The 243,793-nt window shown below is 46.4% G+C and overlaps 7 protein-coding genes and 2 long non-coding RNA genes across 17 annotated transcripts; 7 read left to right on the top strand and 2 right to left on the bottom strand.

Moving 5' to 3' along the window:
* Positions 1-1,418: 1,418 nt before the first annotated feature.
* On the top strand, positions 1,419-5,176 carry LOC114586211 (uncharacterized). The gene is made up of 3 exons (XR_013390989.1): positions 1,419-1,607; positions 2,618-2,722; positions 4,202-5,176. It is a non-coding gene; the product is annotated as an uncharacterized LOC114586211 (long non-coding RNA).
* A 2,214-nt stretch (positions 5,177-7,390) lies between these two features.
* TMEM120B (transmembrane protein 120B) lies at positions 7,391-37,728 on the top strand. 2 transcript variants are annotated; one of them, XM_028709297.2, is made up of 12 exons: positions 7,393-7,786; positions 21,924-22,042; positions 23,694-23,810; positions 25,339-25,398; positions 26,873-26,968; positions 29,563-29,652; positions 30,914-30,979; positions 31,560-31,621; positions 32,845-32,937; positions 33,591-33,655; positions 36,049-36,117; positions 37,265-37,728. In XM_028709297.2, the coding sequence occupies exons 1-12, from the start codon at positions 7,718-7,720 to the stop codon at positions 37,370-37,372; spliced, it is 1,014 nt and encodes a 337-aa protein (XP_028565130.2). In that variant the 5' UTR covers positions 7,393-7,717; the 3' UTR covers positions 37,373-37,728. The 2 variants fall into 2 exon arrangements, with proteins under 2 accessions (XP_077776962.1, XP_028565130.2); XM_077920836.1 differs by lacking the exon at positions 36,049-36,117 and having other exon boundaries at positions 7,391-7,786.
* Positions 37,729-40,227: 2,499 nt separating this feature from the next.
* RHOF (ras homolog family member F, filopodia associated) lies at positions 40,228-75,611 on the bottom strand. Of its 2 annotated transcripts, none has more exons than XM_077920837.1 (5): positions 75,044-75,611; positions 73,282-73,386; positions 48,380-48,467; positions 41,545-41,679; positions 40,228-41,186 (listed from the first exon to the last, which is right to left on the bottom strand). In XM_077920837.1, exons 1-5 carry the CDS (start codon positions 75,163-75,165, stop codon positions 41,022-41,024), a joined length of 615 nt encoding a protein of 204 aa, XP_077776963.1. In that variant the 5' UTR covers positions 75,166-75,611; the 3' UTR covers positions 40,228-41,021. The 2 variants fall into 2 exon arrangements, with proteins under 2 accessions (XP_077776963.1, XP_028565134.1); XM_028709301.2 differs by lacking the exons at positions 73,282-73,386; positions 75,044-75,611 and adding exons at positions 43,134-43,243; positions 53,514-53,838.
* Positions 75,612-75,633: 22 nt separating this feature from the next.
* On the top strand, positions 75,634-127,999 carry SETD1B (SET domain containing 1B, histone lysine methyltransferase). Of its 6 annotated transcripts, none has more exons than XM_077920833.1 (18): positions 75,634-77,334; positions 77,617-77,771; positions 78,192-78,290; positions 78,652-78,922; positions 83,746-83,858; positions 87,082-88,257; positions 102,215-102,982; positions 103,997-104,170; positions 104,918-105,005; positions 106,850-107,067; positions 108,596-108,719; positions 109,401-109,874; positions 112,185-113,747; positions 117,100-117,266; positions 118,275-118,406; positions 120,367-120,486; positions 121,539-121,676; positions 123,345-127,999. In XM_077920833.1, exons 1-18 carry the CDS (start codon positions 77,262-77,264, stop codon positions 123,516-123,518), a joined length of 6,027 nt encoding a protein of 2,008 aa, XP_077776959.1. In that variant the 5' UTR covers positions 75,634-77,261; the 3' UTR covers positions 123,519-127,999. The 6 variants fall into 6 exon arrangements, with proteins under 6 accessions (XP_077776959.1, XP_028565121.2, XP_028565120.2 ...); XM_028709288.2 differs by having other exon boundaries at positions 108,590-108,719; XM_028709287.2 differs by having other exon boundaries at positions 108,590-108,719; positions 109,398-109,874.
* Positions 128,000-130,994: 2,995 nt separating this feature from the next.
* HPD (4-hydroxyphenylpyruvate dioxygenase) lies at positions 130,995-150,762 on the bottom strand. Its single transcript, XM_028710544.2, has 14 exons — positions 150,641-150,762; positions 150,170-150,196; positions 148,831-148,893; positions 146,308-146,412; positions 145,076-145,118; positions 142,735-142,817; positions 142,545-142,634; positions 140,622-140,725; positions 139,109-139,186; positions 137,468-137,630; positions 135,203-135,274; positions 134,987-135,109; positions 132,980-133,096; positions 130,995-132,032 (listed from the first exon to the last, which is right to left on the bottom strand). Exons 1-14 carry the CDS (start codon positions 150,755-150,757, stop codon positions 131,922-131,924), a joined length of 1,296 nt encoding a protein of 431 aa, XP_028566377.2. The 5' UTR covers positions 150,758-150,762; the 3' UTR covers positions 130,995-131,921.
* On the top strand, positions 148,842-159,992 carry LOC114586757 (uncharacterized). 2 transcript variants are annotated; one of them, XR_003704179.2, is made up of 4 exons: positions 148,842-148,925; positions 157,082-157,164; positions 158,099-158,203; positions 159,642-159,992. It is a non-coding gene; the product is annotated as an uncharacterized LOC114586757 (long non-coding RNA). The 2 variants fall into 2 exon arrangements; XR_013391076.1 differs by lacking the exon at positions 159,642-159,992 and having other exon boundaries at positions 158,099-159,630.
* A 1,856-nt stretch (positions 159,993-161,848) lies between these two features.
* On the top strand, positions 161,849-169,317 carry PSMD9 (proteasome 26S subunit, non-ATPase 9). Its single transcript, XM_028710470.2, has 6 exons — positions 161,849-162,021; positions 163,151-163,253; positions 165,454-165,647; positions 166,267-166,368; positions 167,554-167,642; positions 168,956-169,317. Exons 1-6 carry the CDS (start codon positions 161,899-161,901, stop codon positions 168,981-168,983), a joined length of 639 nt encoding a protein of 212 aa, XP_028566303.2. The 5' UTR covers positions 161,849-161,898; the 3' UTR covers positions 168,984-169,317.
* A 3,320-nt stretch (positions 169,318-172,637) lies between these two features.
* Positions 172,638-210,844, top strand: CFAP251 (cilia and flagella associated protein 251). Its single transcript, XM_028710353.2, has 22 exons — positions 172,638-172,860; positions 173,805-174,142; positions 175,514-176,056; positions 177,871-178,011; positions 179,126-179,235; positions 179,453-179,561; positions 180,155-180,235; positions 181,667-181,744; positions 182,279-182,323; positions 185,584-185,801; positions 188,335-188,526; positions 189,296-189,543; positions 190,767-190,918; positions 191,731-191,904; positions 193,626-193,810; positions 194,868-194,982; positions 197,055-197,218; positions 201,553-201,643; positions 206,318-206,461; positions 209,484-209,712; positions 209,803-209,904; positions 210,598-210,844. The coding sequence occupies exons 2-22, from the start codon at positions 173,861-173,863 to the stop codon at positions 210,765-210,767; spliced, it is 3,573 nt and encodes a 1,190-aa protein (XP_028566186.2). The 5' UTR covers positions 172,638-172,860; positions 173,805-173,860; the 3' UTR covers positions 210,768-210,844.
* A 1,864-nt stretch (positions 210,845-212,708) lies between these two features.
* On the top strand, positions 212,709-241,601 carry BCL7A (BAF chromatin remodeling complex subunit BCL7A). Its single transcript, XM_028710132.2, has 6 exons — positions 212,709-212,954; positions 221,395-221,476; positions 226,817-226,913; positions 232,396-232,563; positions 236,619-236,740; positions 237,715-241,601. The coding sequence occupies exons 1-6, from the start codon at positions 212,863-212,865 to the stop codon at positions 237,787-237,789; spliced, it is 636 nt and encodes a 211-aa protein (XP_028565965.1). The 5' UTR covers positions 212,709-212,862; the 3' UTR covers positions 237,790-241,601.
* Positions 241,602-243,793: the final 2,192 nt, after the last annotated feature.

Raw genomic sequence — 243,793 nt, 5'->3', positions numbered from 1 at the left:
TGTTCCGAACACAGGTATGTTCAAGTTCTGAGCCCCTCCGAGCCAAAGGTAGAAAGCCCAACCAGCAGCCAAACGAAGCCTCAAGCGGTGGTTTCCACAGCGCAGCAACCCGGCAAAGGGGATGCAGCAAGGAAAACCACCGTCACCTCTTCACTGGGAAGCGCTGAGCAAAGGTGAGTCCCCAGGCAACGCAGCCGATTTGATCAGCACAAGGCATGCAAGCTCCACCCCCCAGTCATTCTTAGACTCCTTATTGGGTGAGCAATGCAGCCAAGCAACACAGTTGGAGCCTCCCTCCTCCCTGGCAGGCAGGGAGGGAGGGAGAGGATCTGCTTCCTTTGAAACCCAGGAAATTTAAGGGACATCATCAATAAGGGACAGCAGCGGGACATGGCACTAGGATAAGGGACTGCCCTGCCAAATAAGGGACGCTTGACAGCTATGGTAAGAAATCAGTTTTTGTGTGTGACAGCATCCACACTTCGGAACTCCCTGCCTATTGACATCAGAGATGCCTTCACTGTACTCTTTTTAGTGCCTGCTGAAAACAGTTTTGTTTAGGTTAGGCAAGCCCATCAGGACGTGTAGAATGTTGACATGTGCTTTAATCTGGGTTTTAGTTTGGGATTGATTTTAATTATGTTTTGAATGTTTTAAACAGTTGATTTCACAGCTTTCTACTGATTCTTATGCTTTTTGTAAACCACTTTAAGGTTTTATTACAATCAAGCAGTATCTAAATCTTGTGAAATAAAAAAATAAATCCACATAGAACCAAAATTAAGTTTTAAAGAACTTCCTATCCCCACACTGTTGTTGGGGGGGTGGGGATATCCCAACTGATGTTGCAAAATCTGCTGTTGAAACTATAAGAGAGGCTGGGCAGCCCTTGCTGGCAATTGTAATTCTTGCATTTTATTATAATGTAAGCTCCCCTGGAATCCTTGGAAGAAAGACAGGTTAGAAATTCTCTCATAAAGAAAAATTGCGGCTGGAGACTTAAAAAGCATTAGTTAGCAACCTGGGAGCAGACGTTGTCTGCCCAAGGAAGTTGCTTGTTTGTGTGCAGGTGTCATTCGGAATAAATAACAAGATAAGTTCTCTTTCAAGTGTATTTCTAAAATTCTTCTGCAATAAGACAGCTACTTTAAGATCTTGTATAGAATGCAATTAGAAGCTCATTTTGGTCATCTATCCCTTTAAGAATCCCTTGCCCTTCCCTGTGGAACCAACTGCCATTACATTCCTCAACAGTTATAAGGCTGAAGTATCTGACGAAGTGTGTATTACACACGAAAGCTCATACCTAGAAAACTTATATTGAGTTGATCTTTAAGGTGCCACTGGAATTATTAAAAAATATCTTTTCATCTTGTTATTTATTATGACTATGACAGATCAACATGGCCTTCCACCTGAATCTGGTGTCATTCGTAGTTGACCTCTCCCACGCACAATGTCTTAGGCAACTTATTCCGGTTTTCAACTTCGGCTTTTGATCTCAAAACGTTCTGTTTATCACAGCTGATTCCTCTGTTCATCTTGATTGGAATCGGAGGGACCGGCCTGTGCACCATGTGCCTTGCTCTTCGCAACCCTGATGTCAGGTAAGTGCCACCCCTCAGGGCAGGATCAGCCCTTGGCATGGTGCTGACAACTGCCATCCCTGCAAAACCACGTCACGTGCTCCCTGCCTCCCAGTGGCCCCTGGGTGTCCTTCACTGATGGATGTGAGGCAGCGCTTTTGAATGGGACCTCAGCTGGACTCCCATCCGTGGCAGCTGCCCACTACTTTACGCAACTCAGAATTAATCCGTGGCCTGAGAGGATGGGAGTGAGCTTGGCTTCTTTTCAGCAGCGACACTGCCACTGAAGAGCGTCTGGGGACTCAGTGGCAGGGACTGGTGGCCTGGCTGGGCCAGGCTGATAAGCACCCTTCCAAGCTCCTTGGGGGCAGAGCTTTTGCCACTTCTTTAAGTGTTGCATCTTAAAGTGCCACCTGAATAAAATATGACCTGTTGTGCTCCAGAGGTAGAATAATAATAATAATAATAATAATAATAATAATAATAGTAGTAGTAGTAGTAGTTATAAAACAAATTATAAAACTACTGTAAAACATTAGCATCAGCTTCTTAGCTTTAGAGTAAGAAAACCAACCATATAAGGATTGCCATTCCTCAGCCGAGTTGTATCCAAGGCATTGCAATGAGCGGTACAGCATAGCTAAAAGGGTATTTGGGAAGAGAGTAAAGCCAATGAACTGTCTGGGCAGAAAGCACAAAGTCTATCAGGAACCTGTCATGGAGAAAGTGTAGGATTGGGTTGCCAGCATCGAGTTCTGTCCAGCACTGCCTCACAAACTTGCCGCTGTCTCTGGTGCAAGGCAGTGAGAAGCTGCCCTTGCATTTAGGTAACTGTGTGTTAACTGGCTTTAAAGGGCTTTTACAAATACTTGGGGTACGGTGGCCTTTTTTTACATCCCACATTATAAAAGAAGTGTGCTCTTCTGGTGGCACTGAGGAGGCCATGATTGTTAAATTTGGTGGGAACCATGTGCCAAGAGTTGGGCAGAGCGTTACGCTTTATGCTGTATGTTTTTCTTCTTATTCCAAAGATCTACTCCTTGCTGCCTGCCTCTTGTCACGTTTCTCTGCCTGGCTGGGACAAAAAGAGCAACCCAGAGCCTTGGAACAAGCTGTGACCCAACGACCAGTACAAGGTATGGTAGGAAATACTTAACTAGGGTTATGATGCTGGTTATCGTATAGGCCAGGGATGGGGAGCCTGGTGTCCAGCAGAGATTGTTGGGACTCCAACTCCCATCAGCCCCATCCCTGAAATCTACGGAAGATGGGCTAATAATAATAATAATAATAATAATAATAATAATAACCATTTGGTGGGAAGAAGAATAAGCTTCAGCTTTGGAAGGCCTGGTGTGTGTGATCACAGCATTTGGGGTTGGACTAGATGACCCTTGGGTTCCTTCTATGATTCTTCATTCTCCTCTCCAGTTCAATCTTCTAAACTCTGACTGAATAAGCAGGATAGATCCCTGAGTTCCTGCCATTGACTTGTGGTTCTTCCTGCAAAATTGCTTTTAAGCCCATTAAAGTTGAATGATTAGAGATCCTTTCCTGCCACTTCCGAGTCACCTTCAATGGTAGCCCCACGTAGAGCGCGTGGTAGTAGTCCAAGCTGGAGATAACGCTTAACCGTCCTGCCCTCTTTCAGTTCTGTGCGGTGAATGCAGACTATGACAAGCTGAAAAAAGGAGCGCCCAGATATCTGAAGAGCAAATGAATCTGGGCGCTATAGTTTGTGTCTTTGGGTTTGATGCTTTTGTAACTGGATCTGTAACGGCTTTTAGTCAAATACAATAAATAAATAAATGATTGATTGATTGATTGACTGACTGATTGGTGAAAAAATGCTTTTTTACTGAGATGCTAACTTTCTCTCTGCATGCCATTCCTTGAACGGCAAAGATAAGGCTTGCTTTCATTGCTCTGTTCATTGGTGCATTTGACTAGTGTTATGTGGAGGGAAATGCAGCCCCTGGGCTGAAAAATGTCCCCCTCCTGCCCCCTTGGGTGTCCGGTGTGGCCTTCAAGGATATAGACACAACATGGGGGAGGGTGTTTTGGCTGCTGAGCCATTGTGAGGGCTGAGGGTGTGATGGTGATGCCTCCCTAGCTGCTGCCATTGTCTGTGGGTTGACTGTGATGCCACAAACACATTTGGCAGCTAAATGTGGGCCAAGGCGCAAGCCTCGGCAGTTGCTCTTCACAGAGAGAAATGGACAGCTCAGTGGCACTCAGCCCTGGTGGTCTCCTGCCCCGTGGCAGCAAGCTGACAAGCAGAAGGAGGCAATCGCCTGGTGCTGGGATGCTGTGGAGCAAGGAGAAGGCAAGTACAAAGTTTACTTGCTGGTGGGATCGCTACCTGAAGGCGACGAATATTCAGCTCTGAAGCTGGTTGATGTCTGGCAATGGACCTGGCGAGGCTGCAGCCGGTGGGTGGTTGTTGGAAGAGTTTGCGTTCAGGCTAGTGGATGCCGTGAGGCTACTCTGGCAGAGATGGATGCAAAGTGGTTTGGAAGCCTTGTTTGTGAACAGGCAGCCAAACCGAGGAGGAGTCTGGGGGGACACTGTTGGATGGGGGCCATCCCACTCACCTCTTTGCCTTTGCCTTACAGGGATGTCCGGAGCCGGTGAGGTTTTCCCCAAGTCCAGCCTTCAAAGTCATGAAGAGAACCGCAGGACATCCCTATTTACATCGGAGAAATGAACGTGAAATACTGGCAGTGAGCAATGGACAAGGCCGTACCTGAGAGAAGGAGCTTTGAAGGAAGACTGCAGGCGGACATCTGCTGCATTGCAAGTGATGGGGCAGTGGGGAGAGAGAAGAAAATGAGAGAGGAAACATTAGGCCACATTAGTCCATTGGAAGTGCTATGAAGACGCTTTGAACAGGAATGGCTTCCCCTCAGGGATTCTGGGAACTGTAGGTGGTTAAGGGGACAGAGAGTTGTTAGGCGGGTTAGGCTTTGGCTTAGGGTTAGGAGTAGGGTAGGGGTAGGGTTGAGTTGGGGTAGTGTTAGGGTTAGGGTTCCCTTATTGTCCGGGAACTCTGGGAATTGTAGCTCTAGTTAAGGGTTAAGGTTAGCGTTAGGGTTAGAGTTAGCGTCAGAGGTAGGGGTAGGGTTCCCTTCTTTTCAGGGAACTCTGGGAATTGTAGCTCTAGTTAAGGGTTAGGGGTTAGAGTTAGGATTAGCATCAGGGGTAGGGGTAGGGGTAGAGTTCCCTTTTTTGCCAGGGAACTCTGGGAACTGTAGCTCTTGGAGGGGAACAGGGGGTCTCCTAACAACTCTCTGCACCCTTTTCAAACTAAAGCTCCCAGATTCTTTGGGGGAAGAAGCCATGAGTGTTTAAAGCGGCTTCATAGCACATGAAATGGTGTGGATGTGGCCCTGGCCTCCCTCACCCCACTGCCCCTTATTCTTCAGGAATCGAAAAGATTTCCCCATGCAAATCTCTCGGAAACAATGTATTTCATCTGGAAAACTATTTAATAAAGATTACTTTTTATTAAAACCTTTGAATGTGTTTGAATGCCTCTTAAAATGCCTGTGCAGACCACTTTCTCAGGCAGGTTTGTCAGCAGCGCTGTGTTTCTGTCAGCACCTCCTTAATTTTGCTAGCCCCCGCTGCCAAAAGAGACCCAGCAAAGAGGCTTGTAGCAGCCGTCCCCAACTTGGTGCCTTCCAGATGTTGTTGGACCAACTCCCATCATCTCTGGCCGCTGGCTATGCCGATGGGAGTTGGATTCCAACAGCATCTGCATTGCTATCCTGTGCAAACGAACCTGTTTGCCTGGGATTTTTGGGTGGGCTGGAAGGTGAAGGGAATTTTGTTGCTGCTGCTGCAGCAGATGAAAGTCCAGGTGGTTCATGGAGCGTGCTCTGCTTTTATCTGTTTTGTATGAGCAATGTTGGATCGGTTTTATTATGGTATATTATGCACATAATTAACCAGTGCAGCAACCTGAAAGCACACATTATACTCTGTATGAACATCCTAGGTTGGTCTTAATAAATTATGTTTCTTTCTGGCCTTGTGAGTTTTGTTCTCATGGGCTGAAACATGCAGTTCTTTCCCTGAGTTGCAAATCAGGAAAATCCAAGTTTGCATCTTGCCTCTGCTCTGCCACGTGGACTAAACTTCTCCATCTGCAAAATGAATATTTTAATACTGACACCTCTGTAAACATTGCAACAGATTGTGTATGTGAAACCCTTTGAGCAGTTAAAAAATGCTATGTAAATATTAGAAGTTTTTATAGTTTTGGTCTGAAAAAAGAATCCTGGAGAACTTGAAAGCTTGTTTGCTATTTTGCCAGATTTTCATAGGTCCTCAGCTCCTGGAGGCAGGGAACTTTCCTCTTATGCTCTACACAGGACTAGGCACACAGAAGCTGCTTAATATATAATAGAGATCATTCTACCGTGGCTTCCTGTTTTCACTAGAATGGCAAGATAAAAATTATCTAACAATAATAATAAATCCATATACAGTAAATACAGCCATGCTAATTTTGCAAGTTGCTTTGCTTCCCCTGCCATTTATAAATATTTTTATTTGATCTATTGAGATTAAAAAGAAATAACAAGCAAAAGGGTTATCCAGAGGAAAGAAAATGGTAATATTTCTTACATCACATCACAATACGTTATTCTTGCGTTTCTAATTTAGCGTAATATTCATTTTCGTTTTGTTAATTTTCATCAATATTATAAAAAGGTAAAGGTACCCCTGCCCGTACGGGCCAGTCTTGACAGACTCTGGGGTTGTGCGCCCATCTCACTCAAGAGGCTGGGGGCCAGCGCTGTCCGCAGACACTTCCGGGTCACGTGGCCAGCGTAACAAAGCTGCTCTGGCGAGCCAGCGCAGCACACTGAACGCCGTTTACCTTCCCGCCAGTAAGCGGTCCCTATTTATCTACTTGCACCCGGGGGTGCTTTCGAACTGCTAGGTTGGCAGGCGCTGGGACCGAGCAGCGGGAGCGCACCCCGCCGCAGGGATTCGAACCACCAACCTTTCGATCGGCAAGTCCTAGTCGCTGAGGCTTTAACCCACAGCGCCACCCGCGTCCCTCCACAGCGCGTTATATTCTCTTATAATTATCCATCATACCACAGAAGTCATTCAAGGCCTGCCACTGACGTCATGTACAAAAAATACCTTAAGGATTATTGTAATAACATGACGTCTCTGCCATTTATAAATAAATGTGTGTGTATATATAATTTACATGATTTACATTTTACCCTTCCAGAGGGAATTCAGGATGGAAGACATGGCAAAGAGAGGGTATTAACAACAGTTCAAGACATTCTCCACCAGCGACCTCAAGTTTGCCAGGAACGATGCTTCCTCCTTTCTGCCACCAAAATCCTGAGTAAACAGGAATGTTTCAAAATTCCTCCTGAAAGTCAGCAGCCAGGAAGGCATTGTGCAAACAACCCCTCATGGCAGCGCCAGGCGGTGCCACCACCACCAAGGCCTCGCCGGCTGTCTGCGGAGTCTGAGAGGGGGTGGCCCAAACCGGCAGGCAGGCAGGCAGGCAGGCAGGCAGGCAGGCAGGCAGGCAGGCAGGCAGGCAGGCTGCCTCGGGAGGCGTCCCGATCCCGCCACAGCCCGCCAGGGGCTGCTGCGCTCCTCAGGCATTTCTGGGTCGGGCGCAGCCGGGCAAGAACGGGTTAACTGAAAGCGCAGCTGGGCGGGGGAGGGCGAGATTTGGGGGGGGCGGAGCCTGCGAAGAGGCCAGGCTCGGCTTCGTCCAATGGGAGGCGAGGAGGCGATGGCCAGAGCAGGCAGGGCGCGCGCGCAACCGGCGGGGATCGATGCGCTCCCGTCTGCGGCGCCTGCAAATGGCCCGGGAGGGGGGCCGCCGCCGCCGCCTCTGCCCGGTCGGATCTCCGCCCGAGGCGCCGCCGTAGCTGCCGGCTTCCCGCGGGGGCGCCTGCCCAGCGCCGAGGCTCCTCGGGAGAAAGCGCATCGGGGGTGACGCCGGAGGCGGATTCCGGCCCCGGTGACGTCAGGCGCGCACGTGGGACCGGGACCCGAGGGGGGGGGGGCGGATCTCGCTCGCTCGCCCGGGCGGCAGCAGCAGCAGCAGCAGCAGCGGGAGGAGCGCGCTGGGCCCGGGCGCCATGGCGCAGCCCCTGCAGAAGTGCCGCGCCGAGTGGCAAACCCTGGAGGAGGAATTCCAGCAGCTCCAGGTAAGGCGGGCGCGCTTGGGGCCGTTCCTCCCGCTGCTCTTTCGCGGGGGCGATCTCCGCTGCTGCGTAATCCGGACGGGGCGGAATCCCCGGGGAAGCCTTCTCCGGTGCGGCGGCAGAAGGGGCGCCGCCTCCGCCCCTGCGTAACTGGGCGCCATCGGGGCCGGGCGAGGGCTTCCCGGGGGGCCGCAAAGGCAAGCCAGTGCCGGGCGGCGGGAGGGAGCCGGGTTCGGCGCGCCTGCCGTGCTGTCATTCAAATAGGCTCCTTCTTCTGCGCGGTCTGGGCGCAGAGGTCTTTCGTAGGATGTTCTGGCTGCGCGAGGGATGCGCTTCTTTCGCCTGCTCGGGGAGCCCGCGGGGTTCCGGGGTTCCCCCTGGGAAGGGCGCCCTTTGCAGTGCCAGCCCCCCCTCCCGGCGGGGTTCTCGGGGCCAGATCGGCGGGGAGGGGGCGCTGGTGGCTGCGGGGAAGCGAGCGGTGCTTCCGGGTTGCGCGCTTTAAGCACAGCAAACTGGCGGAGGAGCATGAGGTTAGCGGGCCCGGGGTGGTGCTGGTGGCCTCGAGCAGCTACCGCGCGCTGCGGTCGGAAAGGGGCCTTCGCGTCCCAGAATCCTTTCCAATGTCGTGGCTTTGCGGGGAACCCCAGGGTGGTCGCCCCAGCACCTCCGGGGACCTTGCAAAGGATGCATCTCAGGGCTCCTTTCATAAACTGCAATCCTTCCTTTCTGGCGGCACCGCCTTGCTCTTCTGCGATGCTCTGTTTCGTTTCGTTTTTTTTCCTTGGGGAGCTGCAAGAGAAAGAGAGTGGCATTTTTGCACGGGGGAGAGGAGGAAGCCTTTCCACTGCCATTCCTCCCCCCCCCCCCCCGGAGATTTTACACATCATTGTTACAGCCACCACTTCCAAGTCAAGGGAAGAAGTAATATTCCCCCCTAGGAAAATGGGCCATAGTGATAGACCATCTTCCCTGCATGCAGAAGGCCCCAATTTCAGCCCATTGTTGGGAATGTCCCCTGCCTGAGTCCCTGGAGAGTTGCTGCCAGTCAGTGTTGGTGCAACTGAAGGCAACTTCTGATGTACTTGGGTTCTTGTTACCTGGACCAGGTTCAGAGGAGAGCAGCAAAGATGGTCATTGACCTGGAAAGCAGCTGCTGTGAGGGCAGGTAAACGTAAAGGGACCCCTGACCATTAAGTCCACTCGCGAACGACTCTGGGGTGGCAGCGCTCATCTCGCTTTACTGGCCAAGGGAGCGGCGTTTGTCCGTAGACAGTTTTTCCAGGTCATGTGGCCAGCATGACTAAGCCACTTCTGGCAAACCAGAGCAGCACATGGAAACACCATTTACCTTCCCGCCGGAGTGGTACCTATTTATCTACTTGCACTTTGACGTGCTTTCGAACTGCTAGGTTGGCAGGAGCTGGGACCAAGCAATGGGAGCTCACCCCGTCGTGGGGATTCGAGCCGCCGACCTTCCTCAGTGCCACCCGCATCCTGTGAGGGCAGGTAGAAGCAGCCAAAGGTGTTTAGCCCAGAGAAGAGATGACTGAAGGGCGGAGGAGGGGCTGTCAGATCCACAAACAAGAAGGCAAAGTCTCATTCTCTGTTGCTCCAGAGGACAGGATTGGATCTAATAGGCAGAAGTTACAAGAGGGAAGATTTTGTTTGAACATTGTGAGAAACATCTTGAGAGTGAGAGCAGTTCATCAAGGACATGGGTAGGCAACCTAAGGCCCAGGGGCCGGATCTGGCCCATTTGCCTTCTAAATCCGGCCCACGGACGGCCTGGGAATCAGCGTGTGTTTTTACATGAGTAGAATGTGTCCTTTTATTTAAAAACGCATCTCTGGGTTATTTGTGGGCCATAGGAATTCATTCATTTTCCCCCTCAAAATATAGTCTGGCCCCCCACCAGGTCTGAGGGAGAGTGGACCGGCCCCCCTGCTGAAAACGTTTGCTGGCCCCTCATCAAGGAGGCATTGTTCCTTAGAGGAGGGTGGGGCTCCCTGGGGCTGAAGGGTCTCCAGGCAGAGGCTGGCCAGGCTCCAGTTGGAGACACTTCAGCTGCAGATTGCCTGCATTGGGCAGGAGGTGGAGGGTCACAGCGGTTATGCTCTTGAGCAGCAACAGAGACAGATTTAAACAGCCATTATTCATGGCGACTGTTTCTGGAACTGTCATTGGTATGTGATGCTTCGCCATCTAATTTTATTCTGCACAATTTTTTTCTTTGCAAATCGCTTAGAGGACTTAAATCGAGTAAGGTATATAATATTTGTTGGGTAGATAAATAAAATACAAAGAAGGGGCTGCTCCAAGGTTTTTGCAGTCCAAAATTCAAGTGCAGGGAGCAGAGGCTGAAGAGTAAATGGGGAAAAGATTCTTTATTTCAGAGGTCTGTATTTATGCTTAGTTTCAAGAAGGCTCTTTCCCTGTGTCTGCCTGTCTCTCCAAGGAGGTGGAGATGGGGCAGATCCATCCTCCTAAGGACAAGGAACTGGCTTGTATCTGAGGGAGAAAGAGGAGCCAGCCCATATCCTCCTCCTGTGTCCTTTCTGCAAGGCTTCCTTTAGGTCAGTGGTGGGGGACTGATGTTATTGGACTTTGACTCCCATCTTCCCTTGCCACTGGCCATGCTGGTTGGGACTGGTGGGAATTGGAGGGTGCCAGAGTTGTGAAGGTTGTTTTAGCCAATGCTTTGGGCGGTGAGAGAGGGAGGGGCTTGGCAATGGGGGCCGGAGGAGAGGCTGGTTTGCTGCGAGGCTGCAGTTGCCAGTGCCAACAGCAGATTATGCACCTGCTCTCCTACGTGGGTGATGGTGAAACAGCCCACAATTGCTCTCCCTCTTTTCTTTCTCTGCAGTCTGAGTCTATCTCATAGCATAGGAAAGATTCAATTGGTCTACAAATGTCTTAAAGCTTTTCTATTGGTATAGAAAGCCCTTTCAGGACCCATGACTGGGTTACTTCCTGACCTCTAGAGCATCTCGCCAGTGCTTTCATTGTACACCAAAGGGGCTTAAAAATTTAGAAGTAATACCCATAACGTATGTTTGGGTTAAACCGGGATCTGAAATAGTGGTCAAACGAGTCCCAACAGGTATATTCCAGGGCTGTGTAACTATCTGGTGACGGAACCCACAAAACAGTATGTTCCAAAACTGTTCCCCAAGGCAGCTGCGAGCGAAAGAATAATAGCAGTGAACCCTGTACAGTGGACGCTCAGGTTGCGAACGTGATCCGTGAGGGATGCACGTTTGCAACCCGCAGCGGCGCGTCTGCACACGCGCGGGTTGCGATTTAGTGCTTCTGCGCATGCGCGACCGCCAAAACCTGGAAGTAACCCGTTCCGGTACTTCTGGGTTTTGGTGGGTGCGTAACCCGAAAAAACGCAACCTGAAGCGGCTGTAACCTGAGGTATGACTGTACTGCACAAGGACATGCTGGAAAACGATAGACAGTAAAACCCAGCTGGTGGTTTGATTCAGCAGGTGCTGAGAAACTGCCTTGAAAACCATGTAAACATCTGGGAGAAGAAAAAGAGCTGGCACCAAAAGTGAAGCCGAGTGGGTGCCAGGCAGGTCCCCTGGGAAGGGAGCAGGTGCCACCACAGAAAAGGCTTATTGCGTTTGCCTGCTTTGCTTCACTTGGCAGGGATGCCCTAGGGGGGGGGGGAGCCTGCCTTATAACAACTCTGTCTCGCTCAATATTCCTCTTTAATAATAATAATAATAATAATTTTTTATTTATACCCCGTCCTCCCCAGCCAAGGCTGGGCTCAGAGCGGCTTACAAGCAATAATAAAAACAAGTTGAATGATGTAATATTCCTCTTTACCAGGTTTGGAGAATATTGCTTACAGTTATACCTCATGTTACGTTTGCTTCATGTTACGTTTTTTCAGGTTGCGTCCTGCGGCGACCCAGAAGTACCAGAAAGGGTTACTTCTGGGTTTTGCTGCTTGCGTATGCTCAGAAGTAACTAAATCGCACATGCGCACAAGCACTAAATCGCGCTTTGCACATGCGCACAAGCAACAAATCTTGCCGCACACCTGCGCAGGTATGGCACTTCAGGTTGTGGGCTTTTTATGTTACGAACGGGCCTCCGGAATGGATCCCATTCACAACCAGAGGTAGCACTGTATTGCAATAGCAACAAGCCTTTTTGGGCAGCCTTGGGCCAGAGGCAAACGTGAGTGGAGCAACAAATGTAAATGTTACCTTTATATATATAACCTCTGCTACCTTGTGGGATGCCTTTGGGAGAAGCCAAGGCGAAGGAGTAAACCCTACACAAATCTGGATGGCGCTCCTTCCAGCAACCCCTGCATCCCAGGTGGTGCCAAATATATTACTCTGCTATTCTTTGGACCACATCAGCAAGGCTGAGGAGGGGGGCTTGTTGTCTAGAAAGCCTGTCCAGGCTTGTGGCCTGGAGAAGTTACTATCACAACAGTTTGGCTTCACCCCTGGAGACGCACTTCATTTCCTCTTGAGACAAACAGATGCCAACAACAGCGTCATAGATTTAGTGGCAATTCCAGTCAGGCAAGAGCATTTGAGGAGGCTGGGAAGAAGGGCTGTACCTTGCAGAGAGTCCCACAGGCAAAGGAGAGGAACCTGGAGGACCTCACTGACGTGTTGAGGGTGGCCCAGTTGAGCTCCCACTGAAGATGTGATTGGCACAGGGTGAGGTGTTCCAGTAACAGATTTCCTTACTTATTAACATTTGCAAGATAACCATTTGCAGGATGTTGGAAGAGTAGGCCAAGACCCTCAAGAATGGAGCTGTTGGTGGAACCTGAGAGGGCGTTCTGTTTGTCAAAGCTAACAGCCTATCAGATACCCAGTGTTAAGTGCAAATAAATAAATTACAGACGTTTGGGAAACCTGTAGTGGTTGGCATGACAAACACCACTATAACATCCCTGTCCAGATTTTGAATGCTTTGGTTTGGTTGTGAGCCAATTGTAGACCTATCAGCTCCCCTTTCCCCTGACCTGCAGTTTCAAACCAGCCTGAGCGTTACTTACTCCAGGTTAGCAAGGCTGTCATAGGGACTGCAGGGCAGGGGTGGCCAAGGTGGTGCCCTCTGTATGCTTTTGACCTCTCATCTCCCATCAGCACAGTCAATAGACAGGACCCAGGGGTGATGGAGGTCCAGGAACCTCCAGAAGGCTACAAGCCCATCATTCTTGGCTTGTGTGGTTTGAAGCACATAATCATAAGGACTAGGAACGCAAGAAGAGCCTGCTGGGTCAGGCCGATGACTCATCTGGCCCAGCTTCCTTACCGCACAGTGGCCAACCAGCAAGGAGGACCAGTGGGAAACCAGCAAGGAGGACCAGAGTGGAACAGCAGCTCTGCCCCCGCTTGTGATCCAGCAGTTGGTGCTGAGAGCTGTACTGCCTGTGATGGTGTAGCTAGAACATAGCCATTGCGGCAAGTACCTGTTGATAGGCCTATCCTCTATAAATGTGTCTAGTCTGCTTTTAAAGCCACCCAAGTTGGTGGCCAGGGACGTGGGTGGCACTGTGGGTTAAACCACAGAGCCTAGGACTTGCCGATGAGAAGGTCGGCGGTTCAAATCCCTGCCATGGGATGAGCTCCCGTTGCTCGGTCCCTGCTCCTGCCAACCTAGCAGTTTGAAAGCACGTCAAAGTGCAAGTAGATAAATAGGTACCGCTCCGGCGGGAAGGTAAACGGCGTTTCCGTGCGCTGCTCTGGTTCTCCAGAAGCGGCTTAGTCATGCTGGCCACATGACCTGGAAGCTGTAACGCAGGCTCCCTCGGCCAGTAAAGCGAGATGAGAGCCGCAACCCCAGAGTCAGCCACGACTGGACCTAATGGTCAGGGGTTCCTTTACCTTTAAGTTGGTGGCCATCCCTGCCTTTTGTGGAAGCGAATTCCATCATTTCACTAAGCACCACATTATGAAGTCCTTTCTTTCCTCTGTCCCTGCATCTTGGGTGTCCCAGATAAGAACTGGTCGGATTCTATGGCTTTACACCCTTCTGCAAAATCGCAGCACATGCGCTCATGCCTATTATGGTTCCAAGCAGGGCACATGATGTATCCCATGACTCTTAGCTACACTGGAGCTGTTTTGCCTCTGCCTGCATCGGAACATGCTTGTTTTTCAAAACAGCTCCGGGACCCAGGAGAGCAGAGCCACGCAGTTAGGCACCTTAAACATTAGCAGGCTCCTGGCAAAGCTGCTCAGCTGCTGTTGCCCTTTGCCTTTGCCAGTTATTTCTCTTGTGGATCAATTTCGGCCTTGTGCCCCACCTCCATCTGACAGGGAACTTTCTTTTGAGGCCGCCGATCACGTTTCTTCTGCCTCTGCCTTCCCTGCCAAGGTTTTGTGCTTGTGAAGTGAAACCCACTCAGGTGATTTTGTGTGTGAGTCACAGGGTGCCCCTCTTTGCGTGTGTGTGTGTGTTGTTGTTGAGCTCTGCGCCCCTCACCCTGCAGTAAGTAGAAGCAACATAAATTGTTGAAAAATCAAAGCAAATCCATGTCATTGTGTTTTATACAAGTTGTAACATCCTTGTGATAGTGGGCTTTGAGTTATGCTGACGCAGGATTTTTACTTGTACCTTGTAAGTAGAATGTATTTATAACCCTGCCCTTGAAACAGAACTTAACCAGGGTGGCTTATATAGCAGACTAAAGGGAGAGATACAGTCAGAAGGCGCATGAGGCTGCTGCCTTGCTGGAGCTAATCAGGTCTGGATCTGGTCAGTTCCTGGATGGGAGACCATCTGAGAAGCACATGGATCCACTGGGTTCTGTGCAGGAAGAAAGGACTGAAATGTAGGAAAGTAAATAAAAGCACTACAGATACAAAGCAGCAGATCAAAATATCAGGATAAAACTAGTCATGATTGGACTGAAATTTGCAATCAAGACTCTGAGAAAATAAAAAGGGCTTTGCTAGGTGTCTAAAGGATATCAATATAAGCCTCCCTGGAGGACAGTGTTTCATAAACAGGGGGGCCACCACTGAGCAGGACTTGTTTCCAGTTTCCTCTCATTGCACTTTGAGTGACCTTGGTGGCTAACCAACAAAGGCTTGGTTTCTTTTCTGGCTTCTCTTGCTGTGTGTCTCTGTTGTTGGCGAGCATCTAAATTGCGGGTGGGCAATGAAACCATGGCAAAGCAAGACTGTTGGGTTCTGCCACAATGCCAAACCATAGTTAAGGCAAGCTGTGGTTTGTAAGCCAACACCTAACCATGGTTTCACGTAACGGTTTGTTGGCAGAAATCAAGCCATGGTTGGTTCACTGGCCTGGGTGTACCTGTTTGAACAAACCATATTGAGGCTAAACAAACCATGGCTTAGCATTTGGTGTGGACAGGCTCATGCAGAGATAGATGGCCCTACTCTGCCAAGGGTTTTAAAGATAACTGCTTTGGACTTAACTTGTGCAAACAGTCCCTTGCCTGGTGGACAATAGGAGAACAAGCTTAGTTCTTTAGGTTCACCAGCCCCGTGATTTTCCCTGGCGCTCTGAATATGTGCTTTTATTTGTTGAAATTGTATCCTGCCTTTCCTCTTGAAGGAGCCCAGGGTAGTTATGTAAGACAGGTGGTGGATGTGGGCATATGAGTGCCCTGTAGGTGTGGCAAAAAATGATTGCACTGATTGGCTTGCGCACGGAACTCTTTTGACGCTCAATGATGTGGGCATCAAAAATACCTAATTACTTTCAGATACAAACTGACAACCTTTCTCCCCTATGTTTCCCTTTTTCCTGGCTCTTGAATTTTATCGTCCTCTTTACCTTCCTGTCTATCTGATTGAAAACAGGATTTTTAATCATTTCCCAGAGTTCTAAAACCATTAACAGGGATTTAATTTAGTTAAAGATTCTAAACCAGGAAGATTCTTCCTGTTAGCCCTGTAGTACCAAAAAGAATGGGATGCGGGTGGCGCTGTGGTCTGAACCACAGAACCTAGGGCTTGCTAATCGGAAGGTCAGAGGTTTCAATCCCCGCGACGGGGTGAGCTCCCGTTGCTCGGTTCCTGCTCCTGCCAACCTAGCAGTTCGAAAGCACGTCAAAGTGCAAGTAGATAAATAGGTACCACTCCGGCGGGAAGGTAAACAGTGTTTCCGTGCGCTGCTCTGGTTCTCCAGAAGCGGCTTAGTCATGCTGGCCACATGACCTCTGGCTGTACGCTGCCTCCCTTGGCCAGTAAAGTGAGATGAGCGCCACAACCCCAGAGTCATCCACAACCAGGGGTCCTTTACTGAAAAGAATGAGACACTCTATTTTTGAAAATGTCATGTTTTTGTTTTAATTTCAACATTTCCCTTCATTTCTGTTTTTTAAAAAGAATATTTATGGACTCTTTCAGTAAAAAAAAATATGCTTATGGCCACATATAGTTCTATTTTTATTTCTATAGATAATGAAGTGTTTTAAATTATTAATATGGGGAGGGGTGGTACTTCTGCAACATACTTTGGCCTGCTAATGTCCTGGCTTCCAAATAATGTATTATTATCATCATTATTATTATTATTATTGTGAATATAAATAAGTAAAGCAGCACTTAGAAGAGAATTTTGAGCTGCTGTATGGAGTCTTTCTCTGGATATTTAAGAACATATGTTGGGGGTCACAAACCCTTTTCAACCAGTGGGCACATCTCAAATTTTGGCAGAGTGCTGTGGGCGCCAGTCACAACATGGCTTCCATGGGAGGCTGTGGCATAAAACAAATATCCCATCTGGGAAATTTTCTAGAATTTCCATGCTAGGGAAGACTTTCCCTATTTTTGTTTTTATTTTATTATCACAGCTTGTAACAAACCTATGTAACAACAAATAAACATAAACTGTAAACCAAAACAAAAGCAGCTGATAGATCCTTCTGTCAAGAGAATTGCAATAGATCGCCTGGTATCTTCATAGACCTGTGAAAGACAGACAGTGATAATTTGAGTCCTTATTCCAGTAGATCTCTCCACAAGTTTCCATGCGTTTGAGCTGGCCTTTTCGTTTGGTCTTTGTGGCACATAAGGGAAATAAGTGGTAGCCATACTGCATAAAAAGACAAAGTGTTTGATTTGCCTCTGGCTGTGACAAATTAACTTTTCAGCCAGGGCAACAGACCAGACTTGTGTATGCTAAGAGTGCAGCAATAGTCCTATACACGGGGCCAGTACAGTGGTAAAGGTAAAGGTACCCCTGCCCGTACGGGCCAGTCTTGCCAGACTCTAGGGTTGTGCGCTCATCTCACTCTATAGGCCGGGAGCCAGCGCTGTCCGCAGACACTTCCGGGTCACGTGGCCAGCGTGACAAGCTGCATCTGGCGAGCCAGCGCAGCACACGGAACACTGTTTACCTTCCCGCTGGAAAGCGGTCCCTATTTATCTGCTTGCACCCAAGGGTGCTTTCGAACTGCTAGGTTGGCAGGCGCTGCGACCGAACGACGGGAGCGCACCCCGCTGCGGGGATTCGAACTGCCGACATTTCGATCGGCAAGTCCTAGGCGCTGAGGCTTTAACCCACAGCGCCACCCGCAGACCCAGTACAGTGGTACCTTGGGTTAATAACTTAATTCGTTCCGGAGGTCCATTCTTAACCTGAAACTGTTCTTAACCTGAGGTACCGCTTTGGCTAATGGGGCCTCCCACTGCTGCTGCCGTGAGATTTCTGTTCTCACCCTGAAGCAAAGTTCTTAACTCTAGGTACCCTTTCTGGGTTAGCAGAGTCTGTAATCTGAAGTGTCTGTAACCCGAGGTACCACTGTATTCAGCAATTTCTAGCCAAGGTATTTCCGCATCACAGGGCTGAAAACTAGTACAATGAGACAGAATTCTAGGAGGGAGTTGATGCTGAGCAGACAGGAGTATAACCAGAGGTTGGCAACCTAAGGCCTATGGGCCGGAAGCGGCTGCGGAGGGTCGTTTAACTGGCCCCTGAACCACCCGCCCGCTCAGCAAGTCCCCACACCGTGCTGCGCCGCTTAAGCGGCTCCAGAAATCGCTTCTGCAAATGCCGGAAATCACACCTGCGCATGTCCGCGGTGCCGGAAATCATGTCTAGCGCATGCCGAGACACTGAAAATTGCTTCTGCGCAGGCGCGATTTCCGGCACTGCGGACATGCACAGACGCAATTTCTGGCGCCACGCTGCACCGGCCCGGCCCACTGAGAATATCCGTGGGAGTGATCCGGCCCATGCCTGGTAAGCCTTGCCGACCCCTGAGTATAACTCTCAACGCAATACATGCCACAAATGCTGGTCTTCTCTTGTCACTCGCTCAGCTTTACTCGGGAGCAGGGCTGGCACCAGCAGCCAACTGCAGACACCCTCAGTGGATGCCCAGTGATGAGTCCCCCCACAGCTTGTGCCCGGCTGTGTGCACCACCCCCCATTTTGAAATGTCCCTCCTTGTGCCAGAGCCCAACTTTGCACTGCTGGAGTTTTGGGATGGTGGGCAGGGGCCCCCAATATTGGCAAGGCCCCCCCTAAGCCCTGGTCCTGGCAGTGCCTTTTTCTGTGCCTCCAAATCTGCTGCGTAAGCAAGGGCGCCCGTCTTTGGCATGCAGAGTTACAGCGTCTGCAGGAAATTCCACGTTGCCTTGCAGCTAAACCCTTGGAATGAGCCTGCCCTTTGGAAGATGACGCCTTCCCCAGCGTCGCCCCCAGTCATTTATCCACCTCAATGAGAACAGTCGCTCTTGAGTGCTTGACCTTTCAATAACATGTAAATAAAACTTTGCAATCAGACCTTCATTTTGTTTCGTTTCAAGGGGTGCTAGTGCGGATTTGATCTGTTCAACTGATCCACTTTGTGTGGTGAAGGAGTTCAGTCTTGGTTAAGCAGCTGAACTGGATCTGTGCACAGCTTACTTGAAATGGTCTCTCCACCCCCCCCCCCTTTTTATCAGCAAGTTGGTTTTATTGCAACTGCAAGCATCAAAAGTGCTGTCTGCAAAAGTAAAAGGAGAAAGGGTTTTAGTTAATGTTTAATAGGCCTTTTATTAAGTAACTGGCTTGTGCCTTCCTAATTTCATTTCCTGTTCTGTTGAACTGAATGGGTACTGGGAAAGGGGGCATGCTCTTCTTTATTACGCCCCTCTGGTTGTTTTTAGTGGGATTTTGCTGAGAGGTAGGGCCCGTTTTGAGGAAATAAGAGTCAGGCTCATCATTGGCCCATTTAGCCCAGTGTTGCGTGCACTGACTGGCAGCAGTGACACTGCACACTTTTAGGCAGGATATTCCCAACCCCACCAGGAGGTTCTGGCGATTGGGCTTGAGACCTTCTGCACCCACAGCAGGTGCTTTGCCTCTTGACTAGCCCCTTCATTGGGGTCCTGTCTGTGTTGGAAGTGCTTAACGACCCTGACCACTCCTTTCCCAGGGAGTGATAAGAGGGAGATCTGCAGAGTTTTCGATTGTCTTTCGTTCGGAAGGCCCCAGGTTCAGTTCTCCAGGTAGGACTGGGAATGTCCCCAGTGTGGAATTCTGGGGAGCTGCTGCCAGTCTGTGTAGGCAGCACTGAGTTAAATGAGCAAATGATCTGACTCTGTATAACAAGGCGGCTTTCTACATTCCTCTCCATCTAGCTCAGTGTTTCCCAAGCTTGGGACTCCAGCTCTTTTCGGACTACATGCCGAAGAAGGCAGACGGAGCCTGTCAGGCTCCATCGCAGGGCACCCTCCACCTTGGGGAGTCGTGGGCTCGCTTAGCTGGGTGGGGGGAGGAGCCTTCCTAACCCCCAGCTGAGCAGCGGGCCAGGGCCAACTGCATTGGCCTTGGCCTGCGAGGCACAGGGGCGAAAGCTTCACCTGGCACCTTACAGGCTGGGGCCAATGCAACTTGTTTTAACATTGTGGTATATTGCCAAACCACAATGTTGGGCTGGCGATACACTGCAATCTTGAAAGCCCATTCACGGCCAAGTGGGGATTCAATTCCTGGCCTCCCATGTCCTGGTCCAGCCCTCCAACTGCCACACTGCCTCCTTGCATGAGGTGTATTGGGGATGATGGTGTAACGGGATGGCACAGTTCCCTTTGCTTGCACACCCACCTCCCAAAGATCTAAGGTACCTTTGAAGCAGAGATGGGGAGCCTGAGGCCCTCTGGATATTGCTGGACTCCAGCTCCCACTGACTGAGGCTGATGGGAGTTGGGAATCCAAGAACATCTGGGCAGCCACATGTTCCCCATCCCTCCTTCACGTGGAGAAACTCTTTCAATGAGCATTGAATAGGGGTCTTTTTTTAAAAAAGTCTCCTAAAGTCATTGGACACGTCTTCCTATTCATTTAGCTATTTATTCATTTATTCATGTGGTCATGGCCTCTCTGGGAGCGAAGTTGTCCTGGAGGGGCTGCTTCACCAGCTGCTCCAAAGGAACAGATGGTGGGTGCCGTGTGGGATTAGGGCTAAGTTGGAATGGGGTCAGAGGTGCTGGCCGAGGAAAGGGGGAAAGCGGCTTAGAGTGGATCCACGGGGGCTTTCTGGGGATTTTTGAGGGGTGGCGGGTGAGGAGGACATTTGTGTCCTATTTGGCGTTTCGGAAAAGCGTGGCCGTCTTCCATAATCCATATTCATCTACAGTAGCCGCTCAAAATCCACTTTGATGGAGGAACGGGCTCAAGGCTTGCCCTGGCCTTTGTGTTGGCCGTTGCCATCAAACTACAGCTGTAGCTACAAACAATTACGAAGGGCAGCGTCTGTGGGGGTAGTTGGCGCATGAACGCAGCTGATGATGCTGAATTATTTTTAATTAAATTTGTATAGGATCCTCCATCTGAAGATCACAGGGCAGTTCACAACATCCCCCAATATCTGAAAGGCCACCCTCTTTCAGTCCCACTCAGGTGTTCAGATCGATGGCAGGAGACCCTCTTGGTTGCTCCACCTCTCTCTGAATCGGGGGCGGTCAGGAGAGGGCCTTTTCTGTGGTGGCCCCTAAGCTGTGGCTCTCCCCACAGAGGTGCACCTCATATCTTCATTATAGAGCGTTTAGTGAGGAATGAAGACACACCTCTTTACTGTGGCTTTTGTCACCTGAGCTGTATATTTCCAGTACCCATCTTATTTTTGTGATTGCAGGTTGTTTTAACCTGCTTTTGACGTTGCATTTTAACTGGCATCTGAGGGTGTAGGGTGAGTAATTAATAATAATGATAGCTGTCATTCAGACGCTGCCCTCCCATCACAGAGCTGACATGGGCCCAGGCTTTCCAATGGAGCGGCGGCCTGGGCAGCAGCTTTCAGGTGAGGCAGCCCAGATCCCACCCCTCCATTAGGTGAGTTCTGCCTCGTCCTATGAGCTCCTCTGGGGAGCTTTCCAGCTGCACAAAAATAGAGACAGAATTCCTCTTTGTGTGTGGCTTTCCCCAGGTTGGCTGACCTGGATGACATTTTGACCTTATTTTCCCAGATGCTTTAAATGCGAAATTTTAATCTTCAACTTTGTGCTTCTGTCCTGCCACTGCTGCTGCTTTTTAATCTGCTGATTTTGGATTTGATTGTGCTGCTGCATTGTTTGTGAGTTGTCCTGGGACAGCTTTTTGGGCGCAGGAGAGGGAGAAGGCAGGATGTAAACACTTTAAATGAACTCTACAGTGCCCCTCCCCTCCGCCATTAAGCTGCTTTAGGGTTCTTTGCGGCTGGCTCTGTTTCTAAATTTATTGCTTTTTTAAAAAGTGGGGTGCACTGTTTTGTCTTTGTTTTTAACACTGCTTTAACACTTTAATTCATAATGCTTCTTAATGATGCTTGGTCCTAAATGGCAGGTTAATATTAAATAAATAAGATGCGTTAAGCGACGTTACCCACCGAAATATGCATGTGGTCAGCGCTATAGTTAGCTCTGTGTGGTGTTGCATGCCTGGGAGGGTCATCATTCACAGGTAAAGCACTGCTTTGCAAGCAGAAAGTCACAGGTTCAGTAAGCCAATAATGTCAGTGTAGGGACAATACACTCAATGGTCTTAGCGCATGGCACCTTCCAAGGCCTTTCCAGGCGATTTAATGTGGAACTTTCCCCTTCCTGTGGAAGAAACTACATAACCTGCACTTTCAGCTGCACGTGGATGTTCTGTTTGCGTATTGTCCCATGTTTAATTTCCTGCCACTTAATGCATCCTTTTTGCTTATCTGTTGTAGGAAACTCACAAAGTCTACAAACAGAAGCTAGAGGAACTGAACAACTTGCAGGCCACCTGCAGCAGCTCCATACAGAAGCAGAAGCGGGGGCTGAAAGACTTGCAGAACAGCTTCCAAAGGTAATGGCAAAGCACAGTACTTGGTCACCTGTACGATTCTCTGCTTGGACTAGGATCTGCCTGACCTGCCTGCTCTCCCCTCTAACCAAAGTGGGATGAGGTTGCTGGAAGGGCGTAAGATTATTCTGTCACCAAACCACAGTCGCCTTGCCAGGTGGACACAAGAATCCACCCATCCCTTGGCCAGTGTTACTGTGATGTCAGGCAACTGCTGCTGCTGTTTTGCTTTATTAGCGCCCCCCCCCCCCGCCCCGGTCCCAGGCCAAGTTGCAACCATTTTTAATACAACATGAAAAACAATTAAAAATCAATTACAGTGGGACCTCAGGTTACAGACTCCGCTAACCCGAAAATCAGGTTAAGAACTTTGCTTCAGGATGAGAACAGAAATTGTGTGACTGTAGTGCAGTGGCAGCGGGAGGCCCCATTAGCTAAAGTGGTACCTCAGGTTAAGAACAGTTTCAGGTTAAGAACGGACCTCCAGAATGAATTAAGTTCTTAACCCGAGGTACCACTGCACAATCTCAAAACTAGGGTTGGGCCCTAAAAATATTCATCCCAGATGTCCAGGGCCAGTGTAGTGTAATGTTTAGAGCACACTTTTTCAATGTTGCATCCCCAGATGTTGTCGAACTACTACTCCCACCATCTCTCTAGCTAGCAGGGCCTAGTGCTCAGGGACGATGGGAGCTGTAGTCCCACAACACCCAGGGAACCCAAGGTTGAGGAAGGCTGGGTTAGAGTGCCGGATTAGGGCCTGGGAGACCCGAACTCCAGTTCCCGCTCAGACACGAAGCTGCCAGTAACCTTGGGCCAGTCACCAACCCTCAACCTAACCTACCTCACAGGGTTGTTGTGGGGCTCGATTGAGGTGGGGGAGAGTTGTGTACACTGCCTTGAGCTCCTTGGAGGAAAGGTGGAATATAAATGCATTAAAAATTAACAACAACAACAACAACAATTTATTTATACCCTGCCCATCTGGCTGGGCTTCTCCAGCCACTCTGGGGGGCTTCCAAAAAAATATTAAAATACAGTAATGCATCAAACATTAAAAGCTTCCCTAAGCAGGGCTGCCTTCAGATGTCTTCTAAAAGTCTGGTAGTTGTTGTTCTCTTTGACATCTGGTGGGAGGGCATTCCACAGGGCAGGTGCCACTACCAAGAAGGCCCTCTGCCTGGTTCCCTGTAACTTGGCTTCTCTCAGCGAGGGAACCGCCAGAAAGCCCTTGGTACTAGACCTCAGTGTTCAGGCAGAACGATGGAGGTGGAGATGCTCCTTCAGATATACTGGACCGAGGCCGTTTAGGGCTTTAAAGGTCAGCACCAACACTTTGAATGGCCAGGGTTAAGGGGTGCATCTTCAGAGTCCTACGAAACCTGCATAGTGAGGCTTCCTTGGGGTGCTGGGCGTAATGCACTGCTGTGTGGAGGGTGCTCCACAATTTAGGGGCTGACACAGAGAATGCCATCCATAGCATTCCTTCCCCCCCCGAGCCCCCTGAGGGCAGTGGGGCTACCGGGAGGCCCCCTCTGCTGCTCTTCACACCCAAGAGGGGAAGGGGCCAGTTTTTCAGCTATCTGGCTCCTGGGTCATCTGTTTTCAACTATCTGCCTTTGTGTTCCTCTTCTCTGTCCCTGCCACTTTGCAGGTGCAAGCGTGACTGCAGCCTGGAAGAAGCGGAGCTCATACAACAAATCGGTAGCCAGATCAAAGAGCGGCAAAATGTTTTCTTCGACATGGAAGCCTATTTGCCAAAGAAGAACGGGTAGGTGCTTCTGTAAAACCGACATGCCCTCTTGTGTGAAGCCTGGTCTCTTAAGGACACGAAGGGACATGCTTTTCTTAAAGAGAGGGAAGCATGTGACTCCTCTTGTTGGAATCCACTCTGCACGCTCTCAGAGGCCGACCTGCCGGCCTCTTGGCACAGAGTGAAACGTTTGCCTGGGAATGCCTGGCTCAGAAGCTGAATGCAGACCGCGTGTCACACTCACGCACATAGTTTCCAGCTTTAATCTTGGTGAGGTGATACCTCTGGAGAACAATCCTGGGAATCTATTATTAGCAGAGGAGGAGAAAGGTCCAGTGACAGAGAGGAGGGGGAGCCTTTTATTCCCCCCGCCCTGAGCAGACGAGAAATTTAAATCTGGGCCAGGACTGCAGAGATTTGTCTGTTTTAGTTATTAAATTTATATACTGCCTTTTGCCAAAAGGGCCACAGGGCCACTCACAGCATGCAAAACGAATGCCACTGCGTAACATGATATCTGTGCAACATGAATTGTAATCCGGCCACATCTGAATGGCTGCAGGTTAGCCACCTCTAAGAAAGATAAAACAAAATTCAACGGGAATGAAATCATAAGGCCAGCACATCAGCCCTAGCAGAAGCAGCAGTAAAACAGGTGTAATTGAGGTCAAGAGCTGCTTACCGTATTTTTCGCCCCATAGGACGCACCAAGGTTTTTTTTGGGGGGGGGGGAATAAAGGAAAAAAAATTATTTCCCCCCCCCAGGCACTTGTGGGGCCAGCAGCGGGGAGAAGCGCTCTTCTCCCCACCGCCAGCCTTCAGACCAGGTCCGGGGACAGCGGGAAGACGCGCTGCGCCTCCCAGCTGTCCCCGGAGCTTGCGGGGCCGGCAGCGGGGAGAAGCACGCATCTCCCTGCCGTCAGCCTCCAAACCACATCGGGAGACAGCGGGATGGCGGCGTTCCGCCTCCCCGCTGTCCCCCGACCTTGTGGGGCTGGCGCTGGGGCTCTCCTGAAGCCTGGAGCCTTCAGCGAAAGCCTGCATTCACCCCATAGGACGCACACACATTTCCCCTTCATTTTTGGAGGGGAAAAAGTGCGTCCTATAGGGCGGAAAATATGGTACCTGCTATTTACACAAAGGACCCCCAGAAGTGACAGAATTTTGAATCAGGATTGCAAAGTTAAGTCTGTTAGGTTAACAGATGGACAGTGACATTTATAAACGTCTACTTGGGAGTAAGCCCCGTTGAGTTCAGTGGGGCTTACCTCCAGGTAAGTGTATAGGGTTGCTGCTGAGCTTGTGCTGACTACAGTTTGAGAAGGTCGCATGAAGAGGGATTTGTGACCTCTGCACGTTGTGGCAAAAGCAGAGGAAGCTGTCATCTGAACATCTGGCGATAAGATTCTGGCGGAGTCTTTCATTCAGCTCGTGCCTTGCTACGAATGCAGCTGAAATGGGTGATCTGGGGCTGAAACGACAACCAACAAATGAAAAAAGAGTTACCCCTGTGATGGCCTGATGTGTTTTGCCCTTTTCCTTGCAGTTTGTACTTAAATCTCGTGCTGGGGAACGTGAATGTCACTCTTCTAAGCAATCAGGCCAAGTAAGTTGTTTGTCTTCTGTGACTCTCTGAGCTGCTTTGTGTGACACGGAGAGACAAATTATGGGCTCCTCCAGACTGGGTTTCTATTTTGTTTTGCCGCTTTATTCTGCCACGTGTCACACCACGCAGTGATAGTGTTTGAGTGGTGCGTTTATACTGGGCCATCCACCTACCATTCTGCAGTCTTTCCCCAGTGCTCCTGCATTATTGCTCTCTTGCTGGGCTGGGGGGCTCTTGTGCTATAGTGCAACAACAACAAAATCCTCAGAACATTTGTGGTGTAAAAAGTTAGAGGATTTCAACAGGACATGCGCTGGGTGGAAACGAAGCAGTAAATCTGCCTCAAAGCCTTTGCAGGTGCAAAGAGTATTGAACGCATAACTGGCCCAATGCCATCAGGAGCATCACAAGTGCATAACAAAGAATGTTGCCCTCTGGCTCAGCAAGACCCTGTAAATGCGTTTGGGCTCCCAGATAGGAGCTCACAACTGCTTTGCTCCTCCTGGTCGGGGAGCTCTGGCCTGCAGGCCTGACTAGACCAATCATCCATTTGGGGCAAGCCACCCCCATCTTTCCTGTATCTGATGTTGTGTGATGTTGCTTGTGGAAAATTTCAAGTTGCAGCTTCAAAGGGAGAACCAGCAGCATGCTCTCGATTCTTCCTTTGCAGCCAAAATTCAGCACACATTGAATCTAGCCCCTGACTAGTGACAGAAAATGGTGCCCCCCACCAAAGATTCAAGCCCTGGTTTGGTTTGTTTAAGCCCTAGTTTGGCGAAGCCATAAGTTGTCCCACAGTTGATCAGACAAACCATGGTTTCCCCTCAGCTGCTGTTGCCTCCTGCGTTTGTAAACTGGTGAGAATCTGGTGTCATGGTTAAGAAGGGGAGAAGAGTTCTCATGCAGTGCTCAGCCCAATTTAAAGCAAACCAAGATTTGTAAGCCAACAACAAACTGTAGCACTAAATTGTGGCTTGTTAGCAACCACAGTTAAATTGCTGGGTAGAGTTTGAATATAATGTTAAGCCGTGCTATAAGAAAACATCACTTCATAATCCACGGTTTGGCATTATGTGTGAACCAGATCAATGGCCTTGGCCCAGTATACATGAAGGAGCGTCTCCACCCCCATTGTTCAACCCGGATACTGAGGTCCAGATCTGAGGGCCTTCTGGCATTTTCCTCACTGTGAGAAGTGAAGTTACAGGGAACCAGGCAGAGGGCCTTCTCGACAGTGGCACCCGCCCGCCCTGTGGAATGCCTTCAGATGTCAAGGAGATAAGTAGCTGTACAACTTTCAGAAGAAATCTGCAAGCAGTCCTGCATTAGGAAGTTTTTAGTGCTTGATGTTTTACTATGTTTTTATATGTGTTGGAAGCTGCCCAGAATGGCTGGGGAAGCAGGCCAGACAGGTGGGGTATAAATAATAAAATTATTACTATTATTATTCCCTGATTTAATCCTTTTGTTCCAGGTTTGCCTACAAAGACGAGTATGAAAAATTCAAACTGTACTTGACAATAATCTTATTCCTTGGAGCAGTAGCTTGTCGATTCGTTCTTCATTACCGGTAAGACTTCATCTTTGTTTGCTGAGCAACATTATCCGTTTTTACCATGGAGTGGATTTGAAGTGGCTCTGCTTGCAAGCAAATCTGGACTCCACTTAATGTGAACAAAAAGCATCATTTGTTGACTGCTGCTTCCGCAAGTTAATCCAGTCTTGGGGCAGATTTCCCCCCCAATGACATACACAAAAGTTCTCTGTTGCTGGAGAGACATTTCCCCCTATAATACGTTGCAAATGTTCTAGGTGCACACTAGGTTCATATGTGACACTGGCCGGGCTTGTGAGATCTAGGAGCTGCCCGCTGCTCGTAAGGGGGACAGCCAGAGCTCCGTGATAGAGCCTGTGGAAGGTCACAGGTTCAATCCCTGACAGCTTCTCCAGTTAAAAGGATCAGAGAAAGGTGTTTGCTTGGGAGCTTAGAGAACTGTTTTCCAGCAAGAGTAGATAGAAACCAGGGAAACGTTGTGCTGAGACCTGCAACAGAACATCACAGTGTAGAGTACTTCTGTGGAGAGCTTGTAAGCCTACAGTTCTGCACCCTTTTAACTTGAGTATGATCCCCATTGAACTCGCTGGGACTTAAGTTCTGAGCAGACATGCCTAGGATTGCCCAGTCAGCCTGCTGTGTCCTCCAGGACTCTCCCTTTCCCATTCTGTCTGGTTTCCCACTGTTTCCCCCCTCCCCTTGTCATTCAGTGTGTTGTGGCTGCTGACCATGCTTGGCTCTCATTGGGTTGTCTTCGTGGTTTCTACCTTAGAATTGTTCTACCTCTTCTTCTAAAGCATTTCTGTAGTTGTTCTTACTTGGGGTTCCCCTGAGTCTACAAATATCTCCCTCTTGTGCACAGGAGGTGCTGCTTTAATGTCACTCTCCCTCTGTTTCCAGTCTTCAGGGGGAATGAGCGGGCTAAAATAGTTCTTTAAAATTAGCTGCCAAGTGGGTAAATGGATGTGTTATCAAGCATCTTCCTCCTTTAACGTCAAGATTGGTGGTGTCAAAATGCCTTTTCCTGCAAGGCTGCTTTGCCCACCCGTTCTACCAGAAATCCTGGCAAAATGTTGAGGGTCCCCATATTCCCAGAAAGCCATTTGAAATTGATTGCCCCACAGTAAGGTTGTCAAAAGTTTGTATTTGCCTGTCTCGTCATGCAAACTTGGCCATTGTTGTGATGCTTTCCGCTGACTTCGAGGCTCAACGCCACCAGTATGGCTTTTCCAGTTGATTGGATTTATCGAGATCTAATGGAATCCTTTCGCTGAATTAGTCCTGAGGCGCCTCTGCAAATTGGATCATGTGCATCTCCTCTGGCCCAAAGGCCTTTCCCTCGGATGGAATTAGCGCTGCATTTGCAAACTTGTCTGCCTTCGTGGGAGCTTTGTGTCAGCGAGTTCCTAAGTGGAGTCCCTTAAGCTACGTGGCTCTGCCTTGCCCTCTTCCTTCAAACCTTGGTGAGGGAGGTGTGTGCCAAAAGTGTGCCTCACACTCCTGGGAAGACCCTTAACACAGCGGGACAATTTTAGAGAGCAGATTTGGTTCAGCCATACTGGAAAACAGCACTGTGATGTCTCTTTGCTTGGGTATTGTTTACAGTGGGGATTCTCTTCGTTTGTGAAATTGGGCCCTTTCTGCTCTGTAAATTCAAAGCAGCACCCTACACTTTAAACAGGCATGGCGTTGTCTGGGAATCCTGGGAGTTAGTTTAGGTTGCTGAGACTTGTTAGGAGACCCCATTCCCCTTGCAGAGCTTCTTAGAGTGGTTTAACTTTAACAGACCAGCTCTCTTCCTGAGGAACATTGGGAATTGTAGCTCTGTGAGGAGAACAGGGGTCTCATAGCAACTCTCAGCACCCTTAGCAAACTACAGTTCCCAGGATCCTTGGACGGAAACCATAACTGCTTAAAGTGGTATGATACTGCTTTAAATATATAGTGCAGGAGCCATGACAAAAACAGTAGCTATATAAAGCTTTTCAAATTAACCACAATGCCTTAGTCTGGGCTTCTTGTAGACTGAGGTTTTCCAAGTATGAAAATTGGAGTTGACGAGAGTGCACCTTTGTTGGTATCTCTCCACATAACCTTAAAGGTAAAGGGACCCCTGACCGTTAAGTCCAGTCACAGACGACTCTGGGGTTGCGGTGCTCATCTCGCTTTACTGGCCGAGGGAGCCGGCGTATAGCTTCGGGGTCATGTGGCCAGCATGACTAAGCCGCTTCTGGCGAATCACAGCAGCGCACGGAACCGCTGTTTACCGTCCCGCCAGAGCGGTACCTATTTATCTACTTGCACTTTGATGTGCTTTCAAACTGCTAGGTTGGCAGGAGCAGGGACCGAACAACGGGAGCTCACCCCGTCGCGGGGATTTGAACCGCCGACGTTCTGATCGGCAAGTCCTAGGCTCTGTGGTTTAACCCACTGCGCCACCCGCATCCCTCCACATAAGCTTAGAAAGCAGCTGATTATTTACAAGATCAGAACCTCAGTATTAGTTACCTAAAATTACTCTTTACCTTCCTCTTAGTTAATGAGTTTTGAAGTGTGTGTACTTGATCAATGAAGTTGGAAACTCTTACCATTTTTTATTATTCTTGCAGGGTGACGGATGAAGTGTTCAACTTCCTCTTAGTTTGGTATTACTGCACACTGACAATAAGGGAGAGCATCCTCATCAGCAATGGCTCAAGGTAGGCCGAGGGGATATATCCATAAATTGCCTAGGGCAGACTGCGATGATAGCTTCACTCAGGGGTATATCGTAGGTGAAACTGCCGCCTCCTGAGCCCCTCTGCTACAAGCGTCCAGCGCGCCAAAGAAGAAACAAGCTTCAGCCATTGCTGGAGGCAGAGGTGCTCAGGAACGGCGGCAGCTTCACCAGCGATATCCTGCTGGGTGAAACCACCATCTCTGTCTGCCGCTCATACCGGCAGAAGAAGAACAGGCACTGATACAGCTTGTTCCTCCCTCTGCTTCTTTAAACTGCCCAGTTGAGGAGTACGCCACTGCCCTCGCCTCAGCCAAGCAGTTTTATGGAGCCCCCACCTGCCACCGGCGCACATGTGCCGGGGGGGGGGGGGGGGGCTCTGTGAAATTGCTTCGATGAGGGGTGCACGGTTGCGGCTGCCCTCAGCCGAGCAGTTAACGGAGCCCTGTTTATCAGTACAAAATGGTAGGATAGACAGTCTGAATCGATAGCTTAATTACATTTGTGCGCTCTTAATTATGCCCACTAGTTACAAACTTCCTATGTTTATTTTTCTGAGTACATCAGAAAAAGGAAAGAACAGAGAGGAGGAGTTAACTGCATATAGACTCCAAATTGTGTAATTAATAAAACCATACCAAACAGCATGAAAAATGTCAGGGAACAGATATTTTGTATACGTTATGCATTAGATTTAGGCGTCCACAAAATGTCTTGCTTTACCCCCGACTTTGGCCCTCTTCAGGCGTTCCAGCTTCATGCTAAAACTTAACATGCAAGGGGAGGGGACTAGGCTCAAGCGCCCTGGCTGGGCTGTGCAAAACCCTCTGGCTTCTGTTTCCATTTTCCTCCGCAAGTTGGAGGGCGAATGTCTGACACAGGGAGACTTCTGTGCCCATAGGGCCTTCCTGCGTGATTTAGAACCTTGCTTTTCCCGGGTCCCACACTCTGCAGGGAACTTCCATGGCTGCAGGAGAGTCTCCAGTTCCTGGAAGGCGGTCAGAATGGGGACGGGGGTTTGGCGCTAGCTCTCATTCCCACATTTCCCCATTGTGAGTGAAGTTGATGCTAAGCTAGTACGCCTCAGGAGGGCTTGTAAGTTCATATGCAACAAATTGGTTTGCTAGCCTGTGTCCCATATAGGCATCAATGGGAAGCTGTGATCTGCCAGCCACTCCCTTCTGGGTTTGCCTCGGTTTAATGTGTGAAAGTGCACACATTAAAGGTGTTCTTTTTCTTCCCAGGATTAAGGGCTGGTGGGTATCTCATCATTACGTTTCTACGTTTCTGTCTGGTGTGATGTTAACGTGGTAAGTTTCTCCATTTCTCCATAGCTTAAATGTGTGAAATCAGCAGAGTGCTATAGTTTGAATATAGTTAGATGCACAATATATAATAGGGCTGTAGGATAAATGAGTCCCCGTATTAAAAACGTGCGTTTAGACTTCCGAATGTCATGCAGTTCAGCCTTTCCTGGACCACTGCACTTCACAGGTTGCAGGGAGGGATCATGTCTGATCCTCCCATGTGAAGTAACTCTGTAATGAGTAAGTTAATGAGCCAGGATGCTGGGGTGGGTTAGCCCTCTTATGCTAACTTTCCATGTATTCTGTCCCCCCCCCCCCAAAGACATGGGATGCAGGTGACCTCTGACACCTGCAGCCTGCTTCAGTCCAGTCCAGGGTAAACTGTGCTATAGGATACCTTCTGCCTTTGTGGAAATGAATGAAGGAAATTCCACCCTGCATTGGGCTGGCTTGGATGCGTTTGTTTAATTTCCTATATTGGGGTACAGAAGGGCACTGTGTGTGTGTGTGTGTGTGTGTGTGTGTGTGTTGAAAACATCACTTCTGTTTTCTTTTGTCTTCCTCCCCCTCCCTACTCACACAGGCCAGATGGTCTCATGTACCAAATGTTCCGCAATCAGTTTTTAGCATTTTCAATTTTTCAGAGTAAGTATGCTTTCAGTATCTGTATTAAAACACAGCGTTTTCTTGTCTCCGTCCTATCTGGAGTAATGCTTTGAATGCTGCAGATTTCAGTGCGGGGAGAGCAGTGCGCATTTTACTGTAACCGGGACGGGTCACAAACTGGCCGCCTTAGGCAAGTTCCCACCAGTAAGCACTGACAGTGTCCCAGGAAAGGGAAGTTACATTTTAGGGATTTTATTGGCTTTGTAAGCCAGTGTATGGCTCGGATAGAGCCTTTAGGACAAGGGCAAACTAAGGCCCGCGGGCCGGATCAGGCCCAATTGCCTTCTGGATCCGGCCTGCGGACGGTCCAGGAATCACTGCGTGGATCACCAGTGTGTGCGTTCTTTCCCTCTCCCTCACACGGCAGCAGCAGCGGCGCCTCCTCCCTCCCTCCCTCCCTCCCTCCCTCCCTCCCTCCCTCCCTCCTCCTGGCTTCTCCCTGCCCTGCCTAGAGGAGGAAGGGGGTTGGGCTTTGTTGGTGCCAGCAGCAGCAGCGCTTGAGTGGCTGCCATTTTAAGCAGCCCCTCTCCGGAGCCCTTTTGCATGCGCTCATCGTCCCTCTGCCACTGCCAGCCCCTGCTGCTCGCAAGACACAGGTAAGCAGCCACCAGGGCTCGTCCGGTGCTGTGGAGAAGGGAGGGGAGAGTTGGGGGAGTGACTTATAGTCCGCCCCCCCCCCAAGGTCTGAGGGACAGTGGAGCAGCCGCCTGAAAAAGTTTGCTGACCCCTGCTTTAGGACAAGCTCAAATTAAATGCAAAGTAAAGAAGGTGCTCCTCCCTCCCTCCTCCTGGCTTCTCCCTGCCCTGCCTAGAGGAGGAAGGGGGCTGTGCTTTATTGGTGCTGAACAAAGGATTTGCTGGAGCAATGTGGTTTTCTTAGGGGGTGTACAAATTGTAGAGTGGCAAATTTGGAACATGCAGGAAGAGAGCATTTAAAAGGGGACGGGCCATAGCTCACAGGTAGAGCATCTGCTCTGCATGCAGACAGTCCCCGGTTCAGTTCCTGGCATCTCCAGCTGGATCTGGGAGAGACCCCTGTCTGAAACCCTGGGGAGCTGCTGCCAGTCAAAGAAGACAGTATGGAGCTGGATGGAACAAGGATGCGAGATGGTATAAGGCAGCTCCCTGTGTTCCTGAGCATGCCACACTTCACAGGTACCTGCAACCCTGCCAAGTAAAGCAACTCCTTTTATTTCTTCCAGGTTGCGTCCAGTTTCTACAATACTACTATCAAAGTGGCTGCCTTTACAGACTCCGTGCATTAGGGGAAAGAAACCACTTAGATCTCACAGTGGGTGAGTCATGTCTCTTGTTCGTCACATCAGTTTATTTGAAGGTGCAGTGTGTTGCTAGCACCTGCTGGCACCTGTTAGCCTGCCCCCCCCCACCTGCCAGCCCCGGAGAAATTAACTGCAATTAATTTAACATGACATGAGGATGAACCCAATGTTGCTCTTTATGCCTGGATAGTGATTTTGGATTCACTTTCATTGAGGAAATAAGCAAAAAGGCTTTTAACTTGGAAATAATGTTTTCAAAGTGGATTTATGTCTCTCTCTGCTGAAAAGATCTAAGAGGGAGATACAAGATTCCCCCTTAAATAATCTGTCTTCTGATAAATCTGTACTATGTGTTTGCAGTTCCAGAGTGATGCTAGCCTTTCGTTTTCATGAACGGAAGCAGCAATTTCAGCTTCCTTAGGTCAGGCTACCTCTTCAAAGTACTTAAGAAACTTTATTTTAAAATTGGCCTTCACCAACCCCAACCCCCCCAGATTACAACTCGGCCCCCGGCAGCATCACAGCCATGTTGTAGTCCAAACACCTGGAAAACATCAGGACGGTGACAGCTTATTTAAACACCAATATTCGTAGGTACTTTATGCAAGAGACATTGGTGTATAATGTCTTCGCTGCGTAACTTGACTGCGCTTTTTCCTTCTTCCCAGAGGGATTTCAGTCTTGGATGTGGCGAGGGCTGACCTTTCTGCTCCCCTTCTTGTTCTTTGGGCATGTAAGTTGGACACCAGAGCTTTGTTCACCAGTGCATTGCCAGAAGATAAGGAGAAACCAAAGAGAGCGGTACCGTATTTTTCGCTCTATAAGACGCACCAGACCACAAGACGCACCTAGTTTTTGGAGGAGGAAAACAAGAAAAAAAATATTCTGAATCTCAGAAGCCAGAACAGCAAGAGGGATTGCTGCACAGTGAAAGCAGTGATCCCTCTTGCTGTTCTGGCTTCTGGGATAGCTGCGCAGCCTGCATTCGCTCCATAAGACGCACACACGTTTCCCCTTACTTTTTAGGAGGGAAAAGTGAGTCTTATAGAGCAAAAAATACGATAGTTTGCTGTTCATTGTAACGCGTGTAGGCAAGGTTGTCTGTTCAGCTTCATTCATTCTACGAAGCTGCATTCCCCAGATGCCCACTTGACCACTTCGATCTGCTGAAATGGCTCCACTACAACTGCTTATGCAATACCTGTTCTGCATTTGTTTTTTTAAAAATAGATATTTAGTGTAGCAACAGCCACAGTTTGGAACTCCCTGCTTATTTAATGTACACCAGGCAAGCACTTTCACTGCACTCATTTTCATTTAGGTTTTTTGGAAAAAAAAATGTTTAAATTTTTTTTTTTTACCAACCACCAAAACACAAACAGTGAAACCCCCCAGGCGGCTGATACATTGGGTATACAATATTCAATAATATTCATTATTCAATAATATTCAATATTCAATAATAACATATTCAAATCAACCTTATGTACACTTTTCATTTAGGTAAGCCTACCCAGATATATGGTGTGCTGACAGGTCTTTTTATCTGGCTTTTAGCTCATCTTTGATTTTATTTAGTTTCTAATGTTTAATATAGTTTTTATTGATAATTTCATTTTTTAAATTATTTTTGTAATGGGTTACGTTTTTTAGAATCAAGCAGTATATCAATTTTATAAAATAAAAATAACATAAAACATAAGTACAGGCAGCGACCCAAAAACATGTCACTAAAAGGACATAACAGGGGCAGCGGTGTGCGCTTATACAGTGGTGCCTCGCAAGACGAAATTAATTCGTTCCACAAGTTTTTTCTTCTTGCGAGGAATGCATTGAAAATCAATCAATGCGTCCCCCGACCTCTTCTGAAGGCTGGGGGGGGGGGGGGGACAAGGGCTTTTCTTCCCACCGCCAGCCTTCAGAAGGCTGTTCTGAAGGCTGGCGGTGGGAAGAAAAGCCCTTCTCCCCACCTCCCGCCCCGCAAGCTCCGGGGACAGGAGGGCTTTGCTGCCGACCGCCAGCATTTTAAAAGTCCCCGGGACAGCGGAGACTTCTCCGCTGTCCCGGGGCGATTTTAAAATGCTGGTGGGCGTCTCCGCTGTCCCAGGAAGGCAGGCGGGGGGGAGCAAAGACTTTTGCCCCCCGCCGGCCTTCAGAAGAGGTCCAGGACCTCTTCTGAAGGCCGGCGGTGGGCGAAAGTCTTTGCTCCCGACGGCCAGCATTTTAAAAGCGGTCCGGGATAGTGGGAAAGCGCAGCGCAATTCCCTGCTATCCCGGACCGCTTTTAAAATGCTGGCGGTGGGGAGCAAAGCCTTTTGGCCCCCGCCGGCCTTCCTGGACCTCTTCTGAAGGCCGGAGGGGGGGCGAAAGGCTTTGCTCCCCACCGCCAGCATTTAAAAGAGGTCCCCGGAGATTTCCCTATGGGCTTGCTTCTTGCGAAGCAAGCCCATAGGGAAATTCGTCTTGCGGAACGACTCAAAAACGGAAAACTCTTTCGTCTTGCGAGTTTTTTGTTTTGCGAGGCGTTCGTCTTGTGAGCCACCACTGTACGCACTCTGCCAAAACATATGGAGCCTGGGAACAGAACTCCACGCGAAGTGGTCTTTGACTGTCCTCCACTGCAAGTACCTCCCCCTTGCACTGGGCCTATCCAATCAGACATCCGTCTACTCTGATTGACATTCACACCAGAGTCTCCTGAACAGAAAGCCTTTCCCATCAGCTGATCCTTCTTCCTCAGCCTTTGCCAACCTTCAGACATTTTGCACTTCAACTACCTCCCACCAGCCCCAGCCAGAAACCTCTGAAGGGCCCCCGTTTGGCAAAGGCTGTTCTAAGTGGAGCTGCCACAAATTGAGTCCAGAACCTTTTCTAAGCAAAGCTGTTGCTCTGCTACAGAGCTCTCCATGGTTCTTCATTCTGACCAGTGTAAGAGGAAACTAACATGAACATGATCCTCAGGCCCTTTGTTTGCTTTGGTGTCCTCTAGCAGATGCCAATTTAGGCCTCTATGAGGTCTAAAATTAGTGCTTCTGGATCTTCACTAAGAATAACTGCTTAGCTTTCTGCAAAGTTAGCAGATTCTTTTTCAAGTCTTCCTTTCTTCTTTCCCTCCCTTTCCTTAAGTTTTGGCAGCTCTACAATGCTATCACACTTTTTGAACTGTCAAGACATAAGAAATGTAAAGAATGGCAAGTAAGTGGTTTTCCCCCTCAAGTACCAATCAAAATCTCGGCAAACAGGGAGGGGGGCATTGATTGAATCCCCTTATATCAGCTGGGAAAAGGTAGCAGATGGAGAAGATGAGAAAGTAGCTATCCACATTTTATTACCCATGGATATCTTGTGTTAGACGCGGGTGGCACTGTGGGTTAAACCACAGAGCCTCGGACTTGCCGATCAGAAGGTCGGTGGTTCGAATCCCCGTGACGGGATGAGCTCCCATTGCTCGGTCCCTGCTCCTGCCAACCTAGCAGTTCGAAAGCACGTCAAAGTGCAAGTGGATAAATAGGTACCGCTCCGGCGGGAAGATAAACGGTGTTTCCATGCGCTGCTCTGGTTCGCCAGAAGCGGCTTAGTCATGCTGGCCACATGACCCGGAAGCTGTACACCGGCTCCCTCGGCCAATAAAGCGAGATGAGCACCGCAACCCCAGAGTCAGCCACGACTGGACCTAATGGTCAGGGGTCCCTTTACCTTTACCTTATCTTGTGTTACTGTGAAAGGTGCAAAGCCAACAGCCACCATGGCTCTGTTCTGCCTTCGCAGGTGGAGGCAGGAAGTGCCTATTCTGAATACTAGCTGCTGGAAGACACGGTGGAAGGGGGGTACTCTGATGTCTTGCATGTGAGGGATTCCCACAGGAATCTGGCTGACCGCTGAGAGAACAGGATACTGGACTAGATGGGCAGTTGGCCTGATCCAGCAGGTTCTTCTTAAGTTCTTATGTACTCATACAAGTGATCTTACAGTAGAGAAAGGAAGCTGTATGTGCCATTCTAGTAATGGCTGGTTCTCAATACACTTAGCTGCTTTAGCTGGCAGCTAATTCTTAATAGGGTTAACCTATTTAAGGGGTAGCCAACCTGGTGCCCTCCGGGTATTTTGGACTACAACTCCCATCATACCCAGCCAGCATGGCCCAGTGGTCAGGGATGATGGGAGTTTTAGTCCATAACCTCTGGAAGGCACCAGGTTGTCTACCCCTGGCCTATTTCACCGTATCCTTATTGAGACAGCCTTAAAGGTTTTCCAGTGGGCTGCAATAATGTCCTCATATAACGTCTGCCAAGTGCATAGGTTTGAGTTTGATTTTTTCCCTTCTTTTCCTGGTCCCATCTAGGTTTTTGTGCTTGCACTCACATTTCTGGTGCTCTTCCTTGGAAACTTCCTCACAACCCTGAAAGTTGTGCACGCTAAATTTCAAAAGAACAAAATGAAGAAATTGTGAAGACAGAAAGTCGTGCATGCCGGATGCTAGAACTTGAGGTCTGGTTTCATTTTTTCCTCTGCTGTGATTAGACTCATGTTCCAGACAGTCCTCCCGCTTCACCAGTGGCCCTGCAATAAGGGAACCACGGAGGAAATTCCACCTGCGTTATACTGTGAAGTCTTCCTCATCAGACTTGCGAGTGCTTGCGCTCTCCAGCTGGTAACCGGACTATTTATATTTAATTTAATCCAAAGCCCCTCTGGCCTTTGCTGGGATATAGCCATGAGGTTGATCCATTCTAGGAAGAAGATGGATTCTCAGGAGAGAACAAAAAAGAGATGAACTATTCGGGAATAAAGCAAACTTTGATTAAATACTCTCTTTAAAGTTCCTGGTCTTGGATCATGAAGGTTGTCTCTCATAGGGCCAAGTGCCGAGTACTGCTTTTTTCCAGAGCCCATCTTGGAAGCTGATAAGGCAGCCTGGTTACCCCCCCCCCCAATGTTTTGGACCACACTTCCCACTATCCCTGACCTTTGGTCAGTCTGGCTGTGGTTGATGGGAGTTGTAGTCCAACAACAGCTAGAGGGCATCAGGTTGGTAAAGGCTGGAGGGCAGGGGGAGCCAATCTGTTGCTAGACCCCCCACCTGTTCTTCACTTGCAACCAACTGGAAATGTTTTCAGTGGGCACATCCCACTGGATGTGGGCAGTGTGTGTGTGTTTGGGGGTACTCTTCACTGTAACCTATTCCAGCTAGACTAGACACAGGAAGAAAACTTGATTGAAATCCAGTGGATGATACCCTAATTTTTCATTAGCGTTGTTGATATGAAGGTTGAATGAATGTTTCAGCATTCAGATCTCTTGAGAAAGGGGGAGGAAGAAGAAAAGGTGGCAAATAAAGAGGAGCTGCCTCAATTCTTTCCCCTGTCTCAGTTTGTGATACGTGATCAAACTATATACATGCAGTGCTGGCTCTGCCATGAGGCAGAGTGAGGCAGCTGCCTCAGGTGGCCAATGCTGGAGTCCTTTCGGCTTCTATATGTGGGATGGGGAAGGGGGCGCCGTCTTATCATTGAGCAGCAAGGGCTGGCTCTGTAGACATCCTTAGTTTAAAATGCATTTTAACGCTGGCTCTGGGTGTTGCGAAAGGGTTGCGAGGTGAACACTGACAGCGTGGCTCCTTGGTCATTTTGCAAAAGTGCCCAAACCATTGAGAACAGACAACTTGGAAGGTCATCTCATTAAGAAAGCAAGTCACAAGGGGGAAAGACCAAAGGAGCTGCTGGCATGCATTTAGGGGCTTGTGGATAGGTTGGTAGGGGCAAAGTGTACCCTCGGTGGACGGGATGAGAAGCCACTGGTTAAATAATAGGCAGGTAGATGGAGGTGGGGGAGAGGAGGAAGGTCAATACAAAGCTGAAGGCTTCGTCCTCCAGGACGTTTTCTCAGGATTCTTTTTTTCAGTGTTGCTGTTGTTGTTGACAGCCAGTTTTTAATGGGAGACATCTTTTGAACCATGAGCCAGCAATATTGGCTTGGTTCAGTCCCACATAGGCAGAGGCACTGACCAGGTTTGTGAACTCTCTCCGTGGGTTTACAGAGGCCCTTGCACCCAATCTACTCTCCCCCATATGGCTGTTTCATGGCTGCCATTATGGGAGTGGCTGTTTGAAGGCAGGAGTGGCAAAACTATGACCCTCTCTGCCTATTACTGCTTCCATCAGACCTGACCACTGATCATGCTGGCTGGGGCTTAGGGGAGCTGGAGCCCACAACTTCTGGAGGCCCCCTCCACATCCCAAGGGAATCAACTCTACCAAAGAGCCGCTCTTTTTCCAGGTGGGTGGCTTAAGGAGCCCGTCACCTGTGTCTGGTGTATAGTAGTTGGAGAGGGGAGAATATTGACAGAACGGTCTGATAGGAAATATTTAGGGGCTTGAGCACATGTAGGGAACTTGGCCTAATTTCGGAAGCTCATGGCAAGCAGTCAGTTTACCTGCTCCACATATAGACCCATCTACTCTGCTAGGTCAACCCCTGGTATCTCCAGATAGGGATGGGAAAAACCTTGCCTGGAACCTGGAGAGCTGCTGCCAGTCAGTGTCAACAGTACTGGGCTCAGATGGCTCCAGGGCCTGCCTTGGTTGGAGGCAGCTTCCGGTGTTCCTGCCCCTTCCAATTCTTTTGGTTTTCAAGGAGCTCTCTATTAATGATGTTCACGCGTGGAGTGGGAGATCTGCCATGGCCACAGGAGTGTTTGAGGGTACCGTGAAAACAAAATAGGATGCAGTGGCAAAAGTATTTCACTTAGTTAGGGGTTGGCATTCTGGAAATGACAGGTGAAAGCAGCATCAGAGACAAAATCCTGGAAACCCCTTCAACCAACAGGCTGGTTCAGGAAAATATTTTCCTGTGCCTTTTGCTGAGAAGCTTCTGATAACTCTTTGCTCCAAAAGCAACATTGTCCATTGCAAGAAGCCCAAATACTCCCTGTTCTTTCATGCCTGCTAGACATAATTAGCTGAATTCTGCTGACTGAAATCTTTTAACGAACTCTTCCCTGTACACGGTATAAACGGAGGCCGACTTTTCCCCTCTGGCACAATAATCTCATCCAGGATATCAACTAACGCACCTGCTACAGCTTTACTCATTTCTTCTCCCTACCACCACCAACCTTTCAGATTAATACAACTGTTTGTTGGTACATTGTATAAAACCCCATTTCATATTCCAGTTAAAAGTTTTTGAAAAAGAAGGAAACCAAGGGAGAGTGAAGAATCTGAATTGGCTTTCAACTTAAGGCAGCGCTGCATATTTAGAAGGGCAAATTTTGAGGTAGATAGTACAAAGTGAAATAAACAAAAGCAATTTCAAAAATCGGTATTTATGGTTTACAGAAGGTGGATTGCAAGAGTATCCTATGGGATGAGCCACGGGATCCCCATACCTGTCCTAGTGCATTCATTGGACCTGAGTAATCTGTTACTTAGCCACATAGGTTCTTTGATAGCTGGAATCTTGCTACAGCTTCTTCTGAAGGGTTTCCAATATGCCACAAGGTAAGGTTGTGGCCGCTGAAAAAACCACAGTGCCTCTAATGTTGCCACCACAAAAAGGGTAGAAACAGAACTGTTTTCTTCTGCAAATGTTACAGCTGTTTTATCAGAGCAGAGACTGAGTTGTAGCCAATGTTAGTCCTGCTCAGAGTAGCTCTATTGAAGTTAATTGACATGACTAAGTTTCAGTAGGTCTGTGCAGAGTAGAACTTTTATGGTTACAACCCATTATTTCTAGTTTGTTTTTGTTTGGTTGCTTTTTTTTTTTAAAGCAAGCAAGAACTTGTGTATTTAAAAATGGCAAGAAGTTGGACCTACATACCTTACCTTAATTGCTCCTCAACAAGTACATTTGAAACACCCCGGAAATTTCTTCCAGAATCTATATACAGAAGAGCTCATTCCACAGTTAGCTAAAAGCTCAACCTTCAGAAAAGAAGGTGTAACAAGAAGGAGAACTTACAGCATGAAAACAAGTTGATTTTCTCATTAATTTCCAAGTAAAGAGACAGGAGCAGTCAATTTAAAAAGTGAGGGGGGAAGGGTTTAAAATACTGAAGAAACAGTCTTTTGTGTTCTGTTGTCTGAAAATACCAGAAATCATCATAATATGGCACATGGCCTCGATTTTGTCTGACGCTTTGCCTTTTTGATAGCATTCAGTGCAATGTTAGCTGTTTCTCTAAAAACATCCTCAACATTTTCACGAAACTTGGCAGAGCACTCGAGGTAAATGTCTGCGTTCATCCGGCGACAAGCTTCTTCACCCTGAAAGGTAATAGTAACAAAAGGATTTCAGGAAGGAGTCAGGCCGAAGGTAAGCAACCAGAATAAGAAATATGCATTATTTTAACTGAGTTTTATGTTAATAACAAACAGGGAGCTTGTGTGCCTGCTTATTGCATATTTGCCTAGTTGTAGAACTGTTTTTGTTTGGTGCTTGCCGGCTGCAAATGTTACATTTTCTACTGCTGTAAACACCAAGGAGATAACTCTCTCTCTCTCTCTCTCTCTCTCTCTCTCTCTCTCTCTCTCTCTCTCACACACACACACACACACACACACACACACACACACACACACAGAGCCAAGAGGTTTGGAATCTAGTTTACAGAGCTGTATTTACCTGAATATAAGTGATTGGCTCCTGCTGAGCTGAGCGGAGTTTCCGTAGATGTTCTTTGTCCTTCCGAAGGTCTGTTTTGCAGCCCACAAGTACTATGGGGATTCCACGGCAGAAATGGTTCACCTCATGGGACCACTGGCAGAGAGAGATCAAAGTGTTTAAACAGCTAGATGTGACAAACAAAACTGTAAATAGAGATGGAAACATTTCTGATACTGAGATATGAGACACAGAGAATTCTCAAGGAGAATTTGGAAGGAACAAATATAAAGGTAAAGGTACCCCTGCCCGTACGGGCCAGTCTTGACAGACTCTGGGGTTGTGCGCTCATCTCACTCTATAGGCTGGGAGCCAGCGCTGTCCGCAGACACTTCCGGGTCACGTGGCCAGCGTGACAAACTGCATCTGGCGAGCCAGCGCAGCACACGGAATGGCATTTACCTTCCCGCTGGTAAGCGGTCCCTATTTATCTACTTGCACCCAGGGGTGCTTTCGAACTGCTAGGTTGGCAGGCGCTGGGACCGAACAACGGGAGCGCACCCCGCCGCGGGGATTCGAACCGCCGACCTTTCGATCGGCAAGCCCTAGGCGCTGAGGCTTTTACCCACAGCGCCACCCGCGTCCCTCAAGGAACAAATATACAACCTGGTAAAAAAGCCATCAAAATAATAGTAAAATAAGACAGCAGATTTTTTGTTCGCATTCATCCGTCTCAAGAGACAATGGAGTGTGTGTCTGGGGGTGAAGTCAAACCACTGCACTAGCAGCCCTGAAGTGACCTCTCCAGGTTGCAAGCCTGGGCAGTGTGTATGGAGGTCCTGGGCTGCCCAGATGTCAAGACCCCCCCTCTTGGCCTCACTGATGTGTTCCAAAGGAAAGTAGAGCAATATATTTGACACCAGCTTGGCTGCAGGAAAGAGTCATACAAGATGTCATCCAACCACCTTAGGGACTCCAGATTTGTGTAGGGTTTACTCCTTAGCCTTTTCTTCTCCTGAAGCTGTCCCACAAGGCAGCAGAGGATCAGTGTTTTGCTTCTAGATGGGCTACCTTCCCAGGTTGAGGAGCCCCATCTGCCCAGACCAATGGCTTCAAGAAAGGAGATTCTGACTGAACATCAGCATGAACCTTCTAATGATAAGAGCTGTTTGACAGTGAAATGCGCTCTCATAAAGTTGGTGCTCTAAATCCACCCCAATCTCACACACACACAAATTCACTACAGCCACCCTAGGCCACTCCCAACCTCTCTCGCCACCAAGGAAATATAACAAGCAAATAGTAAAAGAACCCACACAAATGATGCTGACGCAAAACCCCACACATACACTAAATATAAGAATAGAAGCACTGCCACCCGACCCCACCCCACTCACCCTTGTCCCCTCCCCCTCTTTCCCCCCTCGTCTTCCTAATGTAACACTAATGTCTCTCAACAAATGAAACTGATCTGTAGAAACCGCAACTGGAAAAAAGAGACATTGCACATACTTTTGTAAACTAAGAAATCTTTAATATTTTATTTTTTTAAAAAAAAGCAAGTAGCCAAATAACTAACTGCAGAACCATCTACAACAAAGGTCTCTTACCTTAATTAATACATTATCAAAGCTAGTAGGGTTCATGACATCATAGCATATTAAAACCACATTGGTACTCTGGTATGAAAGTGGTCGTAGGCGATCATAATCCTCCTGCCCTGAAAGAGAGGGGAAGTAAATAGCTCTTTTTTTAACTTTCTCTAAGGGATATTAAGAAATACCATAAAGCAGGAAGCGGCATCTATAATTAATCCTCCCTGTGGCTTTTGCCACTGATCTTCACCTACTCAACTGGCACCACCTATTTTTATTTTATTTTCTTCCTGCAGGCATTTTAATTGTGGTTTGATTATATAGTTTTAACCAATTTTTGTTTTTGTATTGTACCTTTGCGAACCATTTAGAGACTATTGCAGTTAAGCTGTATAAAAAACTGTTTAAATAAAATAGATAAACCTGAAAATGAGCAATTGGGTGGTACAAATGCATGGCAGGTAAGGCAATCAATATCTGCTAGTCACAGTGGCTGCGTACTACCTCTAGTACTGGAGGTGGCTGGAGAGCCCTGTTGTTCTCGTGTCCCACTTGCGGGCTTCCCAGAGGCATCAGATTGGCCAGGATGCTGGACTGGATGGGCCATTGGCCTGACCCAGCAGGGCTTCTCTTGTGTTCCTAAACCAGATTAACTGACTCAAGTATAACCTGGGAATATTGTTTGTAGGGAATGGGTGGAGTGTTACAGAGCTGTAAGATAATGTAATCTTCAGAAAACTACAGTACCCTGGGTTCCCTAGGGCAGTGTTTCCCAAACGTTTTTGGGCAACGGCACACCTGTTTACCGGAAAAAAATCTCGCGGCACACCACCATTAAAGCCCCGCCCCGTGACGTCAGCGCGCAGCGTCACGCCGGGAGGGACGCACAAAAGTGAAAGTTTTTTCCCTTCCCCTTGCCGGGGTGGGAGGAGGCAGCAGAGCGAGGGACTGAGGGACGGCGGCAGCTGAGGCGGCGGCGATAGCGGGCGGAGGAGGAGCCGTCGCCGGGAGTTGCTGCTGCTGCTGTTGCTGCTGCTGCCCGGACATGCCGGCCTCCTCCTCCTCCGCTGTCTCGCAAGCAACCCACCCTCCCCCCGCTTCCCCAGACCGTCTCCCCCCCCCACCGCCGTGTCCCCTACCTGTGCTGCAGCCCCACTAGCCCCAGCGTGATCACATGGGGCACGTCCAGCTCCGTGGGCCACAGGCCGGAGGCGATGCACCCGAACACGCCGCACTCCTCCCGAATCCCCAGCTCCTCGAATTCCATGGTGCCCGAGCGAACACGTGTTGTTGTCAGCGCAGCTGCTTCTGTTATTGCCGCTGCTGCCTCCTGCCGCCGCCGCCGCCTGGGTTTGAGGGGGGGGGCGGAGGAGGAGGAGAAGGAGGCGGCGGCCTCAGAGGCGCGAGTTCCTCTCCGCGCCCACCCCTTGCGCCCGCCTCATTTACATGCATACATTACGAAGGGGCGAAATTCCCCGCCTCGGGGCTGCTCCGCGTGGTGGAGTTGGTTTCCCCACCCCAGAGGAGCAGAGCAAGAGAGGTCGCCTTCGGGGCGGGGGGGGCTACTTTGTATCTGCCTTTGGACACAAGTTAGCTCCCGCTCGCTCTTTCTCTCTCCCCACAAGTTAACTTTGTTTCCCTCTCTCTTTCTCTCTGCGCGCGCGCGCTTCTGAGAGCGAGTTTTGCCCAGTGGCTCCGAGAGTGTAAACGGCTGGCTGAAGTGCTGAGGAGACCGCGAAGGGCGGAGGGAGCTGGGCTTCGCGCGCGACGGAAGGGGTTATTCCCCCCCCCCCCCCCTTATGGAAACGGGGTTTGAGGGAATAAGGGGTAGGGAGGAGACTTCGGTTTTTGCGCGACTGAGCAGGGGAAGGGGGCGTCGGCGGGCGCTCGCCTCAGATTGGAGAAACGCTACCAAAGGGTTGTGAGCGGGGGGGTGTGTTAAAAACATCCCTCCCTCCGTGGGTGGAGGAAAGGGGGCTGGGAGGCAGGATGTGGCCCCGGCGGAGAGTTTTAGGTGGCCCAACCCCTTCCCTTTCCCAATGAGGTGGAAGCATTGGCGGGTTTCTGCAACCGCGCCCCGCCCCCTTCCGCCGTCCGTGCCCCCCCCCCTCCCTTCGTACGCAGCCCCAAAAGTGCCTCCGGACTCCGAACGCGCTTCTTTTTCGGGTCGCTTCCCTCTCGCGCGCTGCTCACTTGGTTTTGTTCTCTCCTAGGCGCCCGACTCGCCCGCCTCCCTCCCACGGCACACCAGCCGGTGTCTCACGGCACACTAGTGTGCCGCGGAACACCGGTTGGGAAACACTGCCCTAGGGGTATCAATGACTAAGGTGGATGTAGCCTTCACAAAACTTGAATGAGTAAAAGGAAACTCTTCTCTCTTGAATGGAGTCAAAATACAAATAAATTGTATTCTTTACTTAAAGTAAAGGTAAAGGTACCCCTGCCCGTACGGGCCAGTCTTGCCAGACTCTAGGGTTGTGCGCCCATCTCACTCAAGAGGCCGGGGGCCAGCGCTGTCCGGAGACACTTCCGGGTCACGTGGCCAGCGTGACAAAGCTGCATCTGGCGAGCCAGCGCAGCACACGGAAACGCCGTTTACCTTCCCGCTAGTAAGCGGTCCCTATTTATCTACTTGCACCCGGGGGTGCTTTCGAACTGCTAGGTTGGCAGGCGCTGGGACCGAACAACGGGAGCGCACCCCGCCGCGGGGATTCGAACCGCCAACCTTTTGATCGGCAAGCCCTAGGCGCTGAGGCTTTTACCCACAGCGCCACCCGCGTCCCCAAGCTCCCCCTTATGGTAGCCTAAAAATGCTGCCCAAAGAGTCCCTAGATCAGGCGTAGGCAACCTAAGGCCCAGGGGCCGGATGTGGCCCAGTTGCCTTCTCAATCCAGCCCGTGGACGGTCTGGGAATCAGCATGTTTTTTACATGAGTAGAATGTGTCCTTTTATTCAAAATGCATCTCTGGGTTATTTGTGGGGCCTAGGAATTTGTTCATTTTCCCCTCAAAATATAGTCCGGCCCACCACATGGTCTGAGGGACAGTGGAGCGGCCCACGGCTGGAAAAGGTTGCTGACCCATGCCCTAGATTGTAGGGGAAACTAGGAGGTAACTGCCTCATGTAATTATTCCTCAGCTGCCCTAAATGATTTAACATGTGATGTCAAACACAGAAGACAACTTCTGTTGGCCAACCACTGACAGTGGCAAATTACTGTAGAAATTGAAGCTGTGTGTGTTGTGTTGGATCAGTTGAGGCTATCCTAAGATTTCCAGACAGTGAAATCTTAAAGCAATTAAAGGAGGGGAGGGGAAAAACATTCACCAGGTATGTTATTTCCTTTGTGTTCCTATGAAGCTCTGAAAGTTGCAATTCCACAGGCCGGGGGTGCGTCCACTGCTGAGTCTTTCCGCGGAACAACAGTATGCACAAAATACAGGCAAAATTGCATCGGTGCCCATGTACACTTGTGTTAGTCCTTTGGGGATTTAAGATGAGGGATGGGGAAGCTTCAGCTTCCAGATGAGATAAGACTACAAGTCCCATCATCCCCAAAGATAAGAAATGGTGGAAGCTGGAGTACAGCATCCCCTGAAAGGCCATATGTTCCACATCCTCTGATTAGAACCAGCTTTTCTGAAGTTCCCTTTGCCTGGTTGCCTGAAGGTAGTTCTCACCCTCCGAAGGTGAGCAGGTGAGTAGCTTTCTCCACAAGACCCACAAATTGCCCTGCAGAGTCAACCAAGAGACAAGCCAATTCTACAGAAAGCATAAATGGGTCCCTCGTGCCTCTTTTCTTGTCCTCCCCATTCCAGACTTTTGCATAATAATTGAGGTGGGTATGGGGAATTCCAGCAACATAAATCAAGCAAAGCAAAGCACTTGCTTGCTTGCTCTCCCCCACTCCTGTGACTAATACTTTGCCTTCCTTGATTTTCAGATATGCACATAGCACAGAGCTTTTATTTCCACCTTGATTAAGCCCCAAGTTACGCCTGGCATGCCATGCTGTATTAGCTTAGTCAGCAGGAAAGCAAAGGTCAGACGATATAAACATGTAATCTGTGAAAATTGCACAACTCTGAATTATCACACTGTTATAGTAGGAGGTAAATAGCTTAGCACAGCCTTTCCCAACCTGGTGTCCTCCACTGTTTTGGTCTACAAGCCCAATCCGCCACAGCCAGTGGACACCAAGTGGGAGAAGGCTCACATTTCGGGAGAAAGGAGATTAGTCAGGACCTTCCTTCCAGCTATTGGCAAACACTGCGAAAGCTGCCCTAAGGGTGTCATTTGTTAGGTGTTACTAAAAATGCTTCTGTCCGCCTTTCTATGCATGCAGTCTGCAGCAGAAGTTCCTTTTGTGGAGCGCATTGGGGTGGCCTTTGGTAAGCCACTGCTTCTCTGCCTCAGTTCTCTCATTTGCAAGTATGAAAATACTTGGCAGGGCTGTTGAAAGGTTTATTGAGAAAAAGAAAAACTCTGAGCACTCAGAACAGAGCTGTACAAAATGCCAGTGTTAGCAGTGAGAGGCTGAGAGCTCATGGGGTTTTACCTTGATGGGGTCTGTGTGACTGTCTGCTTGTTTTTAGAGGCTATGCATGGGCACCCCAGGCTGCACCAAGCTCCACCCAGGTATTCGGCCCAGTAGATCAGGGTATAAGTTGAGTAGAAGCAGACTCTGTGTGCAGCAGCAACTCCCACTCCACCACTTTAGGTCATTGGCCTCACAGCAGCAAGAGGTGCAAAGATGATGGTGAGGAGAGATAAAGCTTGACACATAGGCCAGAGATCTTGGTGCACAGAGTTGTCTGTGACAGTCCTAGATTATTAGCACACATATGCACCACTCGTTCATTCTCGCTTTCTGTGGGGTCTGGGTAAAAGCTGGATCCAGAAGAATTAAAACAGAGCTCATGGACTTGCATTATATTACACAAGGTCTTGCCAGAACCCATAAAGTTCAAGTTTGTACACTGCACAGTAAAAATTGCAGATCCAGTGCATGCCAGCACCACACAAACATTAAGGTGTGGAGCTTCATGATTTTGACATAGGATGACCACTGGAACGTGGGCAGCCTCAGAGGCTTTGCACCAAGGAAATCCTCAGTGGTGCCGCCGTGACTGTGAGAACCCTGTTGGTTTCCCCAGCCATTCATAATCTCCCACCAGCCCTCTCTTGATCTCTTTTCAGCCACAGCAGGAAATAATTGATGTTGTGCTGATACATGCTTTGGGGGGGGGGGGTGAGATTACCTGCAGTGTCGTATAAGTGTAGGAGCACTTCTTTTTTGCCCAGAGTGATGCTGGTGGTGTATTTCTCAAATACTGAAGGAGCGTATTGCTGTCAATGAAAGGGAAGCACAGTGCTGTTGGTAAATATTGTGATGTTCCACACAAACCTGTCCCTGCTTAGCTTAATGAGCAATGTATTTTAAAGTCCATATTTTCCTTCTTTTTTTGCAAAAGTTAATAATAATAATAATAATAATAATAATAATAATAATAATAATAATAATATTTTTATTTATACCCCGCCCTCCCTGGCCAAAACCGGGCTCAGAGCAGTTAACATCAAATGTATAAAATCAGGCAATCAATTAAAATACTGTACATCTTAAAATCAGATCAGGATCAGAATAAAATCCAATCAGATGGCAACCCACAGATTAGGGTTGGGGACCTTAAATACTCACCAGGCCCAACTGTTTGTGCTAAACTTATATGGACCTGTGAGGGGAAAAAATCTCATCCAGATTTTTAAACCATAGTAACTGAGTTTCTGATGATAATAATAATAATAATAATAATAATAATAATAATAATAATAATAATAATTTATTATTTGTACCCCGCCCATCTGGCTGGGTTTCCCCAGCCACTCTGGGCGGCTTCCATAGAAACCAAAAATACACTAAAATATCATACATTAAAAACTTCCCTGAACAGGGCTGCCTTAAGATGTCTTCTGAATGTCAGGTAGTTATTTATCACTTTGACATCTGATGGGAGGGCGTTCCACAGGGCGGGCGCCACTACCGAGAAGGCCCTCTGCCTGGTTCCCTGTAGTTTTGCTTCTCGCAATGAGGGAACCGCCAGAAGGCCCTCGGCACTGGACCTCGGCGTCCGGGCAGAACGATGGGGGTGGAGACGCTCCTTCAGGTATACTGGGCTGAGGCCGTTTAGGGCTTTAAAGGTAAGCACCAACACTTTGAATTGTGCTCGGAAACGTCCTGGGAGCCAATGTGCTGCATGTGTCTGTTTTTTCTCAACAGATCCTCAGCATCACTCTTGAGGATATAACTTGGGTGTTTAGGTTTAGGAATCACATGTCCATGGCACTGAAATGGAGCAGATTTCTAGACCAAAGTACCCTTCCTGCCCAGATAAACAGTAGCTTTCTCCGGTTGGCCTGCAGGGAGAACAAGAAGTTGGGCAGAGGAGCACGCCCTCAAAGGGGAGATGGAGGTGGCTGCTTCCTCTGGACTAAAATAGAGCCACACATGCACAGGGGCTAAGCGAGTTTGCATCCCGCATGGCGTTCCTCTTCCTTTATTTGGCATAAGCCTTGGCTGCAGGCCATAGCATGGTACACTGGTTCTGCCTCTTCAATCTCAGCCTTTATATACCTTATTGATCACTGTTCTGCAGATACCGTCTTATCAAGAGGTCAGTTCCACACAATGCAGAATTGAGCCTTTAGTGTTGTGGCACCTGCCCTTTGGAATTCCCTCCCCTTGAACGCCAGACACACACAGTCTCAGTTGTTTCAGCACCAACTGAAGAATTTCCTGTTTCAATAAGACTTTTAAGTTAAGATCTTTCTCAGTCTGCCTCTGCACTGGAATTGTTTTTAATGTTTTTGTCCTATCGCTTATTGTTTGCTACCCTGGGCTCCTTTAGAAGGAAAGGTGGGGGTATACGTTTAATAAATAAATACCGTATTTTTTGCTCTATAAGATTCACTTTTTCCCTCCTAAAATGTAAGGGGAAATGTGTGGGCGTCTTATGGAGCGAATGCAGGCTGCACAGCTATCCCAGAAGCCAGAACAGCAAGACGGATTGCTGCTTTCACTGGGCAGCAATCCCTCTTGCTGTTCTGGCTTCTGGGATTCAGAATATTTTTCCCCCTTGTTTTCCTCCTCCAAAAACTAGGTGCGTCTTGTGGTCTGGTGCGTCTTATAGAGCGAAAAATACGTTAAGCTGGGAATTCAGCATAACCTCCTTCACACACTTTACGGCCTCCAGGATCTTTATCCTCATTCACCTATTGTTCCCATCGGGTCTTTTTAACACACTGACATTTGCCAAAATATCTGGAGGGGATTGGGTTGGAAAAGGTTGCTAAGCAGATTTACTTGTGACTAAATTTCATTGGGTTCAGTAGGCCTGAGAAGTTTTTCTATTGGGTTGCAGCCTTCATTGCATTTTGTGAAAGACACATAGCAAGACCTTCTGGGTATTTGCTGATGGAGTGAATTTTGAACTTGAAATTACTATTCTATTACTATCACAACCTCCTTCAACCCACCAAATTGTGCAATAGTGACATTTATTGCAAAAACCATTATTTATGTAGCTTGCAAACTGGCACAGTATGTCCTTAGGGTGGGGAAGCAGTGCTGGGAAGGGTTTTGTGACATCTGAAAATTACTGTAACGCCTGTACGCAACTCTAACCTTCAAATGTGCTAACAGCTAAAGCTATGACAGGAAGGACGTCATCTGCACATCCTGCCACTATGTGGTTTAGATATGAGTTGAAGAGCTTCTTGTGACCAACTCTAGCGGAAAACCCCCAACTTATGCCATCCTATGCAATAGCCTTTGCCAGCCTGGTACTCTCTAGTTGTTTTTCATGGGGCGGATAGCACTTGTAGTCCAAAGCAGCTGCAGAACAACAGGTTGGCAAAGGCTGATATACTAGACTAACTGCCCTAACACAAGCTATTTAACTGCTCTGTTTAAGGGATTTTCCCATCTGAAACAAGCCTTCAAAAGCCAAGCCAACAAATATGGGTGATGGAAAGGTTACATTTGGGGCTTTTAGTTTTTTAAAATGAATGTTATGAACATTCTTTCTGTTTTATATACGTTATAAAATGAGATAAAAAATATATTTACAAAAAAAGATTAAGAGCACCTCAGAGATTGAAGCAGAGTGTAAGATGAAGGTAGGTAACGCAGCCACAAAGCCATAAAGATGGGAAGGCAACCAGTTGATCAAAACCCAGGACAGGGAGAAAATACAACCTGGGGAAGTGACCTGGTGGAAGTAACATCTACTCCAGGAAACATTAGAAGCAGTTGCTGCACATGTAAAAGGCCCACTCTTTCAGAGTGAATACACAGGATGTGGAAATGTTTGTAATATTAGAAGGAATTGCCCAGCTAAAGAAACTCAGTGCAGGAAGTGTTTTTTTAAAAATAGAGCATTTTACTAGCAGGTGGGAGATTCTTTTCGGTATTTGCCATTTACAATTTTAAGTGCTGTTGTGATTGTTCAAAGAAAGGTGACACGTCTCAGAGATGCAAAAGGTGTCGTCGTAAATGGATGACATCCATGGCACTTTATGCAGTAGACCATGACAAAACACTGGCCGCCATCTTTCAGACTCAAGCTAAAAAAGTATAAAAAGAATCCACCACGTCCTTATTTGGGGGACCAGAACAAGAAAGGTCATTATTTCCACTGGCTCAATCTCAAGAGTATAATGAGGCTGACAAACCCACAATGGTTGGTGCTGATGTATCTGTAGCCATGAACAAGGTGGAGTGCAATGACAACTACATGGTTCACAATGGATGTCTGTTGAATTGTGCAACTTAATTTTTCCTTAATAGAGGAGACCTTCCCATGAAGCTCCGCAACGGCCACTGACACTTGTGAGTGAAAAGGAGTAAAGATGTACTCACTCGCATTCCTGCTGTGCAGACTTCTCTGCCAACAGCTGAAAATATGCTGTGACCTTCCATCTATGGATGATGGGTTGTATACAAATTTAATAAACAATAAAATAAAAATAAAAAACAGGCTTCACCAGATCCATGGAGATCCAGGCCTTCAAGAAGTCTTGCTTACGTTAGAATATATCAGGATGTCGTAAACACCTCTGAAATACTTAAGAGATGACTAGAAAACACTTTGCAGGCTATGGAGCTCTGTGTCGTTGTGCCACAATCTCTAATAGCATCAGGGTCTAACCAGATGCCATAAGCAAGCCAAGCTGACGAAGTATGGTGGGCTGGCACTGGAAAGGACATAAAGAACTCTAATCTTGTGGGCATGAGGGATCTACTTATATGCTTGTTCCAATCTACCTGAATTGTGTTGGGATGGAGGGACTAGTGAAGAGGGAGTTTACAGTGGTACCTTGGGTTAAGAACTTAATTTGTTCCGGAGTTCCATACTTAACCTGAAACTGTTCTTAACCTGAAGCGCCACTTTAGCTAATGGGGCCACCTGCTGCCGCCGTGCCGCCAGAGCACGATTTCTGTTCTCATCCTGAAGCAAAGTTCTTAACCTGATGTACTATTTCTGGGTTAGTGGAGTCTAACCTGAAGCGTCTGAAACCCGAGGTACCACTGTATTTGTTGCTAACCCTGAAGAATGATTCCCATAGAAGACTGACTTTGGGCAGGTGTCTAGGATGTGAGATTTTAGGTTGAGGGGTACATCTTAGTGCTACACAGCTTTTGGGGGAAAGGGACCCTCTTTTTCCACAGGTGTTTGGGCTGGCGAATTGTGGATATTCTCAACTTTTGATCAGTCTCCTAATCTCTTTTATTCTCTCCCCTCTTCCTCCTCTTTTGGTGGCCTGGGTTTATTATTTTTTGGTAACCCTCTTTGAGGGTGAAATGTATTGATTGCAATATAAATATTGGATATACGTGTTTACTTTTTTATTAAACTCAATATTTTTGGTTGGTGAAGTGTGTGTGTGGGGGGGGGAGAGAAGAGATGTGTGTGGAATTTAATGCTTCCTTTTTCTTATTTTGTCATACATTCTGCTCTTCGTCACCCACTTCTCAGGGCAGCTTTTTCACTTTGCTAAATGACAAAAGCTGGGTTTGGGTTTTTTAAAGTTTTTCTAATACATGCCCTGTCTCCCTTGCCCGCCCGCCCAACGGCGAACTTGCACCCCATCCATCCTGGCCTTTGGGCAGCTGGGTAAGGTAGCCCCCCCCCCCCCCCGTCGCCAGACCCTAATGGAAGGTCCCACCTCTCACTTTTCCTGCTATTGGCCCCGTGGGCGAGACCTGCCTGGTCCAAAAGGTTCTCTCGCGGGGGGGAGGGGGGTTCTGGCGGAAAGTTCTGGAACCCGAGAGGGAGAAAAGGCGGGAAGGGCGAGCGGGCTGCGATTGGCTGAGGGAGGAGGCCCCCTACTCACCTCAGGGAAGGCGCCTTCAGCGAAGACCAGGAGCAGCGATGTTTTCCCGCAGCCCCCGTCGCCCACCACCACCACCTTCAGCTCTTTCTTCTTCTTCTTCTTCCTCCCACCCTCCGCAGGCGGGCGCTCGCCTTCCTCCGAGTCCCCGCCTGGCACCGAGCCGTTACCTTCGGCCATGGGGCGGCTTCTCCCGCCGCACCCCTTGGAGGCGCGGGAGGGAAGGGGCGCCTCTCTGAGGGAAAGGCAGCCCGGCGGAGCCCCTCCGTCCGTCCCTCGCTCCCTCCCTCAGCCCGGCAATGACAGAAGCCAGCTCCGCCGTCCTTCCTGCCGGCTCAGAAGACAGAGGAAGAGGCGAAGGATGCGGTCAGGCGGCCTCTCCCTCAGCGCAGCTCTTGCCTCAACCGCTAAAAAACACATTAGCAGCAACCCCAAACACACACACACACACATGGAAAAAGTTTTATTGTTGGCGGTGTGACATTGCGGTTCAAAATGCGCACAGGAAAAAACGCCAGCAAGGCAAAAGTCTCCGCTCCCGAGGAGCTTACAGTGTAAATGCGACTTTGGAGAGATGGAGGTGAGCGGTAAGCGGCATTTCACTTTAAAATGTATGCCCACATACCTGGAAGCCCATTAAATGTGTGGAATTTGTTTTTAGCTAGCGGCAGCACTTTTAACATGCTCGGAGTAATTAACGTGGAATTTTTAAAAAAATTTCCAAAAGTAAAATACAATTACTGTAGTCAAACATTTTCCAATATACGTTTCCTCAGTAATCGACTTCCCTTCCATGCTTTCCTCAAAATTATCTATTGCTGCCAGTGGCGTAGCGTGGGTTGTCAGCACCCGGGGCAAGGCAAGTAATTTGCGCCCCCTAACCCGTGGATTTGCGCCCCCTAACCCGTGGATTTGCCCTAACCCCAGATGTTGCGGCCGGCCCCCCCCCTGCACCCCCCACGCTATGCCACTGATTGCTGCTGCATATTATAATTAAGCTATACCTCCCCCCCTCCAATTTATTCTCAGAATAACAATAACTGCTGAGCTTACACCAAACCTACTAGAGTTTTAACATCTTTACATTAATATTTTTAATAACCTACAAACATTACCCAATCCTCCTTGAAGGCTGTCTCATCTTGTCTCATCTTAATTTTACTAGTTAAGTTTACTAATTCAGCATATTCCATAAATTTCAACTGCCACCCCTCTTTTATAGGTACTGCACCCTCCCACCATTTGGGGGCATATAGCACTCTTCACTGCAGTAGTCGCATGCAGAAATAACAACAACAAATGTTTATTCGGCTATTACGCATTATTCGGCTATTACGCATTTTCGCATGCAGAAATAGTCTTTGGTACATCTGGTCCAGTTATCCCTAGGAGAAAAGCTGGGGGGGGGTTGGGGGGGAGTCCTCTTAAATATATTTTTTTATCTCATTAAGTTATCATCTCCCAAATCCCTTAGCTATTCTGCAAGTCCACTGCATACGAGATATGATAAAGAAACCTTTTGTTTCTTTACATTTCCAACACGTACCTGATTCTGACTATACATCTTTGCTAGTTTACTTGGTGTAAAGTACCATCTATAAATCATTTTAATTTGTGGAACTGCTTGACCACAGTATGTAATGATGACAACTAGCACAGTTAGCTTTCAATAAGGATTAAGATAAATTTCATTGAGGTCTATCTGTGACTGTTAGATGTTTATCTAAACTAAGGTAACTGGTGACTCCACCTTGCTTGATCTGATCTGCATGAGAGACCACTTGAAAACCCCATGTGTGCCACCTTGAGCTCCATAGAAAGGTGGGCTATAAATGTATGAACTCAAGTAAATTCATTGTTTAGTATAGCAAGAGAGTGGATCTGGAATTAAAACAGGATGGGCCTCTCTTTGTGCTTATTTGTGAGAACCACTCACCAGGCTTGCTCTGCTTTGAAAACAGGTTCATAGTTGGGGAGGTGATATACAAGGGACTTAGTATCCCCATATGTGTTTCTCTGTAAAATTAACTTTACCCCTTTGGAAGACTTCCTCACAAATCCAAATATTCTGAATCTCTAACTGTTCAAGATAATAATCAATCAATCAAATCCGTTTATTGTGAGGACCATGCCTGTGCACAAACATCAACACTACAATAGTTAAAAATATTAAAATTCATTACATACTATGCCAACAAAACCTTCTTCCCACAAACTAGAAAAGGAGGGAAAACGAGCAACGAATTAAACAGACGATGAAGGGGTCTTTACATTGTCGTCCATAAATCTTTCCCTGGCTTTCATGGCCTTCATCACAAAAACCACTACCACATGGGTAATGCGTGGGTTTGCATCAACTAACAAAAATTTTACTCTATCTTCAGGACTGGTTATAGAGTTGGGTATAATTTGCAGCAATGCGTCTCTAAAGCCCGAGTAAATGGGGCAATAGAGGAGGTTTATTTATAATAATATAAATAGGGGAAGTCGTTAACACTGAAATATTATGTAATGGCTACAGAAAAAATAGACCCTAGTTCTGAAAACACAAATTGCAGATTTCAGAAACATTGGTTGGCAGCTACCTTTGGAAGCTGTCCAGACTTGTACTCTTGAAATAATAGGCAGGCGGGTGGGGTGGGGGGTAATAGGAATCACACTTCTTATGAAGCTGCACCACCCAACAGAGTGTAAAAATAATCGTGCACATTTACATTCTCCATGTGTGTTAGCCACTTTTTGTTCACACCTTTAAAATACCAATGTGTCAATATATTTTTTATTTCTTCAGCAACAGAAGGTAACATAACTTTGACAAAGCACCAACCATTCTGTAGTTACTCAAACTTCCACAGGGGGTCACTTAGGAACCTATTCAGCTATGTGGTGGATAGTTGGGATCATAAACAGTAGTGATCCAAACCAGCGCTACTGAAAACCCAGGTGTATGTTGTCTCATTTCTCAGTATAGGAATTTCTAACATGCTGTTTCTGCAATATAAGCAGTGTTTGAGGCAATTTAATTTTATTAAACCACCTAATAATTGGTAAGTTCCAGGATGCAGTTGGTCAGAATGCATGAGGTTTTTTCCTACTCAAGAAGGCTAGTACCCAATATGAAGGCATTCAAAACTCACCTGTTCTAGCAGGCTTTAGACCTAATTGGAACACATTTAATTGTATACATTCCCTTGCTTTCTTGAAATTTTTGTTAGTGCTTGCATTTTAGTATTTAAAGGTTGACTTTATTGTTAACTTTCTTTGATGTTCCTATTGATACAGAAAGCTAGGATATAAATATTTTAATAACATAAAAATAATTAAGGTTTTGCGTTAAAGGATTACTCACTAGGCAGAATTGGAGCTGCAACCTTTTTATCGATTTTAAAACTGCTTAATTTATTAAAAAAGCACCCCAGGTGAATTGAGGAACTTAAAAAGTCTATGTTTTTCATATAACTATTTATGAAAACTGTTGAAAGTCAACTGCTGAGAATGCATTTAATCACTTGTCTAAAGAAAGCTTGGTTGATAGGATGGCACCATAGAAACATGCCCTCCCTTCAATTCTCACACCAGGGAAGGGGTCTTCTGCAATGGCATCTATCAAATATGTCTTCTTAAACAGATGAATTAAGTGAATTCTGAGCTGCAAAGACTCACTTTAGCCACCCAGTTTGCTGTGCTGGAGGCAGTCTGGATGGGGCAGAGGTGTCCCTTCACCCAGCCCTGCCTGGCTTCATATACGTGTATTGTACTTGATTTACTCTGCATCACTGGCAGCTCTATGTATGAACAGACTCCACTGATAAGATACTGCATTTCATGGGGACAGCAGATTAACATTTTGATCACTGGTGCTGAAAGTGCTGAATTAATCATGTTATTAACTTCATGCTGTAGTCACAATCTGATGAAGATACATTGTGAATAAGCGCATATGTGTTCTCTGAATAACAACAATTTAACAGCAAAGGTGGTAAATGCAAGCAGCAAGGTATTTTAGCCACAATCCAGAGTCTTATGTGTTGCTTGTACAGTTGCAAGTGACATTTTTCAACCCCAATTACAAATCTGGTTTGTTATCAAAATTTACAGACTTTCAGCTGTTTGCAATGAGCAAATCAAACAAAAGCAATTGAAATAGCTCAACACAACGGATGCTTCAAGTGGTTTCCCCAAATTCAGCTGAAAATGCAACTTATAGTGGCTTCTCCACTCCCACTATTATTCAACCCCCTGAATAGAATCCTTCAGAACAGCATAAATATAACAGTTGTCTCAAGCACACCTGATTCAACTAATCAAGGGCTTAATTAGTTGCACCAGGTGTGCGTGAGCTGTAACACATGAAATACACAAGTTGGCTAGGGGTTTGCAGAGTGTCAAATTTGGCTGCCTGCTAGAAATATGGCTAAGTAAAGACAATGGTCCAAGAAGGTAAGAGAAGAGAAGATAGCCAGTGTAGTGTAGTGGTTAAGAGCGGTAGTCTCGTAATCTGGGGAACCGGGTTCACGTCTCTGCTCCTCCACATGCAGCTGCTGGGTGACCTTGGACCAGTCACACTTCTTTGAAGTCTCTCAGCCCCACTCACCTCACAGAGTGTTTGTTGTGGGGGAGGAAGGGAAAGGAGAATGTTAGCCGCTTTGAGACTCCTTAAAGGGAGTGAAAGGCGGGATATCAAATCCAAACTCTTCTTCTTCATCACCCTTCACAAACAAGCAGCAGGATACAAAAAGATAGTGAAGGCACTCCATGTTCATATAGACCAGGGGTAGGCAGCCTAAGGCCCATGGGCCACAAGCGGCCCACGGGGTCATTTAACCGGCCCATGAGCTGCCCCCAAACCAAGCTGCCCACTCAGCGAGTCCCTGCGCGCTGCACTAAACCGGCGCACCACAGGGACTTGCTTTCACGGTGCCGAAAATCATGTCTGAGCAATGCCGGAAATTGCGTCTGCGCAGACACCAGAAATCACAGGCGTGCACACTCATGTGCATGCGCAGTCTGGCCCAGAGAGGGATCTCCGCTGGAGTGAACCGGCCCAGGCGAGGTAAACCTTGCCGACCCCTGCTATAGACACCGTTGGACGCATAGTTCACAAGTTTAAAGTTAAAGGAACAATGGTTACACTACCTGAATGGGGCAAAAAAAAGGAAGCAATCTGCGGCAGCAACCAGATTTCTGAGAAGGCAGGCTGGGAAAAATCCTCGAGTGGCTGCAAAAGAGCCGTAGCAAAAGTTGGTTGCAGCAGGCACTGAAGTTTCAGTGAGCACAGTAAGGCACATACTAAATGCAGGAGGTTTCCATGCCAGAACTCCAAGACGTTCACCACTGCTGACCAAAAGCACAAGAAAAGTTGGTTCCAATATGCTCAAAATCATATAAATAGTAGTTTTGAAGCTCTGTTCTGTGAAGCGATGAAACAAAATTGGAACTTTTCGGCCCCATGGATCAGCCCTATGTCGAGGAAGAATAAAGCATTTGTTGAAAAGAACATTGCCTACAATGAAGCATGATGGTGACTTGGTGATGCTCTAGGGCTACTTTGCATCCTCTGGCACTGAAAATTTGCAGTGTGTGGAAGGCAGGATAGATTCATTGAAGTTTCAGGAAATCCTAGGAGGAAACATCACGCTGTCTGTGAGAAAGTTGAAGCTTGGGCATCAGTGGACCTTCCAACAGGACAATGATCCCAAGCATACCTCAAATTCCACCAAGGCTTGGTTGCAGAAGAAGTCCTGGAAGGTTCTACAGTGGCCATTACAGTCACCTGACTTGAACCCCATAGTAAATGTCTGGTGAGATTTGAGGAAGGCAGCTGCAGCATGCAAACCCAAGAATATTACTGAACTGGAGGCCAATGCTCATGAGGAATGGGCTCAGACACCTCATGAGCGCTGCCAGAAGCTGCTGTCTGCTATGCATCTCGTTTGCAGCAGCAAAAGGCTGCTCTACTAAGTAATAAAGATGCTTGTCATGAAGGGGTTGAATAATAGTGAGACTAGATAAATCAGTGTAAAGTTGCAATTTCAGCTTAATTTGGGGAAACCATTTGAAGCGTCCATTGTGTTGAGCTATTTCAATTGCTTTTGTTTGATTTGCTCATTGCAAACAGCTGAAAGTCTGTAAATTTTGATAATAAACCAAATTTGCAATGAGGTTGAATAATTTCAGTTGCAACTATATGCATATAAGGTCGTATACCTACACACACATTCAAAAAGATTTGTTAATTACTCCAGTGCTATTTTTCTAGAAAAAGAGGTGCCAGAACTCACCGTGAACACCACCCTTGTTCTCTTACAATGACAATGGTGCCCACCTGAGAGGTGCTGGAACTGAGTTCCAGTGAGTTTTGGCTGGTAAAAAAGCCCGGCCTATTACTAATAAAATCCTGCCTAATATGAAATAACACAGCACTTCTCTCCTTAACAGATAAAAGATTAGGAGTTTGCATGTTCCGCTTCTACATGCAATCTGCCATTCTTTAAAACCCTGACATTTTATCTCTCATTTTAAAAGTTTAGACTTGCATGGTTTTCTAGTATATAATTTATACTTCTCTCTGCTTTATTGTGCCACTAGATGGCCTTCTAGATCTGAACAAAAACACCCAAACTCATATACAGGTAGCTGTAGTCTATTTTGACAGGTAAATCAATACAAAAAGAAAGGTAGTACCTGGGCAAAGGAGCATGTTAATTGTCCAGAAAGAGCAAAGGGCCAGAATCCAAAGTACTATGTACTTTTCCAATGGGGCTTTAGACCTGTTTTTCTTGAAGAACTGCTCCACAAGCAGCATGCAAATCAGTTGATTTTTTTGCTGGGGGCAGGGGGTTCCAAAACTAGCTTATAGTATTTGTCAAAAATCTATTTGGCACACATACGTATGCCGTTTGGATTCCAGTAACAGCAAAGAGATAGAAAGCAAAATGAGTAACACTTCTCTCTTTTTTTGCCTCACCAATTGGAGTTTTTATAGAGAAATATTTAGTAGTACAGGCATAAGCAATTTTTTTCCAGTACAGTATTACTATCATGTATCATTCATTTCTTATAAACTAAAGAGGGTCAACTGCTATAGGGGTGGTGGGCTGCAATTTGCTAAGGACCCAAGATAAGTAAAGGGCCCCTTTTCCTACCAGAACCACCATTCGTTTTGCAGACAGCATGTAGAAATGAATGAAAGTGTTCAGCTAGGACCAGGAGACCCGAGTTCAAATCTCAATGCATCTGTGAAGCTCAGTACGTGATCTTCGCCAAGTCACTCTCAGTCTTAGCTTCCGCACCAGGTTATGAAGATAAAAGAGGTGGTAGGCTCTGTGTTACACTTTTAAGACCCTGGGAGAAAAAGTGTAAGACAGAGCCTACCACCCCTTTGATCCTCATAACCCTGTATGGAAGCTTAGGCAGAGAGTGACTGGGTTTGAACTCAGGTCTCCCAGTCCTAGTTAAACACTTTGATCCGTATCACGTTACATGCAAAGTGTTGTGGTGCTAGTAGGGCAATGGGCCATTTACTCATGTTGGGTCCTCAGCAAATACAGCCCACCACCATTATAGCAGCTGATCTCATTTTATTTATATATAAGGAAATTTGCAAACTTCAGCTGGTGAATCTGCTGCACTTTTTATTCAGTATTGGTAATATGGAGACCAAATTCATGATGTTCACTTACCCTTATTTCTGAGAAGCATTTTTTTAAAGACTGATATTTTGAAATACTCAGGAGGTTACAGTCATATGTACACTTAAGTGTGAACTCAGTAGCATCACTTCCAGAACAAACAGAGACATCAGCCTGCACAGATGCAACCTTCAGAAATATTTTTTGTACTTGGGTATGAAATAAAGAAATGCAAGATTCCTAATATCTGCCTTAAAATATTTGGTCATTGTTTTTTCAAGCCCTAAAGCATGAAGCTATAATGTTGAATTTTTGAAACAGAACAAGTTCTTAGAATTGGAATTTAGAGCCCCCAAATCTATTTTTATAGATAGGCTTTTAGTTACAAAACCTAAAATGCTCCAATTTTGAGTTCTGCATAGGGGCTAGAATCCTACAGGTACTATCTATGTAGTATGTAGTAGTTGGTTTCAGAGGAAAATACTTGTCTTCAAAACCGGCAAAATAAAAGTTTAAATGTTTTATTTGCTCTTCATAATAAATAAAACCTATCAGTATATTCCAGATCTCATTCAAAATAGAGGGGGAGGGACTTCCCTTAGTGTCAATCTAGAATAAATTTACAAATTATGATATTGCACATATAATCATGCGAACTAATAGAAACCTAGCCTTCAATAACAACATATTTATAACCTTCATCCCTCCTTTACTCTTACAGTACTTTCGAAACAGGACATTTGGGCACAAGTCGACTTACAGGCAGCGTAAGTACATAAGGCCTTCTGATTTGTAAAAAAACAAAACAAAAACTCCAAAGCTTATCTCTAGTTATTCAACTTGTATTGCTCCACTGTTGTGTTACATGTAACCAAAATATATTGGAGGTTTATTATACTGTACACGTATGAAGGACATAACTGACACAGGCAGCAGGTCTATTCTAAATAATAGTTCACGAGAGACTAGTTTCTATGTGATTTTGTTCCATTGTTCTTCTAACATTGCAGCTTTAGGACAGTCGTGAGTCCACTGCTGAAAGTCTAGTCCTTTTCACCATCTCCATAGGGTTAGTGGAAAGGCACCAAAGTTAATACAACTTGAGACTAACCATAGAGTCAACTTTAACAAAGTCTGTGAGGCAATTCAAGAGTAAAATATTTTTATTAGAAAAATGGGGGAAGAATACAAGAAGCTGTAGAAATCCCATTTGGTTATGTTGCTACAACTATTTTCATTCAGAGTCAGGATAGGCAGCACCCGGCTTACACAGAGGTTGTGTTCCAAGGCACCACACGTGTCAATGAAATCACACATAATTGAAACCAATTGAAAATGCCTGCAAACATCTGTCTTTATGACATTTCTGGATCACTTCTAGGTTCGGTGTGATGCATGGTAGGGCTGGGTGATATCTGGTCTTCAACACTGCAATATATCACCAGCTGAACATCACAATATATATCACAATGCCTCAAATAAGGGTGGAGTTATGTAGAGGCACTGGCTGGCTTCACTGTTTTTTATGCATCATGATTTTTGCAGGTGCCTGCTCTTGTGATTCACTGGCCCCTTCATGAGGCAGGGGAGAGCTGAGCTGGCAAGAGTTAACAGGGGCTGCAGGAATCAAGAGAAGCATTGGCTGGCTTTAAAGTTTTTCCCACGTTGTGATTTTTGTATCACATACACACACATCATGATTTGCAATATACTGCCAGGTCAAAAATCATGAAACGGATATCATATGGACTTCAAACCAGTTTTGGACAATATATTGATATATCACTCAGCCCTAATACATGGTTGTACACATACTGAATGCGTGTAAATGGGGGCTGCCTGTATCATGTCACACTTGCTTCCATTCCGTTAAAGTAACACCATTCAATCATTAACCCATATTAGGAAAATTCAAATGTTGCACAAATCATACCAATAGTACAAGTAGTATGATTTTTCTTCTTCCATACCAGCAGGTTCCTTCAGCTGAATTTCCCACATCTTTTCTATTGGATACACAAAGTTGGGTCGCTATTAGAATCAGCTTCCAATGATTCCAATAGTAGAAGAAATGGTCCTAACAATTAAGATAGTCAGGCCCTAAAATCATAGTATTAATACATACAGGTATTATAATATGCTACTTCCAATGATAACTAAACAACATGAGATACATTTGTTTCAGGGTAGTGCTAATAGAGCACACAGGAAATGAGCTGTGGCCTCTATCATAAAGCATGTAAGAGCAGGGCCCCAAGTTTCCTGTGTTACATTAAGCAATCTGGATCACACTACTTCCTCATTTATTGCATACATGTCACAAGATGACATTCTTCTAAAGCAAGTGTGTGTGATTTTACCACTCAGTATTTTCAGTCTTACACAGGTTTTTCCAACCTACAAATACACAGGTGTTTATGCAAAGAAGTTTCCTAACACTGATTTTAAAAGGGAAGGGAGGACTTGCTCACAAAGAAGCAAGTAATTATCCAAGGGTAGGGTGGCCCAAATGGTGACTGTATTCTCCACTTATTTCAGAAAATGTAGCGCCAACTAAAAAGATGATTGAAAGCAGATAAAGAGTCAAAATCTAAATATTTACATAATTTTTGAGCGGAATGATGTAAAATTCTGCTCCTCCCACCCCCAAGTTTTTGTTGTCAAGCTACTGTGCTACAGTGATAAAAGCCATACTTGTAAGAGTTCCCTTGTAAGGCACTAGGCCTTCCTCACAGTGTAATCTCAGCCCTATTTGCAACTCATTAAGAACAGGTGGTCTTCTGTACCAGAATAAGGTCTACCTCCTTCTCACAGGCTAACCAGATGCATGAAGGAAGCCTAGGAAGGCCTAGCATCATGATCACTGGCTTCCAATCAATCTTGTTTGCATTTACTGACATATTTAGTGTTGCTTACACTGTAACACTTTGCTTGGAGGTATGTATGGTGATTGTATAGGCAGTTGTGTATGGTCCCAGGAAGGAATAGAATATATTAAGGCTGCCCAGTGTAGTTGGTGCAGCCCGGTCAGATGGGTGTGGTATTATTATTATTATTAATTATTATTAGCTATCCCTCTTTAGGATCTGCTATGCAGCTAGATGCATGCCAGCCATCCTAGTCTGGTGTTGGTGTTACCATATGCCAGGTCTGTACAGTATAAGCCAACAACTATCCATGATTTGATTGTGGATAAGTAGGCCAACCTGGAATCATTATTGAGTCTTAGGTAGACAAACAGGGATCCAGTATTGACATAGCTTTGTCCCTTCAAGTACTTGTTGCAGCACGTGTCCACTCCCCTCTCCCCACTGTGATGCTGGGTGAATGACACCCCCAAACTTACAGAATCTGAAGGATAGTTGAATACTCATGGGGATTTTCTGGTTGACATGGCACTCATATTAACACTGGTATTGCTTTGGTCAGATTCATCAATAAAATTGCTGAGTGTCCTTGCCAACTGCAGAGCCCATAGGGCTTCCTTGTATTCCAGTGAACTATGGGCAGTGAAGCAGGAAGATCAATAGCTGATAAGCAGATGTTTAGCATAAGAGTTTGGAGGGAACATCCAGTAAACTAATAGGACAGTAATTGGGAGGGGGGGAGTTTTATCCCCTTTCTTGTGAATTGGCACAATTTCTAGCACTCAGTTTCTAGCCTGCTGGAATTTGGGCTGTATTATTTATGCGTGTGAAAAGCCTAGCCAAGATGGGTTGCCACCAGTCCATATGTGCCTTAAAGAGCTCCGGCGGCATCATATCCTCACCTGGCCCTTTATTTAATTTCAGGCTTCTATGAGTGATTTTATTTCTGCAGGGAATACTACTTGCCATTCCAGTAGTTTTGACCAATCAATGGTCACAACAGCAGTCGTTGGTTGCCCTGTCTGCTCTCCAACTAGTTCTGCGTAGTAGTCCATCCAATGTTGTGCCGATATGGTGGCATCTAGGTCAATAGCTGGTACACAAGTGATGTAAATAAATCCTTGTATGAATGTGATTGGGCACATTATTTTGCTTACGATGTGGTTGTACAGAAGATTTACCTTAAGTCCAGCAGAGCTTTTCTGACTGGTGAATTGACTAGTATCTTCTGTCCAAAGGAGGTGGTGGTCTGCAGTGAAAAATGTACACCACATTTTGTGGATAAAATTGCTCAAATTAGCATGGAACTGGATGTGACAGTTAGAACTAGCCTTGAGGAAGTGTCCAGTCAAGTTACTTTGGATCAGTTTCAGTTCTTGCAGTCCAAGGATGTGAACAGCCATATTTCCTCTTGATTCTTGCCCACTATAGTTTATAAAAAAGAGTCAAAGGGGTGTAGCTGGGTGGGTTCAGGGAGTGGTGAATGCCTCATTGTGGGAAAGGGGGAGATACTGTTGGCCCTAAAGAAAGTGGTGGTTTATAGGTGGTATATAACACCTACCAAAATATCCAAAATCTATAAAACAAAATCTAAAATGTATTAGAGGTGTGATCAGTCAGAGGGGACGCTACTTTATATGTGGAAGACCTGTAAGAAAATGAAGAGTTTCTGGGAAATGGTATATGAGGAGTTGAAAAAAACATTTAAACAAACTTTTGTTTAAAAAAAACCAACCACCAACAGAAGCATTTCTATTGAGCATAGTAGATTTAGACATCGCAAATGAAAATAAGAGAGTATTTCTTTATGCAACATCTGCAGCAAGAATACTAATTGCAAAAAACTGGAAAAGTGAAATAGTACCAACAAAAAAGAGTGGCAAGAGAGAGTATTTGTTACCTTGAATTGGCAAAAATGACGAATGCAATTAGGGGACAGTCTAAACAAAAATTTCAAAAGTGGGGAAAGTACAGAGATTATTTTAAAAAAACAGTGCCCTCAAATTAAAACCTGGACTTGCTTCAAATAATTTTTGCAAAACAAAATATAGTTTACAAATACAATATATGGAGAAGGGTAGAAAAGATGAAATGAGAAAGAAACAGTTTATCAAGTTTAAATCAGACCCACGTTGAGGAGGAAGGAAGTCTATTAGAATAGAATAAGAACTAAAGATTGGATAACACAAGTCCGTGTGCAGATTGTGGATTTATGGATATATGTTTATCATTTATGTGGTGTTTTCTTTTGTAGTTTGTTTTCTAAGTGTTTTGTGTATGTGCTATAATAATAAGTTAATAAAAAGCATTTGCAAAAAAAGAAAGAAAAGAAAGTAGTGGTGTATTCCCCACTCAAGAGGACTACCCTGAACCCAGAATTATTGAACAACTAGTGCCCGTAGCGACAATGGCCTTTTGGGGCAAGATGCTGAAGAGGCTGGTGGCAACCCAACTGTAAATATGTTCAAAGGAAACAAATAATCTAGACATATTTCAATCCAGCTTCACAGCAGGATATGGCACTGAAATTGCCTTGGTCAGTGACCTATAAGTGAAAGGGACAGAGGGAGCACAAGCTTGTTAGTTCTCTTTAACCTCTCAGCAGCTTTTGATACTGTTGACCATGGTATCCTCCTGGAACAGCTTTGGGAATCAGGAGCGCTGTGCTGCAGTATTCTTCTCCCAAGAGAGCATAGCCACAAGAGACTATTCTTTAGTGCCTTGGACTTAAGCCTGTGAGGTCCCTCAGGGGTCAATTTTGTCTTTCAAGCTTGTTAACATTTAAATGAAGCTGTTGGAGGATGTCATCAGTGGATCTGGAGAAAGGTGTCATCTAATTCCCTTGGTTGAAGAGGAAAAGCCCTACATACCAAGGAAAAGCACTCAAACCCCTTTGACTTGAAGCTGTGAAAGATTCCAGCCACAGCATATTGATGACACCTAGCACTATATTTTCATACCATCAGAATTAGGAACTGTTCACATGCTTAACCACTGGGTGGAGCTGGTAATGGACTGCAGATAGAGATACCATGTGTTGCAGGTTCTCAAATCCAGGAAATATGGAAACAGCCTGTTCTGGATAGGTTGCACTCCCCTTGAAGGGACAGATGTGTAGCTTAGAAGTACTCCTTGATCCATTTATGGCACTTGAGGCCAAGGTGGCTAGGACTACCTACTTCCAGCTCTTGCCCTTCCTGTACAGAGATAGCCTGGCCACAGTGATCCATGCTTTGATGACTTCCAAGCTGAACTACAGTGGTACCCCGCAAGACGAACGCCTCGCAAGACGGAAAACCCGCTAGACGAAAGGGTTTTCCGTTTTGGAGGCGCTTCGCAAAACGAATTTCCCTATGGGCTTGCTTCGCAAGACGACAGCCCATAGGGAAATCTCCCGGACAGCGGGGAAGCGCGACTTCCCCACTGTCCTTGGACCTCCTCCCGCAGCCCGGCTTCGGAACGATGCTCCGAAGCAGGGCGGGGGGGCGGGAACTCCTCCTCCCTCCGCGTGGCTTTGGAGCATCGCACCGAAGCCGGGCGGGGGGACAGGAACGCTGCCTCCCTCCACGCGGCTTTGGAGCATCGCACCGAAGCCGGGCGGGGGGACGGGAACGCTGCCTCCCTCCGCGCGGCTTTGGAGCATCGCTCCGAAGCCGGGCGGGGGGCGGGAACTCCTCCTCCCTCCGCGCGGCTTTGGAGCATCGCACCGAAGCCGGGCGGGGGGCGGGAACGCTGCCTCCCTCCGCGCGGCTTTGGAGCATCGCACCGAAGCCGGGCGGGGGGGCGGGAACGCTGCCTCCCTCCGCGCGGCTTTGGAGCATCGCTCCGAAGCCGGGCGGGGGGCGGGAACTCCTCCTCCCTCCGCGCGGCTTTGGAGCATCGCACCGAAGCCGGGCGGGGGGGCGGGAATGCTGCCTCCCTCCGCGCGGCTTTGGAGCATCGCACCGAAGCCGGGCGGGGGGACGGGAACGCTGCCTCCCTCCGCGCGGCTTTGGAGCATCGCTCCGAAGCCGGGCGGGGGGCGGGAACTCCTCCTCCCTCCGCGCGGCTTTGGAGCATCGCACCGAAGCCGGGCGGGGGGGCGGGAACGCTGCCTCCCTCCGCGCGGCTTTGGAGTATCGCACCGAAGCCGGGCGGGGGGACGGGAACGCTGCCTCCCTCCACGCGGCTTTGGAGCATCGCACCGAAGCCGGGCGGGGGGACGGGAACGCTGCCTCCCTCCGCGCGGCTTTGGAGCATCGCTCCGAAGCCGGGCGGGGGGCGGGAACTCCTCCTCCCTCCGCGCGGCTTTGGAGCATCGCACCGAAGCCGGGCGGGGGGGCGGGAATGCTGCCTCCCTCCGCGCGGCTTTGGAGCATCGCACCGAAGCCGGGCGGGGGGGCGGGAACGCTGCCTCCCTCCGCGCGGCTTTGGAGCATCGCACCGAAGCCGGGCGGGGGGCGGGAACGGCGCCTCTCGCCGCGCGGCTTTGGAACGATGATCCGAAGCCGGGTGGCAGGCGGGGACACCTTCTCCCGCCGCCCGAGACTTGGGGTGGGAGGAGGGTTTCCCTTCCCACCGCCAACATTCAGAATGCTGTTCTGAATGTTGGCGGTGGGGAGGAAAAACCCTCCTCCCACGCAAGCCCCGGGAACAGAGGGAAAGCGCTGCGCGCCTTCCCCTCTGTTCCCGTACCTGTCCTGAAGGCTTGCGGTGGGGAGAAAAGCCCTTCTCCGCACCGCCAGCCTGGCAAGCTGTTTCCCTAGGAACGCATTAATTGATTTTCAATGCATTCCTATGGGAAACCGTGCTTCGCAAGACGAAAAACTCGCAAGAAGAAAAAACTTGCGGAACGAATTAATTTCGTCTTGCGAGGCACCACTGTATTGCAATACACTTGGGGTCAACAAACTTTTTCAGCAGGGGGCCGGTCCACTGTCCCTCAGACCTTGTGGGGGGCCGGACTATATTTTTTGGGGGGGAATGAATGAATTCCTATGCCCCACAAATAACCCAGGGATGCCTTTTAAATAAAAGGACACATTCTACTCATGTAAAAACACGAAGATTCCCAGACTGTCCACAGGCCGGATTTAGAAGGTGATTGGGCCGGATCTGGCCCCTGAGCCTTAGTTTGCCTACCTATGCTACAGGGCTGCCCTTAAGGACTGTTCAGAAGCTGCACCTAGTGCAGAACACAGCAATGAGACTGCCAGTGGATGTTTCTGGTCAGACACACATCATACCAGTCAGTCTTCTGCAATGATTGCCAATTGACTGTCGAGTCCAATTTAAGTTGTTGACATCGACACACAATGATTTGGGCCCCAATTATGTGATGGAAAGCCTTCTCCCATAAGGAGAAGAAGATTTCTTACCTGCCCTTCACAATAAGATCCCAGGGTGGATTACAATAATAGAAATGAACAATGATAAAAACAGCTAAACCATTACAATGATAAAGCCTAAAACCATTCCAAATGGAACAGAACTGTATAAGTTGAACAAAAGAGGTGAGTCCCACAAAACTAAAAACTGTGCAACTACCACTGTGGAGAGTTCCACAATTTAGGGGCTACCACAGAGAAAGCCCTCTTCTGGAGGTGCTAGAACTACCAGGAGAGCCCACTCCGCAGATCTTAACACCAAAGAACATCAGTAGGAATGGAGACAGTCTTTCAGATATTTGGGGCTCAAATATTTTAGAGCTTTACACACCAACTGAGTACCTCAAATTGGGCCAAGATAGGAGTTTGCAAGTTCTGAAGTCTGGGTTGTGGGGAGACAGCCTGTTTTGGACGGAGTTGCACTCCCAAGAAGGAGCAGATTCCTATATTGGGGATGTTCCTTAACCCAACACTGACTCTAGAGGCTTAGTTAGCCTGAGAGGCTAGGGGTGCCTATTTCTGGCTATGACTGGTTTGCCAGCTGAAATTATTTGGACACTGTAGTCCACTCTAGTAACCTCAAGATGGAACTACGGTACTTTAGTGATTTGGAAACTTCAACTGGTCCAAAATGCAATACGAAGAGAGCAGTATCATGCATTTTGGATCATTTGAAATTTCCAAATCATATTCAAGTGCAGCCTTATGAAGAAAACATTACAATAGTCCTGTCCTTATGAGCTCCAGGTTTCTGTAACTATCTTGTATCCTGGGTCCTTTTCCCAATTCTCAGCCATCTCCCATATAAGAAAACCATCCCAGCTGAACTGACAGCTTTCCCTTTCCTCACAAGAAGCTCATTTGCAAATCACTTGGTCTTCTGAAAAACTGACCATTAAGCCATTGAGTATGGGCACAAAGCACTAAACAATATTTCGTGAGCTGAATACAGGCAATCAAAACCCACATGAATTTAGTGCAGCCTTACAGTCTCCTTGCATGTTATTACAAGGGCAAAAACAAAACCCAGCATTTTACACAATGGTAGTCATTATTTAAAAGTAATTTAGAAAAGGCCCTTTTCACATATAGAATACAAGGAATGCATCTCAGTCCTTCTCACTGGAAAATTAGCAGTGTGGTGATGGGTATGCTCACAGAAAAATACCCTAAGAGGAAAAATTGTGATCTCCTTTACCTTCAGAAATTTATGATCTCAAGAGCAAATAATTCTTGAAACTTTAATCTAGACCCATCTTGTAACATTTTAATGACTCAGAAAATGTAAAGATTTAAGAAAACCATGTCTCTTTTAAATCTTCAGATTAACAAATGTAGGAGTGAGAAGAGAGGACTCCCCAAACTATTGTTAACCCACAGCATTCAAGTATTATTTTAACACATTTCTATACCAACCATCAATTCAAAATTGCAATTAGTCAAGGTCCAGACTGAATTTGATAAGCTCAGTTTTTACCTGCAGCTTAAAGTATTTTGTTTTTCAGAACAAGCATGATTTCAGGAAAGCATGATTACAGTTCATAAAAAGAAAACCACTGCATGTTTTCAACCCAGGAAGAGAAGGCAAGAATGGGGAAGAAGTTAGTTATCTTAAGTTAGTTGGATAGTGCTAGATGTTCTACACACATAGACTGACCCACAAAATGTTTAATTTAAAGCAGTGAGGAAGAGTGAGTGGCTTTTGTTTGCAATTTTTGCATAACATAACAGAAAGCTGAATTTAAAATCTGAATGAAGTGAAACACACTTGATATTTTGAACTATCTGCTACAGGCAAATAGCCAGCCACATTAAAGGGTTAAATTACTGTAATCCAGGGACAAGAGGAGCACTAATGCTTTTTAACATTCTGTCAAATCAGCAAGTTTCCTCCTGAAGATTCCCGCCAAAAGCTGCAAGATATTCAAAGCAATTCAAGCATTCCATTCAGTTATGCATTGTTTCTTTAAAATATGCCAAGAAACAAACTATCGGGCTAAATATATGGAGCTAACCCCAAAAGTCCATTTTCATAAGCTGAGGATCATTTGCCACAGTGAGAATATACCAAGAGACTAAACAAATTATATAGCTTCTTCCACCTGAAGCTATGACAAAACAAAAGATTTTTAGCAGTTCAGTGGTTCCTATTTGAAGCAAATCTATAGGGAAGTCCAAACACAATGGGTTGCAGCCAATGATAGTCCTACACATAGTAGACCTATTGAAATTAATGGACCTAAGTCATGTCTATTAACTTAAATGGGTCTATGTTTGAGCAAAACAGGATACAAGCCTGTAGCACAAGTCTGCGTAGCACAGTGGTTCACTGCAAGCTAGGAAATCCACAGTTCATATCTAAGCTCAGTCTTGAAGTCACCGTGGCTGTATACAACCCACTATCTCTCAACCTAGGCCCCAACATCTGCAATATGGGTATAATACTAGCCTACCTGTATAGGGCTGTAATAAGGATTACCGAGCATGTACATTAAGTGATACAAAATTTCAAAAGTACAGTAGATAATGTTCCGTATCCTTCAAAAGGGATGCAAATCCAGCTAGTAAAGGAAAAAGATTCTCCCAGCCAGAAACACAAGGAGGATATGCATGGTGACCTACATTATATTGACTGTAATGGTAATGGAGAAAGGAGGCAGGATGTGCACACAGGATTTGGCTTTGGGAAGGATGTCGAGAGCAAGCCTGATCTCTCTAGCAACCGCTTGTGCCTCCTTTGTACTCATTTGAAAGGCATTTAAGAAGCCAACCACTTCAATTGTAGAACACAATTGCAGCAGGAATCTCAGGGATACAGACGCCCACAATTGGCAGACTTAACCTTACTCCTGTTGCCACATCAGCTATTTAACAAGGTATATATAAGGACATTTTTCACTAAGTCACCTACTGAGAGGAAAATGTAAGTAGCCAGGGAGTTTAAGATGTCTTAGGAAGTACATTCACCAAGTCTGTATTCCAATACTTATTTGCAATTCAACAGAGTTGACGTATTTAGTTCAGAACACACAGAAAAAGCCATTTCCCATCACCACCTTAAAAGAACAAAGAACACATATGCAAGAGTGTTTACTCTGAAGTAATATCACAAATCAGTAGCATTTACTTCATAGGAGGGATACTTAGGATTGTTTCCCTAGTCTGCCAGCAAATGGCAAGGCACTTCACTTAGGCAATCTCTTTATGCTCTTTCCTCCCACAAAGACCAGAAGCATGACATTGTTCAGTGTTTAACAGGCAGTCCGCTCCTCCAATTTGTTCCTGAAAAACAGGTTTTACTGCTGGAGCAAATCTTGGTACATGGTGGTGGAATGGAATGTCTTCACTCTCCACAGAGACTGAAAAGACAACACCCGCCTCCTGCTGCTGAATATTTTACAATAAGACAGCAAACAGGAGACTCTTATAATAAGCCAAATATTTTAACCACCTATTATGGGTTATTGCTATGGTGGGGAAGAGGAATGTCACAAATTGGGATTTCACCTTTATATATTTCCACTAAAAGTAGAAGACACCCACCCCTTAAATCAAGGCATCCAGATAATACATCTTTTAGAAAGAGCTGTAATTTTTTGGTTAGCCTTTTTAATAATGCTGCACTAAAGTTTCCCAGAAAGGAACTCAAGGCTTTGCCAGTTTGTTTTCTTAAAATTTCGAGTAACAATGCAGCAAGGAAACTACTAGCAACCTAACGTCCTCAGTATCTCCTGTCTGGGCTGTCGGCTCATTTCTTCAAGGAGAGCCTCCAAAACTGGCTGTCTGAAAAAAGCAACACGCAACCCCACTCTGTTTGGAGGGGGTGGTGGTGCTGCAGTGTTAAGGAAAATCCTTTAAGCAAAGCAAAGCCATTTAAACGGAAATATGCCTGGCAAACCCTACCTACTGTAAACAAGCAGAGATGCCATCAGAAAGCCCACTCTCGTCTGACAACAGACCACGCATTCCCTTGTCAGCTCCTCCTCCTCGATCATCGTCGAGCTCACCCTTTCTAGGGTTCATGGGGGGGGGGCGAGGAAAAGAAGAAAAGATTAGCAATGCCGGGAGACCTGTTTTGAGACACGTGGTAAGGAGTTAGAGACCTGTTCAAGAGATCAGTCCCAGGACGGCTTCTCCAGCCACTAAGCCAGCCAGCAACGCCATGCCTGAGAAAACAGTCTCACTGCACTGCAGAAAGCCGCTCTTTGCATTTACCAACTGATTTAGAGCCTTTATCGAGCTGCTTGGGTTATGCAGCAGCTGCCTGCCCACCACAGTCTTCATTATTCGCATGCAAAAGAGGAGGGGAAAGCCCGTTTTCAGGTTTCTAGACACAAAGGACCAAGGCCGCCTTTGTCTTCTGCTAAACCACAGGAGCGCCCTGTGTCTTTAAGAGCCGGGCTGCTCGCCTGCCCCTGGCCTTCCCCCCCCCCCCGCCGTCTTCCCCCTCCCTCCCTCCCCCACCCCCGGGAGTGCCGAGCAGAGCAGCAGGCAGGAGCTGGAGCCGCGCCAGGATCTCCTCTTACACGCAGCCTCGCGCTCGCTCCTACGTTTCTTCTCGCTGCTGCAAAAGCACTTGCACGAAATGGCAACCGTCCTCTCTCTCTCTTCCCCACCCCCACCAGTATTAACAAGGGGGAAGCAGACAGAAGAAAACCGACCCTCTCACTCCTGCTTTACTTTTTACAAACCTCACACACGTTTTTAAAAAGGGGGGGCGGGAGAGAGGAGAGAGAAAGGGCTCTGTCCTGCATTGCCCGATAAAAACAGCCTTGGCGAAATCAAGCGTTGGTGCTGCCCCAAAAGCAACAGCCGCAGCACAGAGAAGACAGCCGCCATTACGAAACCCGGCTTGCTCGCCCTCAATATGGAGCAGGAACTGCGAAGGCTGCCTTGAAAACGAGCCTCTTTTCACGGCACCAAAGCCAGAGGGTGACTTGGGTGCAAGAGGCAGTGGCTATTTCTGCAAATTAAATCTCTCTCAAAGCCAGCTGGAAGTTTTGTTGTAGCTGCAGCTCTGGAAAAATCTGCTGCTGTGAAATAGCAAGCGCGTCACAAGCTTTCCCAACAAAACCAGTACAAGGCTGCCAAGCGACTCTTCTTGTGCAGGGAAAAAGAAACCTCCATTTTGGATTTTGTTTTTCAAACCAGGAGCCTCTCAAGATAAAAGAAAACTCGTTTACAGTACATATTAGCAAACCAGGGTCTCCCTTTACTGCTCAAATTGCTGTTGTCCCCGAAACGCCTCTGTTGTAAAATGAAAAGGAAAAAAAAGCCTGCAGTAACTAGAGGGAGAAAGACTTCAAACTAGTTCTCTATCACTTGCGTTTATTTGTTGGTTTGCCTTAAAAAAATATCCCACCTCTGCCTGCAGATTGACATTAGGGGAACAGTTTAGCATATATGTAATGCCATTATGGATTTGCAGAGAGAAGCTCTTGAAATCAACAAGGATGCAGCCAAGCAAAGCACTTTGTTACAGGAGGCTAAAGAAAGGAAGTAGCTTTTGGAAATAGATATAAAAAATAGATTCTGAATATGTACTTTCAAACAAGAACGTTAGCTACCTTTCCCCCCCTCCGAAAGTAACTCGGATATCCGCCTTGGACGAAAACATTTGCTGCATAGGCCTGCTCTGTTTCACTGCAAGGGCAAAAGGCTTTACTTACCCGCACACCATAGTTGAATGCAGTTCTGAAGGTGAAGTTGTGGGAGTCTGGGGTTGGGATTTTTTGGGGGGAGGGGGGATAAATAAATTTCTAAATACTGTATACGTTAAGTTCTGTATCATCACTTCTATTTTATAACCTTGCAAGTTATTCGATCTCGTTCAGATTTTTGTATGGCTTTTGATTAAAAATAAGTTAATACATTTACTTATTTCGACTAATAACATAGTTAACTTTTTAAAAAGACTCCGGACTTCAATCGGTAAATTCCTCTGACAGATTTACTCTGCACATAAGGACGCTGCATGTCTTTCCTTCCCCTCTCCCACTCACATTTTTAACATGATCTCAAACATAAATCGCTACATGTTAGTGTGAATACACCTGGTTAATAGTTACTGTATGTAAACATTTTAAGCATCTCTAGCTAAATATTTTTTATTCTTAAAAAGTATCTCAGAAGCAATTGGTTTAGATAAACAAGACAAAAAATGACATGCAGATGAAGGCTGGAAAAATAAATTAAAGGAGAACTCCAGTAACATTTAACATGAAAAACTACACTTAGCAAGAAGGACAGAATGGATTGGGTACTTACAATGTAAAAGGAAAAAAACTTTTCCTAATGATTTTTTTTGCAAGAATTCACGTTTCCTACATCTATATTTAAAACATTACCTTGTTAGCACGAAAGGATTTAACTTAAAAGATGGCCAGGTATTTAGTGTTTAATACAGGAAGCTACATCTAGAGATGTATTTGCTCAGGCAAAGAAAAGCTTTCAAAAACAAACACCAAAAATACATATGTATTTACTTTTTTGGTAACTCAAAATTGTTACTGCTGACATAAGGGCGTGCCATGACCTAGTTATATACAAGACAAAGATGGGTTCCAAATCAAAGGGAAAAATCCAGATCTTTTTATAAAATCTTCCTTCTTCCTTTTAGTCCTCTAAATGTTGTCAGACATTAACACAGACACTGAGAAGTCCTGAAATGGATGGTTGTGGATTCATTCAAATCAAGTATCCCCTTTTGGAACAAAGGAAAACCCAGTTGGCCATTTAATTCCATTGCAGAAAAATGGCTGCCTGATCTGTTGGCCTCTCCTTAGCTGTCTGCTGAAGGATGTTTTTAGATCAGCGTCTAATAACTCAAGCCCAATGGAAGCTGCGCGCTGATTGGCTGCGCCCGCCTGGTGCCTTTAACCAGCCAATTACCTAAGCACGGCCAAATTACAAACCAAAAGCACAAGTCGAGCTAAAACAACACGAAGCCCCAACAAGGCGACCCCGGGAGGAAAGGAAGGCGAAAGAGGGAGAAGGGAAGGGAAAAGAAGGGGGGGGGAGATCCAAGGGAGCCTCTAGCTGAAACAAAATGGAAGGTCCGACCTGATTGGCTGCGCAGGACCTTTAATAAGCAAAGCTGCTACTCTCCTTCCTCCCTCCTCCGAAATTGACAAATTGTAACAAAACGGGGGCGCCCCCCGCTTCTCCCCATTCATCGGAGGTGGAAACATTGCCGCGGCTTCTTGCAAAAGTATCCCTGCCAAGCTCGCTGCCCCGGTTAGCTCCCTGGGATGTAACTTGCAAAAGAAAAAAGGGAAAAAGAAAGAAAAGAAAGGGGGAGGGGAGGAGGGAAAAAAAAAAAAAGCTTGAGCCTTTTGGAGCGCCGGGTGTCTTGTGGGGAGGGGGTTTCTTTTATTTCCCTCCCCATCCCCGTCCAAAAAAGAAAAGAGGAAAAAAAGGCGGTGGGGGGGCCCTTGTCCCACCTATGTCCATCTTGTTTAGGAACAGTTTGGCGCTTAGGTAAATGTAGCCAGCAGATTCCAAGGGGATTTGGCCCCGCCGCTAACTGGGAGGAAAAGCCACGGCGGGGCCGCATCCTGCTGGGAAAAATGCATGGCCCTTTATTTGGGGCGGGGAGGCGCGGCCGGGCGGCCGGGCTGGGGGCTTTGCAGCGCGATGCAGCTGCTGTGAATGTGCATTCGGTTGAGGGCGGTTAGCCATTAGCCGAGCTCCATAGCGGTGAATTGTGGGATGCCTGAGAAGCAAGCAGAAAGCACACACACAATATGTGTTGGCTCGCAAAAAAAAAAAAAAGAGCGAGCGAGCGAGGAGGCAGGAGGCTTTCAAAACCCATGTAATGTAGCCAGCCCAATGTGAGCAGAGGAGCTCGCCTTTCGCGGCCAGGAGACGGTCGGGCACCGAACAGCGATGTCTTTCAAAGAGATCAAGGCAGGAGAAAAAGCCAAGCACCCCGAAGACCATGGCAAAAAGCAGAGTTCAAGTGAGATGGGTATTTTCTCTCTCTCTCTCTCTCTCTCCTCCTCTTCCTCCTCCTCCTTTCTCCCTCGCTCTCTTTCTGGTCTCGCTGCCTGCACCCGGGAGGGGGGACACGGGGGGACACCCCGGCTCGGCGTCTGGATGTGCGGTCTTTTCCCTTCCCTTCCCCCCACCCAGCTTGACGGTATTGCGAGGGGGGGAAGGAAGCAGTTCAGAAACGGGAATCTTTCATATATGTCTTTTTTTTTTTAACTTCGTTGGTTGCCCCCGCTTGCTTTCTCCTCAGGTTGGATCAACGGAATGGAGAGCAGCTCCCAAGCAAGCACCTCTGCCGAGAAAAAAAACCACCATTGGAAAAGTTACAAGTTGATTATTGACCCAGCTCTGAAAAAAGGACAGCACAAACTCTATCGTTACGATGGGCAGCATTTTAGCATTCCTGTAAGCGGTCGCTATTTTTTACAAATGAAATGTATTGTGATATTCTCTTCCCCCAACCCTGGTTTGTTTTATTCTAGTACCTCGCCGCCCTTCTGAAGGGTGGGTGGGAAGGAGGAATTCTTAATGACCTGAAAAAATGAAGATTGCTACAAAATGTTCAGGAAACATATTAAAGTTACACCCCCTGACAATGTAGTCTGTCAGAATCAGAAGATAAAACCTGCATCTTCCTTTTCCTGTGATTCCCTGCAGAATTGCTATTTGACATGTGTGTGTCTGCCCTGCCTGGAGAACATTCTCCTCAGTTTTAAAGGCTGTGGAGTAAACTTCCAAATTTCATGGGGTTTTTGGTTTTTTGTTGCCTCCGTGGGTCGTGTCTTTTTTCAAGCTTCATTCAATTTACTCCCCTCTCCTCCTCAGAACCCGGGTCTTGCCCCAGTGGATTGTGTCAGAGATCCAAGGATAGGGCGAATATGGACCAAAACGAAAGAGCTGGAACTCTCTGTCCCTAAATTTAAGGTACATGCATTGAGAACTGTGGCGTCCTTGATATAAATCTAATTGCATCTTTATTTATATTGTTGAATAATTAGTTCACCGGTGTTATAAAGTTGCAAAATACAATTGAGCTTTCTGCCTGTCAAAAGTGTGTTTTCTTAATAACTCAATGGAGTTATTTAAAACAAATTTTTAAAAGTTATTGCTGAGGCAAAAGTTTAGTATTTGTCTGTAAATTGCAGTGGAAGGGAAATACCTTGAAAGTTCAGTAGTTGCTTCTTAACCCTCTCTGCTCCAGGTGATGTGATTGCTTACAGTCCTTAACTTTGCTCTCTCTGGCTTTTAATTTCCTACTGCACTGTGTGCAAAAACAAACCTACAGATTGATGAGTTTTACGTGGGGCCGGTTCCTCCCAAACAAGTCACTTTTGCCAAGTTGAATGACAACATCCGTGAAAACTTCCTGGTTGACATGTGCAAAAAATACGGTGAAGTGGAAGAAGTGGAGATCCTCTACAACCCTAAAAACAAGAAGCACCTGGGAATTGCCAAAGTGATCTTTGCCACAGTCAAAGGAGCCCGGGATGCAGTGCAGCATCTACACAACACATCGGTCATGGGCAACATCATCCACGTGGAGCTGGATACGAAAGGTGGGGAGCTGGTTCTGAGCATCTTCTTCCTTCTGTTTGCTGCTCTTCCCCGCCTCTCTCCTGTCCCGTAGTGAGATGCATTTGCAGATTGGATGGGGAGGGCTAGTAATTAATTTAAGGGTGGTGGTGGAAGCTATTAAATGACTGTCACTGCATTTCCCCCTCAATCTCTCTGCTTTTCTCTGGGCCTTTGCTAGTCACGTGGAGCTGAATGTGTTGTCTGTTGCTAGGAGACAGTCCTGTAATTTACAAAATGCTGCCATCCTCTCCATTTCACTCAGTCACTCATGCTGACACTTGGCTTGCCAAATGGTCCCCCTTTGCCCCTTTGCCAAAAGTACCTTTTGCACTTAGCTGATAACACACCCACCCACACCTATAGATATAGAAAAATGAGGCTAAAAATCATTTTAGAAAATGCCTGAAATGTATCCTAAAATAATACTCTAAATTAGATTCCAGCAATGTTCTTGCTTTTATTTAATCATCCCATTGCGGGCATTTACATATGTACAAGAGGCGCTGTAAAAGTGTATTTTTTTTCTTCCATTGTCTCTTAAAGGGACAGTAACACTCCAGATATTGAAAGTAACTGGTCTGTAGTGCTAATACCTTCAGACAGAAGCAGTGTAGCTATGAACTCAGCTTTTATTTATAAGTTCCTCAAACCATACTGAGGCTGCAGTCCTAACCCCAGTTACCTGGGAGTAAGCTCCACTGAATTCAGCACAACTGACTTCTAAGAAGGCATGGTTAGGTTTGCTTCAACATTTAAATTTTTTTGGTGTTTTTTTGCTGTATTTTTCTTTTTTGCTAAAGCAGTGAAGCATATATGACCAGCATGTGACTTTTAGCATATAAGTGCTAATTTGTCCCCCACCTCTGCCATAAGACACCTTTCAGTTTTGCAGCTTAATTATAAAAAAACCCTAAAACTATTTTAACCCTTTAAAGGAACATTTTGGAAAGTATGAATAATTAACATGTTATGCACAATGGGACAGTTTCTAGTCCCTTATCTTTAAAAGTGCTTATGCTAAAATTTTAAAACTGCAAGTGTTCTGAACTCCAAAACACATTTGACTACGTCTTGTATTTTTAGTTGGTGCACTGCTGAATCTCCAGCTGCAGTTAAATGTTCCTCTGCATGGTTTCTCATGTTGTGAAATGAGGATTCATCTATGCATGTTAGATAAAGTTATTAATAAAATGATAAGAGAAAATTGTTAGAACAGGTCAGTTATCATCCAGTCTTTTATCAACATTTATTCTGAGTTACTACCACATCAGGACATGAGAACCACAGCTTAACTATCTGTAAAGTGGTATAATCCTAAATTTTATTGGAAATATATTTGACTGAACTAAGTCAGGCTTACAGCCAAGTTGAGAATCAGGAATATTTAACGTAACTGCTTTATAGTTTGAGCTGCAGCTGTGTTAAAACCTGTGTTGATTTTTAAATGTATTTTTAACAAGTTTTCTGTAAGCTTCCAGTGCTAGCCTTTGAAATCCTTATGATCACATCCTTCTTGATTTCTGACATTTCCACTATTTGTGACTTAACTAGTTTCCAGACTATCATTGTTTACATGTAATACTAGATATAAAAAAGCAGAGGAACAGCTGTTTGGCCCACTCTAGCCAACTCTTTTATAAAGTTCATTTTTTAAAAAGAAAACCTGATGTTAAAGGGAGTACATGGTATCTAAACGACTGTTTTAACTGTGATTTGATGAACTCAGAAGACTAAATTCTAGAGAACATAAATTCTGTTCACAGGCTTTAGAATAAAGCTCTGTAGCTTTAAGTGAGTCATGTGAGGTGAAATTTAGACCTTGGTCTAAGAGCTTTGCTGCTGCTGCTGTTGCTGCTTTTTGTGTGAGATAAGGACTCTCTTGTGTTGTACCTTAGTTTTTGTAACTGGGGTAGTAATTGCCAATTACAACTAAAACACAGGATCAAATAATTTAACTGTGTTAGGAGCTAGTGTAGGCGGAGGGACCAAGCAACAAACAAGGAAATCTCCACTTAAATTAATTCAATCATGCAGACACCTCCCCCACCCTCTCCCCAAGCCTCAGTCCTTGTAGCTGCAAGATGGGGAGAAGATTGCTGGCCAAAGGATAACTAAGATAATGTATGTGAAGCCCGTGGAGCACTTGCAATATAAATAAGTTTATTTACTGCATGTCTGTACCAACCAATAAACGAAGTTATCTGGGTGATTTGCAGTAAGGGCTAAAAGAATACAACAAAACAATACCTAAAATCTAAAACAGAGGTTACTAACAGGTTCTTACACTGCAAACCACTGCAGGGGGCTGCTTTACTACTAGCTTGTTCAGCACTTGCACCCTGGGGCACTGGATGCTCCTGTTTTATTACTGCAACAACACACCAGTGGATGCATACAAACCGCCCTGTTAACTCACATCTGAGGCCCCCTAGTGCCGCTGTGTCCAGCCAGGTGCCTTTGAGGCTCCCAGGCAGTGCGTGGTGGCGGTAGCCTTCTTGCACTGTTGTTCCTGAATGGCTGGGATTCAGAGGTATGCTGATTCTGACCCTGGAGGTAAGACGTGGACAGCCTTATCCTCCATCAATTTGTCTGATCCATTTTTAAAGCTGTCTTAAGTTAATGGACATCACCACACTATGTGGAAGTGAATTCCACAGTTCAGTTATGCATTTTGGGAAGAAGTACTTCTTATTGTCTGCCATGACTCTCCCAGCATTCAGCTTCATTTGATGATCCCATTGGGTTCTAGAAGTATGAGAGAGCGACAAAAACTTAACTCTCTTATAAACCTTTATCGTGTCCTACTTTACACAAGGGACGCGGGTGGCGCTGTGGGTAAAACCTCAGCACCTAGGACTTGCCGATCGTATGGTCGGCGGTTCGAATCCCCGCGGCGGGGTGCGCTCCCGTCGTTCGGTCCCAGCGCCTGCCAACCTAGCAGTTCAAAAGCACCCCCGGGTGCAAGTAGATAAATAGGGACCGCTTACCAGCGGGAAGGTAAACGGCGTTCCGTGTGCTGCACTGGCTCGCCAGATGCAGCTTGTCACGCTGGCCACGTGACCCGGAAGTGTCTGCGGACAGCGCTGGCTCCCGGCCTATAGAGTGAGATGAGCGCACAACCCTAGAGTCTGGCAAGACTGGCCCGTACGGGCAGGGGTACCTTTACCTTACTTACTTTACACACCTTTTTTCTAAACTAAGAAGCCTCAACTCTTGTAATCTTTCCTCATAGCGAAGGTGCTCTGTCCTCTTCATCATTATTGCAAGCCGCTTTGAAGTTTTATTACAGTCAAATGTTAGATAAGTATTGTGAAATAAATAAGTAATAAATAATTGTCGCTGCCCTTTCCTGCACCTTTCCCCAGCTCTACAAGTATTCTTTTTGAGAAGTGGCAAAGAGAACTGTCCACAGTACTCCCAAGTGTGGCTACACCATAAATTTGAATAAATGCACTTCAATATTGACAGTTTTATTTCTTGCTGACATGAATAGAACTGTGCTTAGTTATGGCGTGTGTACCCTCATCCCCCGCACGGCTCGGCTGCTTGAATGGCATTGTTCCGGTTGCACTGGGTTGAGTTATTGTCTGTATAACACCATAACTTTGGAGAAGGAACTGGTTCCTGCTCTGTTTTCTCTTTGCACAGCCGACCCTGGGATTGAGCTGCTAGTGTCTTGGACCCTAAAATTCTGGCAATAGTTTGCTGGCTGCACAACAAGGCTAGCTGTTTAGCTGTGCAGACTGACTTTATTCATGTTCTTTATGCAGAAGTAAGTCATGCTGATTTCAGCAGGGCTTGTTCCCAGGTTAGTGTGCATAGGATTGCAGATTTCATTTTAATAAATAAAGAAAGAGATATCTTTTGTCAACACTGCTACAAGGGAAGAGGACAACGTAAAATAAACAACTGAATTTATAGATGAACATCAAAACCATCAATAAGCTCATCAAAATACATACGTATTTACTTAGTTGGCACTGTCAGGGGAAGCAGGTGCCTTTTTAAAAAAAGACAAATATTATAACATTTTTACTGATCACATACAATGTGCCTTTTACAGAAAAACTGATCTGATGTCCAATTTCTAGTGAGCTGGGCTTGCAGAATTTGAAGATTTATCACATTTTACCATTGAATGCAGACACATTTTTGCTATAAAATGGTTTTATCCCTACAGCTGTTAAACTATTTCTCCTCCCTTGAGAACATATTGAGGAGAGGGAGGCCGGTTCTGTGAAGAAGCAGTCCTGAGTTGAAGACACATGCTCTCCTTGATAAAATGCACCAACATGGCAATAAAAGAGGGGGCAACTTTGTCTTGTCTAACCTTTTTCCTTCACTGCTTTGTGTTCTGTTACCCCTCCCCACTCTTGAAGCAGGCGATCTGTTATTGGATCATCTGCCTTTGGAATTAGGGAGCCAGAGTGGTGTAGTGATTAGAGACTTAAGGCTAGGACTGGGGAGACCCAGGTTCAAATTCACGCTCAGCCATAAAGTTCACTGGATCACCTTGGGCTATTCACTCTACCTGGAAGGGTTGTTGTGAGGATATAACGAGAAAAGGACATTGTTCCAAGTCTGGTCCAAGATAAAACTCAATCAATGAAGCACTCTTGTGCTTTTGTGTATCACAAAGAGGCATTTTTTGCTTCACTTGGCCTAACAAGCTGATAGTGAATATTTCAAGAGAGTCAGAACTGGCGCCTGTTCAGGCTTGGTTTGCAGAGAGACTTGGTAAAATGTGGATTCTAGATGGAATTGTGGTGTGTTCTTTTCAATAAAGTTGTTGCTGTTTGTCCAGGTGAAAAACGCATGCATTTCTATCAACTTCTTGTGAATGGACTCTACACTCCTCAGACTCTACCTGTGGAGAATGAGCCGGACGTATCGCCCACCGTGAATGAAACTGTGCAGGTACCTTTTCACTTACTTGTGATTAAATGGCACGCACTGTGTCTCTTGGGGAATTCTGAGATGATATTCATTTACAACAAATGGTAGTTTGCCTGCTGTTGTCCGTCTCCTCAAGAAATTCATTCTTGACATTCCTGTCCAGACATCTGTCATCTCCAGCCTTCCTTTTCAGGGGGCTCTTGAATGGAGGGCAAGTCCTTGTGAAGTTCCAGATACCGCTAGACTTTTTACTAGATCCATGGAACTGTTCCAAGCTGGAGTCTGATTCTGGACATGACAGTTGTGTGTAGGTGCTATGTATGGAGACCGGCAGTCTGGATTGTTTCCTGTTTGTCCTTATTAGGACTTCATGTTTTATTAAAATATTTTGAGTCAGATGAGTTTATGTAACAGGAAATGAAAAATAAGATATTAACAATGACCCAAGTAATAATAATTTTGATTATCAAATTTGTAAGCTTTACATTTAACCTTCATAGAACTGTAGAGTTGGAAGGGACCTCGAGGGTCATCTAGTCCAACCCCCTGCAATGCAGGAATCATGTCCATCCAACTTCTGCTTAAAATCCTCCAAGGAAGGAGAGTCCACAACCTTCCCCTGTGGGAAGGAAGCAGCGAGGGTGGGAGGCACGCAGAGACAATATTGAGGCCTGCTCCAGTTGGACTGTGTTTTAGTAGTTTAAAATTGTAAAGCACCTTAGGTGCATTGGCAGAAAGGTGCTATATAAAAATTAAGAAATAAATAATAAAACTAGAGATCCTGTTCTGGCTTCTTTCTGTTGTTGGGCATTTGAGCTCATGAGACTTGAAATAGGTGTGTAGGAACCAGCTGTAAAGGCTGCCTCCTTCCCAATGTCCTATTTGCTCCCTTAAGATCAAGTTGTTTGTGTGGAGGGGATTTCTCAATGATATTTAAGTAGTAGTTAATAATTGAAATTTTATGCTGCGGATTCAGTTTTTGGCACAGAATGCCAACAAAGGCAGATGCTAAAACTTCTTGTTGAGTAATTTCTGCCATGTTCCAAAAAAAAAATCTCTACTAATGGAACAAACAGAATATGATTTTGTGACATGGGGAGTTCTAGGTGCAAAAGTGGCTGAGTTTGAATTTAATCCATGTGGCTGCTTGTCTGGCCTGCTTGCGTAGACTATTTTGCAGTACCGGAAAGCCCCATTCAGTGCAGCCAAGCAAGCTGATGCAGGTGTAAATTCAAGTAAGTTTTGTGGGATGTGCTCCCTCGTAAACGTTTGTAGCACTGTGCCCTTTATAAGTGTTTAAACATTTTCTGTTGAGGCATATGACGAGTACCTTGAAATATCCATTCATTTCTGGTTACTTTTATTTAGGAACCTGCTTCCTAGTTCAGTAAAGTGTATTTTGCCCAAAATTGTAAGTGCTTCTCTGCTGACATTTTCTGTCATTTGCTCAGTCTGTTTACTCTGAATACTTAAATTTCATAACCTTTATTTTCATCAGGCAAATGTAAAATAAAAGAAATCTGCTTGCTTTTGGTTTCTTCATTTTCATTATCACTTTTGTTTCCCTTAACATTTCTTTTGGATGTTTGAATAAGAAAGCTGTAATGATTGCACCATCATAGATCTCCAGCTTGTGGCACTGAGCTCCCTCTGTTGAGCAAGGTTCTGCCTTTCATTGAAATCCATCAAGTGAATTTAGGGAATGTTCACGTTTGTTTGTTTCTTGACATGGGAATGGCATTTCTTCTGCAGTCCTGAGTAATGTCACAAATTAAAGGCTGCATTCAGACAATCCTCTGATCAATATTCCTTTCCCCCTTTCTCTCGCGTAGGGATCATAATTCATTACTTTGTCCATTGTTCACCATTACATCCAAACCCACAAACTTGAGTGAGCCCTCCAAACTACAGGATTGTTAACAGTCCTTTAATACTAGTTGTTTTTGTTTTGGACATAATGACAAATCCTGGCATTATTAAATCAAGTGGTACCAAAATTAAGCCCTACCTGTGAGGGTACAGGAGAAGTGTGTTGGGCACAGTGCTCATTCCTGATCCTACAAATTATGACTTGGAAGGTTTTCTGAATGGGCTGCTAGGACACCCTTCTTGACCCTGGCACCACTGCCTGCGTGCATTCTTTGAGCCCTGTCTACGCAGCAGGAAGGGGAAGGCAGCTGGAGGCTGCGCTGTGAGCCTTGGCAGGTGCCCTGTGATGCCGATCAGCCGGCCATGTGCCAGCCTGTCGCTGTTTACATTGTGGGCAGCTGATCCTTCAGCCATGCCGCACTCCCTCACTTTGTGTTCTTCCCTTATCAGTCGCTAGTGTTCATTTCTCTTTACTCCCCCTCAGATTTATCTGCATCAGCCACCACACACTGGGTTTATTTACACAGGGATTGCAGGGAGTTCTCGCCATCCACCGCTTGCAACAACCACTTAAGCAGATGGTCTAATCATAGGCATTTGTTTCTTCTTCTGAGAATAACAGTGGGCTAACAATGTCAAGTCCTTTCTGCTGAGTCCCACGGTTACTTGATGTCCTGATTGCTTTTTAGTGTTTGATCTTATTGGCTATGGATTTACTGTTGCCATGTTAGCTTCAAGATCAATTCCATGGCCATTCATGAAAGATGGGGATAGAATCATTTATTTTTTACAGTTAGTGCCTGGTCGAATATGTATTAGGTTTACTATCGTCATAGTTCACGAACCTTTCATTTTATTTTTCTCTGAACTTCAGAACTTGGAAATGGTCTATTTACAATAATTGAAGAGGACTTCAAAGTAACTATTAATTGACAGTGATCAGTTGGTTGTGCATGTGGTTCTTAAAAAATCAATAGCTGGAAAAATTCCAGCTGCCCCGGTATGTTTTTGTTCAAAGATTCTGGGGTTGTTGTTTTTTGTTGTTGTTTTTTTATAACTCAGCCAAATTCTCTTATAGATGGTACATTTCATTAACCCCACCCCACCCCACACAAACATGCACTAGAGGTTAGAAAACAACAACTGGTAGATTAGATGAAAGGATGGTTTCAGGAACCTTTGTCCAGTGTAGGGCTAGTACTGATGCCTGCCACTCTTGATCATCTTGCAGCAGCAGTGTTTATATGTATGCTTGTCAAGTGGCTCCTTAAGTGTTCCTTGGATGTGTGCATACCTAGGCCCCCTGCTCTAGTCCTAATGTTTCCAATGGCACTTCAGAAATGTATGCATATTTTTCTGTTTTCCTTTTTTGCAGCTGGCTGAAACTCTGAAACAATTAAAAGACAACAGTGCTTCTTCTGTGGGATCATCAGCTACCCCAAACAGTGGTACCCCATTTTCCCATGATACCGCCTTTTCCAGTTGTCGGCAAGATACCCCAAACTCTTACAGCCAATTCACTCCTCAGTCCCAAGGAACCCCTCTTACCCCACGCCTGGGGACTCCATTTTCCCAAGATTCTGCGTACTCTAGTCGTCAGACAACACCTGCGTACCACTTTAGTCAGGACTCTGGGTATAAACCCAGAAGACATGAAACAAAATTTACAGATGCTTATAACAGACGCCCAGGCCACCATTATGTTCATAATTCAGCTGGTGTTTTCCGAGGGTCAGAACATCAGTTCAGTGCATTCAAATCCCACCCTCAAGAGGCTGTGCAATTTTCCCACACTCCTCCTTTGAGCCACACAGGTTCTTCGACTTTCAAGTCCGCTTTCTCCCCCTACCAGGCACCCACAACGTTTCCCCAACCTGAAGAGCCGCAGTTTCCCCAAACTTCTAGGGATGCTGAGTACCGTCGGCCGCCACCAACACCAACGGAGATGGCAGTTGAAAGTAGCGCCGCTGCCACTGTTGACTTTGTTCCTGTGAAGGACAAACCTGAGGAGCCCCCAGCCCCACCTGAGCCCAACAGTCTCAATGAACCACCTGTGGTACCCTTCACACAGACTCCAGAAAGGAGCGAGACCCCAGGCACCCCAACCACAGAATCTGAAATTCAGCACAACAGTTTGGACTCAAGAATTGAGATGCTCTTAAAAGAGCAGAGAACAAAGCTATATTTTCTCAATGAGCATGACTCGGACAATGAGATTAGAATGGAAGGTAGCCCCATCTCCTCCTCCTCCTCCCAGCTTTCTCCAATTGCAACATTTGGTTCCAACTCTCAGCCCAACTACAGAGCACAAACCCCTTCCTCGCGTCCTTCCAGCACAGGCTTGGAGGACATTAGTCCAACACCATTGCCGGATTCTGATGACGAGGAGCCAATTCTTGGAATAACTTCTCTCTCTCAGAATTCGAAAGGAATGCCTGATGCTAGCCTGACTCCCCTCGACCAGCTGAGTAGGACTTCCAAAACAGAGTCCTCTGAACCTAAAGAAATGTTGCCTGATAACGATAGTCCGATTCCAGAAAAAATGGAAGAGGTAAGTGGTCCAGATAAGCTTTACTTATATATGTGTAAGCGGTGTGGAGAGCTTTGCATTTGAGAATTGCATTGCTGATTTTAAACAGGTGCAACCTCCAATTCTCAGCCCAAGAATTGTGTGTAGTATGTGTACAGGCTCTGACCCACTTGTGCACGATGGGCACACATGTGCCGCTTTCCACGCTGCGCAGGGGCTGGGCAGACTTCTGCATGTCCTGCATGCACGGTGCACAGTGGCCAGGAGTTGCCTGTATTCATCTGTGGTGAACATCCATGAGCTATAAAGTGTTTAACTCATAAAACAAGATGTGCTTAATTTGTAAGATGGGAGACTTAGCCCTGCATGGATGTGATTCCTTTGTATTGGAATTGGTTAGGAGTATGCCAGAGAAGGTGTGGTGCATGATCTGAGGCCTTGTGTTAAAAATTCCTTCTCCACATCAGCTGGGTTGACTGCTGGGACGAGAAGGGACCTGCTGCAGTCTCTTTTCCGTGCTGCTGTTAAACCTCCCATGGGAAACAATTTTTAGCCAGGTTGTGCTATTGTCACTTGGAAGCCACCACCTGTCAAGTTGTAAATGTTTTTAGGCTCCCTGGAGTTGTAATATTGTCTGTTATTTGCTAACCTTGTGCAATATTAAAGTAGTTTCCTTCCAAGCTGTCATGCATAGGATTCAGTTGTGCATCTGCTTCAGAGTTGGATCTCATGAAATGCACTCTTCCTCACTGCAGTATCTTTTCAAACATGTTGCTGTTTGTGCCTTTTCCTTGAGTCGCTCAGCCATTCTATAGGGGCTTATGACATTTCCTGCTCCATAATTAAATATAAACAATTGGTCTTTTAAAAAATTTGTTTTAAAATGTGTATAAAACTGAGAACAATTATAACAGATAAAAATTAAAAGATGACAAAACTATAAAATAGGCACATAGAATGAGTACAGTTGCACATGAGTTAAAAGAACACTCATAGTGTTTTCTTGAACTTTGTTATCAGATTGTCAAGTATAGTTCCAAATTTGCCAGCTTGTAATGAGGTTTGTCTTGAGAATGATGCTGTCTATGTAATACAAGAATGCAAAATCATATAAAAAGTGAAATAAAAATAGATAGTGAGCTCTCCCTTTTTAAGTGATTGCAGATTCCAGCTTAATAGTTTGCTTTTTGTTGTTGTCATCTCCCCTCCCCTTTCTGGTGGGACTGAATCTGAAATAATGATGTATTACCCCTGTAGAAATGTGAGCTGTTGCTTTTCCAGCTTGCAAATGAGATGGAGAGGAGTGCCAGGCTTTAGCCTATGAAGAGGCTGGGAAAGCAGAGGTTCATGTTTCAGCCTATTGTGAGGCTGTTGTTCATAGCCAGGCTTTCAGAGAATTCCTCAGCAAGAGGGAAGCAGGGATAGAGGATGTCTCGGAAAGAGGATAGGCACGTTCAGTCTCCACCTTTCCATCCAAAAGGAGATTTCTTTCTCCTGTTTTTTAAAAGGAGATTCCACAATCTTCATTGTCTTCTTCATAATTCACAGAAAAGAGGAAATGTATGCTGCAGTTTTTCTGTGGATAGCAGTTTGTGTAGCTGTGAGTGTGTTGGCTGTGACGTCTAGGATATGTTATTCTAAAATGAAGTAGCAGCATTGGGTTGCAATTTTTATTGTCTTGTTGAAGTTATATCCCCACTCTTCATTGCATAGCAACCCCAGGGTGGGGTACTGTAATTCTCTTTCCTATGTATGACCCATCCCATGCCTTTTCAGAGCTTTGTTTCTGAACAGGAACATTGCCACAAGAAGCATCCTGCAGCCGGATTGGGCCAATGACCCTTCTAGTCCTGCATCCCAGTTCACAGTGGCCAGCCAGATAGGAACTTCTGGTCATGTTCCCCCAACAACTGGCATTCACAGGCATATTCTGAATGGGGAGGGGCTGCAGCCCAATGGCCAGGCATTTGCTGTGCATTCAGAAGGTCCCAGGTTCAATCCCTGGTATCTGCAGATCGGACTGGGAATGCCCCTTGCCTGATGGTTTGGGCAATATTAAGCAAAATGGACCAAATGTGTGATTTGGTGTAAGGCACCTTCCTGTGTGCTGCCTCCAAGACCTCCCTGGAGTGAAGGGTGGGAAGATAAATCAAAGTCACCAGGTTTTCTTCTCAGTGCCTGCATTCTATTATTAATTTCGTTTATCCTTGCAACAAGAGGCTGAGGTTGCTCTGTCTGACAGGCAGAGAGGGTGTCATTCTTTGGGCCACTCAATGAGATTTGCTGCCAATAGGTGATCAGAATATATACTTACCGTATCTAGGGCCAATGGCCTGTTCCACACCAATCACACACGCACACACATTTTCCATAAGCTATGTATTGTTTCCAGGGCCGGCCCACACATGAGGCAAGGTGAGGTGGCAGCCTCAGTCAGCAGAATCCACAGGGGCACCATATCCCAATGCAGATGTTTATTTTCCCCCTTCTTCTTGATGTAGATTTTCAATCACCCCTTCTTCCCTGGTGGGGAGCGGGGTACGATCTTGTGGTTCGCTTCAGGTGTCAAAATGCCCTGGGTTGGCCCTGATTGTTACAGCAGTTAAGCAGACTGTTGTGCTTGACGTCAAGGGGCTTTCCCACAACTGACCACCTGGTTTATTTTTTTAAGAGTTGGATTCTAACCTGGCTCCCAAGAAGGCAAAGAGGTCCTACATTCAGCTCTGGAAGTAGACAACGCAGTGTACTTTCTTTATTATCCTTTCTTTGGATGCATCTCAAAATTCCTGTTATTGATCCCTGAAATAGCATCACTGGAGGCTCCAGTCCAGTACATACTTACCTGGCAGTAAGTTCAATCAAACTCATTGAGACTTGCCTCTGAATACAGTGGTGCCTCGCAAGACAAAATTAATTCTTTCCGTGAGTTTTGTCGTCTTGCGATTTTTTTCGTCTTGCGAAGCACGGTGTCGGGAAAGTTTTGGAAAAGCTTCAAAAATCACCAAAGTCTTTAAAAACCTCAAAAAAGGCTACCACACCGCGTTCTATGAGTTGCTCCTCGAAGTCAAGTCGCAACTGTATTAACGGTGTTAAGAAAAAAGAAACAAACTTGCAAGATGTTTCCGTCTTGCGAAGCAAGCCCATAAGCCCATAGGGAAAATCGTCTTGCGAAGCAACTCAAAAAATAAAAAACCCTTTCGTCTAGCGAGTTTTTTGTCTTGCGAGGCATTCGTCTTGCGAGGTACCACTGTAAACATGCACTGGACCAGGCCACAAGTGTCTTTTGGTCAAATGGATGCTGTGGTAACCAAGGTTAAGAGAGGGAGCATCTGTGTTTAAGGAAGCACAGAGATTCAGTATGTAGGAAAATAATAATAATAATAATAAAGTTTTATTTATATCCCGCCCTCCCCAGCCGAAGCCGGGCTCAGAGCGGCTAACAACAGTAAAAGAATACAACATTCTAAAATCATTTCATTATAACATCAGTTCAAATCAAATTAATGGCAACCCTTGGGCTAGAGTTCTGTGAGGATAGCCAAAGGAGGGGGTCACAACAACCAAAGGAACCAACAACAAAGGAAGGAAAAGTGGGAATACATGAAAGTGGGAGCATGTTTTATTCTGTGTTAGTAAATCCATTCACAATGGCAAATGTGTTAAAATTGCCACTTGTGGAGTCCATTGTAACTGTCCTTTTTATGTAGAGCTATGTGGTCACATATTGAGATAGAACTAAGCTGTGTTAAGCCATCTTGAATATGCACATTAGGAGAAATAACAATTCTGAAAGGAATGATTAACTAAATAACCCTAAAATGCTAGGCTGGACAATAAATGATCCATTCTGCACTATTGCAGCTTACTAATTCTGTTTAAAATGGTGACCATTACATAGGAGGTTATTCTAGGCTCCCTTTATGGCAGGGGTTCAATATCCTCAGGTTTCCCCTTGTGCTGTCCTGGAGGACCTGCTCCAACACAGTTTGGTTTGCCCAAAGAATTGCCCAGTTCTTGTTGCCTCCAGGCAGGAAGCTGGCTAAAGTATGTGGCGTGATCTGTTGAACAGATCATAAAAGTGGGTATGACCCTTTAAAAAAAGCCAGGATTCCATCAGAGGTGACTCCTTCCTTGTTTATCTGTTTTTACATGGTAGTGCTTGGCACTAGTTGCTCTGTGAACTGCATGAGATCTGTACTTCAGAAACTCTCCTGGAATATTACCTTGCTTTGAATTTTGGCAGTGATGATTATTTTTGCAAGGAATTAGGAAATTAATATGATAGGATATGGGTGGCCAGCCCTTATGCTGGACTGGTGTGGTCCTGTCTCCCTGGTTCAGTTGACCAGAGACAAATGCCCCAAAGTGTGGAAGCCCTTTTGGTCTAAACCAAGTGGCAGGCAGCATGGTGAGAGTTCAGTACACCACCTCCTGGATCAGTCAATGTCAAAGCCATTTGAGCTCCTGTTGGTTTCTTTAGCTGTGAACTGTTAGAGTTTTGCTAGCTCCATAGCCCCGCCTCTTGTCTGCAGGAGCCAATGTACTTTTTATTGGAGTTGCTTATAATGTTGCTTATTATTTGAATGTTTCAGATGTTGCTTATTATTTGAATGTTTCAGATAGCTGTTTTTAACTGTGCTGTTTTTATTGTTTTATTCTTTTTTAAAACAATGTTTTTTTTTAACGATCAAGGAATATATAATTGTATGAAATAAATAGTTTTGGAAAAACAGAGTTCAGATAAATAAAAATAATGCAAAATGATTGGTATTATAACGATTGATATAAAGAATAGCAGACCTTTGTTGTATACAGTAATGCCCTCTATTTATATTCAGACCGTGGGTGCCGTTACTTATGTAGCCAAAATGGCACTAGTGACACACAAGAATGATGAATCGGCAAATTTGGGGGATCACAAGGTGTGCAGAAATACAACAGATTTTTTTGCGGGGGATGGACCCTAAAAGTTAGGGCTGAGCCTGCTCGGTGGCTCAGAACAGTTTGTTGTGGCAAGAAAATGGAGAATGGAATGGCATATCGTGTTGGAGGGCATGGCTGGCTTAGTGGAGCAGGAACATATGGGACTGCAACATTTTGTTGTAAGGTCCACTTTTTTCTATCAGCATCGTAACTGTTGTACACATTCAGTATAGGTGCCCTCCTGCCTTACTGGTTAAATACAATTCCTGGTTCTGTAGCAGTTAACAAATCAGGTTGAATTCCATATCACCATTTTTATTCCCGCTCTTCCTTTCAAACATTATACTAATTCACTTTGCAGGTTCGTATGCATTCTTTCATCCACTTATATCTCTCACTTTGCTTAAAATTATTATTGCCATATATTTGTGTGGATGGACGTTGCCACAGTCTATGGGAAAAGTCTTCCACATTGTGTGAACTTGCTTCACACATTTTGATGTACTTGAAAGTGCTTCCCATTAAGTTGCATCTATTATTGGAAGGAATTGGTGTAGCTATATTGGATGAAGCTCCCTCTGTGTTCTGCCTCCCTGCTATCCCTTTTCAGTTCCAAATGCATGTGATATTCTCTCTTTGCCTCCTGTTGTTTAGTGTTGTGTCATTACATGCTGTTTAACAGCTGCTGCAATTCTGCTCTGAAATCGGTTGTTTCAGTTCTTTGGTAATAGATTCCTCTTTCTGCATAGACTATCTTTATCTATTAAAGCTTCATGTGTGCTTTTTGAAGTGCCCTTCTCATACAAACTTAATTTCCACAGTGGGATTCTTGCCCACCCCTCCCCCAGTGAAAATTTTACAGGATTGGCTTCAGGCAGTGGGTTGTCTTACGTCCATTCTATTAGCAAGAAGAAGCAAGGCAAGAACATACAAGAATTTGGTGATTAGGAGAGAGATGGGGAGTGTGACCCTGTTCTCCTTGATCTCTTGACTCCTTTTGATACCAGGGTGTCCTTCTGGAGTGACCATGAAAGTTGATGGAGGGATGTTGTTCAGCCTTGTGGAGACATCGTTGTAGGGTTTCACTTTTATACTCCGCAGTGTTTAACATCAGCATAAAACTGGTCAGGATCTTCTGTAGATTTGGAGTCATCAGTATGCCAATAAACTGAAGCTTAATCCAGATAAGACTTGAGGCACCATTAATGGATGCTTCCCTGTTCTGGATGGGGTTGCACTTCTCATGAAGGAACAGATGTGCACATTTGGGGTACGTTTGGATTCATGACAGTCCCTGGAGGCCTCTGTGGCTCGGAGTGGCTCACATCAGTTTTGGCTGGTGGTCCAGCTGTGGTTCTGTCTGAAGGGGTCCAGCTTCTGTTGTCTATGGTCTGGTAACCTCTCGGTTGAGACTGTTCGGAAACTGCAACTGGTGCAGAATTCAGGAGCCTGTTTGCTCACTTGGGCAAGACAGCTTGAGCCTATAACACTAGTGCTGGCTAGACTGGATTGGTTACCATTGGGTTTCCAGGCTTTGCTCCAAGTTTGAGCTTTATGCAGCTTCAGGCTCCAATACCTTAAGGACAAGCGCTTCCCATACGAATGCACCCAGACCGTACAGTTATCTTTATTAGTTCTGTGTTCCCTCTGACTATTGCTTAGAACAATCTGTGATCCTCCTTCAGCCCCATGCAGCATGGCCAGCGGCTGTAGTCCAGCAACATCAAGGGTGGGGTCAAATATTCCTCTCCCTGGCTTAAAATGTAGCAGCCTGTAACACCTTAGGATTCAGTAAGGAGGTATTGTCATAAAATTAAATGATTCAGCTGCTATTTTGCAATAAATGGACCATTGCCCTGCAGGCTCTGGCTGTACCCACTTCTGGATCTCACCCTGGACACTGCTTGCCCACAGTCCCTGGTGGATTACTCTCAGGCAGCAAGTAATTCATCAGTGTGGTAAGGTAAAGATGGCCAAAATAACTGCAAGGTCAGCCTTTCTTTCCAGCTGGGGGCCACTCTGAGCCCTGAAATGGGTCCCTCGTGTGAGGTGTGCCTCTGTCCCGTTGACTTGGCCAAGGATGTCCAATTAATGTGTGAAGATAGATTTGAACCCTGGCCTTCCAAGGCTACATCTGCCACAATAGTAATTGCAACACGCTGATCCTTCACTCCTCTGCTACAATGTAGAGTCATGTTCAGCTTCATCCTCAGTGGATCTCCCATTAGACAGATTAGAGCTGTTCACCCATTGTAAGAGGCCATGTGAGATTGAGAGATTTGCATAGCCAAATGCCTTTCCTCTTTCATCTAATTTCTTATGCACTTCCCTAAATTTGACAAATTGCATGCCACACTGATAAAAATCCATGTGAGACATTATGCAGCTTTTGGCTATTAAATGATAGATCTCTACCTGGGACTTAGAATCAGGAGCAAAATCCTAGACATGTCTACTCAGAAGTAAGACCAATTGAATGCAGTGGAACTTGCTCTCATCTTAACTGTGTATGGGATCTTAGTCTACAGCTATCTGAAAACAGGCTGCCTGTAGGTTGATCATGCAGTGCTTGTTCATTGCTTCTACAGGATTGGAAAGTGGGAAGAACTTGCTCAGCAATGAAGCTGACAGGAGGATGGCTCTCTTCTATCATATTAACTGTAGAAAGTTTAGAAAACCAGTTGTGGTTGTAGGCAGGAGTACCTCTTTCGCTCTCAGGTGCCAGATTAGACTTTGAGGCTTTCAAAGTTTGCATATTACACAAAGTCTTCTCACTGTACTTTCTTAGAAAGCAGCAGTGTTGGCTACATATCATTTCTGCCTTTTCTAGGAATTTTTATTCTAAGTAAGCTTGAGGGTAGTGATCCCTGGAATTGTTCTTGCTGTGATTTTTTTGTTCATTTGGTTAAATTAGTTGTTTTGGATGTATGTATTCATTTTATAAATAATATTAAGCATATGCTGAGAAATGTAATTTGTCACAAACACATTGACCATCCTATTCATCTACTTTCAGCCCAGATTATTATGAATCCAGATAGCAGAGCTTTTGAATGTGATCTCAAGGTCACCCCTGGAGTACAAGTTCCATTGAAATCAATAAAACTTGCTTCCATGTACAAGTGTCAAGGAATCTTATTTTGCTGGGTGTGGGGGCTCAGTTTCCAACAAGCGAAGGTCTGACACCACCGTGGCTCACACCTCATTGGAAACTGCATCCTCTGACCTTGACATCCTTATATCTGGTGCATGATGGGCTACAATGTGATAGTGAGAGAACCACACTCTGTACATGTTTAGGAGCATACTTGTTTTTATTATGACATAATTCTGAGTCTGCGCCTTGTAACGCAGAATAGGTTCCAAACCTAAAGGCTGTTTGGATTTTTTGCAAACCTAGTAAGAGGAAACTGGTTTTATGGCTAAACGGAGTGTTCTTTTATACGATCTGCAGAGAAACCAGAGTATTTGAAGCGGAGTGTTCTTTTCACTTGAGTACCCATGGCTTAAAATGTAGCAACAATGAAGGAATAGTTATTATTATTATCATTGTGGTGGGGATTTTTTTAGCGGGGGCAAATATTACCAAGGCTCCACTCCTCCAGCATCTGAACAGGGATATGGCATTAAAGTTGCAGGCTTCCTCTGTTCCAGTCACCCGGTTCCAAATTAGGAAAACATGGGGTGGCAGGAGACCAAATGCTAAATATTGCCTTGCCCCATTCTATGTTAATGGCATGGCAGTTTTTTTGCAGAGAAGCGCAGTTATTGCCCAGCTCTCATGGCTCAATGGTTGAGAATTTGAGATACTTCTTCGTCTGAAGGGGGTTCATCCTAAGTGTCTTGTTATCGTGGTGTTGCAGACTTCACAATCTGAGTCGCAAATCATCTTGCAAATGTGCAAGCCTTCATCGCTGGTCTTCTTGCTATCCTTTTCCAGAACTTAATGAAATGCTGTCTGCTTTTCCTGACACCCGCAAAGTTGCTGAGCTTTTTCAAGGAAACCACCAGAATTGTTCGTTGCCATACACCCAGGTTTTCCATGACATTTTGCCACATTCCCCCCCCCCCCCATTTTTACACCTGAAAACCAGAACACGTCGGGAATTTTCCTGATGAATGGCAAGCCTATGTCTGGTGGAAGTTGTTCTGCAAATGAGATGGCTCATTTTAAAATTCTGCCCTTTTGACTTGGAGCCTGTTGGATCCCTTTCAGAAGCAATGGGAGGGTCTGTGTATGCTTTGTCTCAGTTTCTTAAAAAGAAATATTGCAACCCTTAGAAAGTTTTTAAAAATCAAAAACAGATTTGAGGAAGAGCAAAATCCGACAGAGGTGCTGAGTACCTCTGAAGACCAGTTGCTGAGAAACAAGCAGCTGGGGGGGGGGGGTTGCCTTCCTTCCCCGAAGTTGGGGGGGCAGGAATGTGACAGAGCCATCTTTGTTAAACAAGGTCTGCCCCAGCAAGGCAATTCTGGTGCTTTTGCATTTCCTTTGGTTAGCTGCTCTGAATGCCCCATTCGTGCTCTCTGGTCTTTATGTGCAGTCCCTGGGTATCCACGTAGCATTGTCAAGGTGCCAGTTAATTCTCTTACGTTAGAGCAAAGGAGGATGGCCCATGGCCAAAATTAGAGCACCTCCCTCTTCTTTATCCCTCAAGAAGGGCTTTGTCATCCCCAGGAGTGTGGATATCTCCTCTCCAGAACAACAGGTGTAAGAAGGGCATGGACCACAAACCAGAGTCTTAAAAGTCTGTCTCTTGCTCGAGCCTCTGGTGCAAAACAAAGTTGTTGTTTACGAACAAGGGGCATTTTGCATCCCTTGGAAATTCCCTCTTTAGAGAGAGGTGAGTGGCTTTGCTCTCTCTGCAAGTTCCCCGCTGTGATCAACTGGTTCTCTCCCTGCTCCCCGCCCCACCGGCCCCATTTTCTCACTTGCCCCTTTTACCAATTTCTCTTGGTAAGAGGCGATAACTAATTAGGAAGCTGCACCTGAGCCTGCCGCATTGTGCGGCACAAACACCAGCACGGTGGCATTTCTTTACAAGCCAGTAGTCTTGGGAGTGTGTGGCAGTTTTCAGGGGAATATCTCCCTCCACCCCTCTGCGTCTGGAAAGCTCAGTTTAAATTTCCTCTCGTGAGAGTTTAATAAAGCACTGTAAACGAGGCCTTTTGTTGTTCAGTTTTCTTTCCTTCCAGCAAGGTGTAGTATTGTATTTTAACAAGCATTTGGACTGGGGTGAGCAGTAGCAGCCCAGCCCTGTAGGTAGATGGCAGGTGGCAGTTGCAATCCATGTGCTTTGGCTCAAGTGGGCCGGTGTGCTTCAGAGCACTGGTGAAAACAACCCTAGACAGAGGGGACACGCTGTCTGGCTGCTTCTTGGAGAATAAACAGCAGATATTCGATGCAACATCTACTCTGGAAGGAGCTGCTGGTCTTCTTTGTTTTCTTGCTGCATGGTTCAAATTGGTGGTGGTTGTTTTTTAGTTGTTTAGTCGTGTCCGACTCTTCGTGACCCCCTGGACCAGAGCACGCCAGGCCCTCCTGTCTTCCACTGCCTCCCGCAGTTTAGTCAAACTCATGTTGGTAGCTTCTTTAACACTGTCCAACCATCTCGTCCTCTATCGTCCCCTTCTCCTTATGCCCTCAATCTTTCTCAGCATCAGGTCTTTTCCAGGGAGTCTTCTCTTCTCATGAGGTGGCCAAAGTATTGGAGCCTCAGCTTCAGGATCTGTCCTTCAGTGAGCACTCAGGGCTGATTTCCTTCAGAATGGATAGGTTTGATCTTCTTGCAGTCCTTGGGACTCTCAAGCGTCTCCTCCAGCACCATAATTCACCAATAGGTACTATGCCAAAATATATTTGATATCTGGATAATGTAATGCAGGCTTCCCCAACCTGGCACCCTCCACATGTTTGGGACTAAAACTCTCATGAGGCTCGGGCAGCATGGCCCAGTGGGCAGGGATGGTGGGATCTGTGGTGTAACTGGAAGGCATCAGCTTGGGCAAGCTGCAGAGAGACTTGTTGGACTTTGAGGGAGGCCTGCATTCTGGCCTCCCACCTTGTACTGAAGCTCACTGGACGCCTGTGGACCAGGATTGATGGATAGCATTTATAGCCACCTTTTCCCCAAGGAGCTCAATGTGGTGCACATGGTTCTCCCCCTCCTCTTTTAATCCCCACAACAATCCTGTGGGGTAAATTAGGATGAGAGGCAGGGACTGGCCAGAGGCCACCCAGTGAGTTATGGCTGAGTGGGGATCTGAACCCTGGTCTCCCAGGTCCTAGTCCAACACTCTATTACATGCTCTACTACAGGGGCCTTTCTGCAGGGGCAAAACTAGGCACATACACTATGTAAAATAATGAAAAATTTACTGTCCCCCCTTCTCTCTTCCCCACCTCTCTTTCCCCTCTAACCCCATGCTCTCATTAACATTAGTGTCTCACATTGAATGTAACATCCATTAAAAGGACTTGATGAACTGAAAGTTTAATCTTCAGTTAAAACAATTTTAAAAAGCTAAGCCATAGCATTTTTCTTCTACATTCACTCTCTGCCTAGACCCTGTTTTTCTTCCTCCCTGGCTACACCCTGCTTTCTGCATTTGTTCTTTCTTACTCTCCATGATTTCTCTTGTCTTGAACAAGCTTTTTATCCTTCTGAATTTTATTTTAATTGAACTCTGCTTAATTGACAGCCTCCTCCTTCCAGCTGGCTTTCTTTTGATTTTGGGTATATTTCCCCACTCCTTTTTCCTCTCCCATTTCCCCATCATATTTCTAATGTATTGCTTAAAATAAATTTTGGATTGCAAAACTTGTCCCCTCTATGCATGCAGGTCAGTTGCCAGCCATGAAGCTATTGGAGCCACACGGGGCTTTTGCAATGTTGCCTCTGCATAAAGTTCATAAGGTTTTGGTGGTAGCTTTTAATTCACCCAACTTGCCTTCAACCCATCTGTGATTCCTATTTCCTATTTCAGAATACAAATGGCAAATATGCCCATATATTTAAATATTGGTTAAAATATTTCCTGTGCACTTCCCATGCCCCAAGGTACTCTGAGCTGCCCACAGAGGTGGGGTGGACTTTGGCTGCCATGTGTTATATGGGAAGGGTTGCATTCTCATAGACCGAGGCCAGCAGTTTTGCACTGGGCTTCACCTGGTACATTATGATCTTGCCAAAAAAAGACACAACTTTTTGTGAGGGAGAGAGAGAGGCAAAGATGAACCAATCTAGAGTATAGCATAAGTAAAATAAGTCAGGAAGGTGTGCCTTTTGCCTGTTTATTGACCCACACTCCATGTATCAGAGCATGTTATCCAGGCTTTTTCTTTTCCTATATTCAAGTTATCCTCAAGTTCCACTTTCCAGCAGAGATGGACGGAGCCTTTCTTCCCACCCAGGGCCATCCCTGGAGGGGGCAAATAGGAATGATTGCTCCAGCCCTATATTCACAGAATCATAGAGTTGGAAGGGATGCTGACAGTCATTTAGCCCAACCCGCTGGAATTCAGGAATCTCGGCTGAAGCATCTATGACAGGTGGCCACCCAACCTCTGCTTAAAAACTCCAAGGAAGGAGAGTCCACCACCTCCCAAAGGAGACTGTTCCACTGTCAAACAGCACTTACTGTTAGAAAGTTCTTCCTGATGTTGAGTTGGGATCTCCTTTCCTGTAACTTGAAGCCGTTGGTTTGGGTCCTACCATCCCACTCTCTCCTGGCACTGAGAGCCATGACTGGTGGCCCTGCCGTTTTCTGTTCACCCAAGAGACTTTCCACCTCCTCTCTTTCTAGAGCAAGGCAGGGAGGGTGGAAGCAGAGGAACTCACCGGTTGAAATGTGTGAGAGAGACTGTTGCTGCTAAATTTGTGGCAGAAAGTAAGCCAAGAAGGAGGGGGTGGCACTACTATCATTGCCATGAAAAGGAAGAGAGGCAGTGGGGCTCTGTGCGCCATGTGCTTGCTCCAGGGACAGGCCCATTCTAGTAGTGTTTGCAGCATGTTCACTAAAGGGCTTGTTGAACTGAGCAACAAACACGCGCAACCCACCTGTTTTGCAAATGTGCCTTTTCTCCTCTCTTACTGCTATTTTATCATTTTAATCTTCAAGCTGATATGCCAACTTCATTGCACTTTGCTCTGACATGATAGACCAGGCATGGCCAAACTTGGCCCTCCAGATGTTTTGGGACTACAGTTCCCATCATCTCTGACCACTGGTCCTGTTAGCTAGGAAGGATGGGAGTTGTAGTTCCAAAACATCTGGAGGGCCAAGTCTGGCCATGACTGTGATAGACTACTGGTGCAAGAAACAGCAAAAGGTGGTTTCTCCATTTTTGCGGGGGACAAACTGAAGTTGAGTGAGAGCATCTCTTAACCTGAACTTGTTAGGTAGCCTTGGGCAAAATATTGGGACTTCTCCATCCAAGATGAAACTTCCATTGACAGCTCTGTGTGGCTTCTTTCCATATTCAGTTTTATATTCTCTCACCTTCCTACGACTCCTGAGTTGTTCCTAAGCAGAATCAAGAATAGGTAAGGGTTACAGGAGAGTTTCTTGTGATTATATGTTGTCCTTTGCTGATTTAAATCCATGTTCTTTTTCATTTAGCCACAGGCTGGTAAAGAGCACATTTCTTTCTGTAAACTTTGCTTTTTGGAAGCAACTGCCCTCTGGTGGTAGTAAATTGATCAGCGGATACTTGATGAAAACCAGATTAGATTTCTGGATTGCTTTTAGTGCTACATTTTGAACTGGGGGTGTTCATAGTTAGGGGGAAAGGTCCAAATAGTATTAAGATGGCCTTGTGGTAAAGTTCTTCAGGTTTTAATATACAAAAAGCCCTGACAGTTTGAGCACGTCATAGGATGTGATTTTACATGTTTTGTTGAACTGAATGTCTCCCAAGAAAATACTAAGTTGTCTTGGATGCACATGACTTGAGGAGACAAAGTTACTCCCCCTCCCCGATTTTTATTTACTTGTCGTGCTAATGGGACTGTAATCCTAAACTAGGCAGAATATGTTTCTCTTTTCCTCACAGTGTCATCAGTCTTCAGGGGAAGACATGGAGATCTCCGATGATGAAATGAACCAATCTCCAAGCACAGAATGTGCCAAAAACATTGTGGTGAATACTTCTGTTGGCAACTCAGCTGTGATGGCTCCCTCAATTCCTATGCCTCCCCATGGTTTTCCTCCCCTGCCTCCCCCACCCCCACCCCAGCCAGTCTTCCCAATGCCCCCTCCTCCGCCTCTCCCTCCCCCGCCTCCCCCAACTCACCCCGCAGTCACCGTCCCGCCTCCCCCTCTCCCAGCGCCTCCTGGGGTTCCTCCCCCTCATATCTTGCCTCCACTTCCTCCGTTCCATCCTGGGATGTTTCCCCTCATGCAAGTAGATATGATCAGTGTCTTGGGCAACCAATGGGGAGGCATGTCAATGTCTTTTCAAATGCAAACCCAAATGCTGAGCCGCTTGATGCAAGGGCAGAACACTTACCAGTACCCCCCGTTCATGGGGAACCGGATGCAGTTTGTCAACCTTCCTCCCTACCGACACTTTTCCATGGGAGCAGCTATCAACCGTGGACAGCAGTGGCCCCCTTTGCCCAAGTTTGACCCCTCGGTTCCTCCTCCGGGTTACCAGCCCAAGAAGGAAGATCCGCATAAGGCCACTGTGGATGGTGTCCTCTTGGTGATTGTGAAGGAACTTAAAGCAATAATGAAGAGGGATTTAAACCGGAAGATGGTGGAGGTGGTGGCCTTCAGGGCATTTGATGACTGGTGGGACAAGAAAGAGCGTCTGGCAAAGGTAACCATCAAATCTCACCCCTCTTTTCCAGTGGCTTTGCAATGACAGACAGTTTGCACCACCTGCCTCTTTGCATCTTTCTATGTTTCCCCCAGTTCAGGCTTGGACATACATAAAACAAGTAACATGACAGGTGGATGGCAAGGCAATCACCTGTCATAATAAAGCTTAGTGCATGCATGCATGTATAAGAGCACAGGTCTGATTCCTTATAACTCAAGGTTATTGCTGTTGTTGTTTTAAAGGGATCTCTAGTGTAGGGGGGGGTGAAAGTCTTTTATCTGAAACCCTAGACTAGAGAGTCAGCTGTGTTTGGAGTAGGCAGTATGGCGCTAGATGCATGACTCCATTTGAGGCAGCTCTCTGTGTATGTTTGTGTGTGATTTCTGTGTGACGTCAGACATGGCTTAGAGCAGGCATAGGCAATCTCGGCCCTCCAGATGTTTTGAGACTACAATTCCCACTGGTCCTGTTAGCTAGGGATGATGGGAGCTGCAGTCCCAAAACATCTGGAGGGCCGAGTTTGCCTGTGCCTGGCTTAGAGTATGTCCATGTCTTTACAAATGGCAAAAGTGTACTTAGCACTGCCTGACCTTCGCAAATTCCTAAAACCCATAGTGGATATTAGGCTACAGCCTACATGAGAAAACCTACATGGTTTTTGCACCACAAAAGGATCATGCCAAATTAAGGTTGTTTTCTGCCAGGCAAGGTGGAGAGTTTGCAGTTTAATCGATGGACACTCTGCAGTAGGGAAAGTAGGCACATCCTTCAGATGTTTTTGACGTTTGCCTCCTCCCTAGAATTTGTTCAGGCTGAACTTTTCCAATGGAAGTCAAGCAGAGATGTTCCATAAGTGCTATTGATGGATTTGAGCACCTTAAGTCTGTACTTGTTCAGGGAAATTAGAGCTTTCGTATGAGTAGATGCTGCTGCTTTGTTCAAGCACCCAATTTTTAGCGTCTGCACCAGTGTGTTAGTGTCCTCTTTTTTAATCCTACTTGTCTTGCATAGGCATCACTTACTCCAGTAAAATCTGGAGAACATAAAGATGAGGAGAAGCCAAAACCAAAGGACCGCATCACATCTTGTCTTCTGGAGAACTGGAACAAAGGAGAAGGGCTGGGTTACGAGGGGATTGGCTTGGGCATTGGGTTACGCGGGGCCATCCGGTTGCCATCTTTCAAGGTAAGAGCAGCCTTCAGTATCATAATATGAACCCTGCTTTCCTATAGAACTGTAAATAATGTTAAAATTGAGTCACAGTTTTAATGTCTCAGCTGTTGCACACTTTTTGCCCAATAAACTGCCTGGACTTTTAGCTCTCTAACCTTACAGAAATGATTAATAACCCAGTATTGGCTCTTCACACCACCACCAGTTCTATTACTGGCTGATTTATGATGGTGCAGAAGGATTAACAGTTGCCTCTATCCCCATGTGGGTTTTAGAGAGCACACTGGAAGACTTGAGGGATGGGGAAAAGTTAGGGGGGAGAGTGTTGTTTAGAGAAAGCATGCAGACATGGAAAGTGGTTGGAGATCTGTAAGGAAGAACATCACCTTTATCAGAAATCTTTTAACAGATTGAATAAAAGAGGTGATAAGACTTTAAGGTTTCTGTCTTATTCCAACTTTCCTAATTCACATGTTTGCACTTCTGTGTATTTAGATGTTTGAACTGGCTTCAATGGCAATTTTGATGTTCACACAATTTCAGTATTGATGTTCACACTGGTCTAATTGTTCTGTTGCCTTTTAAATTACAAACTGAAGTAAAAATGTGTTCACAAACATAAAAAGGAAAGCAAACATTGGCACTCCCATGTAGTCATTTTTTGGGAGTAAGGTTCTTGTATGCTGTGAAGTGGGGAGTACTTGTAAATCTAAAAACAAGTACATCTCCCAAAATTGGTTAATTCTGTCCTTTCTGCAGGTGAAGAGAAAGGAGCCACCTGAAGCTGCCTCAGCTGGAGACCAGAAGAGAATCCGTCCCTCTACTTCGGTAGATGATGAAGATGAAGGTTTGTGAAGCCATATTTTCCTCCAAAACACAGTAAGGGTTTCACACTGCTGAATCCTCTAATCTTCACGCTGGTGATTTGTCTCTCAATCTGGACACTCTATGCAAAACTAAGAGTTCCAAATTCTCTTTGTCCTAATTTTTGCAATTTAATGTCATATTTGGGACCAATCTGTAACACAGATAAGACTCCGTGTTCAGTGTTGCAGTTAAGATGGGCACTGTTCCATTAAGTAAATCACGGTAAAAATATTTTTGCATCATGGAAAGAACAGGCTGTTCAGTGTTATAACTGGTTTAATGCTATTTCAGTATGAAATGAAAGACACACACCCCACAGTTCTTGTTAATTATCATTAAATGCTTTGTCCTCCCAGAGCTCCTTGGAGAAGGCTAATAATAATAATAATAATAATAATAATAATAATAATAATATTGATTAGTGTACTATAATAATTACTATAATTATAATAATTAGTAATAGTATTACTATAATAATTATATGACTAATATAATTAATTAAGTAGTAGTCATCTTGACATAGTGCACTTCATTAATCTGAGCACCCACAGTTTTTTGTCTTTGTTTTCTTGTTGTTTTTTTCTGAGCACCCACAGTTGTTCAGTATTCAAGCACCAATTTCTTACCAGCTTTGGAAGGACATAGCCTGACTGGAGTTCAGTAACCTAACTAGGAAGAGAAACTGGGAGTTCCTTCCTTTGCTGTGCATTTAAGCCCTATTGACCGGGATAAAGTTTTGGTGTACTTAACTCTTCCTAGATTGCATACCATCTTCTTGAAAGATTTAAGGAAGCCAGATTGCAGCTAACAAGCAAGGCCCACGCTCAACCTCTTTTTCCTAAACTCATAGGGTGCAACCAGCCAAGTTAAGCTTTGCAGGCCTATGGACCTTGGTGGCAGCAATAAGCACAGGCTTATTTGCCCCTAAATGTAATCAGTGGTTAATTTTTAGCATGGACTGGATTGTGCCACTAATGCACTGAAAACATTTCATCATATTGAATGTATTGGATTAAAAGCTCTGAGGTTCCCAAACATTCAGCTACTGAGGGATGGAGATTTCTTCCCCTATTTCTTAATGTGTCAGAAATGGTGTCTTGAACAATAAATCCTTGCATAGGGTGCATGTCCAGAGATGCAGATCCCATGTGCACAGAAGAACCAAATGTTTCCATCCGCCACAGGCATCCTCTTCCTTCAGATCCATCCCTCAAAAACCACCCTTTCTGTGAAGCCTTTGGAGTGAGTCCCTTTATCCTCCTTCGCGAGATTTAACCGGACCCTAAGACTCCTAAGAAAAGCCAAAATGCTAGACTTGAGGACACTGCTGCAGTGATAGCAAAGCTTCCTTCCATGGTTGCCTTCTTTCTTCTAGAGAGAGAACTCGGATGTGGGGTACAATGTGGCATTCAGCTGCCCCTTTCCCACCTAAACCCAGGGCCCATCATAATGACTCCCACTTCTCTGGTGTGTTATATACATGGGAGATAGAATAACGCCAAGTATGTAGTTTATTGTTGTTAGCTGCCCTGAGCCCGGCTTCGGCTGGGGAGGGCGGGATATAAATAAAATTTATTATTATTATTATTATTCTCCTAACACGTAACATATTTTCAAGGTGACACAAGTATCAAGAGCATTTCATTAGCTGTATTTTCTTTCTCCTTAAAATCTATTTATTTAACAAATGAGCAAGCGAAAGAAAACACTTTTTTAAAAACCCACCTACTTTCAGTTTTCTAAGGCAGGAATCCATTTTTGTCACTTTGGGAATGTCATAGCTGGCTGCTGCTTCAACTGTTTCGTGCATTTTCACACTCCCAGAATCAGAACGAGATCGAGACCTGCCGGATGCAGCCTCAGACCTCTCCAAGAAAGATGGCGAAGTGGTCGGCCTCAGGAGGAGACCCGGAAGGCCGCTGGAACTAGACAGTGAAGGAGAAGAGGAGGATTCAGGCAAGGAGGAGGAAACATCTTCTGAAAAGGAGGCCGAGCAGGAGGAAGAGGAAGGGGAAGGGGTGATGAAATCTGTTTCTGACAAGGTAGGTCCCACAACCAACCTGGGCTTTTTTCTCTTGGCTGTGTATGTGTGAGTGAAAGCCAGCACCTCCCTCTTGTAGTAATAATAATAATAATAATATAATAATAATAATTTATTATTTATACCCCGCCCATCTGGCTGGGCTTCTCCAGCCACTCTGGGCAGCTTCCAAAAAAATATTAAAATACAGTAATGCATCAAACATTAAAAGCTTCCCTAAACAGGGCTGCCTTCAGATGTCTTCTAAAAGTCTGGTAGTTGTTCTCTTCGACATCTGTTGGGAGGGTGTTCCACAGGGTGGGCGCCACTACTGATAAGGCCCTCTGCCTGGTTCCTTGTAACTTGGCTTCTCGCAGTGAGGGAACCACCAGAAGGCCCTCGGAGTTGGATCTCAGTGTCTGGGCAGAACAATGAGGGTGGAGACGCTCCTTCAGATATACTGGACCGAGGCTGTTTAGGGCTTTAAAGGTCAGCACCAACACTTTGAATTGTGCTCAGAAACGTACTGGGAGCCAATGTAGGTCTTTTATGTGGTCTCGGCAGCCGCTCCCAGTCACCAGTCTAGCTGCCACATTCTGGATTAGTTGTAGTTTCCAGGTCACCTTCAAAGGTAGCCCCACTGGGGCTAAGTTGCTAAGTCAAAGGGAAAGATGAGTTTTGTGGCAGGCTGTCCCCCCCCTAGCCACAAAGTTTTCTTTCTTCCTTGCTTACATTCTAGATATTGCTTGGAATCAGGGCTGAGTCAAGACCTTTAGAGGCCCTAAGCACTTAAAAGTTTCTGGTGCCCCCATACATATCTAATTCAAAATATAAAAAATAATAAAAGGTAAAATAAATTTTTATTTTTCAGAATGGAACAAAACCTGCATTAAGATGGAAAAGAATGTTTATTTTTGTATACTTTCACTTTATATTTGAAACATTTTTTCCTGCTTTTACTAATGTCAAAGTCTTTGATCAGATCCTAAAAACTAATCTTATGTAACACATCTGCTTCTATACTTAGTAAAGATAAGGCATCCAGCCTGTCTTGTTGCATAGTTGTTCCGTTGGGATTTTTAATACACTTCAGTTGAGAAAATTGATGCTCAGCAGAGCAGTTTGTGACCATTAATGTTAAAAATCTGGCAGTGGAAAATGCCTGTGGTGCCCCCTTCCCTTGATGCCCTAAGCATGTACTTATTTCACTTAATGGTTAATCCAGCCTTGTTTGGGATATCCCTTTGTGTAGCTACAATTGATTAGATATGTTCATATGTGTTGCTTTTCTGAGTTTTGAAATATTTCTGTAGCTTATTTCCCCCTTAAAAAAACTTTAAATGTGTCTTCCATTCTATAAAGAAGTGTCATATTGCATGTCCTGAGTCCACCAGCCTATCATTTTATCTAGACATTATACCAGATGTGCCACAATGGCACTGGACCTCTTTCTTATGTAATAATATAAGCCCTCGGTCAACGTGCTCCCCCACCTGCAAAAAAACAAGTGTTTGTTGCACTTTTAAAATGCCTTCTCTCTCAAGGAACAGGAGGAAGACCTCAATGAAGAGGAAGGGGAGGAAGAAGATGAAGATGATGATGACGAAGACGATGAAGAAGAAGAAGTTGAAGCAGAAACAAGTGGAAAGGAAGAGGAACAAGATTCTGAAGAAGGTATGGTTTCTTGTTAGCTCTAAGTAAATGAGATCTTGATGTTTTGACTAGCTGACTAGATGAAGCATTGTCCAAATCTCCAGGTAATATTTAACCTCCTGCAATGTGTGAGGCAAGCTCAGTTTCATGAGCTATCCTGAAAGGGATTGAAGATAAAGCAGCAAGTATTGTCATATAATAGTATAATTTAACAGGCACTCAAGTTTACAATGCCATATGCACTTCTAGGTGTCCCACCTAAAAGTAAGAATGAAATGCAGAACATGAAATACTTAAAGCAACTGAAATTAAAAGTGGGGAGGTTAACATTGTCTTACGAAGAGATGTACAAGAATTTAGGGCTGTTAATATGAGATAAAAAATTACCAAGGGCAGGTAAAATTCTGTACGGTGAGAAGACAGCTTCTCTTCTTTTACTCCTACATTTTTTAAAAAACCCTTGAACCTTCTACTGTCCAGGTAAACTATGGTACATTCAGGATAAAAAGTGTTTTCACACAGTGCATTGCTTTGGGCCATTTCAATGGCTACTAGAACGGATGGTTTTATAAAGATTTAGGGAGCTCTCTAGCATGGATATGTGACAGGGAGGGAGAGAAAAAACAAGCAAATGGAAATCTTATGCTTCTAATTAATTTCTCTTGCCTGTCCTGACCAAATTTGTTTTTTGTGTTCCAGCAGAAGATGTAGGAAGTCCTGCTTCCTCTGGAGCAGAGATTGAGTCATCTGATGAAAGTGAGGAATCCTCAGAATTTGGGACGAGCTCTGATTCTGATGAAGACGAGGAGGAGGAGGAGGAAGAGGAAGAGGAAGAGGACTATGAGGAGCAGGTGGAAGATGAAGAAAGAGTGTCTCTGCAGCAAGAAACAGAAGCCCTGCCTACCCAGCTGGCCCCTGAGTCTCTCACTCAAGAGGCTGAAGACGATGATCAGAAGGAGACCATCCTGGAATTGTTTCCAGTGGACGATTACATTGAAGGGACTCCTCTAGTTCTTCCGGAGTCTTTGATGCCAGAAGGAGAGGAGCAGAAGGAAGAAGTCAAGCATGCAGAGGAGGAAAGCGGGGAACTCCTCCCGCAGTCTGTGGCTGAAGTGCTGGTGGTGATTGAGAGAGCCCAGGAGGAGAAGCTGCAGTTGTCACCAGTGGGCGTGCCAGGTGAGGGGCAATTTTGACCGTTTTGCAAACTCTCTTCTCCCAGTATCTGGTGAGTAAGGGCTCTGAAAGCCTGTCTCTGCTCCTGCCTTTCCTCCTGGAGTAGGAGTCCCTACCTTTGGAGGGGAAAGCTGATAAAATATTTGCAGGTAGGCCTTGCATGAGTGCAGAACCTGTCATGAAAAAATGCCCCTGGCTCCAGAAAGACCTGTGAATCACAGAGCAGCTGAACGTGTAGCTCATTCTGAAATAAAGTTTGGGCACACGTGCTGATGTGGGAGTGGCTTGTGGGATTTAAGGCTGAACAGGATCACATCAGAAGCAGCCTTAATGTGTCTTGTGCTGGTTTTAAATTCTGTCTAGTTCAACAGCATCTTGATTTAAAGGCCTCTCTTAGCCCTACTCTTAGGATTTCTTGTTCAAGTTCCTGATCTGAATACAGTGGCTGCTTTTCAATCTCCACGTTTAGTTTTAAGCAAGGCTGGGCAATATCCGGTTTTCAGCATTGTGATATATCAGCAACTAAATACTGTGATATGCTGATATCTCATGATGTCTGACTCTGGAATGTATCTCAGCTACTTCTTCCTACCCACCTTACGGGAAGTAGAAGCAGCTGAGATACATTGCCCAGCCCTACCAAACCCTGATACTGCTCTGGTTTGCATGAGCTGGGGGGAGCAGGAAGCCTCCCGCCCCTCAGCTGAGTGAGCCCTGATGCTGCTCTGATTTGTGTGAGCTGGAGGGGCAGTGCAGGGGCTTCCTCAAAGGCACGCGCAGGCAGGCAGACGGAGTCCGATAAGGTGCTCTGCCTGTCTGCCTGCACCTTTGCTGTCTGCAGGCAATTTGAGCTGGTGCAATGTATTGTCAGCTCAAATTGTTTGGAAGCAGTATAGTGGTGCCCCGCAAGACGAATGCCTCGCAAGACGAAAAACTCGCTAGACGAAAGGGTTTTCCGTTTTTTGAGTCGTTCCGCAAGACGAATTTCCCTATGGGCTTGCTTCGCAAGATGAAATGTCTTGCGAGTTCTTGCGAGTTTGTTTCCTTTTTCTTAAAGCCGCTAAGCCGTTAATAGCCGTGCTTCGCAAGACGAAAAAACCGCAAGACGAAGAGACTCGCAGAACGGATTAATTTCGTCTTGCGAGGCACCACTGTATTGTGATCTGAACACCAAACCAGTTTCAGACAATTTATCTATATAGCACCCAGCTCTAGTTCTAAGACCAAACAAAGTAATTGATAGCGCTGTGATGTTCCAGTGACATGTCAATTAATTCATAATAGTTGTTCCAGCTTCTTTTTTAAACATGAACTCAGTTCAGATGTAGCAATGTGGCTTGGCATTTATGCAAATGAGTTTCAGCCTGGTTTCTGCTGTAGAACCATGGTTTCCAGTTATGTGGTTTGCACATAAACAATGGTTTGCTAGTTCAAATGTAATGGTAACTCACAATTTGTTGTGAAAGAGGAAGGGGATAAGCACATGGGTAGGAGAGGGGAGAGGACACACAAGTCTGATCATATGGTGGCTCATTTACCAGAAGTAATGTATTTAGCATTAACTCTGGAAGTCTATTACTCTAATCTGACCAAACTAAGCATCAAGCAACCATAGCTGTTAGAGAGCCGTAAAAATTTGTGTCCTGGGCTTTTAAGACTCATCTACCCATGTATTATCTGAAACCCAAGGGGTGCATTGGTTGTCAGATGTGAAACTTATTGGCATTATTTTCAGCTCTCCTACCCTACCACATGGTTCTACGTGCTCTATGAGAAAGCACTCCAGGTTTCATCCTCAAAGCGCCCTCTCAAACAGCCCTGTTCACAAGTCCTCCGATCAGCTAAATAGAACTGCTGCTGGCTGCTAACTCCTCCCCCAACTCACTTCCTCGTTCAGCTTGGCTTCTCTGTCCACTGGGTTTGTCACTATGTGGTGGCAAAGATGATGTAGAAAAACCGCTTAAAATTAGGATTGTGTGCACTTTGTGCTGACTGCCCAAGTAGATACCAGTGGGTATCTGGCGTGAAATTTGCTTTTTTAATGGCACAGTTCTAGCCATTGTGATTTTAGACAGGAATTTGAAAATGTGTTGAAGACTTAGTGGAGCTTTGCAGGGGTTTGCAAGTGGGTTCTTACCTCGGTGCTCCGTGAACATCCTTCAGTCTGCCGCCTGTATAGATCCTGTTTCCATTCCCAGCCCCAGATGTTTGGGGTAAATGCCCTTTGCGTCCCTTCCAGTCTTCAGGCAGTTTTGTAACCGCGGTGTGTTTCCTTAAGGTGTGTCATTTGCTCCTCTGTGTTTTCCTTTCTAGAGGAGGAGTCTGAACCCGATGTCGAGCTGGAGCCTGAGGCGCTGGTCAGCCCACAGCCAGAGAGTCAGGATGAAGAAAACCTCTGTCCACCAACGCCGGTGGGGCTTTTGGGAGACATTTTGGCCAGCAGTACCTCCTTTTTCACCAAGCCGGACAACAACATTTCTGAAGCCCCAGCAAAAAGCCGACAGTCCCGCTCAGCCGAGGAAGAGGACCGTCTCCCTTGGACTCCCGGAGGAGAGCGGCAGGCTCACTTGGAGTCTCCTGGGCTTCCGCTCAGTGCGGTGCCACCCTCTTCGCTTCCCCTCCCCTCAGCCACATCTGGTAAAGAGGAGCCATTCCTCCTTCCAGAGCAGTTCCCGGATCAGTTAAGCATGACCAAACCAGCTCTGGAAGAAGAGCTCCCTCGGACTCCTGGACGGGACATTGCAGCCAAGTGCTCTCACACTTTCTCCAAGTCCCAGAGCACAGACACTGTCCCAGCCACCCCTGGCAATGACGCTCCTCTCACAGGAAGCAGCTTGACCTTAAGTTCCCCTCAGGTCCCAGGAAGCCCCTTTTCCTACCCATCCCAGTCCCCCGGGATCAACAGTGGCGGCATTCCTCGGACTCCGGGGAGGGATTTCACTTTCACCCCGACTTTCCCAGAGCCTGGTGCTACCCTTCCTTGCCTTTCGTCAGGCAGGAAGCCCTCTGAAGACGAGCCTGATGAGAAAGTCTTTAAAGAACCTCTTGGTGCTTCCTTACTGGCTGGCATGAACAGTGTTCCCTCCCCCATTCCCTTTGCCAGTCCACCTGTCCCAGCTTTCCTTGCACGTCTCGACTTGCCCCCTAGCCAGCCAGTACCTCTTGCTGCTCTCCCCAGCTTTTCTGTGGACTCAAAGATGCCTCTAGAGGAGTACACCACAGAGGCACGGCCCCTTTTGCCCTACCCAGAAGTCTCTGTGGCTTCCCCTCCTCTCCTGCCTCAGCCTCCCTCCTCTGTCTTGCCCATCAAAAGGAAACCAGGGCGGCCGAAACGATCCTCTCCTTTGGGCCCTATGTTGGATGCCTATTCTGGCAAGCCCATTGAGCCTCCTCTTCTTCCCATCCCAGTTGTCTTGACTGAAAGTGCTGTGAGCAAAGATTTGTTGAGTAGCCACCCAGAGGCTTTCTATGCCCTGAAAGATCCGGAAGCAGTGACCCTGGATTTCCGGAATGAAGGCTTCCATGACAAGCTCCCCCCAGATGTTCTAGCTGAGAAGCTTCCCTTTAAGGAGCTGGAGAACCAGTGGAACGAGGACTTGAAAGAAGAAGAGGCCTACTTGAAATCCAAAAGACAGTGGAGGCGACAGAAAAAGAGGCCGGAGGACGTTCCAACAATTCCTTCCCCTGAGTATTCCCCTCATCAGTATCACTTCAGGCCCCGCTCTGAGTTTGAGGAGATGACCATTTTATATGACATTTGGAATGGGGGCATTGACGAAGAGGATATCCATTTCCTGTGTGTTACATACGATCACTTGTTGCAGCAAGACAATGGCATGGACTGGCTCAATGATACCCTTTGGGTATACCATCCTCATATCCTTTTTTCCCTTTTTCTTTTTTTTCTGTATTACCAGATTGGGCTTCCTTGGGAATGTATTGTTTTTGAGGAGCTGGTTTTATTGGGCATTGCTGTACTTGGTTGGTAGTTTTGTTGTAAGCCTTAACAATATTGCAGAAAAAATATGAAAATATATACACTACATATGGTAATAACAGGTCAGTTCCAGAAACTGTTTAAAAAGGGGAATAAGAAACAGAACTTAGTCTAATGCACGGTTGTCCACAAAATCCTTTCTAAGTTTAGTTGCTAAAATAGCAAACTTGACTACTTTTTAATATTTCCTATTTATTAATGTCATTCAGCAAATATGTCTCTTCAGCAATGACTGGGCCACCATCCTGGCCAAAAAAGGACCCAGTTATTCCTCTCTAGGAGCAGAAACAGTACCGTATTTTTCTCTCTATTACACGCAGATTTTTTCTCCTAAAAAGGAAGGGGAAATGTCTGTGCGTGTTATGGAGCGAATGTGGGGGGGTCCCTGGAGCCGATTAGGGGAGCGCAGGAACAAAAATCAGCAAAAATCAATCTTGCGTTGTGTCGGAGAGGGAAACCTGAAAAGAGGAAGTGGTTGCTTTCCTGCATTCTGCCTCAGGGTCTTACTGCCCACCCTCCTCTGTTTCGTTGCTGTGTTTGCTCAAACGGAACAAAGAGCAGGCAAATCCCCTCCCCTCCAGGCAAGCAGAGGGGAAAGCAGAGGTCTTTCCTTCTAATTCCTCTCCGTGCTCCTCGCAGGCAGCCAGAAAACATGCAGGAGGAGAGAGAGAGCTCGCTTCGGTTTGGGGAAACTTTTGCCTTTCTTTCCTCCCTCCAGTTAAATCCCGCTCCTGCTTTCTTAGCCAGCTGCTTCTCTGCACACCGCTCTCTTGTCCCTTCTGTGTTTTTCCTTCACTCCCCACTTAAAATGTAGTTACAAAGCATGGATCCACATGGATCCTCAGGATCTTTGCATTGGGCCACCCCAAATTCACCATCAGATCACATAGCAGCCTGCCCCCCAAAAATCACACACCCACTGTTGCCTGGGGCTGCAATGGTGCAAAAATGTGGTTAAAAAGCATGGATCCACATGGATCCTCAGGATCTTTGCATTGAGCTACCCCAAATTCACCATCAGATCACATGTCTGTGGCCACAGCATGAAGCACAAAAATGATACATCCACTGTTTCATTCAGAATTTTTCCCCTTGTTTTCCTCCTCTAAAAACGATGTGCGTGTTATGGTCAGGTGCGTGTTATAGAGCGAAAAATACGGTAACTCATGAGCAGGCTGCTCACCAGTTCCTGAACCCCCTTGACTGGGCAAAGCCCTGTTTCTAAAGGTGTCTGGCTGGACTCCTAAACGTAAGTGACAGTGCAATAACTACAGTCAAAGACAATAGCAGGAAACCACAGGAGGTCCTGCTTGCAGGTTTACTACAGAAATTTGGTTCCCCACTGTGGGCAGCATGCTGGACTAGATGGGCAATTGGTTGGCTTAATCCAGCAGGCTCTTCTTAAATTCTTATAAAGGGCCTTTTACATAAAAAGAGTTGGGCATTTCTGTAATGATTATTTGCAATCATCAGATACAGATGTATTTTTGGCCCTGAAATATTGGGCTAAATTTTACATGACTTGCAGCTTCTACAAGCGCATGAAAACCTGCTTTTGTTCTTACTACACACGTCTGCAGAATTTCAAGGTTCTTCTGTGCAACAGGCTGGGGGGCTCAAAAAGCAGTTCTGACATTAAGCCCCCAAACTTCCTAATATATCCCATTTGTTGACATCATCCTGTTGAGGTTAGTCTTCCCTTGTCCCATGGAGTGTGCTGAACTCCTGTTTCACACCACAGCGAAACTTCTTGCTCTACTTAACAATTCTGCCAATTGAGTTGACTGTTTTATACTAAAGCGAGAGTTTTTAGAGACGCCTGCTGTGGCAAAGATTTAAAACCCCTATTTAAAGTGCTGGCCTCCTTGGGAGCACTGAAACTGGACCAGACATTCAGACCTTTTCTTAGTCTACAGTCTTAGAAATGGAATGGTGCTGATGACGATGACATATAAATCATTTTTGCTAAGCATTGTTGTGGTAGCAACTGAAACAGTGGTGAATAACATAACTAATTCAAAATACAGGTGAAGATTAGTAATATGTAAGTGCAGCATCTTTTATTTTGAAAGCACTACTAATTTTTAAACATTGTAGCCATTCTGGTGGTATTATTATTATTATTATTATTATTATTATTATTATTATTATTATTATTATTATTATTAATTTTATCTATATACCACTAACATGCCAAAATGGCTTCCAAGCTTTACAAGTTTAAAATAAACTATAAAATCCAAACATAATTAAAACACCAACAAATTCAACATCCCCCCCCAAAAATATAATAATGAAAAAATAAAAGCAGAACACTTAAGTTAAAACTGTTTGCTTAGTACCATCTATTGGCATCATTTTGTTTAGTAAAAATGATATGCAACCCTAGCATTTCACAGAACTCTTTGTCAGGCACAATTCAGTTCTGCTTAATGAGTTTGCAAACTTAACAGGCTCGCATGCTCCTCTGCCAATGGTTCAGTGGAAGATTACGGTACTTTTGACATGCTTTGTGTCTGGCAGTTGTTACATAGTGATCTGCCTAACAGAGAAAATGGGAAATTCCACTCCCTTACCAAATACATATTGGAGAGATTCCTCTATCTAATGCCTGAAAAAGCACCTTCCCCTCCACTGCTAGGTAAGAGCATTAAGATCAGCAAATGGTACCCAGCTAACTTTGACATGGCTGGATGATGCTTGGCTTGCGGTAGCACAAAGGTGGGCTCTTGCTCTGGTGGCTCCAGTGTTGTGGAATGCCCTCTCTGCTGAAGAACCAGAGGCCCCATTGGGACTGGCATTCCACCAGGTATTGAAGACACCCTAGGTAGGCATTCATTTTACCTTTTCTGATTTTTAACTCGCTTGTTTGTTACATATTTTCATCATGAAAGTTTTTAATGCTTACCTAGATGGAGGTTGTGTGTGTGTGTGTGTGTGTGTGTGTGAGAGAGAGAGAGAGAGAGAGACTCCTGACTTTCTTGTGGCCAGAATATAACAGACTCCGCAAAGGTAAAAGCCACACCTATTTCTTCACCTTCTTTCCCCTCTGGCCCTGCCCACCACTGCTATTCAGCCCCAGAAAGTGGCCCAGGTGGCAAGGAGGCCCTTGAGCTAGAAAATGTTGCCCATCTCTGGCTTAGGGCCAAGGGCCCAGCAAGCTTTGCCGGCATAATTGCAGGGCTTTGCAGCCCACATCTTTCCTGGGTTTTTCCTTAACGTGGAGTCCACCAACCAGCTTTTCTACTCCAAAGAAGAAAAAACGGGACGATGGGATGCGGGAGCACGTCACAGGCTGTGCCCGCAGCGAAGGCTACTACAAGATCGACAAGAAGGACAAACTGAAATACCTCAATAACAGCCGTGCATTTGCAGAGGAGCCTCCTGCCGACACGCAGGTAAAGGGCGGGCCCCCTCTTCTTTCTCCTTGCTGTCCTGTTCTGGCTGGGAGTTCTGTAGGCACCTCCCTCCTTCCTCCCTGAAGTCCACTTGAACCCTCTTACTGTTTGGGGGCAGAAAAGACATGGCAATTGAATTGCACCCTTGAGTTGCTGACTTAATTGTAACCATCTGGAGAAGGTGGCAGGCAGGGATATGAGATGTTAGGGGGTATAAATGGGACAATGTGGCAGGCAAGTCAGCTGGGGTGCGTTCTCCCTTGCCAGAAGAGTGGAGCAGAAAAAGAGCTAGGAAAGGCGGCAGGACAAACTTGTGGGTGGGTATTCAGTTTGGGGGTTAATTTTTAATAGGATTTAATATATTTTATTAGCTCACTTAAAAGAATAGAATGTTCTCTATATAGAATAGCATCATAGAATTGTAGAGTTGGAAGAGACCATGAGGGTAATCTGGTCCATCTGCCTGCAGTGCAGGAACCTTTTGCCTAGTAAGTAACTGCCTTATGATCAAGTCAGCAAAAAACAATAATATATGAATTTACATTACACCACTTTTTGCCAGTTGGGCGTCCTGCAGTTGTTTTGGACCACTACATGGCTGTGTTGGGATGATGGGAGTTATAGCCCAAAACATCTGGAGGGCGCCAGGTTGGTGTGTGTGTGGCTGGCTTATGCTGCGTCAGGCCATTGTTCTACCTCTCCCACTACTGGCTCCTCTGACTGGCTATGGGCATCCAGCCCTGGTCTTCCTCGCCACCTTCCCTCTTCCTTCAGGCTCCAAGGATTGAGCCTGGCGCCCTCTGCTGGATAAGCATGGGCTGCACTGCCCCTTGGCTATGGGCCAGTTGGCCATCTTTGAGCAGCTCTCTGGGATCTTGAGCAAAAATATTTCTCAGCGTGCAGATGCTGTGTCACTGAGATCACCCCAGCCTTGAGGCTAAACCTGCCTGGGACCAGTTCCACTCACCTGCTTGCTAACTGCTATGCTGTCCTGTTTTTGGTTCTCAGGGAATGAGCATCCCTGCCCAGGTGCACGTTTCCACCCGGGCTGGCTCCGAGAGGAGGTCCGAGCAACGCAGGCTTCTGTCCTCCTTACCCGGCAGTTGCGACAGTGACTTGCTCAAATTCAACCAGCTCAAGGTAAGTTGTGCAGCTTCCCTCTTGGAAGCCTCCATTTACTATAACCCCTACTGGTCAGTGAACTTGTCTGCCTTCCAAGTGACAAAGTATTTGATTGAGGAATGGCAGGAAAGGGTTAAAATCATGTTGCTGTGGTCTTGGGGCAAGCTTTGCAGAAGGAATCTGCAAGTCCCTTTAAGAGAAGGCCTGAAGGGTAGCAGGAATTCTGGGATGTGACATTTCAAGAAATTCCAGATATTGAGAAAAGTAGCTGGAGAAGGAATGGTTAAAATCCCTCAGTTGGCACCATTACATTTACTTGGAATTGCATAATAAAACTTAATTGGAGATACATTTGTGGCAAGTAGAATGATGGTTGCCAAAATTTGGAGAGATTTAAAGGAGTTCCAGGGATGCGGGTGGCGCTGTGGGTTAAGCCTAGGGCTTGCCGATCAGAAGGTTGGCAGTTTGAATCCCCATGACGGGGTGAGCTCCCGTTGCTCGGTCCCTGCTCCTGCCAACCTATCAATTCGAAAGCACGTCAAAGTGCAAGTAGATAAATAGGTACCGCTCTGGCGGGGAGGTAAACAGCATTTCTGTGCGCTGCTCTGGTTCTACAGAAGCGGCTTAGTCATGCTGGCCACATGACCCGGAAGCTATACACTGGCTCCCTCAGCCAATAAAGCGAGATGAGCGCCGCAATCCCAGAGTGGGTCACGACTGGACCTAATGGTCAGGGGTCCCTTTACTTTAAAGGAGTTCCAATTCAACTTATTTGTATACTGAAGTGTGACAGGGGCCCTAAATGAAAAACTCACCCAAAATAATAGAACTGTGGAATTGCAGAGTTGGAAGGGATCCCAATGGTCATTTGCAATGCAAGAATTCCAGCTAAGCATCCCTGACAGATGGCCATCCAACCTCTGCTTCGAAACCTCCAAGGAAGGAGAGTCTACTAAGCGACTCCTTTCCACTGTCAAACAGCTCATACTGTCAGAAAGTTCTTCCTGCTGTTTAGTCAGAATCTTCTTGTCGAAGCCATTGGTTCAACTCCTTCCCTCCAGAGCTGAAGAAAACAAGCTTGCTCCCTCCTCCATATGATAGCCCTTGAGATAGTTGAAGATGGCTATCCTATCTCCTCTCAGTTTCCTCTTTTCCAAGTTAAACGTACTCAGCTCCTTCAACCATTTCTCATAAGGCCTGGTTTCCAGACCCTTGATCATCTTGGCTGCAAATCTTGAAAGGACAAAAATGTTTGAACCAACAGTTTTATCATTTACACAAGCAGGGAATAAAATGGCAATTAAATAATCCAAATGACTTTGGAAAACTCATGACTGTAGTTTTGTTCCAAATTACCATGTTGGCTTTAATGAAGTTCCTCACACCCTGGAGATGGCCTGTGAAGAACAAGTTATATCAAACAGGACTGCCTGTTCTCTTCAAGTAAATCCATATTAGTTTTTACGGACTGCCATTATTTTATATTCTACATGTCTCTCTGTTTTCTGTTACTCTGATAAAGTAGCATTAAAATGGGAAGTGTGGCAGGAAGGGGCACTGGCTGCCATGGCCCAAGCTAAGCAGCCTCTAAAACGTGGTTTCGGCTTACAGTGGTACCTCGCAAGATGAATGCCTCGCAAGACAAAAAACTCGCTAGACGAAAGGTTTTTCCGTTTTCGAGTTGCCTCGCAAGACGAATTTCCCTATGGGCTTGCTTCGCAAGACGAAAACGTCTCGCGACTTTGTTTCCTTTGTCTAAATAATAATTCGCAAGACGAAAAATTCGCTAGACGACAAAACTTGCGGAACGAATTAATTTCGTCTTGCGGGGCACCACTGTATTTAGAAATGGATCTTCTGAATGGCATGTTGCTGGGTTGTAAGCCCCGCTGTGCTCAGTCCACTCCAGCATTGTGCCGGTTTTCGAATAAATGGCTTACAGGCACCCTTTTTCTTCTCTCTCTTCCCCATCGCACAGTTCCGGAAGAAAAAGCTAAAATTCTGCAAGAGTCACATTCACGACTGGGGACTCTTTGCAATGGAGCCCATTGCTGCTGACGAGATGGTGATTGAGTATGTGGGGCAGAATATCCGGCAGGTAAGAGGAGAGGAGCCACACGGCTCTTGGCATTGGGCTGGCTCCTTGAAACCTCGGAGTTCAAACCCATAGAGTGGCATGAGCCCCATGTGGCCTTTGAGCCCCCTTGCACATGCAGCAGAGCGAGGGGGCAGAATGTGTTGCCCCAGCTCAGCCTGCAGGCGGGCAATACTGTCCCCCTTCTATCCCATTTAGTCCACTTACAGCACTCTGTTTCTGTTTGCCCCTCTGGCAATAAACAGACCACACATCATTCAGTAAGTTTAAAATGCTTTATTTACAGATTGAAGGTCTGATACATGCGTTGTTCTGTACAGCAGCAATGACAACCCCAGAACTGCCCCCTTCGGCCATTCTTACTTTTCCAAGTGGGCCTTGCCCCCCCCCCCCATGCAAAGTGGAGATCTTTTAAGCTTTCTGCCTTGCTTACCAGCATGAGTGGCTCACCCCATTTTGACACCTGAGGTGAAACAGGAAGGTGCTGCCCCTCACCTGAAATCTCACCAGATGATGCAGAACTCTCGCAAGATTTCACGTGAGATCTCAGAAGCTCTGTGAGAAGTTGCGAGAGTTCTGCGAGTTCTAATCAGTAGCTGCTGCTGTCAACCCTGAGCTGGGTGGGTGGGGTGCCACCTTACAAGATTTTGCAGCCCAAGGTGGCTGCTTCAGTCCTGCTCCCTGGGCTCTGGGAAGGTATTGCATGGGATTGGCACAGAAAGAGCTTTTATGCTGTCTGCCTTGCTGTGTTTAATTTGTGTGGTTGAGTTCTGGCCAGCTGCCAAGCACATACAACTGCAACCACACTAGTCAAATACACACAACTTGTGAGTCAGCTGTATTGCCGTCTCCTATGCCAGTATCCCTGTGAAAATGCTGCTCTCTGTGTTTACCTTTTGAAATCTTTCTACTTTCAGCCATGGAGGGTCTTTATAAAATGGTGAGCAGCAAAATACTGACAGGTGTCACCTCTTTGGTTTGGTCCCTCTTCTCTCCCTTTCTTAATGTGGCTGCTCTTGGAAGGTAGCTCTTGTGACCTTTGGCTTGTTCTGCAGGTAATTGCTGACATGCGAGAGAAGCGGTATGAGGACGAAGGCATTGGCAGCAGTTACATGTTCAGGGTTGACCACGACACGATTATAGATGCAACAAAGTGTGGAAACTTCGCCAGGTTTATTAACCACAGTTGCAATGTAAGTGTTACTTGGCCTTACAAGCTCCATCACTCACTTGGTGGCATCAGACTTTATTCCTGTATTAAATGTGAAAGGGTGTGTAGGCACACACACACACACACACACACAGAAGTGCTTTTGCGCTCTGCTTGCTCCCCTTGCCAGCCCTGCCTGGTTCAGTTGTAGTGTGGCAACAGGGCTGCATCTGGGCTTACACCATTGCTGCCCAAGCAGTAGGAGCCACCGTTGTCACCGATCTCACCGCAGCAGCTGCCACTGCTACCCAGACTAGGGCTGTTGTTAGCAGGGGCAGGCGGGGGGTGTCATCAAAGCAAAGCGTCCAGGATGCAATGCTGCCACACCCAACACCACCTCTTCCTCTGCTCTCCATTACCAGCTGCTGAGGGCTACCCTGGTCCTGGTTTTTTCCTCACTGCAGTTGCTGCTGCCAAGCCCACAATCTTCTTGTGGCAAGGCTTCATCCCCATGTGCAGAGGGATGGAAGACACCCACCGCTTTGCCACAGGCTCACCCTGTGTCCTGGCTTTATCTCAACTGCAGGCAGGGGCAAGTGGATGGCCCTGAGAGATCCATTCAAAACTGGGCGCTTCTCCCTGGCGTCACCTGGGTCGTGGCAATGTCTCCCCTTTCCAAGCCCCTGTCACCTCCCCACCCCCCACCCCAATTCCTTTTTGTGTCCCCTGGTGGCTCCAACTGTCATCACAGTGGGGCAACAAACTTGTAGGGGTAGAGAGTCCATGTGGGTGGGTGGGTGAGTGGACCTTCCCACTCCAGTGGCCTGTTTCCCGCAATCCTCAGGCTCAAGCTGTCTTATGGAAGGAGGTGACTGATGGTTGGCTCTTCAGTTTTGATTTCCCTCCCCTGCTCCTCATACCTGTTTATCAATTATTATTATTATTATTATTATTATTATTATTATTATTATTATTATTATTAATTTATACCCCGTCCTCCCCGGCCAGAGCCAGGCTCAGGGCTAACACCAGTAAAATTACAATAAAAACATAATGGGGGGGGGACAATTTAAAATACTGGTTAAAATGCAATTTAAAATGCAGCCTCATTTTAAAAGTAGCCCATGGATCAAAATCGTAAGGGGAGGGAAAACATAAGGGTCAGACTGAGTTCAAACCAAAGGCCAGGTGGAACAGCTCTGTCTTGCAGGCCCTGCGGAAAGGTGTCAAGTCCTGCAGGGCCCTAGTCTCTTGTGACAGAGCATCCCACCAAGTCAGGGCCAGTACTGAAAAGGCCCTGGCCCTAGTTGAGACCAATCTAACCACCTTGTGACTTGGGACCTCCAAAGTGTTGTCATTTGTGGACCTTAAGGTCCTCCATGGGGCATACCGGGAGAAGCGGTCCCATAGTACGTGTGTCCTAGGCTGTGTACGGCTTTAAAGGTTAAAACCAGCAACTTAAACCAGTGATCTTTCCAACTTCTTTAAGTTTTCTCTGTGCCTAATGCTGTGCTTATCATATGTGCTTCTCAAGTATATTAAAAGGTGGCTAGAAAGTATTTTTTGTTTTGTTTCTTCAGCCTCCCTTCCCAGAAACACAGAACACACACACATGCACACACATACTAAGACAGGGATGGGTCCGAAATCAAAACAAGCGAATCAAAATCTTTAAGCCAAAGCTTTTAATTAACTGCTTCTTTTGTTTTAGCCCAACTGCTACGCTAAAGTCATCACAGTGGAATCTCAGAAGAAGATTGTCATCTACTCGAAGCAGTACATCAATGTGAATGAGGAAATTACATACGACTACAAATTCCCCATTGAGGATGTAAAGATCCCCTGTTTGTGTGGCTCCGAGAACTGCAGAGGGACCCTGAATTAAAGCCCAAGGTTTTTGCCGCGTGGTGGCTGTGTCCAAACTGTGGTAGCCGAGGGTGGTTGCACTTTTGCCAAAAAAAAAAAGTAAGAAAAAAGAGAGATGAGGTGGAAGAAGGAAAATGAGGAAGAGACAGGGGAACCTATATGGCACTTTCTATCCTTCTGTCAGGAGAAGTGCAAATTGAAGACACGCACACTAGGACTCTTCAAGCTGCAGGTGCTTTTCATCGTCAGATTCACAACCCCACCTCTCTCCACCCCTTGTGATAGTTCCCCTTACTCAGTGGCACCATAAATCAAAACACTCTCTCTTCTCCCCGCCTCCTCTGCTCGCTCCTTTATGGTGTAGCTCTCATGGGTAGAGCAAGGTACCCTTATTATCCTTTAAACACGTTCCTCTCTCCATAAAATGCTGCTACCTTTTACTCATTAGTTTTGTCTTGTGGAGGGTCAGGAGAAAGACATTCAAAAAATGTGAAGCAGAGACTAAAGACACAAGAGGCCATGAGTTGAATGGAAGCTGGCTGGGATCGCCTGCAGAGAGCGCTGGGACACCGACGTCAAGCGGAGGCTTTCTCAAGCAGGCGGGGAATTCTGTCTGGGTCTGCGATGCACAAAAGGACAAACCTCCTCCCTTCTGTGGATCAGAGTTGTGGTTGATGTTGTCACCTTGGTGCCCCCCTGGGATTTCTGCACACTGCTGGTCCTTGTGGGGGAGGGAGGGGGAACTATAGCTTTAGGAACCCAATAACGAACCCACTTCCCTTTTCTTTTTAAAAGCAGAGCTGGATCCCTTCTCTCCCCCCCCTCCCAAATTTCCCTCTCTATTGTAGCACTTGCTATGCTGTAGAAACTGTTGGTTTGGCAGCCCTCTGAGTGTGCTCCACCAAGCCCTGTTTCCATACGTCCTCCACACACTTGAGGCTTGCACAGGAAACCAGGGCAAACATCTCCCTCCCCTCCAAATGCATAGAGGCTGTGCAGATGCCAAGTGGGGGGTGAGCTGGGACAAGATCTGTCCTCCCCAAGTCAGTGGCTGCTTTTATCTCCTTGGTTTTTCACCCTCATCATCCCATCCCCTTTGGCAGAATGCTCTTGTCCTTAAATGACAATCTTTTAGGTTTCTTCCTTCCCAAGTACTGAAGAGACTTCTGACAAAAGAACCAGGTCCTGCCTGCCTCAGCCGAGTGGAGCCTAGTCCTCATTTAGCTCAGTTTGGTTGAGTAAGGCAGGGAGGGTCCCCACGGGGTGTGGATGTTTGTGTGTGTGGTTTTTTTTTGTGTGTGTGTGGAGAGCAACTGTTTTATGGCCTGAGAAAGCAGCACTTTTTTGTGGTCAAAGCTTATTTTCAGTAGCAAGCAGATTTCTTGGTCTGACTACATCCTCATTCTCAAATGCCTGTCCTATAATTATGTAGTGCTTGTTTGCACTGGAGAGATTAGTGGGGGTTCTTCTTTTTGATTAAAACCCAAGCAAACATTGCAGCAAGAAAAGTGTGTGGGGTGTGCCTTAAAAAAAAAAAAAAGAATTAGTCTCAAAACTCTTAAAAGAGTGTTGAGTCGGGCAAATATTGAAATATATGCTCATCTCCAGTACTCCTCAGTCTTTTGCTCCTGGATTAAATTTACTGGACTTTAAACTTGGCTGTACTAAGAATTAATTTCCCAGAGAAAAAATAGGAACCAGAAGATGCACAGATACTCTCTGTCAGGCCTTTTGCTTCTTCCCACAGCACCCACACCAAGTTACTCTGGCATTTTGTGTGTGGTCTTGATGGCTTCCATAGTAAGGCAGTGGAATTTTGCTTGCAAGCCTCTTCTAGTTATATCCTACATCTAAAAGTAACATCTAAAAGTCGGCGGCTTTCCGCCCTTTGAGGTTCAGAAGCCAAAAGGAAGAAGCAAGCCTGGTGTGTCTTTCTGGGCAAAGCGGCTCTGCTGGCCTTGTGGGTTGAGGAGCTTGAACAAACTCTGGCCATTGAGTATGGAGGACCATGTGTGCAGTTGGTTAGATTATCCCAGCCTTCCCCACCCAACCTGGGGCTCTTCTGTTATTTTGGACTACAGCTCCCATTGTGGTCCAAAACTGGAGGGCAGAAGGTTGGCAGTGACCTTGGTTCTTTTGCCAGTCCCCCTGCTTTCTTACAGGTTCTCCTTGGCATGTCTTTGGTGTGGCTTTTTAATGCTTCCAACCTTTTGAGAAAGCCACATCCATTTCATGTAACACAGAACATAGTAAGCAAGCTGCCTTATCTACAGGCTCCCGCCCTTTCCCATACTCTCTCTCATGCCAGGAGTGTAATCCAGCATCTCCTGCAGAAACACCAGCTGGAAATGTAGGTGAGGGCATGTGCAGGAAAGATGCCTCATGCGGCCTCTCTGTATTTATTAACCCTGCATATTTTTGTGTGTGTTAAACAAATTGTTTTCTTAAGGAAGTACAGCAATACTAAAGCTACTCGTATCAGCGTGGTTCTGCTGGATAGCCTTAGCTTGGAACTTGAAGCAACTTCCTGGCATAGAAGTTGTGACTACACACACACACACACTTTCAAAAGTGTTTTCTTTCATATACACAAGTGTTTATATACACAAGCGTGGTCGAAATTTTTAAATTATGACTGCTCCAGATCCGGTTATTCTCTTGTTCCTTGAAAGGCTCTGCATTGAAGGGAAATAATTTTGGGGCAAAGGTGATCAGCTTCTCTCTCCCTGCTCCAAACGAGGGGAGGATTTTTATGTTCCTTAAAACAAGAGAGGCAGATCTCTGGAAGGAATAACGGCTCCAGTCTAAGTCTAGAGATACAATCCTGATCCTACAAGTCTCCACTCTAACCCCAGCCACCCAAGAGCAGTGCCAAAGTCTCGTCGGCCCACCCACAAGCCTTGACTCATCCACTCCAAATGGAGGGCCGGGCAAGGTGGGTGGGGGATTCAACTTGACTTTCATTGAGTTTTCACACTGGTATTATCTAGCAAATAGAAATGAACTTTCCTGTGCTTTCAATCCCAGCCTGCTTGGTTTCATACAATCATTTCCCCTGACTCTAGTTTCCAGTTTCAGATTAAATCTTGGAAGGAGCCAGTGATGTCTCACTCTGACAGATATTTATATTGTCAAAGCAGCTTATTAATACAATGGGGGAGAAAATAATTTGTAAACTCTGATGGAGAGCTGTTTCAGTTTTGTCGTTTGTGACCTATTTTCAGGGATCATTTCAGTGCATTTCTGTATAAAAAGTTTTTTAAAGGGTGGGGGAGATGAAATTTTGACATTTAAAATGGACACATCATCTGTGCATAGCAGCCGTTCAAACTCTTCTCTTCAAACACTGTTTCTTGTAGAAACATGTTGATTTTTGTTTTGTATGTTTTTGGCTGTTTTCTTTGTACTTCAGAAGCATGTAAATAATTTGTTAAAAGTGACTATTGTAGTTTGGAGTTCTTTTTTTAAAGATTGTCAGCCCAAGACCTCAATAAGAGAGTGGGAGATTGGGGTGGGGGAGGAGAGCTGGCGCCATTTACAGCTTGTGTCAAGCTATGTATAATGTAAATTCTGTACAAAATATCTTTTTTTTTGTCAAATATGTAGATCAAACTAGAAGCATTAAGAAGCTGAAGATTTAAAAGAAAAACCCTGCCAAGTTAAGGCTTTTTAAAATTTGCCTTTCTGATACCTTAATGTGCAAAATCTATTTATTTCAGACAAGAAAATGTGTATAGTCTATTAATGACAACCTAAAATGTATTTAAGCAAATCTATAACTTTGACCCTCCCCTGGCAATTTTATTTTATAACGTTCCTTCTCAATTACCAACGTAGTATTTGTAGCGGTTACAAAGAAAATTGCATTAGCCACGGTCTGGAGCTCCAAGGTGCTCCAATGCTTCTCTGTTGCTCCACATGAACAGGGTCTTCGCCAGCAAGCAAAGTCCTGCTCATCCGAAGCTTTGTCTGTTCTCATGAAGCTCTCACCTCACTGGAGCTTCTGGGACAAGGCAGTGGTGGGGAACAAAGGATACTATGAATCTGGGAGTTAGTTCTTAAAATGAAACACTGTGGAGGGGAAAACCTTAGTCCTTGTACCTGAATTCTGTAAAAATACCGGTTTTTAATTCGCAGTGTGAAAAATAAAGAGCTCCTTTAAAAGGGGCAAGGAAAATGGTTTGCAATAAATGGCATCTATTTTTTATGTTCCTTAAAACAAAACAAAAAAAGACAAAATTAAATCTCTGCTTTTGAGATTTGGGATTTTTTTAAGCCTTTTGTTCCATTTTGTTTTGAACAGCTGTATAAGTTTGGGACTGTTCTGTGCTCCGTCTTCAGTATACCTTGTTTAGAAGAACGTGTGGTTTTTTTTTGTTGTGGGCATGTCATGCTGTAAATATTTGTTCATAATTTTTTTGTGAATTGAATACTATGTACCATTGTATTATAGTAACTTTTATAAAGCAAACCATAAATATACTGACTTTTCTTACAGAAGAGCTGTGTGTTTGGTTTATTAGGCTCCAGGAGTTGTTATTGAGGACTGTCTGGGAGCACATAGAAAGAGAAAACTCATATTTGAAAATACCTAAATATCCACGAAGATGTGATGTGTGAACATGCATCTTTCTCAAAGAGAAGATTCACATATGGCAGAGCTTTTGGAAATGACGCGAAGGTTGCATGGGCTTCTGAGATGCTTTCATTACATTAGTCATGGGAAATGGGAGACAGAAGCAAGGCTGTGTTGTGTTTTTACTATTTTTTGTTGGGAGCCACTCAGAGTAGCTGGGGCAACCCAGTTAGATGGGTGGCATATAAGTAATAAATTATTCTGAGGCAGCCAGCTACAGTGGTGCAAGCTGGGATGACACAGAGCAGTGGCAAGATACTGGAAAGTAGAGCCATGTATGCCCTGTGGCTTAACCTCTGCCCTCTCAGCCTGCTTGCTGCCCTGGAGGACATTGACCGCCAGCAACTGCTGAAGTGCAGAGATTGGGGCTGCAGCAAGGTGCTATCTCCGTTGTGTCATTCAGAATATCCTGGGCCAGCCAAGCACAGGAGAAGGACCATTGCCCTCATGCTCCGCTTGCGAACTTCTGGAAGCGTCTGGCTGTGAGGAAAACAGGTGGACCTTTTCACCAGATCCAATACATTCTCTTATTGTTGCCTGCAACAAAATATGGTGTGGAATTTCAGGATGCCAGCCAGCCACCCACACATTCTTCCAGAGCGCCCAGCTTCAGACAAGACTCCCCATTGCTTCCCACCATAACGTTCTGGGGGCCACTGGGTTTGTTCAGTCCTTACCAAGCTGCTTTGGGTTTCTCCCCATTTTGGTCTTGTTCCGTCAGTATTTTTTTATTCCTGCAAAGCTGGGGGTTCTCCTGAGCCTGCTGCTGCTACTTCTGTCTTGTACATAGATTGTGCTATTCAGGCCACTGATCTGATGGCAGCTGGAGAATGAGTTTCTACCGGCCTGAAAGATGTCCTAATCTTTATGCAGAGAACATTTACAGACCTAACATAACCATTGCCCTTAATATATAGAAAGGAAAATATGTTTAATGGCTTACATCCCAAACAAGCGTATTTTCACTGCCCCCCATAAGGACTAGGAACTTGCTTTTTAAAAGCTTTTATCCTTGCAGGGTACAACTGTGGAGTATATACAAGAGGTAGGACAGCACAGGATAGGTGTGATGGGATTGTGCAGGTGTGGTGGGCAGGTGAGCACCGCAGCTAACCTCTCTAACCTTAAGCGATGCACCAAGACAGGGACAGGAGTCTGTGGTTCTCCCAACTGCTGTTGGACTCGCAATAGCCCCCAGTCAGCATGGCCAATGGTCAGGGATGAGCAATATCTGAGGGGTCACAGTTTGCTACTCCTGTCCTAGATAAGGGACCGGGTGGTGGAAGTGCATTGAAATAAAATATGCAATGAAGCCCATCAAGCTTTGCAGAGATCTGTGCGGCTTGGTTCAAATAGGAAGCATAGTATTGGAGGCCAGTGCGTTGGGTGTGTGCTACTGGCTCTTCAGGAACTAGTTATGCTTTTTCTGGGGAAGAGAAGCACCCAGCCCCCTAGAAGAGGCAGGATTGTGTTTGCATTTTGAAATGCATTTTTTTTACTTGAAACGTACATTTGATAATGTTTTTTTGAGCCAATAACTCTTTGGCAAGCACAAAAGACTGTGGATAACTAAATTCCCATCCTTGTGTTAGTCCAAGAAGTACAGTTTGGGTCACTTTGTACTGAAGTATGAAAAAAACGTAATTCCTCAAGCACTGTAAAGGTAAAGGTATCCCTGCCCGTACGGGCCAGTCTTGACAGACTCTGGGGTTGTGCGCCCATCTCACACAAGAGGCCGGGGGCCAGCGCTGTCCGGAGACACTTCCGGGTCACGTGGCCAGCGTGACAAGCTGCATCTGGCGAGCCAGCGCAGCACACGGAACACTGTTTACCTTCCCGCTGGTAAGCGGTCCCTATTTATCTACTTGCACCCGGGGGTGCTTTCGAACTGCTAGGTTGTCAGGCGCTGGGACCGAGCAGCGGGAGTGCACCCCGCCACGGGGATTCGAACCGCCGACCTTTCGATCAGTAAGCCCTAGGCGCTGAGGCTTTTACCCACAGCGCCACCCGCGTCCCTCAAGTACTGAGGGAGCTGTAAATAGAGAAATTCATCTTCCTCTCTCATAATACAGTGGAACCTCTACTTGCCGACATAATCCATTTCGGAGGTCTGTCCGCTGGTCGAAACGAGACACTAGAAGAGGCATCTTGTGTGCGTGCACATTCGGCAGTAGTGAGCTTCTGTGCATGCGGCGGCTTCTGTGCATTTGTGAATCACGGCAAACCTGGTGTTTACTTCCAGGTTTGCCGCGGACACAACTTGGAACGTCCACGAGACAAGGCGTATGTAAGTCGAGGTTCCACTGTACCATGTTTATTTGCCTGGACATACCGTATTTTTCGCTCTATAAGACACACATTTTCCCTCCTAAAAAGTAAGGGGAAATGTTTGTGTGTCTTATGGAGTGAATGCAGACTGTGCAGCTATCCCAGAAGCCAGAACAGCGAGAGGGATTGCTGCGCACTGCTCTCTCTCTCTCTCTCTCTCTCTCTCTCTCTCTCTCGTTGTTCTAGCTTCTGGCTTAGCTGCGCACAGCCTCTTCAGGGCAGCGGGGAGCCTTCATCCCACTGCCCTGAAGTGGCTGCGGTGGCTATCCCAGAAGCCAGAAGAGCAAGAGGGATCGGTGCGCACCGATGCCTCTTGCTCTTCTGGCTTCAGGGATAGCCATGCAAAGCCTCTTGAGTGCAGCGGGGGTGCTCCTGCCTCTTCACTCATGAGGCTTTGCATTGTTTTCTTGTTTCTTGTTTTCCTCCTCTAAAAACTAGGTGCGTCTTATGGTCGGGTGCATCTTATAGAGCGAAAAATACAGTACTTACCATTGTGTTGATTCATCTCACATAATGCCATACAATGACTGCTTGTGTTTTAAGATTATTTATTGATTTATTATCTGATCCTGACTTGTAGCTGGCTTTGTTTACCTATTGGTACACCTGGTCCTGAAACCTTTGGACAGAGACTGGGTTAACAATATTTTAATAAATGATGTGAAGATAGCCACTAAGTTTGAAGGGCTTTGAGCAAAAGTTACACAAATCTCAGGGAAGCCAAGTTCATCTACAGAGGAGGTGGTGGAACCTGCAGTCCTCCATCTGTTGTAGGGCAGCTACAGTGTTCATCACCCCATACCATTTGCCCTACTGGCTGGGGCTGGTAGGGGTTTGAGGTCCAGCAATAGCTGGAGGGTACCAAGTTCCCCATCCCTGCTCTACAGACATGGCAAATAACAAGAGCCTCATTGGACAAGGGCAAAAACCATAATGGGAAAGGCTACTTATCACTGGCTTGTGAGCATCTGGATCTTGCAGCTGGGTGCTGCTGCTGCTGGAAGCAAACTGCTGCACTCGGTGGCATGTAGGTAGCCACCTATCAACAAAAATGGTACAAGGAAGGGTTCCTTCATCGCCTGGAGTTTGGACTTGATTCATTTTGAGGTCTCTTGCGACTCTCTGATTCCATGACTCAAAAGTTGCAGTTTTTACATAGCCCCAAAACTGTGCAGCTGTTACAGTCCTTTTTCACGTGCCATGCCAAATGCTGGGATCAGGAACAGACAAATTCATGTTCGTTTGTTTGTTTCAGCCAACCTGAGGGATCTCTCCAAAGTGGACATGGAGGAAGGCTCCCATGGTATTAATTTTTTTTTTTTTAATAGCTAATGGAGGGAAAAATGAAGACTTTAGAACCACCTTCAGAAAAACCTGAACTGGGAGGAATCATTCCAATCCTTTCTTGCATAGTGCATCCCACTTTCAGTATATATCCATACTGTTTCCTCCTGGGCATTACACAAAGTCTGATTCTCCGGTGGGTGTCAGGACAGTGAGGTTTCCCCGGGCATCTTGGTCCAGTTCAATAGCTTCAAACAAAGATTTGAAGTTTCCAGCACCGAATCCCTAAAGCCACAGGAGAGAGAGAAATGTGTAAATAGTGCCAGCACTTTCTTTCCGATACCCCAGCTGGAGCTCTCTTCTGTGGCAGGTGGGATCTCCACTCCACCTCAGATGGAATGGTCGATACGGCAGAGAAGCCAGTGATCAGTCACAATGTGCCTCATATAAACACAGAAGCGTGATGGTGATGGTGATGCAGTCCCATCAGCTCAGATTTAAAAGCCACACCAGCAACGTTGTTGTTATTATTCCATCTGTCTTTTGAATAAGGGTTGTCAGGGTCAGACCTGCAGACAGCCCCTTGGAACTTGGAAGGCGCAGAGTTAAGTCCCTAGTTCAGAGTAGACTAATGCCAAATTCCAGAGCAGTAAACTCAGAAATCGGGAAGGCCAGAGGCAGGTACCTAGCCAAAGTGAGGCAGTTAGTCTGTTTTCAAGAGGCAGGAGGTGAGGTTAGTAGCAATGAACTGATCAGAAAGAGGAGACAATAATTATTCACAGTCAGCCAAGCCCCTAAGGCAGACATAGGCAAACTCAGCCCTCCAGATGTTTTGGGACTACAACTCCCATCATCCCTAGCTAACAGGACCAGTGGTCAGGGATGATGGAAACTAGTCTCAAAACATCTGGAGGGCAAAGTTTGCCTATGCCTGCCCTACTGGTTGCTCAGATCATCTGGCCTGCAAGCCGCATTACCCTCTGACAATTAGCTGCAGCATAGTAAAATCTGGCCAACAGCTCATTCTAGTGGTTGCAATATAGCATCTGGATTGTCCAAGTTGAGTCCCTTTTGTGCCTTAAAAAGGTGGTCATTTCCCAACTTTTATCATGCAAGGTTTTTTAAAAAAACAACAACTGAGCAGGGTAGAACAGAAAGCCATCTTCACACCAATCTGTGAGAGTTGATTTGTTTCCACTGAGCCTGGGGTGAGACCCGGCTGCCCAACAAACCTGGTGATTGTGGCGCTGGATGACCTCGAGGAAGACAGTTGGTCTGTCCTGAACAGGCTTTGTGAAGATCTGAAGCAGGTATCCCTTCTCGTCAAAGTCAACTAGGATTTTGAGTTCCTTCACAGCAGAAGCAAATGAAAGGGCAATGATAGAAGTTGCCCAGGAAATGGGTGAGGTGAATAATAATAATAATAATAATAATAATAATAATAATAATAATAATAATAATAATAATATTTTTATTATTTATACTCCACCCATCTGGCTGGGTTTCCCCAGCCACTCTGGGCCACTTACAGCACATAAAAAATTGTAAAACATTAGACATTAAAAACTTCCCTAAACAGGGCTGCCTTCAGATGTTTTCTAAAAGTCAGAAAGTTGTTTATTTCCTTGATATCTGATGGGAGGGCATTCCACAGCGCAGGTGCCACCACTGAGAAGACCCTCTGCCTGGTTCCCTGTAACCTCACTTCTCACAGTGAGGGAACTGCCAGAAGGCCCTTGGCACGGGACCTCAGTGTCCGGGCTGAATGATGGGGGTGGAGCTGCTCCTTCAGGTATACAGGGCCAACGCTGTTTAGGGCTTTAAAAGTCAGCACCAACATTTTGAATTGTGCTCAGAAATGCACTGGGAGCCAATGTAAGTCTTTCAAGACCAGTGTTATGTGGTCTTGGCAGCCACTCCCAGTCACCAGTCTAGATGCTGCATTCTGGATTAGTTGCAGTTTCTGGGTCACCTTCAAAGGTAGCCCACGTAGAGCGCATTGCAGTAGTCCAAGTGGGAGATAACTAGAGCATGCACCACTCTGACAAGACAGTCTGCGGGCAGGTAGGGTCTCAGCCTGTGTACCAGATGGAGCTGGTAGACAGCTGCCCTGGACACAGAATTGACCTGCATCTCCATGGACAGCTGTGAGTCCAAAATGACTCCCAGGCTGCACACCTGGTCCTTCAGGGGCACAGTTACCCCATGCAGGACCAGGATGGGCAAGGATCAAGGAGACAGGTGGTTAGTTTCACTCATCCAAGCAGCCTGTCCACATCCTCAAAGGTAAGAGATAGGAGCTGATCCCATGCAACTTGACTGGACAGAACTCTAGCACTCTCCCACCCCAGCCCTGCTCCGATGGTGGAGTCTACCTCTTTCCAAATCTGAGTGACTTTATCTGCAAAAAACTTTGCAAAATCATTGCAGGAGATCTTGGGATCCCCTCCAGGCCCTGATGGTGGAGGTGGTTCTGCTAGATTGCGAACCACTTGAAAGAGTCTCCTGCTGCTGTTTTCTGCAGATGCAATAGAGGCAGTGAAGAATGTCCTCTTTGCCGTCGCTATTGCCACCAGGAAGTGATGCCCTCAAAGCTGGGATGGGGTTAACCTGTGGCCCTCCAGATGTTGCTGGACTCCACCTCACATCTCTCTCCGGTGTTGGGCCATGCTGGCTTGGGCTGGTGAGAGCTTGGAGTCCAAGGTCACAGGATAGCCAGTCCCACCTTAAAGGTTGGTGGCCTTGCACATTACATTGGAACTGCCACAACCCCCTTCCCAATGTGAAACTCATCAAGTTGAGCAGCTGCTAAAGTAATTGCTTGCATTTGTATTGTATTTCTATCCAAGATCCTCCAAGGGGAGTATCTGGCTCTTGACCTTTCTGTTTTGCTCCCACCACTTGGAGCTAGTGGTCATTTCAAGGTCACCCACCAAGCGTCACAGATGAGTAGGGTTTTGACTTCATGCCTCGCCAGTCGGTAAGAACATAAGAAAACCCTGTTTCATCAGGCCAATGGGCCATCTAGTTCAGCCTCCTGTTCAGCCCCCATGACTAGTAGCCACTGAATTTGTCCCATCTTCTTTTAAAGCCACCCATGTTGATGGCCATCACTGCCTCCTGTGGCAGCAAGTTCCATAGTTTAACGATGCACTGTATGATGAAGTCCTAGTCTAGACCAACCTTCTGGCCACTAAGCCAAACTGCAAGATGTAGGGTAGCCCTGGTAGCCAACTCACCTCCAGTTTATCCATGTTCTCCTTCACCTTGATCTTGGCTGATTTCAATTTCTCCCTAAGTTTTTGGTAGTAGGTGGGGGGCACCACCAGGAATTCTGTGCCACGTTCTTTCAGGTTTGTGACCTGCAACCCAAAAATGTACACAGCAATGACAAAGGCCACATCCCCAAAGGTGGCCACTTATTGGTAGACTGATCAGGGAATACACTGTCTTACTGAAGCAATAATATCCGAGGTATTCAGAGCGATGTGTTGGACTCCAGGGCCCCCGTAATAGTCCACATATTCCTGCAGAGCGAAAAAGCACACAGTAAGCACAGGAAGGCACCATGTGAGTGGTGAACCGCCAGCAGCAACATCACAAAAACACCAGGCCAAGACCAGGACCTGGGAGACCAGAGTTCGAATCCCAACTCGGCCATGAAGCTCACTTTGCAACCTCAACCTAGCAAGACTGTTGTGGGGATTAAGTGAGAAGAGGGAGAACTATGTAGACCACCTTGAGCTTGAGGGGAGGAGAGAAAAATATGTCATTGTGGGTAGTAGTCTTTAACAGCCTTCATCTCCTGCCTTACTCTCTTGTAATCCTAGGCTGTAATCCCTGACACACTTATTTGGGAGCATGTTCCATGGAGCTCAGTGGGTCTTATTTCTGAGCAGAAGTGTGCTGGATTGCATTGTGATTAGCGCTTGTCTCACTGCATCCAAACACGGGAGGAATAGAAACAGGGTTTACCCAGAGTGGTGGGGTGGGAACATGTGCTCTTACTGCTGTTTTGATGAATCTTTACATGGCCATCACTAATGACAGCTGCTCTAGTCAGATTCTTTTGTATTTTCACAGTACAGGAAATTTTTACCGCATTGTGGATTTTTAAAAAATCAAATCAAACACACATACACACAGCCCTTATCTGAAAATCACAGGGCAGTTTACAGCATAAAAATAGAAGATGAGAACACAAAATACCTATTAAAACAAAATCAAACCAATAACCCCCTCCCATAAACACATTTAAAAGGCTATAGAAGAATAAGAGAAGAAGAGTTTGGATTTGATATCCTGCTTTACCACTACCCGAAGGAGCCTCAAAGCAGCTAACAATCTCCTTTCCCTTCCTCCCCCACAACAAACACTCTGTGAGGTGAATGGGGCTGAGAGACTTGAGAGAAGTGTGACTAGCCCAAGGTCACCCAGCAGCTGCATGTGGAGGAGCGGGGAATCGAACCCGGTTCACCAGATTACGATTCCACTGCTCTTAACCACTACACCACGCTGGCTATAGAATGTCAATCAGCCAAAGACCCGATTATCGAGAAATGTTTCCACCTTGCACCAGGGGAGAAGCAGTCCACAAAGTCAACGCTCCTTGCTTAAAGGAAATCTACACCACTACACAGTCTCAACCTCCTTAGAGGAAGGATTCAATAGGCAAATGCATTGGGATGGGCAGGGCTTGTACTGAAGAGGCCAAATACAGTATTTTTCGCACCATAGGACGCACTTTTTCCCCTCCAAAAATGAAGGGGAAATGTGTGTGCGTCCTATGGTGCGAATGCAGGCTTTCGCTGAAGCCTGGAGAGTGAGAGGGGTCGGTGCACACCGACCCCTCACGCTCTCCAGGCTTCGCGGACCTCCGCTGCTTGCGGAGACTTGCCTGCATGCTGAAGCCTGTGCGCGCTCAGCTCAGCACGTCCAGGCTTCGCGCACCTCTCAGCAAGCAGCGGGAGCACTCCCACGGCTTGCAGAGAGCTGCCTGTTTGGGGGCTGGGGTCGGGGGAAGCTCGAGCTTCCCCTGCCCCAGCCCCGCACCTGGGGGGGAAATAATTTTTTTCCCTTTATTTCCCCCCAAAAAAACTGGGTGCACCCCATGGTCCGGTGCGCCCTATGGTGCGAAAAATACGGTAACTCAGGCGGTCACCAGCATGGCACACCATGTGCCCATAGAGACCTTCCTGGGGGGGTGTGTCAAAAGGTCCCCCTCCCCCAATTAAATGAGGCTTGAGGCATTCCATTGCAGCCAATAGAATATGCATCTCTCTCTCTCTCTCTCTCTCTCTCTCTCTCTCTCTCTCTCTCTCTCTCTCTGTGTGTGTGTGTGTGTGTGTGTGTGTGTTGCACCCCAGAGTTTCCCCAGCATGCCAAATGCCCAGAGCCCCCAAAGCAGTTGGCACCCCCTAAAACAACTTTCTGCTACAAGCCACTGGAGTTAGAAACTGGCACCTTCTTCTCTAGGGGGTAGCTGCACCTGGTAGCACACAATTGGAATTGCAGGTGGCAATGCCTTCCCAAGCACCCTGAGGCTCTTAGATGAAACTATCTCCCCAGGTTGGCCACTGGAGGATGGTGAAAGGCTTCCTGTTTGGCCGGGGACTTTCCACAGCCCTGGTGTGTCTCTGCCTGTTCCTCTGCCCTGGCTCGAGGCTCAACTCTGGCCACTCAGCCCTGACACAAAGGACCCAGAGAGTCTCTGCTTTCACCTGGATCTGAGACTTCCTCTTCCCCATTGCAGGCTCATTGATGGGCATTTTAATGGTCTCTTCATAATTGGCCACCACAATAGACCGGAGGGCACTGTACTCTGTGTGCAGCTGCTTGTCGTCCACAGACCAGAAACGGTGAAAGAGGAGGTTTCTTTGGTACCTGCGGATGTGCAAGAAGCGCCACGTCAGAATAAGTCAAGGGCTTTAGCCACAATTATACTCTTAGAGAACATCCTGGGTGGAGTCTAGATGCATTCACAAACATTCTTTTGAAGAATTAATGACTGAAGAATTAAAAAGTTGCAACAAGGAGATGCAGCAAGGCAGCAAGAGCTACCTGGGCAGCTTCCTGCTCTGACATCCATCTGTTTCTTTTGTGAAGAGCCCATAGCTCAGGTATAGAGCACCTGCTCCTGCATCCACCTTCAACCCCTGTTATGTCCAGGCAGAGAGTCACTGCCAGTCAGGGTTGCACAGTACCAAGCCAGGTGGATGGGCCAACGGTCTAACTCTGTCGAAAGCAGTTTCTATCTAACTCAATCCTTTATTCAGAACAGTGAGGACTAGAGACCTCCTTTGTTTTTAGAGGAGGCACCACACACACTTTGCTTACAAAGACCCCAAGCTCAATCCCTAGTATCGTCAGATATGGCTGGGGAAGACTCCCATCTAATCCCCTGGAGAGCCATGGCTGACCACTGCACAGAGGGAGACTGGCCAATGGTCTACAGAAGCTGTTGATCTTCCTTCCAGAGTTGCAGCTCTGGGTCTATGGAACCATGGCTGGAATGGAAGCTGCTTGCTTGGAAGCTCAAAGAAGGAAGGGAGAGGGGATCTGCTCTGTGGGTGTTTATAATTGCATTTGTCTTGGAAATTCCATTTAAAAATCAGCTAATGGGAGGGGGAGCGGGGGGGGGTGTGGATCTCCAGGCAGCGAAGCGAGATCACATCAAAAGTCCATCTACTCCACTCTTCTCCAAACCTCCAGATGTTTTGGACTGCAACTCCCATCAAGCCCCAGGCAGCACAGCTGTCCAACATAATGGTCCCACCAGCAGTTAACCAGATTATTCTGGGAAATCCTCACGCAAGACAGGATGCCAACAGCTGCTTATCTCCAGCAGCTGGCATTCAGAGGTATAGAGTAGATGGACCTGGAGATCAATGTTAGCCATCATAGCTATTGCCCTTTGATATCCCCGCTGATAAAGCCACAGTCGAGGCCCAGCTGCCCGCATCCTCTGGGCCATGTTCCCTTGAGCAGAGCCAAGGAGAGGGTCAGCCCCCCTTCCTTCCTCCCCACCCCCCACATGCTGAGCTGGTGGGTATGCCCCAGGAGAGGATGGTCTATGAGCAGGGCCTAAATGAGGCTTTCTGTCGTCTGGATCGAAGAAGATTCAGTTGGAGACCCCACCCCCTGGATGCATGTTTGCGTACGTACATATCATGTTGTAAAGGCCACCCATAAGAAATGTCCTAAAATCAGTTCCTCTGCATCAGGGATTTAGATTGATCAGGCCCACAACATCTGGGGTCCCCATGGCTGCTCTAAATGTCCTGTGTTGTAATCGAGGAAGTTTCATGTTCTAGAAGGAAAGCAATTCTTCCCTTAAGTTGATTTCCAAAAGCAATCTTTACCATTCTGCCACAGAGTTCATCTCCTGGTCAGGCTGGTTCCCCACTATGTGGTCAATGAAGTTCAGTTTCCCAGGTGGCCTGAGAAAGAAAAAGGCAGATGAGATCAGGGGTTTTTACCTCCACAGTGTTTTTTGTGGGATGAGTACTTCTCATAAAGACAAGTGGGCCTCAGATCCTCCCACCCCCATTAACTCTTTTCAGAGAAAAACATATAGGCAAGAGAAGCCTGTTGCCAAAGGCTCATTTGAAGTATCTCAGCAACCCATTTGCAAATTAAGCTCTTGTCCGCCTTTCAGGGGTTAATCTCCCTTTACACAAAGGGTTCCCCATAAGCCAGTGTGGTGTCCTGCTAGAGTGTCAGCACAGAATCTGGGAGTCCAGCAACTTGGTCCTGAAGTTCCCTGGGTGGCCTTGGGCCAGTCATACCCCTCAGCCTAGCCTACCTCACAGGGTGGTTGTGAGGATTAAATGAGCAGGAGAGAGAACAAGGGGTGCCACCTTGAACTCCTTAGAGAGAGAAAAAGTGGGATGTGAATGCAATAAATAAATAAATAAATAAAATCAGACAGGAAATGTGGAGTGATGGGAACATACAGTCATATGTGGTGGGATTGTCCGTTAGTTAATGAATTTTGGAAACAGATTGGTATAGAAATATCGGGAATTGTGGGTAGGAAGGTGGAAATATCTAAATTAATGGTTCTTATTAGCCCAAGTAGCACCGAGTTAAAAACAAAAGAGGAATGTAAATGGGTAAAATTGATGGTAACTGCAGCCAGACAGGTTGGAAAAATCCAGAAGAGCTGCGGTGAACCAATGAAGGAAAAAAACTGAATAATATTATAATTTTAGAATATCTACAGTAACTGTGAAGATACACAGCATGAAAGGGTTTAAGGTCAGTGAGAAAGAGGAGGATTGGTTTGAGAAGCTATTGAATTATTCGGGTAGGTTTGAACAATTTGGGGCAATAAAAATGTAAAGAAACCTTGTGGATGGAGGAGTGTTAACGTATATAAAATTGTACATATGGTTTATTTGAATATGTTATTATTGATTATGTATACCCAATGTATCAGCCGCCTGGGGGTCTCACTGTTTGTGTTTGGTTGTTGGTAAATAATAATAATAATAATAATAATAATAATAATAATAATAATCAGACATCAAACTCCCTCTGATGAAAGTCACCAAAGGTTCTTTGAGCATGATTTTTGTTTTGATTCAGGTGTATGCTTAAGCTTGTCTGAAGTGTGTACCTTGAAGGATAACAACTTCCAGTGGGGTCACTGTGCTAATCTGTGTGCAGTGGGAAGGGGAAGAGAAAGAAAAGATTATTTTTACCTAAAAGTGTAATGTAGGAATGACACTCGGAAATGGCCAGGACTAGCTCCTTGCTGGTTGAACAATCCCAGTGGCAAATCTAAGTGTGTGGAGGTGGCACCCAGTCTAAAATGAGACTCAGATCTTTCACGCTAGAGTTTAACCAGAGCAGTAAGGGCTGGGTACTTACAGTCTTTTCAACAGAGGGTCCCTGAAGATGGGTGGCTCAAACCCAGGCAGGAAAAGGCCCTTGTAGCCCCTCTTCTCTATCAGGGTGTGTGTGGTGTCTCCATACTAGATGGAGGAGGAGGAAGAGGAAAGTGAAACGTTTTAATATCACTCTAGTGAGCTGAGGGATCCCACGGGCTCCCTGCCCCCAAAACTTGTTTTCTTGGTTTTTGCCAAATCTCAGCAACAGTTGTTTTAAATAACTTTCTTTTGACCCCAAGTGCTCAGGAAAATCTGTCAAAATCTTTCCACAATTTCTACTTTTAGTTAGGTGTTTTTATTTATTTATTTACTTGATTTGGGGGGGGGCAGCTGCTTCCTTGCTCCCCCCCTTCCCCTCACTTCCCTCTATAGCATGTGCAGAAACTGCTTTCTTGACTGTTGACTCTTGGCCTTGTCTGCTCCTTTCACCAGAGCCTGTCTTCGCATGCAGGGGAAGAGTTACGTACAGTGGTACCTCAGGTTAAGTACTTAATTCGTTCCGGAGGTCCGTACTTAACCGGAAACTGTTCTTAACCTGAAGCACCACTTTAGCTAATGGGGCCTCCTGCTGCTGCCGTGCCGCTGGAGCACGATTTCTGTTCTCATCCTGAAGCAAAGTTCTTAACCTGAAGCACTATTTCTGGGTTAGCGGAGTCTGTAACCTGAAGCGTATGTAACCTGAAGCGTATGTAACCTGAGGTATCACTGTATTAGGAGACTCTGATTCCCCTCACAGGCCTACAACTCCCAGAAATCCATGAGGAGGGATTATTTAATTGTAGAGTTGAGAATTGTAGTTCTGTGAGGTGAATAGGCACCTCCAAAACAGCTATTCAACACCCTTAAACTACACTTGCCAGGATGCTTTTGTAATGGGGGGGGGGCACCATGACTAATTAAAGTGCCATGATGCTGTTTTAAATGTACAGTGGTGCCTCACAAGACGAAATTAATTCGTTCCGCGAGTTTTGTCGTCTTGCGATTTTTTTCGTCTTGCGAAGCACGGTGTCGGGAAAGTTTTGGAAAAGCTTCAAAAATCACCAAAGTCTTTAAAAACCTCAAAAAAGGCTACCACACCGCGTGCTATGAGTTGCTCCTCGAAGTCAAGTCGCAACTGTATTAACGGTGTTAAGAAAAAGGAAACAAACTTGCAAGACATTTTCGTCTTGCGAAGCAAGCCCATAGGGAAAATCGTCTTGCGAAGCAGCTCAAAAAACCCTTTCATCTAGCGAGTTTTTTGTCTTGCGAGGCATTCGTCTTGCGAGGTACCACTGTATATGGTGTTATGTACTAAGCTTGGATCCTAGAACAATAGGCAAGTAGGATCCTAGCATGCAACAACTGATTGGCTTGCAGGAAAAGACCAATCAGGCTCCAGGAGGGAAGCAGAATCAGCTAATCAGATGGGACTCATTGTGTAAATAATATCTATAAGGGCCTGAGGTTTGGGGGGCAATTCAATCACTGTTTTACAAGCTGCAATAAAGAGCATGAAGTCACTACAGGACTCCGAGTATATTTCAATGGCAAACAGGACCTCTGACTCTATACATTAATCACTACCTTTGGCTAAATGCATAGCTTCTTCTTGAGGCTGAAGAAGTCTAGTAATTTCTCTCAGTCTCCAGTTCAGAAACATGAGGCTAATAAGATAGGCTTGTTTCAAGGGTTTCTGATAAAATAAAAACAAAGTGCCTAGAAAACATGCTACATAAATCCTATTTATTAATCACAGTCGTAGAGTTTAGTCCAACCCCCTGCAATGTATCCCTGACAGATGACCATTTAACCTCTACCTTCCAGTCCGTTCCACTGTCTAACAACAACTGCCTATTAGTACTGTATTATCATTTCCTGAGTCTGTCCAAATGCAGTTTATAGGTGAAAGCCCTCACTTTCTTACCGTCTGAACGACTGCAAATTTCACCTTCCCGTGTTTATCTTCCTCTATCCAGGGTTCTTTAACAATCAGAGCTCCACGCTCTCTAGCTTTCTGAGTGGGAAAAATAAAAATAGCACCTACTAGATGAAGCAAGGCGAAAGGCTAGCAAGTCTCTCAAGTCACACAGAGACCCTCCTCAGCAGAGATTCACCTGTACGATGAAATCACAGTCCTCCACTTCAAAGGCAACATCTTTGACTCCGTCCCCATGCTTCACTAAGTGTGCTCCCATTTCTGCATAATGAGAGAGAGAGAAAGAGGAAACACCAAGACAATTTAATGGAGGAGAAGTCTGTCAACTGCTGTTGGCCAAAAAAGATGAAACCTCCATAGTCATAGGCGGTGTCCTTCAGAACATTGAACGCCAGCTGTGCCTTAGTTAGGCACAGCGAATTACCTGTGCTAGTGAATTAACTGCATTGTCCTTTAAGAGCAAAAGAGACTCCATCTCCCCCCTGAGACAAGGAGAAGCCTGCATTTGAAGTCCTGCCAAGGGGCAGCATATAACCCTGGTAAAAACTCCAGCTGAGGAACTGGCAGACGTGGTGACCCTGAATCCAGCCGTCAAGGCCCATCAGAGAACGCAGAAAGAAAAAAGGAGGGAGAGGCCCACAGCCACCATGCCAGGCTGCTCGAGGGCAGGGCTGTCTTTAGCAGATGTGGCGCCGGGGTGCAAATATCCGCCCAGCACCCCCAAATTACCACAGATGAGGGGGGGCTGAAGCTGCGCACTGCCAGCCATCACGGGGCGCAACTCTCTCCCATGCCGCTGCAGGAGAGCAATCCTCGCAGAGGACTGGGAGGCAAGCTGCATGCCCGCCAGCCATATGGTTGGCGGGGCGCAGCTGGCGGGCATGCAGGGAAAGGGGAGGCCACCGGCAAAGCCACGCAGCTCCCCCACTCGCTGGGGCGCCCCTGAGAGGCTGGCGCCCTGGCGCAACGGACCACTAAGCCCTATGGGAAAGACGGCTCTGCTTGAGCGCTTCCCAGAGGCATCTGGTTGGCCATGAAGAGAAGCTGGGGGCTGGAGAGGGTATCCCTTTGGCTGGATCAGTCCTTATGATATTAAGGCACCACTCACTGGAGCTCACTCTAGGGAGCCGTGGGTGCTTCAGCACCCACAACAATATATTTGGGGGACTGAGCCACTCCAAAGTCAATGGGCGAAGTCGAAGCCCTTCGTTGCAGGCACCCACAATCTTAGGTGCGAGGGGGCACCTATGGCACCGCTGATGGGTTGTGAAGAACATGGAAACATGAGAAGGGCCTAGCCACTGGATCAGGCCAATAACTCCTCTAGTCCAGCATCCTGTTCTCACAACAGCCAACCAAGATGCCTACAAGAAGCCTGAAGGCAGGACGTGAGCACAGCAGACGATTCCCCGTTTGGGATTCCCAACAAAGGGTGCCTTCAACAGTGGAGGGAGAACAAAGCCACTGTGGCCAAGAACCACAATGCAGGCCCCCTCCATGGCTCCATGGAGCAAAATGCGCCAACACTACAGGCTGGAACAGAGGCACCAAGTTGTGCCCAACACTGCTGGGAGGGAGGGCATCGTGCATGTGTGACATCACACATACACCCCCCCCAGACATGCCAACTTGGCCTGCCATCCCCTGCCCCCACCCTACTTTTTTATGCAGCCTCTCGTTTTGGTGTCTTCCGGGAAGGAGCCCGGGCGATTCTCAAAAGGACACGCCAGGGTGAAGATGCTTTGCCTTGCCACACCCCTGGCAGAGACCACCAGAGAGCTTTCAGTGCACAGGGTCACTGAATTTTGAGGGGGCCCAACCCACCCCTTGAAAATTTGGGTGGAGCCCTCGACCACACAGCTCCCCTAGATGGCACACCTGGGCTGGAAACAATGAGATGATCTGTGTAACACTGGGATATAAACTAACTTGAAGCACAGTAAAATAAACCAGTGAACTGCATTGAAAGAGACCCTGGGAGGTCATTGAGCCCCACCCCCAATGCTCAGAGCAGAATCTGCAATGCAAGACACAATCCTGCAGCAGCCCCTTACAAACGGCTGCCCAGCCTCGGCTTAAATAGTGCTGCGGAGGGGAGTCTGCCAGCTCCCCCTGTGGCAGACAGGGCAGGAGCAGTTGCTTTAAGGAACTTTCTCTGCATGTCTGGCCAAAATCTGCCCCTCCCTGCCATTCCTGGTCCTTGATTCAAGTCCTGCCCTCTGGAGAAACAGAGAAAAAGTCTGTTCCACCTTTTATGCAACAACCCTTCTGATATTTGAAGACCACTTTCACGTCTCCCCTTAAACTTCTCTCCTCCAGGCTAAAGCACAGCCAGCAATTTAATGCATTCCTTACTGGGATTCCAGAACCCTCCCCATCCTGTTCGTCCTACTCCTGACCTGCGTGGAGCCAACACCTGTCTCAAAATGTGGCCCCCAGAGCTGGACACAGAACTCCCAGGGTTTCAAAAGGAACTCGTTTGGTAAGAAAAGTTACAACAGGACCAACTCTTGAATTACCTTGATTTCCAGGGTTGAGAGCCGAGGAGAAGATAAATATGATCTGTTGGTAATCAGAATAATAATCAGAATAACTACAAGCATTCGTTTTCTTTATGACAAGGTTAAGTGATGAGTCAAAGGCTGAAATGCTGACATTGGCATTCATTTAAAATGTTGATATCCAAGATCATTGAGACAACCAACAGGAAGCTAAAAACAGGAATATTCCATAACATCTGGAGGGCACCAGGTTGGCAAAAGGCTGGCTTAGAGAGTTGGTCTCTCATTGCTAAACCCAAGACAGTTGTGGGTCCCCCTCCCCTATTCACAATACTGTTACACTCAAGCCCAACTCTCCAAAGGGTAAGAGAGTCCAAGGGTTCCAGGTTCAATTTACTTGGAGTGAGGGTCTTTAGAATATATGGTTTATAGATGGTTTATCTACATACATCAAGGGACACGGGTGGTGCTGTGGGTTAAACCACAGAGCCTAGGGCTTGCCGATCAGAAGGTTGGCGCTCCTGCCAACCCAGCAGTTCGAGAGCACGTCAAAGTGCAAGTAGATAAATAGGTACTGCTCTGGCGGGAAGGTAAACGGCGTTTCCGTGCGCTGCTCTGGTTCGCCATGCTGGTTAGTCATGCTGGCCACATGACCTGGAAGCTGTCTGTGGACAAATGCCGGCTCCCTCGGCCTAGAGAGCGAGATGAGCACCGCAACCCCAGAGTCGTCCATGACTGGACCTAACAGTCAGGGGTCCCTTTACCTTTTATCTACACACATATATAACCTGAGCATAGGATGATGGGGCTCACAGCATGAACACCCCAGGAGATCTTGCTTATCCTTTGAGTCACAGCTTGGATTTAGCGCAGAGCAAGCATGTCTCTGTCTCCAGCTTTTCAGCCAGCTCTCTGCCCAGCAATTATTGTTCCCTTCCCCTGGCAGCTAGGTGGGGGGGAAAGGGAGACCCACTCATTTGCCCACAGGGCAATATCACTTAGTTGTAGCCCTTGCAGCTCAGCTTATCCCTTTGGCATGTGGATCATGGTACTAGTTGTCAGCTACAACTGTTGCCTAGATAAAGGGACTGGTTTTGCAAGCTTGCTCTCACACCTACCTCCGCAGGAAATTCTCTTTTTTTAAAAAAGGTCAACAATTTGTTTGTCTCTGGATTTTCATTTCTTGCAATATGGCAACCCTAGACCCCCCCCCCCAAGCCTACATCAATGCAGTTTTCTCCCCTCCTTACCTTGTCCTGTTTGACCACATGGGACACCACCTCTCTGCTTCCCGTCTCCAGACCTTTGTAGGCCAGTTCTTCAAACCCCATTTTGTTGCAATAAAATGAAGCAGCCTTTAAAGCACACAGGCGAAAAAAAGCAAAACGGCTTTTTAAAAAAGCATGTTATCAGTAAGTCACCAGACACATATTAAGTCTATGGGCCATAATCAGCTAAATTGTTGCAATGGTAGCTCCCTCCCCCCACCCCTGCACATCTTACGCCATCCTCAAATCCACTCTGCAGGGAGGGAAAACTCCCAGATCAGGTGGGGGACACAGAGGGGAGATCATTCTGTTGCACAAGGAGAAATCCTTGAACTGCTCAGTGCAACATTGAGTACAGCGTTACCTGTTTATCCTACTGGTGTTTTAAATCTTGGCATGACACTTGGCAAGAACCAGTGTGACATAATGGTCAGAATATTGGGTTTGGACTATGGTTCAAATCCCCACTCTGCCCCTCAGCCTTGCCCAGGAGGCTAAAAGCCCTTAGGGGGCTGCCTCACCCTTTCCCCCTTTTTGCGCTGCATTATTCCAAACTGCAAGCCTGAGAACAGATCCTGACTTCTTCTTTTGGTATTGCTTAAATAGACCACTCTGGGGGCATCTTCCATTGAACTACAGCTTGCAAATGACATCATTAAGAAACAAAACGGAGGGGGGACACACATCACTTGCCGGAGGAAATGTGAGGTTGATGGAGCTCATCAACCTGGGAAGGTAGCCCATCTAGGAGAAGCAAAACTCTGATCCTAAACCTCTGCTACCTGCTGCCTGCATATCTTTGTGAGAAGAAAAGGCTCAGGGGTAAGCCCTCCACAAATGTGGAGTGGAGTCCCTAAGGCGGTTGGGTGACATCTCGTATGACTCTTTCTGGCAATTCCTGCCGCCAAGCCGGTGTCAAGCATATTGCTTTCCTTTCCTTTGGACCACATCAGCGAGGTTAATGTTGTCTGGGCAGCCCAGGACCTCCAGACACACTGCCCAGGCTTATGCCTCAGGGAAGTCACTTTGGTGCTGCTAGCACAGCAGTTTGACTTCATCCCAGGAGCTGCACTCCATTGTGTCTCAAGACAGACGGATGCCAACAGCCACATGGTGGGGTGAGGATTGGCTGCAGCAGCCCTGTGGTCCTTGTAGAAAGATGTGGAGGCAGCAAACAAACCAGGGAGGTGTGGAAGCACAGGGGGCTACAGTGCACAATTCAGAATGGGGAAATGTGGGCATTCAGCCAGGGTTTGGGTGAGCCCTCTGTGCACGGTGTGCGTTTGGCTCAGCACCTCCCTAACCCCGCCAACCAAGCAAAGAATCTGCCTCCCCTCTCCCCTCTCTCGGTTGCATCAGGCTAGTCCAAAGACCATTCCAGCTCCACATTCCTCAGAGTGCAATGCCCCATCCCCCATAGCCAGCAAGGCACAAGCCATTAATTGAATGCAGCTTACCCAGGAAATCTGCCCCACTCCCACCCGGCCTTTCAGATGGGTCTCCACCCCGTCTCCAGCATCCAATAGCGCGACAGCCTGAAGCACATCCCCTCCACAGCCCTCCGTATTGCAAACAAATGCAGGAAGAGATTTGCAGCTGGATCTGGCCAAAGGGGGCCCAATACAGTCCAGCACACTGTTCTCGCAAAGACCAACCAGATGCCCCAGTGAGGTGCCTGGGAAGGGGACAAGGGGGCAACAGCAGCAAAGCCAACAACATTAAGAGGAAGGACTCTGTCAAGTCTGGCTTCCCCCTCTTTCTCATTTTCCCAGCTTTTTGTTCTGCTTGCCACACCTCACATGTGAACTTTTATTTTAAAGTACAGTGGTGCCCAGCAAGACGAATGCCTCGCAAGACGAAAAACCCGCTAGACGAAAGGGTTTTCCGTTTTTGAGTTGCTTCGCAAGACGATTTTCCCTATGGGCTTGCTTCGCAAGACGAAAACGTCTTGCAAGTCTTGCGATATTTTTTTGCTCCCCTCCCCTTTTTCTAAGCCGCTAAGCCACTAATAGCCTTTTAGCCGCTAAGCCGCTAAGCCTTTAATAGCCGCTAAGCCGCTAAACCGCTAATAGCGCTAATCCGCTAATAGGGTTGCTTCGCAAGACGAAAAAACCGCTAGACGAAGAGACTCGCGGAACGGATTATTTTCGTCTTGCGAGGCACCACTGTACTCATGGAAACCTGCCATATTTCACGAGGCCCTTCTCCTTTTTGCAAGCAATTTGACCCCATACAATGCACGTCCGTACATGGTTTTCACTAAACACCTGCATTCTTAAAACACATTCCCCAAATGTACACATTTTGTATACACCACAAAATTCAGAGAAGTGAACATTTCAAAGTTTTGCCGCATTGCAGTAAGCATCTTGTTTCGGGCACTGCGAATCAGGTAAGTCTGCTCCAAAATCCGAGCCAAACTGGTTTCTTCTCTCATCCTTTCTCGAGAGTCAACCCCCCCCCCCGCGCCCTGGCAGACCTTCCTGGTTTTATCAGCACACTCACCTGCTTTGCATTACCAACCCAAAATGTCAAGGAATGGAAGTGAAGGAACCGGCCTCTTTCAGGCTGAATGGGAGAAAAGGTAGCTGGTTATTACGGTATGTGACACACTCAGAGGCAGAGCAGCCCAGTATCCCTAATACAGGTAGGCAGTAGCGTAGCATAGGGTCCCAGCACCCAGGGCCGTGCAGAGGTGGGAGTGAAATGGACGGAGCACGCATATGGATTCAGCTGCCTAATAGCACCCGCATCCCCCAGGAGATTGCAGCTGTAGAGAGAAGAAAAGAAGAGTCTTCCGCTGCCCTGATTTGCAAGGAGAAGCCATTTTCAACAGAGCCCAGGTGTTGAAATTTTGCACCCTTAACCATTTTGTATCTGGGGCAACCCCCCCTGTGCCCCCCACATGCTGTGCCACTGCAGGCAGGATCATTCAAAGCCATCTCAAAAGAGCCAGGTGAGGCAGGATTGGAACTCGGATGGTAGAGGCAAAGATCCTTTAATGTTTTTGCTGGGATACAGACTAACACAGCTACCCTCTGTGGGGAGCAATGAGGTTTATTTTGGAAGCAGGTCCTATTGGGTTCAGTTGAACTCCCTTCTAGTAGCTTAGGATCATAGCCTTGGGCAAATGGACCAGGCACACACAGTAATTAGCGAATGTACCACTTTTTCTTAATCGACTGAGAACATAAGGCACCAACTAGCCAAAATTAACCACCCTCTCATTTTAATGAAGCTGAAAATTGCTTAATGTTGGCTGAACTGTGCCCTAATTGTTTTGTTGTTGTTTTTAGCTGAGATGGAGGAGCTTTTGTTTCTTAAATACACCACTTTTGTCAGCTATCGCAATATTATGAAATATCAAAAAATATTAGACAAGAAATTGGTGCATATTTAGTACGTGAACACCCAAAAAGGATGAACATGTTGTTTGCAAAGCCCTGTATCATACATGCACCCATGACAGGCAGCTGGAATTGACCTGGAATGAGAGTACACTTGGTGGCTAACCCAGGTTTCCCTTAAGTAATGTGTGAGTCTATGAGACTCACACACTTCTGCTTTAAGAATTACAATCATTCAGTTAAAATACAAAACAATTGCATCTTGTAGAATGTAAGAATGTAGCTTTTGTACGATGCTTTCAGGTTTATAGGGTATTTGCCAAATGCACAGCCCAGTTCTTCTATGCAACAAGAGAATATTCATTTCAAAAAGGCTTTTGCCGTGGTCCTTCTCGCCAGCTTATGCCCTAAGACATTAATCCAAAATGCCATTGACACCATAGACCATATTTGGGGTGGGGTGGGCGCATGGATATTAGACTGCATTGTGATCTTACCTTCAGCCCTTTATCCGAGTAAGTCGTCTAGAGTGGTTAAGGATCAAAACAGAATAAAACAGAGGCATTAATTTTGCAAAAAGTTACTCCAGAAGTTTTAAAAAACCCACCTCAAAACTAATGCTCTATGCAAGTCATGAGAGTTTTAACAATACATCCGACACCACCATCAATACTAAAGGGATGAAACCAAAATAAAAATATAAACCCATGTCTAACTGTCTGCACAAATTCCACTGTTCCACAAGTTCCACTGTTCACAGCATATTCACTCACTCCAAGAAATTGCTTGGTTGTTTCAAGAACAAAGTTTTCATGCACTGATTTAGATGTTTGCAGGACAGTCCAAATGTGAACAACTAGGAAGTGTTTGCAGATTTCACAGGGTCAAAAACATCTCTTGTTATCCTTCAGAGTGACAGCAACAATATATATATATATCTAATTTGATTAAGAGCTATGAAGCCTCACCATTTTTTCTTCTCTGTGGCAGCAAAGCGATGTCACCAAGAGTGCAAGAAAGACAGAAAGGGAGAGAGAGAGAGACGGGAGAGGGGCAGTATCCGAAGCTTTTAATAAAGCAAACATGGGAGGACGAGCTCCTCCCTCACTCCTCCTACTCCAGATGGAAATTTTAAACACTTTAACCCCAAATATATGCTGTCTTTCTCGCAAGCATTATCTGTGACACAAGAGAAAAGGCAGGGGACCTAGTGACTCCAAAGTCAGTGTGTGGGTCAAAATGCAACGTTTTCACGCAGCTGCAGTTTGGGGCTGGACTATGGGCAATGCTGTCTTTAGCATATGCGCCGCCGGGGTGCAAAGATCCGCCCAGCGCCCCCAAATTTAGTTTAGCCCCCAAATTAACTTTTATTATGCTTATGTCAAACACCACACTTTATCTCTTGTTTACGAAAGGAAAAAGAAGCAAACATTTTTATTTGCTTATTTATTTACAATACACTTATACTAAAGTATACAACACCACCACACTTAATAAACTTATAAGTATTGTTTAGGCACCTACTTAGGAGAAACGTCAGTCGGGTCAAAGGTGCCGGTGACCCCGCTGCCGCATAGCAGCTCAATACAATACGTAACATAATATTTTGATGTAAGAGTTAATTTTGCATACATAGCGCCATTGTGAATGACAAGTGCCGCTACTAGCGTGGCGTGTCTTTGGTAAATGAGCGCAAGTTGAAATTCCTTTAGTGAAACAGTAGGTATATATTACTGTAATACCTAGGTATATATGTATTTTGTTTTTCTAGCTTGATCAGCATTATTTATTATTTCATAACAGGTAGATAGTTAAGCGCTTAGGCGGCTTCGGCAGTGGGCGCCTGGTACCCCCCAGAATTTGGTGCCTGGGTGCCCCCCACCCTTTGCACCCCTGGGTAAAGATGGCCCTGACTACGGGGTCTCTGCCCATGTCCCTGCTGTCCAGGAGACACTAATGGATGCCAGGGAGGCAGTGTGGCACTCTAGGGGGCAAAGTGTTCCACTGGCAGCCAAGGCTGCTCTCACCCCTTGTTTTCATTTCAGGCAACTAGACTTCACAAGGCAGAGTGAAGCGGCTGCCTCAGGTGGCAGTTGCTGAAGGGCAGAGAGCAGCGAAGGCTGTGTGAGTTCCAAGGTCTGCTCTCTGCCCTCCTCAAGGGAGTTTGCTGCCCTCAGGTGTGATGGAGGACGTGGTCGCTTTACCAGCGTTGAAGTAACTGCCAGTCTAGTAAGCTTTTGCGCCTATAACCATGGTCGCACCATGACGTTCTTCACCTGGGGCAGCAAAATATCTTGAGCTGGTCTTGGCAGCCAGTCAGATGCAGAAGTGCTGGGGGGGGGGTGAAGCCAAGATGCCCCCCCTCCAGAAGGCAGCTTGCAGACACTCCAAGTGTCCCTAAAAAAACACTGGTTGTTATTATTATTATTATTGAATAGGACATCCCTATTTTCATCAGGTGGGAAGCGGGTGGCGCTGTGGGTGAAACCACAGAGCCTAGGACTTGCCGATCAGAAGGTTGGCGGTTCGAATCCCCGCAACGGGGTGAGCTCCCGTTGCTCGGTTCCAGCTCCTGCAAAACCTAGCAGTTCGAAAGCACGTCAAAAGTGCAAGTAGATAAATAGGTACTGCTCCGGCGGGAAGGTAAACGGCATTTCCATGCGTTGCTCTGGTTCGCCAGAAGCGGCTTAGTCATGCTGGCCACATGACCCGGAACTGTACGCTAGCTCCCTTGGCCAATAAAGCGGGATGAGCGCTGCAACCCCAGAGTCGGTCACAACTGGACCTAATGGTCAGGGGTCCCTTTACCTTTTTATTTTAATGGGATAACTGTTGAAGGGGATGAGCTTGCCCAGCAGCCCCTGAAACCTGTCAGGTCTTCTGCTTTCATTGAGCTCTCCTCCGTGACTCCAGGATGCCATTCCTGGTCAGTCACTCCCAGCTCAGACCTCATCTGTGTATATGTGAAATCATCGAAATAATCTTCTATTTATTTTCATTTATTATTACATTTCTACCGCCCGCCACTGACGCCGCCCATTTCCTCCACAGAGCTCAAGGAGACACACATGGCTCTTCCCTCACCTCACTTTATGTTCACAATAACCCTGTGAGGTAGGGCTAGGTTGAGAGACTGTCTGTCTGACCAAGCAGCTTCCAGGCTGAAGTCCTGGCCCAACACTCTGACCACTAGCCCACACTCGCTTCATTTCATTTTATACCCCCCTTTGTCCCAAGAGAAGCCAGAGCATTGACCAATGTGAAAAACACACTCCACAAAGACTTTAAAACATCGATAAAATGCACCTCTAAAGCATCTGAGCAGGGAGATCGTACTTTTGGTTACTTGTGTAATTTCGCTTGCCCTTTAGGATAACAAGTCAGCGTCATAATCCAGGAGCTGTTGTTGAAATAAGCCAACAGCCACTACTTATCTGGATTCAGGTATATTTATTAACCAGAATTGAGAAAGACAGTGCATGTTTGTGGGGGGAGAGAGGAGAAGGAGCAGCCCTGAAACTTGTGCATGCAATGATAAACCGTAGTTTAGAGTTACATGTGAACCAGGCCATGGAGTAAGTAAGAAAAAACCTAAGTTCTGAAATGCATTCTTGGGACTTTATCCTTATTAGGTTAACCGAAATGCTACAAAATAATGTGCAAAGTTTCAAGTTCTCCAGAGCTCTCAATCTGCCTAGATGGTGACAATAAACATCCAGAAAAATAGCAAAAATATGTGTGTCCCCCCAATAGATTTTATCTTAAACAATAGCAAACACAGTAAATAAAGAATTCACTTGGAATATACCAGTGGTTCAGCGCTAGGAGTCATTCTGGTAATCCAACGTTTCATTGCTAAAGAGCTTAGCCTTACAGTGGTACCTTGGTTTACGAACTTAATCCGTTCTGGAGTCTGGTCTTAAATCAAAGTAGTCTTAAACCAAGGCATGCTTTCCCTTAGAAAGTAATGGAAAACGGATTAATCCGTTCCAGACGATGAAAAACAACCCCTAAAACAGCAATTTTACATAAATTTTACTATCTAACGATACCATTGATCCATAAAATGACAGCAATAGACCAGGCTGCAATCTACTACCCAGTATACAAACCCTTGCCCTGCCCATGCCATCCTGTGAGGGAATGCCGCGCCAGTCACTTCTTGTCAGCAAAGCTCAGATGCTGACAGGAGAAGAAGCAGGCACAGGGAGAGAACCTTTAGCAGAGGAAGGCAGAGAGGAGGGGGAGAGCAGCTGTAATCTGAGCTCGTTAAGCAAGGGGGGGGGGGAACCAAGGTGCCAACAAAATTCTGTTTTATTTTTTAGCTATGCTAGAAAGACCGTGGCAGCAACACTCCTGAATCGCCCTCCCTCTCTGCAGCAGCTGGAGGGATTGTAGCACCCTGCTTGTGGTTAACGCTTAGCTGGAATGAAATATTCAACGCAGCAATAGAGAAATTAAAATAATAATTTATTTGTCAGACAAATAAATGAGAGGCACAGTGGTATATGGTTACCAAGCTCTGGCCTGCCTCCTGCCATTATGGCCAGCACTTATATTTCCTTAATCCAGCCCCCTTTGCTCCTCCTGTGGCTGCCTCTGTCCAGTCAGCCTGGTTGGATTTCCTATTGGCTGATTGCTATAACCAATCCTAAAAGATACACCCATATCCTTCTATCCTTATAAGGGAGACAAAGAGCTATATATAAATGACAAATAAGTAATAATATATCTTACATGGAATCTTAATTACCAGCTCACCTCTTGCCCTCCTTGCCCTATTGCCTTCTAAAACAAATGGTTAATCTTAAATTTTTATCTTAAACATATGTCAAGGATCTTGGGTTCATATTCTCATGCATCATCAATGAAATATCTCCTTCATTTGAAGGTTTCTAAACAAATGCCTGACCACCATATATCAGGACTGCTTGGATGGCGTCTCCTTGTCTAGCAGGGGGGCTAGGCTGGTGGCTGACTTAATTTCAGGATAAATACAACTCTTACAACTATATGAAATGAGAATCTAGCATTTCTTAAATCCTTTGCATAATTACATTTAAGCCAATATATTTAAGCTAATATATTTCATACATTATCATAGGCAACCTTTTAAAAGAATAAAGCTTCTCAAAGTAGAAAGGAAGGAACTCAGTAAAAAACAGTTTTTTAAAAGAAGCCTCTCCAGTCTACACCCCCCCTTCAGCCAGTTGTTTTCTCTTCCTTTGCTCTTGGCCTTTTGTCCTGTGGCTCAAGTTTAAGAGAGGCCCATGGTATCATTTTACTATTTGCCCATTCCTAATTATGTTTGGTCTATGTAACCTTGCTCTTGACCTGTAATTCCCTTTTTTACGACTTTGAGAATTGTTTTCTGCTATAAATCAAGGGGGGCCCCTTGTCTTAAGAGAATGGCCAAGGTTTTCTCTGCCTGGCATGAAACATTTGTGAATTTAAGCCCATTTTAGACTTTATGAACCTGATCAAGATATAAGCCAATATAAGCCTTGATTAAAAATACAGTCTATATTCAGATGCCACAGGATAACCCTAACATACAATAAGTCATATAAAACTTGTCAATAAATAATATGCACAGATAAATGAGCAAACAGGCTTTAGTCTAAGGCAGGGGTCTGCAACCCGTGGCTCCGGAGCCGCATGTGGCTCTTTTACACCTTTGCCGTGGCTCCGGGGCAGATACTAGCGAGGGGAGGAGGCGCATTGTGCGCCCCAACACTCCCCACTGTGGCGGGCGCTGTACTGGCTGTGACGTTGCATGGGGGCGGTGCGTGCGTTAGTCACACACCGTCCCGACGTCACCTTCCCGCCCGCCCGCCCGCTACATTGTAAGGGGCATGTACGCTGGTCACTGTTTTGAAGGGGAGTGAAGAACACACACACACAAAAAGGTAACTTGTTAATTTAACGTTTATTTCTATGAGGAGGAGTAATTCTGAGGGGTCAAACAAAGAAATAATAAAAAAGTGACAAAAAAGTTATTTTTATAATGACGAGTTTTGCAGCTCCCGGTTTTTTTTTCTTCGGAAACGGGTCCAAGTGGCTCTTTTTGTCTTAAAGGTTGCAGACCCCTGGTCTAAGGGGTTAGGATGCAGCTTTTTTTAGGGCAATGTCCTCTCCCCTCTCCACAGGTGGTTTAGAAAAGACTGGATTCTTCTAGGTCAGAGATGGATTATTTAGCTTTCTGGGCCTTGCAGAGCCTGGGAGCTGCTTCCCCTCCGTCTCTTCGCCTCTGCCATGTTGACTCCTTTGAGCTCTTAAAATGCCTGTGCAGACCACTTCCTCAGACAGGTTTGTCAGCAGCGCTGTGTTTCTGCCAGCACCTCCTTAATTTTGCTAGCCCCCACTGCCAAACAAGACCCAGCAAAGAGGCTTGTAGCAGCCGTCCCCAACTTGGTGCCTTCCAGATGTTGTTGGCCCAACTCCCATCATCTCTGGCCGCTGGCTATGCCGATGGGAGTTGGATTCCAACAGCATCTGCTATCCTGTGCAAACGAACCTGTTTGCCTGGGATTTTTGGGTGGGCAGGAAGGTGAAGGGAATTTTGTTGCTGCTGCTGCAGATGAAAGTCCAGGTGGTTCATGGAGCATGCTCTGCTTTTATCTGTTTTGTATAAGCAATGTTGGATCGGTTTTATTCTTGCGTTTTATTATAATGTAAGCTCCCCTGGAATCCTTGGAAGAAAGACAGGTTAGAAATTCTCTCATAAATAAAAATTGCAGCGGGAGACTTAAAAAGTATTAGTTAGCAACCTGGGAGCAGACGTTGTCTGCCCAAGGAAGTTGCTTGTTTGTGTGCAGGTGTCATTCGGAATAAATAACAAGATGAAATATGAAAAGATCTTTTTTAATAATTCCAGTAATTTAGCTTTACTATGTATAATGGGACATGAATCCAATATCTCCATTCAGACCAGGTCTCTCCATAGTTTTTAGTTTGGTAATGAGTTGTAATTCAGCAACTTCTCTTTCAAGTGTATTTCTAAAATTCTTCTGCAATAAGACAGCTACCTTAAGATCTTGTATAGAATGCAATTAGAAGCTAATTCTGGTCATCTATCCCTTTAAGAATCCCTTGCCCTTCCCTGTGGAACCAACTGGCCATAACATTCCTCAACAGTTATAAGGCTGAAGTATCTGACGAAGTGTATAATACACACACGAAAGCTCATACCTTGAAAACTTATATTAAGTTGATCTTTAAGGTGCCATTGGAATTATTAAAAAAGATATTTTCATCTTGTTATTTATTATGACTATGACAGATCAACATGGCCTTCCACCTCAATCTGGTGTCATTCGTAGTTGACCTCTCCCACGCACAATGTCTTAGGCGACTTATTCCAGTTTTCAACTTCGGCTTTTGATCTCAAAACGTTCTGTTTATCACAGCTGATTCCTCTGTTCGTCTTGATTGGAATCGGAGGGACCGGCCTGTGCACCATGTGCCTTGCTCTTCGCAACCCTGATGTCAGGTAAGTGCCACCCCTGCAAAACCACGTCACGTGCTCCCTGCCTCCCAGTGGCCCCTGGGTGTCCTTCACTGATGGATGTGAGGCAGCGCTTTTGAATGGGACCTCAGCTGGACTCCCATCCGTGGCAGCTGCCCACTACTTTACGCAACTCAGAATTCATCACAGGGATCCGTGGCCTGAGAGGATGGGAGTGAGCTTGGCTTCTTTTCAGAAGCGACACTGCCACTGAAGAGCGTCTGGGGACCCAGTGGCAGGGACTGGTGGCCTGGCTGGGCCAGGCTGATAAGCACCCTTCCAAGCTCCTTGGGGGCAGAGCTTTTGCCACTTCTTCAAGTGTTGCATCTTAAAGCGTAACCTGAATAAAATATGACCTGCTGTGCTGCAGAGGTAGTATAATAATAATAGTTATAAAACAAATTATAAAACTACAGTAAAACATGAGCGTCAGCTTCTTAGCTTTAGAGTAAGAAAACCAACCATATAAGCATTGCCATTCCTCAGACAAGTTGTATCCAAGGCATTGCAATGAGTGGTACAGCATAGCTAAAAGCGTATTTGGGAAGAGAGTAAAGCCAATGAACTGTCTGAGCAGAAAGCACAAAGTCTATCAGGAACCTGTCATGGAGAAAGTGTAGGATTGGGTTGCCAGCATCGAGTGCTGTCCAGCACTGCCTCACAAACTTGCCGCTGTCTCTGGTGCAAGGCAGTGAGAAGCTGCCCTTGCATTTAGGTAACTGTGTGTTAACTGGCTTTAAAGGGATTTTACAAATACTTGGGGTACGGTGGCCTTTTTTTACATCCCACATTATAAAAGAAGTGTGCTCTTCTGGTGGCACTGAGGAGGCCATGATTGTTAAATTTGGTGGGAACCATGTGCCAAGAGTTGGGCAGAGCGTTACGCTTTATGCTGTATGTTTTTCTTCTTCTTCCAAAGATCTACTCCTTGCTGCCTGCCTCTTGTCACGTTTCTCTGCCTGGCTGGGACAAAAAGAGCAACCCAGAGCCTTGGAACAAGCTGTGACCCAACGACCAGTACAAGGTATGGTAGGAAATACTTAACTAGGGTTATGATGCTGGTTATCGTATAGGCCAGGGATGGGGAGCCTGGTGTCCAGCAGAGATTGTTGGGACTCCAACTCCCATCAGCCCCATCCCTGAAATCTACGGAAGATGGGCTAATAATAATAATAATAATAATAATAATGGCCATTTGGTGGGAGGAATAATAAGCTTCAGCTTTGGAAGGTCTGGTGTGTGTGATCACAGCATTTGGGGTTGGACTAGATGGCCCTTGGGTTCCTTCTATGATTCTTCATTCTCCTCTCCAGTTCAATCTTCTAAACTCTGACTGAATAAGCAGGATAGATCCCTGAGTTTCTGCCATTGACAAAACTGCTTTTAAGCTCATTAAAGTTAAATGATTAGAGATGCTTTCCTGCCACTTCCGAGTCACCTTCAATGGCAGCCCCACGTAGAGCGCGTGGTAGTAGTCCAAGCTGGAGATAACGCTTAACCGTCCTGCCCTCTTTCAGTTCTGTGCGGTGAATGCAGACTATGACAAGCTGAAAAAAGGAGCGCCCAGATATCTGAAGAGCAAATGAATCTGGGCGCTATAGTTTGGGTCTTTGGGTTTGATGCTTTTGTAACTGGATCTGTAATGGCTTTTACTCAAATACAATAAATGATTGATTGATTGGTGAAAAAATGCTTTTTTACTGAGATGCTAACTTTCTCTCTGCATGCCATTCCTTGAACGGCAAAGATAAGGCTTGCTTTCATTGCTCTGTTCATTTGTGCATTTGACTAGTGTTATGTGGAGGGAAATGCAGCCCCTGGGCTGAAAAATGTCCCCCTCCTGCCCCCTTGGGTGTTCGGTGTGGCCTTCACAGATATAGACACACCTTGGGGGAGGGTGTTTTGGCTGCTGGGCTGCGCCCCCCCCCCCATTGTGAGGGCTGAGGGTGTGATGGTGATGCCTCCCCAGCTGCTGCCATTGTCTGTGGGTTGACTGTGATGCCACAAACACATAAATGTGGGCCAAGGCGCAAGCCTCGGCAGTTGCCCTCCCCAGAGAGAAATGGGCAGCTCTGTGGCACTCAGCCCTGGTGGTCTCCTGCCCCGTGGCAGCAAGCTGACAAGCGGAAGGAGGCAATCGCCTGGTGCTGGGATGCTGTGGAGCAAGGAGAAGGCAAGTACAAAGTTTACTTGCTGGTGGGATCGCTACCTGAAGGCGACGGATATTCAGCTCTGAAGCTGGTTGATGTCTGGCAATGGACCTGGCGAGGCTGCAGCTGGTGGGTGGTTGTCGGAAGAGTTTGCGTTCAGGCTAGTGGATGCCGTGAGGCTACGCTGGCTGAGATGGATGCAAAGTGGTTTGGAAGCCTTGTTTGTTAACAGGCAGCCAAACAGAGGAGGAGTCTGGGGGGACACTGTTGGATGGGGGCCATCCCATTCACCCCTTTGCCTTTGCCTTACAGGGATGTCCGGAGCCGGTGAGGTTTTCCCTAAGTCCAGCCTTCAAAGTCATGAAGAGAACTGCAGGACGTCCCTATTTACATTGGAGAAATGAACGTGAAATACTGGCAAGCAAACAATGGACAAGGCCGTGGCCATACCTGAGAGAAGGAGCTTTGAAGGAAGACTGCAGGCGGACATCTGCTGCATTGCAAGTGGGGAGAGAGAAGAAAATGAGGGAGGAAACATGAGGCCACATTAGTCCATTGGAAGTGCTATGAAGACGCTTTGAACAGGAATGGCTTCCCCTCAGGGATTCTGGGAACTGTAGGTGGTTAAGGGGACAGAGAGTTGTTAGGCGGGTTAGGGTTAGGGTTAGGGTTAGGGTTTGGCTTAGGGTTAGGAGTAGGGTAGGGGTAGGGTTGAGTTGGGGTAGTGTTAGGGTTAGGGTTCCCTTCTTGTCCGGGAACTCTGGGAATTGTAGCTCTAGTTAAGAGTTATGGGGTAGTGGTAGGGTTCCCTTTTTTTCAGGGAACTTTGGGAAATGTAGCTCGGGTTAAGGGTTAAGGTGTAGGGTTAGGGTTCCCTTCTTGCCAGGGAACTCTGGGAATTGTAGCTCTAGTTAAAGGTTAAGGGTTAGCGCCAGGGAACGCTGGGAATTGTAGCTCTTGGAGGGGAACAGGGGGTCTCCTAACAACTCTCTGCACCCTTTTCAAACTACAACTCCCAGATTCTTTTGGGGGAAGAAGCCATGAGTGTTTAAAGCGGCTTCATAGCACATGAAATGGTGTGGATGTGGCCCTGGCCTCCCTCACCCCACTGCCCCTTATTCTTGAGGAATCGAAAATATTTCCCCATGCAAATCTCTCCGAAACAACGTATTTCATCTGGATTTTTTTTAAATAAAGATTACTTTTTATTAAAACCTTTGAATGTGTTTGAACTGTGTTTGAGTGCGCAGAGAATGATTTCACTTGAAAGCAATGCCCTTAGATTACAGAATCATGGAAGAGTTAGACGGGACCACAAGGGTCTTCAAGTCCAGCCCCTGCAGGAATCTTTTGCTCTACGTGGGGCTCAAAGGACGGCCCTGAGATTAAGGGTCTCGTGCTCTACTCAGTGAGCTATACGGATTGATCTAAATAGCAAACACCAATTATTTATTTTTTACAATTTACAGTGATGTAAAATAAAGGGTATGGGAAATGAAATGATTGTTGCCTTTTAATTGTTTAAGGATGTTTCGTTAAGACTTTTGATTCAACACACTTATTTCAATATACAGTTGCACCTTGGTATTCAAACTTAATCTGTTCCGGAAGTCCGTTCTTAAACCAAAGCATTCTTAAACCAAGACGTGCTTTCCCATAGCAGCAGGGGACTCAATTTACAAATGGAACACACTCAACAGGAAGCGAAACATGTTCTGCCTGCAAGGCAAAGTTCACAAACCAAAACACCTACTTCCGGGTTTGCAAAAGCAAGCTCACACCTCTCTTTGAATTTGTATACATCGTTAAGAGGCTCGTTTATAATTATATTTTGGGGATGATTCATGTACTTATTTAACGGCACTGTTTTATACTTTCTGGATGTCCATGGGTGTAGCCAAAGAGGGGCAGGGAGGCAGCTGCCTCCCATTCAATCAAGTAAATAAATACAAAAACTTACCTGAGGTTCTGCCCCCCCAAACCCCATAAACCCTGGCTACACTCATGTGAATGTCCCATGATCATATTATAAAGTAGCTGTGTTCCATATTATATAGATCAATCACTGCCAACAGTTTTTTGTTTCTCAATGTATTTCTTATCAATAAAGATTTTGGTGTGGCGAGAGCAAATTTTTATTTTGAAAGTGTGGTCCAGAGAGAAGAGTTTGCGAACCCCTTGACCGCAACCCCCCCCCCCACCAGGCCCGGGACCTCCTGGTTCGCTGGCGCATGACACGTGTCTATATAGAGCAACCTCGCTTCCGCATATGGGGGGGGTGCAGGAGGCGGGAAAGCCCTTGCGCAGGACGCACCCACCTTCCCGGGCCCCCTTCACACGTGCACAGAGCCTTCCCCGCCCGGAGGCTGCGGTCGTCACGTGTGAACCGTGCCCCGCCCCTCGCCGTCACGCGCAAACCCCGCCTCTTCCTGCAGGAGGCCCCGCCCCCCGCCCCGGCCGTGACGCGGCTGTTTTGGTTCCTCTGCCGCCCCGTGTCTGCTGTCGCGTCTGGAGTGTCTGCTGTCGCGTCTGCTGGCGCCCCTGGCCGGGCCTGGTTGGCGGAGCCGGGATGTCGGCGCAGGGCGAGGCTCCGGAGCCCAAGGGCATCTCCGCCAGCGACGTGCAGCTGCTGCTGCGGAAGAAAGACGAGCTGGAGGCCCAGATCCGAGCCTATTACGGGGTCCTGGAGGACGTGAGTAGCAACTCCCGGGCCGGGCGGGTTGGGGCCTCGCTCGACTGCCTGCTCCGCCCCGGGGTCTCGGCGATCCTAGGGCGACCCGGGGAGCTGCTGCGACGCCGTGGACTCATTGCCCTCAGGGCCCTGGGGGTGCATTTGCCGCCCTGCCCTCTGCACGCCGCCGTGTTTCCCTCCCGCATTGCCGGGGGTTGGGATGGATGACCCTCGGGGTCCCTTCCAACCCGATGGTTCCATGCGGGTACCTGTAACATTGCAGCGCTTGGTGTCTCTTAATGCTACCGTGGTCACCTCTTGTTTTTATTATGTGTTTTGATCTTGTGTACTACGCTGAGGCCTACGGATAAAAGGCAGTATGTATATTATTAATAATAACAAACTTGCAAACTAAGATCTCTGTTAATAGCAATGCTATACCTATCTGGAAGTCTCATTGAACTCAATAGAACTTATTTCTGTTTTTTTTAAAATAATATTTATTACTTTTACCACAATTTAAACACTACAAAAAAACAAAACAAAAAAAAAACTATTACAATACAAAGACACTACATAGCATTAAAACATTAAATTAACAAGACAAAACAAAAACAATTTAAAAACACATCAAAAAACAAAAAAGAAAAAAAATTCAATATCTTATCTTCCTTTCACATATTTCCACGACTTCCTCACACCTCCCTTTTTGTATTCCACTTCTATTAATTGTTTCAGCAATTCCTTTCCATCTTCCCCTGTTTTCTATCCTATAAGTATCTTAACACATTTTGACCTTATTTTTCCTTTAACACTCTAATAATATTTGTACTTAATTCCTTATAACCTTTCTACTAAAGCCATATCAGTTCATTCCAACATTTTTCTAACATTCATTAATTTTACAATATTTCTGTAAGTAGTCTTTAAACTTTTTCCAGTCTTCTTCCACCGACTCTTCTCCCTGGTCTCGGATTCTGCTAGTCATTTCCGCCAATTCCATATAGTCCATCTCAATAGAATTTATTTCTGAGTAGACACGTGTAGGATTGTACTGTAGAGGAAAGATGATTTTAAGCTAATACATTATATGCCCTATTCGGGAAAAGGTCTCAAGGGGGTAATTGTGTTTTTTCTTTTTATGCTGCAGCAAAAAGGTGTCGGGATGAACGAACCACTTGTGGATGTTGAAGGCTATCCACGTGCTGATGTGGATGTCTATCAAGTCCGGACGGCGAGGCACAACATCATCTGTAAGCAACAGCCCACAATTTAATTGATTTGCAGCCTGGGTACGTTTACTTGGGTATGTTTACTTGGTAGTCAGCTGCACTGTTTTCAGTGGGGCTTACTCTCAGGTAGCATTCAGTGCTTGGGATTGCAGCCACAACACATGAGTTCAGAGGGGCTTAAGGTTTGGCTTGCCCACCAATCTGAAAGGAAAATATTAATGGGGTGGGGTGTTCTATATGGCTGGACAATATCTGGTTTTCAGCATTGCGATATACAGTGGTACCCCGCAAGACGAACGCCTCGGAAGATGAAAAACTCGCTAGACGAAGGAGTTTTTCGTTTTCTTAGCCGCTTCGCAAGACGCATTTCCCTATGGGCTTGCTTCGCAAAACGCGCGCGCCTTCCCCTCTGTCCCCGGACCCCTTTTGAACCAAGGGGCGGCAACGGGGAGAAGCGATTCTCCCCGCTGCCCCTTCCCTTGCTTTAAAACAGGTCCGCCTTCCCCTCTGTCCCCGGAGATTGCGGGGCAGGCAACGGGGAGAAGCAATCTTCTCCCCGCTGCCCCTTGCTTTAAAACAGGTCCGGGGACAGAGGGGAAGGCGCGTGGCGGCTTCCCCTCTGTCCCCGGACGGTCTCCATAGGAACGCATTGATTGATTTTCAATGCATTCCTATGGGAAACCGTGCTTCGCAAGACGAAAAACTCGCAAGAAGAAAAAAACTTGCGGAACGAATTAATTTCGTCTTGCGAGGCACCACTGTATCACCAGCTAAACATTGTGATATACCAATATATCACAGTGTCTGAAATAAGGATGGAGCTATGCAGTGGCCTCGGCTGGTTCATGTTTTTCCCTGTATCATGATTTTTGCCGGCGCCTGCTCTTCTGTTTTGCTGCCCTCTGCATGAGGCAGGGAAGAGCTGAGCTGGCAAGAGTTAACAGGGGCTACAGAAACGAGAGGAGCATTGACTGGCTTCACAGTTTCCCCCACATTGTGATTTTTGCATACACACAGAGAGAATGATTCATGATATATTGCCAGGTCAAAAATTACGAAACCAATATCACGGTACGGACTTCAAACGGGTTTTGGACGATATGTCTCCCAGCCTTGGGGTTCTATAATAAGAATCCTGTGATCAGCAACCTGTGGATAATGCTGTGATTCTGGTACAAGTGCAGACAAGATCTAATGTGTAGAGCATCTATCTAACCTTGAAGGAAAGACCATGGCTCCATGGGGGAGTATCTGCTCTGCATGCTGAAGATCCCAAGTTCCCTTTGTGGCAGCGTTTCCAGGTGGGCCTGTGACCAGGAAAGATTCCCTGGAGAGCTGCTGCCAGTCGGTGTAGGCAGTACTGAACCAGATGGACCCAGATCAAATTTGGTACAAGGCAGCTTCCTATTTTGGGAGAATCCAGCTGTTCTCTGATCAGATGTATAGTTCAAGTAATTTTGTTCCCATTTTTTGAGTTAAATATTATTTTGTTATCATATATAACAAATGATTAATATTTTATCATGTTTATTCATCACTGTGCACCAAAAAAATCTCTAAGCAGCAGTATTTTATAGATTTGTTGGTGGCTTAGAGACATCATCATTATTATTATTATTGTTATTATTATTATTATTATTATTATTTATATGGAGTGTGCAAGCTTGTTTTCTGCTGCTGCAGAGGGCAGGACCAAACCAATGGATTCAAATTACAAGAAATGAAATTCTAAGTAATCATTAGGAATAACTTTCTTGGTGGTGAAGGCTGTTCAGCAGTGGAATGGACTCCCTTGGAAAGTGGTTGGCCAGCCATCAGTGGTGGTTTTGAAGCAAAGGTTGGGTCTTTAGCTGTGATTCCTGCAGTTCAGGATGTTGGACTATATAGACCCTTTGAGTCCCTTCCAGCTCAACAATTCTGTGATTGTTGCTTGTAGACCATTTCCTAAGATCACTCTGCCATTTCTCCTTTCATCCTTTTCATTCCTGTACTGTACATTAATTGTACCGAAGCCTCAGTACAGATTTCAAGCCAACTTGAAATCGTTGCCTATTCTTCCATTTCCTCCCCTCCCCTCCGTTTCCTGCCAGGGACCCCTCATGCCTGTTCATCCCCAAGCGCATGTGTGTGGATGGCGTTGCTTAAAGAACCATAATAACTCAGAGAACAGCTTTCTGTGCAAATACATCTTGGGCTTACAGGAGCTTCCCTCTGCTTTCAGGTTTGCAGAATGATCACAAAGCCTTGATGCACCAGGTGGAACAGGCTCTGCACCAGCTCCACGCCCGGGAGAAGGAGAAGCGCGAAAAGGACGAGGCGGAAGCACGAGCCGAAGCCAGGAGCCAGAGTCAGGTGTTGCCCCAGCCTTTTGCCAGGGTGAATGCCGTCACGCAGGGGTCTCCAGCGAGCTTCTCGGCAAGTATTGCATCTCTCTCACCCGTCCAGATCTCTGTGGGTTTGTTATTTGGCGAAGTAGAACCCTGCTGCTTTGGGCCAGTAGCCATTGATAGCCTTACCCTCTTTGGTGAGTTTGTCTAATCTGCTTTAGAAACTATCCAAGCTGGTGGACTTTATCACATCTTATTTGTAATTTAGCTCTTCACTGCTGTGTGAAGAATTCCTTCCTTTTGTCTGCCATGAATCTTTCATTCCCAACTTTATTGGATGACCCCACTGGGTCCTGGCATCATGAGAAAGGAGAAAAAGTGTCCACACCATGTATAATTTTATTTACACCTGTCACGTTGCCCCCCTCCACCTGTTACTCAGCCATTTTCATTTGGGATACAATACTGCTACCAGCTCCCACCGCGCCGGCCATAATCCTTGCTGAGCCGTGCACAGGATTTCAGGTGTCTGCAGCTTGTATTTCTTCTTTTGTATCCCAAACAATCATAATCTTGCTGTTTTTAAAATTTCTAAGGTTTGGGCGGTCCCCTGCTATACTTAGAACAATTCTAAAGTGCCGGGTACTGAGTTTGGCTTCCCAAGGGGAAACCAGGGTGTATAATGTGTTCTTTGGTTCTCTCTGAAGGGGTTGCAAGTTGACGATGAGATCGTCGAGTTTGGCTCCGTCAACACTCACAACTTCCAGTCGCTGCAGAATATTGCCACTGTGGTCCAGCACAGTGAAGGGGTAAGCAGCTTCCCCCCTCCCTCCGTGTCTGAAATGGGGTCTCGCCTTCATCCCCACAAATGCCCACAGAGCGTGCCAGTATCAGTGACCAGGCAGAAGGCAAACCAAGCCACAGTGTGGAGCATGTGCAGAGCGACACTTGCCTGATGCTGCAACAGGGCAGGAGACTGATAGCTGCCATCCTCCTTAAAGCACTTGTGTCAAACCTACTTTCTGGCGCCAAGCTAAAAAGGGGCTTCCCTGCTGCTGCTCCTTTGAACACTGAATTAAGGGGGTTATTCCCTTTGGAGTCGACCCTTCAGTGAAGACCTGCTGGTGGAAAACAGCTCCAGCACTTGCTGTGAATCTGTAGCCCAGCCTGGAGGCACCAGTGACACAATTCCCACCTGGGAAGGCACCACAGTCTGACTAATCATAGACCTTGATGTCCCAAGCAGGTCTACCAGGATGCATGGTGTGTGTGTGTGTGTCCATTGCCCTTTACTTCTGTGGCTGGTTAATTTGTGTGTGTGTTTGCGTGTTTTTATGTTTTTTTTCTTCTTTTTGAATTTTAAAATCAAAGCCTATAAATCTAACCCCACCTGAACACGTTATTAAAAAGCCTTTTAAAACTTAAATGCCATTTAAGCTGACAAAGCAGTGGTTTATTTGGAAGCCTTTGAGTAAAGGTTCTGTGATCAGTCAGTAACGTGAAAGTAACATCAAGTGACTCAGAACTTTAAATCCTATAAATTCCTTTGCCCTTTACTTCTGTGGCTGTATGATTTGTTGATTTGTGTGTGTATTTGTATGACATAGAATCATTTGATGTTTTTATCTAATCAAGTTTATTTGCTGCTTAATCAGAAGAGACAAAGAAAAGTAGAGCTAAATATTTAAAAATAACATTAAAAGGAGAGAAAGAAACTTAAAAACAAGTAATGAAATGACGTCTAGGTAGGCTTCCCTAATCAAGGTCTTTCAGCAGGCGTCTAAAATGATACAGCTAGGGCCCCTACCTGATGTTAATAACTCCCCACTTTTGGCTGTGCCATAAGCCCATCAATGAGGCACAGAGGACATGGGGGTCTCCCCTCCCTCCCTGCACCTACAGCTCCTTTGGGCATTCCACAAGATATTCAGCCAGTTACGAAAAGTGTCTTGGGTGCAGTGAGGACTCTCTTGTTTATTTTCTGCCCCCTGCAGCAACCGCTAAGTGTGACCGTGATCCGCAGTGGTCAGAAGCTTCATTTGGGGCTCACCCCGAAACGCTGGAGTGGAAAAGGGCTTCTGGGGTAAGCAATTCAAAAATCAAAGGCAGAACTGACATCAACACCTTTGTAGCCGGTCCTGCATCACTCTTGTAACCTCAGTTCTGAACTGGCCAGCAATGATTGGAATCTCTGCCTCTCCCTTCCATGTGCATTGATGTTTGGCCGCACTAAGGGGAACATGTTGGGAGAGGGCGCTCCTCCTCCTCCTCCCCCCCCCCCGTGACACATGTGCCTACCTGTACAATCCTGCCCAGGTGCTAAGAGCCTTCACATGTTGCTGGCGAATGAGAGAGAGGGCTGTCCCTCCTCAGAGAGGCTAACCTGGCTCCTGCTTGGTTAGGCTTAGGCTTCTGTTCAGACGGGTTTTTGGCAGCTAAGGGGCAGACAAATACTGTGCATTTCATAATGCTGTTTTTCAGTGTCTGAAGCTGCCTTGATGAATCAAAGCTTGAGATAATGGTGGGATGTAAATAACTGAGTGAGGGAGAATACTCCTGCCTTCCAGAAGGGCTGTTGGGCTCCCAGTTGCCATCACCCCCGCCAACATGGCTGATTTGGGGTGGCTGGGAACTAGAGTCCAGCAGTGTCCTGAGGGCTACAGCTTCCCCTCCCCACCTGCTCTAGAGGTCCATACCCAGGGAGACACCCCCCCCTCCAATGAAGCAGCTGTTTGTGTCTGTGTCTCATTCTCCAGGCAAGCTAAAATTGCATCCTGCAAGCACAAGGAGCTTCTGACCGTTCTTGGCCATTGTGTGCAGAAAGCTGGGTTCTGCATGTAGCAGGAGGGTAGCTCTGGTCAACCTGATGCCCTCCAGGGGTTTGGGACTAAAACTCCCACCTGTGTGGACAAGAGGTGATGGGAGTTGTAGTCCAAAAGCTCTGGAGAGCATCAGGTTGGCCCAGGGTGTAGGAGTTTGTGCGCAGCCTGTTTCTGGACAATCTGGTGGCTGCCTCTTGCATGAATTTCCCAGGGTTTTTGTCCCATTGCTGGTGGCCCCCTTCTCAGGGAGAGTCCTGAGGGGTCTGGTGTCCTGGCCAGTCCAGGGTCTAGAATGGGCGTTGCACTTCTTCCCTGCCCTTGTTTTGGGGAAATAACCCCTCCCCCCGGCTTTTAACGAGGATCTGCAGTTCTTGACTAGCCTTGCCAACCATTTTACTTGTCCAACTTGCTCATTTTACTTCTCCAACTGTCAAGCAGATGCTCTTCTGGTGAGTTACAACCCTTCCTCAAATAAAAAGTGCATGTCTGAGAAGTATGATCCTCTGAGATTTATTATAATCAAAATATTAGAATTGCAGAAGGTCTCAACTCTTTCTCTTTTCTTTCCCCCAAGTTGCAATATAGTCCCTCTGCAAAGATGATGTTTTTCAGTGAAAAAGCTCCAAAGCACTTGATGGCATCTCAACCTGGGTTTGAGCCCCTTAACATCTACCCGAAGAAGCCAGGATGTGGAAAGAGAAGCGCTGAGGCTTTGGTGTTGGCTGTCAAAAGGGGTTTGAATCTGACACACAGATGCTGTTTTGAAAGAGTTTAAAGGATTTAAAGGATTAGTTAGTCCTCCTCTTACGATGTTTGCCCCTGTTGTAAATAAAAGTTGGAAAGGGGAGCTTGTGGCTTTCTTACAGAATTGGATGACTTAATTCTGTGACGTTTTGGTTTGTTTGGGAATTTGCCAATAAAAGTTTTACACCAGTACTCTTTCCATTTTCTTTTTTGTTTACTGTGGCATATCTGTTGTCAGACCTGGAATGTTAATTCATGTTGTGCTTTGTATTATCAGGTCATTTTGAATAAAGTTTTAAAAATAGGCTTCATGTTCCAGCTTAGACGGGGAAGGGACATAAGCTCAGTGGCAGAGCACCTGCCTTGCATGTGGAAGGTCCCAAGTGCACTTCCTGGCATCTCCAGGTAGGGCTGGCAGAGACGCCTGCCTGAAACCCCCAAGAGCTGCTGTAGCCATACTGAGCTAGATGGACCAAAGGTCTCCCTTGGTACAAAGCAGCTTTCTTTGCTCCTAGAGTAACTAGCAGTATAGCCCTGTGCACAAAGACATACTTGGAAAAGTCTCTGCAGAGGCGGTACGTTCTACCTAGCAGTGGACACAACCCAACTGTTCTAATTTATATAGACAAATACAAACCATCTCTGTGAGAAAGTACGTGGCCTGATAGCCCGTGTGCCTGTTTGCGTTCCAGGAGCTCACAGCTGAAGGAAGGGCAGCTTCAAGGTCCTGCTCTCTTTCTTGGGCTTTTATTTTTATTTTTTAACCAGACTGGGACCAAGCTGTTCTGCATCTAGAGGGTGCCTTTAATAGCCAGTCATTTTAATGACTGTTCTGCATTGTTTTTAAAGGTTTCTTAAATGCTGCACACTGCCATTTTGTGTGTGTGTGTGTGTGTGTGTGTGAGAGAGAGAGAGAGAGAGAGAGAGAGAATGACTGACTTCCCTCAGAACAGCCCTTCAGACATTATTTTGTAAAATTAAAATGGCCATCTTATCTGTTGGAGGACAGAGACATAAATGTCACATGGGCTGCCCTGGGCTGCCTCACGGGCAGAGGGCACTATCCTGTCACCAGAGCTGTGTTAGTATCTCAGCTCACAGTCAGAGGTAACTGGCCTCCCCCGAGGCAAGCTGAGTGAGATACTTGTTTACCTTCCGTCTGCGTCTCCCGGCAGACTAGGTCGTAAATCGGCGATTCTCCTCATTAGACGTGAGAAGAACACACCCTCTGCTTCTCTCTTCCAGCTTTCCCCCCAGGGAGGGGAAATGAGACAGACAGAAGTCTATTTACATGTTTTTTTATTCCTGTCATTCAGCAATACATTGAAATGTGACTGCACCCTTCAGACTCCATCAGAAGAGCCACAACTCCGCCCCTGCACTTCCAGTACAGGTCAGATGACACTCTGAGCTAACATCCGGTGCTCAGTACAGAGAAAAGACTCCCCCTTTTCTCCAACAGTACATCTGCAGACAACAACATCCTGTTTTGCTTTCCAGCCACCTGCTGCTGGCTTTTGCATTGCTGCTTTTATCCAACAATCTCCCCCAAAAGCATCAATAGGCAAAACATGATCCAGAGAAGAAAACAAACAGTTGTTATACATATAACAGTCCCCTGTTGTTTCAGTTCCACCCTTGGAACTCCCCACCACTGGTTTCTCCAGTGTACCTCTCTGGTTGTCTGGCTTCCAAGGAATGAGTGCTTCTGCATTACCTTGGCTAGCTACTCTCTGTTGTGTCTTTGTCTCTGAATTAGACACTGCTTTAACCTGCTTTGAGTTGTTAACAATAGCAACACATGCAACAGCTAAGTTAGCAAACTCTTTTGAGTACCTCTTTGGTGGTACACCCTTTGTAACTCTCTCAGACCTGCGTATGAGGTGCTGATCATCTGTGCTCACTGGTTCATCCTCTGGACTTTGTTGAGAACCAGTACCAATAGCTAACAGTGGTTCATCCTTCATCTGTGAAGGTCTATCCATTGTGTGAGATTTCCTCTCAATATGATTGTTACAACTGAACTCTCTGAGCTATCACTGTCATCATCAGTACCACTGTAATCTGTGACATCAGAAAAATCATCATCTGAATCGTTCTCTGTGGGAAATGTGTGGTCTATAACCCGCTCTTTTTCTGGAGCACTCTCTAGAAACTTTGTGAGAATCACCTGACCAGATTCAGACAAAATTACTCTGTAGAGACCCTTTTCATATCCCACAAAAATGCCTCTGGCATTCTTCACTCCCCCTGAAGAAAGAATTAACTGCTAGTCCAGTCAGGTTTCTGAGGGAAGAACCATGTCCTCCAAATGATGGCTGAAATTAGGTCAAGGAGCTCGGGTCTGCAGTAGAAGGACTATTAATTAATTAATTAATTGCCTGCCTTCAGAAGATCCAACAGCAGGGCAGAACAATAGGAAACACAAAAACCATATAAAATTAAAATGATGGCTAAAGTGGGACATTATATAATCTCAAGTACCCAAGACCAGGGTAAAGTAGAGTGTCTTTTGTCATGCAGTATATTGTGAAGTGTAATAAAGAAAAATTATGCTGTGATGAAACTAGTCAAAATGAAAATTATGGGTGAGAATAAAGACACAAGAGGGGAGAAAAGCCTTGAGCTTCTCTTCAAGATGCCAGGCTAGTTCAAAGCAGAGTGACATGCCAACGGGTAGAAAAAAACAGGTAAAATTACTGAAGAAGAAAATGAAACTTGTCACGCAGACAATAAAATTAGATAACCATATAGAACTTTTGTATCATGGGTCAAGGGAGCTGCGTATAGGCAGAAAGCAGAAGTATTTCAAAAAAGCGGAAAAATGGCAAAAGTGGAGAAGATGCTCTCCGTGATTGTGGATGTGTATACGACGTTTGTAGGGTTGCAAGAAGTTTTGTGAGGAGTATTATTAGAAGTATTGTAAAAACGGAGAAGGGGGAGGGTGATTTGTAAAGGCAATATAAAGTTAAGAAATGCATAAGAAGTGGTTAAAACGGTGGATCATCAGAGGTGCTGATGGAAGTCCAAAAAAATTGTATAAGTGATAAGTTCTCTGGTACATTTTATAATCTATATGTTAAAATGAATGAAAATATTATTAAAAAAAAAAAGGAAAAGCAGGAAAGTGGAGGAGGTGTTGCGAGAAGTCTGGCTCCATAGGATCCAACTCCCAGGGGCCAAGGGGTCTTCGCCCCCCCGAAAGTGGATGGGCATGGCCACTAGATTATGTGGGCCGGGCTCACCTGGGGCTCCCCCAAGTATTTTATTCAAGTCGCCCCCCCCCTGCAGAAAAGAGAGCGGACTTTCAGCCCTCGCACAAAGCGGAGCAGCGACCACTACCTTCCTCCTCAGTTACCCAGGACCCCTTTCCCGCCGCCTTCCAGGTGCGGGCGAGCACCTGCGCGCTGCCAAGGGCGCACCTGCCGGGCGCGAGCGGCGCTCCCCACGCTCCGCAAAGCGCACCTGGCGGCTTCTCGGCTCGCGCAGCCTCCGAAAGGGGAAACGTTAAGCCCCGCCCTCCTCCTCTTCTCGGGCCGCCATTGGTCTTTAATTTGCATAGCCCCGCCCGTCAACTCCCGCGCGCCGGCGAAAGGCAAGGGCCCGGGCTGCCGCCGGTCGCTATGGCAACAAGGGGAGGAAGCCAAACAGCTGCCGGTCCCGCAGGAGCAGCTACGCGGCGGCTGGCGAGGCCCGGGGCTCCTGGGGGTCTGTTGCAAAGGGGCAGGGGAGGAGGTAGGTCTCTCTGCTGCCTCTGCTGCGTTGCATATTCGTGCCCCTCCCTTTCCCCCCCAAGGAGCTCAAGGGGATCCCTGCACGGGGTGGTTCTCCCCCCCCACCTCCAATCCCCCACCACAACAGCCCTGCGAGGTAGGGCAGGCTGAGAGGCAAGGACTGGCCCGAGGCCCTCACTCTGATGGCAAAGTGGTGCCCAAGTGGGGGATTTGAACCCTGGTGGGTGGCGCTGTGGTGTGGTCAAAACCACTGAGCCTAGGGCTTGCCAATCGGAAGGTTGGTGGTTTGAATCTCCATGATGGGGTGCGCTCCTGTTGCTCAGTCCCAGCTCCTGCCAACTTAGCAGTTTGAAAGCATGTCAAAGTGCAAGTAGATAAATAGGTACCGCTCCAGCGGGAAGGTAAACAGCATTTCTGTGCACTGCTCTGGTTCGCCAGAAGCAGCTTAGTCATGCTGGCCACATAACCCAGCTGTCTGCGGACAAACACCGGCTCCCTCGACCAGTAAAGCAAGATGAGCACCGCAACCCCAGAGTCAGCCAAGACTGGACTTAACTGTCAAGGCTCCTGGCGCTCTTCGCCACTGTGCCTCACTGGCTCTCCCCGCACTCTTCTCTCCTTGGTAAGTGGGGTTAAGATTGTTGCCTAGAATACGAAAGACGTAAAAGCAGCCTGGAGTATTTTTTCCCTCATTAGTGGGCAATCTTGGGTGCTTGTTTCATAATTATATATACTATATATACTGTATATTTTACAAAGTCGTTTTTCTGTTCTCTGTCCCTATGGAGACCTCTTAAAGAGATGATGGTCAAACTTTGCATGGAGGTTTGTGACAGCAAGGAACAGGTTGTTGTCTGTGTTTGGATACAAATGGGCACCACTGAGAACCAATATGGTAGATTGTGCTGTTCAAAACTGCACTTATTTATTTATTTGTTTCTTAAGAGTTCCTGAGTCACACTGGGCACAAGGCTGCTTGTTTCCAGTAAAGTTTCTTGGAGATGGAGGAAGACACCAATGAAATGGAAGCCCCTTCTCAGGGGACAAAAGGATCGGAGGAAGCGACTGAGGCACCAAGAGAAGAGATGGAGGTTGTGGGTGCTGCTATGGACTCGGAGCCAAGCCTTCAGAGCCAGCCCAACCCACAGCCCCAATTTCCAGCAGAACCCATGGAAGTCACTTTTGACAGAGAGGCACCAGTGCAGGCCTCCCCAGCAGAAACCAGCAGCTCTCCGACCCTACTGGAAACTTCCAACAACACTGCTGCCACCAGATTACCTGGTGTAAGTATTCACACAAAGCATTTGTTATGGTGAGTCCCATAAATCAGCAGAGGTGCCCCAGTGGCCCAAAGACACAGGGCTTTTTGTTCTGTAGTTGGGCACACAGCATGCAGCGTCCTAGGGAGCTCACCTTTCATTTTGAAAGACTAATAATAAACATCATGTTTCTAGTTCTCATGAAAGTATTGATAGGCCTGGAAGTATTTGGAGTATTGCTGGGTGAACACCAGGGAGCAGAGATTCAGGGCTTTGCAGTTTGGGCTCCTGCACATGAAATTGATAAACTATTCAGTTTTTGCAAGCACTTAAAGCAAACTGAAAATGTATAACCTGCAAAGATCTCCACAGCTGGACACCCCCTCTCCCCACTCTTTTTCAAAACTTTGGCTTAGTGAAGGTGCTATCCTGAGAGGGATGTTGTTGCTTATTCATAGGCAGGCAAGGAGACCAAAGTGGATGGCAATTTGCATTGAACTTGCAAGTGCCTATTTATAAGTCTGTAAGTGCAGATTTAGGGACGCGGGTGGTGCTGTGGTCTAAACCACAGAGCCTAGGGCTTGCCAATCAGAAGGTCAGCAGTTCAAATCCCCGCAACGGGTGAGCGAGATGAGCAAGATGAGCTCCGCAACCCTAGAATCGTTCGCGACTGGCTCTAACGGTTAGGGGTCCCTTTACCTTTAAGTGCAGATTTAGCAATGGTTGCCATAACTTGAATAGAAATACAAATTAGAATAAATTATTAGGCCATTTTCGTGCATTTGTATGTATATATTATTGGTCCCCCCCCCGTGAACCTATTATATACATATCTGTTTATTGTAACATTTGTACTCTGCTAACATTTATTTATTTATTATCTATGTCATATTATACCCATTGATTGCAAAAAAACCCCTCAAAGTGGTTTTCAAAAGGAATAAAACAATAAAATTATCAATAAAAACAGCTAAAACATTTTTAAAAATCAGTGATCAGCAAAAGCAAATAAAAGCGCATGTCAGCATTCTACATGTCTGAACAGACTTCGCTAAAGAAAATTGTTGAAAAGACTACAGTGAAGGCATTTGCCTGAGGCCAATAGCCAGGGAGTTCCAAAGATTGATTCCTTACAACTGCGAAACGAGCATTATGTGGCACCTGGGCCACTTCTGGTAGTTGTAGTAGCAATGATGGTAATACTAGGAATATAAAACATCTCATGATAGTGGGGAAATCTAGCCAGGGAACTTCTGGTGGTCAGTGTCAAGAGCTGTGGCCTCTCCCTTCTTTTGCCTCTTTTCTGGACTTGGTGGTTTCAAAGAGACAGTTTAAATAGAGGACTCTCCTCTGCAAAGCAGGGTGTTCAACCCAAAACTTTGTTTTGCCTCTTAGGAAATAGCGGCTAAGCAGCCTTCAGGGGAGGAAGAGCCTGGAGTCCCAGAAGACGAGACCAGCAGCAAAAAGACTCAGGAGTCCCCCGCCAGGGAAGCAGCAGCAGCAGAGAACCAAGGTGCAGAGAGCGTGGCTGGTGCAGAGGAAGGACGTGGCCTCATGCGCACCCAGAGTGTTGCCAGGAGAGAGGAAGCCGGGAGCCCCAGAGAGGCAGCGGTGAGCTTCAGAGAGCCCCTTGCCTCGGGACAAGCTGCAAGCTCCGCAAGCAGTGGTGGGCCTGGCAGTCCGGCCACAAAGGCCGAGGCCGAGGTGAGCCACGAAGTCAACGCTGCCCTTGGAGGCACAGGGCCCTCAAGTGAGGATGAAAGGGCCAGCCGGGAAACGGAGGTGAAAACAGCCCAAGGAGAGAGTGGCCCTTCCCAAGCACCGACTGCAGCCAGCAGCCTGACGCCAGCAGAGGGGCAGGAGGAATCCGCTGTCTCTTCAGCCCTCCCTGGCATGACCTTAGAGGAGACCAGCAGGCCACTCTCGGTACACCCACTTGTGAGTATTGCTCAGAAACGGAGCGGCATCAGTAGAACAATGAAAGAGAAGCTCCACCTCCTTTCTGTCTTCTTGCGGTAAAATACAATCACATCTTATGCTCATTATAAACTTGTGCGACTTCACGCATGTGCGATTGAAGGCCGATCAGTTTGAATTCCGCAAATTAAATGAAGGGAAGGTTTTCACTGTGCAAAAAGAGCTTTTAAGCTCTCTGCTTCTTACTGGGACAGGCCATCTCATTGTGCCGTCTCTGGAACTGGGGGGATGTTTGCACAACAAGATCTTGTGGGAACTCGGGCAGCCTTGTGAGATCTCGCAAGAGCATTGCCAAGCTGGCAGGCTGAGCAGGCCTTGCCCAGTCAAAGCTCTCTGTTTTGCTAGGGAGACAAGGCCCATGTGGTATGCCAGCTCTGGAAAAGAAGGAGTTTGGATTTGATACCTCGCTTTATCACTACCCGAAGGAGTCTCAAAGCGGCTAACAATCTCCTTTTCCCTTCCTCCCCCACAACAAACTCTGTGAGGTGATTGGGACTGAGAGACTTCAGAGAAGTGTGACTAGCCGAAGGTCACCCAGCAGCTGCATGTGGAGGAGCGGGGAAGCGAACCCAGTTCACCAGATTACGAGTCCACCGCTCTTAACCACTACACCACACTGGTTTGCATTTTTGCATATATGCACCACACCCAGAACATGACCCCAGTGTAAGATCCGGTTGTACTGAACATTTTTGAAAACCGATAAAAATTAATTGGCCAAAAAAATTCTGGTTGTACTGTACAAGCGTTATTGGGAGTCTCCCAGTCAAACATCAGTTTCATTCAAGGGCCCATCTAGACATTTTAAAGTTGTGCATTCATGATTGTGCTTGTGATGGTCTCAGGGCAGCTCTGTGACAGGATGTAAGGAGGCATCTTTCTCCATTCTGTCCTGCATCCCCCCCCCCCCCCCAGTTTCTGTTCCACTGCCAAAAATGACATCAGAGTACACTCGCAATGGAAGCACATGTAACTTGTGCACATTCAGCTTTATGCACTAGGCAAAATTAAAAAGGAGGCGGAAAGGGGGTGAGTGTGCAGAGGGGAAGTCTTTGGCAATCCCACCCTCCATCGCAGTCAGTGTGTTTTGTCTATACACGGTTTTGCTTTAGGTGTGATCCCAGGAATGTAACCCCCGTGTAAGTTGCAGGCTTACACTATTTGTGTCGTTTTCTGCTGTAGCGAAATGACTTAATTTACACAATTAATTATGTAAATTACATAAGCTACGTTGTCATTACATTATTATACCGCATTTATTCCACAATGTTAATGTTGTTGCAGAAGACACCCAGACCAAAAAATAAAAAATAAAGACCAAGTACCAGTCTGGAAGGGCACAAAATCCATGGTTGCATGCAAATTTAATTTATGGCATTTGTGGTCACAATATGTTTTTGATTGCTGCTGGGGGGGGGGAGGCGTTTCCACACTGCTGTGCACACTTTACGACAGGAACACTTAGCATATTGCTGCTGTATGATGTGATCTGACTCATCATTTGTAACTCCCTCCCTCTGCCCCGCCCCGCTCCCTGGCACAGCCCCTCCCCCTCCCCAGTGTTGCCAACAGGCAGCTCCTTCAGCCCCCCCCCCATCGCTGTCCTGCTCTGAGCAGCCCCTCCAAGATGCTTCCTTGGGACTCATTACCTGCACCAGTTGTGCTGTTGGGCTTACTTACCTCAGTAAAAAATGATGTTGGGGTGTGTTTTTCTGTGTGTATTATTATTATTATTTTACTAAGCAGAGCCTCCCTGCTCTGTCTTTCTCTTTCAGAGTTTGTCTTGGGTCTTTGGCTATAACAGCGAACTCCCGGTTTTCAACCTGCTTGATGAAGACTACCGAGTGATCTTATACGTCTCCTCTCACACGGCCGTGATCCATGATGTCCTCAGGAACAGGCAATATCTCCTCCAGGTAGGGGTCAGTTCCGTATCGGTGCTGGAGAACCCATTTGTTCTCTCCTCTCCTCCTCCCATCAGGCCAAATGACGAGGAGGCTTCAGGCCGCAGTGGCAGATGGCAGGAGGGAGGAGGAGCGGTGACCTGATGCTGGAAGACAGAGCTGAGTGTGGCATGTGGCCTGTTCCCCCCCCCCCCTCTGCCAGCTTGAGAGATTTTTCTGCCTGAGGCACAGAACAAGATGGTGCCCCATCCCGTTCTGTGCACAGAAACTCACTGAACGGGCAGCTGAGACGCTGTTCCACACTGGTGTTGGGGCAGCCATCTTGTGCTACCCCTCAGGGCAGCAGCCGGGCAGATTTCAGGGCGCACACAGAGCTCCCCATTATCCCAACACCACTCCCCAGCTGCCCTATACTAGGTTCCTTCCGCTAGTATGCTGCCCTCAAGCACAGTGGAGGAAGTTTCCCTGCTGACAGCGCTTCTGGTCAGCTTCTGCACATGAAACTGGATGGGGCGCCATCTTGCCCTGTACCGAAGGTGAAAAAGGTCCCGTGTCGGAAGGGTTTTTCCTGTTTGCTCTTCTTGTTTCAGCCGCTTTGCCCTCCCACCTGCCTGCTTGGCGGCACATCTTAGCTAACAGAGAGAACTGTAATCTGAAGTCGCCATGATGAAAACTGAAGGGTGGAGGGTTTGACTGTAGACGACTCAATCCTGAGCACGTTTCTCTCTGGTGCCGCAGGGGAGGACCTTGGTCACATGGAGCTCTGTTTGAGGCCAAAATTTGTGGCCTGCACCTCTCACGATGCCTTCCCAAAGCTGGGCAAGCACTAACTAGGCTGGGGTAAGGACTGCAGGACCCTGTCAGAGCCCTCACGCCTCCGTCCCAAAGTACAGCGCTTACTAGGCTTTGGGAAGGCCCCCCTGTGTCCCATGTAGGGAAACCGGGTGTGCTGCCCTAAGTATGCACCTGCCATTGGCAGTGGCCCCACTGAGATGCATTCCTTGACAGATTACCCACAAGGTTATGTCCGCAATAAAAAAAGGGTCCAACATTTAGCATACCGGCTTGAGGGAGATTTCCCATGAGCTGCCTCTGCAGGGCTCGCTCTCTTCCTTTGACTTTCCAGGGACACACAGACTGCATTTCCTGCATCTGCATAAGTGAAGACCGAAGGTGGATAGCAACAGCTGACAGGGGCCCCCAGAGCATGGTGACTGTTTGGGACGGATACTCTGCGTAAGCATCTGGTGGAGGAGGTTTGCTAACCATTTATTTCTGCGTCAGACCTCTCCCGCATTGGCCTTAGCTGCCAATAGTGTTGGTGTCGCGACTCTTAAAACTTGGTGGGTAATTGGGCAGCCCTAAAGCCAAGGTCTCGGCTGCCTCTGTCCCACCAGGGCAGAAGTGAACATGCTTCAGTTGCAGAGCATTCAGTGTGTGCTGTGTTCTCCAGGATTCCTGTGCACACCATATTTGACAGCCACCCAGAGGGCGGAGTCTGCGCCATCGCAATTTCGCATGATTCCAAGTTTTTGGCTACCATCGGGGCTGGGGAAGTACAGGTAAATGAAGCATTTCCTGCGCTGAATCCTCTAAATAGGGTGCCTCGAATTCGTGAAGGAGAGAAGTGAGGGGGGCACTCTTGATGGTGGTGGGGGGGCGTGAACAGTTTTGTTTAATGGGTTATAAGCAGTCAGGATTTCCCAGAACATGGACTCTTTGGGCTCTGCAGTGGTGGAGCTTCAGGCTTCGGCACTGGGGGGGGGGGGGAGGCGGAGACCAGGCGGGGGCGGGGCTGGCGCGTGTCCTGGGGGTGTGGCACACCACCTGCAGGGGCGGGCAGTCACAATGGCTCCCCACTGGGATCACACTGCCAGGAACAGTGTGCTCCCTCTGCACCCCTCTTCTTCCACCAGTGGGGCTCTGGGGTGGGTCTTCTAAGGGAGTGTGCTCTGGCACCCGTTTTCTGGAAAAAAAGCACTGGGGGCAGTATTAGAACAAGTATGCACCCTTTGGGGTGAGGCAATCCATCAAACAAACTTGTCCCAAGCTGTTAAGGGCCTCAGAGACCTAACAAATGGGCAGTCAGTGCAGGTCTTTGAGACAAAGTGTAACCTCACTCCTGTCCATAATCGTGCTTTCTTCATCACATCAGAAAGTTTGCATTTGGAGGTGGACCTCACCTGAGACAAAGCCTGTCTGCAGCGTAGAAATCCAGCCGCAGTTTGGCTTCCAGGTGAGACATGAATTTGGTTTGTTTTATTGGTGGGTGAATTGGATTTATATCCCACCCCTTTCCCTCCAGGGAGCCCACATCCACAAATTAAAAGCAAAAACAAAGTAAAAGCATTTCATCTAAGAGCAACTGAGCAATTCTGCTGTGGTATCCTGTTTGTGGTGGTGAAGCTGTTCTTAGGATCTCTTAGATGACTCCTTCATCCTCCTTGCTTACTTACTTTGTATTCAGCCTTCCCTCCACGGAGCTGTAGGCAAGGTACATTGGACCCCCCCCCCGCCCCCTTTAGCTTCTTGTCAGCCTGTGAGACAGGCCAGGCTGTGACATGCCTCTGGCCGCTGCCTTACTACCTGGGGATTTGAGCCCAGGTCTCGCCATTCCAAATGCTCCATTCACTGCATCACACAGGCTTTTCTCATTCCTTTTTAAAGCACCGCATATGTATGGTGCTGTGGGTTAAACCACAGAGCCTAGGACTTGCCGATCAGAAGGTTAGTGGTTCGAATCCCCACGGCGGGGTGAGCTCCCGTTACTCGGTCCCTGCTCCTGCCAACCTATCAGTTCGAAAGCACGTCAAAGTGCAAGTAGATAAATAGGTACTACTCCGGTGGGAAGGTAAACGGCGTTTCTGTGCGCTGCTCTGGTTCGCCAGAAGCAGCTTAGTTATGCTGGCCACATGACCCGGAAGCTGTACGCCGGCTCCCTTGGCCAATAAAGCGAGATGAGCGCCGCAACCCCAGAGTCGGTCATGACTGGACCTAATAGTCAGGGGTCCCTTTACCTTTATGTATGACTGGTGAGATAGATGTGGACATTTGTGTGCGTGCACACACTATATTGATTCTGTGAATCCTTACCTGTAGAAACAACAACAATTTATCAGTGTAGCAGAAAAAAAGTGTGTGAACTGATTCTTAGTTAATACTTAGGCATCAGATTTCATTTCCCAACCTGGAGCTCTCCGGATGTTCTGGACTACAACTCCCATCAGCCCTGCCCATTGACCACATGGTCTGAGTTGGGGTCTGAGACATCTGGAGGGAGGCATCCATTTGAGGAAGGCTGACTTAGGGGTCAAACTCTGTGTAGGCTTCCAAATGAGAAGAAATTATAAGTGCCATGATCTAAAGCATTGGTAGGCAAACTAAAGCTTGGGGGCCGGATCCGGCCCAGTCACTTTCTAAATCCGGCCCGCGGACAGTCTGGGAATCAGCCTGTTTTTATGAGTAGAATGTGTCCTTTTATTTAAAATGCATCTCTGGGTTGTTTGTGGGGCATAGGAATTTGTTCATTCCCCCCCAAAAATATAGTCCGGTCCCCCACAAGGTTTGAGGGACAGTGGACCGGCCTCCTGCTGAAAAAGTTTGCTGACCCCTGAGCTAAAGTGTCATTCTGCTACTGCTGTCACCTCTGAGCTTGTTCATTTCCCAGAATTACATTGCCTTTAATTCCCGAGACCATAATGAGCTGGTCAGCAACAGTGAAATTCAAGTCATCTTCTACATATGGGTAAGTTGGAATAAAAATGTCTGCTGTACTTTGGTATGTTGTTTTAGCTGGTAATAAGTCCACGGGGGATGTAGGTCTTCTCTCTTTTATGACTGCACAGCTCCAACACAGAAATGGTCAGAATTCAGCCTCCTGGAAATCCCAGCCAAGGTTCAAGGCTGCCTTTGGCCTGGGTAGTGCCGGCACTTCTGAAAACGTTGGGGAGGGGCCATAACTCAGCTTTTGGTTTGCACGCAGAAGGTCCCAGGTTCATTCATTAACACATCCAATGCATTTATCCTCCGCTCATCAGCTGGAAAGGTTCCCAGAAGGCTTGTGGGTCAACAAAAACAAGACACAGGCTCTGCCCTTGTTATATAAAGACATGGCACGAAAGGAAAAAGTGATGGGGAGGAAAGAAGAAAATGATGTTAGAAGGTTCCTAGAATAATAAGCTTACTAGAAATGGGCTGCTCACAGTGAAGTGGGGGGGTGGGAGACAGGCCTTGGTGGTGTCTGAGATTTGATTCTGTTTTTTCCTCCATGTCTTCTTAGAATGCCGACATCTTGCACTACCATGCTCCGCCCCTGACAGATAAAGTGAGTATTGCATTGATCACCTTAGGAATGTACAGAACTGACCCCTTTGGAGGGCCTTTGGGCAAGGCGCCCTCCTACTCTTCCTCTATCTCGCCACCACTGTTGTTGCCAGCTGCTGCCCGTCGTTGTCTTCTTCTTTTGCATGGTGCCCCCTGCTTGCTTGCTTGCCAGGCAGAGAGCCAGTGGGCAAGCACGCAGGGGCATCTGTTGCTGCTCTTCCTTCTCAGCACCACCCACCAACTGGGGGTGGGGCTCAAGTATTTTATGGGGAGGCAAAGGGACGGCAGCCCCTAGGAGTTGGCTCCTATGTTTTGTGTTACGGTTCTGCAGCAAGCAAATCCAAAGTCCTTCAGCAAAAACAGGTGACCAGACAATCTGTGTGCAAACTCACCATGGCTAGACACCCAGAGGCCAATTCACACAATTGGCTGACCCTGGCTATCTCCAGTCCAAGGCCAGTGTTGTAAACAGTTTAAATACTTGCCTGTTAGTACCTTGATGGCGCAATTAAACTGAAAGCAAACCTTTAAAGTGTAGGGTATTTTGTCCCATCCAACCCTGCTGCTTGTGTTCATGTCATTTGACTCATTCTGTTTTGAATGTGTAATTGCTGAACAAATAATAATAATATAATAATAATTTCTACCCTGCCCATCTGGCTGGGTTTCCCCAGCCACTCTGGGCGGGTTTCAACAGAACATTAAAAACAGAATAAAACTTCAAACATTAACAACTTCAAAAACTTCCCTAAACAGGGATGCCTTCAGATGTCTTCTAAAAGTCGGATAGCTGTTTATTCCCTTGACATCTGATGGGAGGGCGTTCCACAGATCTTGAGACTGGCGTGCTGCGCACTCTGCCCATCAGCCTGCCCAGCCAAGCAGCAGCAAATGGATTATGAGGGGCTTGGCTGGGTTTGCGGAGAGCAGAAGAGGGCAAAAATACTCTGAAGTTGTGCTCCAGAATATATTCTGAACCGGCAGCTCAACACATTTTGTGCAGTCGGAGCAAAGGGCTTTGTGCTGCTGGGAACCCGGAGATTAATTAGAAGCATAGAATTGTAGAGTTGGAAGGAACCCTGAGGATCATCTAGTCCAACCCCCTGCAATGCAGGAATCTCAGCTAAAACATCCATGACGGATGCTCACCCAAGCTCTGCTTTGAAACCTCCAAGGAAGGAGAGTCTACCACCTTTCAAGGGTGCCCGTTCCACCGCCAAATAACTTTTACTGCCAGAAAGTTTTCTCCCCTCCCTCCATTTTCATAACCTTGAGTCAATATTTATTTATTATTTATTAACTGCATTTCTATCCCACCTTTTTCTCCAAAGAGATCAAGGCAAGTCCAGCTCATCCATGAGGCGAGGTGAGGCGGCTGCCTCAGGTGGCAGGATTCACAGGGGCAGCTGATCTGGCCTCAAAGGAACGTGTCGCCCGCTGCTGCCGACACAGTGGCAGCGATGGCTGCGCCACATGCTTTGAAGGGCGGATCTGCCACCTTCTCAGCAGCCTCTTGGCAAATAGGAGGCATTGCTGGTCTCCTCCTACCCTTGTTCCCAAAGGGGAGCTTCACTCACCCCTTGTTCCCTGGCGGGAGGGGGGTTCCTTTTGTGGCTCACCTCAAGTGCCAAAATGTCTTGGCTTGAGGTGGCCTACATGGTTCTCGTTCAGTCCCCACAACAACCCTGTGAGGTGGGTTAGGCTGAGAGGCAGTGACTGGCCCAAGGCCGCCCAGTGAACTTCATGGCTGAGTGGGAATTCGAACCCTGGTTGACCCAGATCCTAGTCCAACACTCAAACCACTACCTTACACTAGCATATGACAGTCTCTCCTTCTTCCTCTCTTCCTTTCTAATGTTTCCCTCTTTCCTTCTTTCTTTCAGGAGTGTCGTAAGGGGGTGGCTTGGGGTCTTTGCCCTGGTCCTCAGAGCTCCTGCCCACTATCCTCCTGCCTTTTAAAAAACAAAACAAACAAACAAAACTTTGCTTATAGGGCTCTTGAGCATGCCTTCAGCCACACAACATCTCAACAACAATAACAATATATTATTTATACCCTGCCCATCTGGCGGGGTTTCCTCAGCCATTCTGGGCGGCTTCCAACAAAATATTAAAATACAATAGTCTGTTAAACATTAAAAGCTTCCCTAAACAGGGCTGCCCTAAACAGCTCTTCTCAACTTGCAAACTCATAAATATGAACAACCTAAAGTAATGGTTGACTCCATTGAGTACAGCAAATATAATAAAATTAAGCATGTGTATTTGATAACTGCTGAAGGAGAGCAAAAGTGTGTTCTGTTCTTCAACAGCCCTCACCCCATTTCCTTTTCCAGTGAATAAAAGTATATTCCAGTTTAGTTAAATAAAACCTTCAGTCAGCACAACAAATACAATTAACATTTATAAATCACACAGGGCATTTCCCCACAAATGTACGTGAAAGTGCCTTGGGGAGAGGGAAGGGGAAACAATTTTAGAGGATATTGGAGGTAGGAACTGTTTCCAGATAAAGAGAACAAAGGAATGCACAAGTAATACATTAGGTTGGCTCAGAGGCTTAAATCTGTATTTTCACATAAAAACTAGCATATGCAATGTTTTGTGCAAATTGTGCCCTGTGCCTATGCCCAAGTCTTCCTTCCTTCCTCTCTTTCTCTCTTCCACCTGTCCCCAATCTCCTTTGTTTCTCTTAGTTATATGGATGGGGCAGAGGAGCTGTGCTTGCTGTTTGTGCAGCGCTGGGGGTGGGGGTGAGAACCACCGAAAACACACCCACCCACCCTGCCCTCTCTTATTCTCTGGTAGGGACTGGTGAGGGATTTGCTTCTAATGCAAGTCCACTTAATTCACACTCCCTGAAACAGTATGCAAACTGAAACAATTTGCTTGTGTCTGAATTAGGTGATGCAGTTTGGCAAGCAAAAACCTCATATATTATGGGACACAGGTCATAAGAACGTGTATGTTATTGAAAGCGATGTGCAAAATGTGGTGTGTTGGCTTGCAAAAATGTGTCCTTTGGAAGGATTGTGCAGGAAAATGCAGCTGTAGAATTTTTAAAATAAAGATTCGCCAACTGATGCAGAAATGGGGTACAAATTGACCTTAAAATTGGGGGGGGGGAAAGAACTGGAGAGAGAGAGAGCTCACATTCTTCTATCTCTGTTCTCTGCCACTTGTATGCATTTGAAAGCCCTGCTGGCTGCTTTGTGTTTTGCTTGGTGGCAAAGGGCATCTTTCCCTTTCTCCCTTCTCCAGTCATTCAACAAGGTCGTGGGGATCTTCAGCCAGACCATTTTCCACTTCAGCTCTACTCAAGCCATTACTGGGACCATGGAAGGGAAGCTGGTGGTCTGGGATGCCGTTTGCCCTCCCTCCAAGTCTTCTGCCGTGTGCGTCAAACCCTACAACATGAAAGCCATCAAGCTGGTGCACTTGCAGCGGGATGGGATCACAGTGCTGGCCATCACAGACAAGTGAGCAGCTTATCTCTCAGGTTTACGTATCACATCTGCCTTGTCGCCTGGGCATCAAGTGATCATGCTAGATCTTCAGGTACCATGAGCGCATCCATGGAAGACCAGCCAGGCCAAGTGGAGAATCCACAAAAGTATTCAGCAAATCCTTAGATTCCATATGTCTCTGGGAGAAGGCCATCTTAACAGGCCCATCCTACCCCTACGGGCGGGGCGGGGAGGGGAGAACCTGTCACCAGTAGCCCCAGTTAGGGTTGCCAGACCTTCCAGGGCTGACCTGAAACCTTGGGGCTTGCCTGGCCCCCTCCAGGTGGCAGGAGGAGGGCTTGAATCTCCAGGGGGGTGAAAGGGCCCTTAATGTTGGCCCTTGCTGCCAAGGAGTGTGGTGGAGTCTCCTTCTTTGGAGGTCTTTAAGCAGAGGCTTGACAGCCATATGTCAGGAGTGCTCTGATGGTGTTTCCTGCTTGGCAGGGGGTTGGACTCGATGGCCCTTGTGGTCTCTTCCAACTCTATGATTCTATGATTCTATGTAATGTAATGTAATTTATTAAATAGGAAGACACCGTGTGCAGCTTGCAGGCATCAGCCCAGCAGTAGCCAGCTGCAAATTATTGGATTGACTCTCAGGGCATGGGGTCTGCCTTCCTTCCCTTGTTCTTCCCCTGTCACATTAACCCCCATCTCTACACATATTGCACAGACTTTCCAGAGTCCACCCCCTATGACATCACTGGGGCCCCATGTCATCATCAGGGGGTCTCAGGTTTGGGCCCTGAAATCTTAGGGTCTGGGATGCTGCTGACCTAGCAACCCCAGTCCAAATGCAGCCTGCCACTCTTCTGATCCGATTCGCCCCTCCTTCCACTGCTGCGCTACTGTACTGTATTTAGTTTGGCTGTCATTTATGGGACACCTGGTGAGTGTTAAGAGGAGTTCCCCAGTTTTACCCAGCAGAGGGCACTGCTGCATTCAGGAACAGAGAAAAGTGCAAAAGCAAGGGATGGACTGCATCCCATGAAAGGGCTGGTTGTATCAAGGGCTTCACAAGAGACCTGCCATCCTGTCTCACAAATAGCACACAGTGCAGCAGCTCTGTGAGAAGACCAAGGCAGCACTAGATGTGGTTGCAGGCCAAGCAGCTGCCCTGGCAGTGCAGGGACCTGCTCTGTCACAAGGGCCAGAGCTTCAACATCTGTGACATGGGCTCCCTGGATCTGAATTGCTAACTGAACCTCAGAGAGCCAAAGGATCCTGAGAAACATAGTTTAGTGCAAGAGCAAGGAATTGTTTTGCCAAATTCTCCTCCTCCTCTGTGGTTCTACTAACTGATTGCCGGCAAATTTCCCTCTCCCTTGGAAATAAATATTTGGAATGAGATTTCCAAAGCACACCTGCCTCATTCAAAACAAGGCCTGGCCAAAGACGTTTTGCTGCCTGAGGTGAAGGAAGAGATGGCAGCTCTCACTCCATCCCACCTACCAAAACTGTTGAATTTGGCCTCAACAATGGCTGCAAGACGGTGCCCTCTCCCCCAAAGGGGTGACATTAAGCTGCTGGCCAGTCAACACATCTTCTCAGACTTTGGCAGCGTTCGCCACCCCCAGCTTCTACCTCACTCTTCCTAATGACAGGGCTGGCCCTCAAAGGATAAAAGACTGGCACCGTCTGAACAATATACATGAGTATAATAGTTAGAATATAGAAAACTGCTTTATGCTGAGCCAGATTATTAGTCCATCTAGCCCAGTATCGTCTACACAGATTGGCAGCAGCTCTCTAGGGTTTTGGGCAGGGGACATCGCCACTGGGGATTGAACCTGGGACCATCTGAACACAGCTGCTCTACCACTGAGCTATGGCTTTTCCTATCTACTTTCAATACTCTGTTGAGGTAGAGCTCTTTCTGATGACGGACATTGGTCCTGATAATAATAATGTCCTGTGCTCCCTATTTTGTGGCCCTTAGCTGCCAGTAGAAGCCATTCACATTATGTTTGTCCAGATTCTGACTCAGTAGGACAGATTGAAATGTCCACTGCAGGTAGCAGGTGTAGAGCAGAGCTGTGTGTGTCTTGCGCCCTGTTCCCTGTTCTGCCCCCTCTGAGCTGGTGTGCTGCGCTCAGGTATGGCAGAGATACTCCCCACTGCTTGTCTTGGGCATTCAGCTGCAGTCTTGCTGACTTGGATACAGAGAATGGGTGCCAAGGCATTGTGGCACCTGGGGCGAACCACAAAATGGTGCCCCCCTTCCTGCCAGGGAAGAGGGGATGAATGAAGATCTACATCAGTGACAAGGGGGCGGTAAAGATCTACATCAGAATCTGCTAACCTGTGGATCCTGCCCCCTGAGGCACTCCCCTCACCTTGTCCTTTGCCCCAGGAAGCAAAATGTCTTTGGCCCACCCCTGTAGCTAGGTTTTTCTTTTAAGAGGCAAGTCCAGAGCCATAGTATATTGCCTATTTTAGGTTTTAATATTATTCTTTGTGGCCAATGTGATGCCATATCTCAACAACAAATTGATTTTCCTTTCAGGAATTTTGTGACCTGTGATGTCAAAGGCCATGTGAAATTCTATGATGGAGACCTTCAGCTTCTTCACTGGTACAGCCAGTTTAAACTGGGACGCATCCGATCCATATCCTTCTCCAAGAAACCTATGTGTCCTGAGGACACCACCAAATTCCCCACTTCTTGCACTTTAACAGGGCTTCCCTTTGTTGTCAGGTGAGAACTGAAGAGAATCGGGTTTGGTCCCACCCTGCAGGGCTATTTTCTACTCATGGTGATGTTGTCCCAAAAGCTGCCACCACTTAAGGCCGTCTGTGCAGCTTCACATTCATTTTCTGTGTATATATCGGTCACAAAGAGGTAAGTTATATAACGAACCGTATGGAAAAACTGAGATCAATGGTAGGCATCCAGTAAATCTCATATTCACTGTCTCAGCATGTTACTCTGGAGCAGGCATACGAAAACTCGGCCCTCCAGATGTTTTGGTACTACAATTCCCATCATCTGTCTGTCTCTGTCACAAGAGACTAGGGCCCTGCAGGACCTGACATCCTTCCGCAGGGCCTGCAAGACAGAGCTGTTCCACCAGGCCTTTGGTCAGGGCGCAGCCTGACCCCCTCCTCTGGCAATCTGCACAGAATTTTGCTTGATGGTTGCCATTAATTTGATTTTAATTGGATTTAATTAATTTTATAATGAATGTTTTTAGAATGTCGGACTATTTTGATTGTTGTTAGCCGCCCTGAGCCCAGCTTCGGCTGGGGAGGGCGGGATATAAATAAAATTAATTATTATTATTATTAATTATTATTATTATTATTATTATTATTATTATTATTATTATTATTATTATTATCCCTGACCACTGGTCCTGCTAGCTAGGGATCATGGAAGTTGTAGGCCAAAAACATCTGGAGGACTGAGTTTGCCTATGCCTGCTCTGGAGTGTGAATCAAAATTCTGTTTCTTTTTCACGGTGCAGGAATTTTATTATTTCCACGGCGGATGCGTTGGTGATCCACGTCAAGACGGAAGGGACAGAAGTCAGCAAGTGCCTAGAGGAGCCCAAGGGGGCCGTCCATGCCGTCAGCTGCCACCCGAGCAAACCTCTCATGGCCAAGGGGAGTTTCTGTGGGCTCCTGAAAGTGTGGAACTACAAGATCAACAAATACCTCATTAGCCGAATCTTTAAGGGTGAAAGCATCCAGAGCCTCTGCTATGACTCCAGCGGTATTGATCCATACTCCTTCCTTTACAAAAGGCAGAGCTGTAGCTACCGGGGGGGGGGGGGGGGCAGACCAGCCAGGCTTTTTGCCCCGTGTGAAGCCTCCAAAGGGGTGCCATTGAGGCTCCACACTTGTGTTTGTGCATGCAAATGCCTGGGTGTGGGTGTGCCAAACTGGGTCTTTAACCTGCGTGAAATAAAGCCTAGTTTTGCCCCTGCAAACAGAAGTCTGGGGAGGGGGGAGATTTTTGGCAGGGTGGGGGTGCAGGGTTCGTTTCTTTTGAAGGGAAGGGAGAGTTTGAGTCTATTGATGCCTTTGCAATAATTCTTTGCATGCATACAGCTTAAGCAATGCTAGTTCTGTCATTATGGATCCTCAGAATCAGATTAACTCTTTCTAAGGAAGAATCCAGGGAAGAGGCCCCATTGCTGGTCATTAACAGTGGTTTTTGTTTGTTCTAATTGCTTCCGCACCAGCAGGGGTTTTTTTTGGAATTGTAATCCTTTTAATTCACATTTTAAAGAAAGCATTATTTCCAGCTAGCTGCTTTCTAGCATTCTTTCTGTTGCCCTCCCATAATTTTTCAAACCTGATTTGCAGGATTTGACTAATAATAAATAAATAAGTAAAAAATAGGTGTACTTGCAGGGCCAAACTACTGAGCTTTTGGAGGGCTACTGTGCCTTTAATCAGAAGCTTCTTCCTTGTGGAGTCTCCCTCTATAGGCTTCTTGTTCAGCATAGCTGAAGAATTGCCCTTTGAGTTATCTGTTCCCTGTGGAGGGGTGAAGTGTAGCTTCATTGGTGACGGCTCTATCTCTTGAACAGAATGCAAATAAGAGTCAGAAGTCACAAGTGGGCAGTTTTTAATTAAAATTGCTGGACAGCAATAATGTCTAAGATAGCCCTACGGAAATATCTTGTCCGTGCCAATATAGCATTATATTAGTTGCCACAAGAAACCAACATTTTAATCCCCCCCCCCAGTTGTGAGGAACCACCCTCTCACCAGTAGAAAAAGATGTTGCCTTATACCAGCCATCGCTGACTTGGTTCCCTCCAGAGGTTTTGTGCTGCAGCTCCCGTCATCTTAACCAGCACAGAGCTGATGACGGTGGTTGTCCAAAACATCTGGAATAAGCCAGGCTGGGGTTGGCTGCCTTAGATCATCCAATCTTGCTGGAATGAGACGTTTGCAGAACAACTATTTCTCCCATGCACTTTTTAGGTTCATTATTGGCAGCCGGATTCATTGATGGAAGTGTTTACATTTTGGATTCTATATCTTTGGAAAACGACTGTCCAGAGCCTTTCCGATATTCCAGCACTCCCATCACCGTCATGAGCTTCTCTCCTGACTCCCAGTATCTTGCGACTGCAGTGAGTATTCCTTCCCCTTACGTGTGAGTCACATAGCGCTTTACTCCTACAGAAGCATTTCTTGTATCTCCCCACAACACAGAAGCAGTCTGAGGGAAAATGGAATCAATGTTTTACTGCAAATACAATTCGGCCCTTTCCTCTAGAAATTCAGAGCAGTGTCCGTGGTTCTCTCACCCTGCCCCCTTGCCCCCATTTTATATTCCTAACAACCTTGCAACAGGCAGATAGTGACTGCAATGAGCTTTCACGGCCAAGAAGGGATGTGAAGCCAGATCTCTCCATGCTGGAAGCCCAGGGGCAGAGCACCAGCCTTGCCTGCCGTTGCCACAGGTCCTGGGTTCAAACCCCAATGGCAGGGAGGGCCCCCCTGTCTGAAGCGCCGCTGCCAGTCTGTGTAGGCAGTACTGAGCTACACGGAACAGTGGTCTGACTCAGTATAGGGCAGCTATTAAAGTCCAACGCTCTAAACCATGGGTAGGCAAACTAAGGCCTGGGGGCCGGATCCGGCCCAATCGCCTTCTATTTCCAGCCCGTGAACAGTCTGGGAATCAGTGTGTTTTTACATGAGTAGAATGTGTGCTTTTATTTAAAATGCATCTCTGGGTTATTTGTGGGGCATAGGAATTCGTTCATTTTTATGTCTAAAATATAGCCTGGCCCCCTGCGAGGTCTGAGGGACAGTGGACTGGCCCCCTGCTGAAAAAGTTTGCTGACCCTTGCTCTAAATGGCTGTGCTGCTGTGGCAAAGGAAAAACGAAAGGAAACGATTCATTGATACAAAGTGGGGTTTTTCTTTAATTGTCTTTCAGGATGAAAACATTTCATTGAACCTTTACAAACAAACCATGGTTGAGGGGAAGAAAGTCTGGGACCGCCTGGCAGCCTTGCACTCCCATTACAAGCCCATTCGCACCATTCTCTTTGGGGTTCACTTGGACAGCGAAGAGCCTTGGCTCTTAACTCTTGGCGAAGATCGACTCTTGGTAGGTGCTGTGAGCAGGACACAGTTTCTGGTCATGCTGCATAGTTGCATAGAGATGTGTCAGCCTGGAGAGGTTTCAGAGCGGAGCCATTGGAGGCTGGGAACCAGGGACTTGGGAGGTCAAGCCAGCGGTGCAAGTCAGATTGCCCAACGGCCATGACTGGCCCCCACTCTTCAACTTCAGCCCTGTGGAGGTTCAGCAAGGGTAGAATACCAAGCTCATTCCACCACACATTCGGTTGAATGCACCAGCATTTCTCCTAATGCACGCATTTTAGTGCAGTGGTATCTCGGGTTACATATGCTTCAGGTTACATACGCTTGAGGTTACAGACTCCGCTAACCCAGAAATAGTACCTCGGGTTAAGAACTTTGCTTCAGGATGAGAACAGAAATTGTGCTTCGGCGGCGTGGAGGCAGCGGGAGGCCCCATTAGCTAAAGTGGTGCTTCAGGTTAAGAACAGTTTCAGATTGAGAAAGGACCTCTGGAACGAATTAAGTACTTAACCTGAGGTATCACTGTATGCATTTTTCTTAATACATACCTTTCTGCACAGCATCATTTCCTGTCAGGAGCAAGCCAGCAGTAAACCACACCACGCAAGTTGGGCTTTAACTCTTTATTAGCAGAAACAGGATCTGCGTAGGACTGTCAGGCCTAATGAGCACAGCAACGTATCTCCGGTAGCTCTTGCCCCCATGAAGCAATTGCTGAGACTGAAGGTCCCTGCCTCCCTGGAGCTACCTTAGTCCCTTCCTCTCATAGGTTTTTCCCCAAGCAATCAGAGATTGGACTCAGCTATACAGCTGCAAATAAAACCTTTTATGTTCGTTTTAAGTGCAATATACAATGTGACATCAGATGGCGATGGTGAGCCTTATGGAAAACTCAATATACTTTTTAAAAAAAGCATTTTCAGAACGTTTTTTATATGTGTGTAGATTCCATCACTGTCTCTCTGTGTGTCGCCAATCTCTCATCTGTCCTTTTCATGCCTCTTCTGGTTCTGGAAGACAAAGTGAGAGGGGAGCTTGTTGCAGCAGGAGGGGAAGACACTGTGACTCTTCACCAGCCCAACTCATCTCTGCCTCATGGCCTCGCTCCTCCCCTGCTTCAGCTTCTAACTCTGATTCTGGACTTCTCTCTGCCACAGACTCTCCCAGCTCACTAAGCCCAGTTACAGTACCTCCTCAGTTTTTGACACCTCCTCCTCCCAGTCTTCTCCCTCTTCTCCCTCTGACCACTCATCGTTGTCCCACCACCAGTCCCCAGGCTCTGAGCCGTCCTCCCTTGGAGATTCCCTTGGGGGTTCCCCAGCTTGCTCCTCCCACCATTCCTCTTTGTCCAACAAATCCATGACATTTCCCTCCTAAGGATGCATCATGGTTTGTTAGTTTCACTAATTGTGCATCTCTTGCATGGTTTACTTTGGCGCATGCATTTCTATACACATTACGTGGCTGGGGAACTGCATTATGAAATCCAGAAAAGTGCAAATTTTGAAGGAGGGTTCTGTTGCAGTTTCAGAAAATGTACATTTCCTAGATTCACCTTTAAACATTAACTGGATCGAATTTCTCTCACGTCCCTAGTTCGAACACAGTTCCTCCACACCCCCAGTAGAGTCACTTTCACACATTCAGCTTCAGGGAAACCAAGTGATGGACACAGATGTCTGGACCCCCCCCCCCATCACTGGGTCTCTGTTATCTTGTTTCCAGGTGGAATATGACCTGGAGAAGAGTGTCAAGGATGAGCTGGTTGTCATCCGAAGGGACCGCATCGAACAACATGCCGTCCCCAGGTGCATCACCTGGTACCCACCTCTCACCACAGAATATTTTTTCCTCACTGCCAACGATCAGTACAAAATGAAAATGTATAATGTAACCACAAGATTGTGCAGGTAACCTGGTAAATCTCTGGTTTATTTCTTCCATGTCTCCTGCAATTATCCCACTCCTATCTCCCTGTAAGTGCTGTATTTGTGTGTCTTTCCAAGGGCAACTCCAGACAACCAGGGTCCAGCACCATCTCGCCACCTGCACTCCCACCAACGCACTGTTTCACAAAGCCAATTGAGCTCTGTGCGGCAATGGCCCCACCTCAGCTGCAGTGTCAGCCCTGCCACCTGCTCAGTTGCAGTCTTCTTGAGCTTGACCTCCCCCCCCCCCTCCTGAGCTACAATATCTTATCTCTGGTCCATCTGACCTTTCATAGCTGCTTCTGAAACACAACCCTTTCCTTCCTGGTCACAGAGCTTGCAGACGACTAGCTTCCCTGTGGACCCGGGTACCTTATCCCCTAGACAAAGTCTGAAGAACCTGAGGTCTGTCAGATGTTGTTGGACTCCAGCTCCCATCATCCCTGACCACAGGTTCCTTTTGCAGTGCTGAAACTCCTTCCTCCATTACGAGGTCTATGGGAAGATACTGTAACTAGGACTGTAAGCTTTAATTTGTAGATTAATCATCTGAAATTTCAGTTGATTAATAAGTAGGAGCCCATTGTTATCATTAGGGAGGAAAGTTCAGAGCATGTGGTTCCTTTTTTACTTTAGTGCAAGGAATGAAAAGCTGGATACTAGGCTTTGCCTACCCTTTTCTTCTGACGTGGAGCGGTAGTTTATATTTATTAAGTTATGAGTTAATTTGTTCTATCTCCAAAAACAATGCATTCTATACCCGGATATGCATATATTTATGTATATTTAATAGATTGGGTAGCGCAGGGGTTACTCGAGAGAAACTAGTCTATGGGGAGTGAAGGGGTGGCAAGGATTTATTAGATGACCATGATACAGGATTTTAATATACATGGGGCAGTGGCAAATATATGTTTTTGTGGGGGCGGGGAGAAGGTGGAATGCCTGCTAGCCTTCACTATCCTTAGGTGTGATCCCTGGATTAATTTGTTAAAGGTCAGGTGCTCAAGAGCTCCTGTTGTTGCTTTGTTTATTTTAGGAAGACTGTTGTGGGACCAGCCTATGGCTCCCCCCTGGAGAAGATTCTGGTGCTTCCACTCGCAGAGGGACATGATCCTCAGAGACGGTACTTGGCCTACATTACAAAAGACAAGGCAGGTGAAGGTCTTTGGACCAGCCCCATCCTGAGTCCCTTCGAGGCCTGGGATAGGCTCCCAGTTCGACCTCTGCCCTCCTCAAACATTAGGGAGGCTTGCAACCGACATTGGCGATGGGTCAGGAACAGCCGTGGGGTGTTGAGCACATTATTGTACACAATCCCAGGCACAGTTGTACAGAACAACCACAAAAAGTGCTACAAGGAACATTGCCGTGATCTTTCGTCTTTATTGTAAACTACTTATTTTTGTCCATATATTGTTGTCAACGTCATATGCTTTGAGGCACATTGTTGTGACATCCCAGGTTCTCCCAGCCAGCGGCGTAGCGTGGGTTGTCAGCACCCGGGGCAAGGCAAGTAATTTGCGCCCCCTAACCCGGGGCAAGGCAAGTAATTTGCACCCCCTAACCCGGGGCAAGGCAAGTAATTTGCGCCCCCTAACCCGGGGCAAGGCAAGTAATTTGCGCCCCCTAACCCGGGGCAAGGCAAGTAATTTGCGCCCCCTAACCCGGGGCAAGGCATATGCTTTGAGGCACATTGTTGTGACATCCCAGGTTCTCCCAGCCAGCGGCGTAGCGTGGGTTGTCAGCACCCGGGGCAAGGCAAGTAATTTGCGCCCCCTAACCCGGGGCAAGTAATTTGCGCCCCCTAACCCCTAACCTGCCGCCGCTGCCAGCTTCTTCTTGCTGCTGCCTGGGCTGGGGTATTTACGGTAAGGTAGCCACGGCGGCGGCGGGTCCGTGTCAGGTGATCTGAGGCGAGTTGCCGCTGGCGCTGCCACCCAAACGACGCCGCTTGCCCGGAGGAGGAGGAGGGCAGAGAGGCGAGGAAAATGCAACATGGCCCAGCAGCTGCAGCGGCGGCGGCAGCAGCAGCAGCAGCAGCAGCAGCAGCGGGGTTGTGAGGAGGGGCTGCCTGGTGCGCCCTCCACGGCCCTGACGCGCGGGGACCGTGGCGAGTGCTGAGAGCCGCTGCCAGCTTGTCGGTTCCGCGAGACATGGGGCTCTGCTACAGCCTGCGCCCGAGGCTCTTCGGTGACTCCGGAGGCGGCGAGCGCCCCCCCAGATGTTGCGCCCGGTGCAGCCGGCCCCCCCTGCACCCCCCACGCTACGCCACTGCTCCCAGGCCAGTCTGCTCCTTTTTCAAAGCCAGTATGGCAGGGAATACGCAAGTCTGCTGGCTTTTGTTGGCCTGTTGCACGACTCCAACTGTCCCCTCAGTTCCTGAACTGCTGGCAGATGGCCAAAGAGATGTGGCAATCTTTGGCTGCCCTTAAAGGTAAAGGTAAAGGGACCCCTGACCATTAGATCCAGTCATGACCTACTTTAGGGTTGCAGCGCTCATCTCACTTTACTGGCCGAGGGAGCCGGCGTACAGCTTCCGGGTCATGTGGCCAGCATGACTAAGCCGCTTCTGGCGAACCAGAGCAGCACACGGAAATGCCGTTTACCTTGCCACCTATGTATCTACTTGCACTTTGAGATGCTTTGAACCTGCTAGGTTTGCAGGAGCAGGGACCAAGCAACGGGAGTTCACCCCGTCGCAGGGATTCGAACTGCCGACTTTCTGATTGGCAAGTCCTAGGCTCTGTGGTTTAACAGGCCTCTAAATTCCCCAAAGAGGTCTTCTCGCTCAACTTACCTGCTATGGTGGGAACAGCAGTGGAAAATTCCTTGGCCTTAACACCAAGAATGGGGGAATCCCTGGCCTTCCATACATAGAACTGAATTCTAGAATTGTAGAGTTGGAAGGGACCCTGAGGAACATCTAGTCCAACCCCCTACATTGCAGGAATATGCGGCTGTCCCATACGGGGATCGAACTTGCAACCTTGGCATTATCAGCACCATGCTCTCCAACTGAGTTATTTCTCCATGTTGGACTCCAACTCCCATCAGCCTTAGCCAGCCCGGCCAGTGGCCAAGGGTGATGGGAGCTGTAGTTTGGTATCATCTGGTGGGCTGCAGGCTCCCCATCCCTGGTGTACACTCTAGGCTGTGGAGTGGGGAGGCGGACTAGGTGAGTCTTTGGGGAGAGTCACATCAGGTTTTCTGGATTCTTCCCTAGGTCGGCCTGCAGATACTGCCCATAGATGGGAACCCGCACAAGTCCTCAGCTTTCATTTGCCACCCTTCAGGCGTCACCAACTTGGAGTGCTCCTACGACGGGTGCCACCTCTTCACGACGGGGGGTAGCGACTTAACTGTGATGAAGTGGGACATTAATTTAGTGTAAGTTGCAACAGAGCTTTCACTTCCCCTGATCAATGCTGGGATGGTCAGCAAGGTTGACTTGCAGAGCAAACCACTGAGGGTTCTGGGAGGAGGGAAGCAGTTCAGTCCGATTTACATTTAAAGGGGGACTTAACTAATTCACACTTATCGAAACACAGCCATCCTTAGAAATTTTCACTTCTCCAAATTTTGCAGTGCAGTTCTACAGCCAAGTAATGTGCACAAAAATGTAAATACAAGGGTAATGTGTGCATTAAAACACATGTCTTAATTAAAATACATATATTAATTTCAGTTAGAGGGAAGTGCTTAGCGTAAATGTGTTTATTAGAAGAAATCCACAAGAAATGCTGGTGAGGACTTAAAAAATTATTTTAATGCAAACTGATGTGGAAATGTGGAGAAGTGAACTTATATTTGAAAAATGAGAAACTGGGAGAAACTGAGATGAAATTGACTTGCCCCCCCCCCACCTGAGAGTGCTCTTGTGTGTGGGTAAAAGGCATTATCCCAAACTGGCTGGGATGCAGGGCTGGCCCTATCTATTTACTTACTTGTTTGTTTATTAAATATATATACAGCCATACCTCGAGTTGAATGTGCTTCGGGTTGAGCACGTTTGAGTTGCGCTCCGCAGCAACCCGGAAGTAACGGAGTGCGTTACTTCTGGGTTTTGCCACTCGCACATGCGCAGACGCTCAAAATGACGTCACGCACATGCGCGGAAGTGGCGAAATGCAACATGCGCAGATGCGCCGTCGCGTCTTGCATTCTGTCGGGGATGCGAACAGGGCTCCGGAACAGATCCCGTTCGCATCCCGAGGTACCACTGTACTGCCCTTCATCCTAAGATCTCCTCAGGGCAGTTCACAGAATAAAATACAACAATAACCCTACCATTAAGCAAAGTGAGGTGGCTGCCTCAGGCCGTGGGGGCAGCCCCCTTGCTGTTTCCTTCCTGAGCCTCTACTCCTGTATCCACCTGCTGGAGGACAAAGCTGTGTATGGCCTGGCCTGCCCCCACATCATGAACCTGCTGTCCTTCAGCACAGGGGACACCCTCCCGTTGCCAGAACTGAAGTCGGATTCCCTTGACAGTACAGTCGCCACTTAAATGGATCTCAAGTAGCAGGGCTAGGAAGGGTGCTTATCTGCCTGAGATTTAGGAGAGTTGCTATTAGAGAACATGGGCCCCAGCGGCATAGCAAGCCCCTTTTTGGGGCACCGCTGGGCCTGCAGGGGGCCCGAGTTGCCACGTCCCTCCCAGGCACCATCCTGCTGGAGGGCACCCAGGAGGGACACGGCAGCTTGGGCCCAGTGCCGCCCAGGACGACCCACCCCTTGCGCATCCCCTAGCTATGGATAGGTGGTAGCTGAAAGCACTGCAGGAATTGCAGGATATTTTCAGCAGGTTGTGTGTGCTATGCCCGGGCATTCTGGGATGTGTTTTTTGTAGGGGGTGTTCAAATGCTTGTCACTTGGGGTGGGAGTGGGGTAAAAATGCTCCCCAGGACACTCCTGGCCGTCAGCTGTGGGGCCACTGCTGTAGGGTAGAGGTGGGGAACTTGTGGCTCCCGATAGGTGGTTGGTCAACATGGCCAGTCACCAGGGGTCATGGGAACTGAAGTCCCGCAACATCTGAAGGGCCACAGGTTCCCTCTCTGCCCCCTGCTTTAGGGCATCTGGCTAACTAGCATCAGAGCAAGCAGAAAAAATACAATTGCAGTGGGACAGCTGTACTAGTAATATTTTCTCCACGCAGGTTCATGCATGCACACTCTTTGTCTATGTGACTTAATCGGTTGGAGGTCCAGCCTGAGCAAGATTTAAACGAAGGCACTAGAATATAAATGATCCTTCTTTGTAATTGTTGGCTGGAGTCCAGGCAGTTTTGAACGGCTTTGTAGTTTGTTTATGGAGGAAGGAGCTTTATGAGCTAATTAGTGGTTTACTGCTGCCTTTGGCATCTTCTGTGTGTCTGCAATATTTAATGTCCAAGTTTAACTTAATTATATAGAGAAGCATCAAGCGTTTTGATCGCAGAAGGCACAGCCTTATTCAGGGTGCAGGCACATGGATCAAAATTTATGCTGCTCTTTGAGGCTGAAGCAAGAAGAAATATTGGAAATCACTCTGTGCATGCATGACACCAAGCCGTGGTTTGTTTTAACTATAGTTTGTTCAACAAGCTGCAGACCTTCACGCAGGTGGGCAAAGGTTTCTTTCCCCAAAGCATGGTTTGTTTTCCAGCTTGGCAAATGTCTGGGATGGGGCACTAACCAAACCATGGTTAAGCATGGCTGTTAGTTAAGCGTGGGCAGGACTGGAACAACGACAACATATTGATAAGGAGAATAAATTTACAATAAAGCAGGGCAAAATACCATTGCAATTACAAAGTGTAGAACTTCAGCAAGGCTTGCAAACAACCATACAAAAATAATTTGTAAGCCTTGCTGCAATTTACACTTTGTAATTGCAATGATTTTTTTTGTCTAACTTGAGCTAATGCTGAGACCATGTGCTGATTTATTGAATGAAGCTTTTGGGTTTCCTGAAGCGAAGAGTGAGAGCCAGGACAAGTGGGTTCAGGCTGACCAGAATATGCGTCCTTGAACTCTGGTCATGCTCTCGCTTGTCTGGATGGAGGGTAGAGAGGGACGTGTGTTTGTGTAGGAACCAGACTACTAAGGTAAAACCCACATTTATTGCTTCACCCACTTCTGCATCTGGCCCACTGGAGGTTGTTCAGAAGGGGATGTGGCCCTTGGGCTGGAAAACATCCTCCATCCCTGCTATATTCAATCATGCTGGGATATGCAGGGATTTTAGTTGCACAGAACTCCTCATCAGGTGGTGAGGGGGATATGAAGCACTCTTCAAGCAGCCCAGGCTCCACCCCGGTTCAGTTATCATCTTTTCATTAGTGTCTCCAGTGAGATCCTCAGATGCAAAGAAGGCAGTGCGAACTGGATTCTTGCCTTGGCTCCTGCAGGGATGGGCTTGGAGGCTGAAGGATTAAATTAAATTAAATTGAACTGCGGGAATTGAGGGCTTTCATTATTTCTGTGTGAGGTGTGTGTATGTGTGTAATGCCTAGAGTGAGACATGTGGACTCTTTTATATATTTATTTTTTTGTGTCTTATGGGGGTGAGGGATTGCTATTTCATGTGCTCAGACCAGAAGGGGAGGAGGGAAGCACACAGCTGGAAAATACAAAATCAGCACAAAACTATCCTATGTCCCCAGCCTCCTTGGAAATTCCACCTGTAGCAAGCAATCAGAAGCTTCTGTTTTTGTTGTGATTGTCCGTATGTTTTTAATAGATCATATATACGTGCGTACAGATGTCTCCCCACATACATGCGTTCAACTTGCGTGCAACCTCCTTCTATGTGTGGTGCTGGGAAATAAATAAATAGATTTAAATTGCGAAAAGGTGCGAAAAGGGCAAAAAACGGTCCAGAAAAAGGGGGGAAACTGCAAAAACCGCGGGAAAAGAGCTAGCAATCCCAGGAGCCTTTGTAACTATAATCCTATTGCAGCTTTGCACCAACCTCTGAGACGTGGAAAGTTGGAGATTGTGAAATCAGGTTTGGAGGGAGCGATTATGGTGGAGTTTGGCAGATTTTTGTGGATTTCCAGAGGTCTGGATGATGTTCTCCACTTTATGCGATTTCACGTACATGTGTGTGACATCATACACCCAGGGGGTGTGCAGCTGCCCCCCTAAATCAAGTACCAGGAAGGTGAGAGGACCCACACAGCTCCCACGTGGCCCAGCAATCCTGGAACAAGGGTTCAAGTCCCACCTAGGGGTGGCAAGACTCTTTTGCCAAGCAGCCAAGGGGAGGGCCGGGAGAGGCAACAATCACTGCATTGGTCATGTGGTCAGAAATGAGAAGATGGAGGTTCAAGCTCCCTCAGCTGGTAGAAAACAGCATGGTCCCACTCAGCTTTTGAATGCCAGTCAACAAAGTAAAAGGGGTGGAAATTGGGCCCATTTCTGGGGCTGGTGCAGAATTCTGCCCCCAACAGGATGTGGCGTGAAGGGGTAGAAGATACATCGTGGGGGTGCTCCTCCCCATAGCTTTCAGCAGTTCCACCTGTATATCTGATGTATTCTGCTGGCATGTTCATCAAGCTTATGGTATATCTCAAAGCTCTTCCTTCATACAGCAAAACTCAAGTATAGGATTGCACCCTTTAGGCTTTTTTGGAAGTGCACAGGATAATTTTAAGGACCTGTTTTTCAGTGCAGTAGGTGGGATGTGTGGGGCTCCTGTCTCACCCCTCTCCTCCAGCCGTGTCTTTGTTGCTCTCCTCCTAGTGCTCTGGAAGCAGCTTCTTTTCTGGGGGGTGAAGATTTGATCCCATTCTACAACCTTCTGGAAGGTGGCAGAGAGGGCGAGTTTTTCAAGGTAATGTAAGACTTGCATGCTTTCCTTATTTATAGCTTTGCTCCTCTGCCTTTCCGCGTCCACACCCTCAAGGCAGCTTACAATAAGTCGATAAATGAAATATATGTCACCAAAAAGCAGCAGTAGAACCGCATAGATAAAAAGTGACAGAGTCAAGCATCAGCCCAAGATGCAATGCTGCCTGAAGCAACTCATTCCATGCAGAGAAGCTGACTGGACTGGTGGCTGAATCTTACCCCAGTGCTCTAACCCCAGTGCTCTAACTTTGGCTTCCTGACCCCATCCATGCGCCTGCTGCTTCACCCTGGAGAGGGCCAGCCCTGGTGAGACAACAGGTGAAAGCAGCAGTCAAAAATAAGGAAAAGGACTGTGACTATATAAAGCAGAAAATAAACTTCACCTGAACCCTTAACGCTAACAGAAGCGGTACCAAGCAAACTTATCTGGGAAGAGCTTCCAACATTTTGTGCACCAGTGTAGAGAAAACTCTCCGGCAGCCGCCTTCCTATTTCAGGGCGAACGGGACCCGGCGGGCCTTGAGCCTGACCGGTCGTACTGCGGGGTCAAGCTGACTTGCTTGTGGTCAAGGGCCCCTACATTAGCTTACTGGGATTGGCATGGTTTGGACCACTGGGGCTAGCCATCACCGGGGTGAACCACATGAGCTTACAAGTGGACGTGGATGCCATATGCAAGGAATTTCTGGGGGTTTTCGATGGGAAATTGGGACAGTATACGGGGCCCCCCATTGCTCTACAGATGAGGAATTGGACCGACTCGTGGAGCAAGGAGTGCTGGAGCTGGTGCCTAATGCCCCCTGGGAAACCCCAATCGTCACACCCGTCAAGCCTAATGGTTCGGTACGCATCTGCGCAGACTACAAATGTACCATAAACAAGGCCCTCACGGCCCATGCCTACCCAGTGCCAGTGGTCAGCCATGTCCTTGCCACCCTGGCTGGGTCGAAAATTTTTGGCAAGCTGGACTTGGCCCAAGCATATCAACAGCTGCCAGTAGATGAGGCTACAGCAGAGGCACAGACGATTGTGACGCACAGAGGAGCGTTCAGGGTAAAGCGGCTGCAATTCGGGGTCAGCGTGGCACCAGGCATATTCCAGAATCTAATGGACTCTCTCCTTAAAGGGATTCCTGGTGTCACCCCCTTCTTCGATGATGTGTTGATTGCCGGGCCCACACCAGAGGAGTTTGAGGACCGCCTCCGCACCGTTCTGCACCGTTTTCAGACGGCGGGTCTCAAGGTGAAGCGGGAAAAATGTCTACTAGGAGTGCCTCAGGTGGACTTTCTGGGATTTATGGTGGACGCAGAAGGGGTCCACCCGACTGGGGACAAGGTACGGGCCATTTGTGATGCCCCAGCGCCCAAGAACAAGACTGAACTTCAGGCCTTCTTGGGACTATTGAACTTTTACCATTCCTTCCTTCCCCACAAGGCGGCAGTAGCGGAGCCCCTACACAGACTCCTGGACAAGCGGGCCCCTTGGGTGTGGGGCCAGCATCAGGAGGCCGCATTCCAGGCAGTCAAGGACTTGCTTGTCTCAAACTCGGTCTTGGCACACTTCGACGAGAGGCTGCCGGTGGTGCTAGCATGCGACGCCTTACCCTATGGCATTGGCGCTGTCCTGGGACACCAACTCCCGGATGGAAGAGAGGTACCGGTGGCATACTTTTCCCAGACACTCAACGAAACCGAGCGGAACTACTCGCAAATCGACAAGGAGGGTCTGGCAATCGTGAAGGGAGTAAAAAAATTCCATGATTTCTTGTACGGGTGGCCCTTCACCGTGGTGACTGACCACAAGCCGTTGCTTGGCTTGTTTGCCCCCGAAAAGCAGACCCCCCAAGTGCTGTCTCCTCGCGTCCTCAGGTGGTCAATTTTCCTTGCCAGCTACCAGTATGCACTGATTCACCGCCCTGGGAAGGCGATGGGCCATGCGGACGCCCTCAGCAGGCTACCACTACCGGAAACAGGCCCCGACCCAGCACCTGCATAAGAGGTTATGAGCCTGGAGCTGCTTCCCGACCGCCCCATTCAGGCACAAGAAGTCGCACACCATTCCAAGAAAGATAGGGTCATCTCCCGGGTCCTGGACTGGGTGTGGAGGGGATGGCCCAGCAGCAGCCCCGGGCCAGAATTCGCCGGCTACACAACCCGCAAACATGAACTGTCAGCCCACAAGGGGTGCCTGTTATGGGGAAGCAGGGTCGTTGTTCCCCAGCCCCTCTGCAAAAGGGTCCTCACAGCCCTACACGAGACACACCCAGGGGTAGTAAGAATGAAAGCCCTTGCCAGGAGTTATGTGTGGTGGCCGGGGATCGACGGAGAGATAGAGGCCTGCCAAGAATCCCGCCCAGATCCCCCAAGGGCCCCAGTCCAGTCCTGGGAGTCCGCCCGAGCACCATGGTCACGCCTGCATGTGGACTTCGCTGGCCCCTTTCAGGGGAAAACATTCTTCATAGTGGTGGACTCCTACACCAAATGGCTGGAAGTCGCACTGGTACCGTCCACTTCTACGTCCGCAGCCATCCGGGTACTACGCAGGCTGTTTGCAACCCACGGGCTCCCTGACACTCTCGTCTCAGACAACGGGACTGCATTTACGTCAGGAGAATTCCAAACCTTCACAGCGCAGAACGCCATCCGCCACATCCGTTCAGCGCCATTCCACCCGGCCACCAATGGCCAAGCAGAACGCATGGTGCGGACCACCAAGGACACCCTTCGCCGCATGACGCAAGGGGATTGGGAGTACCGCCTTGCCACATTCCTTCTAGCACAGCACAGCACCCCCAGCTCAACGACTGGCCGGAGCCCCGCTGAACTACTAATGGGTCGGCGCCTTGCAATCAGATTGGACCGCCTTCACCCCGATAGAGCTCAGGATGAGGTAGGGGTGGGGGAAGGCAGGAACCCCCGGACCTTCGAGGCCCAGGACCCAGTGTACGCAAAGAATTTTGGGGCAGGCCCTGCATGGGTACCCGCCACAGTCACCAGGGTCACTGGCCCCGTGTCGTACGAGGTGCTAACAGATGGGGGGCAATGCTGGCGCCGCCACTGCGACCAGATACGGCGACGATTCCCGGGAGAAAACCAGGAGGAGGAGGTCAAAGGAGTCCCAAGGGAACAGTGGGGCAGTGAGGCCCATAGAGCAGCAAGGGCAAGCAGGAGAGGCAGAATCAGTAAATACAGAGAGGACCCGTGAGGCCGAAAGGACACCGGAACCAGAACTATGACTGAGCGAGCAGGTTGCACCAGACCAAACAGCCCCATCACAGCCAGCATCCTTGGAACGCGAGCCAGAACCTGAACCCCAGACCAGGGAACACCCCAGGCCGCAACGCACACGTAGGCCGCCGGCATACCTTGAGGACTATGAATGCGACCTCCCGGGCAGGACTGGAACTTAGAGGGGAGGGGTGTTATGTACTGAATTGAATAAGATCCAAACTGCAGCAGTCTGATTGGTCCTAGAACAATAGGATCCAAAAGGCAGCAGTCTGATTGGTCCTAGAACAATAGGATTCAGAATGCAGCAGTCTGATTGGTCTTAGAACAATGCAGCAGTATGATTGGTTGGCAGGAACCACCCAATCATGCTCCAGATAGAAGTGAATCCACAACCTGATTGGCTTACAGTAGAATTCCAGAATTAGCCAATCATGTGCAGCCCATTGTGTAAATAATGTATATAAAGCAGACCCCTCAGACATTCATTCATTCCTCCTCACCACTATGAGCTGAATAAAGAGCATGAAATCACTTTGCGACTCTGAGTATATTTCACCCATATTGTTTCAGGTTTTAAAGTTCAAAAGATATCAGAAGAGCCTGGCTCCTGGATAAGACCCAAGGCACATCCTGTTCTCAAAGGAGCCAACCAGATGCTCGTTATGGGAAGCCCAAAAGCAAAGCAGAAGCACAATGGCACTCTTCCTTCTCATGTTCTCCAGCAACTGATATTCAGAGGCTGTCTCAGATACTGGAGGCACTATTGTATTTCAAATCGTGCTTCCAGTGAATGCTGGAGTAATATGTTCCTTGCTGCTGGGTCCCACTAGCAAGCCACGTTCTGCACCAGTTGAAGTTTCCAAATGCTTTTCAAAGGCAGCCCCATGTTTCACCTCCCCCAGATTCAAGTGCCCCATTGAAGGTCCCAGAACCCTGGAGCCAGCACTGTTTCAAGATCCAGCCATTATTGCATGTCCAGTTGGTTGCTTTGCACATGGGGCCATTGCATTTTACCATTTATACTTGATCACTTCCCCCCAACTACATGGTTCTTTAAAAGATGAAACATGAACCAAATGTCAGGGTTCAAGTTTAGAGGAAATGGTTATTAATGATATCATTTATCTAGCTATCTAAATCATCACCTTTTGTGTTGGCCATCTTCTACGGCAGTGTGTCCAACAACTCATGTAGCCAGGAAATCCTTCAAAATGTTTGGTCTAATCCCAATCTGAGCTGATTGGTTCCGTTCCTACCCTCTGGAGCAAGAGAAAAGAAATGTGCAAATGTACTGTATGTGGCAGTAAATGAATATTTGAAGGTGGCTACCCAGTTACCTCTCTTAACCATGTGCTCTCCAGGCTGAACAGACTCTGCTCCCTCACCTTCTCCTCATGGGCTATGTATTACATTTCCCCCTCCTCCAGGAGCTGGAAGACTATTTTTATTACGCTCAGCTGCGTCATCAAGGTATTGACACCATGGAACCCAGAAAGGTGTCCACACACATCCCTTTGGAGCAAATCCCTTTTGTCATGCGCGCCATGGGCTTCTACCCATCTGAGGAACAGGTCAGTATTACTACAGGGGAGAGTTGCACAAACCTGTGAGTAGGAACGGAATGGAAGAATCCATCCATTTTGGTTCTCTCCCCAGACAACACCCCCCGCTCCCAATGTTGGCCACAACTCGGTGTCACTGTGTCCTGACGTTGTGGGGCGTGCTGGGCACCCACCATGTGGGGCCTAAGTTTTGGCACCCCTATTTAGGGGGGTGTACTATATATGGGGAAATGGCTTGCAAAAAATTGTAAAGCATGAAAAATATCCTATTAAAATATGTATACGATCAGAAATTTGCACTAAATTTCTCAACGTATGCATACATATACTGACAGTAGTCTGCAGAAATGTTGAGAGATGAAGACTGGGGAAATGATCCATATAAGGGCCCTGTGCTGTTTTCCTGCTGTAAATTTCACCATTCCAGCTACAGTGGTACCTTGGGTTAAGTACTTAATTCGTTCCGGAGGTCCGTACTTAGCCTGAAACTGTTCTTAACCTGAAGCACCACTTTAGCTAATGGGGCCTCCTGCTGCTGCCGTGCCGCCGGAGCACGATTTCTGTTCTCATCCTGAAGCAAAGTTCTTAACCTGAAGCACTATTTCTGGGTTAGAGGAGTCTGTAACCTGAAGCATATGTAACCTGAAGCGTATGTAACCCGAGGTACCACTATATATGCCACTGAAGGTACTGTTCAGGTACTGCAAGCAGTGGTGATTGCATTTCCCCCCTCTTTTTTTCTGGGGGCTACTCAAGTACTGGTACCTTCCCCACCCCCCAATGCTAAAAGTGTGGCACGTACTGCAACACTTCATGCTGAGTACCAACAACTTTTTTCCTTAAAAAAAGAGGACTGAGTGGTTGGATATATTTTTGATGTGAAATTGGCACAGATACCTGCCATCTCAAGGTAGGGCTGAGAGAGACAAACCTGGAGAGCCACTGCCAGTCAGTGTAGACAGTACTGATAGACCAACGGTCTGATTCTGCATAAAGCAGCAGCTTATGTATTGAGCCAGATGGCACTGCATTGAAGAGAAGGGGTTTCCAGGGAGACCCAAAAGCTCCCTTGTAGGTTTTCTTGTGCATGCCTATTTTTTCAGAGCAATCCTATAGGCAGTTGCTCAGAAGCAATGAAAGTGTGCGTCAGTGATTGCAGCTGTATCTCTTCTGTCACTTAGGGATGGCGGAAACCACCAAAGGGCATTGCTGGCAGGTAGTCCTGAGGGTGGGAGAGACAGGGACAGAGCAGAAATAGTAGCAAAACAAGGTGCACGTTGTGGAAGCCCCACTGAGCAAAAAGTGTCCTTGTGTTTCAGGATTGCACAGGGCTGTGGAGACAGTTCAGCCCAAGCAGCATCTTCCCTTTGCAGGCTCTGTGTGTGCTTTAAAGAGAATGTGCCTGTTGGTGGCAGAAGGACAGGAAAAGCTCTTCAAGGGTGACCAAACATGTAGCCCAGTTCCCTGCGCATTGTAGCGTAGCGAGGAGGGTTCATGGCCTACTTCCCTCCGCTGAGCAGAAACGCGCAGGCACAATAAGAACAGCGCTGGAGCTGCCCCACTTTTATGAAACAGCCAGAGGGTGTGAAAAGAGAACCAGCTCTTCTCCCCACCCCACTAATCCTTTGCGACTCCTTTCCCCCTGTGCATGTCATATCCTTGGAAAAATGACTCTTGGGGATGATGAGGGTCGTGGAGAGAAACTGATATTTCTAATTTTATGGCGGGAGCAGTAATTATTATAATAGCCTTGCAAGTGGTGTCACTTCTCTTCTTCCTTCTCATTCATAAATCTATTTTCACTCCTAACAGAATCTGTGTTCTCAGGACCAGATCTGATTATCTGGTATCTGTGGCTGGTAAATCACCACCTCTGTTTTTCCTTTTCAGGAGGTTTTTATTGAGGGGTGTGTGCATTTATTTATTTATTTGATTTCTTAAAACGTATATGCCACATGGTTGTGAAAAACATCAAATTGGTTTTTTTTAAAAGAATAAAGCAATGACATTACCAGTAAAAACAACTAACAGCAGATTAAAATGCACATTAACTTTCCACATATCTGGGGAAGCTTCTCTAAACAAAAAGGTTTTTAGCAGGTACTGAAAAGAGTCTAGTGACAGTGCCTGCCTGATGTCAATATACAGGGGGTTCCAAAATGTAGGTGCTGCCACACTAGAATTTGGATTCCTTATAAATTCAGAACATCTGTAACAGTGCCAGTTCTGCAGACTGAAGCAGTTGAGTGGGCATATAGCGGGTTACTAGAGAGAAGCAATTCTTCAGCTTCTACCCCAATACCCAAGTTTCTAAAAGTTAAATCTCTAGTTGGGGAAGGTTCATCATTCTCTAGGGTTCATCCCTTCTCTAGGGTTCTCCAGGGTTCATGACTTCCAAGCTTGCATCTCCTTGAGCTCTTTAACACTGCTGAAGTATGGTTTTTCCACAATTATCTGGAAGCAGAATTAAAATAGAGGTTCCACGCAGCATTTGCTTGTTCATATAATATTAAACCATGGTTTAATTTTATGTCTGAAAAAGGCCGTTTGTGCAAACAATGCTTTGTGTGGTTTTTCTGCTTTTCTGGACAATTATCAGATGCTGCTCCAAACAGTGGCCCACAAGGGTGGAGCAACATTAGAAACAATGGTCTGTTAATTCAGATGTAACAGCAAACCAGTTTGCTTAAACTGAACTGTATTGTATTTGTATATTTTACTGATTTTGTAAACCACCCAGCAGACTTTGGTACACAGATGGCATAGAAACGGAACAAATATATATTTGGACATCATTGCAAACAGCGGCAGCCAAATGGGTAAGACTCAGAGGGAACATCATGCAAACCATTTATTCCCAGTCCTTCTGAGCATGGGTTGGAGGGCTGGGAAATGTGACCTCTCTAGGCGGCAAAGTGTTCCTTTTTCAGTGGCCATGAAATGTCTTTTATTGTTGCCTTGGCGCAGAATGTCAAAGCATTCCAGTGGCGTCAGCATCTCCATTTACAAAGGCACATTTTTATTCCTTTAGATTGAAGACATGCTAAATGAAGTCAAATTCAGTGAATATCTGGAGACCGGCATGCAAGTGACCGACATCAATTTAGGCGACTTTATCAAGCTGTATGTGAATCACCGGCCTGCCTTTGGGCTCTCACTAAAAGAAATAGAAAATGCCTTCCAAGTGCTGGGCTATGAGAATGAGAACAGTGAGGTGGCCATTAGTAGGGATGAACTGCTGTTGCTGCTACAACAGAGAGGTGGGCCTCAACCCAGAGGAGGGCAGCATTGGCCCCAAAATGGATTTGTCACAAAGCTAACAGGTTGTGTTTTTACCTTATTTGACCCAGGAGAGCATTTCACAGAAGAGGAGCTAGCAGAGTGCCTCACCACTTTGCTGGGCGCAAATCCTGAGGGGGGCCGCTCGGAGGTTGGCACCTACGACGCTACAGGTACTTGGCTACAGCAGTGGCGGAGGAGCCCTCTCTGGCTCCTGGGGCAGGGCAGCCTGTACGGAGTGTGCATGTGCGGCATCCTGCACATGCGCATGCCATACAGAATGCCGCACATGTGCATTTCGTATGGAATGCCGCACTCCTTACGGGCTGCTGCTCGTGCTGTATGGGTTGTATAGGCTGCCACACATGCGCAGTCCATACAGGCTGCCGCTTGCACGGCAACTGTATGGAGTGCGCATGTGCAGCAGCCCGTACAGACATATGTGCAAGCGGCAGCCCGTACAGACTGTGCATGTGCAGCATCCTGTACGGAGTGCGCACGTGCAGCATCCCGTACGGACTGTGCATGTGCGGCGTCCCGTACGGACTGTGCATGTGCGGCATCCCGTACTGAGTGCGCATGTGCGGCATCCCGTACAGAGTGCGCATGTGTGGCATCCCGTACGGTTGCTGCACATGCATAGTCCGTATGACCGCTCTATAGCTGGGGGGAGGCAGGGGTCATCTTGTCACCCCCCCGCCCCCCCACTTTGTACGCCCCTGGGGTTCACTTACTGTGAAAACATCAGCAGAATGAATGATGCAGCCTAGTGTAAGCTGTTGAGGGGAGAGCCGGGTGCAGATGCAACATCATTATCTCCGTTGTCCTGAATCCTAACGTCCATTTCAATGCCTCTCGCCTTTCAGGTGCAGATGCCTTTATTGAGGAAGAAATTCCAGAGGAAATCACAGCCACGCACTTCATAACAGACATTCTTGACTTACCAATTCCTGAGCCCAGACGGACAGAGACGGAAACAACAAAGACCACAAATGAACCTGAATCTGGGAGCAGCACTCTGATCATTAAATCTTAATGGCCGCTGATTGTTCTTAAGCCTTAAAAAGAAAACACATTGCTGTAGCTGCATAAAAAAATTATTATTTTTTTGCATCACTTTAGAAATTGTATTTTCTTTTGAAATAAAAATGATCAGAGCCAGGGTCATGGAAGATGAAGGATTTTTTCTGGTGATAACAGAATAAATGATGGCAAGGAGGGATCTGCAGTCCATGATAGGAAAAGAGGTGGTAAGGGAACACATAGCTGCATCACTCTCTTGACTCATGTTGATTGTGGTCCACCAAGACCCCTTGGTCCCTTTCACGTGCACTGCTAGTAAGCCAGGTGTCCTTCACCCTATATTTGTGCATCTGGTTCTTCCTGCCTAAGTGCAGAACCCTACATTTGTCCCTCATGAAATTCATTTTGTTACTTTGGGTCCAGTCCTCCAATCTGGGTCATTTTGAATTCTGATTCTGTCTAAGGCATTAGCTATGCACCCCAAGCTTGGCATCATCTGCAAAATTGATTAGCGCACCTTCAGTTCCTTCATCCAAGTCATTTATAAAGATGTAGAACAACCACCAAAGGGACGCGGGTGGCGCTGTGGGTAAAACCACAGTGCCTAGGACTTGCCGATCGCATGGTCGGCGGTTCGAATCCCCGCGGCGGGGTGAGCTCCCGTCTTTCGGTCCCAGCTCCTGCCCACCTAGCAGTTCGAAAGCACCCTTAAAAGTGCAAGTAGATAAATAGGTACCGCTTTATAGCGGGAAGGTAAACGGCGTTCCGTGTGCTGTGCTGGTGCAGGCTCGCCAGAGCAGCGATGTCACACTGGCCACGTGACCCGGAAGTGTCTGCGGACGGCACCGGCTCCCGGCCTCTTAAGTGAGATGAGTGCACAACCCTAGAGTCTGTCAAGACTGGCCTGTTCGGGCAGGGGTACCTTTACCTTTACCTTTAGAACAACAACGGGCCCAGGACAGAACCCTGCGGCATCCCACTGGTCACCTTTCCCCAGGATGACAAGGAACCATGAATGAGCCTGGGTCAGCGGGTGCAAAATACTTGCCTGGCCCTGGCAAAACCACGCTGCACCACTGCCTCAAAGGACACAGTTAATCTGCATACTTATTAAACTGACTTGACAAGCAGTTTCTATACAGCACAAATCTCCCAGATCTATGCATTATTTAGTTCATTCATCAGCTACCTTCCGTACAACAATCTTAAGGCGATGATGTATATAACAAGAAACTGTGAGTGAAAAACAAAAAATTCAGTAGGACACAGGGACAATGCAAAGTGCATTTAAAAGCAAAACAGGCACCACATGAAGCAGCCCCTTCTCGTGAACCCGCTTCGAGACCGTCCGTGTTTGTGTTTGTTTTACAATAGCTGTGTATAAATTTTATGAAGGAAATAAATAAATGCTGAGGTAAACTCATCGAGCTGGAAGAAGCCAGGTGGGAGACAAAAGGGGTGGGGGGCCGGAGGAAACCCCCAAGCGCAGGCATAGGGAAACGCGGCCCTCCATATGTTTTGGGACTACAACTCCCATCATCCCTAGCTAACATGACCAGTAGTCAGGGATGATGGGAGTTATAGTCCCAAAACATCTGGAGGGCCGAGTTTGCCTATGCCTGCCCCGGTGTTTCGGAGGAAAGCGCAGGCATCGCCGCGTCCGGCCAAGGGCGCTCGCCTCACACCGAACTGCGGCGCGGCGCCGCTTCCCTCAGAGGACAAAAGCGCGGGAACGCCCCTCCCCCCGCCCCGTTCCCGCCCCCCTCGCCTTGGGGGTGGAGCTAAGGGCGCGCGTCCGCCGGGTTGGCGCCTGCGCAGTGCCCCGCTCGCCTCGCCTCCTCCTCCTCCTCCCTCCGGGGCGGAGCCAGCGAAGGCGCCTCCGTCGTGCGTGCGTGCGTGCGGGGGCGCTGCCGCGGAGCGAGCCGAGCGAGGACGGAGCTGCCTCCGCCTCCGCCTCCTCCTCCTCCTCCCGCTCCCAGCCTCTGCCGGTGCGGGCCCAGCAGTGCGAGAGGGAGCGAGCGAGCGAGCGAGCGCGGGAGGGAGGGAGCGCGCCAGCCAGCCAGCCAGCCGGAGTCCGGGCTCTCGCTCGCGGCGGCGGCGGCGGCAGCATGTCGGGCCGGTCGGTGCGGGCCGAGACCCGCAGCCGCGCCAAGGATGATATCAAGCGGGTGATGGCGGCCATCGAGAAAGTGCGCAAATGGTGAGCGAGGCTGAGCCGCAGGGAGGAGGAGGAGGAGGCGGCTTTGTTTTTGTCTCGAGATTTATTTATTTTTTAAGGGGGGGGGCGTGTGGAGTGAGAGAAGGAGAAAGGGGAGAAAGGAAGAGGGGCGGCGCGGGGGGTGTCGGCGCCCCCCTCCCTCCCCAGACAGGCCAACATTTCTCCTTGCCTCCGAGTAGGTGGGTGGGAGTCCCATTGTGAAAACACCCACACCCACACATGGGGCCTACTCATCTTTTCTCCCCCCCCCCAATATGTCTTACCCCCCCCCTCCAATATGTCTTCTATCTCTCCCCTCCCTCAGTTTCCACCAGATACCCTTCAGGGCTTTCTCCTTTTCGCCCCTCCGCCCGCTCATTGTTGAACCCCCAGGCTCTCCCCCCCCCCCTACCCAGTTCCTAGTACAGACCCCTTAGTGCTATCCCTCCTGAGTCGCCTTCCTCCCCCCCCATCTATTCCCCCCAAGGCAGCTTGGGGGCTCCTCCCACCTCCGTCCTCTTGGGAGGCTTCTCCCCTCTTGCACATAAGTTGAGCACACACCGCAGCAGCAGCGTCCCCACATCCTCAGGGCTTTTCTCCCATCTCCTTTTCCCTTGGCTTTCCCCCTTCGCCTCTTGGTGCTGTGCCCCTTATTGGTTGTCTTCTTTCTATAGACCCCCCCTAGAGTTGGTCAGTGAGAGTCCCTCCAAGGCAGCCTGGCAGCCTTACTTCTTGGACCCCCTCCCCCCCTTTGTTGGGGTCTTCCCCTTGTGGTCAGCTAGAAGTCCCCCCGGCACCTATTTTTTCTTTTTTGGGTTCTTTTTCTGACTTCAGTTTCTTATGCATATATTTCTTTGTCCTTCTCTCACCCAGTCCCTTGGGTTTTTGTCCCACCCCTTACCCTTCCATGGTTTTTGCTCAGCAACCCCACCCTCAACTCCTTGATTAACTTCATAGAATGGCAAAGTAGACCGCGAGGGTCATCTAGTCCAACCCCCTGAAATGCAGGAATCTTTTGCCCAATGTGGGGTTCTCCAGCCCACCGCCCTGTGTTTAAGAGTCTCATTCCCTATGGACTGAGCTATCTCTGATCCTGTGTATCATATCTTAGTGCAATTTGGGTGCCTTTTCTTTTACAGATACCTGGGTCTTTCTCCTTACTAAATGCTTCCTATTTTCCTCCATTGTAATTATTTTAAGGTTTTCTTTACCCATGTCTAGCCCCCCCCTCCCAATTTTTCACTGTTAGATCTTCTTAAACCTCTCCCTTGGTCTTACGTATTTCCTTCCACCTGTCTCTCTTCTCTTCATTGCCCCTTTAGCCATAAACTCATTTGGCAAATGCGTCGGGATGGATTCCTTGGTTGGCCTCCATGCAAGCATCTTCTTCCTGTCAACTTTCTTCTTGTCCCCAAGAGATGCTTCCCACACCCACTGGCTGTGCGTGCTCCCTGTTGTGTGAGATAGATCAATATTCTCACCATTCCACATCCTGTTCGGCTGAATGTGGCAGGAGGCAGAGGAGGACTTCTCTCTCCAAACTCTTCTTTCCTCTTTGAACCCAATATGACCTCTTCCCCTCCCAACTGCCCCTTGACCTAGATTTGAAGCATTCTTAGACCAGTCATTCAATTTTTTATATATCTAGCCCAGGACAGGCTCTTCAGTGTCTTGGGCAGAGGTTTTTCCCCTGAAGTTGAGATCCTTTTAACTGGATAGAGACTGAATCTGGGGCCCGTGACTGTGCTGTAGCCTTTGTGAGCTCTTCTCCCTACCATGAATTTTACAGACACTCTTTACCATCACTTTGTTCAGTGTGTGTGCGCTACTGCTTTCTGTGGCTATTCACACAATATATTTCTTAGAATGTGCATGGCAGCACCTTCCCGATATCCTCTTGGTGAGCTGTCTCCTGCTTCACTGGGGGGGGGGGGGGCAGATCCATCTTCTGCACACTCCAATGATCATTTGCTGTTGTAGCTCCTTTTATCCTTGTGCACCTTCTTTCTGATACCCCCTGAAGTGTAGTACTGCTTTCGCTTGGCTCCCTTGCGCTTTTGTTTGGTTGGTGAGAAAGAGAACAATGTGCTTTGTGAATTGTGATCTGTGGGTATTTCCTTTTTTTATTTTATTTTTAATTCAGAAGGGAGAGTACATTATGGTGAATAGGCAGGTATCAGAAGTGACTTGGACTTTCATCTTTCTTTTCAAAATCCTCATGCACCTTTAAGTGTGAATGGTTGTTTGAAATGCTTCTCACACATTTCAGAGGAAAATCTTAAAAGTGATAATTCTTGAAATCCTAGTTAAAGTTTAGAATGCGTATGTGTTCCGATATTTTAATGGGAATGGGTCAACCAAGTGAACGTATTTTAAAGATTTTTAGTTTTGTGCTACAAATCACATTGGTTCCAGCTTGTATTGTTTAATTCTAAAATCTGAGTGGAGCTATACAGGGAGGGTGTAATTGCTACTTGAATTTGTTTGAAATTATATAATTAAAGGTTGTAACCTTGGTAGAATTGCCCTCTTTTGTTAAATCTTTACAACGTTTTAGCATTTTTATTCTTTTGTGGGGTTTTTGTGTAGTTTTTATTGTGAAAATCATTGTGGCACAGCTAAACAATACAGCGAAATGGTTATTGAAGCACAATAGGCAATCAGTGTGCAGTTTGGTATTTTTGGATCAGATAACATAGTATGAATGTAATTCAAGACAGGCTTATTTTGTAAAACAATGTGATTGAGTTTTTGTTACACCAATGCACAGCTCATAAAAAGCAGAAATCATTGGATTCAAGGGTTTTGTGTTGGATAAAATAGTTCTTCTATAGGTATATATTATAAACAAGCAGAATACAGAAAAAGCAGTTAGTATCCTTCTTTTCTTCCCAGAGTGGATGTTTGCAGTTTTAAAAGCTGTGATGTTTGTGAGCAGTCCAGTTCAAATTGCAATGGGCAAATAGCTAAAAAGAGTCTTTTCTGATGCAGACTGAGAAGAGGAATTCAAAATAGAAATCCAAGCCATTGTGTTGAAAAGCCGAAACACTGCCAGCCTTGTAGTCTTAATGATAGTACAAAGTTCTAGGAATAATGCTTTTGTTGTGCGCTTAAGAAAATGCACTTCGCTGGCACGCACTTTTAGGAGCCTAACATAATGCAGGGAGAGATGGTGATGCTCATTGTCAGCATCATTGTAGCTGGGTGCTTGATGCTCCATTTGTTTTTTCAAGGCAAGTGTGCGTCTTGTTTCCTTTTGTCGTTCTTTGCCAAAAGTGTGGAGAAGAGAAAATTGGAGCCTTGCTTCTTGTTTAACAAATAAGTCAAGTGAAACTTTTTTGCCAGCATCTTCTGTTGTCATAGCAACTATGCACAGGTGATCACACTGGCTCATTCCTCCAAGAACAGAGTGATGGGGAAAGCCATAGAAATTTTGCAGACTTCAATCCTGACATAGCAGCCTTCCAGTTGCTGTGGGAAACCTAGTCAGATCCTTAAAAGGATTGTTCATGTCACAAGTTTATGTAGATCTTGTTCTTCAGATGAACAATGTAGGACCCCCCCCCCTCTATTTTTTCCCATTGGGGAACAAGAACAAGAAGAAATGTACAAACCTTTACTAATGTGCAGTGATAGGTTGGTGGATATTTCTGCATTCTGAGATGAAAGATTGTTGGCATGAAATTTAATGTCTTTACATGCCTTCTGTGTGCTGCACTGTATTGAAGACTTCAAGCTTGCTATTGCTGAAGACACTTTGCGTGGTATGGCACTGGGTCCCAACATACGTTGGGCCTTCTCAGTAGTGGCCCCCGCCCTGTGGAACACCTTCCCATCAGATGTCAAGGAAATAAGCAACTATCCTATTTTTAAAAGACATCTGAAGGCAGCCCTGCTTAGGGAAGTTTTTAATATTTAATGCTGCATTGTTTTTAATATTCATTTGGAAGCCGCCCAGAGTGGCAGGGGAAACTCAGCCAGATGGGCAGGGTATAAATTATTATTATTATTATTATTTATTATATGTTGGGTACAGTTCTGTGCATGCATGCATGCACATGTGCGTGCGTGTATGCAGAATGAGAGAGAGAGATGGTGCTGGAGGAAGAAAAACCCGCCTGAAGCAGTCATGGGAAAATAGCATATACATGTATACATACAGGCATACATACATACATACATACAGGCATACATACATACATACATACATATACATACATATACATATACATAAAGGCATATACATATATCTCTCACTGGAAGGTTGTTGCAGGCAAAATGTTCTACAAAAAGTTATTCCATTGCTGTTACCAAGTGTGATTAATGAATGCTGGCAAACTTGGGGAACCCAGTAGTTTTAGCAGTCATTGGCTACCTTTGATGGTTCAGGTGTTTGGATCGCTCTCTGCGTCCTAAACCGTTGAGAACAGACAAGTCCTTCTCAATCAGCCTGGCTACTGACACTGGTTTCTTCAACCTCCAGTCAAACATCTGCTTGAGACAGAAAGGTTTATTGTTCAGTATTCATGTGGTTTGATGGTGTTGATTGTCTGTGGCTTGAGGATTAGAGAAAGATTTTTTTCCTTCTGAGGCACATGGATTTCTGGATTTCTGCTTGTTCAAGGTGTGCATCTGTGTCGGCGATGCAGCCTTCTGTTTATCAGATGGATACGCTATACCTTTGAAAACTCTAAAGTTGTATCTTAGGCATGAGGTTAAATAGGGCCTTGAAGGCAACCTATGATGAAAATGATTTATTTCAGTGCCAAAGCCTGTTGAGTATTTCTCATGTGTATGTGTTATGTTCACCTTTTTATTTGATATCTATATGCATGGTGCAGGCCATAGAAACCAGGTGACCCTATTACTAGTAGAAATAGTTGTGTTTAACAATGTGCTTAATCATATTGATATGAGTGATACTTAGGCATATCTAATTTACTCTGGCTTGTGTCCATAACCAGTTTGTAGAAGGATTTTTATATTAATCTACCTTTTGCTTAGGTCCATATTAAGATAATGTGTTAAACTAGAAAAGTATGTCGCTTTTTATGCATAACTGAACTTGAGATTAAAACACGCCCCGATTTTAAAGAAGCTTAATTTGACCAAGATGTGAAAAATCATTGGGCTAGTCTGCTGAAATGGTGTGGTGCAGTTAGCCAGATCTATGGGGGTCAGTTTCTGTGCAAAAGAGGTGCAACCCGATCTGTTTGCGCTGCTGCATACCTAATCCTAGTGCACCCCCAAAATCTTTATGCACAAGTGTAGCAGTCCCTGACCCTAGTTGGCCTCCTCCAGCTTCCCTGGAGGAAAACAAATGTCATTGTGCCCCCTTATAGGCCATTCACAACACAATAGAGAAAGGTCGAGATAAACTAAGAAACAGAGGTACTACTGCCAAGTGAAATGCTTACAGGGAGGAAAAAATATTAGAAAGTGTTAATTTTAAAATACTGATGGTGATGGTAGGTAAAAAGAAGAAATACCCATCTTAAGTAGTCATGGGAAATAGTAAAACAGATCAGATAGCAGCCTATGTGAAGTAGAATCCTAATCCTGCTCGAAGAAACTGCTGATTTCCCGTTTTTTCTTTATTATTCAAGATTGCAGAAGGCATATGCGTCCCTAAGTATCATTCATACAAATTATAATCCATATTGCGCTCAGCAAGCCCTATTCCATGCATACTACCCCATGCAGATTTTGGTATATCAAAAATGTTTGTGGAATGGGGAACTGTAATTAAAATAGAGTGCTTCCAATTAGATACTGCTTTTTGAAGGACAGGTCAGTGAAGCAGCATTGCTAAACTGGAGGAACTAATTATCTATTTGCTAAAGTTTGTAAGCTGTCATAGAGGCTGAATAGGACATACTGTTCAGTCGTACCTCGGCTCCCAAACACCTTGGGAGTCAAGCGTTTTAGCTCACGAACGATCAAAAACCGGAAGTGAGTTTTCCAGTTTTCGAATGTTCTTTCGGAAGCCAAATGTCCAACGGGGCTTCCTGCAGCCAATCAGAAGCCACGCTTTGGAAGTCGAATGTTTCGGAAGTCGAACAGACTTCTGGAACGGATTCTGTTCGACTTCCGAGGTATGCCTGTCCTGGGACATAGAGTTTCTATTCCATATCCTTACCAGTGTCTCTATTCCCTCAGGTTCCCTGATTCTTCAAGCGTTCTGTCCCTTGGCCCAAACCCAAAGAACCGTGCAGCTAACACTGCATGCTCAAGGGGACTTTGGACTTGTATTTCTTAATAAAGCAATGGGAAACTGCTTTTGAATCTTAAGGAAGTTTCATAAGAGGTTTGTACTGAGAGGCGTGGGATACTCAAAGAAGAAGACGTTAGTCTGCTGGGCACATCTCAGGCAGCTTGTTAAATCTTGTTTTTTTTCAACATATGTAGGCCTGAGTTCAGTGCTCTAGATCATCTACATTAGTGGTGGGGGACCTCTAGCCTGGGGGCCAAATGTGACCCTCCAGGCCCTTGTCACTCTTCCTAGCCACACCCTTCACTGCCCCTTCTTCACCTCCTCCTGGAGTGTTTTTGCCTGGCTGGAATGTGTCCTGGAGCTCTGATAATGTCCTCTGCTTACCTGGAAGGAAGATAGAGAGGGATGTGTGAGTGTGTGGACTAGCCAATGGGTAAAATAGCGCCCCCTCGCACTGGCAGGTGACCCCCAGATTGTTGCCCACAAGGGAATGTGTCTCTTGGGCCAAATAGAGTCAAATCAACATAATTAAATGAAGACTCTCAAATATCAGGGATAACTTTCACTCTAGATTTTATTTTTAAAAAATACTAACATAGGTTTCCTCCTGTATTCTACAGTTGATCGAGTGAAGATGCTGTTTGTGGCTGCTTTGAGATGCTAACAGGTATATTGAACTTTTGGTTTTCAAATGCAGCATCTCTAATACATTGTGGAACAGATTCCGTTTAAATGTTGTTTTTATAACTAGAAACACACAGGTGTCTTGTGTTCAAGAGAACAGTGATAGGTTCATTCTTCCATTGGCTTAATTGCTTAATTACATTACACATGCAGCCTTATGTAAACTGCTGAAGAGCTCTTTTTTGATTAAGCGGTCTATAAATTTTGTTAAATAACAAATTACGTTTAGAACTCAAATTTAGAGTGTGTTCTACGTTAGTGATTTTCTTTCAGTAGTAGGTCAGTGCATTGGATTTCAGAGCACTGATAAACACTTCAGGGCATTGAGCTTTAGGAATGGAGAATGGCTCTGTTGGATCAGAATGTTAATATAATAGATAAAATACATGTTTTCAGAAACACCATTGTAAGAAATGCTGCTGTAAGACACTATACACTGTTATGATGTGGATGGCCCCTGTTTCTAGATAGTCTTTGTCTTCACCCTTTTCTCTATGATGAATAGCTAGTAGGTGAAATAAAGCTATGGGGGGATTGCTGCTAATTTTCATAGTGTCTCTCATTTAAAAACAAAAACAAGCTTTGTGATATCACAGAAATGATAAAAAGATAATGTGGACCTCTTTCCATTCTATTGTTGCTCTTAAAATTCCACTCAACCTCTCACATTCTGTTCTACAAATTAATACTTCTGGCCCATCAGGGAATCTTGTTTCTCCCCTTCCAGTGTAGCTGCTTTTGTTACTCATACTTGCTGGGACTTGCAAGGAGTTGAGTTCCAGTTAACTGTACATGTATGTGTGCTATATCATGCGGAAATTTAATGGGGTGCTTCAGACATAACACAAGACAGTGGTTTGGCATTGATTGAGTGAAGAGTGAGCAGTTTGGGGTTTGGGTGCCTCACGTGAAGTGATTACCTGGTTTGAGGCATACCAGGGCTTGCTCATTTGCCTGAACTGGCAAGCTCTGGTTTAGCATTTGAGTTTCATGTGTCATGTATCCTTCCAAAATTTTCCTGTCTAAGCCTGACAGCCTCCCATTGTAGAAAAGCTCTCCAGCTGCTTGGATTTTGCAGTGGGGATTGGAGGGCATACCTACGCTGCCATGTGGTATTCCTGTCTCTAGGAATTTGGAGTTAGTTGGTATACCTTTATACTTTGAGAAACACTTAAAATTGATTTCGGTTACGTTTCCCCTCAAATTAGATATTATCTGCTGTTGTGAACATACTAAATGACCAAAACATTGTGTTCAGTGCATGTGCTCTCTGGATGGGTAGGTCTCTCTCTCGCTCGCTTTGTCACTTTTGCTTGTTGGGCTGTGCCAACAAGAACCCTCAAAATGGCAGAGGTATCTGCTGGTTTTAAAAGATAACATGTCTCCTGTATTAAATGCAGACAACTCTACACATCATCGTATGTTCTCAGGTCCCTAGAGAACATACAACCAATTTGAATAGGTTGTTACAGACCTTCCACAATATATACTTCCACGTCACTTTTTAATGTGCTATTTTGAAACTAACGTGTTTTCTTTTTGTAGGGAGAAGAAATGGGTGACGGTTGGTGACACATCCCTCAGGATTTACAAATGGGTACCAGTAACAGAGCCCAAAGTAGATGATGTAAGTATTTCAAGCAGTGTTAGAAACTGAGATATAAAAGCCAGGAGCCCGAATGGCTCCTGGAACCTGGCTTATAGGTGCAAAAACAGCACGGCTAGTTGCCATCTGCCCCCCCCTCCAAACGCAGCAGCACTTCTTATTTTTTTATTTTTAAATACATGAAATAATACACAGTTCAGTGACACATTGTTAATTTCACATGTTTAATAGCAGTTCTTAATTGGACACCACAATTAAGAGAGGTGGGCGTGGGTGGGATACTTTACAGTTTGTTTACTTATGAAAGCAGTACCACAATGGAGTCTCTTGCGCATATCAGAAGGCTTCAGGGAAGTAGCATAGAAAAAGGGATGATAACAGCTGCCCTAGCTCTTCTGCAGTGGAGATTTATTTCAGGCTACTGGAAATCACAACTTGGTCGCTAGGTGGTACTCTTGAGTTGCAAAAACTACTGGCGACGGCTTAATTTCGAACACTGATTTCAATATGCCTTGCATATAACTGGAGGAAATGCATAATAATCTTCAGAAAACAAGAAGATTGACCAAGTTGTGAAAAAAAGCTAGAAAACACATAGCCTCTTGATTAGGCTTGAGTGTGTGTGTGTCTAAATAGGAAAACGGGAGCACATTTCCCCCTTCCTTTTGGGCTTCTGTCTAATGTGTTTTAAAATATCAGAAGCTAAAAAGAATTCCTGTTGGAATGAAACTTGCAAAATATTGTATTGCCTAGTGTCAGCGCTTAATTGGAATGCTTGCATCAGAATGACTGTTTGCTGTAATTATAACCACTTTATTAATGTATTTTTTTAAAAAAAAAAACTGGCTATGAGATCTCCAGAACTGGTACCTAACATGCAACTTTACAATTAATGATACATTAGCATCATGGAAAGTTTATTTTAAAGTCAAAAGTTTTCTGGAAAGATACCCTCCATTTTTCATTATTGCTATTCTGTCTATGCAGAGGCGTTTAGCGATTGCAGTGTTGAAAATTGCATCCTTTAATCATTTTGTAGGCTGTGTCTACAATACTGATTGCATAGCTATGGTGCTTGTGTGACTGCAACATTTTCACCTGTTTGTCTCAACAGACATACACAAATGCGGGCAAGAGCAAAACCCCCAACATGGAGTCAATGCCTTCTGTAGCGATAGGCTGTCATCTGGCCATCTGCTTGTAATTTTTTAGAGTGTTGCCTGACCCTAATGCTCTCATCTCTGAGCCCTGCCCCTCTCTTTGCCCCCTTTCAAGCATCTGGCTTCTCATTCTCTCCGCAGGCACTGTGTGTGCTTTGAGAGCAGCGCATCTGTCACTTTCTCCTAGGAGACCAATTACGTCACCTTCTAATTGAAAATGCAGCATCCTTTTTCATACATGGATTTTTCACACGGTTGATGTTATCATCCCTCACTTGGTTTTTTTAGCTTCTGTAGCGCTGTTAGCATTTGAGGGAATGGATGGTGCTCCATGTAGCATCTGATTAGGTTTGTGGTTTCACGTTGATCTTATTGTTGTCTGCACCAGCGTATATAAGAATACTCCCCCTGCCCCAAATCGGATATCTTAATTATTCGTTTAAAATTGTGTAATGGTATGAACTATAAAAGAGTAAATTAAATCTGAGTTAAATACAAACATGTTAAAATAGAGTATATTTTATACAACCTCCTAGAATTTAATCCACAACTTTCTGTAAAACATATTGACCAGAATTAAGTGCATTAAAGGTGGTTTTCCCATAGAAGGAACAAGCTGCTTGAACTCTTAGCATTCAAAAGACTGTGAGATATAGATATCAATACATTCATAAAGTATGTAAATTGTATATTTGTTTTATTTTTAAAATCCAGTGAGAGAGAGATTGGATTACAACAAGTTGTGGGCATGGAAATGGAAGCCAAGAACAAGAAAGCTATGGCAGGTGTAAGATCTAGCTTCAGAATCACATTGAAGCTGTCCTTTATTTCTCTGAACTTACCACACTAGTCTTACATTCCTTTCTTAAGCCAGTTTCATGTTCCTCTCCGCTGCAAAGTTCATTGGATGACTACAGAATCATATACAGTAATTGTAGATTTAGAAGGACCCCAAGACTCATCTAGTCCAACTGCCTCCAAGGCTGGAATTGCAGCTAAAGAATCCCTTACAGATGGACATTCAACCTCTGTTTAAAAACCTCCATTGACTTTCTGAGGTAGTCGGTTCCACTGTTGACCAGGTCTTATATTCAGAAGGCTCTTCCTAATATTAGGCAGAATTTCCTTTCTTGTAATTTGAATCCACTGGTTTGGGTCCTCCTTTCTGGAGTAGCAGAAAACAAGCTTGTGCCATCTTCTATGTGGCAGCTCGTCAGATAGCTATCATATCTCCTCTTAGGCTCCTCTTTTCCAGGCTAATCATACCCAGTTTCCTCAACTGTTCCTCATAAGGCTTGGTTTCCAGATCCTTGATCATCTTGGTTCCCCTTCTCTGCATACATTCCAGCTTGTCAATATCCTTCTTAAATTGTGGTGCCCGGAACAGGACACAGTACAGGCAGAGACTATTTTAGGCACGTCCAAGATATGTGTGACTATGCATGTGTGCATTGTGCCAATCCTGAAAATAACACAAATACATCAGAGAAAGGGGCGGGGCAGGGTTTTTGAAGGCTTTTTCAATGATGTTTCAAATATACACAATTTCACTTAAACATGTGGTGTCTTGGAATGTAACCAGTGCATAAATGGGGAGTTACCTGTACTCCAGGTGGGGTCTGACCAAGGCAGACTTAAGTGATACTATTACTACCTTGATCTGGATGCTAGACTTCTCTTGATGCAGCCTTTGAGGAAAAAAAGAAGCAGCACCATGTCCCTTGTCCTGAACTATTTGGAGGAAGAGCAGAAGAGAGATTTAAACAGTAATATATGTTTTAATGAGGCAAGCTCTGCAATTTTTGCTATGAGTTGGGAAAATGTGTAGTTTTATTTCCCATCTCACAGTGGAGAAGAGTATTTGGAGTTTTAGGAATACAGAAAGCTGCCTTATACGGACTCAGATCATTAGTCCATTTAGCTCAGTATTGTCCATGCTGCCTGGCAGCTGCTCTCCAAGATGTCAGACAAGGTTCTCTTCTTGCCCTACCTGGAGATGTGGAGGGTTGAATCTGGAACCTTCTGCATGCAAAGTAACTTCTGAGTTATGGCCCTTGACCCAAAATATTTTGGCATTCGTCTGCAGGAAAGTGACATTGTCCAGGTCTTTTTGCAAATACAATGAGATGATCAGAAATCCATGATTTGAAATGATTGCAGCCGTACCTCGGAAGTCAAATGGAATCCGTTCTGGAAGTCTGTTCAACTTCCAAAGCGTGAAACCAAGGCGTGGCTCCGATTGGCTGCAGGAAGCTCCTGCAGCCAATCGGAAGTTGCGTCGGACGTTCGGGTTCCAAAGAACGTTCGTAAACTGGAACGCTCACTTCCGGGTTTGCTGCGTTTGGGAGCCAAAACGTTTGAGTCGCAAGGCGTTCATCAACTAAGGTATGACTGCATATGTATTTTAACTATGGTACGACACATACAGTTTAACTCAAATTATGATCAAAGAGTTCTAAGCCAAATATTCTGTATCATTTTCTAAAGTAGTGAATACACACACACACACACACACACACACACACACACACACACATATATATATATATATATATATATATATATATATATATATATATAGTGGCACCTCCGGATGCTGCACCCCCCTGCAATCCCTACACAGATCTGGCTGGCACAGGCCACAAAACCACAGCTCGCCCCTATACACGAAGCCAAGCCAGAGCACAACTAAATGTAGTACACCCATCTTCTCAGAAAAACTCTTCACAAAGTTCAAGAGGTCAAGACACAAAGGCTTTAGCAACTAATCCACACCTAATGACCCACCTAAGTGGTACTCAGGATATCACTCAAGAAATCACTCAAGATATCCCTCAAGCAATTAAGGAACAAAAGAAGAAAAGGCACACTAGCCTGGGAACTTCCTCTCTGCCCAGAACATTGGAGGCCACACCTCCTCAACAGTATTTATAGGAACTCAAACACTGAGATCCTGCTCTGTTCCAGTAACAAGAAGCCGAAAGCACCTGCCTGAAGATGACGAGTGAGACCTCGTCGAAACGTCGCCTAGACACCCCAACTTTTACACGGGAAGATACCCGAGGACACCAAAACCTGCATATATATATATATATATATATATATATATATATATATATATATATGACATTGTATAGCTAAAACATACCTTCCTTACTAGGATTTTCCCAGTTGTAAATAAAATATGTTAATTCTCCTCCTCAGTTTAAATTAAATAAATTTAAATTAATACACCTTGGTCTCATTAGACTGGAAAATCAGCATTGATAATCACAAGCATCTTCAACAGGATGTAATTGGACAACCTTTTCCACAGCTTTCAGGGTTGAAGGAGAATTCATATACTTGCATAGAATCATAGAATTGTAGAGCTGGAAAGGACTCTGAGGGACATCTAGTCCAGTTCCCTCCTCTCCCCTTCCGTCTCCTTGGGAGTCCTCCAGGCAGCTGATGCTGCCGTCCCTGGTCTCTGAGCTGCCCTGCCCCAAATAGAGGTGCCTCCACAAACTGCCCCACAGCGACCTGGGAACCAGCCCCAGAGGCACTATTTGCCTGGGGAGCTTGTAGCCATGGCTGCTACAACAAACAGCCGCACAAGCCTTTGGGAGGCAGAGCTGTTAGAGGGCATCAGAGGAGGGAGGGAAGGACAGAGGGACAGGCCAGTATTGCCCATGGCACCCCTGACCATCATTCAAGGCACACTGGTTGAAAACCACAGGGCAACACCATTTGGGATCCTGTTTCTTTGATATCAATACAGTGGTTCCTCTGGTTACAAACTTAATTTGTTCTGGAGGTCCGTTCTTTAGCTGAAACCGTTCTTCTCCTGAGGCGCGCTTACACTAATGGGACCTCCTGCTGCGCACATGCCTCTGGTGCGTGATTTCCATTTGCATCCTGGGGCAAAGTTTGCAACCAGGAGCAGCTACTTCTGGGTTAGCAGAGCTTGTAACCAGAAGCGTTTGTAACCAGAGGTACTACAGTATGGCATTAATTGATTAAAATCAGTGGCACTGAGGGATGCTTGGTTTTCACTGTTTTACAAGAGATGCTTAAACTAAAGTTTCAGTTCATAAAACAAACCACATATAGTAACTGGGACTTGAACCTTGGTTGAATGGGTAAAAGTACCAATCCCTGATCATTGGACCTTGCAGTGGAGGCCACACGATTTCATGACTTATTTTTTTCCCCTTCTCAGAAAACCAAGAACAAGAAAAAAGGTAAAGATGAAAAGTGTGGATCTGAGGTTACTACTCCAGAGAACAGCTCTTCTCCTGGGATGATGGATATGAATGGTGAGTGGAGCAGGGAGACAGTACCAGCTTCAGCAGCTGCAGGTGTGGTGCGGAGAGGGGCCTCCAGACATGGCCACTTGACTTCTACATGGATTGATAACCAACATTGATTTAGTGTTTGGCTATATAATAGAACCCACTTGGGCATGGCTGAGATCTGGGGTCCCTACTGATACTGGTATCACCAGACACAGTTGTGGACCACTTTTTGAAGTGTTTAGCACAGGCATAGGCAAGCCCCGTCCCTCCAGAAGTTTGGGACTACAGTTCCCATCATCCCTGACCACTGGTCCTGTTAGCTAGGGATCATGGGAATTGTAGTCCCAGATATCTGAAGGGCCGGAGTTTGCCTACGCCTGGTTTAGCAGATTAAACAGTATAATCTAAAAGGCTGCTGGGCAGCGGCTGCTTCAGAGAGAGAATTTTTCAGGCTGGCTTTGTGTTGAATTGGTGCTGGTAGGTTTGGTAATGGTTGGCTTTCGTCTGGCATAGAAAATGAAGCAGTAGGAAGGGGAAATATCATTTGATAAGTAAGGTGTAAGGGAAGGAAATCTTAGCATTGTTTCCATAAATTGAAATGAAGCTTGAAGCAAATTAAATAAAGCATTTGCTGAGTGATAATTAATTTTGATCTCCCACATTCCTGCATTCATATGTTCCATACCCAATTTTCTTTAAACATAAAACATTGGATAAGATCTGAAAGCAGCAAGGCAGTGCATGGGTTCAGGCACTTCCAAAGTCAGTGTGAGGCTGATAGGTTTTTCCTTGCTTAAAAGAAGGATGGGGATGTCTCCCCGATCTTGCTGTGAGCTTGGGAGAATCTTGTCTTGCTCTTTTGTGAGACCTGGGAGATTCATTTGCCTTTCTTCTGTCCAGCAGAGAGCAAGGGCTGGTTCTTCCATCATGCTGGGCCTCTGAGGCACTATTGAGTTCTTCCAACACAGGCAACACCACTCTATCTCTCTGAAAGGGGTAGTATTGGAAGGAGCTGCAATATTTGACTGGCGATAAAAGCTCAGCGGAATTTATGGTCCCTCTAGATTATTTTGGATACTACCCTCCGGCATATTGACTCAAAGCATTTTTAGAAATAGCCTGCTCAGCCTTCTTTTGAAGAGTTTGTGCAGCCTTCCTAGGTCACCTCTCCAGTTGCTAGACCAATCCGATGGTTGAGAATGCTTCCCCTTAAATCTGTCTCTCTGTACTCTATATCCATTTACTCTTTCCTTTTTGCACGAAAAACAGTTAAATAAGCACACTGTAGCAATGCTCTGAAGAACATGGAATGCTGTTTTTGGAAACACAGCATTTCATCTCACTTGATGCCCTTGTTTCACTCTGGTTCAGTTTTGTTACCTTGTGAATAATACTGCTTCAGATTCTCATCTGATGTCAGAAGAGATTCTAGGTCACATGGGGGTGCTTTCCTGCTGTAATATGTGTCCCTGGAAAGCCTTCAAACCTGACAAAAGAGAGTCTGGAGAATTAAGGTTTTCTCTCCAGAAGCATGTACTTGACAGATTAACACTTAAAGTGAGTCATTAAATGTTACCATGGCTACCATCAGTGGAATCTGTAATTTTCCAATTCTGAATGTCTTGGTGAGAGGCAAAGTAAGTAAGGCGATAGCTTTTATTAGCCAGCATCTTTCATCAAGAGTGTGGGGAACCGTTGAAACTCCATGGAGGAGTTTTTCAGTTGGTAGCTGTGACCAAAGCCTCTTTCTTACCTATATTAAGTTGCACTTTATTTTGTTTGAGCATCACATGAAGCTGCCCTTATGCTGAGTCAAATCATTGGTCCATCTCACCCAGCAATGTCTCCCATAACTAGTAACTTCTCTTTAAGATCTCAGACCCTTGGGTCATTCCCACCACCTGCTACCATATTTTTCTAGCTGGTGATGATTAGGATTAGATTTAGGACCTTGTACAAATAAATCATGTATTCTGCCACTGAGGTATGGGTCTCCCCATATTCAGTTGTGAATCCTTTCCCTAGGAGAGCTGCACTTGGAGAGGGTCTGCATAACTAGGGTGGAGTGGAATTGGTCCTCTTTGCTATAAGCAAGTTAAGGCATCTGGAATGGGTCTAAATCTTTCTGGCTAAGTGCATCCATACACAGCCATGTAGCGCTGACTAGATGTTTATTGGCATGAATGAAGGATGAATTTGCCTGAAATCTAATTGCCTGCATTTACCTTGGTGCAGATTTGATTGAACTAGCCATTTTAGGTGCATGCCGTTGTCTGATGCAATTTAGGAGATGCAGCTGGATTTTACTCCATAACTGTGATCTCCTTCAAGTGGCTTTTTAGATGAAGCATTTACCCCATGAGTGAGGAGCTACTAACTTTCGTAGCAGCTGTGTTTCCTGTGCAACCCAGTATTTGTGACTGTCCTTTTGTCAATAATGGTCAATGCAGTTCATTCCTTGCATGTATAAGAAAGGGAAGAAGGAGCAAATCATGAAAGAAGGACTAGCCAACACTTGCAGGGAGAAGGTCAGGCGGCTAAAGCTCAAAACAAGCTCAGGCTTGCAAGAGAGGTTATAAATAATAATTAGTGACTTTTTTGGCTATATTTGAAGCAAGAGTGGGTCCTCTGCATGAAGGATATGGAGAAAATGCTATTGGGGGACAGGGTGAAGGCAGAACTGCTCAACGTCAGTGCCCAACCTGGTGTTAATGGAATAAAATAAACGATGCAGAGAGGGAACTGCAGCCCAGGATAGGAAGAGAGGGGGAAAGGGAACACCTAGCTACTTTAAATGAAATCAGATCTCCAGGACCTGCTGAACTGCTTTCAAGGAAACTGAAAGAACTTGCAGAAGTAATCTCAGAACCTCTGACTATAAGCTTAGAGAAATCATGGAGAACTTGTAGACTAAAAAGGTAAAGGTAAAGGTACCCCTGCCCGTACGGGCCAGTCTTGACAGACTCTAGGGTTGTGCGCTCATCTCACTCTAGAGGCCGGGAGCCGGCACCGTCCGCAGACACTTCCGGGTCACGTGGCCAGCGTGACAAAGCCGCATCTGGCGAGCCAGCGCAGCACACGGAAACGCTGTTTACCTTCCTGCTGGTAAGCGGTCCCTATTTATCTACTTGCACCCGGGGGTGCTTTCGAACTGCTAGGTTGGTAGGCGCTGGGACCGAACGACGGGAGCGCACCCCGCCGCGGGGATTCAAACCGCCGACCTTTTGATCGGCAAGCCCTAGGCGCTGAGGCTTTTACCCACAGCGCCACCCACGTCCCCCTTGTAGACTGGAGGTGGGCAAATGTTGTCCCCATCTTCCAAAAGGGGAAGAAAGAAGACTCAGGGAACTACCAGCTGGTCAGCTTGATGTCAATACCAGGAAATGTTCTAGAACCAGATAATCAAACAGTCAGTCTATGAGCACTTAGAAAAAACAAGTCATGATTTAACAGTTTGGTGGGTCAAGGGAATGCTGTGAATGTAGTGCATCTTGATTTTAATAAGGCTTTCAACAAAGTCCCCCATTATATTCCTGTGGAGATCCTGGTTGACCGACTGAACCCAAAGAGTGTTTGCCAGTGGTTTGTCGTCATCCTGGAAAAAAGTGACAAGTGGGTTGCTTCAGGGTTCTGTGCTGGGCCTGGTGTTGTTCAACATCTTTATAAATTACTCGTATGAAGGAATTGAAAGAACGCTCATCTAAGAAACGGTTGAAGGAGTTGGGTATGTTTAGCCTGGAGAAGAAAAGCCTTACTGGTGGCACGATAGTCATCTGCAAATATCTATAGGGTTGTCACATGGAAGATAGAACAGAGATGTTGGGCTTTTTTGCTGTTCCAGAGGCTAGGATCCGAACCAATGGATTCAAATTACAAGAAAGTAGATTCTAAACTTCTAAACACTAGGGAGAACTTTCTGATAGTAAGAGCTGATTGCCAGTGGAAGAAGTCTAACTTGGAAGGTGGTGGACTCTCAGTCAATGGAGGCTTTTAAACAGAGGCTGTATAGCCACCTGTCAGGGATTCTTTATCTGTGATTCCTGCACTGGAGCTTTGGGTCCCAACTCTTCAATTGCATGAGTCTATGTCCAGATTCTGTGGCAGTGGAGCAGGTAGGACAATTACTTGTGGGTGGAAAGAGTACTTCACTTTCCTTTGTTGTAATTGTGAACCAGCTCGCACTATGTTTGCTCTCTCCCTCCACCATTCCTTGGAGAATTTCGCTATAATGTGAGTAGCGTGACACCAGCATATTATATAGTCATATTTTTGACAAGAATAATAAGTATGGCATGACTGTACTGAACATTAGCCAGTATGAAGTCCCCATCAATACCACAGATTTAGAATACCTTGTACATCACTTAAGCCTCCACTTTTAAAAAATGGATAAGTCCCAAACTTTAGGCAGCTTCTTTCAGCTTTCTCTGCATATTGGGAAGAGTCAGTGAACAGATTATTGATACTTGAAGTACAAACTAGATGCAACAGAGGCAGCCATGGTTGCTTTTCTGTGACATTTAAATGATCTGCAAAAAGATCTCTCAAGAAATTAACCCTTATATTGGTCTAGTTTGAGCTGCCAACATAGATACAGTGGTACCTCGGGTTACATACACTGCAGGTTACAGACTCCGCTAACCCAGAAATAGTACCTCAGGTTAAGAACTTTGCTTCAGGATGAGAACAGAAATCGCGTGGTGGCAGCGCGGCAGCAGCGGGAGGCCCCATTAGCTAAAGTGGTGCTTCAGGTTAAGAACAGTTCCAGGTTAAGAATGGACCTCTGGAACGAATTAAGTACGTAACCAGAGGTACCACTGTATGGATTTGATATGGAATACTGGGAGGTGTCAGAAATGTAGTCATGCACTATCTTGCTGTATAATATTTTCGTAAGAAAGAGTTGTCATCCTGCAGTTTGTCTGGCTGCCAATAGGTGGGCATGTGAAGTGCAATATGACAACAGAACAGCAAGCAGGCATACAAGCAAGTGTCAAGATGAGCTGCAGGGGAACAGTCAGGACAGACAGGGGCTGTTTCCAGAAACTGTCCTCCTCTGCTGCCATTGTATACCTGACATAGCCATTTTGGTCTCTGCATCTGCAGCTGGGGAGGAAGAAAGCAGCTACAAAGCAAGATGGTTGTTGAGGAGCTGCCTTAGCAGGCCAGCAGCCTTGGGGCCAAAAAGGAGGTTACCGCAGAATACTTTATCCTCTTCACGCCCCTCTCCTCCATGAGTGGTGGTTGGGATCGGAGTGAGCTGTGAGGGCATTGGGAATAGCAACAAGAGTGAGTGAGTGGGTGGATAGGCAGGGGTGTGGGGAGTTGTGGGAGGCAGCGGTTGGAAGGGATGGGGGGCAAAAGGAGCCATGAGAGGCTGAAGAAGTGAGGGGATGGGTGAGGTGGAAAGGGGTGGAGGGCTTGGCAGGTCAGTAGCCCCTAACATGTAAATACAATTTTGGGAATGTTCATCGCTTTCACCAAGCCTGTCTCTTATTTACAGATGATAACAGCAACCAGAGTTCCATAGCTGATGCTTCACCAATTAAACAAGAGAACAGCAGCAACTCTAGCCCCCTGCCAGAGCAGAACTCCACAGGGCAGGCAGATGGCCCTGGAACAAAATCTGACGATACTCAAGCAGATGCAAAAGAGGAGCCTGGTTCAGAAGGTAATTCATGTACAAATCTTCCTACTCATAACTGGTAGGTAAGCAGTTGGCATTCCATGTGTACCATATAAACTTCATTTGTTAGCAGACCCACTGTGTCTCCCACTTGAGAAGGAGATACAGTGGTACCTCCGGTTGCGGATGGGATCTGTTCCGGAGGTCTGGCTGGACCCCAAGGTTTTCACAACCGGAGAGACTGCTTCTGCGCACGCGCGTGTGGCAAAAACTCAGAAATATACTTCCAGGTTTGCCGCTTACGTACCCCGAAGTTTACGTAACCGGAGGGATACGTAAGCGGAGGTATGACTGTAACTATAATTTAAGATCTGCCCTCCTTCCTACTGCTTTGAAAGCTGACACTCCGTTTTCACTTAGTTACTTTTTGCTTTCATTGACCACATTCACACAATGCTAAACCATGGTGTAGTTCTACGTGGATAAGACCAAGGAAAGTGTTATGAGTCTAATTTCCTTCCATGCAGTCAGGGAAGGACTTCTCTCAAGTGAAGGCATGCTTTCTGCTTTCAACAAATCCTTGGCTTAGTGTTACGTACAAAACGGGGACTGTGATTTATAACAAACAATGGTTAACTGCTAAACAACTCCAAACCATGTCTTATGAAACTGGCTTGTTTAACTAACCATTGTTTGTTATAAACCATGATTCAGAGTTTGTACATCTCACTAACCAGAGAATAGATAATTTGAAAGCAAAGCAAAAGTCAGTGGAAATACTGTTCCTGATGTGTTGCTTGTCTACATAGTGCTGTTGTTAACCCTTGGCTTAATGCAAGTGTGGGGAACTTGACCCACCCACCCGCCTGTCAAATTATGTGCCATCTGGTCATTCAGATTTTAAAAATCTGGAGCATGCTTAGAGTTTCTTCCTTCTTAAGTTTGAATCCAGGTTGTGCCTGCAAAGATTCTGGCCGAAAGCAGGACTTGCATTTGGCACTGAATTTTAAATTTCAGCAGACATCAGCTCCACTTAGTTACTCCAATCAGGAGTTTAAATTGCTGAATGCAAGTGCTTCCTGCCAAAGAACAATTGGGAGCACACTCACGTTAAGGCTTCTGCCTGCTTGCAGCCATGGCTTTACCTACTCACACCTGGTATCATATGGTGTCAGGTGTGGCCAAGGCTGGGGGTAAAATGGACTGCTGGCTCATATTTGACCAACAGACTACAAGTCCCCTATCCCTAGGTTAGTGATACTGTATATGCGAACAATAAGTCATTCTCACTTTGTGTAATTACTGTTGGAGATAAATTTTCGCTGAGTTGAATGTAAAGCACAGCTCAGTTCTGAAAGCTGTTCACATTTACCCCTTAATTTCAGATAGCTTTATTCAATTACCTGACTGCTTTAGGGCCAGTTCCAAAAATATATATTTTGCTCCATCTTTCTCGACTCCTCTGCTGTCTTGAATTCAGTTGATTACTTTCTACATGATTACCTTTATATCCAAGAACTCACTGATTCCATTGACTCACTCTCTTCCTACCTGTTTGCTGTTCTAATCCATCCTCTCCTTCTCTGTTGAGATCCCTGAGGGCTCTGTTTTTAGTCCTGTATGCTTGTCTCTCTAGATACCTTAGCCCCGTGTAAGCACACAATATTCCATGGTGCCTGTTATGCTGATGGTACCAAGCTTTACCACTCTAGCTCAGAACGTTCTTCCTTCATCCAGTTCCAATTCTCCAAGTGCTTTTCTGTTTCTGCTTGGATGCTTCATAGGGCTCTCAACATGCCTAGGACTGAACATCTTGTCTTTTATTTCAGCTAACATTCCCATTCCATTTATATTTCATAAAATGTATACCATGTTTGATTGTAAAAAACAACAACCTCAGAGCGGTTTCTAAAGATTAAAAAAAAATGGCTGTAAACACAGTTTAAAGCATGGGTAGGCAACCTAAGGCCCGGGGGCTGGATCTGGCCCAATTGCCTTCTAAATCTGGCCCGCGGACGGTCTTGGAACCAGCGTGTTTTTACATGAGTAGAATGTATCCTTTTATTTATAATGCATCTCTGGGTTATTTGTGGGGCATGGGAATTTGTTCATTCCCCCCCCCCCAAAAAAAAATACAGTCCGGCCCCCCACAAGATCTGAGGGACAGTGGACCGGCCGCCTGCTGAAAAAGTTTGCTGACCCCTGGTTTAAAGCATTAATAAAAAACAAAATAATAAAGGAAAAGCATAAATCAACATTCTACATTTCTGACTAGGCATGTCTCAGCAAAAATGTTTTTAACAGGCTCCTATAAGAGTACAGTAAAGGCACCTGCCTCATGTCAATAGGCGGGGTTCCTATCATCAGATTGGGGGCTAAATTGAACCTTAAAGCATGCCTTATAAAATGCACTCATTCAGATAGTAAGCTGTGACATCTCTTTTAACTTTCATAGTTCAACATTTATTATAGGTCAGATAATATGGATGTAGATTGATTCTTCCTCTTCAGAGGAAAGGTCTAAATTATCAAGTTTTTAATCAGAAAATGCGGAAGGACACCTTGTTCAGGTTTTGGCAGAGAAATCCATGCAGTTTTTCTTAACTTGTACAAAACTGCATCTACTTAGGCTATGTCTTCTGTACATAATGTTTCAGATTCTGAATTTAGATTCCTCCTGTATGTGATAGTAGGATGACAGTTGCTTATAAGTTTATAAGCTGCGGCTGGATTCCTGGGTAGATCCAATTATGGAGCTTGTGTTTTAGCATGCTGCATGAAATACAAAAGCCTTTCATGTTATGAGATACTACAGTGTGTACTTAAAAACCCTTTTAATGCAAATCTAGCCTTTAGTGTGATCAGGTATGCTAGGTGTGCTTTCAGATCAAGCTCTTACGTTGCAGCCTTGTGAATACTGGAGGAGGTTACACCCACACCTTGCAGTGCTCTGCTAAAGGCTTTTCCATGTCCCATAAATATTGTCTGGATCCTTCCCCATATCCATGTGGTCTTGGCCTCCCTCTAGTGGCCAGCTCAAGATTTCATTTCTATGTTGCTTGAAGAAGAGGAATCAAGGCTTTTTTTCTCCAGCCGGAACCTCTTCCGGCAACCCTTCTCTGTGTACATCATCCTGGGCAGGCGGCACGTTTTCTGTGTGCAGGAATTTGGATGGACCGGGAGCGATTTTGGCACTTTGCTTCTCTTCCGGAAGAAGCCCTTTAAGGGGGGAGACATGATGCGTGTTTTCTCTAAAGCGTGCGCTCTCAACAAGTTTGGCGTCATCCTGAAAGAAGCTGAACAACTTAGGGTTGTCTGTCAAAGAAGGTGGGAGTTGCTGCACCTCTTTTTCTAGAAAAAAAGCACTGATAATAGTTATAATTCATTTTTATACTGCTTTTTAGCTAAAGATCCCAGAGCTATGTACAACATTAAGAACATAATTTACACAGCATCATAATGACAACATAATACACAGCATCATAATAAAATAATCATAACAGGCCCCCCATTTAAAAGTCCATAGATTGCTCCAGTGCCCAAGTGTCCTTGCGTTCTAATCCAAAATCATTATGTCTCCCTTCTAGCTAAGACAACAAATCTGTAAGTAGTCTATGGCACAGTGGAAAACAGATTAGCAACCTTGGTTAGCTTAATTGACTTTAAAGCCCTTTTTAAAGTTGGGCCAGCACATCTTGGAAAACGTAATTTAATAGCAATACTTAAAGCCTGCTATCTGCACTTTTAATGCCTTAAAGGTGTTCCATCTTCATTCTTATACAGAAGGAAATGCTTCCCAAAATATGCCATCTATCTATCTATCTATCTATCTATCTATCTATCTATCCATCCATCCATCTATCCATCTTCTAAGAACAAGTGCATCTTTTTCTTCAAAACTATTGTTTGGCAGCATGCAAATTTATGCAGATTAAATAAACTAAAATTAATTTACTTTGCTATGGAAGTTTGTATGTGATGCCAATAAAAGGTTTGATGATGATAAATTAATTTACTTATAATCTCTAATTTGGTGAGAACCCTAATGCGAAGTACTATAATACATTGGTGATTCAGTGCAACCTTCTTAACTCTTTCAGATGCTTCTGATGAACAGAACTCACAATCTTCAATGGAGAATTCCATGAATAGTTCAGAGAAAGTGGAAACTCAACCTTTGGCAGAAAATGATATAACCACAGATGCATCTAAAAACTCTCAGGTAATTCAAAATCATAGATAAGCAAAAAGGTATCGTCAACAGTGTGAATGAAAGTTGGACCTGTCTTGTCCATTGGATTAACATATATGTGTTCATGCTTTCTAGTTCTGTGAATGCTTTGATTTCTTTCCACTTGAACATTGACAGTGAGCTGTTGTGCTTTGCACTTGGTCTAAGCAGCAAGTTGTCATTAATATGGGAGAACTTGTTAAAATATTTGAAGTATGTTCCGTAGTAAACCGTGATAATCCTTCTAGTAAATTGCTAGGTGATCCTTTTAGGACTGTATGTTCCTTTCCACGTAAAGTGTTAATAGGCTGGAAAGATGGTAATGTCACCAGTTTGAAGTGAACAAATTATGTTCCTTTTCTTCTAAAATCCCAGCCAGAAGGTATGAAGGTTGTCCTCCAGCCTTGATTATCTTCTGAGTCCTCACATTATCCTTCTTTCCCTATGTGTCTGGGAATTGATATAGCCTTAACAGTCCACAAGCTGCAAATATGTCTCCCAGGTGCTTACTGATACTTGTCTTAGTATGTCTTGCAAGGGTCATAGAACTGTAGAGCTGGAAGAGACCCAAGAGATGTCTAGTCCAACCCCCTGCAATGCAGGAATCTTGGCTAAAGCATCCATGACAGATGTCCATCCACCCTCTGCTTAGAAACCTTCAAGGATGTAGAGTCCACAGCCTCCCAAGGGGGGACTGTTCCACGGTCAATGAGCTCTTATTGTCAGAATGTTTTCTCACATGTCTTGGTGTGTGTGATCTTACGGGGTGGGGCTATAAGGTAAATGTGGGTTGCCATTTTGGGAACTAGGACTTACATGGGTAACTATGATGGCAGCTTTCGTGTTGCTTTGTGGCCATGACACTTGCTTCCTGGGGTTCTCTTGTACCTCTGGAGCACAATAACATTATTATGCTTTTATTCAGTACTGATCCTGATTCTTCTTTTCTTTCTCCTCCTGTTAAGGACTCTGAAGGAGTGCCACCTTCTAAAAAGATGAAAGTAGAAGCTCCCTCTCAACAAAACATTGATGAAATATAGACACTAGATTTTTCCTGGCCAGTTTTTATGTAAGGTACATCAGTGGGCTAAATTATATAGAACAACCATATTTACGTATATTCTCTTGGATGAGGACAGAACTCCTATAAACTTTTCAAGTTACCAAGCAAAAATCCAAGAAACCAGGCAAAGGCATAATCTCTTCAGACACTGAAAACCTTTCTTTTCTGTGAAGCAAAACGTTGAGAATTTAAGTTACTGTCTCTGAAATGGTTGGAGTAAACAACTCAGGAGGGGTCTACGCACTGTTTCTAATGTCAAAATTACAATTATGTTGCTGCTGTATTTTATCACATTCTCTATTTAACATTATAAGATATTTAAGGATGGTACAGGTCAGGTCTTCTCATGTGAAGTTCATCCTTCTGATGTGATGTCTGCTTTTTTTTTCTTTTTTTGTGTGTGCCTTGTGTTCCAAAACAAAAAAACAAAACCAGTGCTAATTTTTTAAACTTGTTTTTGACAGTTCTCTCCTCTGCAGAGTGGCCTACGGTTTGTACAATGCCATATAGGAAACTTTTCATTGTGTTTGTTTGTTTGTTTCTATTTTATACCCTGGTGCTTACTATTTTAACATAAGAGCTATTGTGAGAGAAATCAGGAAGCCATTTTCACTGTTGGAGTCCAGAGAGAACCATTCAGCTGACACTTGATTTTTCTGCATCCACAGGGATGACTTATTTCCAATGCACCAACTTGAGCCACCAAGACCCTCTTCTGGCAACCTCCACAGAAATGCATGAAAGTTACACAGTAACATAGCTTTGAATAATTTCCTGACGGCATGCTTCCCCTTGGCTGAATAATGTAGTCTTTTAAAACAGATATACCTAAAGTGAACATGCTCAGCTGTTTACTTAAATTGGTGCTGGTTTGGAAAAGTATTGAAGCCAATTATGCATTTTAAGTACTAGATCTAGATAACTTTATCAGAGTCTTTTTTAAAAAGTGGGTCAACTATAAATACAGGTACAAATAGACATATGTGTTATGACAGATGTAGTTTTGATTGAAATGAATTTCATTGTACTGTTCTTTTACAATTAGTTTACTGATACTCCAGGCAATACTGTACTTGAGGGGCTTACTTTTGTTTCAAGAGTAGCTTATAAATACAGTCTTGTTACTTCCATAATCTCTTCTTCAGACATCTCTCAGTTTTTGAAAAGTTCAGTTTTATTTCTTGCATGTTTGACTTGGCAGGAGGCACTGTGTCAATCTTATCCATGCTACATGGCCATTGAATATGCTGAACCATCTATCCATATCAGATGCTTCGATGCTACATGTAATCACCGGTAGAACCACACAGTCGTGACTAACTCCTTTTGAAATCAGTGCAACTTTAGTTGTAACATTTTAGACATTCCAAATGGGGCTTAATTGTGACTAGAACTTGATGGGTTCGTCTTTTTATGTTTTGCACATCTAAAGAGGTGTTGAGCCCTTAAACCTCCATTTGAAGGCTGGGGAAAATAAGTGTGTGAATGGAAAACAGAGGTGGCATAAGGAAGCAATGCGTCTTGATAACTACGAAACTGCAACCTGCAGCTGTAAATGTGGTTGCATTTAATTTATAATGGAAGTACTGGGTGACCTTTTTTTTAAAGGAAAACAAACCTGCCTCCAATCAAAACACTGCATAAAAGTCACTTACTAAGCTTTATTTCTGATTTCTCCAGCGGTGAAAATGGCTTGAGCTTTAACTACTGTATTGCATTTGCAATGAATTCCGAGAAAAGTTAGAAGAGGTGGAGGTGCCAATTCTGACCTTCCATCACAACATTTGTTAAGCTGCAAAGAAACTGGCTATACACTCAAGGCTGATATATTTTTTATGTTGAAATAAACATTTTACATCTCATCAAAATTAAAATTGGTTGCAAATTGTTCATGAAAGCAGTGTGCTCCCTCCAAAGTCTCTTTGTGCTTCGATCACAAAATTCATTTAATATCAGAAAGAGGTGTTATATTTGCACAGTATACATAAATGGTAAACTGATTTCCCCACCCCTTGAATTGTGTATCTGCTTCAGAAATGTGGGTTATGACTGGTTAAATGGCAATCGGTATGGACATTAAAACCATATTTAACCAGGGTTCGTTTTTTGAAAACATATTGGCTGATCTATGACATAGACAAATATATTTTTGAACTTTAAAAAATTGTAATTATGTAGCTTTTAATTGATCAGTGCTAAAATGTCAGTGGGTTGGAAACCACTGTTGATATGTTGTCATGCCCAGTAGTTGCTGTCTGTAGAAGCTTCAATTTTGTGGTTGTGTGTTTTTTATTTGTTTTACACAGTTTCCAAGGAAGTAGATAGGCTTTTTAAATTTCAGAGCTGAATCCTGTACTTAATAAAATATAAATAGCACTAAAATACCTCAATTTTTTTCCATTAGGTAGAAATGTTTATTGGCATTACTGACACTGATAAGCTTCGTGATGAAACTGGCTTCTTAATTCCTACTGTACTTTCTTCAGTTATGTGTCAGCCATTCACTAAGGCCTGCTGCCGCCACAATTCCCAGTGTCTTTCAGTTGGGCTTGCTTGTGCTTGACTTCTGAATTGAGACCTGCAAATGAAAGATGGGTGGCAGTAGCCTTTGATGAAGTGCGCAATCATTTTGCTATTCCATGACTCAAGAAAAAGAAAACCAGCATAACCACAGTGGTTAGTGGCTCTGCTTTGATTCGCAACGTTAGATATTTGAATCCTCTGCCAACAAATAGGGGTTGGAAAAAGCAAATGGAATTGGACTCCTTGCACCCATTAGTGTCAGTCTGCACCCTTTTATCAGGATAGAGGAGGATCTTGATGCTGTTTGGTTTGCAGAAATTTAAAAAACGTGCACACTGTAACAACTCTGCCTTTTGATAGGCCATTTGGATGTGCAGTCAAAACACATTTTTAATGCTTGAAAGTTATAGTTTAAATTCAACCAGCAAGGAAAGGGATCTTGCAACCTTTGAGATTTGGTACTGGGTCCAGCTTCTTGGTTTGCTGCCATCTTTAGGGATTTTGTTTTATGGGCTTGCATGGAAAAGCCTGTATTGATAGCAGTGGGGAAGAGGTGAGGAGAGAGGGTGAGTCAACACATCTTGCATCTCAGTGACTGGAAATTCTCAGGCAGGCAATAGACGGTGTCCACCACACACACAGCTGTGCAATCTGTGCTCATTTCAGTGGAGGTCATGCAGCATCAGTGGTTGGTGGGTTGAATCTGACTTTTTTTTAGAAATACCGTGAATATCAAGAAGTGCTTCCTTATCGACACACTGGGCATTTGGACACTCAGTTACTCTCAAACTACATCTGTATACATAAGCTAGCAAGATAACTGATCTTTGTGGGTTATGGGGTGAGGAGGGAGGCCTTCTAGCTGGGCAATTTACACAGTCAAAACATTTTATAGCAGAACTGTTCATTTTGGAGTTCTTATGGGTGGGGGAATAGTTGTTAACATTCCAAAAAGTGCTGGCACTTAACAACAACAACAACAACAACCAATCAGTGAGGCAGCATAAAAATTACTGGCTTTTGTGGTAGCTTGCTTCATACAGAAACATTGTCATGTTTTAGAATGTTCTTTATATCTAAAGCCCTGCTAGAAGGTGTAAAGAATTTTGTGGGTTTATTTCATTACCTAATTGTTTTTGCATCTTAATGATTTTGTGTGTTGTACAGCAGTATCATTTTTCACTTATTTATTCCATCAGTAGCTATGGTTTGTACAATGTACAATGGTTTCATTAAAAAAATAAACTTTAAAGTCACAACACAAAATGCTGTGTGAGCAATCTTTTGAATAAGAAATTAGTTGATTCAAAAGTTTGAGTGTGATAGCTTTCACGTGCCTTAGGAAAGGACTGTAATAAGCAACATACAACAACATTATTTGCATCCAGAATGTCCTAGATTCAGTCTTTGGCATGTTGGGCTGGGAAGGAACCTGGTATTGAAAAGCTGGTGCCATTCAGTAGATGGTTAACTGAGCTAGATGGGCCTGTGGTCTAGCTACATTAAGGCAGTTTCCTACAGTCTAAGCACTTGTTAGTAAGGCATTTATCCCAATGGGACTTCTGAGTAAACATACCTAGGATCTTAGTGTTGACCAGGCCTATAAGGCTATCTGTAGGTTGGTGGTACAGATCACTCAAAGTCTTGTGGCACCTTGGCAGGCTGACAAGTCTTTTGTGTTGAAAGCTTTGGGGGACTAAAACTGGTGCTTTAATAAATTACCCTTTGAGGTGCTCTAAGCCACTATGTCCCTTTCCTTTTTGCTGCAAATAGACATAACAAGGCCGCTTCTGTGGAACACTGTCCCATGAGTTGTGGCACAAACTTATTGACAACTGGAAGAGGTTGCTTTGCCAACACCACTCCTCCTAGTGAGACACTTAAATATTTTATTTAAGTTTTATATGTGCCACCCTTCGCACAAGCATACTTCAGGGTGATTCACAATAAAAAAATACACTAAAATAATGATAATTTAAATACTACAAATAAAAGCACTGTCCACATTCATAAGGGCACCAGGACCCATTCACACAGCAGAAATAAAATACAGTGGTGCCTCGCAAGACGAAATTAATTCGTTCCGCAAGTCTCTTCGTCTTGCGAGTTTTTCGTCTTGCGATGCACGGTTTCCCATAGGAATGCATTGAAAATCAATTAATGCGTTCCTATGGAAACCGCCTTCAGACCAGGACCGGGGACAGTCTGTCCCCCGACCTCTTCTGAAGGCTTGGGGGGGGGGACAAGGGCTTTTCTTCCCACCCCCAGCATTTTAAAAAACCCCGGGACAGCGGAGGACTTCTCCGCTGTCCGGGGCGATCTTAAAATGCTGGCGGGCGGCATTTTAAAATCGCCCCGGGACAGCGGAGGACTTCTCCGCTGTCCGGGGCGATTTAAAAGCCCCCGGGAAGGCAGGCAGGGGGGAACAAAGACTTTTGCCCCCGCGGCCTTCAGAAGGTGTTCCCGCCCCGCCGCCCGGCTTCAGAGCAGCCTTCCGAAGCCGGGCGGCGGCGGGAGGTGTTCTCGCCCCGCCGCCCGGCTTCGGAGCATCCTTCCGAAGCCGGGCGGCGGCGGGAGGTGTTCCCGCCCCGCCGCCCGGCTTCGGAGGAGCCTTCCGAAGCCGGGCCGCGGCGGGAGGTGTTCCCGCCCCGCCACCCGGCTTCGGAGGAGGTCCGAGGACAGTGGGGAAGACGCGCTGCGCTTCCCCGCTGTCCCGGAGATTTCCCTATGGGCTTTCGTCTTGCGAAGGAAGCCCATAGGGAAATTCGTTTTGCGAAGCGCCTCCAAAACGGAAAACCCTTTCGTCTAGCGGGTTTTCCGTCTTGCGAGGCGTTCGTCTTGCGGGGCACCACTGTAGATGGAATTCTTTGGCCAGGCAAGATAGCTTATCCCCCACCCATAGGATCTTTTGCCCTAGGCCAGGGGTCTGCAACCTTTAAGACAAAAAGAGCCACTTGGACCCGTTTCCGAAGAAAAAACAACTGGGAGCCGCAAAACTCGTCATTATAAAAATAACTTTTTTGTCACTTTTTTATTATTTCTTTGTTTGACCCCTCGGAATTACTCCTCATAGAAATAAACGTTAAATTAACAAGTTACCTTTTTGTGTGTGTGTGTTCTTCACTCCCCTTCAAAACAGTGACCAGCGTACATGCCCCTTACAATGTAGCGGGCGGGCGGGCGGGAAGGTGACGTCGGGACGGTGCGTGACTAAGGCACGCACCGCCCCCATGCAACGTCACAGCCAGTACAGCGCCCGCCACAGTGGGGAGTGTCGGGGCACATAATGCGCCTCCTCCCCTCGCTAGTATCCGCCCCGGAAAAGGTGTAAAAGAGCAACATGCGGCTCCGGAGCCGCGGGTTGCTGACCCCTGCCCTAGGCCAACAACCTTCCTGTGTTATAATTTAGCTGGTGCCTTTTTTAATCTGGCTGGGTTGTGTCTCACTGAGGTAACATT

The sequence above is a fragment of the Podarcis muralis genome, chromosome 16 (genome assembly GCF_964188315.1).
Source record: "Podarcis muralis chromosome 16, rPodMur119.hap1.1, whole genome shotgun sequence".
In the NCBI taxonomy this organism is placed as follows: Eukaryota; Metazoa; Chordata; class Lepidosauria; order Squamata; family Lacertidae; genus Podarcis; species Podarcis muralis.
This window is presented reverse-complemented; position numbering and strand designations above follow the sequence as displayed.

Coding starts and splice junctions, on each gene's coding strand:
- SETD1B (XM_028709284.2), top strand. CDS start 77,262: ATGTCTTTCAAAGAGATCAAGGCAGGAGAAAAAGCCAAGCACCCCGAA. Junction 77,344..77,616: donor GCAGAGTTCAAGTGAGATGG/GTATTTTCTCTC, acceptor CTTTCTCCTCAG/GTTGGATCAACGGAATGGAG. Junction 105,006..106,849: donor GGTAGATGATGAAGATGAAG/GTTTGTGAAGCC, acceptor TCACACTCCCAG/AATCAGAACGAGATCGAGAC.
- PSMD9 (XM_028710470.2), top strand. CDS start 161,899: ATGTCGGCGCAGGGCGAGGCTCCGGAGCCCAAGGGCATCTCCGCCAGC. Junction 163,254..165,453: donor GGCGAGGCACAACATCATCT/GTAAGCAACAGC, acceptor CTCTGCTTTCAG/GTTTGCAGAATGATCACAAA. Junction 166,369..167,553: donor TGGTCCAGCACAGTGAAGGG/GTAAGCAGCTTC, acceptor TGCCCCCTGCAG/CAACCGCTAAGTGTGACCGT.
- TMEM120B (XM_028709297.2), top strand. CDS start 7,718: ATGGCGCAGCCCCTGCAGAAGTGCCGCGCCGAGTGGCAAACCCTGGAG. Junction 25,399..26,872: donor CTTCTAAGCAATCAGGCCAA/GTAAGTTGTTTG, acceptor CTTTTGTTCCAG/GTTTGCCTACAAAGACGAGT. Junction 36,118..37,264: donor AGAAATGTAAAGAATGGCAA/GTAAGTGGTTTT, acceptor GGTCCCATCTAG/GTTTTTGTGCTTGCACTCAC.
- BCL7A (XM_028710132.2), top strand. CDS start 212,863: ATGTCGGGCCGGTCGGTGCGGGCCGAGACCCGCAGCCGCGCCAAGGAT. Junction 212,955..221,394: donor ATCGAGAAAGTGCGCAAATG/GTGAGCGAGGCT, acceptor TTCTTTTTGTAG/GGAGAAGAAATGGGTGACGG. Junction 221,477..226,816: donor CAGAGCCCAAAGTAGATGAT/GTAAGTATTTCA, acceptor TCCCCTTCTCAG/AAAACCAAGAACAAGAAAAA.
- RHOF (XM_028709301.2), bottom strand. CDS start 53,690: ATGGCCGAAGGTAACGGCTCGGTGCCAGGCGGGGACTCGGAGGAAGGC. Junction 43,244..48,379: donor ACACTTATACGACACTGCAG/GTAATCTCACCC, acceptor CCTCTCTTTCAG/GGCAGGAGGATTATGATCGC. Junction 41,187..41,544: donor AGCCAATCACTTATATTCAG/GTAAATACAGCT, acceptor ATTACCTTTCAG/GGTGAAGAAGCTTGTCGCCG.
- CFAP251 (XM_028710353.2), top strand. CDS start 173,861: ATGGAGGAAGACACCAATGAAATGGAAGCCCCTTCTCAGGGGACAAAA. Junction 206,462..209,483: donor TCTACCCATCTGAGGAACAG/GTCAGTATTACT, acceptor TTATTCCTTTAG/ATTGAAGACATGCTAAATGA. Junction 209,905..210,597: donor TGGCACCTACGACGCTACAG/GTACTTGGCTAC, acceptor CTCGCCTTTCAG/GTGCAGATGCCTTTATTGAG.
- HPD (XM_028710544.2), bottom strand. CDS start 150,757: ATGTTTGCTTTATTAAAAGCTTCGGATACTGCCCCTCTCCCGTCTCTC. Junction 142,818..145,075: donor TCTCAACCCTGGAAATCAAG/GTAATTCAAGAG, acceptor CTCATTATGCAG/AAATGGGAGCACACTTAGTG. Junction 132,033..132,979: donor TCCAGCGCCACAATCACCAG/GTTTGTTGGGCA, acceptor CTGTGGCTTTAG/GGATTCGGTGCTGGAAACTT.